The 256529-nt window shown below is 44.0% G+C and overlaps 2 protein-coding genes across 3 annotated transcripts; one reads left to right on the top strand and one right to left on the bottom strand.

The window, feature by feature from the left end:
• Positions 1-5247: 5247 nt before the first annotated feature.
• On the bottom strand, positions 5248-10770 carry GRPEL1 (GrpE like 1, mitochondrial). The gene is made up of 4 exons (XM_054391592.1): positions 10700-10770; positions 9610-9778; positions 7900-7981; positions 5248-5678 (listed from the first exon to the last, which is right to left on the bottom strand). Exons 1-4 carry the CDS (start codon positions 10768-10770, stop codon positions 5332-5334), a joined length of 669 nt encoding a protein of 222 aa, XP_054247567.1. The 3' UTR covers positions 5248-5331.
• A 32298-nt stretch (positions 10771-43068) lies between these two features.
• On the top strand, positions 43069-194364 carry FGFRL1 (fibroblast growth factor receptor like 1). Of its 2 annotated transcripts, none has more exons than XM_054391657.1 (7): positions 43069-43133; positions 43865-43974; positions 121223-121495; positions 184848-184928; positions 188809-189093; positions 191412-191765; positions 193955-194364. In XM_054391657.1, the coding sequence occupies exons 1-7, from the start codon at positions 43069-43071 to the stop codon at positions 194362-194364; spliced, it is 1578 nt and encodes a 525-aa protein (XP_054247632.1). The 2 variants fall into 2 exon arrangements, with proteins under 2 accessions (XP_054247632.1, XP_054247633.1); XM_054391658.1 differs by lacking the exon at positions 43069-43133 and adding an exon at positions 43694-43704.
• Positions 194365-256529: the final 62165 nt, after the last annotated feature.

Here is a 256529-nt window from a genome sequence, read left to right as displayed (position 1 = left end):
ATCCTTGCTTTTCTTTGAAGGTGGGAGATAGTTTCATTTGCTGGAAACCTTCTTCTCCCGTTGTTTTGTTATTTTGGCATCATGCTGGCAGCAAATGAAGCTTACAGAAGTCCTGAGCTCAGGAGCATGGTGAGCTGGGATTTTCATGACCATTGTTGAGCTTTCAGATCCTTCTTGGTAACTACAGCCAAGGGTGAGAACTTCTATCAGGAATACAGCAGGGATGAACCATGGCAGGGAGGGGAAGGAGAGAAATGCAGGTAGGTGAGATGCCTTCAGGTACTTGTGCTGTGGAAAGGGTTCTTGAAGAGCTGCCTCCACGCCCTCTGAAGCTCCAGCATTCATTAATGAGTAGCAGAGTTGCAGTAGTACAAGGCAGCTGTAGTGGTGTGTTCCAGAGGAGGGGTCAGCACTACTGAGAAGTGGCTGATTTGGGCCAGAAATGGGGTTTGGGAAAATAGGCAGTGGGTTGTCTTGCTGTGGTTGGGAGCCTCAGGCAGCAAGATCACCCCTTTCTTCTTGTTGGGGGAACCTCCTTCTGCTTTGGTATCTGTAACTTCTGAGCTTGTATGGGCTGAGGGATGTAGTTGCCTTTTCTGATTTGATGGGGAGGGACAGGGAGTGAGACTCAAATAGAAGGTGATTGCTCACTGAGAGTGGTTTTTAAAAACAAAACTGAGAAGTAATGTAGATCAGGTCAAAGTACACAGCTGGTGTGCTCCTGAATCACAGAGCTTGCAGGGTTCTAGCTGTACAGACCTTGAAACATACCAGAATGAACATACTGAAATTATTGACATGGTAGGAGAGGTGGGATGCAGCCCACCACAGAGGGAACAGTGCACTGGGGGAGGTGACTGGTCACAACTTGTAGGGGCTGCAGTCTAAACTGGGTGCTTGCCATGGGCACCAGCTGGTGATGGAACACAGCATGCAACAGGAATGCCAGCTCCCTGGTAATCTTCTAGTATGATCTACCAGTTAAGAGAGAGATGTTGAAGGAGGACTAGAAAAAGATTTTCATGCTCACTTTGTCCTTAAATTCCCATCCTGGTATGTAACCAAACGAATAAGAAGTGGCGGTTGCCAGGTGGAACTGCACAATGCTGCTTGTGCCTGTCACTGGAGGTTAGTTGGGCAGGTCTTCTGGAATGCGTGTGTGCCAAAACATGGACCTTGACTGGCCTCAGAGCGAGTGCAAGCACTGGAAATGTCATCTTGGTTTGCTGCTCTGGGCTGTAGTCAGTGAGGATACCACAAAAATCTGCAGCTTGGCAGAGTACACTGATCAGGCCTGGGTTTCCATTAATGCATCCAGCATTACCAAAAGAGAGTTACCAGTGAGATGAGAATGAAAAGGTGAAATTACAAAGCCAGCATTTCTAAGGAAGAAAAATACTAAAACTCTAGTGCCTTTTTCTTTTGAGCTTGTAATGTCATGTCCCTTCAAAAGAGGTAAGGGCTATGTCCTCTGGGATGTACTACTTTGGCTTGCCTGAGAGTGGCTTGTGGAACAGTTGGGACAAAACTGTCTCTCCTTGGCAGTGGTGGAGCTAACTGCAGTGTGCTGTGTAGCTTTAAGAATCACTTCCACCCTAGGTGTGTGCACAAACACACCACAAACACCTGAGGTGTAAACCCTTGGTTATTTTCTGTCCTGCTCTTCTGGGAAGGAGGCTCAGCCTGCTTTCTGGTGTCCTTGTTTATGCAATTTTGGTTCTTCCTGTAACCTGTTACCTAACTGCTATAGCACACCATTACTGAGAGTGTTCTGGAGCCTCAACTCTCTGTGGAGCTGGGAGGTTAAAAGAATCGTGGGGGGTGTTTATGAATTTTTTCCCTCAAATTTGTGATTTTTATATTTCTACAGTGTTTTGGCACATAGAAGTCTAACTGAAGCAATAGCCTAAAGCCCAGCTGAACAATAACTTAAAAAAATCTAGGCACCAATAAGTCATTTAAATATTGAAGTGAATTCTACACTTTAGTTTCTTAATTCCTCAGCCCCTACAAAAAATGTTGGTTGGGGTTTTTTATTTTTTGTTTGTTTGTTTTTGGTTTTTTTTGGTGCTAGAAGTAACTTATTGAACATCAAAATGAATGTAAAATAAAGTATTTTTTAATGTATGAAATATGGATATCAATATTTATTTTATACTTGCAAGCAAATTCAAGGTGGTAACTGTTTGCTTTAGCAAATACTAGTCCCTTGGAAAGGGCTTCCCTAGAAGCAGTGTCTCATTGTCAGCTTTTAATTTTAAAGGTGACTTGCACTAGAGGATGCTGCTGTTCCCTATCTTCATATGGAACTGATTTAGTCTCAGCATTCCTTTGTAATGAGCTGCTGATTTTTGTTTGTTTGTTTTTAAGTTGAGATGCAGTTATGTTAAGCCAGCAACTTACTAGAGCTATGCTGCTTCTCTTGTGGTGAAGGGGCTGACAAAAAAACATGGCAAAGAGCTCTTCTTTGTGCGTATCTTGTGTGCATCTGGAAGTGCTTCCTGTACTGTACAAATAACCTAGCCTTCATGTTGCTAATGAAAAGGTGTTTTATATGCTTAACGCTCTTGACTTTTCTAATTAAAGTTATTACTAATGATAGGATCTGTCCTAGCAGCATTGATGTAAGCCTATAAGAAAACAACACTCTGTAAGCTGTTCCAAATACTGATCTGCTACTGACAGAGGCAGCAATAAGTCTCTTTTAATGCTGTATGTTTACTTCAATCAGTCCAGTCCAAATGATGTTTTACAGTAATATTTGCTCACTAAGTATCAAGGGAGAATCCACCTCCCCTCTGTGTGTACTACTCACTGCAGAAGGGTTTGTTAAAAGTATTTTGGATACAGACCCTCCTGCCCTGGCCTGCTGCAGTTCCAGCAAGCATTAAGAACAGCATTAGTAGACTTGCTCGAGTCTTGGACCATAAACTGCCTTGTGAATCACACAAACTGAGCACTCTGCCATTACTCTCTTGTGCCACGGCTGCATCTGGTACCTTTGTGACTGTAACGGACTCCACCAGCTTCTGGGTGTGCTGTCTCTGCTTGCAAAATGTTCTTGCATGTGCCCCAGCTGCTCTTCAGTGCTGATGCATTAAGTACTGTGAAGGAAGGTGCCTGGTGAGCACACTGAGCTCCTCAGCTTCTTCCTTAAAGGGAATATTGCACTCATTTGAGCGATGTACTGGTGGAGCTGTGCCAGACACACAAATGCCTGTGCTGAAACCATGTGAAACCTAACTGATGTTGTGCATACTCAGCATTTTACTAGGTTTTTGCATTGTATATTGGTAAATAAAATTGTATTAAAGTTTCTTTCTATTATTGATTTAATGGTAACCTGGCTTGTGTGATGAGGAAAAGGGCTTCCTCCTTTGCTATGACAAAAGGTGATGCATTTCAGCTGAATGATGATGATTGCAAAACAGCTAAAGCAGAGGTACTGGTGGTGGCTTTGTTGACTGCTCTTAAATTTCAGAAACAGGTCACTGCTTTGATTTCTTCAATGCTTTTCACTGTTCTTGTAGGGCAGTGTATGGGTGATTTTAGCTCTTCATAAAGACTGAAGCTTTCAATGCAGGAAGGGCAGGCCTAGAGTTACTTAGTTATTGGCTTTAAAGACACTAGTTTGAGTCTTGTGCTGAATATTTATCAGTAACTTGTGTTTAAGAACACCCTGAATGAAGTAGTTTGAAGTAGTTTGTTTGAGGTGCTAGGAAGCTCATTAACAATCAAATCTGCTAGGGAAGAAGCTGTGCTTTTAATGCCCTGCTGGAAAAACTTCTATACTGATAAAGTTACTGTTGGATTTAGTTCAGATCCAGAGGGGCTAGGAGTGGGAAGAACAATGCATGACAGTTCTTAAAGGTACAGAAATAGACCCTGGTCCCTCTAAGGCCTATCAGTGGAGCATGGGTTCCAATCAGCATGCAGTAGAACTGTTTCCTCAATCCCACTTCACACCACTATCCTAGAAGCTATCCTAGATGGAAGGAAGTTACTCCCAACTTCAGTATATGAAATCTTCCCTTTTTGCCTTGTAGTTTTACACTCAATCTTTGCCCTTTGATCCCTGTACTTGACTAGTTTGAAAAAAATTAACACTGTAGTTGTCTTGCCAAAAATTATTGTTCCTCCCCTGCCCCATCAAAGCATTCATTTTCTAAAGAATGACTAACCCCCAGGCACCAGCATGCACTTAGGTTCTTCCTTGCTGACTTCCTAAATGCTTTGCTAGTTGTGCAATTGCCAAATTCCATCTTTCCTGTCCAGGTGGTCAGACAGATGCAGGACAATGCTCTTGGTTATCATCTGGTATATTTCAGCCTCCTTGTGCAGGGCTGGGAGCAGCAGGTAGAGTTAGACATGGCAAGAGCTGCCTATTGGAAAGTTCTCTTGCAACTGAAGATCAAAGCTGAATAAATGCATGAAATGAAGATGAAACTAAGTTCACATTTTTGTTTGTGCCACTTACATGCAATTATTTATGCAATTCTAAAAGACATGTACCAAGCTCTCAGATACTTCTTTCTTTGGGTATTCTTGGCTTTCAGCAGGGCTGTAACTACAGTTTGCATAACAAACTGATTGTAAAGCTTGGAAGACATGATATTATCATCAAAATTGTTTAAACCAATTTATACAATATTAAATTAAAAATCCAGAGATAGGATAAATTCTATTGGTTCTTCAATGCCATACAAGTATTAGATGGTTTTCTTGAGTAAACATTAGTACAGAACAAAAAGGGTTAAACAATTACAAATGCTGTCTACTCTCCGTTGTCTTTTATTTACAGGTCAGAATTCATAAAGATGTCCATTTGAGTTGTTGAGATTATTTCTGAGTAGACAGAAAAGGGCATTTATCACATCAGTGTGTAAAAGCTGACAGACACTTGCAGGAAATGGGTTATTTGTACTGCTTCACCCACTTCTGCAGTGTTAGCTTCTACAGAACAAAAGGAATTGCTTGAACCACTATTTGGAGTTCCAATCTACACCTAATGATAAACGTGAGATTGCAAATTATGTTCAATTTAATGCAATAATTGTAAAAAAATGTTTATCTAATCCAAAGCATGAGATGGCCCAGTGGCTCTTGTATTTCACCCTTGAGAAGAAAGCTTATGGAACAGTGACATTGAAGGCCACTAAGCAGGAGAATGTCATCGGTTGCTTCATTTTCCCAGGGAGACCTCAACCAATTCATTTAAACATTTCGGGGGGGGGGGGGGGGGGCAGAGGAAAGGAGGAAAGCATGGCAGAATATAAAAACCACCCAGCTGTTTAATAGTTGTATGGCATTTTCACTTCTCAGACCAAGCAGCTACGCGTCTTTCACAACACCCACCAAGGCGGGCCGCAGCGTACGGCCGTGCAGCTTATAGCCAATCTTGGACACCAACGCGATAGTGCCAGGCTCCTTCCCTTCCATGGGAGTATGGAACAATGCCTCGTGTTCATAGGGATTGAACTTGGCTCCCACAGGATCCAGTCTCAGCAGGCCATGTTTTTTAAACACTTTCTGAATCTGTAATTCTGTCATAACAAGACCTTCATATAAACTCTTCAAGTGAGGATTTTCATCCTTGATCTCTTCTTTTGGGACACTTTCTGTTGCTTTCTCCAAGATGTCTGCAACTTCTAGTAAGTCCTTACAGAAGCTCTGAATCCCTGAAAAGAAATAGAAGAGAAAGAAATAGAACCATCCACTGAGGAAAATCGATGATAAAGTCCCAACCTGCAACCCCAAAACTACAGCAATCACCTGTACCCTTAGATTAATAAGGCAGGTAATGCTGTAAACATCTGGGGTAAAGCATCCTTTCCAATGTAATCTGATGATACTGTTACAGATACCTTGAAATCCACAGCATTAGTTCCTCTAGTTCTATAGGGGAAAAAAAAGTATTTTAACACTTACCAGAGCTAAAGCTATGCTGATAACCTGGTGTTAGCAGTTAAAATTCCAATGAAAGTTACCAAAACCTTCAGATGGCTTCATGAAATTCCCCCTCTTGCTTCTCTCACCCTGAGATTCACCTCAAATTCAAAGCATTATGCTCCCCTACTCTGATGTGCTAAAATATTTGCAGGAACAAAAGCAGTCAAGACTGATGAGTCCAGAAGATGAACAGGGATTTCTCCCTGAATGGCCAGAACTTGAATCTCTCTCTCCCACTATGAGCAACTTGTACAGAGTCAGAAGCTGTGCCCTGTGAAGACCAAAAAATTCCTAATAACAACAATCTGTATCCAGAAGCTGTCTCTGGACTAATCTGACTTCAGGCAAAACGTCTCTAGAAATCACAAAAGAAATCAAAACAATTCAGTAGAATGCATTTCTGCACAGAGGTAGGTCAGTGACGAGCTGCACTGTGTTTTGGTAGCCTTGTTCTTTTCCTTTTTAATTCTAGTTCATGTTTTAGATGTTGCTTTTCCTGGCCAAGAAGCAGTTCCAGCATTACCAGAGGACAATTCTTTAGTCTAAACAGAACACCCCAAACTACAGAAGCACCTTGCAATATCTATAGAGATCAGCTAATTCTCAGGAAAGGGTCACTAAAAACTGCACAACTTAACAGAGACTCGAGGAGCTCTTTATAGAACAGTGACAACAGTGTCCAGGCAGCTCCAGAAACATGAAGAAATGAATCAAATTAAAACTAAAACTGCTGTTAGGTCTGAAGTGTCCCAAACACAGACTAACCAGTTGTCTGGATCAAACCAAATACCAAACTTCTCAGAAAGTGGTTTCTTCTGGTTTGGTTGTGGTGCTAAGTTATCTCTACAAATACCTGTGACTGCATCTCTGTGAACTTATGCAAGTCTCAGAAATTAGTTTCTCTTCAACAGAAAAAGCAGTCATGTATGCATGGTAAAACTTGCAATTATGCAGATTATCTGCAATTTAGTTTTCACCAGAAATATTGAGTATTTGTTTCTATTGTAGCATCTCTGAGCTCAAGCATGACTCAAAGTCTTTCTGCAATAAGCAGCATATTAGTGAAACAAGGCCGCTGGAAATTCAATTCCAGCATGAAGCATGGAAACAGTATCAAGAGGTATGTAACCAAGGTATACTTTTTTCTACAGTATATATTCACTGAAGACCCTGAAATTAAAACTTCTGTATGCAGAATTAAACTGTACAGCTGTGTATAGTGCATGGCAAGGAAGGCCTACTCATTTTTCAAGCTGAAGTGGCAGTCAAACACTGTGACAGCTCTCTTCTGCTGCAGTATTTAACTACAATTTCTGGTTTACTATCAAAAAGTTGTATTGGATGTCAGTAGCCTGGCTCTTGAAGAAAGATGAATTTCTAACATTCCTTGTAGCCAGAGTACATTCCTACCACTGAAAAGAATCCTGACCATCTAAATGTATTCTATTTGAAAGGTATGGCCTTCAACAGCACAGTTACTCAAATATAAGAGAAAAAATACAACAACCACCCACCAACAAAAAAAGAACCAAGCTCAAAACAAGCACCAAGAACACAAGCCAACAAACCAGAATGTAAGCCAGTGTTCCATGCTCTTAGTTCTTTTTTTTTGCAGTCAGTTCTGAGACTAAAGTGTATGAAAAAGGCAAACTGCAGGCTGCAAACCTCACTGAAAAATATACTGGTGCTGTACATGTCATAGGAAATCATGCCTAATGTAAATGAAATTTCAAGTTGTTGACTTCAGGTGTAGAAGCCTTTTGCCCTTGTCTGGCAAAATGATAATTCTGATGCAAAGTGAGGAACTGTTCAAAGCTCTCTCTCTCAAATACGCTTCCTAACCCAGCAGTCAGGATCAGGACTGTCCAATTTGCAGGCCAGTCTGCTCAGTTTTCCAGGTTCTGCATTTCCTGGGTCTTACGTGTACACCCAAAAGGAGCCACCACTCACCATATAACTTTGCCTCTTCCACCAACTTCTGGCTTCTTTGTCTCACATTTTCTGCATCTGCCAAGGCTCTCTTGTACTTGTCCTAAAGAAAAAACAGTAACAGAAGAGATTTTTATTCCTGGTGGTTAGGTAGTTGACAAGAATTCAAATCAGCATACTCAGTATAAGCCAGCCTTTTAAACAGTTACACATCCTAGACCCACCAGCTAAAGAGTAGTATGAAGATGACAAGCCAATTATTACAGCAACCTTCAAACCAAGACAGATGTTGCTTCACTTTAGAGCAGACACAACTGAGGGAAAGGAAATGTGATGGACTTCCAGACTCAGGATTTGTCCATGGATTAGCTGTTTTTCAATGTACAGGTTGATCAAGTTCCATGATTCAAAGATTTCTGCTTTTTCTGATGGGTGTTCACAGAAAAACTTCATCAGTCATGAAGTATTTTGACACTATGGCAAACATTGGACTTGATGATCTTGGAGGTCTCTTCCAACCTGGTTGATTCTTTGGCTCTCTTCCAAGATTCAACCCACCCATGACCTTCATAGAATCACAGAATTGTTTTGGTTGGAAGAGACACTCAAGATCATTGAATCCAACCAGTAAGCCACTAAAAGATGATTTCAAACCATCTCTTTCCTCTCTATACATATCACTAAGTGTCCTCCAGATTTTTTGAACTTTGTTACAAACTATGAAGCTTAACTCCTCTGTGGTTGAGTTTTGGTCCCTTCCTAGCGATATGGTCATCTAGCAGCAGATGCACCAAGAATGAAATGCAATGAACTGAGCACTTCAGGTCAAGTGCTTCAGCACCTAAGCCAGAACTCCACAGTGGGCTTCCACTCGAATATGCCCAACCTTCACATGCTAGTGAAGAGTCTCAGAATCAAAATAGTCAATGAATTGAGTGAAAAGCCACATTAGGAGGCCAACAGCAAATGCTGTCAACAGAAATGCTACATGACACCTCAGGTTTGTCCTTCAGTGCTTCGGGAAGGGCAACAGAGAGGAAACTCTATCCATTTATGAACAATAGGTTCTGGGCTACCTCTCAAGGTCTCAGTTACTTTAGGAAGACATTTCATATAAAGCTTCAATCCATAAAACTGAGATCTTTGTTTAATCCACACCTCCCTCCTCTCAGGGCATCTCTTACCCTCTGCTAAATCAAGCATAAGAGAGAATGCAAGAGACATCAGGCCAGATGGAGGGAAGGTGTTACTTCAGCCTTCTATTTGAAAGGCACTCCAACAGCAGTTTGAAGCTTCCAGTTCCTAAGTATTTAATAAGTACACTGTTATATGTGGGAGCTAAGCATCATTAACCCTGACCTTTGAAAAGTCAGCAGCTGTTTTCAAAAAGCTTGCTCTTAGCACACACAAATACATACAGCAGAGGCACATTCAGACCCTTCCACACATGTACTTCCAGGAATTATTTCTCCACGGAGCAAAACCTAAGTAAATTGAAGAGAGCAACACTCAGGCTGCTGAGTGCTGAAGGTCCAATTCTATCTGCAAATTGTAACAAAACTGTGCAAAATCTTCCTTTTGGGCCAGGTGTTGAGAGAACATTTGCTCTTAAGACTATTAAATTGTAGGGGTTTATTCAATAACTGTATTCAAACTGTGCACCAAGAATCTATAATGAGCACTCTTAGGCACACTGTAATGTGTGCAATCTGATGACTGAATGACACTTACAGTAACTTCTTTTAGTTGTTCCTCCAGTTTGGCCTTTTCCTCAGCTAATGTTTTTTCAGCAGAGCTGGGTTCAGCCCTCTGCTCATTTTGTCTCTGACTCTGGTCCTCTTCCAAGTTCTGGCCACTATTTTTCTGTTGTGTTGCTACACAAAGAAGTCGTGGAGAAGTCCTAAGACAAAAAAAGTGTGGACAATATTAATCAATTCTTACTTTTGAGTACTGGAAATTCACATATTAAAGCACAAATACAACAATCCTAGTATCTGAAAACTGAAGAACCTTTAATCAGAAGTAACTGAACTTTGTCCATATAAATTGTTTCCAAAAATAACTTTGCTGCAAGATAACCACCACTAGCAGCAGCTTTCAAGTGTCCAATATATTCTGTTTATGAAGTAGTGGCACTTTTAAGAGGAATGTGAGGTCGTTTACAGCGTGGTACTCTGTGAGGAAGCAAATACAGTTTATATGATGCAATCATCTGCAACAGTCTCCCAGGAAACATTAACAAGAACAGCGTTTTGCTACTGATTGCTAGAGAGCAAGTGAAACACTTTTAGTGTCACTGCTTTGTCACTGTTATATCACAAGTATTGCATCAGGAACGGGCCATCCTCCACGAAGATGATAATTTATCCCTTCCAAACGGTTCTCAGGCTGAACTAGCTGAGCCGCCAAAGCAAGCGAATTGATGAACGAGGCTGGTGGATCAGTGCTACAATGGCAAAAGGCTTCAGATCCCTGCACGCTACACCTAGAGCTCAGGCATGGTGGCCTCCAGATTCCAGACTAGGCCAGGAGGGCTCCTCCAGTGCCTGGCCAGGCCCTTCTACCGAGAAAGCGTACAGGAAACCAGCAAAGGGCGGCGGGGGGGCCAGGGAGCCAGGACCAATCCGTTCCCGTTGTAAGAAGGCGCGCAGAGCCAGAATGCCGGGGCTCAGGGCCTGAAGCACTCTTCTTGCTAGGGCTGGGCCTTGCTCTCTGCCTGGCCTAGCCCAGCCAGCCGCCTGACAGGCGATGAGTGCGGACCCGAATGCGAACCTGTCCCGACACGACCGATCCCGGCCAGGCGCCGCGACACGACCCTTACCTCAGGGAGAAGCTGAGCAGCGGGTACCGCGGGCGCAGTGCGGCCCGCACGCACTGAGCCACCGCCGCCATTGCACCTTCCTGCCCACCGACCACCTCAGCCAACCCTTCCGGGCCTCCGCGAAACGATCGCCAATCAGCGAGAGGACAGCTTAAGAGTGACATAGCTAAAGACCAATCCGAAGTGTGGGTGTACGCCCTCAGGACAAATAAGTGGGGCGGGAGGCGGAGCCGGTGGCTGTTCCGGCGCGCTGCAGGGGGCTCACGTGAGGCGCGCTGTCTTCTCCCTCTCCCATGGCGGAAAGTGACGTTACCGGGCGTGGCCGAGGGCATGCTGAGGCGGGGCTTGCGCCGGGGCCATTTGTCTTGTGAGGGAGGCAGAGCTGGCCGTGTGAGTTTGTGTTGCTGGGGCTTTGCTGCTGCTCGCAAGGCAGGGCACTGCACTGGCGAAGGGCAGGAGTACGTGTTTGCCTCTTTCTCGAAACTGGTGAGCGCACGCAGGAGGCCATTTGGTGGCTGCAGATGGTCCAGTCTAAGGATCATAGAATGGTCTGGGTTGGAAGGGACCTCCAAACGTCATCTAGTTCAAGCCGAGCCCCCTGCAGTGAGCAGGGACATCCTCCACTAGATCGGGTGTCTCAGAGCCTTGTCAAGCCTGGCCTTGAATATTTCTAGAAATGGGGCCTCAACCACCTCTCTGGGCAACCTGTTCCAGTGCTCCACTTCTTCCTAACATCCAATCTAAATCTCCTCTATTTTCGAACCATTGCCCCTTGTCCTATCACTACAGGCCTTTGCAAACAGTCCCTCCAGAGCCCTCTTGTAGGCCCCCTCCAGGTACTGGAATGTCACTCTTAGGTCTCCCCAGAGCCTCGTCTTTTCCAGGCTGAACAACCCTGGCTCCCTCAACCTGTTCTCATAGCAGAGGTGTTCCAGCTCCGTGATCATCTTTGTGATCCTCCTCTGGACGCACTCCATCAGTTCCCTGTCCTTCCTGTGTTGATGGCTCCAGAGCTGGATAGTAGTGCTCCAGGTGAGTTCTTAGCAGAGCAGAGGGGCAGAATCACCTCTCTGAATCTGCTGGCCATGCTTCTTTGATGAAGCCCGGGATGCCATTGGCCTTCTAGGCTACAAGTGTACATTGTTGGATCATAGGCAGCTTCTCATTCAGCAGAACTTCCTAGCTCTTTTCTGCAGGACCTCATCCCCCAACCTGTGTTGATGATGAGGATTGTTCTTGCCCAGGTGCAGGACCTTGCACTTGGTCTTGAACCTCATGAGGTTCACCTGGGCCCAACTCTCCACCTTGTCCAGGTCCTTCTGGATGACCTCCTGTCCCTGTATCATATCGACAGCACCACTCAGCTTTCTGTCATCTGCAAGCTTGCTGTTGGTTCACTTGATTCCACTCTCTATGTCATTGATAAAAAAATAGTACTGGTCCCAGTATGGTCTATTTAACTCCTCCCACTATACATCAAGGTATAAATATTTCTTAACACCTCCTTCTCTCTCGCCAAGGATTTTCAGGTATTTCAAGCATTTAGAGGCGAGGCAGCAGCGCTGAGCATGGACGGAGCGGCACAGACTGCTGCAGAACTGCAGTGCCGACGGCTGAGCACCGGGTGGCAGCACTGAGCACTGACGGGGCATCTGCTGTCCCTGAGTGGGGTGAGCAGCTCAGCTCCTTCGGTTCGCCTCCTTCAGACCATCACCGCAGCGCTCACCTGCAACCCATTTCCTGCCACATCGCCGAAATGTAGTGCCAGAAATCAAACTGCCGTCTGGCCCTGATCGCCCCGAGTCAGGGGTTTGGTGCCATGGTGGTGTCTCCACTAGGCCTGTGGTAAGTCCTGGTTTGGGGCAACCAGCCCCAAATTAGTATGAAAAAAAGGAAAAATGAAAAGTTAGGGGGTTTGAAAGCACTTTTATATCTTGAACAGAGATTTAGCTGGAGGAGAAGGTTGAGATTTAAAATCCTTTCTATAAATAGCATTTATAGGCATTTTAGAAACCTTCTATAAATGTCTACACTTATGTCTTTATTTATACATATAAGTATTTAGGGAATATATATCTATGAATATTACATTTTATGTTAAAAATATATAATATAATATAATATAATATAATATAATATAATATAATATAATATAATATAATATAATATAATATAATATAATATAATATAATATAATATAATATAATATAATATAATATAATATAATATAATCAAATATAATATAATATAATATATCTCTATTACCAATCTAGGCTGTGGGATGATAAGATCAAGACCAGCCCTGCAGAAGAGGATTTAGGAGTCTTGGTAGATGAGAAGCTGGATATGAACCGACAATGTGCACTTCCAGCCTGAAGGCCAATGATGTTCTGGGCTGCATCAAAAGAAATGTGACCAGCAGATTGAGAGGTGATTCTCCACACTCTTTTTGGGGTCTGAGGCCTGTCTCTTGTGGACTGTTGAAAGCACAATTTCCCTGCTGTGGAGAGTGTTAGAAGGATTGATTGTTAAAGGGTTGTGAGCTAAAGGAGCATATAGCAGCAACCAGGACAGCAAGAGCTCTCCCTTAGTGTTGCAAACCCATGGCTCAGCTCTTTGCTTTTTGAGAAATGCTTCAGGGTTTGCAGAGTGTTTCCTGGAAAGTGGTTTAGAAGGTCAGTTTTGCAGTTTTATAAACTAAATGAGTGCTTTTGTGTGAGGCTTTCCATCCCTCATTTTGGAGATTGATTTCTTGCTTGCATCTCAGGAAAGCTAGAGAAAAACATATCTTCAGCCCAGATCAAACCAAAATGGCTTGATGGCCAAACTGACAGATTAATTATTCTCAGTTCTACTTGTGCACTGAAAAGAGGTTTATTTTCTTCCCTGTAAAATGAACCATGTAACTGAGAGATGCATGTGTTTTTCAAAAGACAGTGGGACTGATCACACGTATTCTCTGTGCAAGCTGTGGTCAGTTGGATGAGACCCATGCTTTTTCTCATTGTCACAGCTGGTGTTCTTGCATGGAGCAGTTTCAAAATTCAGATCCCACAAAAGCTTGTGCAATGCACTCTTCTCAGTGTAAGACACAACCAATTTGCAATAAAAATTAGGGGGGAAAAAAGTTAACTAGGAATTCAGCACTATATGCAGATTTCTTACTGGTGGTGGCTAACTGGCCTGGTGATCTCTGTCACTGGGCAAGAGCCTTGACTGTCTGAATCAAGTCATTGCAGAATGACTATATTGTTGTAAGCAGTAGCTGGGAATGAGAAGGGTACTGGTTGAGGAGTGGAATTCAAGTTTCCAGAAGCTTCATGGCAGTAGATAAGCTGAACGTGATATTGGTTTTCACCAAATCTCCTAATATTAAACTAGAGGGCAGAACTAGTAGAGGATCAATTTAAAATAAGTGTTAGAAAGAGCTGCTTTGGTCAGAGGCAGCAAATAGTGAGACAGCTGGTACAGGAGTTTGTGGAGACAGTGTCAGTAAGATTCAAAGAGGAGCTGGACAAATTCAGCATCAGTATCATGGAATCACAGAATAAGACTGCATCTAGTTCTGGTGCCCCCCAGCATAAGAAGGACACAGAGCTGTTGGAGTGAGTCCACAAGAGGGCCACAGAGATGATCCAAGGACTGGAACAGCTCTGCTGTGAGGATAGGCTGAGGAAGCTGGGGGTATTCAGCCTAGAAAAGAGAAGACTTTGGGGGAATCTTAGAGCTGCTTTCACATACCTGAAGGGATCCTGCAGGAAGGCTGGAGAGGGTCTTTTCATAAGTGTCTAGCAATAGGACAAGGGGGAATGGTTTTAAGCTGAGGGAGATTGATTATGCTGGTTTGAGGCCAGCCAGAACATCTCTTGCCCCGAAAGGGACAAAAGAATGACACACGCAAACGGATTGGAGAGTGACGGAAAAGTTTAAATGGAAAAGCAATTGGTGAAGCTACAGAAAACTACACAGCATAGTGGCAAAGAACATCCTAAAGCATACAGAGTCCCTTACATAGTACCCAGAGGCTTCCCAATCCTTCCCTTCTCCCACCTGAGGGTAAACCCAAACCCCCCAGGGCTCTTTCTTCCCCCTTCCGCTGCTAGGCAAGTCTCAGGCTGGCCAGGTCTGAGACTGCCCCCCCCCTCCATTCTCCTCCTGGCATTAGGCCTAGTCAGGCCTAAGAGGCCTTGAGGATACTCCCCCGGCATTACCCGATAAGAGAGGACATCTCCCATGGGAGCAGAGAGGGAAGAAAGAGGAAGAGAATGACTTTGCAGATGGCCTTATAGGGTGCAGGACTTATGGGTAGAAATACGTCGTTTCCTGTGTCCACCCCTGTTGGGTGGGCACCCAGGACACCAGAGGTGTATCTCATACAGCAGTGGCAGGGGGCACCCAGCCTAAACTGCCACACTGATCTTAGGAAGAAGCTCTTCAGTATGAGGGTGGTGGGAGTCTGGAACAGGCTGACCAGAAAGGTTGTGGACCCTCCCTCCTGGGGGGTGTTCAAGGTAAAGTTGGATGAGGCCATGAGCAGCCAATTCTAGCTGAGAGGTGTCCCTGCCCCTGGTTGGGTGGTTGGAGCAGGTGATCTCTAAGGTCCCTTCCAGCTCTTGCTGATGTGCAAGGCAACAAGCACTGGCTGGAAATGTGGAATATATTTCATCTTTGTACAGCTAAAGCTTGAACCTTTGTGGAGAAGGAACATCAAATGAAGGTGACTTTGCTCAAGCAGAATGAATTCACAGCCGTCAAGGAAAATGTGTAAAGAAAACTTGTTGGAGCTGATCCATCCCTCAGCCAACACTCCACAAATGAGATCTTCATCCTGGCCATGACCTCCAGGCCACCTGCTGTGCCATGGTCACATCTGTTGGGACTTGGCTACATCCATAGCTCACAGCAGTACAACACTGTGGGTGCCAGTGTCTTGTCTGGGCTTTTCTGTCCCTCCTGTGGTGGAAAAAGGGGCTTGCAGAGCATGGTGTGGGGAAATTGTATAATGTAACTGGCTGCTGTGAGGGGGTTGTTCTTGCTCTTGCTAACCTGTGCTCTAGGGTCCATGCTGAGGAAAGACTATCCTTCCCCTTGCCTGTCAAACTCCATCACCAGTGCCATGGGAGAAACAACAGAGCCTATTTTTCGTCTGCTTGGGGTTATTTTGGTGGGTTGCAGTCCTCTTGTGCTCCTCCAAGAGGTGCCTAGGTGTTTGAGAGTGAGCTATGGGGTGAAGCCAGGGTGAATAGACCCAGGTCTGTTCTTGAATAGCTGCAGAAAATTCCTTTGGAGGTGTTATGTGTACTCAGAGGCTATTGCAGGCTTCCTGAGGGCTGTTACACCTTCCCTCCTTGACAAATCCAGGGAGTTTTACACACTGGATTATTACAGGGTGCCCTTTTAGCCCCTTCTAACACAACACCATTTGCATTTGTTCTCCCTCTGGAGGGAACAAACAGTGAGATATTCACAGGCTTACAACCCCTGCACTTAACAAAAATGAAATGGGATCTCATGCCAACTGTGTGTTTTGCACTCTCCTTGCTTTGTGCACAACCTCGAGGCTCTCCCCGCCAGTCTCTTTTAGGTGATTAATTCCACCTCTTGCTAAATGAGTTTACAATTAAAACGGGCTTATTCATGGCAGCCACTGAATTTTCACTTTTTTTTTTTTATATATATAATTGAAAACACACTCAAACTCAAGCTGCCTGTAAGTATTAATTTTCATTTCCACAGAATGCTCTGTCTCCAGGGTAAGGAAGGAAATTCCAGAGAGTTAGCCAAGACAATCAGGGTTAATGTGCTCTTTGAAAAGTGTGGTGCATGCAGGACCCCCGATTTCTCATCCAGAGGTCAGGCCTGCTGCTGGGACACTGGTCTGGATACAAGAGGGAGAGGGCTTGTATCTGGACTCCTGTGTGTTTAGCCCAGGATGCAGTCTGGGAGACCACAGACCATGTGCAGCAGCCATGGGAATGGCAGTGTTGTTTTTCAGGAGGAACATGTGCTCCTGCACAGGGGGACAAAGGCTGTGTTCAGTTGTGTGGGGGATGCCAGGCTGCATAGCATGAGTGATGTTGTACAATCATGAGTGTAGGAAACACTTGCAGGGCTGGTGCTTGTTGTCTGGCTCTCCTTGATATCCAAAATATTGCGTGTTGAAACCTCATTCAACCCAGCTTGAGCCAGTTCAGGAAGGGAAACAGAAGGTAAGCCAGTGTTATAAGAGCAGCATGGCCTTACTATCATGCTAGTCTAGGCAATAGTGTGGATCACCCAAGGGCATCTCAGCATCCTGGATACTGGCAGGGCTGACTTTATGGCTTTTCATTCCATGGTGCACCAGGAGTTCACCTTGTTTTGTCTTAAGACTCCTAAAAAGCTCACCCACATGCATTACAGACCCTTCTCTGCAAATCTGCTCTTGCAGTGTTTTGTGTATGTTCAGTGCCTTCTCCTCATGGCAAGAAGCTATGATCTTTTCTTCAGCTGGAGACTGCAGTGTCAAAACTGTGTTTTGAAGAGCACTAAGGATTCTTTAAAATGTGAACTAATATTTTTTTTAATGAAAAGAGCCTCCTTTCCCTTCCTGCAACTACTGTAGGCTTGGTATCCTAAACAGAGCTGTGGTTTTGTGCATTGATATAAAAACATCCAAGTGAGACTAACTTGCTGTTCTTCCACCTCTTCAGTTAATCAAATTTTGTGTCTTTTTTTTTTTTTTTCTCTGTTTTCCAGCTGGCTCCCCTCTCCCCTTTGCAAACAGGCAGGAACACCAAGTTCTGATTGCTTGATAAGCTTCATGGTCGTTCACTCAAATTCCTCTCCTCCCTGTCCCAATAGCTGAACTGCAGAGGAGGGCCAGAGCTTGTAAGAACATTTTCAGCTTCCCTACAGATACTAAAGCCAGCAGTGCAAGCCCTGCATGAGAGCAATGAGGGTCATCATTTCCTCTGTGTCCTCTACTTCCTATTAGTAATGAGGATAAAAAGTGGATTTAATAATTTACTGAGTATTTTTCCCTGATGAAAAAGCTACAGTAATCTTTAGGCTAAGATTCAAATCAAAACTCTGCTTACCCCATAGCTCCCCATGGTAAGAGGCATTTTGGAAAGCATACCCTGCAGTGGCTACAACATGCAGGACAGTTTCAGGAAGATGTCCAGCAGTGCCAGTTCCTTCCTGTATATCCTCTACTTCTATGTTCTCTGGACAAAGAGTGAACAAAGAACAGAGACACTTTTGGGACATGCTGCTGAAAGAGTTTTTCAAAATAGTTTTTTTCCCCTTATTTCAGTGTTGCTTTTGCACAGGACTATAGGCCCAGAAACATGATACCCTAGCTAAGGTGTTGCTCATGGGCACATCACTCTGTTTTCCCTTTGATATTAAATGCCATCTTCTGCATTAAGATTTGAGGCATATCTCCTTTTATTTAAACTAGGGAGGTGAAGAGGTAAGCTAAAGCAGGGCCACGTGCAAAATCTGCTCTCCTCTACTCTTTTGGGAGAGTACACTGCTGTCAGTACAACTGGTAAAGCTGGTTTTGTGCATTTGCTGTGAGGCTGCTCTGCCAGCTTGATCACTGATAATCTCATTTAGGGACATTTTCTGTCACTTGGGGAGCCAGGAAAGAACAGAGCAGCATGGAAGATTAAGCATGTATTTACTGACATGGTCTTCAGAAAAAGAAATTCCTAAGAAATCCAGACCCTGGTCTCTTGACCCCAAATACTATTTTATATAAGCACAACAATAAAAGTAGGTAATGTTTCTATAGGAAAATCCAAATTGCTAATCTGTCTGAAAAAAGTCTTATTCCTCAATGCTTGCTTGAAGTGCTCTAGGCCATCTGCATTGATAGCATGTTGTTTGTGTGAGATCTTGAGAGTATGTACACCTTTGACCCAAAAGAAGTATATAAATTAAGAATCTGTTCAATTGTGATAATGAGGAGGGTTTTGGTTTGGGTTGGGGTTTTTTGTTTGTTTGTTGTTTTTTTTTTTAATACTCCCAAGCATATAAACGCTAGCATGAAAATATTTTTTAATTTGTCTCCAGTGATCCCTTTGAGACAGATTTTTTTTTATATATTAATGAAATGTTGAGGTCCTACTGGTGGCAAAAGAACCTGCACACAACTAGTGAGAAACAGGGGCTGTGGGGTGTCTGCAGATCATTTAGTCCAACCTTCTGCCCAGAGTTCAAAGTACCATCATCGAATATGTCAGGATAAAACTGACTGTAAAACATGCTACTGCTGTGAAGTACAAGGAGGTTGAACAGTGGTGACTCCGATTTTCCCCCAAATTCAGTTGTCAGTTTGAGATGGTTTCAATTTGCTGTGAGAAGCATTGGTGTGGATATGTGTGGGTGTGATGCGGCTGAGGTTTTGGGCAGCTTGTAGTTCTCCAATTCTGTATTCTTGCACCTTTAGCCTAACATTGAGACATTTGTGCTCTTTCTCTAACAACATCAAGATCTAACCCTCTGTAGCCTGTGCACCTTCTGATGACCTGTGGAAGAAAATGCTGTGCCATAGAGAAGATGGCTTTAGGACTTGGGGAAAAAGGTATCAGCCAAGTCCTTATTCAGCACAGAAAAACTCAGTTTCATGGCATCAAAGCAGTGGCTACATACAAGTTAATTATAGCAGAGTTATTAATTTTTCTACCTTTGCAACAGCAGGTTTGATTTGGAGACTGGGGTGTTGCTTTGACAATGGTGAATAGCAGAACTTTATTCCTTTTAGGTCTTTACACACAGCAAATGAATTTAACAAAATGCATATTTATATAGTATGCCAAAAAGTAATTATGCCTAATACTGAACTTTTTGTGACCAAAAAAAAAAAAAAAATCCAAGTTAGAAAAAGAGCAATTGAACTTTTATAAAGTTGTCATTTATATAGAGCCAGGCCAGGAAACTGTGCAATGGGTAGGGTCCAACTGAACAAGAAAAAAACCAAAGGAGAAAGTAGTCAGTGCACTTGTTCTGGTCCCCTTTGTACTGAGGAATCCTGCCCACTTTGAGGATCCATCTTCTTTTAAACCCTTTGTCCTCATGAGGGTAGCCAGGACTTTGTGGACCAGTGTTAACAAATCTGACACAGACCTGGTAAAAAGCCCATTTTTGTTTAGTCAGCCTGTAGGTTTATTTTGTTCAGATTCCAACTGTGCAAATCTTGCCATGGAAAAAGGCCTCCCTGTGAGAAGTGACATTCACTGCTGTGAAAGTCCCTCCTGTTCAGAAATCCCCTCCAGCTAACTGGCAAAACCAACCCCCCCTTTCCTCTAGAACACCAAAAATTCGTTCAGGTAACCCTTCACCTCAGGTAGGACTGTCATCCTTAGAGAGGAGATTTAACAAACTGCTTAAAAACCTTCACAACAGCTGAGTTTTGCAAAAAGCATTATCCCTGTCCATGTGCTGGGGCACAGACCAAGAGTAGTGTCTGCATAGTCATGTGCAAAACCTAAATACAAAACAGAGTTTGCAGAGGATATTTATTTCTGCCATCACACCATGCCTTGGCTCGTTGAAAGCTGCAAACCAGGTAGAGCTTGCAAGGAACAGCAGTTTCTTTCATTCTCCAAATGGATATGGTTGAGGCAGGAAAAAAAGAACATTTGTAAAGCGTTCTGAATGGCTCCCAGGGACTAGGGTTGGAGGAGAGGCTGAGGGAGCTCATCCCAGGTTTGGGCTTATGGGGTCAAATCCAGCAAGCCTCGGCAAGGGTGTATGGCACAGCTTTCCCAGGCCTCCCCTCTTCCTCACAGTGATTTCTCCTGGATGTCTAATTTCTGAGAATTACTGCAGAAGCAACAGGAATTTTGCAACTGTGAATTCTGGCTGCCACTATCAGCGTAAGTTTGTTGAGTCATAAAACATGATACTACAGGCAAATGTTAGGGAAAAATAGGAACAGGACTTGGAAAATTGGGGGGTGGGGTGGAATGGTGATGCCATTGCCTTCTAAACCAAGGGAATCCAAACCTAAGCATGCCTCCATATCTGCCCCATAAAACTGCACCAGGGCTCATAGCAACCCTGCTAGCAGGAAAGAACAAGGGGACTGGGTGTTTTTGTTTCACAAATGGCCACAGGAACCATGTATGTAAGAAAAGAAATCGCTGGAAAAAGAAGGCACACATATCTGCTTGCAAAGAAAAGCCTGTTTGTATTGCTAGCACAGTGGAGGAAATTGTTGAATAACAGTTCATCCATGTAAAAATACGACCTGCAGAAGGCTGCCAAGGCTAGTTATAGCTGAGCAGATTGGTCGTCTATATGCAGGTCAGACAAATTATTGGTGCCTAGGGGCAGCTTTCAGTTACACACACCATTTTTTCCTCCATAATTTATAAAACTTCTGGACAGCAGGATACAGGCAAATGGCTCATTGGGGTCCTGGTTACTCCTTCCTCTTTCAAATTCTTTGGCCTCTTTGTGGAAATGCCCTCGCTATTGCTGCGTTTAGACTTGGAGCAGTTCCACTTGCAGATCCTGGGATGGGTTGGAGGAATAGAAGTGCTTTTCTGCAAGAGAAATCACCTTTATGTCCTCTTCTTTGGTTCTTTAGTAACAACTGAATGGTAGAAAAAATGGTAACTTCTGACTTTTTTTTTTTTTTTTTTTAATGGCTTAGTTAGCAGGAAGATCTCACAGATTTGTCAGACTGTTTTGAAGTGATGTTTCAGTCATTTGCTTTGAGCTCTTAGATAACACAGAGCATGTTTCTGGAGCAAGCCCATAACTCCTTCTAGCACAACAGCTTCTTCAAATATGACCATAGTGTGAGAATTTGGGAGAACAGAGAGCCTCCCCAAACTTTTGTGTAGTCCATCTAAAACAAATGTACCAAATTCTGAGATGATGAACCAAAATTTTTCTTGCTGTCCTAATTATAAGGAATCCTGAGTAAATGGAAAAGCTGTGCTGCCATCCTTTTGCTTGCTTAATTTATGTTTTATAGAGAAAAATGGTTTACAGCCCTGGGTTAAGAGTCAGAACTCCTGGGTTCTTTTCCCAACATAGCTACTGACTCATATTACTTTTGGCAATTCATTTAACATCTTTGCTTGGCTTTCTCTTCCATAAGAGAGACATAATAATACTTCAGTGGCTTAATTAACTAAACCTTGTAAAGTACTTTGAGGTCTTTGGATGAAATTGTTCTAAATGGTGCTAAAATATTATTATGGTAGAAAGAGCAGGATAATGAAGCACAGCATTTACCAGGCAGTGTGTCAAGTAGAGTCTGCCATGCAGTTCTCCCTCTCTGGAAGTAGTCAAGACTGGGTTGGATAGGACTTTGAGCAAACCTAATCTAGTGGAAGATGTTCTTGCCCATAGCAGGGCAATTGGAATTGTTCAACTCAACCCATTCTATGAGTCTATGAAGGTACAGGAGATGCTTGCTAAGGATTTCTTGCCTTGATGGGTGCTGAATGTTGTATTTTTGGAAGTGGGGAGAAGATTCTTTTTGAGTAAAGAGCAGCTTGGAAGGGTAAGGCTGAGCTGTGAGCTCTTCAGCTCAGGTTCATTAGGCTGAAGCAAGAAAAATGCATCCAGCAGTGCAAGAGTAGGACAAATCTTTGTGCTCTGGCTGTTCCTTCTGCAAGGAAGTCTCTGAGATAAACTGCTGTTCTTTTCCATTTTTGTATCTCTCCTAAAGCTGGTGGAGCAGCTCACTCATAACTAGCAGCTACCATGTTCCCACAGAGAGCCCTGACCATTTCAGTGCATCCTCTAGGCAAAGGTGCTGGATCCAAACAAGGGTGCAGGGAATCCTGTCTGATTCAGGGCTAGCCCATAAACCACCCCTGCTGCATTTCATTAGTCAGCAGGATGGAGAAGTTCACAAATGGGCTCTATCTCATCAGCTCCTCAGCCAGGTCTGTGGGTGATGGATTGCAGATGTAGGAGGTCCTCCCATGACACACAAAGCCTCACCCTGTATGTGGGATGAGACACTCCAGAGTTAAGATTTCAAGGGAGCAACTCGTACTGTGCTGCTTCCTGGTATCCATATTGCCTTGGATCTTAAAAGAGAGGCCATCTTTTAGCACTGATGGTGTGCTTATGAGAAGTCCCACCATCCCCAGGCAGGACCATGGCCCTACCAGATGGGCATGGGGGAGAGCCAAGTGTGTGCCTCCCCTGTCTTGATTTTTGATTTTGACAAGCAATCTGGCTTGCAGCAAGGAGGGAGTGAAACAGCCAGGAGTGAAGAGTGGAGAGAGGGTAGGAACTGTGAGGCATGTGGTTTCACAGGTTTACTGGTTGCACAGCCACAGGGTGTTGAAATGTTTAAAGGGGTTTGAGAAATAAATCTCACCCTGGCTCTGTCTCAGCAATGCCTCTTAGCATAACTCACCATCAGAGTAGAAAGTAACCTGCTCTTTATAGGGAGAGTGTGACTCAAAATGGGTTAATCCATCATTCACTCCTCCCCCCCTTGCCTTTGCCTTGCTCCATCTGGGATCATTTCTAATCAGTGCCTGGGTCCAGGCATCATCTCAGCAGCTGGCCCTGATGCAGAGGCACAGCAAGCCCTCCTCCTCCTGCCAAATCCAAACCACATCCATGCTTTAGTTACACCAGGAGCCAGCCTCAGCCTCTGCATGACAGCCCTGGCCTGAGTGCTGCCCTTGGTGCCACACTTGGCTGCCACTTTGTCCCCGGGGCTGCTGAATGACCTCTTGCTTTTCCTGATGCCTACCAGCAGCAGGGGAGCTGAGCCTGGCCCAGTGCCCCGTAGCTGGTGAGCTGTCTCTGGTTTAGCAATTGGACATGGTCAGAGCTGGCAGTGAACAGAGGAGTGGAGAGTGTTTTTTTTTCCCACTCCATGCTCCTTTTGGCAGTGTCAAGTGTCACATAAGCCCAAGCAAATATTCTACATTAGTTTCAAGGCAAAACTACCCCTTTGGGTATGATTTCTTCAAAACTTACCTGTTTTCCCCTAAAATTCACATGTCCTTCCTGACTTCTGAGGTACTGTTACCTCTAGTGAGATACCCAGACTGAGTTGGAGGAGGCTACTATGTGTAGGAGGATGGGACTTTCTCCATAAAAGATATGCAAGAAAGCAGAGGAACAGAGGTGTCATAAGGAGCCACCAGTTTTGTAACAGTTTCCCACCTTGCACTGCTTGACTCTCTCCTTTGGACAGGGGATGGGAAAGGAGATACAGCTTTTTTCCATATGATGTGTTAAGCAGCAAGAAGTGCAGAAGGCAGGCCCCCTGGGCTCTGTAAATGGGTGGTTGTTCTGGCCAAAGTCATCTATGTAAAGCAAATATCTGGAGAAGCAAAGGGGATGTATTCTGCACCTTATGCAGTCCACTTTCAAGGCTTCATTGAGAGCATCTCCCACAAATATCATGAGAGCAGGCCTGGGTCTCTCCCAAACAGATATAGTATGGATCACAGTGCATCTCTGGGGGGAGATAATACAACATAGGTACACACAAATTTTTCTCCTCTGACAGAGGAAGAGCCATTTTGGCCCTTTTCTTGTATGTCTTCACTGAGTCTTTCCTGTGATTTAGGAAGAAATTCAGCAGAAATCTCTTCACTGAGTCTTTCCTGTGATTTAGGAAGAAATTCAGCAGAAATCTCCAAACCCCATTTCAGGTGCTCACCAAACAGCCCTCGTTTGCTTTCTAATTATCTGCTTCAGCTTTGCACCATGCATATCCTCTAAGCCTCCTAGTCTGTGGTGGATCACTTGCCCTCTTCATGTCAGTGCTCTCTCTGCTTTAGGACAGGGATGCATTTCTTCACTGTTCACTTACCTATTGCTCAGTTACATCACCCTGATGTTCTGCAAGGCCCTTTTCCTGCATCGTGCACAGGACTGGCTCATCCTCTTTTGGATGTAAACTTCTGTGCTTTTGAATCATTAGTCATCTCCTGGTCCTGCCTTCCCTGCTCTGAATGCCACCACATGAGTCATTCCTCATTTTTCTTGGCAGACAGACCCCTGAGGAGCAACAGTTCAGGCTACATTACTGCTGAATGTGTCATATGATTGAAAGAGTGTTGAGAGACTCTCTGCAAGTCAGAAAAGGCTTTCCCAATGCATGCTCTGCTTCATTAGTGCCTTCCCTCCATGGATGGTTTTATGATGTGGCTGTACTTCTTCCAGCACCAGTACTAGTTGGAACTTGGGCTTTAGTGGGGGATAACACTGTTAGATCCAGCTCCAGAAGGTGCCTAGACAGGATGGGCATGTCTGAAATGTCATTTCTTCTCTGCCCTGCTGGGAAACAGTGTCCCAGGAGAAGACTTTCTCCCCCTTCTGCAAAATACTTGGCAAAGCCACAAGCTTTTCTTGGTTTGAGCTCAGTGATGGACTGGGCTCTGGTGAGATTGCATTGAAAAAAATTCAGGGTCAGATTAGACAAGGCTCTGAGCAACTTGATCCCTACTCACTGCAGAGGAGTTGGGCTAGATTAACTTTAAATGTCCTTTTTAACCCAGAACATTCTATGATTCTGTGGACTGCCAGCCCTTTGGGCACATTCATAGCCCCATCCTTACCATATGGAGATGACAATTTGTCCCCTGCTGGTGCCATGTGAATAATAACATTTCCTTGAGGTGTGTCATGATGCTTCTGCAGCACTATTCACTTGGAGCTAACACTGCTTTAAACCTGGAGTGGACAAGTCGTGTTCACACATGGAGGGGCTCATTGTGCCACAGGCTACCCTAAAAGCCCTTGAGAGCCTGTGTGAAACTGTAGCTGGATGCTTCTAGCATATTTAGTAGACAAAACCCACAGTCGGGCCAGTTTGTTGCTAGCCTGAAGAACAAAAATCAAGCTGGCCAAAGGGTGATGGCCTGTGGCAGCAGCTGGATGGCTTCTCACATGTAGAAGTCACAGAGATCCTGGAGGTTTAATGACATCTCTTTCTTTCCTTTATTTTTCTGACTGGTTACCTAAAAGACAAAGATGGAGCCTGTACATGCAGGCTGCTGTGCATGCATCTAAATGCACACATGTCCCCTGCCATACCTTTGTTCTTTGTGCACAAAGTAATCTGCACTACAGGCAGTAAAGAAATCTTAAGTGACAGTTCCCAGCAAGGCAAGAGAGAGCAGGGGATGCTGCAATCCAGGCATGATCTGTGTGCTGTAGGTGGGGAGATGCATTTGTCTATAACACTGGAGGAGTTTGCACTGTGCAGGGAAGACACAGATTAGCTCTCTGGTCACCAGCTACTGGGTTGGAATGAGTTCAGAGCATAGCTTGGGCCATCTCCCTAGCCAGTAATCTTATTGAGCCTAAACTGTTAGTTTCTGTGTTATGGTTGTTTAGAGTACATGAGGGTTTGACTTGGTCTCCCAAAGGCATTTATAGCCCTTCACAAAGTGTATACTCAGATTTTTTATTTTTTTATTTCAATCCAACCTCAAGGAGTGGGATTAAAAGTGGAAGGTAAATTTGGTGGAAAAAGGGACCCAAGAAGACTCTTGCAGGGCCAGGGTTTAAAACGAAGCCCCTTACTCAGTGCCACACAGCAGGAATCATCCTTCTTGCCTCAATGGAGTTGGTGAAGTCAGTCTAATACACTGTTTTTAACCAAAGGCCTCTAACCTTACATAGTGGGAGGAGTCCTGTTGCTTCTAAAGGGAAGTTCACAGACAATGGGAACCATTTGGTGTTTGATGTCTGGCCAAGGTATCCCCCTGCAGGACTGCTGCCTATGTATGTAAACGTGCAAGCTAACACAGGAGGGTTAGTGCTCTGCTTTCCATCTGACCTCTCATGGGCATAGTGTCAGTGATGGCTGTAAACAAACTTTCTCCCATGAGCAGAGTTTACTTTTTGTTGGGCCCTACTGTAATATTATTTTAAGAAATATCTCAGCTTTCTTGCACATTCCCTTGCTGTTCACGCAGATCAGATCCAGGTTGGCTTTAGGAAGCTGAATTTTTTTTAAGATAAAGAGCTTTATTTTGGCTTCATCTCTGTCCCCACTTATCACTTCATTTGAGTGCAGACTGTTGTTTCTGAAGTGAGAAGAACATTTCGACAAGGACATGGCCATTCTGTCTTCAGTCGCCTGTTCTTGTTGCACTCTGGTGTTTTGGTTTCTCCACCAAGGTAAACTGACTGTTTCTCACATAAATCAACAAGTCATTCTAAGAAATGTAGGCACAGAAATGATCAAAAGAAAAATGCTGTGAGATTTAAAGGCTGGAGGACTGATTTTTGGTGTACTTGCAGGCAGGAAAAGCACTTCATATATTACTGCTAATACGTTCAAAGCAATGATGCAACTGTTGGGAGGGACTCGGGAGAGTCTCAAGCTGCTCCAGGGGAAGTTTAGGCTGGAGATGAGGAGAAAGTTCTTCACAGAGAGAGTGGCTGGCCATTGAAATGGGCTGCCCAGGGAGGTGGTGGAGTCACCATCCCTGGAGGTGTTCAAGAGGGGATTGGACGTGGCACTTGGTGCCATGGTTTAGATAGTCATGAGGTGTAGGGTGACAGGTTGGACTCGATGATCCTTGAGGTCTCTTCCAACCTTCTTGATTCTATGAGTATGCATCAGCAGTGGTCAGATGCTAGCAAAGCATATGTCTTCTCAATAAATAGTTATGTGCCTCAGTTTTAGTTACATGCTTCTCATTTCAACCCACCTGAGCATCTAACAAAAGCCTTCTTCTGTTGCTGGTGATCCTAATGCAGGCCCAAGCTTAGCCTCAGAAAGTGTATCCCTGCTCTTAGTGTAATGTGCAAAGACACTATACACCACTGGACTACAGCATGGTGCAGTCCAAGCTCTTGATTGCTCATGTGGCAGATCACTGAGGGTGCAGCCCTACTGAATTACTTCAAAATCTGGACATGTTCCTGTACCTCCTTCTGATGACAGACTTGTGCAAGAAGATACTTGGCATGTTAGGAAATGCAGGCAGATTATAATAGGGCAAACTAGGCTGAAGTCATCTAAAGCTTGTAAAACACTCCACCTTTGCTTCTCTCACTTTAGGTAACCTAAGAACAAAACAGTAGCCCAGTGCTGGCACATATGTGTGTGTAACACCATCAGCCTGCTTCCACAAAGATCCTGATTTCCTTCAAATTTTAGGCCACTATAAAAAGACGTTTTGAGACTGAACACATTTGCAGAGCTCATTACAGCCAAATAATTAAATATTACTAGGACAGCAAATGCTCACAGCTTGCAGGTCCCATCCTCTGCAGTGTTTGAAATGCAGCTATTTTCCCTTCCTTGGAACATGAGATGATTTCATCCTTTCATACTGTTTCCTGTAGCAACATCATTACATGCCAGCTTTCTGCTGGGGACCGCTGTGAGCACAATTCATCCAGCACACCAGAACTGCTGCTGACAATCCCTAGCACATATTCTCCCTGAAGCTGTGTTTGCTTAACTAGTATTTAGTGAAGTAGCTGTTTCTAATTTGTCTGTCTAATCTGTGCCTAATTAGATCCTTTTGAACTCATCACCCTTCACACCTACTTATGTGAAATGATCCTGCTAGCTGGAGAAAGGTTGCTGTTGGAATCAAGTGAGCCACCTTGGTGCAAGTGAGTTCAGAGTTGGGTGTGATGTGGCAGTGCTGGAAATTGCTCTACTTTCAAAGGCCGTGTTTTGAAACTTGGATTATAAACTATACTGCTGAAAAACAAGAGAATTTGTCAGGGTTGGTTTTTGTTGTTTTTTTTTTTTTTTGTCTCAAGTCTAGGCTTGCACATTCAGACCAGTTATATCTCCACAGAGAGCTCTTTCCAAGATCACATATCCCTTTGCAGTTGTGTATCTTCATTTTCCTGCAGCACAGGGTGGGTTGGGAACATCCAGTTCCCCATATTCGTGATCCAGATGAGTAACTGGCAGCTGCTCTGAGCATGTGTCCTCATGAATTTATAGATATTTATAATCTTCTTTCGTAGAGAGATGAACATCTTTTGTCTCTGAGGACTCTGTGGAGTCTACTTTCTTTTTCATTTTCCTGTGGCTTTGCTCATCACCTACGTGTGGTTCATAGCCACACAGCTGGCCAAATGGATACAGTAGTATCTTGGTGTCACATTGAAGAGGATTGCTGAAGCATCATTTCTCCTGGAGGCAAGAACAGCAGGCTTGGCAAACCAGGGCTCTGCTTGGCAGCTCCTACATCCCTGTGACCCTCATTTCCACAGGTAAAGCTGTTACACCACAGCCGAGTTACCTGGACATCTCCAGGTCTCACTTCTGGAAGGCATAAGAAAAGAGCTTTTCTGTTGTGCTGGAGTTAGGCAGGACCTCTGGAGGAGGAGTTCACAGCCTCTAACCAGAAGATGGCACAATGTAACCATCTTATAAACCTGGCTATTCCAGCGGCCCATCAGAGCTCTCCTGGAACAGAGTGGTGAGTCACTGAGAGGAGAGCTAAACTGCCAGACATTTTCCAAGGGATGGATGGTGGCTCTCAAGTGACTGATTTTGCATTGCAGATCACACTTCCTGGGTTCTTCTTGTGCTTCTGCAAATGCATCCAAGCCAGTGCATGCTCTCACCTCTTCCTTCTCCCCCGTGTTTGTGTGCATGCATGGGTGAGGATGTTGCGTTTACATCCACATGCCTGCATGATTTCCTTAAGGTTACACCCACTTTTACAGGCCTGAATCTGGCAGGTGTGCTGGATGGCTAGCAGTGAACCTGCTTCTTTATCCCTTCAACCCACAGCAAACCTCAAACTCCCACAGATGCACATGAGACCCCAAGAACTAATGTACTGAGGACCCTGAGGGTCATCACTGGCTGACAGTCCTGGTTCCCCTGGCCTGTGTGGTTCACACCTGGGCTTGCTGGCAGTGTGGAGTCCCCCGTGCTCCCCTTGCTGCATTCCTCTGCTCTCCTTCCTCTGAACTTTGGGGACTTTGTACCTGCATTCATATGGCTCTTGTGGACTCTAAGTCTAGCTGTGGCCTCTATGCCTTTTAACAAAATTATTATTATTTTAACAAAATTATTTAAAAGAAATATTTGTACCAAAAGGTCTTTCAATGAGCTTCAGAAGTCAGGGAAAGGCAACCTTGCTGAAAGGCAGTGAAGTAGACCTAGGTGTCTCCACTGTTGTCATTTGCTCTAGGTGGGTCCCATGACTGCTGTCACCCTGTCCCCCAGAAAGACTAAAAGTCCCTAGCTCCTTTTACCAATGGCAGACCGAGGCTCCTAACAAAATGTGGGACTGGGCATGCAGAAAATGAGCACAGCCAAGGGCTGGAGTCTTCCCTCTTCCTTGAGCAGCTTTGACTGCAGCCATAAACAAGTGCATAGCTTTATCATGGCAAATGCAACTATTCCCATTGTGCCTCTGACCAAAATCTTGGGCACATTGCATTGTTTAAGCAGTTGGGACGTGTAAAGCCCTCCGAGTGTCTTGTATGAACAGGCCTGTAGGAGTGTTGAGTATTATGCTGGGGATGGATTATGTTAAAGGCAGGGCCCAGCCAATGTTGTTGATGGTGGTGGTTTGACAGACAGTAGTTTAACAACAGATCCTAGAGACATAGCTGTATCAGGGTGAGTAAGTGAGCCAAGACCCAGATACTCCTATACCTTTCCTCATCTTTTAGCTCACTACTGACATCAAAGCTGCATCACTGGGTATCACCATAAGAGATGTGTCCTGGGGTTTTTGCATGTCTACAAGGACAGAATTGATTCCTAAGATTTCTGTGATTGCCACTGATCTTTTTAATTCCACCTTTGCACCCTACTCAAACACAAACCCTTTGCCTGTCTAGGGAGATACAAGTCCAAGAGAACTGCGGTGGCTAAGAAAGCCTGAAAAAAAAATTATTACTTGCTTGTGTTGATTCTTGTCTCAGGGAAATTTTCTCTTTGGTGTGCTTGATAATATTTGAATTAAACTATATTCCTCTGACCAGAAGTTGTTGGGACTAATTTAGGTTTCAGGGCATAAATCCAGCTTTAGAAGACTATAATAATGTGGCAGCTCTTTGCCACTGAATTACATGTTAAGTATCTTACAGTGGAACTGTAATTACATGCTCACTCCAAGCATTGACAAGTAAACGTGACTATAACAGTGTCTGGAACCAATGTTTGTATGAATTCTTCAAAAGAAAAGAGAGACTTAAGGACACATGTGGGGTTTATTTTGTGGGTGAAGTCATACAGTTGTTATTTAGTGTTCACACACTGCTGCTGCACCTTGCAAAACAGAGGCTGTGCAGCACTTACCAGCTAAGAGGGATATATAGGGGTACATGGAAAAGAAGAAATTAAAGTAAATGTTGGCATTTTCAATGTTTCCTTTCATTCCCTAGCACTTCTGGATCGCAGAGGACTTATCCACACGTGGAATCTTGACAAAGACTTTTGACCTGGCCCTGGAAATCATATAGTTTAGGTCAGGTCTCATGGCATCAGGTGTAAGGAGCAAAATGCTGGCACAGATCTGAGGGAGCTCAGATGAATGTCTGCACCACCAGGAGGCTTTAGCAGCAGACAGGTAAACCACCCATCTGTTGTTCACCCATAACTGAGACTTGGTAGCATTTCCCTCTCCCTTTCTCTTTTGCCTTAATGCTGGGGTGAAGATGGAGAATGATTAGCAAAGGGTAGTTCCTATAGCCTAGAGAACCACATAGTCTCCTAGGCTATCTTCAGGATAGACTAAGATGAGGAGAGAAATTCTTGGCAAAACTCAGATGTGTCTTCAACCTTCCTTAAACATCATACTAACTCAAACAAATTGATGAGGACATCTGAGGACAATGGGAGGGGAAAGGAAAAAATGTCAGGAGTGTCATGTGCTCATGTAGGTGTTTGAATCAGGTGCTAGAAACCAAAGCAGCAGACGTCCAACACTGTGAGAACTTCTGTCTCCCATCAGCTGAACAAGTGCTCCAGGCCCAAATGCTCCTCAGCATTGGGAAACCTTGACTCAGAGATGAGTTCTGTGGCTATGGCTCATGTCTGATCTGTATTTTGTCAAGCTTAGCCCTTGTACTCATATTTGCTCTTTTTGTAAACTCCCCTTGTTAGAGGATGACTGTGTCAGCCCCTTGCCCTACACCTACTGCATCATTAAGACACACTTTCACCACATGTCTCACACTCTATGGTGGCATCCAGGGCTTTATGTAGGCATTCTCACTCGCAGCTCACAGGAGTGGTGGCTTGACTTGCTATAAAACAGGAGCCTTCATGTGACTGACATTTGAACTGGCAGTGAGGGGAAAAGGGCTGGTGTTTGTCTTATGCATGCTGTGTACTGAAGTTTGGATGTGTCCTTGATGGCAGCCCTCCTCCAGCAACAGCCCTTCAGCTGTGTTTCTCTGGAACCATGAGATCTGTCCTGCAGCATGTGTGTGGCAGGCATGTTTTTCTCATACTTTATACTGCTCTTTTTATGCCCTGGGTGTCATCCATAATGAAGCACAAAAGTTTACTGGGAAGGACTGGGTGTCTGAGCTCCAGAGGTGCAGCTGGCTGGCAAAGCTCAGCCAAAAGGCTGAACTTGGCAGTGCAAGTGAGTGGTGAGGGAGCTGGCATGGGTGATCTCCAAGCCATGGTCTTCCATCATCTATCAGCAGTCCTGGCTGACTAGGACAGTTCCACTTGACTGGAGGTTGGCAAATGTGATGCCTTTCATGGGTAGGATCTGGGAATCTCTAGACCTGTCAGTCTGACCTCAGTGCTGGGGAAGGCCATGTCAGCTCTGAAAAGCAACCCCACAAATGCTTTACCCCACTTGGGTATTTACTGCTCATACATTGAGATGAGAATTAATGTTCAAGTCTTTCCCCCTGCTCTCTGCAGGCCAGCCCAGGGATGGAGTCAGCCCAGGATCCACCTTGGATTATACAGGTATGAATGCAACCAGAATCAGACTCTGTCCTGCAAAAAAACTTTGTATCTTGTTTTGGTGCTGGAGAGATGACTGCCCTGTTTCTCTTGCAGGATTCCTGGGGATGCAAAGCATTGATGAGTGGAGAGGAATGCTGTGAGCTTCTCAATTTTTTTACTAGGGGTTAACAGCATGTGGAGGAAGAGAGATCATAGACTCATAGAATCATTTAGGTTGGAATGGACTTTAAAGATTCCAACTGCCCTGCCATTTGCAGGGACAACTTCCACTAGACTGGGTTTCTCAAAGCCTGGCCATACAGCCTGCCCTTGATTATTTCCAGGAAGCCCCCTTCTCAACAACTCCACAACCCCAACTTGTTCCAGTGCCTCACCACCCTCACAGTGACAAATTTCTTCCTTACATCTAATCTAAATCTACCCTATTGCAATTTTCAACCATTAGCCCTTTTCATATCACTACACTCCTTGATAAAAGGCCCTCTTCATCTTTCCTGTAGGCCCCCTTTAAGTACTGAAAGGCTGCTATAAGGTCTCCCTAGAACCTTTTCTTCTCCAGGCTGAACAACCCCACCCTCTCAGTCTGTCCTCAAAGGGGAGGTGCTCCAGCCCTCTGATCATCTTCATAGCCCTGCTCTGAACCCACTTGAGCAGGTCCCTCTTTTGTATGCTGCAGGTTCCAGAGGTGAATACAGCTCTCCATATCAATTGACTTTAGAGCTGGACTGATTTATGCCATCAGCAAATCATTTCCAAAGTGGGAATCCACATGCTGAAGCTTCCAAGGAGCATCTAACCCTCCCAGTCCTCTTTTGCCCAAACACATCATGCTGCTGGCCTTGACAGGGCCTGCTGGCTACTCTTGTAGGATCCCCCTGTGCTAGGAAGATCCCATTACTGCCTTCAAACACGCTCTTGACTTCACTGGAGCAGCATAAAAGGAAAAGGAGAGGTGAAACTGAGGACTTGACCCACCAGTCCAGGTTGAATTGCAGGGCTGCAAGTGAGGAACAAAATATTATTTCTGTTGCAAAACAGATTTGTTTTGGAATCAGCAAGGGATTACCCAGAGCTAACCCAGCTTTCTCTACACTCCTCTTAGGAAACCTGTGTGGATCATTCATAGATTTGGGTTCTTCCCCAGCATGAGCCTGGCTGTTACAGAGATCTTGCCTCGTTTATATATTTTCTCTCTTTTTTTTCCCCCCATACTGTTTCTGGTGTGGATTTGTGGATGCTCCCAGTTTGCTCCCCTCTGGGTTTTGTTGGGTTCTCTTTCTTCCAGAGACAAACATTTGTGTTCAGATTTAGTTAGGGCATTATTTTTGCTTTGATTTAGCATGGCCAGGAGTTACTCCATTATACTCAGACTTGACTATTTACTCTTTAAAGCAGGTCCCTTTTATTTACTCCTCCAGAGCTGCCTGTTTAATCCAATCTCTTTTCCACTGAATTACACTAGCACAATCACACAGGCCAAACAGGTTCAGCCTGGGTCAGAGGTAGCAGAGGAAGGGGCTATATTCTTGTCAGATAATAATTCCAGAATTAAAAAAAAAAAAGGTATTTAATGAGACTGGTGAGTTTTGTAGCTAAAAAGGAAGTTGCTCTTCCCAGTCAGTATTTGCAATGGTTTTGCAGCACCTATCTTTGGAGAAAAAAAAAAAAAAGGCAAATAACCTGAAAATGAGGGTGGAGTTTAGCTGGGTTTTGCAGGAAGCCTGAGGTTTCACAAAAGCCTTGGTAAACAGGCAAAGCCTGGTCAGTCAGACATGGGACCTCTTAGAAGAGGCAGGTCCCAATGCACACCAGAACTCCACACCAAAACCCTGAGATGACATTGATCTGTTTGAATCATAGTGGTATGTGACATGAATAAAAGCACCCTGGTGAGCAGACCATGGGGATCAGAGCCAGCTCTGCATTGGGGCTGCACCTTGTATTGCTGGCATCTTTCATCCCTCCAGCCTTGGGTTACAAACAGTGTGACAGCCAAGGACATCCTCTTCTGGATTTATGGCACATTTCTCCTCTTTCACTGTTGCCTTACATCTGTGTTGCAAGATTTTTATGTTCTTCATTATTCTTTTTAAGTAGCAGATCTTTTTGCTCATTATTAACGTTCCATCTTAATTGTTCTCTTAAGTAAACAGACATCTGCACTTTACAGAAACACAAGAAGATAAGTTCTTTGGCCCATGGAGGTGAAGTTCTTATTTATTTCTACGATACATGGTTTACTCTCCAGACATTTTTCTGGCAAGATACGTTGCCACCTTTTAGCTGCCCTGTATATATCTGCTGCTCATCAGGACATCAGCCAGCCCTACTCTGCTCCTGTTATTTTGGAAACCCGGAGCTGTGAGTTTCATAAAGGCTTGGTTAAGTAAGCAACAAATTTATCTTTGTCTAAAGATAAAAGTGTTTGGCAGCAAACGCTGGCAGCTCGTTGCATATTTCCAGGGCTCCTTAGAGTGCTCTCTGCTCTTCCCTTCTGTGTGGGGATAGCTGTGGGGGCTGTCTTGCAGCACCCTGTTCTAAGTGGATACAGTGTGGTTAATATTTAACCCTGCCTGTGCCTGAGGAGGGTGGGATGGAGGCTCTGCCTGTAGTCTCTGGTGAGTCACATCCTGGTGGATATTGTAGCCATTTTCCTTAGGCTGTGGGCAGGTAGGCTGTGATCCTCAAGTCCGTCAAGGTTTGTCCTCCCAGTGCAGTCAGCCTCCTGCCAGCTTTGCCCTGTGCCTGCAGCTGCCCTGCCAGTGCTATTGGATGAAGCCATGGGCACAGCACCAGAGTAAGGAGAGATTGATCAGACAAATTTTGGTCCAAAAGGTCTCCCCTGAGCTCAGGGGAAGCCTGTCTATGGATGTCTCCCTTGTTGCAGCCCCCAAGCCCTGTGTCCATGGGAACTCATCTCTAGACCCAGTCAGTTTCCTCAGGCAGCTTATCCCCTGGTATGAGTAATGCCAAGGCTCAGCCCTCATGGTGTTGCAGTTGCATGGGCTTAGAGCCATCCACAAGCTAGTACCCTGCCTTCAGCCTTCACTTCACAAAAAATTAAGCTCCAGGAGGAGTGTCCTAGACGAAAACCATTGAGGACATAGATGCATCTTCCAAGCAAACCCTAGTGTTGTCCCTGAGCAGCCCAACCTGGCTGGATCTGCATTTATGGGAACCAAGGACAGTTTCTCAGCAAACCCTGAGCAAAATGAAGTTCCTGCTGGTTCAAGCAGAATAGAGAATGAGACTCCTCAGGACCCAGCACTCCTCTGCACTCAGGGGACATATCCTCACCCACCGATGGCTAACCGTATCCCTCTGCTCACTGGAGAGAGAGCAGCACAGTCCTCCCACCTCATTTTTCAGCAGGCATCCCATTCCAGCCTTTCCTATTATTATTATTTGCATACAGATAGAGAAGAGTGAAGAGATTTCCTAGGAGGATTGTTTCCATATGGTTTTGCACATCAGAGTAAACAAGGCATATCTGTCAGCTATATGGTTAACATGTTTTTGGTGGTGTTCCTATCCAGAAAATGCAGCTGCATTATATTCCTGATAAAGTGGAACTAATATTCAGCTTCAGCAAGAATGATAATAAATGAAAGACATTTCAAACAACACTGATTGAGGCAAAGTGTCATTCCCTCCCACCCCCTCAAAAGGCTTTATTTTTTTGCAGAGTTGCAAAAACCCTGATGCCTGGCCTGAAAATCAGGAAGATTCTGCTCCTGGTTACACTGGTATGAATCTGAAATGGCTTTATTGGTTTCAGTGGGTTTGTCTGAGCCAGCACCCCAGTCACTGAGAGCAGGGGCTGTGCTCTGCCTTGCACTCTGCTTGATTGCAGGTTCTTCCTGTAGATAATTTGCTTTCTTTTAGTTACAGACCCAACCAGAAAGAAGGAGGTCATGTTAGCACCACCTAAACTCAGTGCCTCTGACATGAAGCATGTGGCTATTGCCCAATATTCTATTGTTGACAATTAAAACACAAACATACAGTCATATTTTTGGATGAAACTATACAAACATTTCAAAACAGTTTATGCATGCAGATTTGTGTGTTATCAGAAAGCACCACACATGCACAGGGAAATTATGGAAAATGCTGAGAGATTTGAAAGGAAATAGTTTGGGAAGCTGTCTTATTTTTTTGAACATAAATCACCAAACAGTTTCCCTTAACATTCCTCACGTCTGTGCAGCAATTAATATTTGACATTTCTGTTTTTCACTATGTCTGTTGATCTTGGGGGGGGGGGGGAAGGGGGGGGTGTTGATATTTTTGTGTGTCTCCTTTCATGTTTGCTACATCTGTTTTCTAAACCCAGCAGAGACAAACCTCCTTGCACAAGAGGATGATGTGAGGTAGCAGAGAGAGGAGATTTAGGTCTTCAGTACTGTGGTCACCCAAATGGGATATTTAAATTTGGCAATGCATGTTCAGAGTCTTCAGCTCAGACAACCCACATTGAATAGTTGCTGCACAGATAAGTCTGTTGGCTTGATCAGGGTTTTGTTCTCACTTTCAGTGGTTCCAATGTCTCCAATGGGATTATTCTTGTACTAGCCAGATGTAAAAGGAAAGCAAAATCAAATCCTTTATATATCAGTGTCAGACTGACTCCAAGAAACCAGTGTTGAGTGATATAAAGGACAAGGGGCCTGATGAAGGATGTGTTTATGGAGAACATTTGGAAACTTTAACTACTTGTAGTTTGAGCAAATGCTGAGTAAGGGGACTGCTGCAGACATTTAAAAGTGGATAAAAGGGCAGAGCATACACAAGTTACTTGATGTGATGCAAAGGGATACAAGAAAGAAGAATGAGACACAGTTAAAGAAAGCAGAAGTAAAGGTCTTTTAAATGAATGGCAACCCAGGCTGTCATAAGCTTTTCATACTCTATTTCTTGTCTGAATAGCTGAGCAACTTCTGGGAGTTTGGAAGTGATGTGCTGAGTGCCAGATGTGGTTTGTTCCTGCTATAGCAGTCATGGTGGTGTGGTCACTGGGTGGAAGGGAAGCAAACTTTGCTGGGAGAGGTGTATCTTAGATCTCCTGAGAGAAGTCAGACAAAAAGACAACGTCTGGGACTTACACATCCAAAACCTTCTCTATGTTCTTGCATATGTATTGCTTGTTCAAAACCCCTTCCTTGTGCATACCCTTCCTGTAAGAGAGGAGAATTTTGCATGGATTGTAGTGGTTTGTTGTAAGAGGACCTTGTAATACACACTTTGGGGCAGAGAAGTCTGTTTGAAGTTGTCACCCAGGGAATATTGGTCTGTACTTCCCAGGGCTGACTTGGGATGCTCTGTCTCTCCCATGCAAAAGAGCTTTGACTTTGAGAGGAAAGTTCAGCTTAGCCTGAAGAGTTGTCCTCTGCTATAATTCATCTTGGAGACTTGAACTAAGCTGCTGAGTGTGTCTTCCATTGAGATCTTGAACTTCATTTGGCAGCCCCTTGGAAGGCAGCATGAGGGACTCGCACTGCCAATGAGATGCGTTCCTCCTGGGCTGGGCTGGCTGGCATTCCTCAGGCGCTGCCCGTGCCATGCTCGGGGCTGTCACGTTTCTCTAGTGCCAGGCAGCGCTGACACAGCGTGCCCAACCTGGCCAAGAGCGACTCCCGGCCAACGGGGGATGGTGGAAAGCATTTCCTGCAGATGCCATCATGTGCAAATTTAGCATCAATGAGAAATCCAAGCACATTCTCCAGGCACAGAGAGACTGGGTGGTGTGTGCGACTAGTCCACAGGGGAAAGATTGGGACCCCTTCCCTGGTGATACTTCAGACCAAGACAGAGACCACAAGGTAGCAGGGGGATCCTTTGGGCCAGGAAAAAAGCCTCAAAAAGCTCCATGGAAAGGGGCAGTGGAACCTCCCAGCATCATCTACAGGATACAAGGTTTGGTTGACAGGACATTTGATTCATGTTACCATCTTCTCTGCCTGACACTGGTGTTCAAGCTTCATGTTCAAAAGTTAACCTTATGCATATGATGAACCATTTCTTTCTTTGCAATGCTGCTTAAAGTAAAACATAGTCTGAGGGAACAAAAAGAAATACCAACTTTTATTAAGAAAAAAAAAAAACAAAACAAAACAGATTTCAGGACTGTATCACGCTAGTTCATCTTTCCACCTGTCCATACCTCCTGTCTGAATATAACCTATGTTAAAGCTAAGTCTCAGTTACCACAGATAGGGCAAATAGTGATTCAGCTCTCATAAAACACCAGTTTCTCTGAAAAACACAGCTTCATTCTTAACTCTAGACCCAAGATGATCAGCACAGTGACTGGGGGTGTGCAAATGGAAAGGGGTATGTTGTGCTGCTTCTCTGCCCAGCCGTGATATTTTCTGTGCCATCTTGTCACATGCCAAGTGCTTTATCAGAATGGATCCACCCCAGAAGTCTGCCCCATTAATCACATTACTTACCTTTCCCCATGTCCAGAGTGATGCCCTCAGCCTGGCATCCTAGACAGATGCTTAGGCTGACCCCAAGCCATGCCTGCTCCCCCTAGTAAGCTGAGGAGGGCTGCAGAAACAGGGCAGAGCGTGGAGGGAATGTGCCTAATCCTGGCCTTGCCCTTCCATCACCTTCACGTGCTCCGTCAGCTGCACCCAACCACCCAGCCCCGCACATCCTCTATCCTGGTGGCATGTTCCTGTGGACCTGTGCCATGGGCCCTTGTGCTCCTGCAAGGCACCACTGCCAACCCAAATCACTTGGATGGCTCAGCCTGCTCTGGGGTGCTGAGTGTGATGGGGAAATTCAACTGCATGGCTAATGCCTACAGTTTGAAAAAAATCACGGATGCAGGTTAGGAATTACAGCCTGGTGGTGTGGTGTCTCCCAAATCATCTGTAGGGAAAAAGGCAAACCAGTCAAGATGGAAGGAAGAAAACAGGGCAAAAATGTAGTCTGCGATGATGGAGGTGAGCAGGTCCTGGGAGAAAAGAGGTAAGAAAGCTGGAAAGAGTCCAAGTCATGGTTTCAGAGACATGAGGAAAGTCATTCTGGGGATGGATGTTCACTAGACCGTCACAGCCACACAAAATCTGAAAAGCCGTGGTCTGGAAACAGGGCTTTGGGAACAACTGGGATATAAATGGACTGTTAGGCTACTCCTCAACCCATGTGGAGACATGTATTTTGTTGCTTAGCATTCAGTTTTGTTTGTCAGCTCCAGAAAGCTGCTTTCCCACAGCCTTGTCTCAGGACCATGGGGTGCAGGAGCAAACTGGGGCTGTTGACTTACAGACTACTCAATCATCCTGCAAATTACAGCCAGCCCAGAAAAAACACAGCTCTGCATGTTCTTTATTTAGGTAGAAGTGCTGGGAAAACAGCATGAGATTTTATTTCTGATAAAGTAGGAGGTGGTTCAGGAATATTAATTGTTTTTGTTGTACCAATGTTTTATATTTATTCCTCCACTGCTGTATTAGGAATGAGATGGATAAATTCTACAGTGTGGTTTCAGACTGTCTTTCAGGCACCCCCAAGCCCCTTAAAAAATAAATTATGTGTATATATATATATATATATATATATGAGAAAATATGTGCAGGTATTTTTGAATCAGTAGGGGTTGTTTTCTGGTTATTTTAGACAGCAATATGGAAGCTGTGGGCTCTGTTCCCTGCCCCATGTAATCCCTTTGCAACATCACTTAGAGCCAGGCTCTTAAAAAGCCTAAAGACAGGGACTTGAGAGGGATATGAAGGTGTTCAGATACCTAAATGCTTTTCAAAATCTTCTGTACCACCTCTGTACTCCATTTTCCAGAACTTCCCACTTCAGGAGACATTTTGCTCCTTTGTAGGTGTACTAGGAGGAGAAATGTACTGTCTTGGAGATGTTGGAGCCCACAGAGGCACAAGTGGGATTTTTTAGTAAGGAAATGAGAATGGAAGAAGTGGATCCATTAGAGGGTTTTTATTTCCTTCCATGTCCTACCTGAGCTGGATGCTTGGTGCTGGGTTTGGGTGTAGTCTGGGTTGAAAGAAGGTCTTTTCTTCCAGATTGAAGCTCATTCAGACCCAGACAGGATTCACCCCATCTTTAGGCAGGCTTTGATGAGAAAGCAGGGAGCTGAACCTTGGTCTCAGTGTATGACCCAGAAAAATTAGACCATGAGTAGAAGCTCCTTGATTGTGTCCCTCTAACCGGGTGGAAAACCCTCCTATGGTAGACAGAGAGCCTACATCTGAGCCAGAACTGAGCCTGCTTTGGACTTCAGTCTGAAGAAAATTGTATAAATAGTTTTGGGGCTGAATCACTTGGATGATGATGTCCTTGGGACAAAGACCTTGACTCCTTTGTGGTGAAATGGCTGGGAAGTGTTACAAAGAGGTGTTTTACACATCATGCCTTGGGATGTGCTGTGTGGTTGAGCTTACTTTCTGGTGCAAGTTAAGAGTGATTTTATCAGAATCCATGGCATGACTATGACCATGTAGGTCAAATCCTGAAGGTTTGCCTCAGTCAACACTGTCTTTGAAGTCAATGAGGCTGAAGTTATTGCCTGATAGGAGGAGTTATCCATCTGGGATTTCTCAGATGAATGAACTTTAATAATAAAAATGATGATATAAATATGTAAAATATAAAACCAGTATTGTCAGCTGCTTTGTTTCTGGTTCAGAGGGTTTATGTGTTTGGTCTTGAATGTTTTTCACACTGATTTTGTGTATCAAGATTTAATGCTGTCAGGAACCACTGCGTAAAAATGTTTAGTAATAATAGAGTCCTAAAAGACAATAAGATGGATGTTCAGACTACTTCTTGGCTTGGTATAAGGGGTTCTTCTGGTGCCTATCACATGGAATTAATATTAAGACAGCTTCTTTTTCAAAGAGGTCTTCATGCTGGAGCACATCAAATAAGAGATCTAACAAAAAAATAACAGAGTAATTTGCTGTAAGAGCAGCTGAATCCTGTTTGAAAGTAAATAATAATTGTAACAGCTAATCTAAGGAACAAACATCTCCACAGTTTATTTTCCAGTCGGTTTAGTTTAGTTCAGTCCAGTTTCTTTCTGGAATGATTTGCATGCAATCAGAGAGATCAAAACGGCACAGCTGACCCCAATCTCTCCCTCACTACCTCCACGGTGGCATTCCACAGTCAGGGCTCTCTCCTTGCCTTGGAAAGAGGGCTGGTTTGGCAGGGACAGGTGGTGGGGGTGCATGGGGGGCTGTAGGGCTGGATGTCTTCAGAGGGCTTCGTGGGCTCCAGGGGCAGAGACGTTGTGGGGCACAGCAGGGCCCGGGGCGGGCACCGCTGCCCCCGGAGGCTGAGAGGCACTGGAGGGATGGCGGACGCTCCGGTGCGCTCCGTGTCTCCACCGCCGTGGGGCGCGAAGGGGCAGGGACCGCAGGGCAAGCTCCCTCCGTTCACGGGGCTCCGCGGGCCACCGGGCTTCCCTCCGCCGCTTCCGCAAAGGGTTAAGGGGAGCGGCAGCGCGGAGCGGGCCGGCGGGGAGAGGGCGGGGGCTCCCGGGGATTGGACCGAAGTTTGGAGCGGGGCGGCACCGTCCCGCCCTTCTCGGCGGCTCTGCCCCCACAGCCACAAAGCCCTGCAGGGAAAGTTGCTTTATCGCTTGTTTCTTTCGCCCCAGCTCCCCCCTCCCCTCCCCTTCCCCAACCCCTTTCCCCTCCTCCCCTCCCTCCTTAAACGGGATTCCGGCCGGGCGAGCCGCGGGATCGCATCACCGGGCATCCCGCGGCTGCGGAGCCTCGTCGGCTCTGGCAGGTTCCCGCTGTCCCTCCCCGCACACACACGCTCAGCCCGACCCGGAAAGCAGGAAAAATAATTTACAAGGTCTCCCCCTTTGCTCATCTCCTCACCCGTGGCTCCCTAGTGGAAAAGTCGCCCCTAAGGCCAAGCTGCGGGGCGAGGGAGGGGGTTACTAAAAAGCCGGTGGTGAAGGGGGAGGGCCGCTCCCTGGGAGGGCGCCCTGAAGCAGCGGGCAGCTCCCACCGCCCCCGGGGGGGGATGAGGTAGAGGCCGGCGGCGGAGCGCCCGGCCGGGCGCCGTGGCTGCGGAGGGCATGAGGCGGCGAGCGGCGGGGATGGGCGCCAGCGCACGGTGCTAGAGCCCCGGCAGCCAGCCAAGGTAAGTGTCCCCGCAACGCCACCAGCCCCGGCCGCCGCGGCGGCGGGTCCGGGGGAGACTAACGCAACAGCTGGGAACCGCCGGTGTTGCCCCGAAGCGGGGGACAGCACCAGTTGGCATCGCGCTGGGTGTCCCTCCCCAACCTCTCCTCCCAACCCTAACTCGCGGTTATGAATATCCCCTGTTACCGGCTGCCGCGGGGCCCCGCCGCGGGGCCCCGGGTCTTGCCCCGGGGGAGCCCCTCAGCCCGCCCGGCCCCGCCGGCCGCCCTCCGCCCTCCCTTTCCTCCTTCCCTCCCTCCCTCCGTACCAGCTCCCAGCTGCAAATTGGGAAGCTGATGGGAGAGCGTCCCTATTTGCTCTGCTGGATGCTGTACTCGGGCTGTTGTGTGTCCTGGGGGCACGGAGTGTTTAAACCGGAGAGTTTACAAGGGTGAGGAATTCAGACAGTGTTTAGAGAGTGAGAGTTTTGGGAGGAGAACAGGGTGTAATTAACGTAAACCTGATCTACCCCAGGTTTACGTTTCACAGCGAAGGCATCTTCAAGAATCTGGATAATTAAGTGCGGTTTTGCTTTGGGACGCACCTCTGGAGCATTCGGAAACAAGTGGGGCTTGGAGTGGGAGGGCGCAGAGGAAAGGCAAAATCAGCGCTGCTCAAAGGACTTGTGGAGCGTAGGAAGGCGCGGACCCAGAGCAGAGCCCGTCTGAGGGGCACTGAAGCAGCAACACAAAGTTCTCTGAGCTGCTGATGGGAGAGGTAACATTCCTCCTCCCCCTTCCCCATGTTCCTCCACAAATTGTTAACCTGAAGTCTTGTTTTATGGCCACTTGCTAGAGTTTTGTTTGCCTTCTAGACTGGTTCTCTACAGGATACCAAACAATTATGCATTAACTGTAAACTTAGAGGAGCTTTTTGGCCTCAGTGGGTTCTTGATTTATATCAGGCTAAAGCAAAGAGGAGGGCAAAGTTTTACTTGCTGAGTGCCAAGGAATGAATTATAAGTACGTTGCTCTTTTATTTGCTATTCCTGCTCTTAAGTCTTTGCAGTAGGTTTTAAAACTCTCTTAAAGTTTTGGGTTGTTTGGGATTTTTTTTTTCCCCAAGTAGTTATTTTGTTCTCTCTCTTTTTTTTTTTTTTTTTTTTTTCCCCCCTGCCTCCAGGTCTGCAAGGACAGTAGCCTGTAGGATACGGAGGGATCTGGTTTTCAAAATGGAATTGCAGCTGACGCTCCTTTTCGCAGGGATAATTGCGTTTTCTGACTCGGCGAGAGGTAAGCAGTGCGCGTGCTGCCGACGCTCTGTGGCTTGCACCCTTCCCTCTGCTCTGCTGGGCTCCTGCTCCACAAACACTCTCTCTGCCCTCAGAGGGACCCTGCAGGGGACTTGCTGTCAGTGAGGACTTATGCCTGGCATGGTGCTTATCTGCGTGGGAGTGCAGGCTCGTGTCCGTGTATCGTGCTTACCTGCATCTCTTGGGGCCACTGGTTTGGATGGAGTGTGGCTGCCCCAAGTTTATTGGGATCTCTTAGACACAGGTGGACTTGCAGGGACTCTTCTCATGCATGTGTAAAAACAGACAGTTTTAAAGAAAAGCAACTACATGCCTCTGTGGATGAGAAACAGCTCTCCTCTTCTATACTATCTCCAGCCCCATATATTCCTGCTAGCAAACTAAACAAACACCTCCATTAACTTCCTGGGTGACAGACAAATGGCAGTTCCTAACACCGAGAGCATATTCTAACACTGGGGAGCAGTTGATCAGATTTCAATAAATGGGTTATCCTACCAGAGACAAATTGAAATATGTTCACCTGGGAGTGATAAGGGGTGTGAAAGAAAGAATTTTCTTTATGAGAAGGTGCTTTAAGCAACGCTCTGGGATCAGAGCAGAAGGAGCAGTGGCTCCAGCTCCTGCCTGTGCTGTACCTCAGTGGGTGCTGTCCTTGGAAAGCCTGAATGAGAAACTGTGCTTTCAGCTCCCCTGGCTCTGGTCACAAAGGAGGGTCTGCGTTGTTTCAGGACGGTGTGGGTATGGCTTTAGGATGCAGATTGCTCCAGCTGCAATTCCCAACAGTATCAGAGTTGCATGAACTGTTGAAAGACCCTTAAATTGCTCAGTGCCATGGAGTGGCAAATTATAGAAGGTTTAAACTTGCCCTTTACCTGGGCTGCAACTTGCCAAAAGTAGGGTAGGAAAGGAGAAGATGAGTGTTACTGTAAAGACCCCAGATTTGGTTACTGTCTTGCTTTATTTTCATTCTTGGCATTGACTCCCAAGCAAATATTTTGTGGAGGCAAAAGCGCTATAAAATGATTTGGCTGGAAGCTGAATGAAAAAGAAAACAGTGTACAGGCTGTAAGTCCGGCAAGCCTGAACCCCAGGCAAGGTTTACAATGGAGACTCAGTTTAAGTTGTAGGCAGTGGGCAGCAGTGTGTGAATTAAGATGACCTCATGGACGTTCTGTGTATTACTGCAATGGACCAGAGAAGTTGGTGGAGTTCTGGAAAAGATCTGAAGTGGGCAGGAGAAGACAAAAAGATTTTTGTCTCTGTTGTGAGCCAAGTGTTGGCTGTTGTACTGGCTGACCCTGTTTAAATTTGGTTTGCGCTTATCTTGCCTGTACTCTTTATTTTTTTTCCCCTGGAGAATGAAGTGCTGAAGGCTATTGTCGTGTAAGTGACAAACTCACCAGCAGTAACTTCAGGATGTAATTGTTTTTACTATAGGAAGGTCTTTTCAGTGTAACTTTGGCAGGATCATACTGGTAATTGGGTTATTTGGACTCCTCAGAGCTGGAAAATCCATTCTGCAAGGGGATGGAGAGATGGTCCTGGTTATTTAAAATGGCATAGAAGTAGAGTTTCAAAACCAGGGCCTAATTCATGAAAAATGTCCTTCATTCATGTGTTGATATCAAGACCAGGGATAGTGAAGAAGAAAAAAGATGTCATTGCTGTAAAAACAAAATAAAATAGACAACCCCCTAACATTTAAATCCTTCTCTGTACCTCTTGAGTTTGAGAGTATTCTTGATAGCAGAGGACACAGGTGAAAGATCAACTTGTAAATGAACAGAGGTGAGACACTCTCCAGCACGTTGCAGCTTTATGTTGTTGAATACTTCATTATTGGGAGTTTATACTGAGATAATTTCAGATGCTTGGAAAAATGTGGTTGGTTGTTAAGGTACCTGTGGATTTTTTTCTTAATGTATCACATGGTGTGTTTGGCCCCTGGAGATGTATAAATGTTACCTATTTCAGGTTTTATAGACAGTCCTTTGACCAAATCTCAGCCTGAGAGTCACGAGGCTTTACACTGGAGGAAGAAGGGCTCTTTGTTTTGACCAAACAGCATTTAATATCTGTATCCTGATTGCAGATTAGATGTGTGTGTGGCCCAAAGCGTGCCAACACCTCCTAATCTGAGGTGTCAGAAGTTAAATAGGTGCTTGCTGGATTGCAAATAAGTAAGAAAGGTGGCTGAGGAGGCTCTCTGTCAAAGTGCTGGTCCTTCTCTTCTACTCATATTAGGCAAAAGCATCTTATGCTGGCATTAGGATGTTGATTTGGAGCTGGCTGGTTGTGTGCCTGTTTTCAGGGAAGGGCTGTGCTTAGTGCATTTGCACAAGGGGGCAGAGTTAAGTTGCCCACGCGCTCCAGCTTTGATATTTCCTGACAGTTGAATGCTCAGCTGCAATCTTGCATTAAATGTTATGTTGTATTATTTATGCATCTTTATTTAGGGGATGCCTTTTAAGGCAAAGGGGTGACTGATTGGGCTGATGTGGTGACTTCCCACCCCACCCAGCAAATGGGGACACCTTTCCAGTTTTGGAGCTGTGTCTGTTTGCTCTGTCCCTTCATGTTACCCAACGCGTCACACTGGTGATCTACAAAACAGTATGGAAAAGAAAGGCTCTTAGCAAACAAAGATCAAGTCTTAAGAAAGGGGTAGTACCTACACAAAGCAGGTCTGAGTTTAGAGGTCCAGGTGCTGAACTTGCTGTCTGGAGGGATGAAGGATGAGGTAGCTCTGGTTAAATTTGAACCAATGTTTTCAGGGCCAAAATTTAAGGGCATTGGCTAAGGTCTTGTCCGTACCTGTAAATGCACTGCAATAACCCTTTCAGAATCACTCAGTGACCAATCTTGTTCCAGGCTAAGGCTCCTGGAGGGAGCCTGTACCAAAAAAGCCGTTCTTGGGAGCTACTTTGGTAAACATCCAAGTCCCCTTTCTTTGTGGAGGGTGAAGACGGGAACTTCTGTGTGCACAAATTCCCCTGGTTGAGAACAAAGCCTCCATGCAGTCCCCTGAGAGGGACTGTGCATCCCGGCTGATGGCCAACGTGTAGGGCAGTAGCTTCAGCCCGATTGCCAGTTGCACCTGGGTAATAATGCAGGTCTAATGGCTGATCCCTCATGTCACTCCAGTCCTGTTCCCTCTAAGCAGCCCTATACTAGGCATAAATGTCCTCAATGTCCTGCCTTGGCCCTCCTCTGCAGGGACGAATGCCATCTTGGGTCACTAACCTTTGGTGACTATGTCCAGCAGCAATGTAGCTCCTACCAGTCCACACCTCGGGTCAGACACAGGTAATACAATCTGATATTTTCCTGCCTGTGTTATCTCAGTGACACACAATGCAATATTTGTTCCAAACCTGTCAAGTTGCCATTGTATTCACGTTGGTGACCGTATATGGTAACGTTGGGCTGTGCTTGGCTTGGTCCTGTGGCTTAAACAAGATTTTGTATGGTATGTTTAAAAGTTTTTGGTAAGAGCAAGAACAACCCTCCTGTTAGTGAGTAAACTGATATTCTGCTGGAGACTAATTAGTTTGGATGTTGATTTCATTTTCAGTGCATTGCATAGTGAGGGGAAGAATGGGACCTTAACTACTTTCTGCTCCGGTGCTTCTCTGTGCAGCGCTTCGCTCGCAAGCCTGGTCGATGCCTGCTTTACAGGGAGTTTTTGCTGATGGGGCCAACTCAAAACTCAGCTGTTTTGTGTGGAAATAATGTCCTGTGCCATTTTTGTTTCTCTTAATTTTTTGAGAAAAAGGGGTAAGATGCTAGAAGGCTTTTTATTTCTCGGGTAAAGAGTTCTTTCTGGTGAACGTTTTTACCCTTCGGTAACTCTGGGGTTTGTAAGAGTGGTAGCTGACATGGTGAAGATAAATAGTGGCAATATAAGAGAGATGGTTGTTGGCTTCTGCTTTGCTCCTTTATTCTTGTTGAATCGTTGTTACTGTATAATAATGACTAGTTTCTCACTCGTGAAAGAGAAGCATGCTCAGATCTAACAGCCTGATTCACATTTTACATAGTCACTGCACATCTTCTAGTTAAGTTTGGGGCATTTTTTGGATTGTGCTCTTGCTGAGCTTGTTCATGAATAATCTGGCAGCATGACTTGTACCTAGAGTCAATGTGACAATCTAAGAAAATCCTGGTTATTTGTTTAAACCCTAGTTCCTCCCTTCTTCTCAGGCTGTCAGCTGCTTTAAATTGTGGCTGAGTTTAAACATAAAATACAGCATGCGTCATACTGGAAAATTAGGGTTGAATTTATATATATATATTTTTTTTTTATTAGGAATATTACAAAACTCTGAAAACTGCTTAAATATATTTAGATTTTCCTTGAAAATTTTATAACTTTGTTTTCCAAGTCCATATGTTTCTTTGACTGTCATTAAACAACACAAGAATGCAAATTAAAACACATCTTTTCTGTGCTGAACTTGTACACAGAAGAGGCTAGAATCCAAAGTCACTTAGCCACAGAAGAAACTTTCATGTGCCGTGAGGTGGTGCTTGAGAAATTACAGGAAAATTATTATTTCAGGAAAAAAGTGTCACTCAAACCCAAACAATCCACAAAGCAAAATTGACACTTGCTAGCAAGTAGGACCCTACTTTTTAAGGTCTGGGGCTGCTGGCACATCTGATAGTTCCTTTTTGAGTGGTTGGTACATCTGTGTCCAGAATACTTGCCATGGAATGATCTGAATGCACTAAAGATGGTCAGCCTATGGCTGTGCATTTTAGGATTAATTATTGGAAAATATAAAAATTTCCGTTGAAGGTGGAAAATAGTAATGGAGAAGTCCTCTTGTGCCTTGTTTGAATTAAAAAACCAACCCAAACCCACAAAACCAAATAGAACAGCCTTTAGTCATAGCTTTATTTATTCAGCGGGAGTAGAACCAGTGCAGATTTCTGATTTTTTTTTTTGGTGGGACATGAAAGTCCTGTATCTGCAGTGACTTGTAAAGTGAAGCTGCTGAAAGGGGCTGTATGAGTGTATCCCAGCATTACAGGAGTCACTGGAAATGTGCTTTGTCCCCTGCCTTTCCTTAACCTGCTCGTTTCGTCTTGTTGCAAGGCGTTTGCCTTTCTCTGTTTTCTGGTGAGCTGCTCAAGCTGAAATGCATTTAATCTTCTTTTGAACATCCAATTTAGATTTCTATTGCTTATCTTGTTTTCTGTAATCAGCCTTGACATTGAGCTTTCTCTGATAATATTGCCTGCCCTCGTATTTGACTGTGTTGACACGTCCTGATCTTTTGCACCACGATGGAACAGCTTTGGTCATGTAAGGGACTTTTATAGGAGTGGAGCTCGTGTGAATGTAGAAGTTGCAAAGACCACACTGCAAGCCTATTGAGTCTGGGGCTCATTTTTAGCAGGTTTGGTAATAAGACAAAAGAAAACTATTCTCAAAAGTAAATGTGAATATTCTGATCCTGCTGCCCCGACGTCGTATGAGACACGTAGGTGCAACCCATGCCAGTTTTAACAGGTTAGGACCTGTTTTGGAAGCTGTGAGTGTTGGTGCTGTGACTCCTGCTCAGTCCCATGGGCTTTGACTCTCTCCCTGAAGGACAGTTTACACAGATTATCTGTGGTATCAGCCCCTGCATGGATCCCTCCTACATGACAGCAGAAGAGAGGTGGGCTAAGTGTAGTATTTTGGATCCTGCCATTCACCTGCTCGACCAGAGAGCTTGGACTCAATTTTTTTTTTTTAATTCCAGGAATACATTTCTGCCTGCTGCTAGCTCTGGCTGGTGGCTGGAGCATGTGCTGCCAGGGCTGAAAGCTTTAACTTTGGGTCATCCCAGTGATGTTTGTCCCCGAAGACAGGGTGCCACTCTGCAGGCGCTGTTGCTAGGTGTGGAGGGGCTGAAGGCTGGCCTGAGTGTTATTTCACAAGTTAATATATGCTGCTTGCTGCTGAATCCGTTCACATCTCTGGATTTTTTTTCCCCTCTTCTGAGTCAAATAAACACAGGCTGTGTGAAGTTTGGTTGCCTGCCCCGATTACACAGTCTCCCCATTGTATCACAGTAGGAGCACAGGATCCAGTAGTGCTGAGAATAACCTAACAGTTTTATTTCGTCTCAGTCACTCCAATTTTCAGGAAGAAATTCAGCCAATAACTCCAGGCTACTTCTGCCATTAAATGTTCAAACTTAATTTTGAGCTTCACTACGGGAAGAAAAAATGTACATTGGGAAAAGAGGCTTCTCAGAGCAGGCTAATGTTTCTCAGGACTGCTGCACCTCTATTCTCAGCCCTCTACAAGCAGCCTGGTGGGGCCCAAAATAATTTCTCCTTATGTCTGGTAAATTCCATGAAAGATTTGCACAATCTTGGGTATCCTGTCAAGTGATTGAGGAGTAATGCAAGAGGTGGCATATGCTATGTTCCACTTGGGTGGTGTTGACTTTGGTGGGTATTTTAGGAGCTGTCAGTATTTGTGCATGTTAGATAAAAACATGGCACTGGCAGACAACTGCAGAAATGGGGGCTTGATTTGTGTGATAGGCAGTTTTTAGATTTCATATTTCACTTGCTGGATCTGCTCTCACACGGCCAGTGAACTCAGGATTTTGGAGTGTGGTGCTGGCCTCGTGCAGACGCTTCATGGCAATTGTGTGTTGCTAGCTCTGCCCCAAACAAGACGTTCAGGAGAGGGTAAATGCTGGAGAACATGGAGGGAGATGTAAGCATCAGCCTACCTCTAAGGGAAAATGTAGGCTGGATTAGTGTACTGCTGCTCTTGAGAACTGGTGCAGCTGTGGATTTAAATCTTCCTTTTTCTAGGCAGAAAATCCCAGAAATGGGGGCAACTCCAAAAGAGGGAGAGGACAGTTTCCAAGGTGTACCAACCTCCCAGAGTTAGGCTGCTGTGGTTTGTTTTTCTCTTTTTTTTTTTTTTTTCCTTCTTTTCTTCTTCACTAGCAGATCTGTGTAAGTTGGAGTAACTGAGGAAGCTGTTTTTCTCAGCAGTTGTTTTCACCTAAACAGATCTGTTAACACTGGTTAAGCAATGACAAATGTCTGACAAGTTACAGGTGTATGAACCTTATGTCAAGGATGGAAGGATTAATGAGTAACAGGGTTAAACCTCTGGACATTGTGGAGTGTCTCCTCAGGGATACTGAAGGCTCTCTGGGGAAGAAATAGTGCTTGGCATCAACCAGTTATGTTGAACTGGGAGCTAAAACTCTTTCAGAGTGTGGATTACCATTCTGTGAGAGGATGCTGTGAGCCATCTCACTCACTTTCTGGGTGGGTCGAAATCTTTCATGTTCTTCTGCAGATTAACACAACATTTTGGTGGTAGTCACAGTGTCTCTTTACCCAGACAAGTAATATTATGACGTGCTTAATATATTTTTGGGCAGTTTAAAATGGGAGGGAGAAGCATTGCCACCTCAGCCAGCAGAGATCAGACTCTATGCTCTAATAAATCATTTAATATTTTAATATTCAGGGTTGCATCTTGCTCTCCATTTTAAAGGTGATAGTCCCTTTAGGGTCAGTGAGATGTGGCTGAGTAGGATTTGAATTCATAATCCTACCAAGGAGTAGAAATTGGGGCCTCTTATAAGGAGGTCGTATTTCAATTCTGTACAGGGTGGCACCAAGCCTTGGGAGGGTTCATTGTGATCTGCAACAGTTAACATACAACTAGATTAACAGATGAGAGCTGATGAATATCTTTCCTCCTCCTGATATTCACAGCCAATCAGAAATGCAGTGTTGCTGGCATCAGTTTGGTTAAGGGCTAATGAGAGTGGAGCTTTAAACTTAATCATGGCCAGGGTAGCTGTTTACCTTTCCTTGACAGGTTTGATTGACAAGGAATCGTAAACCTGTTAGGGGAACTAGCTTTGGACAGCCAATTCCTAACTGCTGGATTTGTTATCTGTAAATGTTTGCCACTGCTCTCAGCACACAGCTGTTGTTTCTGGCATACAAAGAGACAGAAAGGAGTGGTTAGAGGATGGTCAGAGCATTCTGCTCAGGGGCTGAGAAACCGTAAGGTTTGGATGGGTCAGCATTTTATCTAGACCAGAGCAAGATTGTTCTTATTATCACTATGTTAGAATGCTTTTCCTGGTTACCTGCTTGCACAAACAGAGTGGGAACACAGAATTTCTTCTCTGGAGAGGAGGAGGCTGAGGGAAGACCTCACTGCTGTCTACAACTACCTAAAAGGAGATGGTAGTGAGGTGGGGGTTAGTCTGTTCTTGCTAGTATCAAGTGATAGAATGAGAGGAAATGTCCTCAGATTGTGCCAGAAGAGGATTAAACTGGATATTAGGAAAAATCTCTTTACTGTAATGTTGGTCAGGCATTGGAACAGGCTGCCCAAGGGGGTGGTTGAGTCACTGTCCCTGGAGATGTTAGAAAAATGTGTAGATATGGCACTCCAGGACATGGTTTAATGGCCACAGTGTTATTAAGATGATGGTTGGACTCAATGATCTTAAAGGTCTTTTCCAATTGAAACAATTTTATGCTTCTGTTATTAGGGGGATTTCAAGCAATGTTTTGTGGTAGTGATGTAGAGAGGATTAATCTTGGCATTGGAAATTCAGTTTGAAACACCAGACTAGTCCTTCTTTGCATTGTAAAGTAGCCTTAGGATATTCAATTTAAAGCTAGCTAATTTCCTAGCAGGAAAAGGAACACCACCTCTCAGTGCTCCACCAGCCTCAAGTGGAGTCTCCATCTCTAGAATCATTCAAAACCTACCTGGATGCTGTCCTGTGTCATCTGCTCTAGGTGAACCTACTCTGGCAGGGGAGTTGGGCTAGGTGATTTCCAAAAGTTCCCATCCAGCCTCTATCATTCAGTGATTCTGTGAAGCTCACTCTGGGACTCTTTTCCTGATGAATACTCTTGTTGGGAGAAGAATTGTGGATTCACGTGGATGGGAATCTGTCTTTTTTTCCTATATTCTACTGCTGATGTCAAGGAAGAAAACAGTGAGGTGCTGCTCAAAAGCAGAAGTAGTCACAGCAATAGACTTGTGTAATTATTATTACACAACTAATAGTTAATTATTGCTATTTATTGAGAGTTTCCAGTGGAGAAGGCAAAAAAAAAAAAAAAGGGACCCAAAAAGTGCTGTTCAGCATAGGCAGCATTCTTCTTCCAGATAGTGTCAGGAGAAAAAGCTTGTCTTTCAGTAGAGCACAGACTAGCTAAGTGGAGTTTGAGGCTTATTTTTCTTTTATCTGAGAAAATCCAATAAATCCAGTAAATTCTTTGTGTGGTCTTCCAAGAGTTTTTCAACTTCGCCTGACTCGCAGATTGAGGGCCGTTACAGACTAGGGGTCAAGCAAGTTAATTCCCAGAACAGTGTGCTGCCCTGTTTTCAAACTGTGCTAATCAGGGTTTTGAGTCAAAGCATGGCAGTTTGCTTAGTGAAATTATTTTCCTGTTAGAAAACTACAAATAGGCTCTGACTGTTCGCATTGGCTTCAGTCGCTGGAGCACTCGAATCACATGCGGAGCAAAGCCCCTGGGGATGGACTTGCTGTGGGTCAGGGGCTCATTTCCCAGCACCCAAGATTGAACTCGTGAAAACAGGCTGAAACTTTATGGAAGGAAAGGAAGAAATTGTTACAGTCACATCTCCACCTCCAGGAGGATGGAGGGAGGGCTGCGTGGAGCCCATCTGAGCTGTATCAGGAATGTCCTTTTCCAAAGGAGGCATTTGATGGAGTTATTTGGTTACCTCTCCCCCTCACCTTTTTGTAATTGACTCTTGTTTGCTTTTTCCTCCTCCTTTCCCAAAGTTTATTACCACTGTTTAGGCAGAGGAAATGAATTAACATAATTTACTGGTTTGTAGAACAAGACACATTCCCAGCATGTCCGTATAGACATGCAGGCAGTCGCCCTCCCCGCGCCGTGCAGAGCAGAGTGTTTACAGAGTCTGGGCCCATTTAGGGAGAACAATACCCTGATTATGGAGGGCAGCCTTCTATTCCCAGAAACCAGAAGCAACCATTTGCTTCAAGCCCCTTGAAGGTACAGGCAGCATGAGCTGCAGGAATGGGGAATAAATCTGTTGTGGACACAAACCAGCAGCATTGTTCTCTGCGGAAGTTGATTTAGGGTGAGAAATGGGCTCAGGACAGACCAAGTGCCAAGCTTAAGATCTACCAGCGTGCAGAGAGATGTGGTGACTTCCAGTTTATTTTCCAATTAATAGCTGTGACACTCTGGGGGAATTATGTGGTGCTTCCTGAGCTGGCAAGGTCTGGAAGGGTTGGATGGGAAGAAGATGGCAACTGAGCCTCCAAGTGTTTCTGAACGGGCTGAGCTGAGTGGAAAGGTGCTGTTACGTATGAAATGCTGGTCATTTCTAATTGCAGTCGTGCACCTGTGCCTGGTAGATAATGCTGGAGCCATGTCATATGGAGCATTTGCTTCACATGATGTTGGGAAAGGTCAAGCATGTGATTTCGGTCCTGCTAAGTTGGGTCATTAGCAGCACAAATAGGATCCCATCCTTCCACCACCTGACTGCAGTTGCTTGGATCCTGGCAGTAAATGCTTCTCAGGTGTGATCTCATGGCAGCTGAAGATGACTGAACTTGACCCTATTACCATCCTGTCCTTGTCCTGCTCTGCTCCCGGCCTTTTAACTTCTTTGTGCCAATGTGAGAGCTCTTCTGATCTTGCTGTTGGGTGTTTTGAAGAAGTGACTTGATCAGGAAGCCAACATGGAAAAAAATGTGATGGATTAAATTGTTTAGAGGAGAGCATGGCCTGAGCTCTTGGGATAGCACAGTATGACCACAGGCAGCAGGTCCTTTCCATTTCTACTCAGGGCAGCAAAGGTCAGCACTTTGGAGGACTGAGCATTTATGTGGCCATCCATAAAGTGATCCTTTAGGAATGTAAAATGCAGGAAGTGCAAAATGTGGCAGTGCTTGAGGCAGTGAATGTGAGGACTGAAAAATTAGATTGGGATCCTGGGTCCTCACTCAGTGGATCCCATTGGAGCTGCAGAGAAAAAAAATTGTGCAAAATCATCCTCCCTGTGGGTGAGACTATTTTTCAAGGGGAGCAGACACAGTAGGTAAGCAGGGAAAGCTGCAGGGCTGCATTAACAATGCTTTTAGGGGTTTTCTGAAGGGGGGGATGTTTTTTTGTGACCTATGAGATGTGCTGGGTGAATTCTGTCCTGGGATGTTTGACACATGTCTGATGGGATGAACTATGACCCTGCACCCCAGACAAACTGTGGCTTTTGTTTGCCTGTTGATCCTTTCTTTTTGTAGAGAGGAGAGGATGCTTGTGCATGTCCCAGTACACACATGAAGGCTAAGTGGTACATTCAGGAAAATCAGAACTATTATGACTATACCAAGGCAGTAGGGATGTATTCTTAAAAAATACCCTTTAAAATCTTCCAAATCTTAGGCCTGGATGATGCAAGAAGGGCAAGCACTGATTCCCATGCTGGCATAGGGACTGCAGTATGGGCAACAAGAAGAGGGCAATGAGAACTGCTCCAGAGGCCATCCCCATGTCTGAGCTGCTGCAGTGGCTCTCTGCTGCTAGTGTAAGGGTGTGTGGTGAGCTGTGGAAAAATGTGAATCTTGGCAGCTGTCCCTAATTCAAAATATCTGGGAAACACTGACCTGGGAGGTTGAAAATACATCTTGGGGGTTTCATTCTCCAGAAGGAAAAACAGTGTCAGACTTACACTGAGAAGAGTCTTTGAAAGAAAAAAATGTGCAGTGTAGAATTGAAAGGGAACAACTTACTTATCAAACACTAACTGAAATATCAGAGGGGCAAGCCTGGATACATTTTAATAGCCTCTTGATTTGGATGCTTGTGCACTTGCAGACACTTTCCCTTCTACCCTTACAGGTGCTATACTCTATGCAAAAAAAAAAAAAAAAACAAAACCAACCAGCAAACCCCAAAATTTGTCTGAGGAAGATGAAAAATGCACCCAAGTAATTGAATGAGTGTTGTGCTCAAAGTATTCCAAACTGGAGCAGGGCCTGCTGTCTGTGGCATGTGTTGGAGTATATCTATCTACAAGACAGAGACATTATGGCAGAACTGGAGGAGGACTACAATGTCTGAAATACTAAATATTGCTCTCCCAAAGCAGGTCAGCAAATCATCAACAGTTTTGACTGATCAGCTTAAGGCAAAGTTGTTATAGCTAGCGTGATCATTTTTAAAATTATTTTATTAGTAGTGTTGGGGTCAGTGCCAAGAAGTCCTTATTGTACCAAAGCCCTGTCGTTGTGCTAAGGGTTGTCAAACCCAGAATATGTGAGAGGCAGCTACAGTCTTAAATGCAAGTTGCTAGCAGCAGCTAGTAGCTCCTTTGGGAAGCCAGAGCCATTGGGCAGGTGAGTTTTTCACCTGCGTGAACCTGAGAAAGGTGAGATCTCCTATTTGCCTACAGCACCCTGTGCAAAGCAGACCTTGCCCCGATAAGGATTTCTTACTGCTGCTGTGATATGGACCCACAGAGCTGATAATCTTGTGCCCAGACCCTGGGCAAGTGCCCAAGGTGAAACAGGTGCAAAGGTATCGTTTGTGCAGGGGCTGAAGGGCTTGTGCTGCACACCCAGCGTGGTTTGTATGTGAGTCACAAGCCTAGTCCCCTCTCAGCTGGATACAAACATCATTGGTGACTGTTGGGAGAGCTGGGCATTACACAGTGGTTATATTTTATGGCAACAATAGTCAAAAGTCCTCAAATGTAAAAAAAAAAAACCCACAACCAAAACCAAACCAACCCATACTGAGATTTTTCAAGCATTATAATTTTATCTTCATCGTGGTGTTTTCATGTATGTTGACAACAAGATCTCCTAAGAACTGTTCCATATCCCACTGGAGCCCACCAAAGGTTTCTGGTCCCTTCTGGAAAAGTGAAAAGAAAAGCCCACCTTAAATCTAGGGGAGGGAAAGAAAGTCATCAAAGGCAAATTTTTACACTAGCTGAGAAAAGGAGGTTCTTCCAAAACATTTTGTTTTGCTTGGAAAGGTTTGTGGTGGTTGTTGAAAGGGCATTTCAGTGGTAAAGGGCCAAGCAGCCCTAGGCAGAACCAACACCCTCAATTTGAAAGATTTTTTTTCAAGCAGCAGTACTGTTGAGAAGTAATTACAGTCAAATAAAACAAGGAAAATAGTTGTATGACACATCTATTTGAATTCATCCTGCTTTGAATCCGCTGAAACCCATGTAGCAGGGCACTGGAGCCGCACCAGGGGAGGTACAAACCCAAGTGTTGCACCACACTTTCACAACTGCAGAAGTTTCTGATCTCAGACACCATCTCTACCAAGTGTTTAAGCACATACTTATATTTATTTATGCAAACACTTGCTGAGGAGCCTCTTACACAGGGTGTTATGCTTAATTGAAATACGGAGGACTGAGGCATAGGCTGAAGTGGTAGCAATTATTTCACAAGGGTTCTGACACTGGGTTCTTCTTAAAATTATTTTTCTGGGCTCATGGAAATAAGTAACTCGACTTTCAGTTGCCAAAATAAAAGGAAAAAGAAACTAACTCATGAGAATTTCAGCCTTGATGATTTTGAAGGATATGTTGAAAATGTGAGTTGCTTTCATCACCCTTATTGGCTGGCTTAGAGAGCAGAAGGGAAACAAAAGAAGAAACAAAGCAAGCTTTCCATGATTCCTCTAAACCAGTCCTGTTTTTCTGGAGTCTGCTTTTTGATTTTTGGGCACTGGAGGGGCAGTGTCCCTAGGACCCAGGAGTGCCATTGTGTGAGAGCCTGAGACTGGTCGTAGACCCTCCACACTTTCAGTTCCCTTTGCTTCATCCCTCTGCCTCCCCTGCAGCGTTTTGTAGACCAAACCTGAGAAGAAAAGAAAAAGTACATTTTTGGGGTCCAGCTGAATTCAGTTTTTGCTAGCTGTTGAGGAAGGTTTCTGAGGGCTCTCCAGGGAAGAAAGGATCGAGTCAGAGGTAGAGAGCTGCTCACCCTGTACTGGAGGCGTTTATAACGCCAGGGCACCTCCCTGGGGAGTGTCTGTCTGTCTGTCAGTCCTTAGCTCAGGGGCTGACAAGGGGCAGAGGGCCTCGCCCCACCTGTTCCCTCTGTCAAGTTACAAATGAGACGCTGAAAAGCAGCCCTTGGCTTTGAGACAGCTCTGCTCTCTCTAGCTCCTTCTACCCATCAATTAATGTCAAGCAAAGGTGTTTTATAACCATTTTATAACGTCTTCAGGAGTGGGACCCTCACACCCTTGTGAAGGGAAAGTCCAACCCCCGTGCAAGACTGCCAAAATCTGTGCATGGAGAGTTATGTGTGAGAGCAACCAAGACCTTTGCTCTTCATAGAGAAAGTGCTCCTTAACATTCAAATTCTTCCACAGAGAGTTTGTCCAAAAAGGCATTTTTGTTACAAGTGAGGCTGGGGAAAAAGACATCTTTATCCTTCCCCGTCAGGACTATGGTACTGAACACAAGTTTCAGTCATGGTCTTTTTGTCTTTTGTTTCTGATGCACTTTGAAACCTGGTACCAAGAACTGGTGGCTTTGCCTGGACTCCATCCATCCCTAATAAGAGCAAGAGGCATTTCAAGTGATTGTTCGCCCTTGTAGCTCTTGGCCTGAGCGATGGCTGTGAGGTGTGAGAGTGAGTTATGAAAGAAGAATTAAAGTCATGCACAGCAGGGTATTTCCTGACAGAGCACCACGAGATGATGGCAGAGGCTTTCAGGCCATCTCTTACTCATTCATCCTCTCCTCTTGTATCAACTTCCAGCGATTTGGCTGAGTGTTTTCTTAGGAACCGGCTTCCACCCAAAGGCTACTGAATTTTTCTTAAATGCTGTTTTCTGTCAGAGCTGATAAGGTAGCAGCTAGTCTGCAATGATAACGCAGGACATCAAGGCTTCTTGGGTTTGTCTTTATTTGGATTTTTCAGTGACTATTTGACACACGCTGAGAGCTATCTGGAGACACTGGTTTTAGTGGGGTGTCCGTGTCCATCCCTGTCCCATAACCCCCTCCCTTCTCTTTGTATTCAGTTCCAAAAAAGCTTTTAGGGTGATTTGGAAGAGGAAAAAAAAAGTGTTAATGTAGCTGATGAGTGAGTGATGTTTTGTGAAGGGAGTGGGGAAGGTGGGCAGCTGAGGCTGGATGCTTAGGGCAGCTCTGGGCCCTGCTCTTCTGATAGCTCCAGTTGGAAAATACTACTCCCAAGCAGGGTGTAAAAAGGATGAGGAGAAACAGAGTTGCCCTAAACGCTCAATAAGTGGCAAAAATGTGTCATGGTGTAGGAAGGGTTATGATTTATTGGCTTTTCAGTGTTTCACCATGGCTGGAACTATGAGACCAAACACCAAGTCCCATTTTGAAGCTTCAATGCAATCTGAGGGCATGCTTTAACTGAGATTCACTGTGTTGCCTGGAGGAACATGTTTCATGCCTACAGTGTCATGCAGGCAACTCATACAGGGGGTCAGGAGCAGTATTGGAACCCGTGTTTTTGTTACACACTTCTGCCCAGCAAATCTCTTATGCTCTTCAGTGCAACCTGTCACATATGAAATTAATTTCCAACATGCATTCACTCACAGAGTAGTGTTCTTCGCACCAGAAATCCATAACAGTAGGAGAAACGACCACCAGATGTCTATGGAAAACTGGCATGTCCTGCCTGGTGATGACAGAATATTTCAGTGTATTTATGAAGTACTCATGTCTTTTAAAATACAAAAATCCAGTCAATATCAGTAGAACTATTCATCAGACATTTTGTCTTTTAAAAAAAAATATTATTTTATTTATTTTAAGCAGCAGAACATTTTTCTTTACTTGATTCAGTACTAAAACCCCACCAAAACCTTTCCCTACTCTTCTGTTGCGTCTGTATTTTTTTTTCCCCCCCAGCTTCACCAAAGTCTTCATTTTAGAGGTGCATCTCTGATTTAAAAAAATTAATTACTGGAATCTCATGCAACTTTGGTTATATATTTCTGCATCAGGCGTTTTTACCTGAGAGAGGACTGTTAACGAAGCTGAAAGAGTAATTTCCACTCTTGGAGCAGATTGAGTAATGTTTTCAAGTTCACATAGTAAGTACTTTTTTTTTTTTTTTTTTCTTAGATGCCCCTCATTTGGGCCATTATCATACAAAGGGGCTCACATTTGGATCACATTAAGAGTTGGATTTGGATCAGAATAGATGTGCTGGAAGGTGCAGGAGCCCTGGCATGACTGAAGTGTGATGCCCATCAGAAATTGTGCCCTAAAGATAGTTCAGTTCTGTTCCAAACTTCCTGTGTTAACAGCTGAGTTGAGCCTCCCCAGTGCCTCAGTGTCAAGGTTTTTGCTCACATACTTGATGTAGACATTGGAAGGTTTTCAGAATTAAAATGTGCAGAAATCTCCACAGTCCTTGGTCAGAAGGTGCTGTTGGAAGGCAGGGATGCATACCTGGCAGTACATAAATTGAAGGCTTTTAGATAGGGGCTGTTGTGTGTTATGGTGACAGATGAGGAGCTGTACAGAAGCACAGGCAAGCAGGGCTGCTGGCTGTTGGAACACAATTACTAATCTGTGCGATCTACAAATCAGGTTAATTGAGTTTGCTCAGGCTGCTGCTCACATCATTGCTAAGCACAGTAGCTTGAAGGCAATGGGAGTTTGGCCTCCCAATCTTTGCTGTGTATTTGTTTTTTACAGAAAATGCTTTTGATATATGTAAGTTACATTTCTGTGCATTACAAATGATAGATGCCTCCCCCATTCCCTGTGACAGGCTTCCCTGGAGACAGACAGTCTGTGTTGTTTTAATGAGATGAGGAAAGATTAACGGGAAATGTTTCACTAGTGTTTGCAAAGACTTTGAGCAAAAGGGAAAGGTTTGCATTGAGGATTTAGTGAGGATGAAAAAACATTTCTGAAAACTACTGCCTGCACATAGAACCATTAAGGTTGGAAAAGATCTCTGAGATAATGAGTCCAACTGTAACCCAGCTACCATGACCACTAAACTATATCCTCAAGTGCCACATCTACACACTTCTTGAACACCTCTGGGGATGACAACTCCACCACCTCCCTGGGCAGCTCGTTCCATGCCTCACCACTCTCTCAGTAAAGAAGTTTTTCCTAATGGCCAATCTAAACCTCCCCTGGCAGAACTTAAGCCAAATTCCTTTTGCACTATTGCTAGTTACTCTGGAGGAGAGACCAACACCAGCCTCAGTACAACCTCCTTTCAGGCAGTTGTAAAGCTCTCCCCTTAGCCTTCTCTTATCCAGACTTAAACAACCCCAGCTCCCTCGACCTCTCCTCATATGCCATGCCCTTCAAACCCCTCACCAGCCTTGTTGCTCTTCTCTGGATGTGCTCCAGGACTTCAATGTCTTTCCTATACTGTGGCACCCAGAACTGAACACAGTACTTAAGCTGTGGCCTCATTAGGGCTGAGTACAGGATCACCATCACTGCTCTACTCCTGCTGAACACTGGTTTTGATCCAGGCCAGGATGGCATTGGCCTTCTTGGCCACCTGGGCACACTGCTGGCTTATGTTCCACTGGCAGTCCACCAGCACCCCCAGATCCTTTTCCACTGGGCTACTTTCCAGCTACTCTGCCCCAAGCTTGACTGGCCCCCAACTCCTCTCTGCTGGGTGCTGGTGTCAGAGAACACATCAGTCCACACTGGACAAACATCTGAAGACAGACCTGTGGTTCATTTTATCCACTGTCAGTAAAATAGCTGTGTTTAGGAGCTTCACACACAGGCTAATTGCTCCTAAGGGTTTAATATTAGATGTATTTGAGGGAAGTTTGGTTTTCCTACCTCCTGCTGATCAGTTTGTACCCTGGAGTGGGAAGGATTAAAAGCTGTTGGGGCTTTCTCATCACCCTACAAGGAATTAGCATCCTAAGCAAGGGATGCTCAAAGGTCTGGCCCAACCTTGAGTGGTGTTTTCTTGGTGAAGCATGGGTGGGATGCACAGAAGATCGGTCAATCAGATCTGGGCACTTCTGTTTGCTGAAAAAATTTCTCAGTGACTGTGGAAACATATATTTTTGTGAAATATTAAGCATCCTAGCAGGGGGATTGTAGCTGGATCCAGGAAGAGGAGTTGTGGATGGTGGATAAGGAGCTAGAAGCAAAACTCTCTGAGTCAGTGATGCAAATTGTGCCCTGGCTGATAAGGCTGGTGATGCATGCAGAGGATTTGGTGGCCTTCACCATGGCTAGATACAGGGTCGATACAGCAACTCCTGCTTTGTGTGAAGCAGAAAAAGTGGACATGATGGGTCTGAGCCCCACTGCAGTGGAAGGAAGCATCAAGTCTTGGCAGCAGATGGAAAACAGGACGTGCTCTGTACAGAGCCCTGATGGTCCCTCTAACAGTGTGAAAGAGAAAAGCTCATCTGGCCTTTGCTATGCAACAGACTTGATATGGTCTGTTGTTGAACATGTCCTGGTGTAAATCAGGAATGGCTTCTTTGAAGTGGCAAGGAGAAGCTCATTTAAAGTCAGTAGACATGAATTCACCCTCAGGCTTCAGTGAATGTTAGGAGGATTGATACATGAACCAGCCCATTTTCTTACTCAGGCAACACTTTTCCCTATGAGGTGAAATTCAGCTCATTGCAGAAGGCTCAGGTACCACCAAACCCCTCTCTTAAGGTCTTGTGTGGGAGGCCAAAGGTCTGTAGACATTATGCTGCCTGTCTGTCTGCACACAGAGAAGTGTCATGGTAAATGAATCCATTACCTAGGACTGTTGATTTAACACCCTTCTTCTACCTCTGGAAGCAGCTTCCTTCCAGGTCCTAAATCCGTGTTATCTTCAGCTACCTCAGTGTAATGGGGGATTTGGGGATTAAGGGACGGGAGACAGTGTTACTGCTGCTTTTCCATGTTTCTGGAACATGAAGGAAGAGGCTGGAGGTGGGAGATTTCTCTCATGTACAGTTTATTGGTGTGTCTTTGGTAGAGGTTTATTGCTTTGCTAAAAGATGTTGAGCTGTATGATTTTTTTAACGCTGCCTCAGAGACTGTATTAATGATTATTTCACATTCCATGGGAGCTTAGTGAGTCCTGCCCATGGGAAGGTCAGAATGAAGGGGCATTTGACATAGGACTGCTTTACTTACAACAACAAGTGATAAGAAGCCTAGAAAATAAGTAAGTCTCTGACTGCAGGGTGTATTACCGTGCTGTAGATATCACCACAGCCTTCCAGAGAGAACTGTTGACCCTTTGCTGCGTGTTGTCAGGTCTCTAAGAAAGCGTCACGGCAGATCTGCCTGCGCTCACACGCTTGGGAGTGCTTTTACTTGCTTAGGAACAGCCATCCCAACATCAGCAGCTAGTCCTGGTAATTGCAGTACCATCTGCTAACTGTGTGGGATCAGGGAGTTTGGTTGGGTATGACCAGGCCTGGACAGCATGAAAAAGAGTCTGTAAACATTTGCCTTTCTGTTTCAGGGGTGTCCTCTAGTAAAAAGTTGCCATGGCCCACTTGGTGCCTTCTGGAATGATAGGTCAAGTTCCCAAGCCAGGGCTGGTTAGTCTCAGATTCGTACCTGAAGTATTTTGTGGTTTTTTTTTTTTTTTTTGACTATTTCTGCTGCACAGTTCAGAGTTCTCTGAAAAAAACACCAGTGTTTTTGACTGCAACTTTTACATTGCTGCAGCAGCTGCAACTTTAAGAAATTCAATGATGATTGCAACTCTCTTAATAATAAATCAAAGCATCTTCTGGGCAGAGAATTTAATTTAGGATGATTACCATCCAGCATGGTAGACTAGTTCCCTGGGTCTTCATTTGGCCTTACAGATTGGGTTAGGCTGGCTTGGAATGACAGGCCACCCATGGCAACATCTGTAGAGGTAGAGATAAGACAGGATTCACACCCTCTGCTGGCTCTCCTCAGCTTCCAAAGCGGATTTGATAATGTTTTGTCAATTTTTCACGGGCTACTATTGGCCAAGCAGATACATTCCTTGTCTGTTATTCATGGGCAGAAATGCCTGATTAGGGCTCCTCTTCCTGGAAACATCAGATGCCCAGGATCCTATTTTGCAGATAAGGTTAAAAGCATTGAAATCTGCATGCTTCTGGCAGTGGTTTTGACCGGCTTAGGGTGGTAATTGCAGAGAGGCCATTTTTGAGGATGATGAGACGTTTTTCAGAAGCTTTCCTATATGACTGGTCAATCACCATGTACTAGTGGATACTGGGAGCAGAGGACTCACCTGGCTGGGATGGTTTTTTTCTTTTCATGTTGTTTCTTTTGCTGGCAGTGGCTGTGAGGGTTGCCGCTGCGAAGGGAATGAGTCACTTGTCTGAAGCTGTGAAGAGAAGCTTTGCTGTGTTCCTGCTGATATTAAACATGAAGCTGTGATGTTGGTGGTTTCCTTTTCTCTCCTTTTCAGTGTGTTTGGTTTTCGTATCAGGGAGGTCAGGAATTCATGTTTGCTGCCTTTGAGGAGGAAGGGATTGTGCGAGTCTTTAGCTCTTTTTGGCTGCCCATCCCCACTGAAGCATTGCAGAGCCTATCACCTGGGGATATGTTGTGCTGCTGCTTTTGTGGGGAACCTGCCTGAGCTTTCAGCCTCACAGATGTATTTTTCTTCACTTTTATTAAAATCACTGACCAGTGTAACCCTGGAGAGCCGCCAGGCTTTATTTCATGGCATTACCATTTGAAGGAGGCCAAGATCAATGTGTACCATTAGAGTGGGTGGACTGTCCTGCCTGGCAGAGATGGGAACTTCATCCATTTAGTCTCCTATGGGGACACAAACTTGTGTTTGATTAACCCCATTCTAGCATCTCTATATATTGTTATTTCCTTGCAAGCAAGTAAAGGATAAAGGTGAGTCTCCACCATCTGGTAGCATCCTTTTAATCATCAGAAAACAAAATTTCCCAGTTTCTTCTTGGCAAATCCCATGAACTTTATTCCAGTGGGATTTTGCCTCTTTTAAGAGTCTTAATTAGCAAAATGCTGAAATGAATCCTCTGGTGTAGGACTGGTCAATGGGAAAGCTGCTTTTCCTAAGCTCCCCAGTGGTGTGATTGACTTCCTGTTTCACACCCCATAGGTAAACTTTCTGCAGACTGAGTGGTCACTTGGGGACATAGATGTGCATATTTAAATGAAAATATAAACCCCACTTAGTGTCTCCTAAGGGCTTCTGATTCTGCAAAAAAGCTGGAGCAGCAGATTGCCCTGTCCAAGTAAAATCTGACCCCTGATGGGCACGTCTCTACCTGGCATCAGTGGCACTCCATGGTTCCTCCATCATTTTTACTTCTGTTGAATCTGTAATTAAAGAAGCAAGCCCATCCCATCCTTACCCCCACAGACACCATATGTGGAACTGACTCTATGGTGGATGTAAACCCATCTTTTTAAAGCAGAAAATGCGTCTTAGGTGGAAAGCAATGTAATAGCCACACTCTTCAAAGGAAAACATCAGCCCATTTTGCCCTCATAGTTCTGGAAGGGATTTTATCCTGTGCAAAATGCATTTCTCCCTCAGCTCTCACCTGGAGCTCCAAGTCTGCTTTTGTTAGATTGGTGTCATGGAGCTAAAAGTCCTGGAAATCTAATTTATTCAGAATGTTCTGCACACATGTAAATGGATGAAACTGACTGACAGCTGAGTTCAAGTATCTCTTTCTTCTGTGTAACAAGACACTTTTGATGAATCTTTCAATCACTGGCTTTGTTCCTCAGAGGGCTGAAAAGAACTTGCAGGCAGGGTGGGAAGGTGCTTCTGGTGTGTTGTATGTCTACACAGGAGCAGATTTGTGCGTGCAGAGCGCAGCAGCACCTCTCCCCACGCATCCATCCCCATTGTGTTGGAAGGTGTATGTGGCACAAATCTGGGCACATCCTTGATAGAAGGAGAGCTGCTGTGGCTGCGTGCTTGGGCTTGCTGTCTGTGTGCCTGGTCCTTTGAAAAGCTCCAAGTGGCTGTATGTCTGCCTTTAACCATGTAAAATAACAGTCCCCAAAAGGATCTTGGTATTTGTGTATTAAATTCCAAGCACACAGCAAATTTAGCTGAACTTTCTGCTGCTTAAGCACTACTCTTTCCTCCTCCATGCAAGGCCTTGAATTAGCTAATTAAAATCTAGTGGAGAGAGGCAACAGCCTGCAATGTAGTGAACTCACCAGATTTCTGAGGTCATTGCTGGTACAGAGTTCCCTCGCTCTGTCCCATGAAAAGATTTTTAAGTATTCATTGGAAATCTCCCATGGATTTAACTTCTTCCTTTGTTTTGCTTTGCAGTAAAAGGTTGATTGAAAGTGGCTGTGGCAGCAGTAATGCCTGGCTGAGTTTGGAGAAAACAAGCTCTAGACCCATTTAGACGTTTCATTTGAAAGCAGCTTTCATTATCTCCTATTAGGGACTGTGGTTAGTAAGTAGCAGGGTGAATGTGTGTGTGTGTGTGTACTCATCCATCATGACTTCTTTATCAATTTTATTTTTAGGAGAGGTGGGATTATTATTTTATATAGGTAATTAATATCTGAAAAACCCAAACCCAGTTTTCTAGGGATAAATTTTGATGAAAGAACCTAGCAGTATTATGCCAGTTGATTCCAGGAATACAATACCCTTTATTTTCTTTAAATACTGGATTGTATTCTATCTGTTCATCTTTTAGAATTTCTTCTGCACCTCACAAAAGAAAACAGAAGAAAATTTTGGATTTCTTTTCTCTTTTTAAGTTTTTTGTGGGAGGACAAAGTTTTTCAGACTAGAATTACATGCTGGAGTTTAAGGTGTTAGCCTGATCAAAGCTACCTCATGTTTTATTCCATGTCTTGTTTTCTGAACCTCAACACGGATGACACTTGGAGGAGAGGAGTGGCTCTGTTGAGGCCCCAGTAGTGCAGCACCACTGACTTCAGTGGTACTGGATGAAGATTTTGAGTTTGCCTCAGTAAAAGCAGAGTAAATCAGTACCTGAAATGGAGCACAGGGCTGGAAATGTTTTGTCTGTTAGCACAGAGCAGGTGGGGCACATGGAGGCAGTACTGGCTTCGGCAGCACTTGCCGAGCAGGGAAATTCTGCCTTAGCAGCTCTTGCCTGAAGCGTGCTGTCTGTGCTGGAATAAAGAACTATTTGTCAGCACAGGCCGTTTCATATTAAAAAAATAATAATGTTTGCAGGTGAGTTTCATTTTGGAGGCCCTTCTCCCCCTACTGCTGCTGGCTTTCTGCTGCCTTCTCACACTGGGCCAATTGAACTCGTAACACAACTGAAAAAAGCTAATGCAACAAAATGTTACCACATCAGTGCCTAGGGAGTGACCATGCTCTGAGGACAGGAAAGAATCTGTGCAGGATTTTTTTGTGCTTTAGCCTTGCTTTGGACTTACATATCTCCAAGTTCGTATCTGAATCCAAATGCCTTCCCCATGCTGATGGACTTTGGTTGGTTTAATGTTTGCATTTTGAGCCTGAGTTTGAATTCCTCATGGAAGTGAGAGGTCTGATTCTGTTGTGCCTTGTGTTTTCTATTTTTGGTGGGCTAATGATAGGAAAATGCTACTTGCTCTTAAGATGATAGGAGGAAACGGCTCCTAAAAATACCTTTTTTGTGAGAATTTTCCCTGGCTGCTGGAGGAACATCAGAAAGACTCTGTGCTGGGCCAAGAGCTATGTTAGAAGAGGACCAAAGTGTGGGGGGAAACATGGTCAGTCTATACTCCACTTCTAGAGTCTGTCCAAGGGGGTGGGGGGGAGTAAGATGAATCCTATGAACCCGAAGACAGTTTCAGCCCAGTATGCTCTCTTCATGAGTCATCCTTGCCTTAAGCAAAGAAGGTGAAGTTGAGACCGTAATAGGCCTTGTTCAGAACTCACACAAAGATTCCTTGAGTTGGGGAGCATTGAGAAGGGGTAACAGGCAGGAGGACCTCTGAACTCTCTGGGATAGATGCTAGTCCTTCCCCATGATGGGCAAGAAGGTGGCTGACTTTTGTCCAATGTGTCTGTCTTTTGGATTCTTTCAAGAGCGAGACTCCTGGGCTGGCCAAGCAGTGTGCTCTGAGGATTAATTTTAAATTAGCCAATGTAAAATTAAATAGTGAAGTCTTATTCTTGGAGGGTGTTGGTGTTGTCAGGCTTGGACAGGACCTTCCCAGTGACTGCACTGACTTCTTTCAGCTTTATGAGTACAGCCATGAAATTAACCATTTAACCATGTAATGACTTTTAATTTTATTTAATCTTCCAAAACTGCCATCTCTGCAAAAGCATTAGGAGTGCTGGCTTCTCTAATGCAGCATTTTTTGGGCTCATTTCCTGCCCAGCTGTTGTCTTCTCCAAATCCCTGTCCCCTGGCTAGGCAGTGGTGTAGCCTACAGCTGTGCAGAGGTCACACCTGCAGCTCTTCGATGACCACCTCAGGGAGTTGAGGCCAACTGTAGCCTGTGACCATCCGGCTCCTGGCTTCTTCAGCTGTCATACCCAGAGTTGGCCCAGCTGCTATCCTGACCATCACCAGCTTTATCTCTGCACCTTGTGTCTGATGAGGCCATCATGGGGCAGGAGCACTTACTGGAAAATTATTTATACTAATTAGGTGGCTTGGAGGTTTCTTGTGGAACAGTAGGAGGGAAGACACAGAGGTCAGTTGTCTTTATTCTCCAAAAAGCCATCATCACCTGATAAAGATTCAACTGCCTTAGGTTTTGAAGAGGATGTTTCATGCTGCTTCAGCTAAAACTGGGAGTGAAGACTTCAGTCTTGTGACCTTTGTTCTCTAAAGAGCGTGTCAAGTTTTGGCTGTGCTGCTGGCTTTGACTTTTAATTGTTGAAGAGGATGTGAGATCAGCCCCAAGCCTTTGTGCTGCAGCTTACCCAGTGAGAGAGAGGAAGTGTTGTGCTTCTCTGCACACCGCTGCCACAATTCAATTTGAAAAGAACATAACCAGCCCCCTCGAATAATGAGCTACCTTCTAACAGCAAAAAAATAGAACAAAATGGGAAAAATATGACTATTATTTGCTTTGTTTTCGTGTGTATGTTCTGTATCAATGGCTGTGTTTTCATGCAGATTGTTACACCATGATGCCATAGGGTTTTGCCCTTAATTGGGGTTGTTTTCAGCATAAATTCCATCCACATTTGATGGGCAAGACCCTCATTGTCTTCCTCAGTGGTCGTCTTCCTCCATGTGCTTGTGACGTATCCAAATTCATCCTGACAAAGCTGCCTAATCCCCCTGATGTCCCAGAGCCTGTTCTGATGTGTAACAGTGTGAGAAGCTGATGCAGCAGGTGCTGAGAGGCAGGACACAGCAGCATGGATTTGTTAAGCGCCAGAGTACCTTGCTGGAGGCTGGGGAAAAGGACCTTGTTCTGTGGGTGGATCAATTCTCATCTCAGAGGCATTTCTCCACCTTGCTGCCTGCCCATCTGGTGGAGGGAAAGAGACTCTTGGTGATCTGTGATCTCCTTTAGAAACATGGCTAGGAATGGGGTGTCCTGTGGATCATGTGAAGCTACCTACCATTGCTCCGTGCCTCTTCAGTGTGCCATCCTTTGATTACCTGGCATAATCTTCCTGCCTCTCCTGCAGATGTTTGCAAGGAGGTCCTTGGAATGTAACTACCATGTTCCACTGTCTTTTCTAGAGAGCACAAATGATTTATACCTCTTTGGCCCTTTTACTTGACATAAAAGTGCTAGAATATGTCTTAAAATTTCTGTACTCCTCTGCAGAAAAGAGCCAGGCCTAGGAGGTGTTTTCTGCTTTTTCCTTTGGCATGGCAACCCTCTCAGTCTTGGTGGTGGGCAGTCACTTTTTGCCTCACCTCGCCAAGGGTAGCCCCTGAAGTGTTGACTGGTTACCATCTTGGTTTCAGGGCTGCTGAGGTTTGTTCTGTGGGAGATGTTGCTCAGAACTACCTTTTTTTCTTGACAAATGTCTCATTACCCTTGCTGCTCACGTGGGTTATGTGATTTCCAAGCTGGCCTGGAGCCTGGAAGTGAACTCATAAGCCTGAAGGAGCAGTAAGTGCTGCAGTGTTTTGCAGAGCCCAGCCAAACGTGGTGTGTGTGCGTGTGTGAGAGCACTTTCCAGCAGACTGGCTATCTGCAGTGATAACCTTCCTGGCCTAGCTCCGTTCAATAGTGATATCAGCTGCAATTCCCTGGGCCCATCAAAAATCCAAGCCAAACAAAGACAGTTCCTTCTGAAAAGAGCCAGTTTTAACCTGCTGGAGGCTCAGCTGTAAGTGTGTGTGAGTAGAAGAAAGTCTCTCAGCTTGGTGTGACAAGCAAATGAGCTGCTGGGAAAGCTGAGATCTGAGCTGGTCCTCAGTCATCAGTGAAGGTGTGTGTGAGGTAATCAATCTGCCTCTGAAATCAGCTCCTCCCTTGCAGGTTCTGCCATCTTTGCAAGGGTTGTGGCAAGGGGGTTTGAAGACAGTGAATATGGAGATTCTCTAAGCAAAGTTTTAACCTGTGGGTTGGAAACAGTCTTTTCTTTTGTGCTTGCATTATGCCTTCCTGTAATTGGATCTGGAGATGCTAGGCTGGCTCCTTTGAGAAACCAAGGAACTTGTAAAGGTGTTGAATTGTTCTAGTATTAGCTGAAAGGAGCTGTGAGCGCTTCACAAGCCCATTAGGAGTGCAAAGCCTGTTTTAGGGTACCAAAGCAGTTTTGTATCTGGCTAGAGCCCAATAACAGGAAGGAAAGGCAAGCAAGTTTGTGCATCTGTATTTTCCAAAGGTCTGTTAGAGCTTCAGATCATAGCATTGATGAAGCCTTTGGTTTGGGGCCATCCTTGGTTTGCAGGATCTGTTGCTGTCTGAAGGGCCTGCCAAATGGAGTCTTTGCAGAGAGTATGCAGGGCTATAGACTAGGAAACCTGGTGTGGGAGTCATCAGATCTGTTTTAAGTGTCTGCATTATCATGGTATGACCAGAGTCTCTGTACTTGTGTGTGCTCGTTTGAGGCCAGACAGATCCTCTCTTGCCCCGAAAGGGACAAAAGAATGAGACTCACACAAACGGATTGGAGAGTGATGGAAAGTTTAAATGGAAAAGCAATTGGTGAAGCTACAAAAGACTACAAAGGATAGTGCCAAGGATATCCCAAAAGCATACAGAACCCCTCACAGAATTCCCAAAGCTTCCCAATCCTTCCCTTCTCCCCACCTGAGGGTAAACCCAAACCCCCAGGGCTCTTTCTTCCCCCTCCCACTGCTAGGCAAGTCTCAGGCTGGCCAGGTCTGAGACTGCCCCCCCCTCCATTCTCCTCCTGGCATTAGGCCTAGACAGGCCTAAGAGGCCTTGAGGATACTCCCCCGGCATTACCCGATAAGAGAGAGCATCTCCCATGGGAGCAGAGAGGGAAGAAAGAGGAAGAGAATGACTCTGCAGAGGGATTTATAGGGTGCAGGATTTATGGGTAGAAGTACACCGTTTCCTGTGTCCACCCCTGTTGGGTGGGCACCCAGGACACCAGAGGTGTATCTCATGCAGCAGTGGCAGGGGGCACCCAGCCTAAACTGCCACATTGTGGTACAGCGAGCTGATGGGAACTAGCTTGAATGTCGGCAGCTGCACTGTGGAAATCTGGGATACTATTTAGTTTCCCAAACACAGATAACTGGTACGTGCAGGCTCTTACCAGAGACTCTGCTACTCCACAAGAGTGTGGGCATCTCCTAGGTTCAAGTGTCCTATCTGCCAGTTTCATATGGATAACCTGGGGCATCCTATGTTTAGAGTAACTCAGGGTCTCCAGTCCGGAGAGCTATCTCCCATCCCTGTGTCTATGCATGGCTCTGCTACAGATTTATCCTGGTGTGGTGGAAATTCCCTTAGTAATTATAGTTGACCTTAGTGTATTTCCCACTTTAATGACCATTTGAAAAAACAGGGAATTGAGATTAGACATAAATCCGTGATGTAATATTTTAAAGTATTTTTTTTAGCCCTAAAATGTGATCTTTCCCCTCTTCAATGGGATACGGTTCAAAAATGTAGTGGAAAGGTTGGAAAACACTGTTGTCATGTAGATCTCCAGATTTTCCCATTTACTAGGACAAGCCTGCCCTGACAAGCCCTTGAGCCATCATAACTTTCTCTCCCAGCTTCCTGACAGAGGGTGACCACCATTTCCCAGAGAGACCTCTACCAGTGCCAGAAAAGAAGACAGTGTTGCTTTGCTCAAAGTTGTCCTTGTGCTTTTCCCTCCCTCTTGTTACTGAGATAAGGAGCCCGTGAAAGACTGTGCAAAGCACCATGTCAGTTTAATCAGCATATGAGGGAGAAACTAGATATGCCCTGTTAGAGCAGTCACAGTCCAAGCATGAAATTAAGTGAAGGTGGGGGTGGATGGGATGGAGAGAAATGCTGTCCATCTCTCAGGCATGTAGCTGAGAGCCCACAGAAAGAGGGAACTGAGAGAGTACCCTTGTAGAAAGCCTCTTGGAGACTGGCAGACTGGAGCTGCTGTGTCTTGCAATCACTGCATGTAACAACCCCGAATGGGCCCTGCTGCAGTTCTGTGTGGCAGTATTAAATGGCACTTTGGGAGAGCGTTCGTGCTGATTACAGCTGGTAAGGAACGGCATCACTTTAAGAGGGGTGAAAAAGAAGTGAGAACGAAAAGGTTTTCTTTGTGCCTTTGGGAAGGTGAGATCAGCGGAGAGTTTCACTCAGCCCAGACATCAGAGCCGGAGGCTGTGTGTTGACATGGGATTTAATGCTACCTGTCGGCTTAACTGCTTCTTGAACCCACAGGGCTGCCTGCTGTCAACTTACCTCCTAGCCTGAGTTACTGCAAAGGAATGCTGTGTGCTACCAAATGCTTTCTGTCCTTCAGCCCAGAGCTGTCCGTGTGATTACATGCCCACCACTGGTACTTCCAGCCTTCACAAGCTGCTGCCACTGCTGAGAGCAGTGGCCCTGCCGGCCCCTGCCCCTCACCAATCAGCCCTGCTCTATCCTTCCTTTAGTGTCTCTGTAACTAGTTGTAATGAATTGATGAACTCAAAACCAATTTCAGCCACAGTAGTGATTTAGACCCACATAAATCGTGCAATTGTAGCCCTGGTTTCCTCTCATAGTTGTCTCTTGTGGATGCAGGATGAGGCTAGATGAAGGAAAAGTGAGCTTGGGAGCTCAAGCTGTTCCTACCAAGCATTGATGCACTGCTGCAACCTTCTTTGCCTAGTTTGGGGAAATTCACCCAGAAGTTGGCATGTGCTGGGGTTTTACTGCCAGTCATGTAGAGCCTCCCAGAGAGATGGCTGGAAGCTTTATAAAGGGGAAAGAGAGCTCTAAGCTGCTGTTGTGGTCTTTCTCTCTTGATGCTGTGATACACATGAGCCGTAGAATTTTCTATTGATGTTGCCTGTTAGAATGAATTGACACCGACTTTGCTATCAAGTCTGACTTTTTGGCATTTTCTGCAGTGATTTCAGTGTGCTCTTGAAGCTTAAAAATTGAAAATGTTGTAAATTTAATCACTGCTGGCAAAACTTGTTCTAGATGTTGCAGGTATGAGTTGTTTCTGATGTGACAATTATACAAGGAGCCTGCAAATAAGCCTGTGGCAATGACTTGCCATGCTGCCTCAGTCTCAGCTGTTTAATTATCCTCCCTGTATTTGCATTCTGAAGAAAGCATTTCCCTTTTCTTTCAGAGTGAAGAGATTATGTAGAATACTTTTATTTGCAACTTCTTTTTGTCTTAAAACAAAGGATGATTTTAGTAGCCTTGGCCCACTCTTAGTGATCTGTGTGCAGCAGTCCTGATGAAATTTATGCCTGTTACTACCTTGTAGTGGGTAGGTCTTAAAATGCTTTACAGAGGCAGTTGGCACCCTTAGAATCATAGAATCATTTAGGTTGGAAAAGACTCTTAAAATCACTGAGTCCAACCATTCAATGTCTTTACACTGAGGTGTTTCCAACTGCGTACAGGACTCAAAATGGGATCCTTGTGCCTGCTTTACAAACCCAAGGCACAGGGAGGAGCTTCCACTAAAACCAGGCAGCAAGGGAAAGAGAGTATGACCCATTTGATAGTGAACTGAGTTTGGACCAGCTTATTTTGTGTGTACAACCTACAGTGTAAAAATCTAAGTGTGTGAGTTTGCCATGCAAGTATAGGGCCAGCTCTCAAAACCAGGGCGATGGCCAAGTGAAATTTCAGAGACAAGACAAAGATGCTTGGGTGAAAGGTGCTTCTCCCATATGCTGGAGGATGGTGTTCTTGTTGCTGTAGTTGTGTAGCATCATTGGGGAAATAATATCACAGCTCTTTTGTCTTTTATTCTTAGTTACTCATGTTAGTTCTCTGAATGCTTCGGTTCAGCCCTGGTTGGACTCCTGTTGTGGGAAGGAGCTTTCTGTAAACCCTATGAAATTGTGTGGCTACAGCACACTTGATCAAGTAGAACCTCTGCTTTTCTGACTCTAGTTTGAAGCCAGACAGGATGGAAAGAGCCAGAAAGCAGCATATGTTGCCTTTGGATGGACATAGTCCTCTCTGCTGCTTTTCCCGTTTTGCTATGCTGTCTCCCAGCAGCCATGCAGTAGGTTAGCCCCTAGCATGGGAGCATCAACTCTGAGTGGCTGCAGGCAGGACTGGCTGAGCTTTCCTCTGAAGCAGTGCACAGATCCTTGCCTTTCTTCCAGCCTGGTCCCCCAAATGCCCCACCACCTTCTCTACCCAGGCCCTTTGCATGCCATGTGGTGGTGAGCTACATGGCTGTGTAGAGTGGTCTCCCTGCCAGACGCTCGGGCGTCCTGCCAGCTGCCCTGCTCCCTCGGGCTGGGAAAGGCTGGGCTGCTGCAGGAGGAAGCCTGTGCAGCTCCCAGGGGGGAAAGGAGGGCAAGCACTTTGTATCACTTGACAGGAAGGCCTCTGCTTGACAAAAGAACGCTGCTGACAGGCTCCAAAAAGCAGCCCGGGGCTTATATTTCCTGAGCCAGCAAGACTTCAGGAGCCTTAGTGTAGAGGGGTTAAATAGGTGGCAGTGAAAGCAGGATCCTCTGGTGTTTGTAGACCTTGGGAAGTGGGTTATTGACCTGTGCATGGCTCTTGCTTCCCAAAAGATGAATTTTCCACTCATCCCTTCCAGCCTGTTTTCTGTGCAGCATCTGGGGCATCGAGGGTGCTGGCAGCTTGGGAAGTTCTGGCCAGATCTTTCACTTCCCCCTCTGCTCTCCCCCTCCCGACGCTCACACAGCAGTGAAGTAATCTGTGACATTCAGACAGCGGGAAGGGGAAGCCACTGCAAAATAAAATCACAGCATCAGGAAGCAACACTCTGCTCTTTCCCGCTCCCAGCTGGGAAATGACAGCACTTCATTCAGTAGCTCAAAGCCTTTTGCTGGTTCAGCTTTTGCCGAGCAGTGCTGGCTAATAACTTCCCTGGCTGCTCCCTCCCAATGCTGCCTGCCCAGTGGGCTCAGGGGTACTGGGAAGATGAGAAGGGCAAGATGCCAGCACAGTCTTTCTAACAGCAGGTGCTGCACAGTAACACCTGGCAAAACAGTTGCTTGGGTTTACAGCTTCTGTGAAGACCCTGGAGGGTGTTTCTTTTACATTTTAATTCCTGCTTAGTTACGTTTTACAGGAAACCCGGAGTCCCCCTTTCCTTTTATGGTGGCTGTTACTTTTACAGGTGTACTGCAACCCAACGTTTCACAGCCCAGATCCAATGTGCAATGTGTCAAGGTGAGACTGCCAGAGGCGAGCTAACTGCTTGCACAGGTGCTGTGTGCATTTGGAGGGAGATTTTTGCTTTCCTTCTCTCCTTCTTACTGCAAATCATCCCCTGGCTGCAAGGTACTGCCTCTTCAGGTGTGTGCAGGAGGCTGGCCCTGTGTTTCATCCATAGTTTCTTTCTAATATGATTGGGAGGGCAAGAAAGTCAATGAGCCTTCTCTTGTAATCTGTTCAAACCCACAACCAGTTGAACCATAGCTCCCAGGCAAAGGATGCAGTTTGTTTCTGGGCTAGAAGGAGAGACACTTAGTTTTGTCGATGCTCAGGTTTATTAGGTTGAAAGGTGGAGGATGCCATATGATTGGCTGTTCTGAAGGCAGCTTTTGGAGGGGGTGTGGATGAAGTTTCTGTTTGATAGGGTATTTAAAAAGAGTGGATGTTTGATGGAAGCAAAGTATTGCCTGCCAAGGACTCACCAAGATAGCTTTTTAACCTCAAATTCAGTTTATCCTCTAGGGATCCAGATTTTCCATGGACTATGCACTTCTTGAGATTAAAATGCAATTGTTTTTGTTCTTCTTTGTTCTTTTTTATTTTAATCACATCTTTTCCATTGCAGCAACTTTTTTTTAGCAGGCGCCAGCAACTTAGGAATTTCTGGGTAACAAAGTTACGTGCAAGATCCCTGCTGGTTGCCCCTCTGTATCCCAGTCCCTCTCTTTACATGCTGTGACTTGAAGGTATTACCCAAGAGATGATGTCATTTCATGGCTGTGTTGTTATTACTGGACATGTGGAAAGGAACAGAACACTTCATGACTTGTAGGGTGCAGCATGGCCATGTGTCCAGGTTAGGGTTAGAACAGAACTGATTCTGTTCAGTGATTTTACTTTTCAGTTAAATTTCTTCTAAGTTACTTCCTCTAATATCAAGCAGCTCACACAATTTGCTGAGAGGTTTAACCTAGTGTAATTGAGGCTCTTCCCACCCACTGGCTTTCAAGATTGTCACTTCAGCCCTTCAGATGGTCACAGCCTGAGTGATTACCCCATCTGCAGGGAGATGCCTGTTGCTAGCAAAAGTATGACATAAACGTCTGTGTTCCTGTGGGGTGTTTTTTTTTAGTTCCTTTTGAATGTTAAAGCCATTTTGTGGCCTGCACCTGGTTTTTATCACTCAGGCTCTACCACCATCAATCCTCTTCCGATTGCTGATTTTTACTCTTCTTGCTGGGTATTTCTTTGTCCCTCATCAGTCTCTCCAGGTTTCTCATCCTGCAGTACAGTTGAACCCTGAGAGCACTGGACTCTCCAGCTGCATCCCAAATCAACACAAAAGGTCTGCAGTTTTTCTTGGCCAGGTGCTCTAAATAAGCAAAGGTATTAAATGATGTCAGCATCTACTGATGGTGCTGTTTGGGCTGCAATTTGCATTAGAAAGTGAGAATGCAGTTGTGAGCTGTAAGGAGGAGGCCTCTGGCCTGTATGCCTTGGCTGGTGGTGCCCCAAAGCTATATTTCCCTATACAATGAGCCTGATTTAAAAGTTTCTCTTATGGTTGTGCAAACCTGTGTGAAGAGTGGTGTGACCTGCCCTTGGGATGATTCCTGCCTCTGCAATCAACTGCTGTAGGACTTTGGCCAGCTCACTTCATAGCTCTGCTCATCTTCCTGCTTTCTGTCTGGTTGCTCCATTTGGACATGCTCTCTCCATTTGTGTTTGCATCATGCCTCATTTGATCCAGGTTCTGATCCTGACTGGGACCTTGGGAGAAGAGCCATAATGCAAGCCCCTGCTGTGTCAATGTGACGGGGCTGTAACCCATTTTGCAGTGCTGTGACTGACTGTCCTGGATGGAGCAGAGTGACGTATGCACTCACTAATGACAAAAACACACTCATTTTTGTGTATGTAATTACATCAGCTCTGACAGAGAAAGTTAAAAAAAAAAAAAAATCAGGGAAAGGAATGATTTTCCATCAAAAATCACAGTCCCATCCCACTGAAATGAAATTGCCTCAGAGAGTTGTATGGGCTTTAGTGAACTTCAGCCCTAAATGATCATCTAGAAAAGAAGACTTTCTCTTAAGACCGTTTCCACACTTTACATGTTGCTGCTGTTCCATGGCAATCCTGATTTCAAAATCTCTGAAACTGTAGGTGAAGCAGGATGCCCACCTTCTGCCCACCACAGCCCAGGGAGCCCTATGATCCCAGCCATGTTGTCTGCTTTGGTACAGGCTCTGCCTTCAGCCCAGGTCAGTGAGCTGCATCTGCAGATAAAGAGCTATTCTGGTGAAGTGTGCTGAGAGGAGGATGTGGAAGTGCAACAACAACAGCTTACATTTGTGCACTACATACCCATAACTGGGCCTCCTCTCTCCTGGAACTGGAGCTTCCAGTCTGTTTTGGAAGTGGTCCTCCTTAAATTACAAAATAAGACAAGGCACCAGTAAGTAAATGGATTGGCATGGAGGCAGCAGCAGCTCTGCTGTGGGGACACCCAGTGCTTTGCAGCAGATGGGGACACTGCTGCCACTAATTGCTCCAGTTCGTTAATCTGAAACCACTGAATACCAGTCTTGGGATGGTTTTTAAATAGCAAGTCAAGAGGGAAGCCATGCTGGCGGTGAGCTGAGGAGGGAGCCATGCCTGATAGTGCAGCTTGCCGGAGCGTCTGCACAGCAAGGACAGAAAGGCCTTCTCTTCCCATCGTCCAGACCCCCATGGGGCTCCAAAGGTGACTTTTCTTCAGATAAATGCCTACTGGTGTGGAGGTTAGGGGAGGAAAAACTTGCAGCTGAGGCAGGGAAGTGCCTGTGCTTCATTCTTTCTGCTTGAGGTAGTGGTCCAGACCTGCTGCAATGGCTGCCATGAGGAGCTGGGTTGGATGGTTTGGAGGGTAGGGTGTGACCTGGTGGAGGTAGCACAACATGGTGGGTGGGGCACAGCAGTGGTCAACTCCTGAGGTGGCCCTGATGCTTGTGGGGAAGGCCAGTGTTGGTGGGTGAAGGAGTGGGAGTGAGGCACTTCATGGCAGAAGGGAGAGAGGGGAAGGTCCTGGTGAAGCAGGAGCTGACTCTGGCACTCTGAGCAATGAGGACACCAAGGTTTCCAGGGAAAAAGGGATAGAAGTGTGCTCAAACAGAAGATTTCTGAAATACAGCCATTAGAGCCTTGATTTTTTGGGCATTCGTGGCCAGGGCCAGCTCTTTGTCAAATCAGGAATCCTACACTTTCACTTAAAAGGTGTTTATGGGATTTGCCTCATTTCTCCAGCAGAAGTTGCACTGGTGATTGAGGCCTCAGGGCCAAAGCAGCTTCCATGGGGCCAAGGGTGTGCCATCAATCCTGTTTCTGGAAAAAAAAGGTGGAGGGACTCTCTAAAGCAATCTCTGTCCAAGGTGGGAGGGGACCATGGTGAACCCAGCATCCTAGCTTCCTGCAGTCCTGGACATTTCTTTTACTTAATCTAATCAGTGGCATTTTTCACCTTTGGGCTCTCTGCTGGCCAGGGCTTTAACTGGGACATGCAAGCAAGGCTAAGGTGGCTGCTGGAGCTGATGCCTGTCACAATATGGAGAGGTGTGGTAGTGGATCAGCTGTGTGACTGGGGTGCCTTCATGCCCCAATGCTGGCTGCAATATCACTTGTGTCCTCTGAGATGTGAGCTGTACCATCTGAAGTATCTGTTCACTTCTGTGCACCTATTTGGACCAAGCAGATCAGAGGGAAAGCCTTCAGCCAAGAGTGCCCTCCTCATTTATTAGAGTCTTGACAAGTTAAATAGAGGCAGAAGATTAAATATGAATGGGACTTATGTTGGAAAGATTAACCTTAAAGACATTGAAGAAAAGGAAGTTAAGTCAACAGGAAAGTTGCCTGACTAATGGGAGGAAAATCTTAGAATGAGGGGGGTGCTCTTGGTGGTCAGGGTCTCTTGCAGAGCAGAGGAGCTGTGGGTAGGACAACTGGAAGGTGCCTGACAGATAATGGCATTGCTCAGCTCACGGGGGAGCTGCTGCCACGAATAAGCACCATCATTTTAAACCTCCTTATCATTTTGTCTTTCTGAAAAGCAAACCAGTGAAAGTTGTCCATTTTTGACACTTATATGCAGTGGATCCTTTCCATGTGCTGACAGATTTCATCTGTCTGTCTGCCTGCTTTTAGTTGTTAATTGCTTAGGCTGCTGAACACCGTTTTTTCATTCATTATCTTTATTTATCATCAGTACTTGTCTCATGGTATGCATAGCTGTCAAACTCAGCTAAGTATTACCAGCTCCTGGCAGACTGGTGTATTACTTGCTTGAGAACAGCTTTCTGCTGCCTGTTTAAACTAGAGGGAATATGCAGTCATGTTATTGACAATTTCAGGAGGACTCCAGCTTTGTTGTCAGCACAGCAGCAAAACTTAGACTAGAAGCTATGTTTTTGCAATTGCCTGGGAAGGTGTGATTTTTGTTTGTTTTTTTTAATTGCTGGTCCTTTTTGTTTCCTTTTATAAAGCGTGTACTGAAAAAGTGAAGCCTGTTTTAGGACTGCTTCTTTACCAAGGAAGTATGTTATAAATAGAAAGCAAAATTCTTCATTTCGAGAAAGCACTGCAAATCTGGACCACATCTGCTGACTTCAGCAGTCACACCAGGTTTACACAACACACATGTTGCAGCTGGGCTCATCTGTGCTTAGAGACTAAGTCACCAGTAGAGGTGATAGAACATTTCTGTGAAGTGAAGCTTGCTTCTTCTACTTATCTGAAGGCTTCACCTACTTCTTCCTGAGCAGATGACATCCATCACAACACTGACCACAGTGGTCTGCTCTCTAATCCTGACCTGTGAACTCTCAGATGGCTTGTCATTCCTTGTACTCAAGGCCAGGATGACCTCTTGGTCCCAGAGACCACAGAGCTTGTTTGGTATCTCTTCCAGCACTCTTTAGTTAGCAAATGAGAAAGGCAAGTGGGTCTCATTCTTCTAGGCTGAAGCATAGGGGACCTGGGCTCTGCTCAAGCAGATCAAGCAACTCAAAGTTCTCCTGAGTTGCTTTGGGAGATACAAATGTACTTTGGGCTGTGTTATTTTTCTTTTTTTTCAGGCAGGATCCATCCTCCTGCTTTCTCATCCCTGACCCTCTGTTCCTGTGCCATGTTTTGCTGCTCAGGTTGTTCATGTGTTTGCTTGGCAGACAGGATCAGTGAAATGAACCAGTTAAAAAAAAGGATGGCAGCAACAAAATCCTTGAGAGTTGATAATGCTTCCTCTCCCCTATTGCTTTTTCTGCGTGGATTTTTAGCATGGCAAGGCAGGGGCTGTGTCTCTTTGGAGCACAGAGGGCCTCAGATCTTGCTGGTGTCCTTGAAGCATAATGTGTTATAAAAACAGGAAGGGAAAGGGGAAGAGCCTAAGTCTAGCTGATCCAGGGCATGTGTCTGTTTTTGTGGGCAGGAAACCCTACCAGGCCCAACAGTTTGGAACCTGGATGTGGTTCTGAGAGGTAGCCAACCCTTCCTAGGGGTAACCTTTTGCACCCTTGCTGTTGAAATCCCCATATTGACATCCTAACCCTGCTGGAGTGCTGCCTTTTCATTTCTTGGATGTGCCAGTGAGCTTTTTTTTTTTTTTTTTTTTTTTTTTTTTCTTTCCCTCACCACCAAGTTGGTCTATTCAGTTGCTCTTAGAGCAGGCCATCCTGCTGGGACATTCCAGTGCAATTAGATATTTGGTGTCAGGAGCAGATAATGGCCAAAAGCGTATCAGGGGAGATGGCACTTAGCTAATCACTGACTCTTTATCTTACAGGCTATTTTAGGGGGGAAAAAAGAACAATGTAAGAAAGGTCCCACTGTAGCATCTGTGGCTGGGACTGGCTGCTGTTATTTGGGGCTGTGTTGGCATTTCTGTGCTGGCTTCACATGATGCTTTCCCAGTGGCCTTGTTTTCACAGCTGCCCCATGACCAGGCAGGGGCTGAGTGGCAAATGAATGTAGCCACAGCTATTGCAAGACCTCGTTATTGGCACATCTGTCTTCTGCTGGATCACTCCTGTGTTGTCTTGTTTGTTTCCCCTGGCCAACCAAGAACCTAGGTGTGGGGGTGTATGGGAAAAGGAGATGAGCTGTTGGGATAATTAGCATCATCCACAAAACTTCTGTGTTTTATGAGCCTGTTACATCAGAAGCATTTTGGGTTGAAATTGCATCTGCATTTCAGCACTTGACTCTGAATCTCCAGCATCAGTCTCATTTAGGTGTCTTGCATCATCTTTCTGGGATCTGTTTCAGCAGCAGAGAAAAAAGTATGTTGAAGAAAAGCTAGCATGGCTGACCTTATGCACACAGATTATTTCCCAGATATTCTTTGTCTGAAAGTAATTGCCTCATGCTTATTATCCCTTCCTAAGTGGTTAACTGTTGGGGAAGCAGCTGTAGATGTTGTCAGTCAGACTCCAAACTCTAGCTCCTGGTGAAATGAGAGCCCAGTTGAGCCTCTTCAGTTTTATGTGGGGTTTGTTACTCTGAGCACTTGCCCTGGGTAACCCAGCTGTGGAAAAGAAGTAGAAGTGAAGAGAAAACCCAAACCAAACCAACAAACTAACAAAAACAAACAGGAGAAGCTGTGTATGTGTGACAGTTTGGGGAAAAACAATTTAAAGAGAAATGGAAATTCCATTTTCCTGCTTGCTGCTGTCCCATGCAAAAGAGAAATCTCACCATGTAACTCCTTCATTGCAGGAATTCCTGGAGTCCCGGCAAACCCTGTCTAATCTCTCCCAGTCCCCCATGTATCACCCCTGAATGTTTGCAGTGAGTTCCCAGCCCTCGTGCTTTCTCACTCCTGATAAGTGGCCATTGCTGGGATGCCAGAACCACTGCACTGCATAGTTCAGCTATCAACAAAAATATAGTGAGATAAAGGGGATGGTTAATACCAGAGTGTCTGTGGTAATGCAGATGTCAGAGATAGTCAACTGGCTTTCCCGGAGAAGGTCTTTAAATGGCTCAGGTTACTTTGGGAAAATAGTATCTAGCCCTGTTGACAGTGTGAACTCCCATAAGAACATCAGGCAACCATTTCCTCCTGTTGAGGAGTTAGGCAGCCATCAAATAGACCCTTAGTGCTTATAACACCTCATTTGGGACTTTCCAAAGATAGCCTCTTGGGTACTGAGCGTGTTTAGAAAGCTCAGAGTTGCAAATGAAGATTAAAAGCTGTTCTGAATGATGGGCAGTAGGATCTTTTGATAACTAATGCAATAAAAAAAGAAATCTGACAGAGGATTTGATGGATTTATTGAAATAATTGAGCAATTGTAGGATCTCAGATGCCAAAGAGGAAGAATAGGGCTATTGGGCCTTCCTGCCTGGTCAGGACTGTTCCCTGTAGTTTCTAGTCTAGCAAAATGTTCAGTTGTTTGGAGTGATAGTTTCCATTGCTTCCCTTCTGAAACCATTGCATTTCCTGAAAGGAAAACTTAGCAACAGTGAGACCTAACTGCCAGGCTAAATTTTTCTTCCATTTAATTGCTGTCTGTTGTTCTTACTAATTCTAATGGGAAGCATATACTCAAACTGGAGGGAAGGGATCCCATGGGAACCCTTAGATGATGTGCCATTCTCCGTGGTATTTTCCCTAATGCATCACTGGAGAGTACATCTTGGCATATATGTGTTCATGTTTGTCTATATCCAGTGGGTGTGATGATTTGGTAGGTGAGACAGTTTATACAGCTTGTTGTCAAGGATGATACCAAGCGTGTTTTGAGTTGAAGTCTATGGCCTGAGAAGTTGAATAATGCAGGAGTGGTGGTCTTGATGTTGAAACCAGTTTCTGGGAACCAGGATGGGTGTCATCTCATCCTGACTTAGCTAGTAGCTTGGGCAAGAGTCTTTAACCTGTGGTGAACTCCTGAGTGCAGTAAGAGTTTATCCTTCCTGATCCCCATCAGAGGGATACTTTGTCTCTTTGCAGCTGAAATAATGATGTGTAAGGCACTCCTGCATGCATCAGAACAAATGTGCTCTTGGCATGTGAAAAGTACAGGGCAGAGTGTGTCCACTTATTTTCTACTGAAAGACAGTTGAGCTAAGATATTTGCATTTGACATGTCTGCAGAGCACTGTTTTTTCACTAAGCAGTGGTGGCTTGATTGTGTTTGGGAGTTGATAGCTGCTATGGACAAGGTCCCAAGAACAAATGGAGCTCCTTGTGCTGAAGAAGCTTTGGAGAAGTGCAAAAGGCAAGGAATTCACCAGTTCAGGATTTTATCCATGGGTCTTGTATGCCTTTGTACTGAGGAGGAGAGGGAGAAGTAGGAAAGAAGGGACTGCAGTCATCTCCTCTGTTCATGGAGATGCTATGCTTTACCATTTATGGAGGGAGATTGGCCTCAGCTGTGAAGGCAGCTGCCAGTCTGCCCCTCCTGACCGTTATTTAATGCTTGTTAAATGAACACAACCTTTAGTTTAGGTTCAGCATTTCACTTGATAGCTCTCTGTGCAGCCACTGGGGCTGGGAAAAATGAGGAAAGAGGAATCCCAAGAGCAGAAGTAAGACAGAGGAGAATAGCAAGGGAAGGGAAAAATATAAGGACATTGTTTCTACCAGCACTTAGTGGCCTAGATTTTCCTTTCACAGCTATTTCAAAAGTCTGCTTTATTGTAGATCCATTCAGCTTTTACTGGTATATAGTACACTGTGTAGTAGCAGCCACTGTTGTCTGCTCAGTTCTTAACATGATACTCTGCCAGATGGCAAGAATATAAACCTGCATTTGTACTCTGGGCTTGATCAAAGTTGGTTTTTTTGTTTTTGTTTTTTTTTTTTCTTCTGTTGTCACCCCTGTAACATTGTCACAGATGTAAGGCCACTACACCTGGCTCTCCTCCCTGCAGCCTTCCCGTGTGTAAATTCAGCACAGTGCCCCTTTTCATAGCAGTGTAATGCCCACATTCCTTACATCCCAAGAATAACCCTGTGCAGGGGAGGATGCACTGCAAGGTTTCACCAGGGGTTTTTCAGACAAGGCTTGTGCACAAATGAGCATAGGGAGTGAAGTTGGCTGGGAGGAGGGTCGATCTCGAGTAGATGTAAATCAGCAGCCCAGTTAGAGTAGCTAGGCTGATTGACTCCAGTGGAGAAGCCAACTTGGAATCTCAGCAGGAATCTCCCAAAAGATAGGCATTTGGGAGTGATTAAAAAAACCCAAACAAACTCAAGGCAATGATTGTTTAGTGGTTTTGTATCAGGGAAATGTTGCAGTGGAGAGAAGCTGTTTTGGAAGGGGGCATGAAACTGTACATCTATATGGAATAAAGAGAAATTCCACCCTGTGTGAGGAGGAGATGCAGGGGAAAGGCACAGTTTACTTGGGATAGTTTAACTGGCCTTTCATTCATCCTTGCTTTCCCATCTGCTTCTTTCCATCCTTCCCTGGCTTTCACCTCCTGTTCTGACATCCTTTTTCTTGCTGAGGACATGTGTGTGCCAACACACTTCTGCAAAGAGCCCCAGTAGCCTTGGATAGCTGCACCATGTGCTGGACTCAGCTCCTTTCCCTGTGGTAGGAGAGGCATGGTATCCTGATCAGCCTTACTAGTTGCTGTGGAGAGACCACTTACATTACAGCATAAAAATCCAGGGACACAATCTTTGCTCAGAGTGATGATGATCTTTGCTCCAAGAGAAAGACAGTGTCCTGTGGCCAAAGAGGTTGCATATCCACACCAGCCAGAAGGAAGGAGATAGGAAGAGAGGGCATCATGTGCAACCTCCTTCCCCTTGCCCTCTGAGGAAACAACTGATAATTGTGAGGAGGAAGGAGAGGAAAAATGGTGTCTGGAAGTCTGTAAGGCTGCAGAGAGAGCAGCAGGCCCTACGTAGAAAATGAGAGGGGTCTGGAGAATTTAATCAGATACCAATACTGAGTCTGTGATGGTAGAAGTCTGGGAATGCTCCTTTAGCCTGTTACATTGGTTGGTTTTTACAAGACTGCTCTATTGTAATCCCAGCTCAGGCTGCTGGAGCAAGGCCTCATTCTGTGGCAAGGGGAGATGATCCTCTTCAACATGAATCTGGGAAACTGGTGCTGATGCATGTTGTGAAAAGGCAAAAGCTGCCCATGTTGTCCTCCTGACATTGCATAAAGCTGGCAACTTTCTCTTATTTTTTTTTTTTTTTTCCCAAGTTTGGATTTTTCTCATGTTGATGGGGAGAAGGGGAGAAGAAGCCTGCCTTGGGATGATTTATGGCTCCAGAGGTGGCTAACTTTCTAGCGAACCTTGTAGGAAGAGCCCCCGGAGCATGCCAGCTGTAATCAGCCGAGCTTTCAAGAGATGCAGGGAGAGAGATAACGTTTTATTTATCCTTGCACAAACAGACTGATGGAAAATGTACACGTCCCAGACAAGGGAATTCTGCCTCCTCCCTTTGCCCCCTCGCCCCTGCTCAGACTCCCCAGGAGCAGCTGGGCTCTCTTATTCCTGCAGTCTCCAGCAGCTTCAAATTCACTTCCCTCAGCGCCTTCAAAGGAGGTTTTGATAAATGCATTGCACTTTGAGGCCAGCCAGGCTCTAATTGCCAGCAGGATTACGAGAAGCGCTTTTCTTGTTGTTTCAAAACAATCTGGAGGACAGCTTGCCCTCCCTGTGCCGAGCTCCCTGAGCCTGGCTGCAGCTAGGCAGAGAAGAGGCAGCAAGGTGCCATATTCACCCATTACTGCATTAAATCAGGGGTTGTTTGCTTATGCCCAGCTGAAGCCTTCTGGACCAATGCTTGCTGCAGACCTGCTGGTGACCTGTGCTTGACAGGAGCCTTGTGCCAAGGCAGCTTCTCCCTCAGCTGCCAAGCGCTTGGCACCTCTGGGCTCTCGGGACTCCCAGCACCAGCCCTGCCTCATGGGACAGTGAAGTGGAAACTCAAGAGGTCTGTCAGCCCCTGGGAGCGATTTCCTTTCTCCAGCCATGTAGTTATTTCATGTGTGGTGTGGGTTTTTTTTCTTTAAAGGACACTCCTGCTCCTTTGCTGCTAAGTTTAATGACCATGGTCTGGTTAAAAAACAATGCTGTGAAAAAAAACCAGAGCTGCCTTAAGTTGTGATCTAAAAATAGGGAAACCTACACCATTAAATTGAGAGGATTTAGAAGCATAACCATAAAGCCAAGAAGAGTCTGCCAGGAGCTATCAAGTGACAGAGATTTCAACTCCCTGCTTCTTCTATTTTTCTTCTTTTAAAGGTGAACGAAACAGGCTTAAGTTACTATTTTGCTGCATTTGACTACTATAGTTCAGGGAATTCCCACTGTGGTAGTTCTTAATAGAGTTTCCTTTGAAATTGTTATTGATTTTATTTGCAATTTATTTCAAACTCTCTATTAACAGAGAAAATTATTTGTAATCCCTGTTTTAACCCTTAAGAATTCTGATGTGGGATCAGTATGACTGAGATGTGTTCCAGAAGAGGAGTCGAAGGACTTGTAACCTGGAGGGGAGAAAGGTTGGTGTGGTGGTGACTGTTCTCATTTAGTATTTCATAAAATCATAGAATACCAGGTTGGAAGGGATCAACTTCTCTTGGCAAAAGCACAATCCACACAAAATGTCTCAGCACCCTATCCAGCCAAATCTTAAAAGAGTCCAGTTGTAGGGACTCTATCACTTCCTTGGGGTATTATTGTAGTGGCTGATTGTCCTCTTGTGTCTAATTGGACTCTCCCCAGGAGCAACTTGTACCTTACACCTTGTCTTTTCCATATGACTCCTTGTAGAAGGGGAATTTCCATCATCTTTGTAGCCACTCTTTAAGTATTGGAGTATGGTGATAACATACTTAGCAAACTATGGTTTAGATCCTCGTGAATCAGCAGTCTTTGTGACTGAGCTGAGCAAAATCCCTTTTGTCTTGGCTGTCACCAGCATGTGCATGAGTTTCCTGGGTATGAAAAAAGGACGATGTTGCTTCACAGGAATGCTTTGGCTGGGACGTGCCAGATTGTCTCTTATTGGTTTCCTCTCACCAGATGTGGCATCCAGCTCTGCCCCTGGAGTAGTGAATGAGTTGGAGATCTGAGATAGAGCCTTCTAGCCTCTAAATAGCATGCTATGCTCTGGTGCCAAAACTGTTAGTGGTACCCTGTAGACTTACTCTGTGGACCCATTTGGGAGATCTCCACTAGGAAAGCTCCTTGAGGCTGATCTTTCTGGCATAATGCCAGGTGTTTTCCTTCTTGGTGACCGACTGACTCACCTTACCGGTCCCCATCTCCTTATGGCAACTGAAAATTTCCAGTGTGGCTCAGAGAGGTGCTTTCCAGCAAGAAGACATCGACTTCATTTTCATTTTTCTGCCTGGTTGGCGTGAGCTGGTGAAGCTTTGTTTGAACTCTGCATCACCTTTTCATGTCTAGAAAATAAATTTCCATATCCAAAGCGGATTCTCAGTTAGTTGGCATCTTTGACTGAGAAATGTTGCCTTTGACTGAATTCTCTTGACTACCTACCTGCTTTTGATAGCCCAAGGTTTCAGGGGAGTGCTGCAGAGTACGATGTTTGCATTCTCAGCTCAGATGACACTGTGTGTCACTGTTGCTGTGTATGGAAAAAGAACATCCAGCAGCTTGCTGTCAAGGAGGCCTTGTTTACCTTATTTTCTACACCAGTCTTTGAGTCAGCTGGGGTCTGTTTCTTTCTTGGATGCCTTGAGTATGAACAGAGCTGTCCAGTAAGCCAAAGGCAGCATAACAGACAAACAAGGAAGCATTCAGGGAACTCTGAAGGTGATGAAAAGCGAAGTTATTCTAGATAAGCTCTGGAACGTACTGCCATGAGATAATACCAGGGCCACGTGCTGGTTGGGATTAAAAAATAAGTAGATATGTTGATAATGGGAATGTCTGCTCTCATATTACTCAGTTTTTCTTTTTTAAGGGATGTTAATCCTGATGCTTTAAAGGCATATGCTGAGGATACAGCTATTTAAGGAGTGCTTTGCTGGTATAAGGGTGTGATATGCAGTCAGTGGCTTCCTGGTGCGAGTAGAGCTGCAACAAGAAGACTGTGCTCTGGCCCACACAGCTGAGACATCCTCTGAAAACCTAGATGCTGCTGGTTTTCCCATCTGTATTGTCTGCACTGAACCCTCCTGGTATGACTCTTACACAGCCTTGTCCTTACAGGGATAGCACCCTCTAGGACAGCCCCTTCCCTTCCTCCCTGGCCCTGTTTGTTCCTGGCTTTCTGAAGGCAGAAGCATGGCTTTCAGAGTTAGTGCCTTGATGGTACTCTGGCTTGCAAAGCTGTAGGTGTGAGGCAATATCCACATGTCTGATTTGTCAAAGTGCTGAGCTTCTTCAGCGAAGCACTGAGCATCCTCATGTCCATTTACACTCTCTAAGAGTGAGTGAGCTTTGACTGGCACATACCTGGTGGATGGTATGATGGCAATGTAGTGAGGCTGTGCAGGCCGCTGGTCTGGGCACCAACTCTCTGTTGGAGAGGACCTGCAATGACTTGTGAAATGCTGTGGCTGCTGATAGTGAGGGGCTAGGAGGTGATGTGTTGGAATGTGCAAGTCACTGGTTTTAAAAAGACCTTTCTAGCCCCCATGCTTGCAGCTGGCTGCTCTTGGGTCGGTTAACTTGAATTTAACTAGCAGGGAAAACAGATTCAGTTACCTTAAATATAAGCTGCTGTATGAGTGAAGCCACCACTGCATGCCTGGGTGAAGTGTAGGAGTATTTTCAATCTGCTGCAAATGAATAGGAGATAGAAGAAATAGCAGTGTGGCTTGGCTGAGCATTCTGAAGTGTGCTTCAGTCTGAATTGGGACCTCTACCTTTGGACAGGTATGTTTTGCATGTTTCAGAACTGGATCAGAGATATAAGAAGAAGGCTTTCTATTGACTCAAAGGGAATTGCATCTATATTCTGACCCCCAACAATCTCCCTAGCGCTCATCTACCTACTCTCTCATTTCAGAACAATTCCATTTGTTTTTAACTCCCCCTCCCTGCCTCCACAGCCTTCCAGTTTATTTAGCAGATGTTGGCCCAAACTTTCAAAGCAAGGGTAAAGAGATCTAAGGTCAATCTGAGAAACACAGCACTCCAGGAGAGCTGCTGCTTTTCACTGCTGCTGGTGAGGCTGTATCCAACTGGAACTGGAGGGAGTCTGAAGGGCCATGGATAGGATTAGTCTCTGAGATTAGCAGGGTTTATATGTTTTTAAAAAATCACACAGAACAAGAGTGTGCAACCTTAATGTGAACTGGGTGAAGCTGTTTCACCCTTCTCACGTTTCCTCCCTTTGAAGAGCTTGCGTTTTGTATTCACAGCCATTACCATATGAATCAATGATTAGAAAACCTCCAAACCTAACATCTTGATAAGAATCCAACTACACTTTACCAGTCCATCCTATAAGGTAACGAGAGGGAGTTTCTTTCACTCTGGCCATTGTTGGCAACACAGATTATGTTCTTCAAAGACTGTCTGTCTCGTTCAAACACAAGGTCCATATCTTGGCTGAACATTAACGTTACCTGATAGGCCCCATGTCCAGCTCCACCTTGCCCTTCCCAGCGAATTAGGCATTACAGCAGAGCCACAACATGAGCAGAGGGAATAAAGAGCTTTTGTGCTCCTGCTAGGTCCATCCCCTGAAGCTGATCAGGTACCAGGATTGATTACCAGGCAGGTAAAGACCTGATAACCTACTGAATCTCTGCGAAAACCTCTTTCTGATGAATTCTTCCTCTGATTTGCATTTCAGGCCTCTTTCTCATTTTAGAAATCATTTTATCTGTCTTCCACTACAGTGCACACTGGAGGAAGCTCATGAGAAGAGGCAGCAAGGAGACTGTAAACCTGATGGCTACTCCTTTAGTACCATACAAGTAGAAATTAAGGCCATATTTAATGTGCATTGATTAGCTCAACTCCTCTGCTTTGTAAGTACTAGGAATTAGCATTCACTCACCATCCATGAAATATATTTACAAATACATAAAGTTAAATCAAACAAGTTGTTTAATGTATTTGATTGGCCTTTTCTGCCTTGATTCAGCTCATGTATGCATATACCAAATCACAGGATTTCTCCTTAGTTGTTCCCCTGCTGTTTTGCTCTGATAAGAATGTAGCTATGTGTAGTAGCATGGCAAAGTCTCAGCCCAAGCAATTCTGTTTGACCAAATTATGAGCAATTAAACTTTTGTCTTCATCAGTTTTAACAACCTGTTGATTCTCACCATAATCACAGAGGCTGGTGGCAGCTGTTATGTGTGGAAGCCTCGTGTGTAATTCCTCAGTTTCTTTTGTTTGGGATAGTAGATAGCCTGTGACCAACTGTCATGTGGAAAGGGTAGGGTTTCCTAAAAATGCTGTTTCTTTTATGGAAGTCCTGGCAAATAATGAAGTTTGTTCTATGCCTCTTCTCTGTCTGCTCTGCTGGTGAATGGTGGCTCCTAGAAATGAATATGGTTTGTGCAAAAGCCTGTGAAAGTGGCACTGTCCTCCATGCTATTTTTGCCTGTTTCTGCTGGAAGATGCATGCCAAAATATGTGAAATTCTCCACAACTGTCTTCTCAATTGTCTCTTTGAGAAGGCACCTAATGGGCCCCAGAGCTCTTATTGCTGCGTTACAGGAACTGTGAGGAAAGGTGAAGGCTCTCTTGCCTCAATCCAATAATTACAAACAAGCCACTTAGCCAAAATATAGAAGGTGGTATAAATGGAAGTATGCCTTCCCTTAGGGTTTTCCACCAAAGGATCTGTTTCCCTGACATCCAGCCCTGGGGAATAGCTTGCTCTTTTGTGAGCAGCTCCTATGGGAGGTCTGAGGAATGCTGGAGCTGTCAGGCTGTAATACCCTGGGTTTTAGCTTTTTCCAGAAAGCACACTGTTTTCCAGCCAGCCAAGCCAGATTGCTGGCTTAAAGCTGCTACATTTCACCAAAAGAATGCTGATTATTTCACAGTCATGCGAGTGCCTGACCGGTAAAATGTGTGGGAAGTCTGTTGACTTTTTTATTCTTTTTTTTTTCCCCTTCTCCCCTCTTTTTTCACCAATTTGGCTTCTTAATACAATACCTGAAGATCTTTTGAAAGGGCTGGAAAAATCTGCTGACAACTCCCGCAGCTGATTTGACCCAGAGCGCCTGCTTGGCTGAGCAGAAAGATGACACTGCAGCAAAAATGTTACTTGAAGGGAAAAGAAAACAGGCAGAGTGCTCCTGCCATTGTTCACAGCCTCAGTTCTGGTGCCAAGCTCTGCACTTAGGAAAACACAGAGGTACCAGGTTTTAACCTTTTGCCTGTTTCCTGCAGGTGTTATCTTTTGCTCTGAATGGGCAGAATGAGGTCCACAAATCGTGTCCAAGCCTCTAGCAACCCCACTGGCTACAAAAAGACAACTTTCAGTGGGTTTTGTAGGGAGGACTTCAACAAGATTTTTCAGCAAAAGGAGTTATTTGTTCGATTTTCTTCTTTCTAGTGTTTCAGTGTAGTTTTGGGTGAAGCTACTGGTGGATTCTCTTGCAGCTATGAAAAAACAATGGAGGTGGTTTGACATTGGGTTGTCCAGCCTCTGCTGAATAGGTACTGGGGAGCACGCAGGTCTCTCTGGTTTTGTGATGTAACTGTATGCTCTCATTGACAGAGGATGGAAAAAAAGAATCTGAAAGGGCTTTGGTGAGGCTCCTGTATAAATAGTTATTGTTTTGAGTGAAAATTGTTTGTGGAAGGAGAGCAAAGCACTCTGACTTCAAAGCTTGTCGTTGTAAAGAAATCTGATGGTGACTGGTCACGCATACCTGAACGTCACTCCTACTGCAGCAAAACCAAAAGTGCTGGCAAGCAGCCTGGTCATGTTCCCATTAAAGTCAGGATGATAGATCCTCAGCTGGTGTAAATCGTGATAGCTGTGTTTAAGTTGGAGATAATTTTTTGTTAAACTTCCTGACGTTAAACTTAAAGACGTTGAGGTACTGGAGTGTGTCCAGAGAAGGGCAGTGAAGCTGGAGAGGGGTCTAGAGCACAAGTCTTCTGGCAAGTGGCTGAGGGAACTGGGGTTAGTTCAGCCTGGAGAAAAGGAGGCTCAAGGGAGAGTTTCCTGCTCTTTACAGCTCCCTGAAAGGAGGCTGGAGTGAGGTGAATGTTGGTCTCTTATCCCAAGTAACAGGTGATAGAACAAGAGGAAATGGCTTCAAGTTGCACCAGGAGAGGGTGAGATTGAACATTAGGGAAAATTTCTTCACCAAAAGGGTTGTCAAGCCCTGGAATAGGCTGCCCAGGGAAATGGTGGAGTCACCATGCCTGGAGGGATTTAAAAAACATGTAGCCATGGTGCTGAGGGACATGGCTTAGTGGTAGACTTGGCAGTGCTGGGTTAACTGTTGGACTAGGTGATCTTAAAGGTCTTTTCCAGCCTAAACAATTCTGTGATTATATAATTTTATTGGGGATGGATTGAGCCCTTTATGAGCCTGTGGGAGCTTCTTAAAACCTTTTGACCCTCCTATTTGCTTAAATCTTCATTAAATCCTTTGTGACAAGAAAATTTGGTATGAGATGAACAAGAATTGCTGTATTTTTTTTTTTTTTTGGTTTTACAGGCTGCTTTGCCTGTCATGTTGCATTTAACAGAACACTGGGAATTGCCCAGGTGGACTGTTTGTGCCCCTCATATCTGCTGCAAGAAGCTGAAACTGCTCATTTAAGCCTGCTGAATGGTCATTTTTTGGAAGACCTATCCACATTCCTGCACTTCAGCTGAGTGCCAGCCTGCACTGTTGGGACAGGGTGGTCAGATTTCATTAGTGTGTCTCCCTGTAATATCTGAACAGTCTTGGTGTTCAGCTTGAAATTTGCAGGCCACAAACTGCCTTTTCTCTCCCCAGTAGACACACATGCAAGGGAACAGTCATGCACAGTCCCACCCTGCAGATCAGGTAGCTCCATCGTGCAAGGATGACACCTTTTGTAAGGATATTGCAGCAGTGATGACAAATGAGTGCCTCTAAGTGTTTGGAAGTTGCCTGGAAGGCAGACAAATTATCTTAGAAGTACCTCAAGCTAATCCTGTTCAAGAAAACCAGTTTTACTTAGCTACTGCTGAAACTAGGGTGGATTTCGTGTGTCTTGTTTTGGAAAGAGTGGGAAGTAAGAGGACATACAAACCAGCAGTTCTGGCTGGAGACTGCTTGTTTGTGTTTGGGTGTGGAAAATTTGGAAGACATTTGATACTCATTGACCAGTAGCTACTCCTAGTGTGTTTGTGAATGCCCTCCTGTGCACTTGGAAGTGATAGGAGTTAATGAAAATCCATCCCCACAAGCACTGCTTGCTGCTTTTTTACTTTTGCCGAGGGAACTGTGTATTTTTTTGCACCGGTCATGCTTTATGAGGAGTTTGAAAGGATTCAAATATTACTTCTTGGCCTCTGTTTTGAGCATAGTGTCAACAAAAGTGTTAGAAGTGATGTGCACACAACTGGGAAGATATTGCAGGAGGAGGCTGTGATTACAGCTGTCCAGAAGATGACAAATCTATCTTCCACTGCTCTTCTGAGATAAAAAAACCCCTACTGTTCTGCACTGGAACAAACCCAAAATGTTTAAATTTTTTTTTTTTCTCCACACAATGTGGAATGTCAACAAAATATCCCTTTCAGACTGAAAATCTTGAGCTTTTTCATTCCTCCTGGCCTCTGCTCAAGTTTACTGAAAGGTGCAGTTACTTACCCATGCTTCTTCATGAATAACTATGTATGGCCACCCTGGCAGTCCAAGGTTCAGCTACACCTGTGCAGTGCTGCCTAGATCTCACTGAACTCTCCTCTGATGGCAGTGAGGCCTTTGTGGGTGAAGAAGCTGTAACCCATTTTTTCCCAGAATTTCTTTGTTTGTGGCTGAACCCATTAACTGTCAACAAAACCCTCACCCCCAATCTGCAAATAATTCTTTCAGTAAACATCAAGCTATTAAAAAAAATAAACACAGCTACACCAGCTGGCTCAGCCAGGCTTGCTGGGGTTGTCACCGCTGGATTTGCTGTCAGGTCGTGCTAACCTGACCATAGTTTAGTTGAAGGGAAACATGGGGCTGGTTCTTTAGCTAAGGTTCATGGCTGAGTTGCAATTGCTTAGCTACACAAATTTACTTTGAGTATTTGTGACTTCGTACAGTGATCCCATCCCTAAGGAAACAGTTTCATCAAACGCAGGCTCTGGAACAACCTGCTGGAGAGAGAGGAATGGAAAAGGGAAGAGTAAGAGAGAAAAAAAAGCTATAACCTGCCATTTCCCAGGGCTCTCTGGTGATGATGTTGCCTAGGACTGTTTTGGTGCTTTCCTTTAGTGAAAATCTTACTTCATAGAAGAAAAAAGAAACCACCCAAACCAAACCCAAGAAGATAAATGCCACCAGCTCCATTATACAGATGGGGAAATGAGGCAGAGAAAGATGAAAGGACTTTAGTCTATTCATCCCACCAGGAAAACAACACCACCCAGGCCAGCCAAGCCCCAGTCTTTGTGCTTTGGTCCTCAGGCTGTGGCTCTCTGGCTGCCCTGCACCTGTGCAAACAGGGAGGGAGATGCCAGGCCCCGGTGTGCCCTGCTCTGGTGTGCTGAGCTGGAGAGCAGTGGCAGCAGTCTGCTGGAAGGACATCTCCTGTGAGAGCTGTCACTGGGGGTGTAGCCCAGCAGCGTCAGCTGTCCTTCCTCAGCTCTGCTGCCTGCCCCAGACAGCATGTCTTGCTTCTGTGCTGCCAGTATGAGAGCATGTAGTCAGCACAGAGATTTCATGCTCTGTCTCTTGAAATCCAATATGAAGCAGTTGCCTTCTCTCCATCCCACAGACTCATTACACAGCTCTGTGTGTGGCCTCTCCCCATAATTAACCTGAGGGGGTTTCTTTCCTTTTCTAATTTGTAGGAAGTGGCTCATGACATCTGTTGCAGCCCTGAGGCTCCTTCCTGCAAACCTTTAGCTGTTTTTCATTGAAAGAAAAGGCAACACAAAGAAGTGAAATAATTAACCTACTGGAGTCCTGACTTTGAAAATAGCATCTTCCAATTGTTCAGTAAAAACTTACTGAGAGCAGAAGAGGATGAATGGAAATTTTAAAGGGGAACTATGGACTTAAAGTTTGTAACTAAATATCTTCATTTATGTTCCTGTTAACCCTTAGGGGAAAACAAACAAACAAAAAACCTTAACCAACCTAAGAAGATTTTTAATGTGTTTTGCTTTATTTGTTCAGTTTGTTTCATGGTGCAGAGTTATAGTAGCTGTCTTCCTGTCTCATCTGTTCCCCTTTGCAGATTTTCACTTACCTGTTGGCATCTTACCTTGACTTAGACTTAGCACTGCAGGAAACTCCACTACAGAGTTTGAGTCTAAAACTTAAGCTTTCTGGAAGCAAGGAACATTTTTTAGACTTGAAAGGCAAAAGGAATCACTTGAATTCTCTGCTCATGAATAGGCCTTTCAGTTTTTCCATTATATTTTGGAGTTAGGTGATGTTTGGCAAGGGAAAATGAGACAGAAAGTTGCACCAACATATACAACAAGAGGGATATCACTGGGGCAGGTAGGAAGCTGATTCCCTCCAGACTGGCTGCTTTGACATGGTACTCATCCAGTCTCACTCCTTGGAGCTCTTTATTATTATAAACTTGGCATTCCTTGGGCCAGGAAAAGAGGAAGGCTGTAGAGGTGCATGTGTGTGTGTGCACTAGAGCTGTGGGAAAATACATAGGTCTTGTTCTCACTGCTTCATTATAGGGCTTGAACTGAGATTTTTGTCATCTAGGCTGCTGCTGTTTGGGAAACAGAACCTCCATCCTGGACCAGTAGAGCCATTTTGCTATACTTTCATCCCAAATTTGTACTTTTTTTTCAAACTGGCATCTTCTAGCTGACATGCAGGCAGCTGGAAAATGATTGTGTTGTAATCTCATCCGACCTCTTGCATAACTTGCTTCACAAAATCTCAGATGGTATTTTCTGCATTGTTTCTGTCAGACACAGAACATATGTTGCACATAGATTAAAAAACCTCTTAGAAAAGCTGTGTTCTTTGTGCTTGCAGCAGGCAGTCATGGCATGAGTTGGGCAGCTTTGACTTCTGCCAAGGCTTGTGATACCTTAACAACAGTTGTGTGCGTGTGTGCCGTGGTACCAGCAACTGAATGAAAACGGCTTTGAAGTCCCTGGCTGGCTGAAGAGCTAAAGTCCTTTTGTCTTTCAGCACTAGTCATGTTTGCCAGGGCATCCAGCAGTGCTGGAAGTCCCTCTCCCTGTTCCTGATTGTCAGGGTAATGAAGATGGCTGATAATCAATCCCAAGCAACTGAGTGGATAGAGGGCAGTCCTATGGAGAAGGACTTCAGGGTACCGGTGGATGAAAACACATTGGGTTGCTGGCCTGACTCTTCTGGAGAGTGGTAGGGCTACACACATCACTGGGAGCCACAGGAGTTTGATCTCTGCAGATCCATGTGTGAAAAGGCTTAGAGAGGGGGGTGAATCCCTGCCGTGTCCCTCTGCAGGTGGCATACTTTGCTTTGTAAGCATCAGAAAAACGTATTGCAAGTTCCCTAGGAAGTGTGACTTGCTTATGCTTTGAGTGGAAAGAAAAGGGTTAGGATGGGACAGTCAGTGGACAGTAAAAAGTATGGTAGATGTTGCCTGCGAGTGACCTGTGACAGCTTTAGCTACTAAAGCCCTCACCTGCCCAAATGCCCTTTTGTTGACCTCAGGTTCCCGCTGCAGTGGCTGTGTCAGTATAGTTGGCCTCTTACTAAATGAGCTGTGCTTGGGAACCTTAACTAGGAATTGCTGAGAAACACTGGTCAAGCCTCCTCTCCTCTTCTTACATTAGCTCCTTCCAAAGCTTGCCCTTACTAAGTGTTAGCTGTCACACTGACACTGCTCATCTCACTCAATCTCGGGTTACTCTGCAGGCACTAGAATAACCTCATAATGCTGTGTCGAGACCAGATTTAGATTTAGACCTACTTTATAGGAAAGGAATAGCTCTAAAAAGTTAAGACCGAAGCCTTCAAGCTCACATGTGTAATGATAGATGCTTAAAGCCACTTAGACACCTAAATGTGCTGCCTTGTCCTGATCCACAAGGTTGTTAAGCACTTCTAATTACATTCTAATGTAATGCCAGTTTGCACCCCCTGCTGCTTGCTGAGGATCCATCCCCTCCACAGAACAGACAGAGGCTCAAAACCTCTGATTTCATCCTACTCAAGTCTTGCAGCTGTAGATGTAATGTTGCCCTTCCCAGAACCATGACTCAGTCTCCATCACTCAATATTGTAAGGTATTTTAAAGTCCCCTTTTGGGTGCTTGTTACTTGTTTTCTGGCTGAGGAGTCAAATTCTCAAGCTTTCCACCAGCTTGTCACCACAACAGCTAAAAAATTCCTTAAGATTCATCCTTTTGTGTTATTCCATGACTCCAAAAGCTGGGACTTCATGAAAACATACTAAATATAATTAACTTGGGATTGAAAGAGCACAGTTGACATCTTACAGAGTTTTCCATAGTGTTAAGATTTACAAGGCTGGCTCTGCTCTGGGAAATGATAAGCTACAAGTGGTACCTTCTTCTTCAGTTGGCTTTTTTCAGGAATTCGAAGTCACAGCACAGCCAGGGGAGGTGAGGTCACTCCTTGCCCTCCTTGTGCCTCATCCACAATAAAAACACATGAGCATTGATTGCAGATTTTTCTTTAATTAGGTGAGATGATTTAGAGAGAACCAGCTGTTCCTGTCCTCCCCAGAGAAGCTTTTGGGCTGACATAACACAGCAGCAGGGAAAGTGGATAGAGGTGGGAAGGGAGGAGAGCAGGTGTCAGGTCTCACACCTTCCCAAACCAAATTACACGTCTGTGCTGTCAGGTCCTGAAGGGGTTGGCCCAGAGGGCAGCTGACACAGGTTAAGCAGCTGAAGTACCAAGGCCATACAGGCCACAGGAGGGGTGCTGTGACAGCCACCCCAATTGCACAAGTTCAGTGCAAGTGTCACGCTGGGGGCCATTTCTTTGCTCCTCCTCGTCCTCATATCACACCCCTCAAGGCTCACCAATGGAAATGCATGGACTTTTATCATGCTGGAATCAAAGCATGACTGTGCAGTAACCACAGAGCTTGGCCCTGGCTAAACCCTCGATGGTTAGCAATGAAATTCAGGGAATTCCAGACACAAGTTGTTCTTCATCTCCCTCTGCTTTTATCTGAATCAGCAAAGTAATTTGTGCAGAGGAATGGAAGATCCTGAAGGCCATGCCAGAGAACTTGCTGTTTCAAGGTGGCTTCCCAGATGCTTGCAGAGAGGAGGTCACTTTGCAAGCATTTCAGTGGCCCTGGCAGGAAGTTGGGAGATGGGGGCACACAAGAGGGAAGGGGTACCATTGCTGCTGTGCTCATCCCTCACTGCATGCAAGTGCAATGATGAGGTGTATCTGGCATGAGGTCTTGGTGAGTTTCTTCCTTGCTTGCAGACCATGTTTTCCATAGCAGGAGCAGCTGACTGAGCAGGGTGTTCACAGGAGGACTCAGGCTAGGCAGGCAGCAGTGGTGCTGGTGCTGAGTGGGAGCAGCAGCAAAGGTGTGTGGGCACTGATGACAGCCAGAGCACAGTGGACCATCCTAAAGATACTGGGAGGGTAGGTCAGAAAAGAGATGCTCTCTGCCAGGCTTGGTTTCTTTACCTTGGGCACCAGCCAGAGGTCCCCCAAGGCATGCATTTTGGTAGCTAATCTGTACAGAAGCTACCATCATGCTTTGGTGGGTGTCTGTCTTCCTGCTCAGTTTAAACCTCACAGATGTATGATTTTCTGAGCTATGCCCAGCCCTGCACTGCAGTTTGAAGACTGGCAGTGCAGATGTTCAGCATGCACAAGGTTTTGAAGCTGGCTGTGTTTCTCACATCCCAGGCTTGCAACACGACACAGGCTTGCTCCCTTTGAACAGCGTGTGCACACAGGAACAGAGCAACGGAGTCACTTCCACATGACACCCTGAGTCCCAGGGGTTATGAGATAGGCTGCTTTGCCTTAAGACTGCTGCGCAGTTTCTTCCAGCTCAGCCTGCTGTTCATTAGCCCGATCTGGCTCTGCTCAGAAGAAGTTAAAGTAGAGGATTTCTTGTTCCAAACCAGCTCTGAGCTAGTGGCCTTAGTCCAATGCACCTCCCAGACTGGCCCACTGGAGTTGGCACAATAGGCACCTACTTTCCTGACCTGTTAGGCTCCAGGATGTACCAAGGCTATTCTCAGCACTGCTACATGGATGTGGAACTCTACAGTCCTGCATGTCTCAGGACTCTGAGCTGGATAGGACTGACCTTTCTGTGTCCTCCTTCTGTCTTACCCAAGGACAGGTTCCCCTGTCATGGCAGGGACAAGCAGTCTGCTGTCAGTGATGTCAGTTGAGTACTGAACCTTCCTAAAATACATAGAGAATAGGCTGAAATCTTGGCAGTTGCAATGCCACACAGCATGCAACATTTTCCTTCCTCCTTGCTCATCTTGTAAGACTGAGTATTTTCCTTTTGATTTTTCATATTCTCTTCCTTTTCAGGGCAAAAATAGTGCTGTACCTGGAAGTTGCAAGTCTACAGAGTCAGACCCTTCCTCCTGTTGGTACATGATTATCTGCCTGAGGTGGTTCATTTAAATCACAGAAGATTAGGTGTGTGAGCAACTGAGTAGTGAAAGAAAGGTTCACAGTTCAGTCCTGGGGAAAAAGAAAGAAAGGGGTAAAAAGGCAGCTTCACATTATTCTAAAATCACTTCAAAGAAATCTTTTACTTGTATAAAGATTTCTTCTCCTGGGACAGTTCTGTGCAATAGCTGCCCTCTTCCTTGCAGTGGTTACATGTTGAGAATGTGATATCCTGACAGAAGAGCCTTGATTGCTCTCCTTCAGGCTAAATGAACTGGGAAAAAAAAAAGAAAGAAGCTTTATAAGATTGGTGCTTTCTGCTAACTGTTATGCAGAGAGGCTTTTGCTAGCTCTAGTCTTTGTGCCAGGTGAAGAATTCTCACCACACAGCTGTATTTCTTTCACACTGCTGTGCTAGGGGAGTGCTTTCAGTGTTAATGCCAGGACTGCTCCTCTTCACCAGCTCTTGAGGTTTTTAAAAGCTGCATGGATGTGCTGAGGGATGTGGGCAATGCTGGGTTAATGGTTGGGCTCAATGGCCTGAAAGGTCTTTTCCAACCTAAATGATATGTCTTTGTGAATCAGAAGGAGCATTGAAATTTTTGGAAGAGAGCAGGTGTAAAGTCTGCAGGGAAAAAAGAAAAAAAAAAAAAGAATCAAAAAGAAGAGTTGAATGTGGCATTTTGCATGGATCAGACTTAACAGAAATGGTTACATAGAAGCACCTCCACAGGCTGAACTCTTCATGCTAAGGTAGTCCCAGTCCTTGCTGAACTCATGCATGCAGAGGACATTTTCTAAAGAGGGGAAGCATCATCACAATGTGCAGTGCTCAAAACTGATGCTGCTGCCATAACCTTGAAGGGCATCCTTGACAAGCTGCTCCCTCTCTCCATGCTAGGCTGCATTATGTTTATAATGCAGCTAATGTAAAGTGGGCAGAGATGCCAGCAGGGATCCTGGCAGCAGTCCATGTCATCCCTTGTGTGATGTAGGTGGACTCAATATTTTCTTCTCTGTGATGTGTGTGAGACTACCAGACAAATAATTTTGAAGCCTTTAATTCAGAAAGAGTCTGTGTCATCCTTACATATGTAACAGGTGACTTTGCAAAGTATCATTAGTCTTGATTCTTGTGTTCGTGAAGGGAATAGTGATCAAGAGTCTCTTCTGGAGAATTTCCCATGCATGAATAAAGTGAACAGAATGAAACTGTTCACCTTCAAGATGGTGTATCACTTTCTGCCTGAAATGCTGGGTTTTGGATAGCTTACACCAGAACTTTTTGTTTTGCTTTAACCTTTCTATTTAAAACCCTGGAGCACTATACCTCCTTTGTGCTGGATGTGCTTGAGTCTAAACAATCTCCTTTCTGCTTCCCTAAATTTCCTTCTGTGGTTTCAGCTGAATGTGAAATTCTTCTCTGCTCCTCCATCTAAATTGCCTTGTGCTGTGGGACAGCTTGCGTGTTCCTCCCTGGAAGTGGCAGCATCTCGGTAGTGTGTGAAGCAGGGTCTGCATAATCCTTCAGGATCATTCAGGCTAAAAAGCTAGTCTATAAATACTGTATCATTTTCATTGTCAGTCTGGATTCAGGAGTGAAACGATCCCACTCAGTTAAAGCAGGATAAAGTGTCTATTTTCATATTTGTTTAATTGAACCACTCAGTGTGTCTGATAGTAATGGCTTTATTTGAAGCATGTGGTTCTTATGAGCTGCTAAGATACCAATAGCATTTGGATTAGTCTTGCTGCCAAGGAAGCCAGGTCAATTCTTCAGGAAGGAAAAAAAAAAAAAAAAGACAAACTTTATTTAGCAGTGTCTTGAATTTCACTTTAGGTTCCATAAATATTTGTCAGTGTTCCTTTTGTAAGACTGATGCGAGCCCTTGGCAAGACATGAGGCCTACCTCCAGAACATGGAATATAAATAAATTCCCTAAATCATGCTGGAGAACTGAAGGTAACATTAGCCTGTGCGAGAGACCTGGAGCCAAATGAAGGGCTGGTCATGGTTCTTGAATTATTATTTGTGTAGAGGAGAGGGAATGGGGGTAGGGGAGGGAAAAGCACAGAGAGAGGAAAAGGCAAGCATTAAAGAAGGTATGAGGGAGCCCACACCATCCTGTAGAGAAAAGTGGAGGGTCGTTCCAAGGCAGTGACAGAAATGAGACTTCTGTGTGGGTTCCAGTTGCAGTCTGCTGCTGATGCTTCCAGAAAAGTTAGCAATATATTCTCATGGCCTAGAGGATAAGGCAGGAAATTTCACTTTCTTGATGAGGACTGGTAATGCCATCTACCTCTGAGGATCATCACTGGTAATGCCATCTACCTCTGAGGATCAAGCCAAGAAAGTGCTGTGGAGCCACCCTATGTGCCCCCTTTCCCCAATTTCCTCTGAATACTTTTGATACTGCGAAATTGCTTTTCTTCTGTGGTTTTCAGAGCTATAGCTAAGGGGAAAAAAAAAAGTTCAAGATGATTTCAAAGTCTTGCTTATAGTTAAGCACTTAGATTTAAGAGCAAGCCCTGGTCTGTGCAGTTGATGGGGGGGAAATAGCTGACATTTTATCCTGTCCCTGACCACAGATTGTACCAAGGCAGTACAAAAGTGGGGAGCCAGGATGAAGGAGGTGCATTGAGGGAAGTGGGACCTTGGCTTCTAGCAACGTGCTTTGGCTGCTGGATCAGCTCCAATGAAAATTTGAGTTCAGACAAGCTGAATGCCTCGTTTGTCTGGTTGAGGGGAGGAAGGTGGGGATGGGTGAGGTTTTTCCTCTACCTCTTAATGTTAAAATAATGGTAGTAGGGATGTGAAAGTTATATATTCCTGAAGAATGTACTGTTGTAGTATCAGATACTTAGCAACTGGTTGCCATTTTTTTTTCCTTCTTTATCATCATAAGCTGAAAAATTACAAAGCATAGATAAATAGAGACATGAGAGGGGGCTGCTGGAGGAGTACCATTTTCATAGTGAGAAAGGACCCTACCTGTCCACAGATTTAGAATTTCCTACAAAATGCTGGACAACTTTGATCTCCCTTTAACAGGAATTGAGAGCTGCTCACACATCGTGAGATCAAACTGTCTCTTTGCATACAGAATTTCCAGTAGTGATCAATAATCTCTCTGCCAGTCCTCGGTTGTCTGCAAGTACTAGAAGACCAGTATAAAAGAACCATTAACCCCATGTTTTCTGCTTTCAGACAGCTGTCTGGGGCCCTGTAGCATTTGATACTGTAGAGCTTTTTATTCCTGCCACGCTGTTCCTACATATGGTTTTGGAAATGGTGACTGAGGTTTGCTAGCAGTTCCTTCATCTGGCTATTATGGATGTTAAGGAAAAAAAAATAATCAGGTAACAACCTCCATCTGCAAAACTACTTCTGATTTTGTGACTGGGTTTAATGCACAGTGAGCAGTCAGACAATGTTTTATTTAAAACTACCCTCTCTCCCTCACCAGAACAGGAAGCATCTTTCCAGGAATGCTTGGGGAAATCTTTGACCTTTATGCCACTGAGATAACTGGAGAAAGTATTAAACAATTTTAAAGCTAGCAAAGGCTTAGCCAGACAGAAATACTCATCGGATTCGTTTTCTCCCTTCTTTCTAATGTGAGATGGGTTTCTCCTCAGTGCATGCATGTGCATCTGTCCATGGCTACAGGAACAATTAGACCATGAATGGTGGTTGAAATGTGGAGTGTGTCCCTTGGGAGCTGCTGCCTGGGATCCCATCCTGATCCTATGACACATGCCTTGGTCTGTCCAGGGTACCATACCTCGTGTCAATAGCAGCATACACAAATTGAGTTCAAGGCATCTGGAGTGTTGCAAACTCATCACCTATCTTTACTTATTCTTTCTTATTCTTAAGATAACAACATTTTTCTTCCCAGGTGTCCTGGGTTAACACAGCTCGCTCTCATAAGCCCCTCTCCCCTTACACAAACAGGAGGGAAAGTGACACAAAAAATCCCTCTGGGTTGAGATAAAGAGTTGAGATAATGAGTTTTACTGGAAATGATCCAGTGCACACTGACCTGAGCCTGTCTGCAGAAAAGCACAGCAAAAGGCAGAAGCAGCAGCAGAAGCCAGTGACCTTTCCCTCACTATACCCCATCCAAGGCTTGCCTAGTGCAAAAGCATAACACTCCAAACCAGGAACCAGAAGCAGCAGCTGGAACAGGAGGCCTCTGATGTTACATCTGAACTTCAAGCCCCATGATACTTTGCTCCAGCCAGCACTTTCAGTTTGAAACTGGCATGACAGCAGCAGCATGGCATTGAGTAGCAGCACCAGATCCAACTCAACCCACCATCCCAGGGCAGGGTTTTGTTTTGTTTTTTTTTTAAACAATGATGGGACTTTGCAGCTCTATAGATCTTGCTAAAAAAAACCTTGCAGCCCATTGCTTAATCCTTCTTCATTATGGAGCTCATGCCAATGCTATGGTTTGGCAAGTGACTGTTCACCTTTCTGCACAATGTCCAAGAATGCTCAGAAGGGGCAAAGCCACAGTTAGTGGACTCTGGCAGGCTGTCTGCAGGCACTTCTGCCTGTTCTTGAGGAGACTGCAGCATGTACAGGAGCTGCTGCTGAGCACAGGCTCCTGGCTAATGAAGGAGCAGGGGAGGGATGCTTGCTTCATTCCTGCACTGAGGGCTATGGTTGACACAGCTTCTTTGTATTGCACAGGGCTTTCCTGCCCTGCAGCTTGACTTGCCCTGTGACAAATTATTCCTTAATCGCTGTATGGCAGGAGAAATGCTTTGCAGCCCTGAGGTTATTCCTAACAAATCAGGTTACAGAAACCTTGAAAATTTTATTGAGCAGAAAAGAAGCACCATGAGGTTTCCTTGAGTGCTTGAGCTGTGGTAAGCTTGACTAAGGCGATGTGCTAATGAACCTTGTTAAAATGCAATTAATTTAATGCTGTGGATGCAGAAATGAGGATAATCAGTGGAAGGGTGCTAGTGAAGCTCTTGTGAATAGAATGATCTGTGTGTCCCACTGCTGTGCTCAGGGCTTTCACCCCACTGTGCAAGGTGTTTCTGAACAAAGCGAGGCTGCCTGGGGGTGTGAGATGAAGGATGATGGCAGGAGATGGAGAGAGATGGGTGGAGCAAAGCAGCAGTGTCATGATGTTGACCATGAGGACAAGCACAGGTGTCAGCCTTAGCTGCTGACCAGTAATGGTTGGTGTCTGGTGCAGGAAAACTGTAAGGAAGAGCATGTGGGGACAGGGCTGAGTACCTCTGCCAGTGCTGATGGGGAGCTGCTCCCATACAGGGCAAGCAGTTTGGCAGAAGTCACCTATGATTTTCTTTGAAAAATAAAAAAAGGAGGAAAGAGCCTGGATTTCTGGGCCAGTTGGAAGAGGGTGAACCTGTGTTAGGGAAGAGATGATAGGAACAGCAGGGAGAAGCCAGGATGAACCTTGGCAAGTGAAGAAAGGTAGCAGCCATTTGGTGTGACAGGGAAAGAGAGAGCTGGATGCAAAGAGAAGCACATGTGGCCAGAGCAATGCCTAGGGAAAAAAAAGAGGCAGCAAGAATGTGCTTCATCAAGGCTGGAGCAGAGGAGTTGTGATGAAAATTGATGGAAGCCTGCATGCACACTGCAAGAATTGGATGGACAGCCAAGGCTGGGACTTGCAGCAAGCTGCAGGAAGCTGTGGCTTCTGGTCTGAGTAAGGATGTAGAGAGCCTAGAAGCGGAGATGAGTGAAAAAACCACTTGGGCTATGGGCCCAAGCAACGGGTTGGATGGTGTTGGTGTCTGCAGCAATTAAGGAAGGAGGTGGGGAAGAGGAGGAAGAGCTCTGAGTTTGAGCTGACAGCTTGACATCCATAAGATGTCAGGGAGACAGGCGAGGTTTTCGTCTGGACAGAGAGAGACAGGCCTGGCTGATCAGATCAGACAACTGGGGGACTGATTTATGTGAGAAGATTAAAAGAGCTGCTTGTAAATGTACATATAGCTTGGCTAAGTGACACCTGAGGGGACAATAACTGTCTACAAGTGTGTGAAGGGATTGGATACCAGAGCCAGGAGGAGGGGGAGGGAAGAGTTTAGGAGCGTAGATGAGAATTTTGACAGGAGGCAGTGGAATTAGGTGGAGCAAAGTGGGCTGTATTGTCTGGTTAGGGAAAACATCTCCCTTGCAAAACTGGGAAGATTCTTGAGTGAGTCTTAAAACCTGCATATCCATCGAGGTACCCATCTGCACCCCTGGGCACCGTCATCTGGTGTCTGCCTATCTACTGTTTGTCCTCAGCAACCCATGAGAGGGATGTGTCCCTCTGTGCAATTGAGGCACTTTGGTACCCTGTGTCACCTTTGCTGTCTGACTTGAATCAAGGACCTAAGAAAGCATCTTAATCATCATGGTGCCTTTCCTTTCACTTGTCTCTGTTTAAAGGCTCAGTCCTGTTGATAGTACAGTGAGACGGATGGGAAGGATGGAAAGGGGCTCCTTCAGTTTACAGTTTGTGTGGTCTTCTCCTCAAGTTACTTAGTTATTTTAGCTGTGTTTTAGTGGTTTAGCACTTCAGCAGACACCATATGTCTACTTCTTTTTTTCCTTCAAGGAGTTCATATTTGACCTTGGCAGTCATAGTTAAAAGCAGAGCTCTCTTCTTTGACTTTCACTTCAGTCTGAGCAGGACCAAAATCTGTGGGGCCTTTTTGACTGTCTCCCTCCTCACCCAATGTTGCAGAAAATGAGCCTGAAGTATTGACAGACAGCAGCACACTCAGTGTGTAGGAATCCAGCATAAACAGACTTGCTGGTTGTGTACTTGGACATGTTAAACGAGGTCTCTCCTTTGATCTTCCCTGCACTATCCTAAAGCCCAGCAAGCAAAGGCTAAGTAAACAGACCTTTGATTTCAGGGCTGTTGGGAGCAGAGGTCTTGTAAAACTTTTATCAATGGCAGAGCTGAGCTACTGAAATCCCTCTTGGACTGTAGGTGCTGCAAGAGGAGCAGCATGGTTTTATTGACCCTAACATCCCTTGTTCTCTTCGTGTAATGACAAACATCTGGAACATGAGCCAGCTTCCTGTTGATTGGAGCATACCAGTTTCCCTAGGAGAGACACCTGCTAATAGTCTCCTCTCTGGTGAGTGGAGCACAAGCTATACCAGATCTTGCAGCTATTGGATCCCACAGCCAGTGTAGCTTTTTGGTAATGCATGTCATAAAGATGCTTAAATACATCCCATGGGACACATCCGTGGGAAACGCTCATGTTACTAATCCTGCGTGTTCCACACTCCTGGGTCAGGCCCCAGCAAACCAGTGCTCTGGCTTAAATAGCATCAGTGTTAGCAGCAAATTGGGTTTTATTTATTTCCTTCCTGGTTTTAGAGCATTTAGTGATTCCCCGTGATCACAAAGGTCACAAATTGTCTTTCATGTTCAAATAAACAGGAAATTCTTAATCTTCAGGATTATGCCTTCAGAAAAGAGAGTTTAAGGAACAAGTACCTAATAGAACAAGATTCTAAAAATAGAATTGTGATTACTGGCAAATTCTCTTCAATGGGTGAAAGACAGGGTACTGCTTTCTTTTAATTCAATATTTTTACCTTCTGGTAGGTTATGCAAAGGAGGCTCTGGATTCTTTCTACCCACTGTGGAAAAGTGATATGAGAGTGAGATTCTGCCAAGATACTTCATTTTTATAAGCATTACCAATTTTTCATTGTTTTCAAAACTAGGAACCGCTGTGTTTAGCAGTAGTGGAGCACACAGCTTAGCAGTGATGGAGCCCAGGCTATTCCCAGTGGGCCAGAGCTGTGCTCCTTACTGCTGAGGCATATCAGCCCAAAGCTTTGACTGAGCTCAGGAGCAAAAGTTGGAGCTTTTTACTCAGCCCTAACAATTATTATTGCTTCTTGTCAAGATAAATACCAAATGACAAACTCACTGGCCAGCCACTTCATGCCAACACTGCTGCTGCTGTCCCTTCTGGAAGTAAAACTGAGATTGTTGGCTGAGTCTGAGCTCCTGCAAGTAAATTGTGAGACTAAGCACATCCAGGTTCTCCTTTCTTTTTTGTCCTCACACTTTTATAGCATGGCAGATGAACTTTCCTGCACTACCATTTCCACCTTGGTCACCAGCTGATCCTTTAATGTATGTAAAACAAAGCCCCCATTCTCCCTTCAAGTGAATTTTGTCTTTTATCAAATAGTTGAATTCATTGTTAGGTAAATAGTGTTTTTAATAGCCCCTTGTTTGTTGGCATTTGATGGTGGATCTTTGATCCCAAAGGGGTGTGTAGTGCTGTTTGGCATATATGATAAATTGCTTTTACACCTTTCTAGCAGTTATTGTTGAGTCTTCTAATGGGGTTTCACTGTAATCAGATTGGAGATTACCATGGCATAGCCATTGGGAAGGGATTGGAATGTACATGCAATAAAGATTAGAGGATTAACAGCTGATTAAGTAAGTGCTGATTTATCCAGCCACAGGGTACAGCCAGTGGTCTTGTGTGTCTGCTTTCTTCTGACCTTGGGTTTTGACCTCTTGACTTCTCACTTTGAAATGCCAGCATGCAGCACAAAGTGATTTCTGGTGGAGCTTCTCTCAGGAACAAGTTCAAGTAATTGCAACAGTGAAAACTCCTGTTTCTGTGAGCCGGGAAGCTCAGGAATCATAGCTGGGGTTGTTTAGCCTGGAGAAGACTCACGGGGGACCTTATCCCACCCTACAACTACCTGAAGAGAAGTTGGAGTAAGGTGGGGGTTGGGCTCTTCTCCCAGACTCTTCTCTTCTCTTGTGACAAGACAAGAGGGCATGGCCTGAAGCTGTGCCAGGGGAGGTTTAGGTTGGATGTTAAGAAGCACTTCCTCAGGGAAAGGGTAATTAGACGCTGGAATGGACTGCCCAGGGAGGTGGTGGAGGTGTTTAAGGAAAGATTGGATGTGGCACTTAGTGAAGTGGTCTGGTCGATGTGGTGGTGTTAGGTCATAGGGTGGACTTGATGATTTCAGAGATCTATTCCAGCCTCAATAATTCTGTGATTCTGTGATCTTCATGTGAGTGGACACTTTTCTGTGGTGTGCATCGACCAGGACAGGCAGAACAGGCTGTGGTTTGATCCACAGCTAGGAATTCCTGCTGACAGCTGATGCGATGTGAGTGTGTTGGGATGGGGGATGAAGCAGCCAGCCAATGTTCCTCAGGCACAGCTTTCCCTCTATAGCTGCTACGTTCTCCAGGTTTCTCCCCACACACACAGATGCAGGAGGGTAGCTGAGACTCCACATTACCAGACTGTGAGGTAATAGGAGTGCACATTAATTGATATTCCAGGGTAGCTCCAGCTACCTGATGGCTGTGTTACACACCAGGGTGCAGCCTGCCAGAGGAACGACGTCATTTGAAACTGCAGAGCAGTCCATGTCAGCAGAGCTCCCATGTGCTCTGGAGCTGCTGAAGTTTGGGCAGCTCAGATAAAGCAACCGTGCTGACAGGGACAGGCATTTGCCTGTGTGCCAGATAATAATTAGCACCATCTTCTACTCATGCACATTGATAGAGATAAAAGGCAGGCAACAAGGAATCTTCTGCAAAGGAGAAGTATTTCCAAATCCTCTGGGGAATTTAGATAGATTTATGTTTTCAATGTTTATATTTAGTGTTTCAATTTAAGACCACTGTTAGATGCTGTTTTGGTAACAGCATTCATCCTGAGACATGCCACGATGGTATGCAATAGAGCGTACAGGAAAAATACCTTCCACCAGATGAAGTGAAGCAGCTTTTGAGCCACAAGGGCTGCAGCATTGCTTCAGATATACCAGATGAAATGCACTGATTTTGTCTGATCTTAAAAGCTGAACAATCCTGTAATTGTCCAGAAAAGCATCTGACAATACTGGGCACAAAACATGGTGGTGCAATGGGATGTAGTGAGTCTAACTAAACAATAAGTCTTTACTTTCTCCTCCTAGAAAAACTAATCAAGGCTACTTAAGAGTGCACTAACCCTGTTGAGCAAGCCAGTGTGTAGAAAAGAAGGAGCAGAGGAAGTGAATCTGCTTGAAGCTGTCCCAGCTGCAGGCAGGCTGCAGCAATCTGGACAAGCCTCTGTCCAAGGCACCAGCTGAATCTTCAGACTGTGCCAATAACTGAAGTTTTCACAGTCAGAAGGTCATTTGTGCATGGACGTTTGTAGGCATCATCACATCTTAACATTGTGCTGTGATACCAGACCAGGGTCCATCCACTTGAAGAAAATGTGGCTGCTTTCCTTTGAGTGTGACCTGGAGCTGAGGCTGTTTCCTAGATGTGGTCTGACAATATTCTGCAGATCTGAAAGTTTCAAGCATGAAGAAGTCCAGAGCCCTGCCAATCCTATCAGGTATCAGGTGCTTTTGCATCTGATTGCTTCAGTGTCTGGGAAGAAGGAACCTGGTGTGAAAGCTATAAGAATTCAGTGATGGTTTCTGTGTTTCTGTGTGCAGGAGAGATGGCATCTCTGGAGTTTAAATGTGAGCTTTCACTGAATCAACCTTGGGAACACTCTCTTTTAAAATGCATTTAAGTATTTTCCCCTCCCCCTCCTGGAAGAGATATACAGGTGTGTCTAAGTTAACTTGTAGAATGGCACAACAGGAGCAAATCTTTAAAGTGAAATATTTGGTGCTGAGGAGGGGATGGTCACGCTTATAGACATTTGGGGAGTTTATTCTGGATTAGCTCCAGTCTGTTCGTGTAGATTGAGGGCTTGTTAATCGAAATCCAAGAGCACAGCTTCTGCTTTTGTTTTACTGGGGACCCAGATAGCAGTTCCAGTTCAGCCTGCAGAAGAGAAAGCTCTGAGGAGACCTAATAACGACTTTCCAGTACCTGAAAGGGGCCTACAAGAAGGATGGAAAGGGACTGTTTATGAAGGCCTGTAGTGATAGGATGAGGGGCAGTGGTTTCAAACTGGAGAAGGTTTAGATTGGATGCTAGGAACAAGTTCTTTTACTGTGTGAGGGTAGTGGAACTCTGGAAGAGGTTGCAGGGAGGTAGTTGAGGCCCCATCCCTGGAGATATTCAGGGTGAGACTTGACAGGGCTCTGGGCAACCTCGTCTAGTTAAGGATGCCCCTGCTTAATGTAGAAAGGTTTTGGTTGGTTGTTTGTTTTGTTTTGTTGGTTTTTTTCCCTTGTAATTATTTAATATATTTAAACTGATTCCTGTCCCAAATCAAAATTACTCCTGTATTCTATGGATACATCAAACTAGTAAGAAAAGATTACAATTGCTTAATCAATATACTTTTTTGATCTCAACTTTTTTGTTTGTCTGTGTTGGCATTGTAATTTGCCAAAATTGTGACGCGAATGACGTGTCAGGCTGAAAACAGGAACATTAGAAGAGAAAACTGAACAAAGTCTTGGTTCTTGCCAAAAACATCATTTTCTGATAGAAAAACATTTCTGCAAAACATTCCATACCAAGTGTGCTCTTCCCATTCAGCTAGAAGCACTTTTTGTTCTAGAGGAGCTTCCAGAAATACTTTCAGTTCTCAACTCTCTTTGTGGTCACCAACAAACAGTTGTTACCACATTTTTGTGGTAACCAAACTTAGAAGCCCCCAGTGACGTGGGCAGAGCAAAGAAAGGGCTGAGGGCAGCCTTGCCACATAGAGCAGTGCCACTGATTTCCCAGCAGCAAAAGGCTTCTGGAAATTGTGGCAATGTCTCTTGTTCAGCAGTGAGTGTTCAAAATTTTTGTGTTCTGAGCCCTTAATGCCCTAATCACGTTTTTTCCAACCTGGGTCTTGGGAAAGGCCAGTAGGAACCAGCATTGGACAGAACAGTTTAAAGTCTTCTCCAGTTTCATCCCTTAGAGAGAAACTTTTTGAAGATGTTAAAGAATATTTTGAGGAAAACCAAGTTCTTGGGTGCTAATGGAAAAGCCTGCTGTGTGAGTGTATGGCTGAAGACTTGCTGCTGTGGACTAACAGGAACACAAACCAACAACTTAGAGGTCTTCATTCACATGATTCCAGAATATGGCATGGCATCAAATGCTGTGGTTTCTGTTTCCCTGCAGACACAAACAATGACACTTTAAATTTCCTGCTTCTGCAGTCCTCACACAAACCCCTGTCTGGGAGGGAAATGTCTCATTACTTATTAAACCTTGTCCTGTGCTTAGCCTGGGTTAAATATTGACTGCCAAAGTTCAAGGGGAATCTGTCACCAAATGCAAACGTGGGCATCCCGTTTTATAGGAGCTTTTCAAATGAACTGCTTAGGTGTCAATGCTGCTCATAGGCAAGAGGAACACAGAAGGGGACAAAAATGGGGACAAATTGGCTCAGGAGTCTGAAGCCTTGGATTTTGGAGCATGATTGCAACTGGAGGGTCAAAGGGGAGTTTTGCCACAAAACAAGTGATTTAAACTGTGATTTGCAGAATGTCTGGTTTGTTCAGCTGAAAGTCTTGGAGCTGGTGGGTGATTTAGCTAGGAAATCCACTGGGCTTGTGAACCAGGATTGACATGGTTGGGAAGTAATTGGAAGGGCAGAGTACAATAGTACTGATGTTAAAATTAGGGTAGATTAACCCCAGAAGCTAATTCAGGTCTGCCTGACTGTATTGTTTCCCAGAGATTATGGTAAGCAAACAAATACCTTCTGTTGGCAGCAATGGTCCCAGTCTGACTTGTGGTGGAGATGTTGAGGATTTGGGTTAGGTTTGACAAGAGCAGGCTGAGGCTGTGGGGCAAGATTTTTTGCAGTTAGGTTCTGAATCCTCCTGCCTCTTTCAAACCAGAGGATTTCTAGCTTTCTTCCAGAATTAGACAATTTGTCCTTCCTGGAATCAGGAGGCAAAAAACCGAACGAAACCAAAACCCAGAAGTGTCTTTTTAATTTCAGAACCTTGAAAACATGATTTAATGCCATTTATTTTGAAAAAGCAAATTAGGAATGCAATTTCTCAGGTGGTCTTGCCTTCTTGAATGGGAATGAAGATGGTAAGAGCGTGTTGTGCTTATCTCTTCTCTAAGAAAAGCCTTCTGGTTATCCAGTGAGCTGCATACCTGAACTGCCCCATGAGTATAAATTTTGGGTTAGAGTAGAAATATTAGTCCTCTCTTTTGGCCCACACTAATCCCCCTGGCAGCACTTAAAAAACAATAAATAATAGCTTCTCTTCCACGCTAGGAAAGAAAGCTTCTAGCATACAGAGTCTGTTTCTTCAAAAGCAATTTGAAGTAATCCTAACTCTCCTCTGCATTTGCTACCTCAGAACCTAAAGGATATAAAGTTACTGTTCTTGCTGCTGAAAAAATATTCAGCAACACTTGAAATTAAATGTGAATGGGTGACATTCAATTTCATGGGTAATGGGTAATTTCATGTTAAATTAATACCAACTGATTATTGAAAACATATGTTCAAAGGATTTAAAAACCATGTCAAAGATACATATCTCATCTATTTATGTCGAGCTGCAATAAGTCTATACAAAATCAAGTGCCAATTGTTTAACAGACAGTAACTATTTTATTAAATCTCAGTGAAGTATGTATGCAGGGCACTTAATAAATGCAACATATTCCCAAATATTCGCATTTTCTTATTTTTGGAACATTTGGAGTAGAAAAATTATTGGCAGCCTTCAGCCAATATAACCAACTAATCCTTCAGGGTTAGTTATTACTCGTGTAAGAATATGACAAGCACTTCCTGTGCTATCAGTAGATACTCATGTCATAAGGAAAGCAGCTCCTACCACTGAGGTAGGGGAGAAAGGAAGGATGTCACTTCCTTTGCTGCAAAATGCATCCACAAAGAGGTTTTCTCCATCAGGTTGTTTGGTTCAGCTGTGCAACCCAAGCCTAGAGCTTGCTCCTGCTGTTCCCAAAACCAAGCCTGACCATTCATCAGGGCTGGTCATCAAACACCAGTGGTGTTTTCCTGTGCCTCTCTGAGAGGCTTTGTTCTACAGAGATATTGTTGTTTTTTTCTTTAATCTTTTGATTGGTTTTGATAAGCATTGTTTTTGTCTGTGGATGCCTATGTTTTCAAGCCAGGAAGGACCCATTAGCTCATCTAATCTGATCTCCTTGTGTCACCTAGCGAGCATTCAGCCCAGTTTACCCCTCTGCTGACCCCTACTTTGCTTGACTAATGCACACCTTTTGGGTATGCAAACTGTTTTGGTTTGAACAGACTAAAAGATGGTGGTTTCACCACTCTTTTGAACTGCTTATTCCAATAGTTAATAGTACATGTGGGCAAAATATTCATCCTTTAATCTCTGTCAAAAAGCATTTTTATCAGTCCTGCTCACAGTGTAATGGCTTCCCACTGTGCAGAAAGCCAACAGTTCCTCTCTTGCAAGAACACCTACTCATGGTAATGGAAACCCTTGTTACTTTTTAAGACCTATCCTGTGGGGTTTGCTCCTCTGTAGGTGTTTGCCCAGCTCACAGCACAGCAAAGTCTCTGTCCACAGATCCACCATTGCATCTCCAGTGTCAATGCAAATAATGGTCATAATGATGTGTGGCGAGTGAGTGTAATCCTCAAGTCAGTCTTGCAGAGAAGGTTGAACTATCATGGAAGGGGTTAAACTCCTGCTGTAGCATGACTTGGCCAGCCCAACTTTCTAGCAATGGATATCCCAACCTAGCCAGCTCTAGATGCAAGTCAAAACCATGGCTTTTAGATGGTCCTCTCTGGCCATCCATGCTCATTCTGGAGTATGGGAGAGGTGAAAGAAATCAACTTGGATGAAAACCACGCTTGCAATAAGGACTTTGGAAAATCAGGTTTTACAGTGATGAGTGTGGTGAAGGCCAAACGTTGCCTCAAGTGTTGGTGTTGGAAATTGTTCTTCACACCAAATGAGTGGTTTGGTTAGCAGCTGTTGTCCAGATCCTTCATCTCACTGTCACCATGTAAGATTTCTCTGCTTGGCTGTATTCTTCTCGTAGGACACACATCATCTGTGGTACCCCAGTCCCTGATGGTGCATGCATTGATGCTTTTTTTGTGTACTTCATGGTAAATGACCTTCTTAATTTACTAACACAGCACTTCAAAAGAAATCTTATCTCCATGGAAAGTGAGTGTGTTTGGTATTAAAGAATAAAATATACATAACCCATGGGGCTCTTAAAACTTATTTAACTTCTGTATTAACTTTACAATACAGTATGTGGATATCGTAAATTACTTTCCATTCCAAGAAACTGTCCAGGTTGGTTGACCTTCCTTGGAATTTCCTCTTTGTAATTATGTCTAATGTGTTAATAAAGTTCACTTTGAACTGTAGCATGGCAAATGGTCTCATAGGATGCGGGTCAGTGCTGGTGTGTTCACCATATGTGAAGTTTGACATTAGTTTGCAGCTTAGTTGAAGGAGTAACAAGGCTAAGCCCAAACAATTGTGGAAGCAGTATCTCCTCCCCAGGTTAGCAGTAAAAGGGGTTCATGGAAAGTTAGGAATGCGGAGTGGGAAATGATTTAACTTTCACTGCTAGGTGTTACTAAATTATAGTGCTAGGTTCGAGTCACTATCAAAACACCATATATCTAGAGGGCTTTCTCACAGAGCTGTAAATCATGTTTACTACATGCATGAGTTGAATGAGTGCATGAACTTTGCAGTGCAGTCCAGGAAAATATAATTACATGTGTGTGTTTTTTGACTGTGAGAAATATGGACAGGAAGCTCCAGGCTATTCAGTGTTGTGTCTTAAAGTCACTTCTAGAAGTTGTTTTTGCTGCTTCCCGGAAATAGCTAAAGCAGGGAGGTGTTTGTGGGCTTTACACAACTCCCTTTGCCAAGAAATGCCAACCACCAGCCTTCCCAAGGCACTGTAGGGCAGAGCAGGAATGCTGGTAAAGCAGTGTCAGCAGCAGAGAAGCAAGTGGGGCTTTTCTGTGGCATAGGATGGTGGATGAAAATTGCCCAGCTGTTCAGTGAGACAGGTGTGGGGTTTGTCTTCTGTCTAATGGAACAGAATGGAAATTCCAGTTGCTTGTATTCGTAAATGAGGCAAATGAATCGGCACACTTGTCTGCATGTATATGAGCAGACATATTTAAAACAAATGAGGTGATCGTGGCATTTCCTTCTTAATGTTTGACTGGGTTTACATGATCTTGAACAGAAAACTTGGCATCTGTCTGGGATTGTTGGTTTCTTTCTGGGTGTACTTACATGTATTTGCAGATGGGGAAACTACAGGCGAGAAAACAGCTTGGTGGAAAGTATAGGGTCTGGATTGTTTGAACTGTATTTTAAGCCTGCTTGCACGCTGACCCTTGGAACTTCAGGCATGATCCCTTCTAGTAACTAAAATGATCTGAATGTTATGGGGCAAAGTTATATTTAGGTTGTATTTGGAGAAAGAATAACAGCCAGACACGAGGGGAGGCAGCTGCATTCTTGTCACTTCTTCCCAAGTCACATCCATGGATGTCAAACCCCACCCTTCCCCCCCAGCCCAAATACTGTGAAATGATTCTCTCAGACTATTGGATTGACAAGAGGAACTGAAGAAAACGTGCCTCTTCTCTGAGGTTTGGGTCTAGGCAGGGCTTATTGTAATAGCTCCTTCTGTTTGCACAGGCTGTGAAGTGAGCTACACCATTTCCAGCCTGGAGTAGCTTAAGAGCATGTTCCTCAGTGGTGCCCTGTGGGCATAGAGAGCTGCTTTTGCCTAATGGTAAATTGCAAGAGAGGAGGCAAGAAATCCCCCCTCCCTTCCTGACTATAAAAATGTGTAAAAAATCTGTCAGCAATTTTGATTGAATATCTTACCTTGCTTTTGGCCCCTTCTCACATCTTATAGTGAAATGTTGCAGGAAGTCATCTCTGTCTTCCAGGAGCATCACAGGTTGCATATTCTCAGCACTTTCAAAGGCTGATCTTTTTCAAGAATTACTGCCTAATGATCAGTCTGGAGCACTGGCCCTTGGCTGCAGGCACGTGGCGATTCACAGGATACCCCTCCTAGCCAGAAAGGGAGTGTATATTGACATTAAAGAATTGGTGTTGCTAGATCTAGGAATTAGCAGTTGTAACAATCTGATGTAACAAACTGATTTCAGGTTTTGGAACAATCCTTTATGGTGTGGTTATTGAGTTCTTGTGGTGTTGCCCTACAAACCAGGCAAGAGCAAGCAACCATAGGCTATTAGTCTCAAAATACTTCAGGTGATTTCCGCTCACATACAACACAAAGCCAGAGTCTGGGGCAGGGGGCGAAATTCTGGTGCTGGCTGCTGAAGGAGTAACTTCCAACTGCTTTGTAATGCTGCGTTAAAGCACAGGGCAGCAGCCCACAGGGAATGGGGAGTCAGCAGCAGCCAGACTTCAGTCTGTTGGTACCTTGCTGGAAGCAGCAGGTGCTTTCCTGGGATTTTGCCTCTGGAAGCAGCTGCTGGGCTGCGGGGCGTGCCCTGGGCTCTTCTGCACCACCACACTCAGAGGGAGCAGCCTCTGAGGGACACCCCCAAATCAATGCCTGGGGGGCACTGGCAGCTGTCGGGCACTCTGCTCTCATGGCCAACCCTCTGGCACAGTATGGGCCAGGTCTGCAAGGTCAGGAACTCCCTCCAGTACCAGTGGTGCACATGAGAGATTTGAATGCCCAGCGTCTTTTTACTACATCTTCTTGCTCTGTTCATAAATTGGGGGTGCCACAAGGAAGCCTTGTAAATTGAACTCCAGAGGAACCTGCATGGTTCTGGGCAGCTCAATGTATGGATTCAGTGAAGGACTAAGTTTTTATCTGGATAGTGTGGGATTTCCACAGTACATTGTGCAAGGTAGCTCTGTGTCAGCACCCAGGGGAGGCTGGAGAAAAGCCTTTCAGCAAAACATTCTTCCCCTTCTGCACTGCCTCCCCTCCAAATACTGGCAGCACAGAGTGCTGAGGTGCGCCAGAGTGGATCTTGACTTGAAAAGCATTCATCTGTCAGTGTTGCAGTCCCAAGGCAGGGCTGTACAGATATGCAGTGAACTAGAGCCCAGAGCATGTACATTAGAAAGAGAGGAAGGGAACCCTGATGATCCCAACATTTTATTCTTGCTGTAGCCATCTTAGAGGAGGTCCAGCTGTCGTTGGCTTGCCAGGCCCTCTGAAGCCTCCAGTATATGCAGAAGCACTGATTGCCGATAGAAAGTACTGCTGGAAAGTCATTAATTTAAAGATGATAAGTAATAAAATGGGAGTATTTACAGGACCAAATGAAGAGGAGCAAGGTTTTAGCATCTCTGTCTTGGAGCTGTTCCTTATTGAGAAGCTCATGCAGCTGTATCTGACAAAATTCACAGCAAGAAAAAGAGTGGTGGTAGTGGGAAATTCATATTCCTCATCCTGAGAAAGTCTCTGGAGGGGCTAACAAGGAGCTGTGGAGTGTTTTTCTTTTCAGGCAGAAAGGCTCTAAATGTCACAAAGGTCTGCAAATAGATCTTGTGACAGTGATCCAGCAGTTCCTCAGAACGAAAGGTCAATCAAAGGAAAAATAGCATTTAGGAGGACCAAGCTTACTGCTGACCCACACATGTGACAGATCCAGAGGCAACTCTGGTGCCATCAGGAGAGAGGCTTGTGCAGCCTGCCCCAACGAGGCACATGACATGATTGGGAAACTATCTGATTCCTCTAGGTCTCCAAATTCATCAGGAGTCAACCTGAATGTCGGAAGGAAAGGGATTTTGAAGGAGCTACAGCAGGTTTACAAGCCCTGTCCCTGCTTGCCCTGCGCCAAGCACTTTCCCTAGTGCTAATTTTAGATCTGGTTTTGCTATTTGAATATGCATGGGGTAGTACCCTGGCTCACAAATAGATTGCAATGAAGCTACTTTAAAGTTTGACCTGGTTTCGTAGAGCTCTAGGTCAAGGAGCACCTATCCAAGAGCCAGCCCAGAATTTCAGCAAGGCTGTGGGCTCATGTAGAAATTTCTGCTCCTTTGTACTGAGTGAGATGCTGCACCACGTAGGGGAATGTAGCAGAATTTGAGGCCGAATCATCATTTGGTATTGGGGAATTCTACTTTACTAAAGCCAACACACACAACCCCTTCTTTTATACAAGATTCAGCAACATGACTTGTGTCAGGTCAGCATCTTTGGATCATCTCTCTATCCACAAAGCTGGTTGGAGATCTCCCAAGATGAAGAACATTAACAATGTGGTTTGCAGTGCTGAGAAAGACCTGGATAGGAAGGATTTCTAACAGTGTTTTGCCAGATCACTTGGACTATGGGAGGGCTCCAGCATCTCTGGCATGCTGTCCCACAGGAGCCTGCAGAAGGTGTGCAGCAATGGGTGTTTGCCAGGCACTGACTTCATCAGAACGAGTGCTCTCAAGATTCCCACTTTGGGTCTTCAGTAGTTCATCAGAAGCTGTGTCTAAGACCTATTGATTTAGCCAGGCTCTTAGTTAAACTAATGAATGAGTTTCAAGTTAGTTGATGGCTCTTTTCTCAGCAGGTTGGCCCACCAGCAAAGCTGCAGAATTCATGGGTGCGATTCAGCAGGAGTAACTGCTACAGCAGCTCTGTGGTCATTCCTGAGCTGGGCTGGATGTGCTGCCTTAGTCATGCTGGGGAAATTTCAGGCAGACATTGGAATAATAGGAATTAGTCATGAGGAAGTGCAAATATGAGCTCTGTAGCTTATCCCAAGTGGGTCCAATCCTGCAAAACACTAGCAACAGGAATAAAGTATGAGGGAACAGTTCCAAATCCCACAAACATCTTGTGGGTTTTGGGTGCAACTCAACATTAGCAATCCTTAGCAAAACATTTTGTCCTTATGCAAGAGCAGGGCACTTATTATCACACCCATTAATAGACTGTTCTGGGAAAAGTATTGCTGTTGCAGTTTGTATGTGGAACTTGTGCAAGGCAGAAAAAGCAGATGCAGGAAAAAGACTCTGCTTCAACTTCGCAGAGCCTTGAGGAGAAATTCCAGTTTGGATTCATCTCTTGGACCATTCCCACTATAGGAGTCTTAATGAAGTCTTTTTTTTTTTTTTTTTTTTTTTTTTTTTTTTTTTTTTTGTGTTGGCCTGTCCAAGTGCATCCTGTTGCCATGAGGCATACAGGGAAACTCTGTTTTCCCTGAAATTATCACTGTTTACAAAGAACAAATATTTGTCAGTCAGGGTAAACTGACAGGGCTGCTGAGGCAATTTATAAAAATACCCTCTTGTACTATAATCAAAGTTAACATGTCATGCTGTGCAGCATCTTTTAGTGAAGCACTACCCAATGAATGCTTTATATCCAAAAACTGCAGGCTTTTGCATCTCAGATAAAGCCCATCTGGTGGCTATTAAAGAGAATTACTGTACATACAGCATGAAAGGATTCTAACATTTAGGGGGTGGGCAGTGGTTTTTTTAAGTAGCAGTGCTGTTACTAATTTTGTCTTCAGGATAAGTGTTAAGTTTAAAACAACTCCAGTTGCTTCACTAAATACAGCTGGACAGTTTGTACATTGGAATCCTTCTTGCTATAAGAAAATGGAGGTGCTTTGGAAAAGAGAATGACACTTAGAACCAGGCCTCCTTGGTGGGTTAGGATGAGCTGCTGCTGCTGACAAGGTTACAGCTTCCAGCGTTGCAGAAAGCCAGTATCTCTGTTGTTGTATCTGTCTGTAACTGCCTGCGTTTTTAGCCTTGGCTGTACAGGATTTTTGGGAAGCTGTATCTTCAGTCACTCGCTGGTCCATGGCCTGTTTCATGACTGATCTGTAGATCCATGCTGTCTCACCAGCAGAAGTAATCACAGCTCCTCCTTTCTCCTTTACTAGGCCCCCCCCGGATTGCTGATAAAGTGATTCACCGTCAGTCAGTGAGGCTAGGGAGGACCATCAAGCTCCTGTGCCCAGTTGAGGGTGACCCCCCACCTCTCACCATGTGGATGAAGGATGGACGCACCATCCACAGTGGCTGGACCAGGTTCCGAATTCTTCAGCAAGGGCTCAAAATCAAGGAGGTGGAAAGTGAAGATGCAGGAACCTACATTTGCAAAGCCACCAATGGCTTTGGCAGCACCAACGTGAACTACACCCTCATCGTGATTGGTGAGTAGAGCTGGAGAAAAGCCAGGCCTCACCTGCCTGAGGGAGGGGAGAGAGAGCTGATTGCTGTGTGGCTGTCAAGCGATTGCAGGTTTGCTTTGCTAATCATTTACTGACCTCCACTCTGAACTGGCCCTTTCCAGTGTTTGAGGATTGCCAGAGCTGGCTGGGTTGCTGCACATCTTCTGCTGCAGCCGGCTGCAGGCAGATAAGATTACACAGTGCCAAAGGTTACAAATAAACAGAAATGATGCAATAGTTACTAGGGTCCAGATCACAATGAATTCCACACAGGAAGGGCTGTGTGATAAGGAGAGGTCACACTGATCTTTGTTTGTTGTTGGATCAGGGCAGTTCTGAAAACAAATGTTAAGGCACCCATATGAAAACACAGAACTGCAGGATTCAGGTACTGAGCTTCTGCAAAGCATCGTGTCTTCAGGACTCATAATATTTAGAAGCTCAGAGCTAGCATATGACCCAGAGATGCTCAGTTCCTGAGAAATCCCCTTGGTGGAGACAGGATTAAAAAAAGCTTCAGATGCTGTCTTGGTGACCATGAGTTTGCTGGCAGTGCTTTGGACCAGCTTCAAGGGCTTTCTTGGCTTGGCAGTGGGATTTTGGGGTCAGTTCCTGGACTGAGCATTCCTGAAGGTCCCCAAAGACACTTCTCTAGATAATCAGAGATTCCTCTGCTATGCCTGCCACAGATGTATGCTCATTGGTCCTTGTCTGTGAGAAAGGAAAGAGCTGGCTGAAATTAAACATGCTGGAGGATGCTGAGGGAGCAGAGGGGAGGGTTACAAAGCAGGAGGTGAGATCAGATACCTTGCTCACTCTATTGCCTGATCAGCACCCCAGATATCTTGTCTGCAAAGTTCTATTTCTCTCAGTCAGTAGAAGTGAGTACAGAGTTGAGGGCAGTTTCCAGCTGCTGCTGGTTGGCACTTGGCCTGTTTTTGTTCTGTTTCCTCTTCTTCCTCTTTACAGCAGGAAGGCTGCTGCAAACTCAGAGCACGTAGCAAACACTTGGTGCTGCTTGGTGGAGGATTATCACCCGATAACAGGGTGACTCTTGGAGAATGCTCTTTGCTGCAGAACCAGTATGGGAGAGAGGCCAGAATGCAGATGTCTTATCAGGAAAGAGATGCTTAGGTGAGGGAAACACTCTTGCAATATGACTCCTGCAGCATCAGTGGGATGGGGCCACCACAGCCGTCTTAGTGTTTCCACAGTTTGTGAATTTGATTTTCCTTCTTCACCTCTTTCCTATCCGCATTCATCTATCTTGGCTACACTGAGCAAATAGGGCTGAAGTGAAAATAAAGAGTCATGTCTATACAGACTTCTTTTGGATATGCTTTCCAGACTGGTGTGGAGAAAGGAATGCTGGTAGGAACCTGCTTCAGACCTGCTTGCTCTTTTGATGTGTATGGAGGTTGCTGAGATCTTTTATCTTCTGCGACATCCAGTATCTTCTACAAAGCTCAGGGCCCAAGACACCTCCCACTATTCCAAGACAAAGAGACATTGAGGCATCTCTGAGTCAAGGAAGGCTCTGACTATTCCTGGTAGCACAACATAAATGAATGAAAGGGAAAACCAGAAGACACAGGGCAAAAGTTGAACTAGAATTCAGGAAAGACTGAAGCAAAAAATCCATTTGAGTTGCTCAGGGAAATTGGATTATCAAGTTTAACTGTGTTAAGAAGAACAGTGTTCATTATATTTGGTGGTGAAAAGCCATGGCCACAAACACTACTTGTTTAGAGCCTTGTCAGGCTGCTATATAAGGAAATGGCAAGCTCCCACTGGCCTCTGTGGGTGTGAGACTGAGCCCTATGCAAACAAATATTGATCACCAAGTGCCAAGAAAAGAGTAACTAAATGCGTGGCAGATGTATGGCCTGAGTTACTGTTCATCTCCACGTACCCTTGTTGTAATGCTGGCTAAAACCAGTGCTTGTTGCACTCTTTGTGCCTTCCTTCCTTTTCTCATAGTGTGGCCTTGTGCATTGTTGTTGTTCAGACCTTTTTGATGGTCACTGTCTCCAGTAATACAGATGTGTTCATTTCAAAGCAATTGTTTATCACTATGACAATTTTCCCCTGAAAATGAATGTTCCCCCAGTGTCTTATTTGCCAAGGTCTGCAAATAAACGCAAGATGTCACTGACTTCCTCTTTTCAAAGGACCCAGACATTTAATGTGTTGGCCAGGTGCTTCTGTTCATCTTGGTGAAAATGCTTTTGGTTGAGAGCAAATCAATCCTTTGCTGATTTTTCAGTAGGAGGCAGTGGTTTAAAACCAACTGCACGTCAGTTTTGAGGATGAAGATCAAACTGTTGGAGCTGTTTTGTTTGTGCTTGGGAAATCATAAAATGCATAAGAGAGAGTAGCTTTTTGAACCATATGGCCTTTATTTCTCCACTCCTTCAAAAGAGAAAAAGCCCTCTTATTCCAGCTTTGCTGCTGATGCCAAAAAACATGCAGGTATCAGACCTGGGCAAGGTGGTTAAGATGTTAAATCTAGAGCAGCATTTAAATGATTCATTAAATGTTGTGACTTGAAAGAAAAATTCATTTTGACATGAATACATTCTGGGAATTGAAGCAGGAATATCTGGAATTGATACAGTAGCTTATTGAAAGGTTTTGGAGTAATGCTATATATATATCCTTTAAGTGAGACCTCCCATACCTCTGGCAAGTGAGGACCTGTCACCCTTGTGCTGTACTGTGTACACTGTGTACACTGCAGCAGGATATGGTGATTGTTTATCCAAGACCCTACAGAGAACTGAAACTAACATTTAGCAGCCTTGAATCTCTCTCCCTGCATTCAGTGCTCTCTAACTCTTACTAATCTGAATTCTGCTGAGTCTCTGCATTCCAGTACAGTATAGAGGACCAACAAAAATCTGTGACGTTGTATAAAGGACTAAAAAGGGCAGTGAATTCTTCAGCACCAGTGGGTTCCAGCAGACATGGCAGAGGTGAGCTTCCTTGTGTCTGTGAGTTGTAATAATTTTGGTATGAACCTCTCTGAATGTCACTTAGTGGCTTTCATGATGGATCTTGCTTGCGCCAGCCACCCTGGTGCATGAGCAGAGCAAGCACAGATCTGCCCCTACACGTCTGCAGACAAACGGAGCTCAGCCTGCAAGTGTGGATTAATGGGATTTTACAGATGGCAACAAAGGCGAAGAGAGACCAGGTGGTTAGTCCAAGACCACATAAAATATGAGCTGTGGCTCGGAGTTGAGTCTAAACCTCTTAAATCTCACCCTAAAAGACCATTCCTGCTTCATAACACTTGCTACAGTCTGTTCTTCCTAATTTAGCATCTTCCTGCCGCTGTGTTGGAAAGGGAGTCTTCTCATATTCTAGGTTTTTGATCTTCCTTCTCAGACAAAGGTTTTGCCAACCCAGATGGTAGCAATTGGTTTCTGCCCTGCTTACTTCCCCATCTTTTCAGACTGGAGGGCCTGGATCCCAAAGATCCCAAAGAATCCTGCTCTAATACACCCCTGAGTGAAACGTAAGCCAGTAAAAGCAGATAACCAATATAAGTCAAAATTACAATTTCCTCTCCTAGCCAGCCTTAATAGTTTTTGTGGCTTACCACAAGATTTGGGATGCCAATTACACTGCAGACAGATTTATAAATGCTGGAAGAGGAACTTCTCTTTAATCAGTATTAAATCAACATTGCAGTTATTAAATGGAATGGTTCCTTATTGTGGAGAATTAGCTGTAGCTCATCAAAACAATTGTGCTGTACCTTCCCAAAAAGTTATTTGTACAATGATGCCCAGGAAAATATTATCTTTAAGGTTTTATTCCCAGCTGAATCAATTCTGAAGAGCTGATGTATAATCTACAGGTGTGAAAAGTAATTTTTTCTTTTGGTTTTAGATGCTAGGTTGAAACGTGCTATTTTACTGCAGAGTAAAACTTCCTTGCCCATGTGCTCTAAAAGGAAGACAGAGAGTGAGAAACAAAATGTTGAATAGCTGTCCACCTTGTGTGCATATGATGGTGTAACTGAAATCTTCATCAAGCTGGGGCCAGCTTGAAGAAACTGTGAGGTTGCACATAGGGAGCTATTGCATGCTCCAGCCATTAGGCCTTCCCTGGGAAATCTTCACCCAAATAGGTGAGATTTGCCTGATTTGCAAGCAACCAACCCCAAAGTCTTCTAACAAGGAAGTGCTGGACAGCCTCCATTTCCATCTCTCTCTGCAATAACAAACAGTATAAACTTGTTCCAGAAGCCTGGACCTTCTGTGTTTGGAAACAGCTGTAGAGGGAGTGTTAGGAAATATTGATGCTGTAGCACAATGACCTCTTTCATTGATACACAACACAGAGGGCTTTTGACTTGCAGAACTGTTCTGGGCTAACTTCTGCAAGGTGTGCCAGCATTGCAAAATGCAGGGCTGTTGCTACAGGTGCTGCCAGTAAATACTTCATCTTGCATCAGTTGCTCAACCAAGTGATGAAACACCAAACTGCCTCTGTTTTTGCATCTGCATGCATGTTTCTTGTTACCTTCTGTAGCAAAGGAAAAGGAAACAGCAACAGCAGCAGTGCTGGGGATTGTCTCTGCACTGCTTCCCTTGGAGTTTGTAAACTGCTAGAGACACATCTTGTTTGGGTGCACTCAGCACGTAAAAGACCAACATTTAGTCCAAGGAACAGCTGTTCCAGTGTTTCTCTTTCTTGCTGGAAGAGGCTCTGCCTGCTTGCAACTGGTTTTTTACCCTTCTTTGGGTTTATTTAGAGGAAGGTTTTGTTGAAGAATTCATCATCTGCGCAGTTCATACGCCTCTTTGGTGCCCGGCCCTTGGAGTGACCAAATCGCTTGACCCTATTTGGATTGTGGAGTATTAAGATCTTGATGTAGAGAGCAGGAGGAAGAGTACAGCTTGTCCTAAACCTCTGATGAGCTGTTCAGGAGTTGAGCTATGTTTCATTTTCAAACAAATCAAATTTCCTATTAAATGTCTGCTGTCTGACTGCTGCAATTGATTGCGTTGAGAATCTTCCCTGACATCTGATGATTTATCTTCAAAGTAGCTTTTTCCTGCTGAGCCAGCTGCTGTTTTATGTTTTGAGTTTTTTTCACAGCTTGTCCAAAGACAGGTCTCTTTGATAACAGGCATCTGTGAAAAAAATCATGGCAATATCTGAATGGATATTTATTCTAATGTGGTTGGTTTTTTTTTCCTTTTGTTGTTGTTTTTTTTTCTGCTCATAGTAATAAAAAATACTGTGTGAAAAGAAAAATCAAGTGCAGTAAAATATGGTTTGCATTACAGTTCTCCAATGAAGTCATCAATCCATGTCTCAGAACTCATTTGTAGTGCAAAAGCTGAGAAAGCATTTGTAGCCCAGAGTCAGGTGCCACTGGCCATCTCGGAAAAGCATGACAAATTAATTAATGTTTGGGGTTTGGCCTCTTAATAAACCCTGGGGACCAGAGAGAGATGTGCTCAGCAAGAGGTGAATCTGTTGAGTCAGCAATGTGTGCACTAAGGGACTGCTAATGCTGAGCAAAAGCTGAAATGAGTCAGCACTTAAAAAAAAAAAAAAAAGAAAAAAATCACCCAAAAACAAAGGGAAAAAGGTGCAGTATTTGCATTTGAGAACAAGGTGGTGGAGCCTGTGCTGTGGTCATGGCATGGAGTTAGCAATCCGTCTTCAGCCCAACGTGTGAAAGGCTGTCCATCCAACGTGAGACCATTAACACAATCACAGGGCGTATAATCGTGACTAATGATGATTAGTCAGTTGTTACATGGAAATGAAGAATTTCTTGTGACAATAAACAGTAACAAAGTTCTTATGCTTTATTTGTGGAGGCCCCAGTCCAGCAGCTGGGTCTGCGTTGGTGGCCTACTGCACGTACTCAGCGTGATTAACACCAGATGAGGGTCTGGCCATAGTCACTGATGCTTAGTAATGGTTATGTTGCTAATTAAAGCTCAGATTGTTTTGAGCAGAAAAGGGGAGCCTTAGTTTACTACTCAAGGCCCAGCAATTGCACTCATTGCACAAGGACTTTTTGTCAGCGTGTGGTATTGTGTCACTGGGTCACAGTAACCCTTCTGGAGATTCAGGTGGGGCTTCAGTTTGTAGTGAGGTCTGTCTTACTGGTGTTGCCCAGTGAGGGGGTCCTGTGTGCCAGCCTGTGGGAAGAAACTGTCAATCTGCATGAGCTGATCTCACTGATTAGAGCAGTCAATGAAATGCTCAATGTGTAACATGAGTATTTTTGTGTTTTGGTGCAAAGTCCTAGCTAAAAAAAAGGTCACTTGTAAATGAAACTCCTTTTCCACTGGAAGTGACTCATAATTGACTAATGATGCTCTCACCCAAACCAGGGTTCTTCCTTCTGAGTGTTTATTAGCATAGGCATAAAGACACACACCCTGACCAAACTTAGTACTGCTCAGGGGCAGCACAGGCATGTGAAAAGAAATCTAAAAGCAATCAGGTAATCTTATGCCCTGAATTTCAGTGGTGCTTTCATTTCTTCTTCGTTTGGAGAATTCTGCTCAGAGTCCAAGAAACTCCCTGTCCTGAGGTGTAGCATGTTGACTTCTGGAAAATGCCCACTGTCCTGGCAGAGGAAAAGAGAAGAGAGAAATACCCCAAAATGAAAAGGTGACTATTTCTGGGTTGCTATAGAAAACCAAATTTCACTAGTTTTAGCCATTTTGATGAGTGTTACACTAGATTGATGTCACAACAGCCCATAATAATTTGCTCTTGAAAAGCTCTTTCACCATAAAGAGGTGATGATGTAAGGGCCAGTATTAGCTGTAACCATCCTAAAAATGACTGATCAAAAATGTAGCACCAAGTGGTCCTCATGAATGGGTGGAAAAGGCTGGAAAATATCACAACTAGCTCTAGAGTGTAACCCAGTGCTAATGCTGTATAATGTCCACAGTTTTTACAAGACCTTTGTTAAGTTTCATTAGTTTCATTTGATTTTTATAACAAACTTTACAGCATGCTTATCAATACATCACGTTCTGGCTAACAAAAGCCTCACTGTTTTGGGTACATTTTTTTTTCTTTCCCCTTCGTGAAGCTGTAGCATAGAAGCCAAGTTAAGAAGGTGACAACACCTGTTCACAATTTAAAGGAAATGAAAAGATTTTTTTCCATGGATGTAAGCATGAAATTCATACATGTATGTATGGATATATAATTTCCCCTCATACTCCATCCTGTGGTAGACTGTGGCAGCCCAGAACTGCAGCCAGCATCAATGGGAAGCGTGCAGGCCATGTGGATGCATTTAGGCCACAATCCTCTGCAGATGCTGCTGGGTGGTAGCTGCTGCTGCTGCACCCATGCAGACAGCAAGCTGCAGCTCTGTTTGCTGCACGATGATTGTTTGGGAATGAAGGCAATACACAATGGCAGGCAGGCTGACGTTACAGCGTGTTTGATCTGAGCAATTTATGGCTTCCTTCTGTTAAATGATATTAATAGAATTAGCCTCTGAGCCCAAGGAGTTTGCGGCATACACGTCGGGTTTCTTCCCGTCACTATGTCTGAGGCTAAAAACATCTTTGGCCTCAGACTCTATTAATCACAGTTGGTTTTGTTGCAGTTCTCCATACAGAATCTCAGCCTGTGTTGACAGTATAGTGCTGGTGTGCTGATTTGTCCACATCTATGGATCTATAATGCTTAGAAATAGCTGCACTTGTGAGTAAAGCCAAGGCAGTCCCTGGTCCAAGCAGATGGTGTGTGGAAAGCAGAAGGTGGTCTAGATTATCAGCAAAGGTATGCTGTGTCTGCAGAATAGCAGTGAAGAGTCTTTTAAATACAGTGTCCCAATGAGAAGCCATCATGCTAATTGCAGACCTGGTCATTGGCACTTCTGATACCATCTTGCCAGCCATCCAAGATGACCATCTTCCCCAAGTGTAAGGATCTTTCTCTTAACTTTCCTTTGAGTACTACTGTCCTCTCCTTTCCCTGATAATTTCCTTGACATCTCTGTTCCATCCCTCTTCTTCCCAAACACTGGGAGTGAAGGACTTAGCATGGCCTCACTGGACTCAGTGGACTGCTGAATCTGGGTTGAGTTTCATAGACAGAGTGTGTCCACAAGAACTTTGCCAGAGAGCACTGTGCTTCATTCTCTAGGGCCATCATACACCTTTGCTGTCCTCAGTTTGCCCAATAAATACCACTGCTAGTGTTTTCTAGCCAAATTTTAGTCCCTTTGATATCAGTTAACTCAGAAATGCACAAGAGACACACTTGTAAATTAAGGCACAGTGTATAGTATTTCTTACAGAAAGAACAAGCACCAGGCTGGGCTAGTTTATAAGGTGTAGCTTGAATGTTGATTTTGGAGACTCCCTATTCATGTGTAAATGTGCATATACAGCACTGATGGCTCACGTGCAGCTTCTTGATGTGTACGTGTAGGTATGCTGCCTAGTAAGGTGTGTGGTTGTTGAGGAGGTGGATTTAACGTTCCTGTAGGGTCTAGTTCTCTACCTTCCCTCTGCTGTCTTTGGCATCCATGTTAAGAAAAAGATGAAGAAAAGGAAAGTTTAAACCAAACAAAACCCACTCAACAGAATTTCTGGCAATCGGTGTAGAAGCCTGTTTTAAAATCCAATTTATTTTTGTTTGATGAGAGAAGGAACATATTGTGTTGTGCTTGTTGAGTAATAACATTGTGCTAGAACCCTTTCTTTCTTCTTACTTTATCATAACGTGGGTTTCATAGTCAGAACTGAATATTTACATTATGCACTATTGGCAATAAATTTGGAAAGGAAGAGGGAAAAAAAAAAAAGCACTAATCCCAGGAGTTCTGAAGCCTATGCTCCCTCTTGAACGTACCCTGTTAAAGACATTAAGTCCCTTGCAAACATCCATCTATCAGCAGCTGAGAGTTTGTAAAAGGCCTACTTTGTTCTGAACTCCCTGCCCTACTGATTATGCACAGTTCTTTTATTTTGTGACTAGGATGACGACCCCTTAGCCTGGTAATGATGACAGATTTATGTATTTTAACACCCAGACACTGCTGTATTTGTTAAGGGCTGCCAGACTCCAACAGTGCTGCAACTGTAGTTTATTTTCATTGTCAGTTTGTGCTGCTTTTTAAGGTGTTCTGCAGCCACTGGAAGCAATGCCACTGCTGCTCTCAGAGGTTGAGATGTCAGGGTGTTAAGAGCATGAGCCACCATCCTTGGACTGTTTCCACTCATAAAACATCAGTTTGACTCTGGTCGCCTCACGAGGTGGAACCTGCTCCTTGCACTGAAGCCAAGGAAAAGAGGGGAAAAATAAAACCCCTCTGAGCAGTAAAAGGAATCAGATAACACAGAATTTATCCCTTCACTTGCTACTCCCGTGATGTATTTTGCAGCTCTCAAGTTAATGTTTTAAAGAAAGCCTTCTTTTAACGTGCAGTAAAAGTGAAGAACATAAACATCCCTCGCAAGCGTAGCTGTTAAAGCAGTCTGTGGGTCAGCACATCTGTCCTCCACACAGTGCATCTGTGAGTTCTTTTGGGTTGTTTTAAATTACTGCAAGTGGCAGAACAATAGGGAGACAAATAGGAAGAACAATGCTGTTGTTTAATAATGAGCTAAATTATTAACAGGCCTGTACAGAAAATATTTAACGTAAATTAGAGGGAAGAAAAATGGTTTTATTTTCCATTGCAGCGATCCAGCACAACAAAGGCAGTTGATGTCTTTCTTCTTTTATTCTTTTCTTTCACCTTGTTTGTTCCGCTGTATACAATTTTCTTACAGACACACCACAAAGGTTACAGGGCAAAAAATGCAGAATGTGGATGATTTTCTGATCTTTTCATACCAACCTATCCACTAAATCTGAGTTTACCCCAGCTTGCAATTAATTGTTTTCCTGAAAAATGTTGTCAAGTCAGTTAAAGTATTGAGCTGACTCAGTTTTCTGCTTGATTGTAAACAGAGGGCTTGGAAAGATTTGGCATTGAATCCTCCATTGCAAAACTCCTTTGATTTGGAAAAAGCACCACCACCAAATTCTTTGCTGAGTTTTCTTTGGTCCAATGTTAGATGTTTCTCCTCTTAAAGAAAAGTCATCTGAGTTGGCATGTTGGTTTTGTGTTGCTGTTTTTCATGCTAGAATAAATTAGGGTGAACTTTCTGCTGAAGTAAGCAAAGATCTTTTTCTCACCTTTGTGGAATGTGCAGCTGACAGGAGAGAGAAAAGCTAGTGACAGTCCTCCTTGTTCACTGGCAGAGAATTTGGGAAGGGAGTTTGATCCACTTCAGATATGGGCTGGGATTCCCAGACCTGCCTGCTGCTCTCTCCAGAGCAATCCCAGGAATCTCGTGGAGGAGAGGGATGGCACCTCCCCAATCCCCAGCCCAGCCCAGTGTTTGGCCTCTGTTTGCAGTGCCTCCCAACAACTGCAAGCCCACAGCAGCTTCTCTTGGTAGCTCTGTTGTGTGCTTTGGCAGCAGAATCTCCAACCAAGGAGAAAGTTGTGGGAATTCAACACAAATTAGGTTGTTGCAGCCAAGGTGTATTGTGAGCTGCTTTGGTTTGAGTGTGGTTTTGTTAATTCCATTCCTTCAAGGAGGCTTGGAAGATGCAGCAGCCTTCACTTGTGGAAAGTGAATAATACTGAGGGTGAATTTTGAGAAGCTGGTCTGTGCCTTTGGCCTGAAACACGAGCAAGGTGCTAGGTGTGCTCTTCCCATCCTGACAGCCATGCTTTCATGTTCTTAGTGAGGGAAGAAGTGGAGCCCACTTAGAGGTCTGTAATTTTAAAGGAGGATGGTAAACTGAACTTAGAGCATTTCATCTCTGGGGCCATCAAAGATGGGAGATAAAGGGGAGTTTTTCAAAAGCACTCAGCCGAGGCTGCGTCAATCCCTGCTGAAGAATTCCCATGAACTTCCCCGGGATGAGCATTACCAGCACTGAAAGCTTTTGAAACCCTACCCAGCCATCCGGTGACACCTTTTGAAAAGTGTGTGTGCTGAGCACACATTCCTGGGAAAATGTGAGGAGGGTTCAGATCTGTTGAGTGCTGAGGTGTTTTCTCAGAAGCAGGTGTTTGAAAGGAATTTGAGAAACAGGGGTTTCTCCAGCAGGTTTAATGAGCTGTGGTGTCTGCCTGGTTAGGAGGGACACAGCACTTCAGCTGAAGCTATTTTTTAATATAAAATTGTCTCCTGTAAGCAAGGCCTGGCCAACAAATTGGCTGTGGCAATAAGCAATCCTTCTAACACCAGTCTGATACATTCAGCTGTTGTGTGAAGTTGGTGGAGCACAAAACAATTGCAAGGCTCCCTGGTGTCTAACTTGAAGATTGTGCAGTGCTTTGGGGTTCAGAACGCAAAGGAGATTTCTGTACCACCTCTGCATGTGAGCTGTAGCTGCTCTAACAGTTAAGTGCAAATTAATAGGAACATGGAAGCTGGGGCCTGAGACAGTCTCAAGGTTGCAGTTATCAATCTTTTAATTTTTTTTTTTTTTTTTGCTTTAGGAAAACTTCAGGCTCAAAGATCAGGAACTCTGTTGCTAGGTGTACATGCAGATGCCATTGACTGTGGTGAGAGATCAGTGGAGTTACTCAGAATGTATTAGAATGGTGAGCAGCGTGCTCTGCCCAAGCTGCAGAGTAACATCTTGATACCTGCCCTTACTAGCTTTAGGCCTCCTAAAATTCATGGGATTCATCTGAAGGGAGGGGCTTGTCTTGCAGTTCTACAGGGAGAAAATGAAGGAAAGAAGGAGCAAAAGGAGAAAAAAACATCAGGAGTTTAAAAAAAAAAATCCTTCTTTTTGCCTTGCAGACACATTAAGTACTTAATAGTTTAAGAGCATCTTCTTACTTAGCAAAGCTGGCAAGGATGAGATTCAGTATGAGTCTGCCAGATTGATTTACAAATCGGCCTTACGAACTCCTGCTGCTTAAACATCCCAGAATGCGACAATTAAAGCCAACATCTGGAATTCATTGGTGGAGCTGATCCTAGATAAACATTAAATGAATGTCCATTTCCTTAGCATTGGATTTCCTCTGGCTACCACAGTGTAAGTAGTGTCATCCTATCAGATAGAGCTGATGATGATAGCAGAGCAAATGTCAAAGTCATGAGCAAGATTTGTTCCATCTTTTAGCACTGAAACTAGGACTAAAGCTGTGCTGAAGAGACACCCACAGGTTTTTTTTTCACTGTAGGGATAGGTTCCTCACCTCACTAAACTGGGCTAAGCTGGCCACGTGGCTCCCTTTCTCTCCTGTCAAGATTAAATACTCCAAATTAGTTAGGGGAATCTCACTTTAGGAACTTTGATTCAATAGGGTTCCTCCTCTCTCTGTTTTCCACATTTGTCAAGGTTACTGCAGTCCTCCTCCATCCTCCAAATCCGGGGAGGGACTGTTCATTTGTTAGAAACAATCAGCTAATGAATTTGGGACAAAGTCCCAAGTTATATTAACTGGAAGCCAGTCACAACAAATAGCCATCTGTCTTCCTTTGTCACAGATCTCTTCCCTGAGGCTTGGCTGAAGTGGAGGGTGGTCAGTGCTGTCCACATCCATGGTGGATGACATGGAAAGCCCTGGAGAGTGGCTTTTCTTGGGGCCAAGAAGGGCTTGCTACACCCTGAGAAGAATCAGATTTCTTTGTGCAATCCAACCTAACCATCACCACAGGGGAAGTAAAAAGCACCTTTTGGTTTTCAGTTGAGCTTGGATTACCTTCTAGTCTCTGACAAGGATCAAAAGATGTGGTGGTCCCTGGGTGGTTTTATTTGCACAACCTTTGTATCTCCTCTCTGAAGCTTCTCAGTCTTGGATCACTGAAATGAAGATGGGGAGAGGTGGACAGGCACTTTGGACACAAAGCACCTGAAGAGAAAGAAGTCCCTTTCATGGAAATCCACAGCTCCTAAGGCACACAAAACCACATTTGCTCAGCTCTGCACTTAGGACGTCATTCTTGCCTCTGATCTCAAGGAAACTGGATGAAATTTGGGGTCTTCAGGAACTTTCTGAGAATGCAGGACATATATCAAAGTGTCTGGTTTCATCTGTCTGAGGCATGAGGCTTTGCCATCTAGCAGACATGGACATTCCAGAAAGCTCTTAGAAGCAGTCACTTTCTGCTCTGTACCATGCAGGAGCTATATTGAAAGAAGTGAATTTACTGCAAGGGTCATCCTTCCAACCTTGAGAACGTCTCCAAAGTCTCTGTTAGTGGCCCTCTGGGTCTCCAGGTTGCCTCATCTGGGCTTTCCTTCTGCAGCTTCCAGCTTCGACTCGAAGCATTCTCTCTCTCTCTCAGGACCACAATATTGAGCTTCCTCCTGCTTTCATCAGTTTGACAATCAGAGTTCCCCTTCCCACCTCTTGCCTGGCATTCAGCTTTATAAAAGCATTGGATCAGCACCTTGGTTTCTTTGGGGAAAACCACACAAATCTTTTCCTTTTCTTCCCTCCCCTGCTTTGACTCTGCCACGCTTCACTTTGTGGAGAAGCTGCATCCATATGAATCTTCTCACCTTGGGCATAGCTCCAGTGGGGCACCCAGGTGGCTTCCAGGAGGTGTCTGAGTTTGCAGTCTCTTGTTCCTGGCTCAGCAAGCAGCAAGTGCTATGCTTGGCACATCTCAGTGTCAAGGGCTGATGTGTTTCAGAAGCAGAGTGTGGAGAGGGTCCTGAATCATCACCAGGACTTTCTGCACAGAGCAGGTCCCTTCTGTCCTCTGAAGGCCCCCAAGCTGGCTCAGTTGGAGGGAAGTGGTGGCCCTGTGGCAAGGCCAAGGAGTTGCTGTGAGGCCCCTACAGCCCCTGTGCTTTGCAATCAGATGGCACAGAGGTGCCTGCTTGGGGCAGGCTGGAAGGGGCAGCAGCATTTCTCTTGCTGCTTGGCCCTTTTTTTTCCTGTGGCTCTAGGAGAGTTAATCTGCAAGCAGAAACTGTAACATGAAAGAGCACCACAGAGAGGAAGGATTCAGGTAAATTCACAGTTAAGTTATTTTACTTTGGTAGGCTTCTGCCTGGTGGGCTTTCCACAGCAGCTGATAAATATCTTTCTCTCTATTATGGTTCCAACAGTAGCCTGAAGTCCCAATTTCCTCCTGCAGAAGATAGACCTTCGAGGTCTATAAAAGGTATATGGTATACTTTCTGATTTTTATTAGCCTAATAAAAGAGATCATATTTTGTGTGCTTCTCTATCTCTGGAAGTTATGAGGGGGAAATTATTCCACAGGGTAGCAGGCTGAATGCTGTGGTTGAAAACACTGATTTATCTGAGCTGTGGCAGCACTAGGCTGAGCAGATAATGAAAGTCCTTGAAATGCTTCAGACATGCACAGCCATTTTAGAATATCCCACAAGGGGGCTATGGGTTACATTGTCATTTAGTTTTCAGTTGTTGCTAATTAGTTCCACCTAAATACTGATTTCCCCAGCCCATTCCTCATCTCTCAATTGTTAACACCCCAAAGAGTGAGTTTTCTGTGCTCTCCTTGTGTTTGAAAATGGTTTTATGGTGACTGGTCTGTTTGTGGATGTGCACTGAATTTAAATGCTTTTAAGCATACAATAATTTTTAATACATGTGTTTCCAGGCCTAGCTATGAGAGGGAAGAGTAGGGCACAGCAGAAAGCAAGTCCAGACTTTGTAGTCTAAAGGGATGAAGTTGATCAAGGACTGATGGAGGTACAAAAAAAAAAACAAAACAAAAAAGGCAGTTTCTAAACCTTGTGCAGACCATTGGTGCCATCAGTGGCCTTTTTATACCCCCTGTTAGCTTCTTGTCTGCGTTGTTTTTCTTATCTTTGCAGCTAAAAAAAGAAACAAAGCATTGGCCAGGAAAGCACGTGTTGTTAATAGCTTCTGTTCCTATTCATACAGAAAATTTGTACCAAGACTGGGTAAATAATTCTGCTTGGGAAGAGCTGGGCTGGAATGAAAGGCTTCTTTAGGTACATGTAACTTCTCCCTTCAAGGTCAGCTGGGACTTTTACCTTGATAATAAGGAAAATGGCTTACTTCCAATGAAGGAGGAGGGGAAAAAAAGGTAGAAGGAATGAGTTTTTTTCATTGCTTAGCTTAGGCAGGAATATTTTTAGGTATACATATTTTGCCAGAATCATTTGTTTGCTAGTAAGAAAGTCTCCTTATGTCAATACCCTGACACATGTGGGAGTGGAAGGGATTGGTACAGCGTCACTTCCATGGGATGTTAGGAGGAGCAGTCCCCACTGGGGGACTCCTACTCTTTCCTGCAGGGAACTGATGGCTACTGCACAGTCTAGACACAAACTAGCTTTTGCCTCCTTTTATTTTTTTTACCTCTTGCAGCTGAAGGGTAGCTGAGCACAGAGATGTGGAGTCTTTAAGGCTACATTATCCATGCACAGTGCCTAAGGTGCTGTCAGAGGTGGGCACCACATCCTCCTGGCGTTCTCCTTCCATGCAAAACCCCACTAAATAGCTGGGTCTTTGCCACAAACATAGGTGAGTCCCCCTTACCATCACATTGAAGTGATGACCAAGCTCTGTGGCCTTTTGTTCAGAGAAGGGCAGGGGAAGGTGAATCTGAGGTGACTCTGTTACCTTCTGCGTCATTCTTCTGACCTAAAACTAACAGTGTGGACCCTGCAGTTGCCATCAGGGATATTTAGTGTTTCAGCCTTTTTTATCCCCTTCCCTTTCCAGAACATTAGTGCTCCTGAGCAGAAGAACTGCCCCATTGTGCAAGCCCAAAGGAAACACTGCATAGAAAATGTGAAGAATTTTTAGGCCATGATATGTTTGGACTAGGAAGCAGGGGACTTGGAGGAATGTGGAGTACGGTTCCAAAAATATTCCTTGCAATAGCACTCTTGGTCAGTAACAGTTATTTTTGTTGGCTTGCCAGCCCCCTCAAGCAGAGGTGATGTCATTCCCAGAGAGTCAATACAGAGAGTGCCCTGTGGTTCTGCAAGGCTGAGAGAGGACAGCTGAACTAAATGCCTTCTGTCTCAAATGCTTTTTCTGTTTTAGGAAAAAAAAAATTAAAAGAGAGCTTATTGTGGGGGATGGTGAGGACGGCTTTAAAATAATTAGCAACACTATAGTCATAGCATCTTCCATGTGAGCTCCCTTCCTGTGAGCTCTCCTTCTTTTCTCTTCACAGTGATGTGTGTGCTTGGGCGCTCCTGAGGGGAGACCTCATTGCTCTCTCCAACTACTTGAAGGGAGGTTGGAGCAGGGTGGGGGTAGCCTCTTCTCCTTGGTGACACGAGACAGGACTAGAGTTAATGCTGACAAGCTGCACCAGGGAAGGTTTAGGCTGGATGTTAGGAGATATTTATTCACTGAAAAGGTTATCAAACATTGGAATCGTCTGCCCAGGGCAGCAGTGGAGTCACCATCCCTGGAGGTGTTTAAGCACCATGTGGACCTGGTGCTTAGGGACATGGTTTAGTGTTGACCCTTCATTGCTGAGTCAAGGGTTGGACTGGATGATCTTTGAGGTGTCTTCCAAACAGATGTAGTCTGTGATTCTGTGATATAAATCCAAAGGTTTCCTAACCTTGAAAATTAACTTTTGGGTTGATAAAATCCATGCAAAGCTAACAGGCAGGAAATTGTGAAAGGTGTCAGGTCTTCCACTTTAGTTCCAAAAAAACTCTGGCAGTGGATTTCCATGAAAATGCTGTTGAAAAGGTCCCACTTTCTAAATTGGAAAGATTTACAATTTACCTTGCCTGTTAACCTCTTGTTCCTCAAAAGGTTAAGTAGATCTTTGACAGAGTTTCCTTAGCACTGGGTAACATACTAAGGATTTCTCAGCAAAGGCACCAGTGTAATGGTAAAAAAAAAATATTTGCTTGCAGGTTATTTAGAGAGGTCTTAGACAACTGCTTGTGTCATATAATTTGTATATCTCATTTAATTTTCACTGTTTTTTAAAGTCTCCTACTGGAATACCATAGAACATCACAGACTAGACTAGACTAGACTGGAGTAGAATTAAAATAGAAAGAACAGACTACTTCAGTTGGAAGAGACTGACAATGATCATCTGGTCAACTGCCTGACCTTCCAATACCTGAAGGGATCCCACAGGAAGGTTGGAGAGAGACTTCTCATAAGGGTGTCTAGTAATAAGACAAGAGGGAATGGTTTGAAGATGAGGGAGGGGTTTAGACTGATCTCAGGAAGAAGCTATTCAGTACAAGGGTGGTAGGACTCTGGAGTAGGCTGCCCAGGGAGGTTGTGCATGCCTCCTCCCTGGGGGTCCCTTCCAACTGAAACCATTGTATGATTCTGTAATTCAGGGCTGGTGAAGTTAAAGCATGTTGTTAATGCCTTTTAAACACTGATAGACTTGGGACATCAACCACCTCTCTAGGAAGCCTGTTTCAGGGTTTAACCACCCTCTTGGGGTGCTTCAAAATGTCCAGTCTAAACCTCACCTGGCATCCACTGATGGCTCTCCCCAGGCTAATCCACATCTCCAGATTTCTCTGTAAGAGTTAAATAACCAGCTGCTTCTTTCCTGCTTGGTTTAGGCAACTTAAAATACTTAGTTGTGCCTGGGGTTTCATCAGATCTTCTTTGTGTATTGGCTTCTCTGCTGACTGTGGAGCAGGCATGGCAAGCTGCAGGCAGGCTCTGGACTGGAGAATATGTAAGGATTAGCAGGCCAACCAGCCCCTTGATTAGCTCTACCCTGGCAGCTGCCTAGTAGCCAGCTTCCAGTATAAATAATCTTATAACTCTGGGGCTGATATTTCCAAAGCTTAAAATATGAAGACCATACTGTGCTCTTTCTCAATATCATGACCTTAATGGGTTTCCAGTAAGAGCTGTAAAAAAATGTCTGCACACCCACTCTGCTTTGTGACTTGAAAACATCTGTGCAACAGTGCATGGTTTACTGTCCTGGGCAGGACTGAATGAAACCCATTGCCTAATTGGAGAGGAAAGGTCTTTGATGTGCCCCAGATGAAAGACATCTAATAGTCTCTCTTAATTAGTCACTGAAGTATATTTGTAGTTCTGAAGCAAATTGTAACAGAAACCATTAATGGAATAGAATGGGTTAGAATGGAATGAAATGGGTTAGAATGGAATAAAATGGGTTAGAATGGAATAGAGTGAGTTAGAATGGAATAGAGTGAGTTAGAATGGAATAGAATGGATTAGAATGGAATAGAGTGGGTTAGAATGGGATAGAATGGGTTAGAATGGAATAGAGTGGGTTAGAATGGAATAGAGTGGGTTAGAATGGAATAGAGTGGGTTAGAATGGGATAGAACAGAACAGAATAGACTAGAAAGAATATTTCAGTTGGAAGGGACCTATAAGGATCATCTGGACAACTACTTGGTTGATTTAGGGCTGATCAAGTTGTATCATTTTGCTAAGGGCATTCCAGATGCTTCTTAAACAACGATGGGCTTGGGACATTGACCACCACTGTTCCAGAGTTTGACCAACTTCTTGGAAAATAAATGGTTCCTAATGTTCAGTCTGAACCTGCTGTGGCACTGCTTTGAACTGGTTTTCTGTCCTTCAGATAAATGCAGTTAGATGAGTGGGTCTGTTTGCCTGTTGGGACACATCCTGAACGAGAGAAACAGGGCAAAGGAAGCAGCAGCTCATTTTACTGCTCTGGGAAAAGCAGATGGAGAGAAGGGATTGTAGAGGATGATGGTCAAAAGGTCACAAGCGCTAAGAAGCTCAGTAGGGCAGGTTATGGACACCTTATTCTGAAACCTAGTGCTCAGGGTTTTATCCATATATCCTTTTGTGGTACCTATACATCAGTTCCCAAGTGCCATCAAAATCGAAATGAGGTTGGACAGAGGCAGTTTTATGCAGCTGGCTGGGGCATCAAGGGATTATAAGTGACCTTTGGACTTAAGGAATCCTGGCTCTCATGACAAAGATGGTGAAATGGGACCTGCAATAATTTCCTGGAGAGGGAAGTCCTGTGTGTCTCCTGGAGCCTGGCTATGCTGTTGATAGGGGTTCTTGAAACAGGGTGTTCCCAAAGCCACTTCTTCACATTGGCACTGCAACAGTTTCTCCCAGTAAGACTCCTGCCTTAACTTTGGTCATTAGCAGAGTACCAGCTGTTGCCCCATGGGGCTGTAGCTCCATGGGTTGCTCTGCAGGGCAGATCATTTGCTGCCAGGACTCTCTTCTAAGGAAAATTTCTCTCTCTGGGTTGTAGGGTGTATGAAAGCCAACAGTGAACACTGGATTCATTTTCTGTGTTATTGTTAGAGTGAGCTCTTTATAGCCATTCAATTTTCTTTTAAATAAATCCCATTTGGAAAAACAAATCCTGCCCATAAAAGCAGCTCTCTGTGCTGGGTTAGTTTTCAGCATACCATACACAGCTGTATATTTGGGTTTATGTCTCCAGGCTAAACTCTCATTCCTGTGTGCAACCAGTGTATTCATGCCAGAGTGATGGCAAAGCTGTTTCTTGAGGCTCTGGGGTTTCATTTGGTCTAATGGCATTAGGGAAGATGGAAGAGAATAAGTTGGGAAGGCAAATAAGCCAGAGAATTTATCTCATGGACCCTTGTGTAAAAGATCAGAAAAGGCCCAATTTCATGCCTATGAAGTCTAAGATGGTAGAGATCCTTTTGTCTGCTTTTCACCAGCCTCCTGGGCATTGTGTGCATCCTGGCAGCCTCCCTCCCAGGTTTGAGTTTGTTTGTCCTTACCTCATCTTCCCAAATTCCTTGTGCACCATGGAGATAAAACGCCCCCTCTGACCACATGCAGAGGTAGAAGGCATATGTAAGAAGGGTGGACTCCATCCAGATCACAAGTGGGACTTTTCTGTGAGGATGCTGGGAGGGCTGAGTCTGATTAATAATAGAGGCAGGGTTATGGCACTCAGGACTGCGTTAGAAACTTCCTGAGAACGTTTTTTAAGTTTTTTAAATTTTTATTTTAATCCCAAATAAAATGTGTGACCAGAGTATTCATGTTTCCATGGAGCAGAGTCCTACAACATGGCATAAGACATTCCAGAACCCTTACCTTGGGGGACCTTAGCTGTGTTCAACCACATGTGAATGCTATGGGGAAACCATAAGAGGACTGTCAGTTTTGCAAAATTAAGATCTGCTGTTAAAATCTGCTGGTTGGGTTCATCCATAGCAAACCACCATTCCCAAAAGGTCAGCAGCAGGTAAGTGGCTTAGGCCACCTTGTATTCATTAAAAATAATTTACCTGTACTTCTCTGGGTGCTTATCCATGTAGCAAGTAGCCTAGAACTGTGTGGAAAGACAATGGAAAAGTAGGAGGTTGTTGTTACCAGGAAGATATTGGAGCTCTCTGTCCAGCTCACTCAAGGGCTTCACAATATTTTCTTAATTTTTAATAGTCTGACATCAAAGATGCTCTGAGCAGGCTGTGAGCTCTAGTAGGGGGTGGCAATCCCACTCAGGATGTCCTCTAATTCTCCTGATTGCCAAGTCAATGCTTTTGCAACTTGAAACCCTTCTTGCACACACCCGTGGGCTGGGGGGTCCAAGTGATGTTGTGTGGGTAGCATCTGACTGTGTGAGTCACTAAGAGCCCTGTGATACAGGTCCATTGCCATTCATTTCCACTTCAGCTGGTGTGGTAAGGAACCTAGATATTGTGGTGTGCTGCATCTCTCCAGTTCCTTAAGCCTGCCACTTCACAGCTTATGCTTTAAGCCTCACTGCTTCATGCAGGCTGTTTCTTTAAGTTCCTTTTTTGTTTTGTTTTGGGGTTTTTTGTTGTTGTTTCCCAACAAGAGGGAGATGAGAAGAAGGAATTGTCCCACAATTGTTGCCAATTCTTTGCTGGCTGACAAATATAAGAAAAAGTCAGCAAAATATAGAATCTGTGAAGGGGGAGAGAGATCTCAAAAGAAACCATGGGAATTGAGCTCATTTGAAACAAACCCACTATTATTCATTGTGGGCTTCATCTTAGTAATTCCAGTGTGTAAGGCACTGCAGACCTCCAGGGCTGGAACACAGAATGGGAAATCTCAGCTAGAGTGAGAGTCATCTGAAGATGTAATTCTGAAAGAGCATGAGGCAGCCTCTTCCTTTCCCTTCTTGATACATCTGGAATTATTTCACACCCTGGTTTAATCTTGCTGTAACCGTGATACTTTGCAGTTCTCTGATAAGGTTTCAAGGAACATGGTTAGTGGAGAGTCACTTTAAAAGTATTTTTCATTTCTCTCTGTAATTCTTGAAACAAAGTAGTTTATTTCGGCTTCTGTCTATGCTCTATGCTGGATGTGAGGGAATTCAAAGACCTCTTTCTGGATATTGTCTTTGCAGGAGTTTGTTTTGGTTTGTTTTTTTCTTTCAGAGAGCTTTGAGTGGCAGAGGGAAGCCTGTTTTAACACTTAAGCCAGAGCATCAGATGAAATACTTTAAAGCAGATTTTGCTTCTTGTAGGACCACTGTTGAAGAGATGGGGCAGGAATTTTTGCCACTGAAAGAAACCATATTGTTCTGTATAACACAGAGTGAATTCCTAGTGGCACTTCCTGCTCCTCAGCACAAAAAGTTGGCCAAAGGCGCCTGTTCCTGCATTGTTTTTGACCTCCTCGTTGTCCTTTCTTGTATAAAACAATGCAACAGCCATGGGAGAAAAGCTTTACAGTTCCTTTGGCTCTTCACAGCTTGCAGAAGATTCAGCATTTGTGTAGCTGCTGCTAAAACAATTTCCTTGCGAAAATAATGTAATGGAAATAGAAAAAAAAATCCCTTTATTTCAAGTAGCAGATCTCAGGCCCAAGCAAAAGCAGCTGAGTTCGGCTTTCCATTATGATTCTCCTGTCGTAGGTATTAAGTGAAATGTGGCTTCTGGTAATCTGAAAATTTAGCATGGAGTGACTGACTCAGAAGACACAAAGAGAGAGAGAGAGAAGGGATTTTCAGATTCCTGTCTTCTGTATTGCTGGAAGCCTGTGGCTCAAGCTTGCTTTCAGGTCAGACCCTCGGCATCATTTCTTCAGCAATTCATGTCACACCAGCAACGCTTTGCTTGTCCTCAAGTAGATGTTTTACTAGCTGTGTTCATGACCTTGGGGAAAAATAACAAGTGTGTATGATTAGGAAGGTGATTCGATAGGACCGAACAGAAAAATAGCTCAAGATTTTAAACTGAGGAAAATATTTATTGCTTATGTCAGTTGTGCGTACAGCATTTGATTTCCTCGGGGCTTTAGTTCTCCTCCCTCCCTCTCCACTTACCTCTTTCTGTCACTTACATTTTTGTATGACATGGGAGTACCTGGTAGAGGCTTATGGTAGAGACTTTTGCAGACCTTTGATTTGAAGTGTGGTGGTGTGAGGGCCAGAAGCAGATTGTTAAAAGCAGGATGCTGCCTTGTGCAGTCCTGGAGACTTGAGCCTAGCCTGAGTTGTTCATTTGCTTGTGAATATGCCAAGGCTGAATCTGATTCTCCAGTTTTGAAATCTGTTCTCTTTCTGAGGGTAAATCTTGCCTGTATTTTTCAGGATCCAAGATTTAAACCATGGGAGAATAGGGCTTATGGCATTATCTTCTCCATGTTCTTTTGTACCTATCCTGTGGTGGCTAGCAGCAGAGGAAACCCCAGGAAATGTATGTGTGAAGGAGTGGGTGATATGATAAACCCTTGGTGGAGCATTAAGGAAAGGGTATCCACCAGGCTAGCAGTTACAGTGAGGCAAAGTCATCTGAGGTGCCATGTCATGGAGGACAGAGCAGGAGCAGGTGACAGATTCCCCAGCAGCATCTCAGAGTGGTTTAAGACAGAAAGTAAAAGAGGAGCTGCCTAGCAGGAATCCAGAGCTCCTGTCAGCTCCCATCCTGCTATCCTGGATAGCAATATCTATCTGACAGTTCCTGGGAGTCTATCACTAGCCATGAACTCTGCTTGTCCCACCTCAGAACTGGTTTTCCAGTGTCATTTACCTTTCTTCATTGCAAGAAGCAGCCTTTTATTTCTTATTTTTTTTTTCTTTTTGTGGCAAGTGGTTTGTAAATAGTGTTTTATATCCACTTTGGGTAAATGACTGCACAACCTTCATGAAAGTGAAGAATGAAGGTCGTTTCCTCTGATTAGAACATCCACTGGGGTAATGCTTCTGTGATCCAAACCAAAGGGAGGCTTTTAGATAGCAGCGTACAGAAATTACACAAACGGGAATTCAGGCTGGAACAAACAGCTTGGCTTCTGTGAAAAATGCAATGAAACTCCTAATGATGATGAATGGTCTGGGTTTATGTTTTGGCCAAAAGAGGGATGAATCATAGATGTAAGAGCTGGAAAAGACTTACAGAAAGAGATCATCTAATCATCCCCAAAAAGACAGGATCACATTAATGTTTGATGGTTAAAGACACTTGAAGAACACACCAGTAGTAGCAACTTAGCTGCTCTGTTCACTTGCTTCTTTCCTCATCCTTCCAGGTTTTCTTTCAGTTTCATCACATTCCTGCAAAAGAAAGAAACTCATCCAAAGCCTTTCTCATGACAGATGCTAAGCAGTGCTCAAATCACATAAGCCAGATTCTGCCCAGAAGTCTTTCGTAACTGCCAACCAACAAAGAATTCCATCATTTGAGCACTTTACAAAGATAACAACCACTGGATCAGTCATTTGCACAGTGCCAGGAAAATACTATGTTGGTTTTTACTGGGCACAAAGCTGTCATTTTCTCTGCAAGCCATTACTGGAAAGTGATGGCAGCTCAGACTTTCAAAGTTTTGCCTGAAAGTAGATGTCTACAGGAGGCATCCTCAGGATTTTAGGAAATACTTAGCCATCAACCCAACATCATCCTCTCTTGTCAGAGTTTCTGCAACTGTTTCCTTTTATGCCATTTGGATTAAGGGCACTTACATTGCAGCAGACTAGGGGCTGTGTTGACAGTGTTCCATGCTCTTGACAGACGTGTGTAATTTTCCCAACATGGACCAAATGGCAGCTTGCTTCACTTGACTCTGCAAGAGCGTTACTATGCCCACAGAGGGATGCATATTTTGACAGAGCTGAGGTTCTGCCAGCCTGTCCTGGGTGTCCTGAAAACCTTCTTCCTGTGTCCTGTTTTTGTAAGCGGGGTTTCTGAGTAATTTCTGAGCAGGAGACGTTGCATCATGGGATGGTGTTAGGAAAGTTGTCTGAACAGCTGCAGCTGGTGGACTTCAACCCTGATGGAGCGGACAACACCATATGCTGGATGCTCATCCAGACCTGTGCAGGATTGCCTCTCATTGAGGGTCTTCAAAGACACCTGCAGCAGCTCCAATGCCTCAAAATATGGGGAATGGAAAGCAGCAGAGAATTCAGCACCAGATATTGCAACCAACTGTTCTAAAGCCCCCTAAGTTAAGTCATTTGCAGGTACAGAGATAAACTTGTCCTTGACTTTCCAGAGGGCCTGAGCCAAGACATGGTTAAGTGCCTCAACAAGTCACTGAACTGGCTTTTTGTGAACTATCTGAAATCACTGAATGTGTTTTATTGTTCAGGAGAACAAATCATGCTGAATGTTGTGTTAACAAGTATGTTTGCTAACAAAATGCCATTCTCCTGTGTAGATAAGACTGAAGCATATTGTGCCAGGCAGCCAGAGGAGGGAGTTTTGCATGTGTCCTTCTAAAAGCCATGCTGTGGCCTCGGTTGCTTATCACTCATAGCTAGGCAGGTGCCAGGAAGGATGACTGATAACATTGCATCTTACATTTAGTTAGCTAGGAAATAAATAATAATAACAACTCAAAAGTTGCAAACTGGACATAGAGCTTGTTTGCATAACCTTCTCACCTTGTGCTTTGTCCTCCTGGTTTGTGTCTAATGGCCTGAAAAGAGTCGCTGAACAATGGCTACAGAATAAATAATAAATAACGTGGGTGGCAGTCATTGCAAGGACTGTGATCCTAGGTTGTTAACTACACTTGATGTAGTTGCTTGAAAATTGGAAAATATATTACTCAGTTAAAGGCTCTCATCAAACCCTCCCGGAGTCTTAGTGAGGCACAGGAAACCTGTGAGTGACAGAGCAAAGTGCTAATGCACCTTGCAGTCATCACAGGCAGCAGGAATATCTTTGGGATCCTCTGAGCTGCACAGAAAACCCAGAAATGTTGTAGAATAAAGGAGCTGGATCATACAACCTCTGCTGAGAAAAAAAGAAGTTGCCTTCAGAGTAATGATAAGCGAAGAAGATTTTGAAAGGTTGTTCAACTGTGTAGTGTGGTTTAGTGCAAAAACATGGCCTGTCTTGCTGACTGGGGTTTTGGTGGTTTGAGTTTTTGTTTTTTTTTTTTTTTTTTTCTGTCTCCCTATTGAGAATAATCCCATTGTGTGCCAGGACTAGGTCTGATTTCCCTACCTTTTGGGAATACACGAGACATAGTTCAGCCTCTTTGGTACAGTGCACGTGAAAATTCAGACCTAGTGCACTGGCTGCCTTCCATGCCAGCAAGATTTTCACAGGGTAAACTGAAGCACAGGCTGGGATCTTGTCGTTGGCACGAATAGGGCTTGCTGCCGTTCAGCACAGCTTCTCAGAAGGCATGTTAGCCAGCCAGTGTCTGTATGTGCTTTCTGCAAAGGGAGAGTGTACCAAGGGGACACTTGCTCATCTTCAAAGAGGTGGTTCTGCTCTCATGACTTGCCCTCTCTTCTCTGCCCAGCTCCAGCCCTGCCCTATTTAGACTCATGATTTACTGGGCTTCCTTGAACTCTGACCTGTGTTAATAGGACCATGATGTAAACATCTTCCTGTGGTTACAAAGCTGTGACCTGTAGAAGCAGGTGGGGGATGAGAATGGGGTTGGGGTGAGATTTGTGTCATGTGTGCAGACTATTTTTGGATCAGGACCTTTTTATGATGACCACAGTTCCTTGCTGTCTTTCTTTGGCAAAAGCCAAAGCCTATAGAAGTCATGACTAGCCATTTGTTGACTTGAATGATCTTTGGGTCAGGCCCTATGTTTGCTGTGCAAACTGAAAGATATCCCTCATAAAGCCCACCAAGTAAAAGAGAAAGATTTCCCTCCAGGCACACAGAGGTCCCCCTCTGTGGGTGACCTTCCCTTGCAGATGGAAGCAGATAGGCAATCTCTTGTGCAAGATGTGCTGCACAACAAAGGAGAACCTGGCACGGTGACAGTCAGCCAGGCAGGCAGGTGTCTGGCTCCAGACATGTAGCAGTGCTCAGCACCCAGCTCAGGAGAGTGAGATGTTTTGTTTTGTTCTCATTGGTGCCACTGCCAATACCAAACTTCCTGCAATTTGGGCTCACATGGTGGGTGAAGGTTTAGGTCAGCACTTGTGTTTTTGTTTGTAGTAGAGAGCTGATGGTATTTGCTACCTTACCCAGAAGAAAGCTGAGGCAGAAAGCTGAGCCTGAATGCACTTGTATTTTTATGCCAATAAGAACTTAGTGAATTTACAGCTAAATTCAAGCAACCTGAATTGTCCAGGCTTGGGTTGAGCAATGCTGGTGTGATCACCCTTTCATGAGCTACACCTCATCAGCTGAGCTGTGGTAGCCAAAACGGCATTCTTATGTCATCATGTTTGCTGCAGTTGAGATTTCCAGGTTAGTTTGCTCTTGAGGAAGACTCAGTGATTATTTATGTGACAAATAGGTGGCTGCAGTAGAATCAGCAGCTCCACCACTTTCATTGTGATCCTTTGTGCTAAAAGAGAGCATGGCCAGAGTTGTCCTGGAGCTTCCAGTATCCTAAGCCATAAGCAAGGCGCTCTGTATGCAGAAGGTGAAAAGCAAGTGGGAGTGTCACAGCCTGTCAGTGTCAAGATTACATGTCCCTGTGGACTCCAGCGTCAGTAAATCCTCCCAACAGAAGTGTGTGGAAGGCATTAGAGGTCTGGGACTGGGAAGGGATTGCAGACACGAGCGGTCACATGGAAAGCAGCAGAAAAGCAGCGTGACAGAGGGATACAAAGAAAGAGAGCAGGCAGACGTGGTAATCTGGTGTGAAGAGCAGAGGCATTTCAGCTAGGTGCACGAGGGGGGTTGTTCACCCTTGCTTGCTTAAAGCCTCCGCTGGGGTTTGGCAGTGTGGCAGGAAGATGAGGGTTTGCACGGACTCCTGGGGAAGAGCAACTGTTTGGTACGAAGGGCACTGGAATCTGGTGACCTAGAAGAGGAGAGTGCAAGTAGCATTGTATTGACATGCTCAGCTTGTAATAACAATTCCTTGGAGTCCTGCGTCTTTATTGGGTGGATTTTTTGCCTCTTTCTGCCTGTCTCTGTACTGTATATGAACCACAGCTGTTGACAAGGAAAAGAAGCAGTTGCTCTCTGGCGGCAAAAAGGAAAATAAATCATCCTACCCCACAACCCCTTTTGTTACTATTGACTTAATATCAGTGATGCTAAGGTTAAACCCACATAGGCTGCATGCATAAATGACAAGGAGTTTGCTCTGGAGCACACTGCCACTCCTGACAGGTAAATTCTCTCTACTTTATAATTGCATTCCTCTTGCAGGCAGCTCAGCTTTAAGGCAGAACTTTGTTTCAGCACAGTTCCTCCTGTTTTGTGCCAATGTAACATTCGGAGAGCATGGCTCCAGCAGGGGTTTTGCTACAAGAGTGGTGAGAACTGGACATTGAATTGGTTGTCTGCAGCAGAGCTCCGGAGAGTATTAATTGTCCTCTGTGCAATTGAGGATGGAATTTGCTCCTTGAGATGGTTAATGATGCATAGATTTTTATGCCAGAGCACTCCCTCTGCCCCTCCTGGTTCTCCCAACAGACACAGCTCCCCAAACAAACTTGAGCAGATAGTGAAATTTGCTCCAGAGGGCATGCATATTTCTGTGAATAGATCAGATGTGACCAAGGGCACAATTTTGGTTTGTCATGAACAGCTCTTCCCGTGGTTTATACTATAGATGCTTCTGCTCATTAGTGGAGTTACATTCATTTACACTTGCTGACAGTGTAGCCCTGTATTTTAGATGACGTTTGGGATATGTATTTTTACCTTTTTTGAAGCCTCCTGCCCTCAGGCTCCCATTCTGCCTGGCAAATGAATGTTTCAAAAAGGCATCCAAAGCTAATCTCTGTGTTCTGTGGTAAAAACAAGACTGACTGTATTCATTCTTGCTTGTCACTCATTAAAATATGTCTTCCTGATTAAGTTAGTGGACAAGAACTAGTCACACACAACAATATGAAACAAAGAATATAGAGATGCATATTCTGCTCCCTATGACCTTTCCTGCTTCATGATCACATTTTTTAGTGGTTTTTTTTTTGTTGTTGTTAAATACCTTCCATCTTGAGAACTTCTCTTTCTTTGGCTGATCCTGCTGACTTCATTGTGAACAGATCAGACGTGAGCAAGGACAGAATTCCAGTCCATCTTGGACAGACAGCACATATTTCTGGTTTGCTGTAGCTGTTTATAGCAGACTTTGCACACAGAGGACATGTTGAAAGTCTGGATCCAGCACAGGACACATTGTGCAGCAGATTTGCTGTGGTTGGCCTGTGTTGCCTTCATTTGCCTGTTAAGCCTTTGAAATCAAACAACTTTCAAACCATCCAGTCTGCACTCTGCAGCAGCAAGATTGAAACTAGATTATAGGATAATCTCAAATGTCATCACAGTCGCTACCTATGCTCCATTAGTTACTCTTGTTTGGAAGAATGGTGAAATATTTGTGATTTGGTAATTTGATTTTTTTGCTGCCTTTTTTTTTAGGCAAATAGGGTTAAACATTGCTACCTGCCAATTTAACTAAAAATTACAAGTTTAGAAACCCATGGAAGATTTGCTATGAAAAAAACCAACCAAACAAACAACAGACCAATTAACTTCTTCAATCCCCTATTAGAGCTCTATGCCTATGTATGTATCCAAAATTGTTTACTTCAAGGGCTTGAAAATGCTGTTGAATGAAACAAAAAAAATGTGCTGCTACAAATTTTCCTTTTCCTTTTGCTGGCTTCCCTCACCAGTCACTCTGTGTGTGTGTGTGTATGTGTATATATATATGCCTAATGTGTTAGCATTACTTCCACACATTGTTTTAGCCAAGACAATTTTTTTTGTCACTGGGAAGTTCAGGCTGAGTGGAGTGCTGAGGTAAATACTCAAAGTAATCTCTGGATAGCATTTATTTTAAAAGCAAAAATACCCCAAGCAAACACAGCAACAACAAAACAAAAAAAAACCAAACAAACAAAAGGAAGCCAAAAGCCACAACCCCACCACAAACCCCACATATCTCATGACTAAGACAAGAAACAACAGGTGCAAGCTTGAACATAGAAGATTTCACCTCAACATAAGGAGAAACTTCTTTACAGTGAGGGTGACAGTGCTGGAACAGGCTGCCCTGTGAGGTTGTGGAGTCTCCTTCTCTGGACACATTCAAAACCTACCTGGATGCATTCCTGTGCAGTGATCCTGCTTTGGTAGGGAGTTGGACCTGATGATCGCTAAGGTCCTTCCAACCTCTAATGTACTGTGGTACAGGCTTAATGAGCAGAGGACAGACTGAGAGAGTTGAGGTTGTTCAGTTTCGAGAAGAGAAGGCTCTGAGGAGACCTTATTGTGGCCTTCCAATATCTGAAGGGGGCCTACAAGAAAGCTGGGGAGGGACTTTTTAGGGTGTCGAGTAATGATAGGACTAGGGGGAATAGATCCAAGCTAGAGGAGGGGAGATTTAGATTAGACGTTACGAAGAAGTTCTTCACCATAAAGGTGATGAGACACTGGTACAGCTTGCCCAGGGAGGTGATGGAAGCCTCATCCCTGGATGTTTTTAAGGCCAGGCTTTTAAGGATGTGGCTCTGAGCAACCTGATCTAGTGGAGGGTGTCCCTTCCCATGGCAGCAGGGTTGGAACTAGATGATCCTTGGGGTCCCTTCCAGCCCTGACAATTCTGTGATTCTTTGCTAGCAGCAATAGGTGGTCAGCCAGTGAAAGCAGGTGCTTTGTGAAAAAAACTCGTGGTTCCCCTTTCTCCTTCACATGGTCTGGAAATGTTTGGTTTGTTGTGCATTGCCCAGTGCAGTTTGGCATAGCCATGATAAACTCCCCAGACACAACTTCCTGTTTGGGGGATAACAGATGTTTAACTCAGCAGATTCGATGAATAGCATGACTGCTGGCAACTTCCTGATCACCCACAAGTTATCCACCATGTATATTCTTCTGTATCTTTCTGTTGACTCACGAGATACAGAAACTGGAGTCTGAAGCTAAATGTGGAAACCACTTTAGGTTCATAATTTGTTAAGAGTGATTTGTTTAGTTTGTTTATCCTTGACTAGAAACTAGGAAGCCATAGGCTAGACCAGTCAAGTTCACAAGGTACATTTCTTTTCCACAAGAACACAAATTGCAAAGTGAATCCATCTCCTCAAGCTTGTAAAATGATTGCCTAGTGTGCCTTCTTCACACACTTCCCTAGCTGTGCTGTGGTGGTGAATAGTTGGGATAAGAGAGCCCTGACACAATCATGGTACATTCTCTGCTCTTTACTTTCAGGGTCAGTTTCATGAAAGATGTGCTTCCAAAAGTCTGGCTTTTTGCATGTTACAAGGCTGAGAAGATGCAGTTAACTTCCCTCATCTGAAAAAAGAACTCCATCCATAACCTTTTAGCTTGACCGCACCTGTGTGTGACATCCCTGGTTTTGATGCAGTGAACTAAAAATAACTGCCTAATGTTCTTTAATGAGGTAGCTGACCAAGGTGTGCCTGTGGTTTTATTAAATGTGCCATGCAGAAAGGATAAAAGGGACCATAGAGGAGGAGAGTTTTGCTGGAATCATGGTCCAGTTGTTAGGCCAGTGGGGCATGTTGTATTTTCCATTTCTCACATTGCCAGTAGGCACATGAGTAATCGTGTGGCCGGGGAAAGAAAGGAAGGCACTGAAAAGAGTACAGGGGGGGAATGCGTCAGGGTTCAATGAATGCCAAGCTCCAGTCCAGGTGGTTGTTCCCAGCAAAGTGTCCATGTGTCCCTTATCATTTAGAGTTGCTAACACTTGCTCAAGGTGCCAGAAAATCAAAACAGATGCTGACACGTAGTGGGCACAAAATGGGGCTGCAGCAGTGCAGATGGGAGGTTGGGTTTCACGCTTCGGCGTTCACTAGCGTGGCACGAGGGAGATTGGTTTCAGAGAGGCCGACTGGGCTGCTCTCCAAAGGAGGCGTTCCACGTGGTTTCACATCAGACAATCACTGGAGTGACACATTTGTTGTTTCCACTCGTGTGTAGTGCAGCAATGTGCTGGAGCATTCATTGAGGATTTATTGATCGGGCTGCTTTACTAATGTGCTTTAAGCTGCGGCATTACAAATGCTGGATGGCGCATTACCGTGCGTCGCTGCCTTGGAGAGGCACACGGCAGCCATCCGTCCTGCTCAGTTACTGTCACATACCTTCCCCCAGGCCCAGAAAATAGCTGCTGGTCTGGAGGAGTAGGTGTGTGCCATGAGAACAAAGCTTAGCACAAAACAGATCGCTTATTTGCCTGCCCATGAATTGTTAAGCCACAGGAGAAAAGCAATTTGGTGGCGTGTCAGTGAAGTACAAGAAATCAATGCGAGGCTTCTCTTCTGGGTGTTTTCATTTTAAGTCTGGTATTTGAGCCATGTTCACTAAAGCTTTGCCAGGAGCAGGAAGCCTTGCTAGCTTCTCTCATGATCCAAGAAGAGGTTCTTTATATGGCAGTGCAAGAAACTTCATTACTGTAACGCTGACTTATGGCTTGGAGAGGAAAGCAATACACCACAAGAAACCAGAAAAGCTGTTACAAAATAAGGCAACGGGGCTGTAATTTTTCTATTATTTAGTTATATTGGTAACAAAATACATTTAAATCTCAGCACACACTGGGACTCTGTGATACTAGCCACTGTACAACAAAGAGAGAGATGATTGCTGCCTCAACCAAAAAAACTGTTTGCAAACTTGTTCCTGGTGACATTTTGTAATGGCAAATGGAATTTCCATAGAATTAATTACATAGAATTAATTCTGAATTAATATTCAGAAAAACTGCAAAATTATGCCAGTTCTTCTGTTGAGAAAATGCTCCAAAGTTTTTGGTTTGGCTATGCATGATTGAAATGGTAATGGGTTTTTTTTACTGAATCTGACTCAACCTCCTTTGTTTCTGAGTCAATTCAGCAAGCTGTTAAGATGCTTCTATTAATGCAGCAAGCATTTCCTAGCAGTTACACCTTAGCTTCACATTCTTTCCCATGGGCTGTTTTTGAAATACAACACCTGTACCACTCATCCAGGCTTGTTGAACCCATTGCAAGATTCAGTTGTTCTGCACAGCAGTTAGAAGATGGTGTGGCCAGGAATTACAGCTCCCATGAGGCAATGTACAGGCAGGGGGAGGGGAAGACAGCCTGGTGTTGACGTAGCAGGCAATGAAGAGTTTCGGGTTTTTTGAACACATCAAAAAGCGGCATTGAAAGTGTTTGATTTGACAGTGTGAAAACAAAACAGTTTGTTTTGGTCCATTAGACAAATATTAAAAGGTGGCAACATTTTAGAGGTAGGATAAAACAAATGTTGAACTATCAGAACTTTCCATAAAGTGGAAATTCTGCATTTTTTCTGTGCTCTTCAGTTTGCTCCATTTTGTCTCAAGAGCTATGTTAGTCTCTGTTGCGTACTTTAAGCATGCATCTTTGTAAAGTCACTGGGTTATAGTCATCTAGTTATTTATTTCAAGATTTTTTGTATGTTTCTTCCTTGAATTTTTCCATCTTCATTTTTTAGTTCAATGAACTTACAGGTTTGCTTGTGCTTGCATCAGAAATTACACCCAACCAACAGTGATGTTCTAGCCTGAAGGAAGGACTCTGCTAGAATTTGTCTGATTCAGATGAGGAAGGAGTCCCTAATTTCTCTGTTGCAGGGTTTCCTCTTGATATATTACTGACCATTTGTCTTCGTTCTGTTGGATTGACAACCTGAGTTTGTTTAGATCTTGGCTTTTGGCTTGGCCTAATCTTTAAGTAGATCTCTACTGCATAAAAAGCGGAGTACAATTTGTGTTATGTATGTAGGGGAGTACAATTTATTTGTGTTATGTATGTAGCAGAGTGCAATTTATTTGTTACATGTGTAAGGGAGTACAATTTATTTCTGTTACGTATGCAAGAGCCATTCTAATTTTCTGAGTTTGTCAGCTCTCTTTAGTGAATAATCTGTCTTTAAGACATGGAGCAGAGATTAACTATTTCGTGTATAAATACCTGGAGATTTGAAAGATTCTGTAGTATTTGAGTGATAACACTGCTGTGATCAAACAGTTGTGGTTTTGTGTTTAAACAATCCCCTTTCTTTGTGATCTTGTGCGATGGGTGTGACAGTGAAAAGAGGGATTTGACGGTAAAATCCATCTCTGAAGGGAGGCCTGTCTTCTAAGGCAAGGCTTGTGAGCAGAGCAAGTAGGGGCACTGATTAGAATCTGCCCACACTTCTTTGATGGGGAGAGGGGTAGTGTTACAGGAGGGGGGCAGACACAAATCACTGCTGCAGCAGATGAGGGAAACCTCACCCTTTCTATCAGCAAAGAAGACAAATATTTCATTTGTCTTCTGAGAAGTGATTGTTTTTTTTACATTATTGCGAAAGCAACAAAGCTACTAAATTCTCTTTTGATGTAAGAAGCCCTTTATAATTGGGGGTTTAGTCTAACAGATTTCTTTTGCCTTCGTTACAAAGAACACTGGCTTTAAAAGAAACTTGGCCAGCTCTGCTACCTTAGAGACATCAGTCCTCTGCAGTGGATGGAGTGTCTGCTTTTCCTGCCTGTATCTTCCAAGTGGCAAGGTGTAGCTCCAGCACCCCTGTGCACCACAGGCTTGTCTCTTCTCTGCCTCTGGGGCTGGAGCGTGGACATGGAGGCAAGAGAAATCAATGCACTTAGTCATGGCTCAGGGGTTGCATCCTGCCTGCATAGCAGCCTTCGGGAGGCGTCAGCCTGTCTGCTGCTAACGATGACTCCCATCCAAATGGGAGAAGCCAAGCCAAGGTGAAAGTCCTGGCATGACCAACAAACAGCATCTGCCAGACCTGGCTGTAGCTGCATGTTGGAAAAGCAGAGCCTTCTCTGTGTGGGGAATGGCACTGCTTCAGCAGATGATGGCCAGCATTTGGCTTGGCCCCATCACCCCTTACCTTTGTGGCAGGTGGGAGGACAGGCCAGCATTTGCCTTGGCTGGTCTAATCAAGGTTTATTGCTCATGGAAATAAACCCTGACTGTTTCCTTTCCACAGCTCCCAGTATACATTGGTGGGGTGCACTGCATGGAATGGCTGGCAGGATCTGACCTGCTAGCCATCCACCAAGGCAGCAAATCGTGTCATGTCTTGCTGCTCTTGTCACCAGTCTTCTTGGGAAAAGCTTTAGTGAGGTGGCCTGTGTGCTTGCCTTTTTTTTTCTTTCCTAGCAAAGTCTTATTTGTTTTACAAATGAAATATGAAAATCCTGGCTTTCTGAGCACCTGTGCTAAGGGGAAATGGTTTTGTTTCTGTCAAATGAAATAATTTATCATATATATATGTATACACACATTACTGTATCTATCTATGACATTAAAAAATTAGTACTGAGCTTAGACATATTTCACCACTGTGTATTTGCCCGCTATATCAGGGCAACTACCTCAGTGGTGACTGGACTTCCTTCATTATGTGTGGCAGTACTTAGGGGAGAAGATTGCCTTTTGCACTCTTTTTTTCAAAAGAATTTTATGAAGATGTTTTCTCAAACTAAACAAGGTCATGCTGAGGCAATGGTGCAGTTCTGAAGTGTGTGTGTAGGTGCTGTGTAGTGGTACTCCAAGGCCACTTGGAACTTTGCATTCTCAAGAGAGACTGGCTATCCTGTGTTGCTGTGGTTGGAAGATGCTGGAGCAGAAAGATCAGCACTTGATTGGACTGACAACTGGAGCCCTAAATCTGAGCTGCTGTAAAATACTTATTTACTTTGATTTAACATTTGGCCCACTCATTAGGACATCTTAGGCCCAGGCTGAAATCTATATCCGTAAACCTTATATAGGTTCAAGTGGCAGATTTTTTCCCCTCACAAAGGTCATAAGGGACATTTTTCTTGTGATCATAAGCCAGATCCTGATCCTATTTCCACAGCTAAATATCTGGAATAACAACATGAGTTTAATAGATTTGCTTCAGACTCAGACCTCTGGCCACCTGAATGAGACCATGAAGGACTCTCCCATCCCATTTAGCACAGATTGCATTGACCCACTGAGTTGAATTACAGGCTCATGAAGGAAAATGTGCTCTCAGAACTGCCTGTGCAAACACACTGGTTCAGCAGGATGATTACAGCTTGCTGCCATTTATTGTCAGTGTTTTCATTAGTTAAAGCCAAGGACAGAAGCTGAGGCCTGGACATCACCCAGTAAAGAAACTGTATCCCTCTGCAGAAGGCACTTGGAATCCTTGGGAGAACTGCAATGTGATAAATATGCATGCATGCACATTTGCCTGTCCTGATACAGTAGATCTCCCAGGCTTTCATCTAACTTCTGCTCTGGAAAATACCTCTGGACATGCAAGGGAAAGGCTATATCTAGTAAAGTCTGCAGTCTCTTTGCCCCCTGTAGGTCATTCTTAGCTGTGTTGTCACCTTGTACTTAGAGATGCACTGAGTCACTTATTAGCTGCTGGTAGTTAACAGGAATTTCACTGAGAACCATTTAACAGGAGGGTGACCTTGTGAATGAACTAGTTTGTTAGACACCTACTGCACCCTGAAGAGTGCTGCAGTGCTCTTCACTCAATAGCTGTTCTGCCATCACTGTCCTAAGCAGCCAACAGCAAAGATGATCATCTCCCAGATGTACATCACTTTTGATCAGCACTTTAGGGGAAAAATGTTACCCTGCAATGGCACTTTAATGGTAAAATGCTAATGTATCAGTCTATGGTTATACCTGAAGACAACAAGGATAGAAGAGTAAAAGAGAATTAGTGGCTCACCTCCACAGAAAAGCACAGAGCATAAGCACTTTGGGATGCTCAAAGCTCTCCCACCACAGGTACATTTCTGCATGAGAAATCTTAGCACGTTTAATCCTAGTGGCCAGAAGATAGATGGAGACATGGAGAGTTCAGCACACTGCTTGCCAGGCTGTGCCAAAGGGTAGAGAGAGAGACTCAGAGCTGTCAGAGCTGTTCCAGTTCTATCTAGTTAGAGTACGTAAGTGATCTTAAAAAAAAACAAAAACAAAAAAAAAAAAACACCAAAACAGCACACAAGCAAGTGATCCATTTTTGGTGTTTCCTTCTAGGAAATGCATAGCCCATGGTAGTTCTTTCATTCTCACTCTTCTGTAAGCCCATCACAAGACCATTACCTGCATCAGTTTTATCCTGGTCTCTGAAGCCCAGCTCTTGGTACGTTTTGACTTGGATCTGCTGGTGCTGGTGCAGCTGCACTGATTCACAACAGTAACACAATCCAGTTACTTTTTCTAGTAACACGTTCATGAAACATTTCTATCATCTGCCTTCTCCAGCACTGGCAGGGTGGAGGCCACACAGGCGGATTAGATCTCTGTGAAGCCTGGACCCTTCCTGTTTCAAGAATGCCTAAATTTTGATGTCCCTCACTACAAGTTTTTCTCTACCCTCAAGTCCATAATCTCAAGCAAAGCTTTTCAGACAGGCAGTTGGTAGCAATTTCTAATCTGCTGCACCACCATCTGCTGCTTTGGCTCAATGCTGAGTGAGTCTGTGGGCCCAGCTATAATATGCCCTTGCTGGTACTTAACATTTGCTAGGAGGAACAGTTTACTGTTTTGCATTTTCCACTCTGTTTCTTCACCTTCTTGGCTCCATTCTTTTGTCTTGTTTTTGCATTATTGGGCATGGTGTCTGGTTTCTAGTAGAGTATTAATAATGTAGGAAAAATGAATGTAATTGCAAAAATACCACACAAAGGACTCGTATGTCGCTTTCATTGCTTAATCCGCTTGCTGGGAAGAATTGAATGGGATTCCTTTTGTTTTGTAGCTGCTTGTTTTGTTGGGTAGAAATCCCTTCCTCTCATGCCTGACCCTGCAAGTACTGATGGGCAGACAAGCTTGGGAGAGATGAGAACTGAATCCAGCCCTTTGAAACTAAGCTTGCTCTGGAGAGTCAGAAATGCATTGTTGAAGGTACTAATACCTGTCACTTCTCATGTCCTAGGAGCTTTGCAGACATAGCAAGGGTTCACTTAGTCTGTGATGTAAACTCTGCTGCAAGTTGGTGATGATGAGCTCCCTGCTACTTTTGTGAAAGCCTGGAGAGATCCAGATATCAGGGGGGCCCTGACACTGGGACGGGGAGAGCCTCTCCTGAGAGAGACATAATTCAGTGGTGTAGTGGTGGGAAATCATCCTCCTGTGGATCTCTTCTGTCAAAAATGCACTTTCCTGATTCTGTATATCTGTTACAGTTCAGTTTAAAGCCTTGTTGATCCAAATGTGTGTCATCACCCTTGTTTTAGATAAACGTGGTGGTTGAAGGTGGGCTGAAAGCCACACAGCTCCTGTTTGCACCAAGGGGTTTCAGTTTCTCTCTTCTCTAGTATGCAGTGATGTGAGAGTTCTTTGCAAAGCTCTGACCATACCTGTGCTCCTCTTTGTCATGTCCTCAGCTCTCAACTGCTTCTGTGTGTTTTGAATCTCTTCAGAGCACAGGCAGAAGTAGAGAGATAGGAAAGCAGAGAAGGAGCAAGAGCTGCTGGGAATCCTGCAGGGAAAAGTAAGTCTGGGAGTTCTCAGGCAGGCTCTGCGGGCTGGTGACCTACCCAAAACTCTGGGTATCTACAGAACAGCCTGTTAGGAAATTGCAGTTACTGTTGTGGTGATGTTCTGTAATAGAAAAGGCAATGCTGCATCTGTGATGCCCAAGAGACGTGCTCCAGGTCTTATTTGATCTGCTCATTGATGTAACCATTGTGAACATTTGGCCTTAGTTAATTAACAGCTGCTCATTTAATCCACACAGATGTTTCCCCCCTTTTTAAAATAAAATAACTGGATATGAAGTCTACTGAGAGATGGATTCCAACTCCCATATTTCCTTATAACAGGATCATGAGAGAAGCCTGTGTCTCAAAGCTCTGTGCTGGTGGGATAGTTTTGGGAGTTCTTCCTTCTTCTTTCTCTTCTAGTCAAGTCCAGTAATTAAATACTGTCTTGCACACAAGTTGAAGTCTGCCTTTTCCCTCAGTCCAGGTGCAGAAAATAAGTAGCATCCATCCCTGCAGGAAGGCCAGAAAGGCATTTTTATCTGCTGTGTACCTCTCTCTGTTTGTTAACTATGACTGCATATTGATGTGAACAATGCTGTTGCAAAGGGACTGGTGTGGTCTCATTTGCTGGGAGCAGAAAGTCGTTTTGCCACATGAACAGCATCAGCAAGATGATAGATGCTGCAAACAACCAAAGGGTCCATGCATTCAAAAGCATGCTGACATATCAGGGAGGCTCTGCAAAGTGCCACCAAAATGGTGACAGGATGGAGACTGGACCTTAAAGAAAGATATTTAGAGCTGTAAACCTTATCAACAGGAAGATTGAGAGGTGACCTAATTACAGTGTGTACAGTACTACATGGTGAAAGATACAGGATATTAAACAGTTTTTTTAATTTAACAAAAGAGAGGCATAAGATGATATGAAAGCTAAAGGGTGAATCTGGACAAAAGCAGGGTAGAAACTAGCCAGGCAGTGGAGGTGAAAACCCCCTGGGATAAACTCTGAGGGAAAGGATGGATTTTCTGTCTTTTGGTGACTTCAGCTAATTTTTGGAAGATTTCCTGGAAAATGTTTTTGCCAAATACAGCAGCACTGACTAGTTGGAAGTTCAGATTAGAGGTTCATACAGTCTCTACTTGCTTTAAAGTCTGTACATCTTCTTGTCACACAGGAGTGTGAGACAGAGGACATTGCTCTGAAGCAAGGCTTGGCAAACTGGGCACATTTCCAGCTCTGGTACTGGTATATTTTACAGACTTGGGGAAATAAGTTTGAATGTTCATCTACAAAATCATCCAAGATTTAATACTCATACGGTACTTGGAAGGTTAAACACTCAAGCAAATGGCTTGGTGTCATTGCTGTTTTGCAGAAGTGGGAAATGCAAAGGCTTTGCCTCCTGAAATAAGGATAAATAATTTGGATTACTGTAAGGATAAATGAGATTTGGATGCTCAGCTATTTGATATTCAATGAGATAGCATTATCTTCCTTTTCCTGTATGGAGCTGGCAATATCTGAGCTCATCCAAGGCTTTGTGAGGTAATAAATAGTAAAAGTCATTTTGGAGGCAAGCTGATAACTCTTCTCTGCAGCGAGCTGTTGTACAGGACTCAGCACAGGCGGTGGCAGCTTCACCGTGCAGCCATGCAGCATTCCTGGCAGTGATGGATGTGTGTGGAGACAGAGCGGGCAGGAGGTGATTGTTTCACTGACAGAAAAGATACAGACAGATGCACAGAAGCATTCTGGAACAAAAATGGGGCTGCATCCACTGAAACAACAGATGCTGCCTTCTGAAAGTATTTCTTCCATTATAGCTCCAATGTCATCTCCCACTTATCTCTTAGAAGTGCAGAAGGAGCTCATTTCAAGGGTACCTATTCTTGCCAGTGGCATTCCTCCTGCCTCACAGCCTCAAAAAAAAAAAAAAAGAGGAATGGGTTTTTAACAGGCATCGTGGTGGGGGGACCATTTGTCTGCGATTAGGCACAAGAAAGGAAAGAAACTTTTGTGTGAGTGAAAGGGAAGCTTGTAGCTCATTAAGTGGTGCAGGGATTAGCCTTGTCGAGGGCTCTGTTCTGAGAAAGTGCTGGAGAGGGCCTGGGGAGGGGAGCTCTCTCTGTAAGAACTTTCTTCCTTTTCTCTTCTATTCTGCAGGTCTTTAATGGCTTCCCTGTGGTGGGGCAGGGTGTAAGTAGGGGATCCTGGTCTTATTAGCGAGCTTTCGGGCCCCCACGTCCCTCCTGCCCAGCATCTCTTTATCATTCTGCCAGTTCATTATGGGCCTTGGCCAAGACTTTTTTGGCTTGGGACTAAACTAAAGAGAGAGAAAGAAAAGGGGATGGGGGGGGGGGAGAGAAGAGGATGCAAAGCAATTAATTTGGAAGCATTCAGGCCTGAAAATGTAGGCCACTCCAGAAGAAATAGACCCTCCAAAGAAAAGGGGAAATACAAACCTTTAACAATGTTTTCTTTCAAGGTTTTGGCTACTGTTGCATAAAACTCTCCAGAGCTTTGATTTTTTTCCAGTTCTAATTTGCCTGCACCAAGGAGTTTCTCCATAGAAATGTTTCCCCTTCATTATGAGCTTTCAGATTTTCCCTTGATTCCCAAATGCTTCTGCTGTAGAGGCAGAGAGGCTTTCTTTTGGGGTTGTTTTGTGTTGGGTTTCTTTCAGGTATCAGTAGTCCCATGGAGCCAAAATGTGAAGTTTGTGTGCAGGTGAACTCCCTCTGTCCTTGCCAGGAACCTCTGTTGAGCAGGGGCCATTATAACAGACCAGTCAAGGCTCCAGGCTTTGCCTCCTGCTGTTCCTGTGGAACATTCCTTTTGCAACCAAAATAGTTCTTGTTCTTTCAGAGGAGTACAATCAAAAGCAGAATTACTGCAGGTTTAGCTGGCACAGAGCTGTCTAGTGAGCCTGCTTCTCTTACTCTAATGTCTGGAAATTCTGGAAGAGGTATCATGGCATAAATTAGATTTTAGACATCAGTTCTGGAGTACAAACTCCTCCTTCCTGGGGTCTGGGTCAGAACTCACCATTCATTCCTCATCTGGACTGAGAGCTTGGGAATAAGGGTATTGCCATGAGGCTGGTGGCAAAAGAGTTATTCTGGAACCAGCTCCAAGCAGAGATGCTCTGTGAGCTATTTCCTCTGGAGCAGTGGGAGTTTTGGTGGGCTTGGAGGTCCGGTCTCACTGCCTCACCATGCCAGCCCGCATGCATAAAGGCATCCTAATCATTTAGCTAGATGAAAGAGCCACAAATGACTAATACAAAACCCACATCTAAGGGGGAGCAAAAATCTCAAGTTTCAAGTTCCAGTTGTTTGCTCTCACCTGTGTGTACTGTGGTGATTTCCTGGGCAGCAAAGGCACAGCAGTGTGCACTGCCCTGTGGACAAGGGAACCTGCAGCTGGCCGCTAGGCAGTTTAGGCATTTTTCAGAAATATTTGGCTAGATGGAGGTGGGGTAAAGATGAGGGAGTCTGTCTGAGATGAGACCATCTGCACCTCCTGAAAAACCAGCCATGTGTTTCTCTGGGCTTGTGTTTCTGTGCTAACTGCATTCACCACATCATTGGCATACTCAGCATATGCTGCCTTTCCACTCGAGATGAGCCACAGCTGAACAACTTGTCTGTCAGTTTGACTGCAGAAATCTGAGCTCTTTTTCTGTTCTCTTGTCTCCTGCTTTTGGGTGTGAGTGTGTTTGCTGTAATCTGTTTGGCTTCTTCAAAATACATCTGCCCAGCTGCCCATGGTCTTATGTGGAGTAGAACAGCATCCACAAAGCCGTGCAGGAGCTCTCTGGGAGAAATCACAACTCAGGTATTTGTTTTAGACAAGTCCCACAGTAACTGCTGCCATTTGATTGCTGACAAATGTAAAGGGGTCGAATTGAGGAGGGATGCAGACACAGGGTGGGGAAGGGCATCCACACTGCATTGGCATGGCTTAAATCTACGGAATGGGATGAATCTGCAATGGTCAGGAGACCCTTAGACTGCTAATGGGAGAAAGCCTGGAAAGGTTGGGACATCAGACACATGGCTGGCATCTTGTTCTGTCAAACACAGGCAGCTTTGAGTCACACCTGGAAGGCTGCAGATAAACTCAGTTGCCTTAAGAGGTGGAGATGAGCTGATTTTGCTACTTCATGCTGCCTTCTATGCTCTGCCAGGGGGTTCTCCTGGCCCACTCAGAGCACCTCTGGGGCCCTGCATCTTTCAGAAATGACCTTTTCCAGTGCTGTTTAGGGCAGCAACAATGATTGTCTTTGCAGTGACCTGTGGCTAGAAATAGGGGTGCCACATCCTTTGCTCAAGCATTTGTTTAGCAGCAGAGTCACCTGTTTCTGAGGGCAAGATTTAGGCACAAACCAAATACATTATCAGGAATGCTGTCTTCACTGCTTCTCTTTATTTCCCATTTCACTTCCTTTTTGGCCAAGGTTAACTCAGAGCTCTCATGGGTCCCTACTAGAATGACTGGAGTATGTTTCTCTACGTGTTCCAAACTGTTTTCCACCAAGGACTGCCAGTATGAGGCACCATAAACACCAGCATGAGGCACATACTGGAAGTCAGAGCTGCTGATTGCCAGTATCTTACCTCAGGGTGAGCCATAAAACAAGGGGTGGTGGGTAAATTGAGAATAAAATTGTGGTTGGTAGAGCTACAGGGAACATCTGCTTTTCCCATCAGTGCAAAAGCAGAGCAGTTACCCTTTTTATTTTTAGCCATTTGACTCGCAAACATGTGATGTTCCACTGAGTAAGAGGTGGTCAGTGAAATGGATGTTTTGGCAAGTTGCTTTCCTCCTGAAGTCTGATCTTGATGGAGTGAAGCTGAGCTGTGCCCTGAACCTGAGCCCATATCCCATCCTGGGCTGTCTCTCCTGTGCAGTTCTCTGGTGCATTTTTTGATTCATAGCCTGTAGGGAGAGAAGTTGGGGTTTAATTATGGATGGAGTTAATCAGCTGGACCAAAAAACAACTCAGGTTTTAGCATAGAACTCATACTGCATTTTTTTCAGTGATTACAGCCCAAATCCTCCCATTTTTCTCCTTCCCACCCTTATGTGTATTCCTTGGTGCTTCTGGGTTTTGGTCTGGTCCAAATGCAAAACTGTGGAGTGGTAATAAATATCAAGGTTAATGCACCGTAATATTGAGTCAAGTGACTTGTAAAAATTCTTGCTTTAGTTTCTTTTAGTTCACACATAATGCTCAGAACTTTTTCCAGCAAGAGTTGTTATTGCAACATGCTCTTATTATTACAGCTTTTACTTTTAGAAATGTTGAGAATCTCTTCAGATACTATTTTTAGATTGTCTGCTTAAGTATGCTAGAGCTTTTAATTTTTGTTTAATTATTGCACACATAGTTTTACTCTAATGCTGTTTTTATTTCATGACATGGATTATTTTTTTTTTTTTTTTTTTTTTAGTGAAACTCATATAAGCCATTTGGTTGTTGATGTATGTATTGAAAAAGCTTGGAAATAGGAATCTAAGGGTCAGAACTGAGTGTTTATCAAGAGAATTTATATTTCCTTAAGGCATCATTTACCCCTGGTAGTTATTTGGTATCATTTCACATAGATAGACCCTGAGACTAAATTTTCAGATGCCCTGGGTGAGTAGATATTAGTCAGAATTGTATACAAATCATAAAGAAGCAGTTAAAATGTTGAAGCTTACTCTCTGGAGAAGATGCTTTGCTTCATCCTTTTTCTGATCATCTGCCCTGTTCTGTTGTTTAGGGTAAATCTTCTCCATGCATCTGAGCTGCTGAATGACAGATCAGGGCAAATCACCATTCCTATTTATTACCTAGAAAATAACTTCTACCATTATTTCAAATACCCAGTTGCTTTTTTCCTGTTGTTTTTTTTTTTTTTCTTCACTGAAATCTATATTCACAAGGCTGGTTGCCACACTTTAGAGGCCAGTGAAGGAAAACATCAGCATGCCTGGGATTTTATGAGGACTCCACAGTGGAGAAATGGGTTATATATTTGTGTCCAAGTAAAAATGACAAGGGCTGAAATGCATGGAAACACTTTAATCTAGTATGTTAATGGTTCTTTTCCTGTCTGGGAAATGCCCATTCTCTGCTTGAGAAAAGAAAGAAAATGAAAAAAAAAAAAAAAAAAAAAGAAGGAAAAGTTATGAATACTTTGTAATTGAAAAGCCATCCCTGATTGTAGATCTTAGAGCAGAAATTAACCATGGCAGCTGATCCTGGAAGGTTTTTGTCAGTGCTATTATGCAGAATTCTGGAAAATGCCTTTTTTTTTTTTCCTGGTAGGCTGCTATCAGGACCAGTTGTGTGTTTTTGCCTAAAGTCTATTGCTTCCATTGTTTCTGAACTTTACACCAGACATAGTCTATCACAAAAAAATAATCGCTTGTCTTGCGACAAAATAAACCTTCCCTTTCTTTTTCTTTTTCTTGTTCTTGTTCTTTTTTTTTTTTTTTTTTTTCTGAGGCACCTCATTATCAGCTTTGGAAGGAAGTTGAATTTATAAAAAGATAAGTCATGTAAATAAGCTAGAAGAAAACTAATGAAAGTCCTTTGTCTTCTTTGGCAAGTATAGCTCCGTTAAACTGTGATTCTCCTTTGAAGCTTCAATTACCTGCCTGACCGGAGCTGGAAGAGGGGAGAAATGGCTGATACTTGTGAACAATGTGCATGTGTGCATGTAAGGGGAAGTTATTACCTTTTTTATTCTTTTTTTTTTTTTTTCAGGGCCTGAAGTCTGAGCACATTTGCAGATTGCAGTTTTGTTGTTTTGGCCAAGTGCTTAAAAGGATGAAAGTTATCCCTGATGTGTCTCCACCACAGTCAAGTGGAGGAGCAAGGGCCAATAAATGCTGTCTCTTGAATAACTCCACTGCAGCATCACCAGAGGTGCATGGACTCAGTTCCTTTTCTCCCATGGCCATGGGTGCATGTTGGTGCAACTCACACTTGCACCCAGTTATGTCCATGTGTGTTTGGGGCTCCAAATGCTGCTTGTGTTGTGTGCACGTGGGAAATGCCTCACATTGCTGCCACACTGGCACTCCCTAGGCTGTGTTGTGCAGGGTCATTTGGTGGTGGTGTTTGCCACCAAGTTTATGTCAGTTCCTCCCAATGCAAGGTAAATGTCAAGTTCCTCTTGCTGGTTTTTGGGTATGCCTCCAGCACTGTCTTCAGTGTAATGGAGTGATGACAGATGCAATTAGTCTAGATATCATGGAGAGCAGCACCCAGCTAGCCATGGCAGCATGCAAGTCTGTGTGTCTTATCATACTGTTAGGCAGAGTAAATCAGAATAACTGGGAAATCCTGAGCATTTGAGTAAAATCACCCCTGCAGGGCTCTGTCTTACTGCAACTAAATTGCTGCTGCCTGGAAAGCTTCCTCTAAAGTCAAGCAGACTCCAAGAATTGCCACAGAGAGGCATGAGACTTGCAAGTAAGGCCTGTGTGCCATTCCCAAATGACAGAGCCACACATTTTGTTCCTCTTCAGTCAAGGATTCAGCTGATGCACCAGTGAGCTGTGTTCATGCAGCTTGCCATGGATTTCTTACAAATGTTTTTAATCCTTCTAAGAACCCCCCATCATTCTGGGTTGTATAAACAACCTAAAAAATGAGGTCTAAAAACATGGATTTGCTGTTCTCCGTTGGAATGCTACTCTGGTGTAACTGAGAGGAGAATTTGACCTGCTGTATCCGTTTTTGCAGAGTTCAAACCATAATTCCAGGCCAGATTCTAATCTGTGCCTCTCACTCATATTTCACTGAAGCTCTCAAAAAAATACACATGCTGTGGCCTGAAGGGCAGTGTTGCAGGCAGGGAGTGACTATTATCTGGCATGAAGGGTCTTCTGGAAATAAATAAATAAAAATAGCGATCGAATTGCTGAAGTGAACAACTGATGGGTGTTTTAAGTCTTTAATTTGTTTTCCTTTGCTTGGAAAAGCAGACCACGTTTGTCTTTAGAACAGAAGGTGGTTATTGATAGTGCTACTTAAGTGAGCAAAATAAAATGCTTGCAATGACAGTTATCAGAGGTTAGGTCCCTGGAGATAAAAAGCTTTTGTGTGCATGTGCACTGCAAACCAAATCTTTCTGTGGGTCTCCATAAAGTATACAACAATGTGCTTCCCTTCTGAACTTTTTTGGGACGTGGTATGGAAAGACTGTAGCAGTCTTCATGAAGTCAAATCCCAGATGGGTATTGGTTTCAAAGGGAACGATGACTAGCCAGTATGTTAAATATTTTAATTCAGTAAAGCCTCCTGTTCTCCTTGATGTTTGCTAAAGTTACGTTCAGCAGCTGTAGAGGAGAATGTGCACAAGAAACCGAAGGAGAATCCTGTGTCCTCTCCTCTTGCCTAACCAATAAATTTTAGCACTGAGTAGGCAGGCACAGGCCCTTCTCACCTTGGCCCATGGGGTTGGGAGATGAGTAGTGAGGGGTTTAGATGGAAGCAGAGCCATGAGCAGCTGGACCAGGTTCTGCTGGTACTCTGAAATGTCACTTTAAAGACTATTAACATAGTAAAGGCTTTTGGGCTTTTGAAGGCTGCTGAGCTGTTTGTAGGATAATCCTCCTGCTTTTCTCCTGGAGCACTCTGCATATCGTGCTAAAAGACACTTGTGTGGATGAAGCCCACCATGCCCATAGCTCTGGAGAGGAAAATTGCAATAGGAGCCTTAACGGCATGGAGCTGCAGCTAATTATTGGTTGTGCTCTCAGTCTGATGCAGGCAGTTGGGTCTCACCTGCCTCATTTTTAGGTAGGTTTGCATTTTCATGCACTCTAGGGACTCTGTGCAGAGCTTCTTCAGAAATAAAAAAATTATTAAAAGTAGAGGCAAGGGGCTAGGGGGTGAAGGTTTGTCTCAAACTTCTTCACATTGCCAGTACTTTCCCAGTATTAGAGAATAATTGTTTCTGCAATGTTAGTTGTTGGCAAACAAATTTTGGAGAAAGGGACTGCTGTTGCAGTCAGCCTTTTCTCCAGAGCAGCTGCACTGACTTCTGGTTTCTTTTGCTTTCTTATGCTGTTTTTTGGCTTCTGTAGAATTTGTCTAATCTTACCTTGCTTGAACTGTGAATCAGTCCTCAGACCTATTAGATTATCTCAGCAGATTTAAGGCAAGTCTTGATACGTAGCTAATTTATCATTGATGCCTCACTTCTCTGACTTGGCTCTGGGCTGTCCTGCCTGGCTAGACTGGAGTGAAGGAGGCAGATAACTACTTCTCATGCTGAGTATGCAACAGTTGAGGCATACTCAACTGTTGTCCTGCTATTTGTGGCTCTGGTTTACCTGCTGGAAACATTCTCAGCTGAGACTTTGCACTACAGGTGTCTCTGCTTGTATGTTCAATGAGTTATGAGGCATTCAGCTGATTTTTTCCAGAGCATCTCCTTTGCTTTTCTGAAGGTGAAACTCAGCTGTGTCATTGTGCATTACACTGTGACTGGTTAAATCAGTTTCTTCTTAACAAGCAATTTTTTTTTGGCATTTGATCAGCTTGTTTCTTTTCATTGTCATTTATTGCCAGCTATGTTTTCCTTGCTTAGAAGTAGTAACATAAGACATAAAAGCCAGCTTTCCCCTCCCTCTTGGGCTATGCTTGTCAACTGTGTACGCTCAGAGCTGCTGCCATTTTAATAGCTAGTTCCTGCTCTTAGATCTTGAGGATATATGATTGAAAAAATCAGCAGCTGAGCCCCATGGTGGAATGCAGTGAGCTGGAAAAGCCAACCCTTCAGCTTCTCTCCCACCTTAGGGAAATGGCAAAGGTGAAAGGTACTACTCTGGTTGTCTGGTCCTCTCCTTGTCTGGGGTAAGGCTGTCAAGACAATGAAATTCTCACCTTTTTGAGAATAGTTGATGCCTGCTCAGTTCCAATCAAACAGCATTTCACCTATTCCCACTGGACCTTGCCTCCTTGTCTCTGTTGCAGGATCAACAGAGGTGAATTGTCCATGGTGGAGTGGCTTCACACTGTGCACCGTTCTACAGTGGATATTTGTTGCTGAAGGCAAAGCACTTGCCATTTTCTCAGCTCTGGCAGTCAGGGGGGTTGGATAGGTTCCTGAGAAACAAGCTGTGTGGCCATGGCAAAGATGAGTGACTTGTTTTAAGAAATCACAAGTGCAGAGAAGCGCTTAGGGCTGGGTGGGAACGCACTTGGGTGCTGTTTGGTTTGGTAGATGATGTTAGAAGCTTGTCCTTTGGTTAGATGACAGAAGCCCAAACTTGTGTCTGCCTATATACTGTGTGCACACAAGCAATAACAGGTTTTGAAAACCTATCTCCCTTTGAAAGCAGCAGTTGTAATAACTGTTCCCTAGGAATAGGATCTTTCTGGCACCAATTGGTAATGGGGCCTACTGCTTCTTCAGATCAAACACCCCCAAGGTGTGGATCAAACCAGGTATCAAAGAACTCACACAAATAAACAACATAACATATGTTGTCCCAAGGCAACGTGGTACTAAACAGATAGGTTTGCATCTTCCACTGCCACTCTTTGCACTGCTGCTGCTAACTGGATATTTCACCCTCCTTTCCAGTAATAGCCCTGTGCAGCAAAGGTGTGAGTTAAATTTGATTTCAGGAAGAAACTTTGAAGAGTGAAGATGGTATCCAGGTTTTTTTCCCAAGTAATTTGTGTTGTTCGTTTTCCTGGGACCTTCGACAGCTTGTGCTTTCTGTTCCTTTTTATGCAGTATTTCTGTGTGTTTTGTTTTTCTGTGGCATTGGCTCAATCTTGTTGATGTAGTCCATTAATATGATGGAGAATACTTCAGCCCTTCAGGGAGATGCCATTGGAGAACAGTTTCAAGTTGTTGGGTCTTTCAGTGTTATTCACATTAATGTCCTTTATCCATTGTACTTTGAAGCCAATGAAACATTTTAATTGACTTTAATGTGCTTTGATCAAGACTGATAGTTGTATGAGGTTGTTCTTGTGCTGTAGGGATTGTTAAAAGGAGTTTGCACTTAGCCTTTCCTCTAAAGGAATACCAGTGTTGCTCTTAGTTATTACTAACTCGTTGTAGTAGGGTCCTGTTGCACAATTTGTGGACAGTTGAGCAACCCTCGCCCAAAGAATCTGTAATCTTAGGAAAAGCAGAAAAGACAGAATTCATATTACCACAGGCAAAAATCTGAGGCAGTAAGAGGTGTAAATAACTTGCTTACTTTTACTCAGAGGCATTGGGCAGAGCTGAAAAGCTGAGAGCTGTGCCTTATACCTGTGCCTTATCCTTCCACCAGTTGTTACTCCTGAACCCACCAACTACTCTCATTTTAGACCAGTGGAAACAGTGTACATATCTGAAAGTATTTCTCCGAGTCTGGCCTTTCCTGTAGGAATCAATTTGCCCATTGCTATGGAGCAGCCACAGAGAAGCTGTTTAACAGCACAAGTGCCACATTGTGTATGAGATTAGGACAGGAAATATGGGATTGCAAGTTGAAACTGCGTGGTAAATTTAAGTGAGTTATACACACTGACTAAAACAACGTGCCTGTCTCTCTGCATCTATGCTGGTACCAGAGAGGCCCACAGTTTGGCTGGATTTATCCTCATATTACTCCCAGTTGGTGGGAAATTCTTGCTCCCCATTTCACAGATGAGGTCCTGGGCCGTCAGGAGGGAAGGTCACCTCCCTGGTGGTGGAGGAGGGCATAGAGCCTGGCTAGTGCCATGCTGTCTGCTCTGCTTTTCCCCTTTGAAGGTGAGGAAGAGGAAAGGGGCTTTGACAGCTTTCAGATAACACGTCCCTGAAAGTCTCTTCTGAGAGCTGTCTCCTGCACAAGAGTCCTATAGTGTTCACCTAGGGAGCTCTACTGGCTCCACATTAGCCTTTTAACATTAAAAAAAAATAAATCACTAGCTAAAAATATTTTTGCACTTTTAAATGCTTTTCCTTTTTAAAAAAGGTTAATAGAGGAAAAAAATCTGCTATCAGAGGTATTTTTTTTTTCCTTTTGATAAGATTATCCCATTGTTTATAAAGCAGAAAACAACACAATTTTTCCATCAGGGAAGCAAAACCACAATTGCTGTAATGAATAATGGGTAATTAACCCTTCTTGTCTGGAGGAGATAACACATAAGACCCACTGCACTACTTTCCCTGTGAAATAAAGTAGCAGCAGTATGAATCCAAGCCAAACATTGAAGCTTTACAATCAGCTGTATCATTATTGCAGTGGTAGTGTTTTTATAGTCAGAACAGAAGGCTTTTGAAATTAAGGTGATATTTAATCTTCTTAAGACTGCTGGGCACCAACTAACCACTTATGCTACAGAAAGGAGATAGAATTAATGCCACACCTCAGTTTCTGGGTAGTTTCCAATGCACTTTTCATTTGGAATATCTGGTCACTGGAGTAACGTGTAGCTTAGAAACAAAATAGAAGCAATTTTCTGCTTCATTTCAAACATAATCCTAAATCCTGCCAACTTCAGCCTGGCAATTCAATGGAAAGGTTTCCCTATGGGGCTTTGTGATTGAACATAATGTTATGAAGTCTGCTTTGCATCTCTGGGGTATTGGCTGACAACGTGGTTGCATTAACTCTTGCTTGTGAAGGGACAATGTGGAGTATCACCTGGACAGGTTCTCTGGAGAGACAGGTCAGGCAGTGGACCTTGGCCAGACTATCCTTAGGGATCAATGAACTTTATGTAAGCTGGGACAATGTGGGCAGGTTGAATGCAGACAGTGGAAGTCTGCTTGCTGAGCTGAACAAACTGGGTTGTGCAGGAGGGCCAGCTCCCTCTGTTATGAGAAGGGCTTGTGAAAGTGACTTTTGCAGTTTGAAATGCTGACAAGTCGTTACCTCAGCCAGAAGTCAAATGAAGAAACTTACGTATGGAAGTTAATATGGTTTTCCAAGGGTATAATTTTTGAGTGCTCAGAAAGCAAAGCCAGCACAGTTCAAACCTGTTTCCTGCTGTGTTATCTCAAAAGGGACTTGTCAAGTCACCTTGACTTGCCTGCCCCTACATGGGACTCCAAGGGAGCATGTGGCAGTAGTCTGGGGGGCTGGGGGCTCGGGCTGTCACTACTAGAGATTTCAGGGCATATAGGTAGTGAGGTCTCTAGCCCTGAGAAATTCATCAGGCAGCAGATCTTAGTCCAGGAGTTTACTGTAAAAACAGTGACTAATCTGTGCCCAGATGTAGCTGTTTTGGAAGTACATGGGAATGTGTAATCAGACTGCCATGCAACAGACTAGTGACGGTTCAGTGAGATCCTGGGCCAGGTTGTTACACGTCGTGCTCATGTGGGAGAGTCCTGACTGCCTCCAGCACTCAGAGATCCAGTGACTTCAGCAGGCAGATGTAGTATTTTAAGCCTATTTTTTTCTTATAGAAGCCCCAGCCACAGATACCCAAAACCTCGTGCAAGGTTCTGAGTTTTCCTTTTATTTTTTCAAACAGGGATGGATTTTCTGTTTCATCTTTTCAGTTTCATAGTCCTAAGACTTCCTACATCATATTGTTTAACGCAAGGATTGTTTATTTAGCTACATGGATCCCCACCATCTCAGTCAGAAATACAGACAAAACTGTATGAAATCATTGCAAAAGCATGGCTGTTGTTGTTTGGTTCATCCTTCTCAGGTGTCTTTCGTGGACCTTCAGAAGTGGTCGAGCCACAGACCCCATGTAGAATATCTTCACTGTGTCACAGGGTACATCCCAGGGCTTTGCTTATTCTTTTGGAATTTCCGTTTTTATTGAAAGTATTCCTCTCCTTGGTTGCTTCTTCCTCCTTTCAGTGTATCTTCAGAGCAGCCCCTCTCCAGCCTTCCTCCCATCCCACTGCCATGCTGCTGCCTTCGTTCCTGGCCGGATTGCTGGAGGCTTTCCCCTTCCCCGCAGCGCTCGCGCGTCCCGGCGCAGGGCTTACCCCGGGCCCCCCGTTGCGTAGGCCTCTGTACTGCTGCCAGATGATCCTCACCGTGTGTGCTGCGGGTGATTCTCTCAGCCTCTGGAATGAATTATTTTATTGCTGCCAGCTTGTCAGAGAAATCAGCTTGAAAGCTGAGCCAGGGAGCAGTCCTGGGAGCGACCAACTCAAAGTGGAAGCAAGTCACCACCGAGCAAAACGAGGAAGGGAACGCTTAGCTGGGGAGTGTGAGCACTGTTTTATAAGAGATCTTCAAAAGAACCAATTAGGCCTCAATAGGGAACCAGGTCTTAATATTTAAAGCTTGTAAATATCCAAATCACGATGTTCTAATTAAGAGTGTTTTTTTCTTCCCTAGGTTTGGTTTTTGAAAGGTATAGTTCTCTGTTTAACTGCTGTGCTTGTAAAGATTTGGCATGGTCCGGGGCACTTTTCACTGCTTGGTTGCCTCACAAGGAATTTGCATTCCCACTCTTGCCTACACTTTAGCGTGCGTGCTGCCACTGAAAAGGCTGTGAGCCACAAAGAATAGAACAATATGACCACAAGCACCCCTGCAGAGGAAGAAGAAAGGCATGAGTAAAATAATATGCCAGAGAAAATCATAGACCAGATAATTTATCTATCCCTAATTATTTCTGCACCAGAGTAAGATACTTCAAATAGTAAGAAAACTCTTTCCCTCTTCCCCCTTTCCCCCCCCACCCCCCTTTTTTTTTTGTCTAGTGATTTCAGACCATTTGTGTGTTACAGTTTGATTGAATTTTGGTGGGCTGCTTGGTAAGAAAAAAAGCAGCAAGGGTAATTTGTGAACACTACAGAACCAACTGCATGTATGTTTCCGAAGCAGAAAAACTTTTTCATGCATTTCTCACACTTTCAGCCATTCAGACTCCTATGTCTTGAAAGAAAACACGTCTCAGGTGTTACATTAATCTGGTTGGTATGAGATTGTGGCTTGCAAATTGCTGATTTTGGATATGGATGTCTGGTCCATCTAAATTACTTCAGCATAAACAGTAATAATAGACTACAGTGGCACAGTCTTTCAGAAGGCGAGACAAAAACCTGTGCCTGTTAAAACAAAAAGATATCCCAGAAGCAGGAAATTTAATATTATTAATGAAAACAGAAGGAATTATTAGGAATGTTTTCACACAATAGAGTTCCTCATTCAGGATGCATGACCATGGGGACTTTACCAAGGGGTCCTGCTGAATCTTTTTTTTTTTTTTTTCCCAGTATGCCTACAACACTGTGAGGGCTCCTGGGCTGCAGCCCATGATGTATCTGTAACACTTGCGTGTCATCTGTCAGGCAGGGCCTCCGCTGCAGAGCGTGGGAGCTTTGGGCCCGTGGGATTTGTGAGGCTGCAGATGCAGAAGTTGGAGTCAGTCAGATTTGTGGCATGGAGAGGGGTTTCCCTGGTGTTACAAGAAGTGAGGACTAAGCCCTGAGTGCTCTGCAGCCTGACTGCGCACAGGCTATTCTCACAAGGTTTCCATTTTCAAGGTTTGGATGCGTTTTGGCAATGGAGTTTTCCTTTTAAGCTGATGCTCTGCAATTTCTCAAGGTTCACCCACAAGTCATAATTACCCTAGAGGATAACAGCACATGGATGCAATGAAATGCATTCATAAAAGTGCTTGTTTTTGCATTGCTGGGGCTCTAACTGCTTGTTATCTCTGAGCGTGATTTAGAGGGACAGAAATGGAGCGTAGCATCTCAGCCTTACATGTTCATAACTCCTTGCATCAAAACACCTCGAAGCATTTTACACACAGATGTAACTAGATAACATGTCCTGTTGTCTGTGTGGCATCTCCAACATTGGTTGTCATCATTCTAAACCGTATGCCAGGGTCTAGAGCATTCCCTGAAGTATTTTACATGGGAGGAATGCATGCAAACAGAATATCTGATAATCTATGAGTGGTTCACAGGATTTTAATCAACTGCACAGTTTATAAATTGGCCTTTAAATCCTTCTCACATCTGCTGTTTAAAATAGCCAGCAGCATGTGGGGATACATTCAGTATGCAATATTCATGTGAGTATGTTAATAATAGTGTACATTATCACAGCAAAACATAAGGTGTGTAGCTGCAGAGTAAGTATTTACAGGTTTTGGAGAAAGCATTGATTAGCAGTAAAAGAATAAATTCTTCCCTCTCACAAATAATACTGAAATACATTCTCTGTATTTCCAACAAGGCACTTAGATGTTCTGTATCTTTCAGCGTTGAATTCTAAAATAATCTTGAGTTTCATGAGTTTTCTTAGGTAGCTTCTGTCTCTGAACTTTTTTTGGACCTGTGCTGGTGGTTGTTCTGCTCCACTGCTTCTCATGTGCTAGGACAGGCATTTAGAAAAAAATTTTTAAAAAGGGTGAGGAGAGGGCAAAAAAACACAAGGGAGTTTAATCCCATCCCACAGGAATCACACTAGTCATTGTTTTGAAGTATTCTGTGGTTTAGAAATTTGTAATGACAGCTATGGAATTATAGAGTTAATTGTGGAGCAACCATTTTTACAGCTTGCGTTTTACCCCACATGGAAAGCTGTAATTTACTCCAAGTAATTAGGTTGGTTTTAATTTTGGTGAGGCATAGGCCCGTATTACCCTGTGTAATATACTGTAATCCTCATGCTAGGTAGGGTGCCAAGTATTCCGTTTGTTTTGGGAGCCAACAAAATTGCCACTTGTCCAGAGTTGTTCTTGGACAGGACTGTGAAAGTGGTAACATTCTGCTGCTTGAATCGGTTTTGTTGTTGGTCGTAAAATGACCTGGAGATTTGGGTGTCACTCACTGAACCTCACTAAAAATTTACCTTTTTAACAGCGTAGGAGAGAAGTGTTGAAAGGCTGGACACTGAGGATGCTTTTTCTTTCATGACTGCACCCCAAAATCTCATTTTCTTTAGCTTCTTGTCGTGCCGTATGGTGGTCTGAGAGATCGCACCACTGCTGTGTCGCTTTTACACTGCTGCATCTAAGTTTGTCAAGAAAAGATAAATCAAAGTTTGAAAAGTAAGCTAAAATTTGGGTTTCAAATTACTTTTCTGTACTTTAGGATATCAGGTAGTGATAGGACTAGGGGGAATGGAATGAAACTGGAAGTGGGGAGATTCAGGCTGGAAGTGAGGAAGAAGTTCTTCCCCATGAGAGTGGTGAGAGCCTGGAATGGGTTGTCCAGGGAGGTGGTTGAGGCCCCATCCCTGGAGGTGTTTAAGGCCAGGCTGGATGAGGCTCTGGCCAGCCTGATCTAGTGTGAGGTGTCCCTGGCCATGGCAGGGGGGTTGGAACTGGATGATCCTTGTAGTCCCTTCCAACCCTGACTGATTCTATGATTCTATGATTCTACTTCCTGTCATAGTGGTTTACCAGTCCTTCAGAAAGACCATTTATCAGAAGATACTTGAGTATACAGGCATAGGCTGGTGTCTGCTGAGGGACCCTCAGCTGCAAATTACTTATTTTTTTTAAACCCACGTCCATTACATATATGGACTATTTTCTGAAATTATTCTCTTCTGAAACCTGAGAGGAAGGATTCCCTGGCCACGTTTTGTGCCCTACTGGATATAACTAACGTGTTAGGCACTGAGTTTTTTATAATGTCCAACTGAAACCCACCAGCTTCTGTGGATTTCTTGGCACTTTTACTGCTTATAGGTGCTGCTATTTCTTGAAATCAAAGTTAAAACTTAGCAGGCTAATGATGGATCTTGATGAGGTGTGATTTTTTGCCTCAAGCAAACACACACACTGAGGACTCACTTTTCCCACTAAAGATATTAAGCAGCAGTCCTCCCTGAGAGTTTGCTTCATTTGCTAATTGTCATACTGCCTAAGATGTTTCATTTGCTTCCATTTCACAGGAGATGTTTTTGCTTTTCTACCAGAAGGCTATGGAATATGTAAGCCCATAAAGAATGTTTCGATAATTTTTATACTGGTGTTGAAGAAACAGCTGGATCCACATTTCTGTCTGTAGAGTCCAGTATTGCAATTCCCAGTTCATCAAGATGGATTGGGTAATTCCACACTAAGGAATTAACTCAGTCTTTGGAAGGAACAGGATTGTACAATTGATTATTTTGGTTTTGTCATAAATGCCCTCCAAAAATAATTCCTGTTCTCAGTCACTGACATATGTGACCTCTCTTCTGCCAACCCCTCTGGAAATTTCTTTGTGCTGGCTATTTTGACCACGTGAACATTCCAGGGAGATAGAAGATGTATCAATGATGTTCCTACACATCTTGGTGAAGGAAATAATGAACATTGATCAGTGCAGCTAGGAAGGGGAGTGACAGAGGTAACTTCATGAGAAACAGCAGCTGTGTAGTGGTTAAGAAGGCTGAGAGCCACGTCTTACCAGTTTACCCTTGGCTCTACTGTAATCATCTTCTTATCATTAACCTTGCATTAGTCCTTTCAGTGGCATGCCTCCCTCCCCCAGTCCTAAGTCATTTAGGATTGTAAAAGATGGAATTTTGGCCTATGTTCTTAGGTGGAGTGTTCACACCACCTTGTTTTCGGCACTCATACTACATGGCTCAGGTTCCCCCCATCAATCTCTTTTGCAATCAGGCAAGAGAGGTAGATGTCAACCTGACCTTCCTTTCATTCTCATCACTCCTGACTTGGGCACTTGAGTTAGGTTTCTAAAGTCAGGACTGTTTCAACATCTTGATTTGTCAGGTAACAGTTAATATCTCACAATTCTTCCCAATGTTTATAAACTAAGTCACTAAAGATTTAGTATAAATACCATTAAATGGTTATAAATTCAAATAGGCTGATGGCTGGTGAAGCTTTACTTCTTAACTCTATGAAGTACAGGAATCCTGTCATCCCCCCACCAGGCCAAAATGGGTGGATGCTAAAAAATACATTTCTTGAGGAACCTTAATACCTGTGACATCCACTCCAAGGCTGCCTTTTGTGCTGTGTGAGCAGTGTCTAAAGCACTGGGACCCTACCTCAGAGAAATCCTTGATACTATCGTGGTGCAAGTGGCAGTTAAATACTGGGAAATCTTAGCAATTTGTTCAAAATCTGGGACAGCTGGGAATTGCTGCCTTTTTGGCACTACTATTTTATGCTCAGAAGGTCCTGGTGACAAGGCAGAAGCCTAACCACTCATCTTGTTCTCTGATTTCTTCCTTTCATCCTCTTCAGCAGTAGATCAAGAATATAACCGCAGACTGGTGCCTGTGGTGCAGAGCTCTTGGGACTACTGTCTCTGTGTGCAGGGCCATGCTGATTAAAAGAAAAAGTAACCTCAACCACCACAACAACAAAAAAAAAGAAAGAATTGTTTTCTTGCCCCCCGTGGAGTGGAGACCCAAAAGCAGACAGTAGGTCTTGGTGTCTGGAGGAGTTGGCATGGTGGAAGGCCTGTGATTGCCTTTGTAATGTAATTGTTATAATGGTAGACCAGGGAATTGTAATCATTCAGTGAAAAGCTCCAGCAGTTTCTCCTTGTGGTTCTCTGTGTGGCTACAGCAGGAGCTGAAGCATTCCAGTGTGCAGATGTGCCATGACTGAGAATGTGTCTGAAATGACTTTGTGAGCTGTAGGCAGTGACAGACCACAAGGCACAAGGGAAGAACTAAAGCTTCAGAAGGGCTTCTCTCTCCACAAAGTGATTGGGGAAGGAGAGGGAAAAAGAATGGTAAAGTAGGTGCAGATCTCTGGACCAGAGACAAAATTCTGGGGACAAAGAAGAGGAGGTGAGAGATGAACGTGATATGCACAGGTCTCACACTGCACGGACTCAGAAGAGCATCAAAGCTCTGTATAGATATAGTCAATATAGAATTTTCTTGTGTTTTTCAGGGACTCCTTGTTCATGAGCATCCTTCTCTGTTGTGCTTTTCATTCTTTTTGGCCATGGTATATTCACTGTGGGAGTGAAGGTGCTACTAAAACTCTCACTCGTGATCCAACTTTGGCAAACAGATTTGTAAAATGTCTAGTTCAGCTGTAGTTAGACCATTATAAGTTTTAATGTTCTATAGACTGACTCTGGAAGGTTGGAAAAGGACCTGGGGATGTTGGGCAACAGCTAGCTGAATATGGGCCAGCATGTGCTCAGGTGGCCAAGAGGGGCACTAGCATCCTGGCCTGTGTCAACAACAGCCAGCAGGACCACAGCAGTGATTGTCAGCACTGCTGAGGCTGCATCTCAAGTACTGGTGTATGACTTCAGTAATCTGCAAGAGTGTGGAGCAGGTGCATGTCTGTGTTGGACTCCCAGCAGAAACTGTGCAGTATCAAGGAGGAGTTGGTGGTAAAAGAGTTAGCTCAGGTGATGGTAGCAGCTTTTGCACAGCAAAGCTAGATTCTCTGTGGGCTGCTAAAACTCTCCAGAGAAGCAGGACAGATCTGCCTGTGCTGTTGGAGCTAGATTGGTACCAGCCTGTTAAATAAACTGGCTCTGATATGTCTATGCTACACCATAGTACCCCCTTCTGTCATTCTGTGGAAGGGAATGAAGCTATCTTTGTTTTTAAAGTGGTCATTCTGATATATGCTCACTTGTCTGTTGAGCTGCAGGATGCAGCAATAACCACCAGTTAAGAGCTTTGTGCTCTACAGGGAGGAGGTTGGGCCTGTGCATCACCATAGCTTCCAAGTGTGAGTCACTGATAAAGCTAGGGTCACAAGTTGTGTTTCTTTGCTCCCAGTAAGGGCTTTGGTCAGTAGACTGTGGAGCCACTCCAGTATTTTAGGAGGTAGGCAGACTGCAAGTGCTTCTTTTGGAAAGCATCCTGCTTACAGAGAGATTCCCAGTGCTGGGAATGAAGTGAAATCCATGGCAGTTCTCATGAAAATGGCCAGAGCTGAAAATACCAAAAATGCCACTAACACAAACAGTATTTGGATTTTCAGGAAATTCCAGTATCAATACCTCTGGTTATTTTTGGAGTCAGAGGCAGTAAAGTGTTCGGTGCCTGTTACAGAGGCAAATTCTCTGCCAGTAACCTTTTAGTTTGTGTTGGTCTTGTTGATTTGTTCTGTTTGTTCTTTTGTTTTGAGGTTATTTTTTGAGAAAAGTAGAATGTTCCTTTGCTATGTGCTCTTCTGAGTGGGTTTCTTCTCTTTCATCTTGAGGGTCTTTGCTTGTCAGAGCCCAAGGAGAAGGGTTTCCTTCATGGGATGTTTTTTTTCTTCCCTCTAAATGTTCCTGATCCCTTTGTTTTCACTGTGCCCTTCCAAAGAAATTCTAAACACACTTCCTGTCTCTTCATAGGATCAGCAATGTTAATATAGCAGGTGACACCTAATATAGTAGGCAGAAAAGGAGAGCATGAGTTGAATTGATGAAGACACTATGAAAATTACTCAAAAGAGTATCTAAGATGTATACCAGGTTTGTGTTAAGAGGGATGAGTTCATTGGAGTTTTGTCCTGTCTGCCTCTGGCAGAAAAGAAGGTTGCTAAATTAGTCTGCAGTGGTGGGAGGAAATTCAGAATTATTCAAGATAAGGACTTTGCATCTTAATCTTATTCATGATTTCAAGTCAGCCTCAGGATTCATCTATGGATCACCACTCCCAAGAGTCCTGAAGCCATAGTTCAGACCTTGCAAAACTGTGAAACATGCTGAAAAATCACCAGATCTCAGAAATGAGTATGTTGTTCTTTTTCCTCTCAGCTTTTAGAGTATAATCGTGTAGAGTTCTTTACAGTCATAGAAGTTCAGAAATGTTATTCAGTAACCAAAAATTTAGATTCTCAAGAGGATCAAGGTCCTCCAGAAACACCCAAAGAGCACAAGATAAGCCATAAATACATGGCAGTTGGCAATGGTTAGCTTTCATGTGGGACTAATGTACTAGCTACTAGGTTGGGGTGTGTTTCCTGGCCATTGGGGGTTAATATCAGCTGAAATTCTAGTGAAGCCTGGAGTGTTAATCCACATTAAGGAGATCTGGAGAAAGCAAGTGCCTTAATCCCTGCAAACCCAGTGGTAACCTTTTACCCTGCATATATACCTCATGGACTGTTCAACTGGGCATCAGATGAACCAGCCAGGACAGCAGAAGACTCTCTAAACCAAAGTACAGAGTGATATTTCCCTTTTGTTTCCTCTTGAATTCCAGTAAGTATTACAGGAAATCCTGTAAAACCTACTTTTCCAGATTGTATTTATTTTCATGTTTGTTTCTTTTCTACTGCACTGTCAAGACTAGTGAAAAATTAGTCCAATCACTTCTAAGTTTCTGGTGTATTCTCACCCCAGAGTTTTACTGATTAAGCTCAGCAGAAGAAATCCTGATTTAACTCCTAGGAAAGCCCAAACTCACCTGGCACGAGCACCTTGTGTTTTATCACTCACTAGAAGTCTGCAGCAGCAAAAGACATCAAGGAACAAGCAAGATGTACAAACATGATGCACCTGCGTAAATGTGAGAGTCAGCTCTCAAAGCTGGAGTTCAGAGAGATCTCTTTCTTTCATCCACGGGAGAAGGCCTCCCTGTCATTGTTCAAGCCTGACTGGATTACATCACTTTCCCCTTGTTTCACTCCCTCCCCACTTGCCTCCCTCCTTTTATTTACACCCCTTGTTCAGGGGTAGTGTTGGCCAGGGGCTGCCTTAATGATGCATGCTGATTGCTTCATTCCCTTGTCCCCCCCTTCCATTGCCTCCCCTCCCATGCTTTGAAGTGTGCTCAGGTCTCAGGCTCCAGTTCAGAGGTCACTTTGTTTATTTATGCAAAGCTGGCTCATCTGTGAAATGGGGCTTTCAAGGCCTCTGACATCAAAGACTCCAAAGCTGGTCCCATCAAGTCAGAGCAGGGATGGGCCTTGCATTATAACAAATTAAAGCAAGTTTGTGAATCATAAATGCTATGGCTAGATCTTTGCTTCCAAAATTGGGCCATTGCTCTGACACGTGGTCAGATGTTCAAAATGTAGTGGTGGCCAAAAACCAATCATACCCTTTGGCTAAAACATGAACCCTTCATGGAGAGCCTGTGGGTGAATCAAATCTGATCCTGGCTTGGTAACCACCTGTGAACATTTTCCAGCAGTTTCTTGCAGAGCCCCAGGCCATTATCCAGAATTTTCTATCTGTTTTAACTTTTAAGAGGGAACAGAACAATTCTACTCTGGTAATAAGCAGTAGCTATATGTCCCATAGGATCCACTGAGAGCTTTGTCATTTGATGGTTACATAAAGAAATCCTTTTTCTGCAGAGATCCAGCCCACTTTGGGACAAGAGGTAGTCAAGAAAGACACATGGCAGGCAGTATGCGTGGAGCATTGTGCTTTCTGGGCTGAGAAAGGGCAATTTGGCCTGTGACATCAGCAGTGCCGTCAGTGCCTCATACACTCAGATGTGTCCAGTCTCATGCAAAACCAATCCCATGACTGCCCCTTTTCATCCCCACCCCAACACCAGTATCTCAGTCCTGTGGCATATCAGACCTAGAAGCCAGTTTGGAAGGAGAACCTAAAGCAAGAGAGAGGCAATGGGTGGAGAACAGCTGGGGATGACATTCCTGACCAACGGGCTCGTGCTTCGGGATCCTTCCTGGACCTGTATGGCCAGGTGCAGTATTTGGAGGGGAAGGGGCTGTGTGAGTTTGTACCTTGTCTCCAAATCTGTCACCTGATGTGATAGCAAAGCCTTTCACTTCAGATTTCTTGACCAGCCAGCATGGTTTGTAACACTGCCGAACCAAGCTGTACAGTGAGGACACTTAAATCATGTAGCCTCAGATACTCGTGACATAAAATTAGTCAATGGCTATTTTTCAAGGCAGGTTTTCCACTTCATCTTCCAACTGGCTGCTTTCCTAAGCCTGTGATACTGTCCAAGAAGTCCAGTACAGGATGACCTTCCAATATAGGTCACAGTAAAGGGAGCTTGTAGGAAACTTGTCCTTCTTAGCACTGCCTCTTGCGGTAATCTGCTGGCAGCAAAGCTGGCAATTTGCAGAGCTGCTCCCTGCTGTCTTTGGCTGCAGGCTGACTTTTTCTGTATGTGCTTATCACCCTGACCTCCCTGCCTCTGAAGGAGGTGACAAGAGCACGGGTAAGCAACTGGCTTATTAGGTAATTTTGGACTATAGCTAAGACTCATGTGATTTCTGCTGCTAACTCATTCTGTTGTGTGCTGGCCACACACAGCTGAACATGGCTCAGTTTTTTCACATCACTATCTAAGAATATTGCCAAGCCAGTTGCATTTGTGAAGCATGGGGTGAAATGCAAACAGCAGGTCTTGAGATCTGGCACTATTCACCAGGCTCCAGACTGCAGGTTTGGGTTGAGCCAGATGCCTCTGAATTCTCAGGAAATTTGGCTTTGCTGTCAGTGTCATAGATCCCTCCTGAGGCATGAGCAGGCTGACCAGAGTGTGCTTGTGGTACAGAAAGGTAGCTTTCCTTGATGGCTAGCACAGGGACTAGAAAACTGTGAAAGTCTTTCCTTACCCTAGGAAAGCACTTGATATTAAAATGGGTAAAGTTAGGGAGCTCTTCAAAACAGTCCTGCCAAAGGTAGGAGCCCAGTTCACTGCAAATTGCAACTGGAAGGGAGACTGCTGTAGCATCCCTCACCCAGTGTGTAGCTCTGGGGGTGGGAAGGAGCAGTTTTCTCCATGTGAGTTTTCATGTTTTTAACATCTCCCCACCTTGAGAATTCTGCTATGTGGTGTTGCTGATGCTGCCACATTCCTAAATGAACATGAAATGAGTTCCAGTAGATTTAACCAACATGCCTAAACACAGGCAGTTGTTTCAGCCTTGTTCCCCCCTCCAATGTTCTCTTTCATAGGGTCACCATGGTGACATTGGGTATCTTGATCCCTTCTCCCCAAGATGTTTTGTTTCTGGGTTCAGTGGGTTACTCTACAGGTCTGTGATTTGGCAGGATAACAACCAAAGAAGCATCTTCAAAGAATCAAACCAATTCAGAGCAATTTTACTTATATCAAAAGCTTGGCAGATTGTCAAGAGATGTTGGTAGTTTCTCTTTCTCCTAGAGACCTTGATGCTGCTCTGTGGTAGTGCTATAGACAACTAGACTAATAAAGGGAGAAAGTAGTGTGTTGTCAATACAGGTGGATGGATGATCTTCAGTAAAAAAGAAAAATCAACCATAAAGAGTTTTTAAATTCGATATTCCTTTTTCCAGCTACAGCTTTGTATGCAGCATCCCTTGAGAGCTCAATTGACCCTGGACCTGCTTGTTCCCCTGATTTTGTATGGAAGCTGAGAGACAAATCAGTTGCTCTAATCCCAGAGCTTGTGGTTTGTGTGGCTGATCATGTAAGCCTTCCCCCACCTCCTAGGTTTAGCTATCTCTAATTTTGATTTATACCATTATTTGCATAGAAGGTGCAATGAATCAGCTCCTGCTAGGGAACAGCAACCTGTAAACATAAACTAAAAGGCTTTGTCAGCTGTTAGTGGAAATATTGATTAATCCCTCATTGCTTTGGTAACCTGCTGAAAAGCTCACAAAGCAACCAGGCTCTAAGTGCCAAGAATGTGGGTGCAAACTCTTGTTACCTTACTGCTGTGCTTCAGGAGACCTTCTTAACACCTTCCCTTTCCTTTGCAGATGATGCCAGTTCAGGAAAGGAAAGCCAGGCACCCGAAGGCTCCAATGGAGAATATGAAGATCATTCTGGGAAGCAGTGGGGTAAGGAGCAGTGTGTGGTTTGGGGTTTCCTCAGTGCTTGGGTCAGTGCTGTTCCTGTGGCACAATTCTCAGTTGCTGAAGAAAAGGCAGAGAGACTGGAATAAGTTCTCCCTGCAGATGCTCTAACAATAAACAGAGTGTCAGCTGAACATGTTGGTGTGAATGGATCCCATCCAAGGCTCCTTCTGCAAGATGCAGCCCATGCTCCACTGCAGGCCCCCTGCCATATGCCCCAGCATGGTTCTCCACTGCATTTATTTTTCTGGGCAGCAACTTCCTTTTGCATGTGCAGGTATTACAGCTTTCATAGACTCTTTATAAAAGGCATATTGGCTTTTACAGCAACCTTTCCAAAAGCCTTCAGTGCCAACCTAACACTGCTCCCACTGAGGACAAATGGGAGGTCTGACTTCACTTCAGGAGAATTAGCATTAGGCCAAAGCTGAGTATTTTTTACCGTCTCCTTGAGACACCTGCATGAACTTGTCTAAGCCCTGGACCATTCCATTACAGGATTTTGCTGCTATTGCAGAGCTGTGGGGAACTGCTAAAATCTCACTTGGAACAGGTTCTGAATCACCACAAGACTTGCAGGTCCAAAGTTTTGGTCCAAGCACTCCTTGAAGGGCCAAACAGTTTTTGACCATTACTGACAGGAGTGAGATGTGAGTTTATGACCTTGAGGGCTGAAGCACAGCATTTCCATTTTGCTCTTGCAGTACACCTCTCCTTTTAACTGTACAGTGCAGAGGTGGCTTTGCACTACACTGGTGGCTAGGGAGTAACCTTACAGCAATGTCAGGGGTGGAACCTGTCAAGCTTCCATTGTCCAAGTCACCAAAGCCAGATTTCTTCAGGAGCAGGGGATATGGTGAGCTGTGGTAGAGGCAGTGCTGTAGTAGCTTTGAATTACAGATTCAGATGAGACTGAGCTTGGGAGAAGAAGGTAATCTCCACTCATTCTGGAAAAGAATGACAACCTTTTAGAGCTAGAGAAGGGGTGGCTTAGGTAAACTATAGGCCAGGAGTCCTTCAGGAGGTATTTAGCAGCTAGCTAGCATCCATTACCCTGGTGGAGATGGGAGCAGACATTAAATGCCATGGAAGATGTGCTCCTGATAGAGCTGGTGGCTGATGGATCAATACAACAATAATACTATAAAAATAGATGTAACCAGTACTAAAGTCATTAGGCAATGTCACATCAGACTATGCTTCCCTGGCCCAGTCCTTTGTGCTGCAGACTGTTCCTGCACTTCTGCTTTTTTCTCTTTCCCCTCCTTCTTTTTGGTACAAGTATCAAGAAAGCTTGAAGTGGTACTGACCATGGCTATGTGGAGGTAATTGTGGTGCATCATAGCAGACAACATGTTTTAGCTGATCACCTCACTTTGTATGAGCAAAGTCTGACAGGAGATGCTGGGACTAATCCATGCACATTGAGGTGTCCCACAGGGAGAGGAGGCTGCTGAATTCCTTCCCAGGTCTTTGTACTGTCCTGTTTAATGTAGTTAATTTAGCACTTCAACAAGTAAAATGTCTGTAAATAGTACAGATATGGGGACAGACATTTACTAGCACTAACTCAAAAAAGCCTTTTCCAGCCTCTCTCACTGATGCTTCTCTCTCTTTCTCCATTGTGCATGCTGGGTCTCTTTTTCTCTCTAATGTGTGTATCTCTCTTTCTCCTTTTTTGTTAGCTGGCTCTTCTAAACTTATCCAGTTCAGGCTTTAGTCAAGGAAATACTCGAGACTGGGTAAATGGGATCTGGTTTCAGCATATTGCACACAGCCTGGAGTACTGCATAATCATTTAACCTTCTTTAAACAGAAGAGGGCAGGCAGAAAGAGCCAAGGAAGTTTAGCTTTACTTTGGTATGTATCTGGGCAAGGACGTATGAGTGAATGCAAAACTCCAGTCAGATTCATGGGAGTTGCAGTGTGAGGAAAACCAGAAATCTTAGAAGCCTGCTTTTTGGGGAGGAGAGGGAGATTCTTCTTGCAGTGCTCTTTTTGAGCAGGGACACCACCAAACCTTTTTGAAATATTGCTGTGGAAGCAAGGTAAAGGGAAAGGAAGGTGAGAGCTTGGAGTCACTTACTTGACTCTTCACTCTGCATGGGTTGTGTGATCATCCTGTCTCCAATCTACAATTTGATATGTTAGTCCAGGCCCAGGAATCACAGCTGGTGAGGATCTACCCCCACCTGGACCTATAGTTCCTCATCTGAGAGTAAATTACTGCCACATTAGAGAATAGCTGCTCAGACCCATTTCATGGCTAGTTCTTAAACTCTGCATGCACCTTGCAGACATTTACTCAATTTCCACAGTGCCAGGCCTGATCAGCACATCTCCCTCAGCTCAGACTTAGACTTTGGCATGTCACTGCTCACAGCCTGCAGCTCTGACAGGGTTAATTGTCTCTGAGAGGGTGATTGTTTTGCTGGGAGGGGGGACTCCTCTTGCAGCAGACCCCCAGGGCAGTACCCAGCAATTTATGCACCATGACCTGTGGAATGGGTTAGTATGTCACATTTGCTGCTCAGCTGTCATGGCAAGGACTTCCAGTGCCAGAGTTGCTCCAGTTCATTAGATTACAGATGAAAGCCTCTGTGTGCAGAGCAAAGCATTTCTGAGCAAGAGTTTGAAATAACATGAAATGGCTGAGACCCAAAGTGACAGCCAAAGGGGGGCAAGGAAAGGCCAGAGAGGCAAATGGTTTCCCCTGCTGAAAAGGACTCTGAAGAGAGAGGTGTGCCCAAGGGTGTCTTCTTCTGGGAGGCAGGGAAGTTAGGCAAGTCTGCAGGGGGCTAAGAACTAAGGGATATGTTCACAGACCTAGGAGGGCAATGGCTGCCATTCTCCAGTGGCTGAGGGGAGGAAGCTGCAGACTAGACTCCTCCATCCAGCAAAGCTGCACTATATGCACCGCCCAGAGCTTCTGGGCAGCAAGGCTGGCTTTCTAGGAGAGATTTTGCCAGATGGGGACCTTGCATTTTTCTAGTGTTCTTGTCACTGCTGTTAGAAATGTTGATTTCCTTGCTAGGATAGAGTGATCATCTGAACTGGTGATTCTGTTCACCAGCACCTATTGCTTCATGTCTCCGTTTCAGGGACGGACTGGTATGGGGCAATTTCTAATAATGAGCTCAAGGGGTTTTATTGGATCTTTCCATTTGTTTGCTTCTTTGGGCCTTTCAGTGTGAACGCTTCATGAATCAATGTTGACTGATTTGCATGCATGTAAGTTCATATCAATATACAAAGTCTGGCACACTTCTGAGACTTTCCTACAGATTGAAAAGATGCTGACTCTTCTTAAGTCCCATTAAAGCCAGTAAGAACTAAGGAGCAAAACATCTTCAGAAAATGAAGCTTGAAGTGACTATCAGAAGACTGAGCAAATGGTCAGCCTGACAGGAATGTGGTTTTTTTTCCTTTGGTCTTGGCTAAGGGCTTGCATGTGTGGCATGGAATACACTAGGAATTATCTTGTAATCACAATATAGATGTTATCATCATGTAAGTGTGATTACATTACAGGGACTTATTTTGCCTTCCACAACAAATAGTGCCATTTTGGAATAATTTTGTGAGGTAGTCTGATGCAGGGGCCTTACAGACACTGAGAAATTCCCTGCTTGTGCTCTGCAGAAGGCTGTGGTGGCCGTAGCAGTCCAAGAGACGTTCAAATGCATCAGGCTGAATGGTGTCTCCTTTCTAAGGAAAGTGGTTTGGGCCAGTATGAGAGGGAGTGGTGTATTGGTACATATGGGGCTGCTGGGTGCCTCCCAAGCAAACCTGCCCATAACACCTGACAGCAACGTCCCCCTTTGCATTCCCCTTGCTCAGCACAGTCCGTTTCATGCCATTGCAGCCCGGCCCAGGTTCACACAGCCTGCCAAGATGAGGCGCAGGGTGATCGCCCATCCCGTCGGCAGTTCCATCCGCCTGAAGTGCGTGGCCAGCGGCAACCCACGGCCTGACATCACCTGGCTGAAGGACAACAAGCCCCTCACGCCCCAGGAGATTGGGGAGAACAAGAAGAAGAAGTGGACGCTGAACCTGAAGAACCTGAAGCCGGAGGACAGTGGGAAATACACCTGCCGAGTGTTTAACAAAGTCGGAGAAATCAACGCAACCTACAAGGTTGAAGTCATCCGTAAGTGCAGCCCCTGGGGCGGAAGGGCAGAGAGGGAGCTCTGAGAGCAGGGCTGGCTGAGAGAAGAGAGCTTGATGGCAGGTGTGCAGAAATTGGAAAGTGTTTAAAACATCATCAGAGGCAGAGAAAATATTACTGCAAGTCTAGAATAAACCTAGAACCCAGGCAAGAGAGAGAGAGTGGCAACAATACAGTTTAGTAACTGAAGTGAGGAGAGATTCTTGAGCAGCAATCACCTCTAAGGGCAGCTGCATGGTAAAAGTTCACCATTACCCAGTTCAGTCTTAACACTACCAACAGACTGAATTCAAGGGCAGACAGAACTCAGAAGGCCATTTCATGTAGCACAGGGGAAAAGTGGAAGTATTTAGGATGGCCTCGATACCTCTATCAGAGCCTTAACAGGGTGAAACCAATCAACTGAAGATTTACTCTGTTTGACTGTAATAGGAGGCCCACTGCATTAGAGAAGTCTGTCAAGGGAATCAGCAGAAATCTTGTGAGTGATTATCCAGACAAGGCTTTAGGGCCAGATTTAAAAAATATTTGGCCATCTGAAGGTTCAGGTGGGTGCAAATGAGATACTGTGCCTTTTGTGCCTACAGAGATTTAAAGGTTCAACCCTTAGACGATGAGCTGTGGGGGATTACCCTGCATTGTGGTTGGGTAGAGCAAGTTGCTCTTGTTACTGTCAAGTTTTTCTGATTCTTGGTCTCTAATCTTCTCTTTCCCCTATTGTTACTGAAGATACCTGTACTCAAATCCTACCTAAGTCTACTAGAGAAGAGATTCTTAAATCATTGTGCTTTGTCCATGACATCATCATAAGTTGTCATGGAAATGGTTACAAAGCAGCCAACTCAAGAAAGTGGAGAAGATGAGCTTGAGTGGAGGGACGATTGAATAACCTTCATTAATGAAGAGCAGGGGCATGGAGGGCTATTTCCAGCCACATGGAAAGAACGTAGTTTGTCTGTCTGTGCATACAATTTAGCATGAGAAAGTTTATTACAGTGTGAAAGATTGTTCTTAAAGGTAAAGATCTGTTCTCTGATAAGCCCTGTCTCTAGAATCACAAGAATTAAAAGCATATGTGGGGAGCTCTGTTGGGCTCCAAAGGCACAAACCTGCTGGACATCTGGGATTGATAAAGATGCAGCTGTGTGGAGACAGTAAAAACATGTGTTTACACTAAAACCAGGAGCAGAGACAGGGAAATGAATCAAGCCCCATCCTAATGGCAGCTGTGGCATTTTCACTTCATCAAAACCAGACAGCACCAGGAACAAGCCCCTTTCTGTGTCCTGTTTATCTTGTTTTTTTATCAACTTTAAGATGTGTGTAACCTTTGTTTTCATTAGCTTTTGCTGGCTAGGAGTGAAAACAGTAACCAAAGCTGGAACCAGAGTCAAGGAGATAAGGGCATTAAGCAGTTTTCAGACATCCTTCTATTTTTAACATCATTTTGTGGAGCGTTACAGGTTTTATTCAATTTCCTTCTTTTTTTCCCTGCTGAGGCTCCACTCCTAGGTCCTGCTTATCTGACGCTCAGTCTCCCCAGCTGTGATTCTTGCTCATAGACCCAAGGCAAAGCCTATAGAGACCACTGTGGTATTTTTGTTTCCCAAGCACATCTTTAGAGCCTTCATTGTTGAAAGTATCCTGCATCCTTGAAAGAGAATCCATTGTTCCTTCCTCTCACTCTAAAGCCAGTATGAGGGAAGCTGTTTTGTTCCATGCTAAAAGTCCAACAGTGTTTGCCCTCAGAAGCAGCTGATGATTGCCAGCAGTTACCACCCACTGTGATACTGTAATTTCTCTCTGTGCCTAGGAGAGAGAGGTTTGCAGACTTTATGAGTGACCTGAGAGAGCAGAAACACAGCAAAACCTTCTATAGGAGATCTGTAGGACCCTATTTGCTTAGCAGTTATTGGGATTGCTCAGTGTAGATAAGAGAGGGCTGAAGAAAATCTTCAAAATATAAGGGCTAAGAGGGAGAGTAAACTTTTCTCCAGGTCTGATGCAGAGAGAGAGAGTAACTTCCTTGTCAGTAAAGGAAGATTCAGGCTGAGCATGGGAAAAGGCTTGCTAAGCCTCAGACAATGGAAGAATTGTCTGGAGATCCTGGAGAGCATCTACCATTAGAGGCTTTGGAGGAGGCTGGACAAATTTCTCTCAGGGGAGGTTGGCAGAAGCCGGGGTTGGACAAGGCAATTATTTGGCATCCCTCTTACACCTTTGTTCCCACATTTCTGCAACCACAAGCTGATGAGATTGGCAAAGCCCTTTTCCATGGAGCTTTCTGTGTTTTTGTGCAGAGAGGACGAGGTCGAAGCCCATCCTGACAGGGACACACCCTGTGAACACGACGGTGGACTACGGGGGGACCACATCCTTCCAGTGCAAAGTGCGCAGCGACGTCAAGCCTGTCATCCAGTGGCTGAAGAGGGTGGAGTACGGCACCGAGAGCAAGTACAACTCCACCATCGACGTCGGGGGACAGAAGTTTGTCGTGCTGCCCACGGGGGAGGTCTGGTCCCGCCCTGACGGCTCCTACCTGAACAAACTGATGATTACTCGAGCCAAGGAGGAGGATGCAGGGATGTACATTTGCCTGGGGGCCAACACCATGGGCTACAGCTTCCGCAGCGCCTTCCTGACGGTCCTGCCAGGTGAGTTCTGCCTTTCGCTCCCCAGCTGAAGCCACGCTGTGTGCAGCGTGATATTTGTTAACACAGCTCGTGATGCCCACTGGGCTCTGTGGCCCTATGTGTGCTGTGCTGATTTAGGCAAGCCCAGTTCTACTAGGAATGAATTAGGGATTAAATCAGCCCTGATTTGAATCACTCCCTGCTGAAATCCTCTTGATGATGTGTCTTTTTCTCTCTTCTTGGGGAATAATGATTCTAGCAAAGTGAAATAGCGTGAATGATCTGCTCCTGTATGGAAGAGGAGCTGGGAAAGTATACTGCAGTTGGAGGCATCACATCATTTCAGTGAGAGGGCACAGGGAATGAGAGGAGAATTGAAGAGCAGCACAGTTTACAGCCCTACTCTCTTATGTTTCTCCTTTCCCTTGCTCTTATTTCTATTGCTTCTACTGGTAAAAGGAAACAATGATACAGACCCATAAAATGAGAGAAGAATAAAACCCGTCCCAGTCACAAGGAAGGGAAAAGAATGAGGGTGGGAGAATGACTGATTAGTTAAATCCTTACCCAGTGATCCTCTGGTAGCCACATCCAGCTGGGGTTGTATCAATCTGTTTGAGGCACACCATCCTCTCTTTGTCACTCCTTTGCCTCCTGACTGTGCAGTTCTGCCCTGATAAATGTTTATTTAATTGACATTTCTTTCTGCCTTATCTTGATGTGTGAATCTAGCTTCAGATCCACCAGTAACACATCTAAGAGAGAGCAGGAGCTGGACCTATTACCAGGACATTTCAGCTCCCAGGTCTCTTGCAGTGTCTTTGGTCAAGACACCAGTGAGAGACACAGATCATTAACACTCCCAGTCTGTCACTGGTTTTCTGTATAAGTAGTGAGGAAGATGCTCATGACCCTGTAACTAAAGCAGTGTGGCTGCTTCTGCTCGCTTACCACCAAAGCTCTGCATCTCAACAGCCATCAAGAGTCCTTAGCTTGAATTCAGTCCCTGACAGCAGATGGCCAAGCAAGAGCATGCTCTGGATGTCTTCTTCTGCATCACTTAGATTTAGGACTGCACTCCATCTAGAAAGCCTGTCAGTCCCAAGCAAAGTCTGCATGGTTGGGATAGAACTCATCCTCTAGAGTTTCTGACCTGTGAGACTCTCATCCAGCTCCCACTGAAATCAGAGGGAAGCTTTCCATGGCTTTAAATGGGACTATCATGAGGCCTCATACCAGAACCAGAGCCTGCAGACCTGTTGCTATTGGCAGTGAGAGAGAAGGAGAGCTCAGCTTGCCCTCAAAGGTAAAGATGTGGCTGCAAGGCCATGAGTTAGAAAAGCACCATTTTGCTCATAACTGTGCCAGATTTGACATAGTTAGCTTTAAATAACAGCATGGCTGAGTATCAAAACACTAAATCCTAGGACAGGACTTATGCCAAGCAGCACAAGGACTTTTGTTTTCATAGCCAGCTGATGGGTCAGCTCTCTGATCCTGTCTTGCATTGAGTCAGGGCCTGGACCAGATGACCTCCAGACTCCCCTTCCAGCCTAAATGATTCTGTAATTTCCAGTGTTGGTGAATCCAAGTTTTGTTTGTTAAGGTCAACAGTATAGGTGCTTCTGATTTCAAAGGGACCACATGGTATATATTTAATATTTCAAACAAGCCACAGAATTATTTGTCAAGGTGAGAAAAAGGCATTAGTGTCTTAAGTTCGGATTGAGAGTTCAGTGATATAGATTTGACTATAACATATTGACTATAAAATGTGGGTTGCCTGTGGTTTTCCAGGTTTCTTGAGTGTCTCCCTGCAAGCTGAATTCTGTGCCTCAGTATTTTTCAGGTGTTTGGAAATCCCAGCTGGTAGCTATCTAGATGGAGGTTTTTGAGTCCATAAATCAAGAGGTCAAGCTTAGCAACTGAAGTGGTTACTCAGAGGTGTACAGGCTGCCAATAGCAGAGAGGGGAAGGGGGAAGCTGGTGTGAAAGCTGCTGTCTGAAGCATGTTATCTCCTGTGACAGCTGTATTTCCAGGAGCATGGAAAGCTGAGCAGTTACCTAACATCACACGCTGGCTTTGCCCTCATTACTTGGCCTGGCAGGGCTACCAGACAGCCTGTGCAGAAGCCAGCCCAACTGTGACATCTGTTTTGAGTCCACTTATCCTACTTTTAATAAACTCTCTCTGTCTCCCTCCTGTCCAGACCCCAAGCCTCCGAGTGCACCTGTGCCCCCCTCCTCAGCCAGCAGCCTGCCCTGGCCCGTGATCATCGGCATCCCCGCAGGGGCTGTCTTCATCTTTGGGACAATCCTCTTGTGGCTTTGCCAGAGCAAGAAGAAGCCCTGCTCCCCTCCAGCTGCTGCCCCCGTGCACCGGCCGCAGCCCCGGGACAGGATCTGTGTCTCCCAGGTCCCCGACAAGGACTGCATCTCCTCCATAAACTATGAGGAATACGTTGCCCAGCAGCAGCATTTGCTGGCCCAAGGGCCTGCGCTGGCCCCGGCCATGGCATCCAAGATGTACCCAAAGATTTACACAGACATCCACACCCACACCCACTCACACGTGGAGGGCAAGGTCCACCAGCACCAGCACATCCAGTACCAGTGCTAAGAGGTGGCTGTGGACAGTAGCTCCTTTGGGCTTTTGCTCGTGGTACCTCAGAAGAGACTGCTCCAGGTCAGCTCACGCTGGCAGCACCAGGCAAAGCAGGCAGGAAAGATGCTATATAATTTGAAATCTCTATCTACATATATATAAAATTGTATATGCGTGTGTATGTGTGTATATATATGTGTATATATCTATATCTATCTAAATATATATATATATATATATAATAGAGAGAGACAGAGAGAGAAGAGATTTGTTTTGTTTTTTAATAATTATTGCAATCAGGAAATAGCTGAGGAATAATGAAGGAACTCCCAGTCCCAGCAGAGAGTCAGCCCTCTCCAACAGCAGAGCCTTCCCGGATTCTTTAATCAAGGCAGCAACAAGTGAGACAGGACACAGTGATGTGAACCACCACCACCACCTCCTTCCTTGTGTTGTTGAAAGGAGTGAGAAGAGCAAGGGGTGACTGTGGTGCTTTTCTGGATGGGCACTGCTGTTCCTGAGCCTGCTGCCCAGCACTTATTGCAGTAGGAAGCCCCCAGACCTGTCCTGCTTCAAGTGACTACAGCCCTAAAGTACCTGAGATTTACTGCCAAAGCACCAGGAGACACCAGCAATTCACCTCTTCAAAAGGAAAAAAAATAACACAAGAGGGTCTGGAGAAAGTGATTTCTATTCACAGCATGAAATGCCAAATGCTTCTCAGTCATGGTCATTGATCTGAAGTGCTCACCAAGCTGGCTGGTTGAATTTCTGCAAGTTGAAGGCATGGTGATTCCCATGGGGTGTTGTGCAGATCAGACCACCAGTGCTCTACTCCCCTAGACCTAGGACTCAGTGCCACTGCCAGAGAAAAGGAAAGAAGAGGAACATTGTACAGAACACCTTTATATTTATATTTAAGAAATAATAATAAATAATAATAATAATAGAACTGCTGATGGTGAAGAAAGCAACACACTCTGTCCTCTGATGGCTCACAGTGACAAGCTACTGGATTTTATACATCAATGCAAAATACATGAGAAAAATAGAAAAGGAAAAAAAAAGAGTAAGAAACAAGGAAAATGAAATAATCTTGTAGGATAAAAAAATGCATCTGAGAAATACTCACCTAGATTGTGTGTGGTTGTCCCCTCCCTTCAGATAACATTTTGGAAATGATACAGCCTTCTTGCAGTTCAAACAACATTGCAAAGAGAAAGAAGAGAAAAGAAATAAGGACCATATTAAATAGATATATGGACTGGAAATGAATCCAATTGCAAATATAAAGCCTCTGTAATTCTATAGAGTTTAAACAGAAGTCATGTATATTTAATTTATTTTGTTAAACAAAAAAAAGTATGATATTTTCCTCAAAACAGGCATTTCTATATGTATTTTTGATCAAAGAAAATAAAGATTTGGGTTTTTTTTTTTTTCAGGTTCTATAGCTGCCATGCTCACAAGATGCTCAGTGTAGCACATGACCAACTGTAATTGTCCTGACCTGGAGGTCATCTGTCTCTATGCCTTTTTATACTACCCAGGTGTCACCATCTGACATCATCTCAGGTACCACTGGTGCCAGCCTTTCCATCAGAAACAGACCTCTTCCACTGTTTGTATGCTGGCTGTGAGGGTCTGCTGTGGCCAGATCACTTCTCATGGACCCCTTGCTCTCCTCAGCAGAAAAGTCTCTGTTGACAGGGAAATCTGTTTCACTACATTTTTTTTGAGGGGGAGGCAGGCAGTTGTAATTGTTGCTGGAAAGCAGCTGTGGGGAAAAAGATCTGGATGGACAACAGGATGACCATGTGCCAGCAATGTGCCAAGAAGGCCAATGGCATCCTGGGGTGCATCAAAGAAAATTGTGACCAGCAGATCGAGGAAGGTTCTTCCTTAGTCTGAATAAATTCAGCCAGGCTGCTCATGACTGAATTTGTTTTTCTTCAGTGTGACAAGATTTGGGCTCATCTTCACTCATGAACAGAGGGTGTTCAACAAAAAACATAGTCTTGCCCTTAGCTGCTGACCCTACTTGGGTGGTGGCTTTTATTCCATGTATCTGTATACACACACATATAGGCATGGAGCTGTACACACCAGGCTCTGAGACAGAGCCTGTTGTGTTTTTAAAGCTGTGGAGCTTCAGAGATCACAGGCCAGGCTGGATGAGGCCTTGAGCAACTAAGTCTAGTTGAGAGGTGTCCCTGTCCATGGCAGGGAGCTTGGAGCAGATGATCTCTGAGGTCCCTTCCAACCTAAGCCATTCTCTGAATTTCAGCCTTAAGGTTCACCATCTTTGTTAGTTTTCATTACAGAGCAAAGGTGGCCTTCCATGCCAGTCTGTATTGCATGGACAATCTCTGGAAGACTGGCCCCTTTCAAACTAGAAACTTATCTCAGACATGGAAAGTATATAAAGAGCTACGTGGTAACAACACATCCAAATGAGACAGGGTGAGAGCGTGGCTGTGTAATGAACATTAGAGAAGAGGAATAAAAGCCTGGAATTGTGGTTGCAGTCAAGAGAGTGCTGTAAACAGTGCAGTTTGAAGGGAGGGATGCCTGTGTGTGAGGCTGTGCACAGCTGGCTGGCAGCAAACACCAGGGCTACTGCTGGCAAGGCAAAGCAGAAACTATCGCAGAACAGCCTTTGCTCCTCCTTACCTTGTGTGGGTGCTGTGACTGTAGCAGAGGCATGACTTTTCAGATGGTTTGGAAATGAGTTCTGGTGCTTAGCCAAAAGGGACTATTTTTGAGCTCTTCATCACTAGAGCCAAATGTGGTAGCTGCATCAGGAGCCAAAATGCAACTGGCAAGATAAAATTTTGGGGTCCTTGGGGGTTATGGCCAAGTTTCAGTGCTTGGTTTGGAGCAGGGATTTCAAGGTCAAGCCCAGCACCACAGCTCCTTTGAGACAAATGTGTGAGCATTTCCTACTCACTCCAGAGGCACCAAATGTGCAAAGCTGTGACATCTTAAGTTCAGAAAAGCTGGCCCACACCCAGACTTCATCTTGACCTGACCTGGAACTCAGACCTACAGAGCCTGTGCAGAAATTGCACACTTGGGGTGAGAGGAGGAAATATTTCTTTGTCAGCTCCATTTCTGTGGCTGACTGAAACTCTTCAGAGGTTTGAAATACTGGAATAAAGCCCTGAGACAGATGTAGCAGTGAGCAAAAACCAGGAGGTGGTCAAAGGTTAATGGGGAATTTATCATGGCTTTCCTGTCTGGGCATCACCTCTGTCTACATGGGGTATACTGAGTGTGCCCAGGACTCCGAATTACCCAAAGCCTGGTGATTATTCCATGTACAGAACCCAGCTCTTGCAGATGCCAGTGGGGAAAAAAAAAATCCTTGCAATGTCCATTGGGAAGTTGGTTGGATGCAGGGAGTCACTGCAAGGTTTTTACTTCTTTGCTCTGGCAGAGAAAGATGTGACAGGAGGTAATAGCCAGAGTATGAAGACAGACCCATTCACAAGGGAAATGCACACATTTTGGGGGAAGCTATCAAAGAAAGGGGTAGACACTGCACCTCTTTCAGGGTATTTCAGTTGGAACCAAGATTTGGGGAATGTTATTAGGATAAAGGGATACATATAGTCCAGGTGGGGTCATGTAGTGCTCCCTTTTGTCCCTAAAGAAGTGGGGGTGAGCTGCAGAGAGATGCAAGCATGGATTCTGTAAATTAGCTCAGTTCTTCCCAGCTCCTGGCTAGAGAGATGGTGTTGTTTGTACAAACTGGGCTGCAGAAGGAACCCCTGTGGGCAGAGGAGCACAGCCCTGCAGCCTGGGCAGCAGTTCAGAGTGGCTGCCTGGATATGCTGCAGTTGGTGCCATGAAGGGTTTGCAGGTTAATTTAGTCAATGGCTTGCTCAGCTACACAAACCCCTTACTGGTGTAAGCATCTTCAGTTCTCTTTCTGGCATAAATGGGAGCAGCTGGGATCCCACCCTGTCCTCACCCTAGGATGGGCTCAAGTCTCCCTGCCACACTTGTTCAGCCATGAGGGGGCTGTGTGATGGGTTGTGCTGCTTGGCCAGAGGGACCCTGCAGGTCCCAATGGATGCCACAGGGAGGGCATTTCTCTGTGGATCAGTGGATACAGGGAGGGGCTGAGGGGCCCAGTCACAAAAACACCTGGCTTCTAGAAGTGGATTCCACCTGTAAATATCAGCAAGAATTTCATGGAGGAAGAAAAGAGGCACAAAGGTACTTGCCTGGCCAGGGTTATGTTCTGTCATCCAAGTGTGCTGGGATGTACCCAGGCCGCCTGCCAGGTAGGTTCTGCATGGTGGACCTGCCAGAAAATGCCAATAATTAGGAAGCTGTTGGTATTTCAGACTTTAAAACAAACAAACAAACAAAAAAAAAAACCCCAACCAAACATCCCCAAACAAGAGCCACCATTATTCAGTTGAAAATAGGAAGCAATGGCTGATACAAACCCAAATAACAGTCAATGCAACACCAGCATCTTAAGTGGCACATGCATATTGGTGGTGTATAGAATGAAGTTTAACAGGCAGAAGATGCACGTTCTCTGGTTTGTGTTTAGCCCAGGCACCTCTGTGTGCATTTACCTGCTTCAGGTTTCTGAGATGAGTAAGTGCTGCTATGACCTTTAGCTGTCTTTATTTTAGCTTTTTCTTTCTTTTCTCCTTCCTGCCAGTGTGTTAGAAGGAGGATTTAACACATCCCACAATATATTTGGCCATCAGCAAAGCAATGAATATTCTATTCCTCCCCATTTTTGCTAACCAAATCCAGTCCAAAGTGCTATTTCTGTCCAAGATGATCTCTGTGTTAGTGAGAGGAGTAATAACTAACACTTTAGACCAGACTTCAAACTGCCCTTTTCCCTTTTGATCCAAGTAATTAAAGAGTCAGGCTGCTGCTCCTGTCCATTTTCTGATGGAATTACACGAGTTACACAGCTCTTCATTTGTATGTCATTAAGCATTACGTTTTATTGCTGCTTTTCAAACAATTAGTACTTAAATACGCCCCATATTCTCGTAAAGAGGCAGGAGCAGTGCTCATGTTAATGCCCTGGTTAACAGTTTGCTTCCAGCCAGAGTCCACCATCGTGCTCTGATGCCACTTATCATCAGGGAGATCTTTCCTGATCCCCTTCTGAAGTTGTTCTCCGCTTCAATCGTTTAGCTGTGCAGCCGAGCGAGGAGAAGCCCAGCACTCAAGTAAAGTAAAACTGGCATTTCTCTTAACACAGACATTTTTTAAGTTCATTGCGAGTTTTGGTTATAAAAAGGCTAGTGCTTCATGGTGATCAGTCATTCTGACGTTTTTATGGTGTTTTTATTACCCCTGGCTCATTTCCATACTAAAGGGAACATTTGTAACAATGCTTGCTGGCTCTGTTATGATTAAGGTTGTGCTTTTGCCGCGCTTTTGTTGGGCTGCTCCTGCACTCAGTAATGCTCTTGGCACACGTTCCACCCAGACCCTGCGGTGTGTTTATTCAAAAGGAAGGAAAGAGAAGTGTCTACTAAAACAATAAACTACTAACTGCTTGCGTTAACGCGGCCATAACTTCCTTGTTCTGCAGACAATCAGTTAGGAAAGCTGTTAGGGAAACTTGCTCCTCCACTCTTGGAAAAATAAATATTCATGAAGCTTACAGCCACCTTTTCCTGTGCTTCATTATCGACTTGAAAATGGTGAAAGATTGTCAAGCTAATGACTTCATCAGAGAGATAAGGATGGAGGCCCAGCTCCTGAAACTAGTAGGAGCTGGGATCTGAAGTGCTGTTGAGGACTTGGGCAAGGGTTTAGTGCAACGTTGGCTGAGTTATTTGAACATTAATGCTATTAATACAGACGGTTGAAAATAGTAATACCTTCACCAGTGCTGCCTAAACCAGGAGGGGAGTGTGAAAAGAGGAGCTGTGAATGGTAAGGAGGAGCAAATAAAACAGAGTGGGGAGGTGACATGTCATGGGAAGTTTCCAGGGTGAAGTCATTGCTTTGGCCAGTCTGCATGGGTTAGAGCCTGGGAGGCAACCAGGGGCTGCTTGGGGTGTTCCCCTCAGACCAGAGCACTCCATGCCCACTCTGAAAGGCAATTTTTCTTGAGCACAGCACTGCAGAATTTAATTCAAAGCATGTCTTGCCTTGCCTGCATTTCAAAGAGAAACAAGGATGTGTTCTAAGGCCTGGATTCATCTTTCTTTACTGATGTAGCAAAGTCGGAGACAGAGTAACCATGAGCTTCCTTAAATAGGGAAGAGAATCTGACACATCCCAAAGGTGGCTTGATTGATGGGTCATCCAGGGACCATAAGACAAAAGGATGAAGCTGGCTTTGGCACTGAAATACAATGCTGGAAAATCAGAAAAATACATTGCAAATTGGTGAAGTGTCCATCTACATTAAATTTGCCCAAATATGGCACAGAATTCAGCTATGACTGTGGCTTTGCTTATGCTGGGGTGTGCTGCAGCATCCCTCTGAGTGCAGGAGTCTGGTGTTCTGCATGCTCCCTGCCCATAGAGATAGGAAACAGAAAGAATAGGAGAGACATCTGGAGTGGGTTTCCTGGTGGTACAAGCCACAGCCTTCGTGGACCAACTCCAGCCATGCTGGTTGGCTCTATGCCTGTGCTGCCAGGGGAACACCAGCTGCCCTCTGCCATAGCTCAGTCAGAGCAAAGAGCTCTCCTGCCTGGTATCAGGAGAGGCAAATCTTGATCTTATCTGAAATTCTCTTCCCAAAGTGCATGCACAAGAGAGGCTACATGTGGGGACAGGTTCAAGCTAGTATCACAGAGAGGTGATAGAACACCTCCCTCTTGCGTTGGTGTCTTCAGGCCTAACACTCCTGTGTGCCAGAAGAGATTTGCAAGGGCCCATAAAAACCAGCACCACTCTGTGCTCTTCTGTACAACCCTTCTCTCCAAATCCAAGCAGTGTTTCCTTTTAAAACACACCCAGAAGATTCTCTACCCTTTAAAGTAACAACCTGGTGGTTGCAACTCTCAAGATGTGAGAGAAAGGCTCCATACCCTCCAGTCCCTGCAAAATTTTCAGCCAAAGCCCTGTAAATTGCCCCAAATCTTGACTTGCTGAGCACCCTTGGCTTGGCATTCTGATGCTGGGGTGAAAATAGGAGTTGTGGACAAGACAGGGCAAGCAGGTAAGTGACTTTCAGTCAGGGTGAAGCTGCATGAGAGCTGTCCAAATTACACCTCAGCTTCCTGTCTGCTTGCAGCCACCTTGGTTCCCCCTGGACCCATAGCAGATATTTGCAAGGCTGCTTTGGAGATGAGAGAGGCTCAGTCCCCCAGGGGCAGGCTATCACTCCTCTCAGTCATGCATCCTGGAACAGGAATGATGGTTACCCTGAAAGACTGACAATGGCTTCATCTAAAGTATCTAATGCAGGCAAGCTGGGGGAGAGCAAGTTGCCAGGACCCATATTTAGAAGTCTTTCATGGCCATCATCTGCCATCATCTCCAGCCAAGAATCATAAGCATTATAACAAGGAGATATACTTGAGCACAGAGGATTACAGTTTTCTCCAGGATTGTTGTCATAAACCCCATAGTGGGTAGAGCTTAACATAGTTTATGATAATAATGGAGTATCACATTGCCCATAGCATCAAAAAATGACAGCAAAATTCAGGAGCAGGTGGGTAGCTTTAATTATATAGCCTCCAAAGGCAATAAACAGTGGGATGGTTTTTACTGTCTGTCTGGTATGAGTCAGTCCACAATGACCCTACTGGTGTGATTTGGTAAGAGGAAAGCATCTAGCCCATATTTACCCATATTTCTCTGTGAGAACAGAGAAAACAGGATTTGTAGGAGAAACTGGGGGATGTATTACTGCCAGTGATTTGCACATATCAGGGCTGAAACATCAGATGGAGGAAGTACCTGAACAGCTGGGACTGCAACAGATGTTCTGCAGACAGCTCTGCCTCATGAAGATGTAGTACAGTAATAGGTCATGTTACAGCAACAGAAAATTAAAGAGAGTGATTTTACATGCATGAGCACTGGCTCCCCAGGCCCAGCAGCATGAGTGACACTGAACAGGGAAAGGCAGCTGGGAACCTTCTGAAGACGTCATTGTGTCCCTTGCCACCAGGACCTGCTTTTCTAACACATAGATGTCTCTAGCAGGAAGAACAAAGACTGGTACTGGAACACAGAAAGAGTGAGTGCAAAATCTCCTTGCCCTTCCTCTAGTTTAAGGGTGGATTCTCAATTACTTGGTAATTGTCTGCTTCAAGGCTTTTAGCCTCTTCCACTGCCTCTCTTCCCCCAGGTCTCTGAGCAAGGAGTTTCCTGTATTCTGACCTATGAATGAGAATAGCTGCAGCAGCTTTGCCTGGCATGTCCCTAGATGTTTATCTTTAGTACCTCAGACATGGTCAGATGAACCTGTTATGGTAAAACCAGGTGATGGTCTGCTAGAGCTCCATCACAGTCTCAGCCAGACAGCCACTCAACCCAAGGCCTACCAGGGAAGGTTCCAGAGTGTGGTCAGGACAGCTACTACCTTTGCCCATGGCTGTGGCTGTTGTTCTCATGCTACTGCATTCATCTAGGAAGAGTTGATTGTTGAGACCAAGGGACACTAAGCCTTCTTTCCCTTCAGACTGAGAGGGTGTCCTAACCACAAGGTCACAGGATTTCTTGAGAGCTGTCCAGTCTTTTGCTTGAAGCTGAGATATTTTGCAGCCAGGAATGCAATAGCGATGAGGTCAGATGTAAAACAGGGAGCAGGATCTTGTACTACAATTATTTTTTTTTCCCCCCAAACCCAGCATCTATTCCTTCCACACTGAGAAGCATCTGAAAAAAAGAAACTGCCCTTCCTCCCTCTTTGCCTCTGGGGACACAATTTGTTATTTTCCTGGCTGGTTGCTCTATTTTACTATGTCTCCGCAGTTACTGATTTTCATTACAGAAGTGGAGGTTGCCCTCTTACATCCTGAACATGAACTCCTGAGCCCTTTCAATGTCTTATCATCACTGATGTCTTTCACAGATATCTTATACAGCCATGCCACTGTGATGCTCTTAATAAACTCCAACAGTAAATGGACTCCATAGGCTATTAAATATATTTAAATAAACACATTAAGCAAGCATTAAGAAAAGTGAGTGCTCTTAACTAGATGAAATGAGATTGCAAGCACACAAGGGGCTCATAATGGCAGTTTCATTACAAACAGACTCCTGTGCACATATTCACATGTTCCAGCCCTCTCTCCTAACATGAGAGAAGTGTGATCTGTCATGTCTTTGCATGATATCACTGCTCTGCTGCCATGTAAAGAATTACAGTACATCTTGAAATGCTTGGAACCAAAGTCGACATGGTCCCAAATGGAAGGGCCTCATTTTGTTGTCTCTCCAAGTTCATCAAGTTCCCATAGCAACCCAGAGACCATCAAATAATTAAATAACATAGCCACAAACACATGGAGCAGCCACTGAGGGTTTCTTAAAACGTTTGCATCTCCTTAACCACTCATTTCTGACAGAGTAATTCCACTCAGCCTTCAGCACACATCCTGCTGCCACACAGTTCCTCCTACAGCAGTACAGGCACCACAGGAAGGTTTAGCTGGCCTCTGACACTGCCAGTGGCACTGCAGCCATCTCTTGCTAGGAAATTACACAGACTAATGTAAAAGAGCAGTTCACAGGCAGCCCACTGCCTGAAAGCTATTACTTAAATGTTTTAATGAAGGTTTATGAATAACAAACACTTGCTTGGTACAGGGAGTGATTTGTGAGCAAAGGAAAGAGGAAGTGGGATTTTTTTTTTATAACATATTTTCTATATTACATTTATGATTAGTAATTGCTTCCTCACTAGGGATTACAGGCTATTATTTCAAGCTTCAGAGCAGCAGTGATGTGTAGGATAGACTGACTGCAGGTCTCTGTTCTGATTTCTGAAGAGAGATGCCTGGGAAAACCTGGACATTTTCCTTCCCTGGGAGATCAGTCCTTGCCATTTACCATTGTCTTGTATTTCTGCTCCAGACCAGGTCTGTGTTACCATCTCTCTCTGTTCCTGCTTAACACTTCAAACCTCCCTGTCCCTTCTGGATTTTCCTCCCAAACAGTGCCCAGAAAGAACTCCCTCACTGCAAAGAAAAAGGTACAGAGCTGAAAAGGGCAGCTGGACTTTTGAAGGACCTTTAGAAACACTTTCCTACTGCTCACAGGACCTCACTGAAGCATTATTTGACCTGTCCTGGTTGTTGAGTACTCCTCATTGCTGTTATTTTGGCTGGTCACAAGACTCCTATGGGAACCTCAGTTTCTCCACTGCCCAGGATCATGGATGTCAATCATGGCAGGGGTTTCTGCAAGCAGCTGCTGCTCCCAGTGCACAGGATGGCACTTCAGATGGCATAAGTCATCCTCTGCCAATATGGCATGACTTCTGGAGCACAGCCTGGAGTCATATCTGCCACCTGGAGCAATTTTCCCTTTTTACTCTCCTGGTAAAAGGGGGCAGCCAACCTGGATTCCATTTTGCCTCAGCTGCTGTTCTGGGGCTGGTAAATGTTGTGCTGTCTTGGCAAGGTCTCCTTGGCTCCAAACTAGTAACTTTCTTCCCAACCAAAAGCTTGGGGCAGGCAATTAGAGGGAAAAAAATTATTCCAGTAAAGAGTGCAAAAGCAAATTCATGAAGGACAAGAAATTAAGAAGTAACCACATGTTTTCATGGTAACACCTGAAGAGAGGCTGACCTTGGTTCTGTAAAAGCTTACAAGGGGGGCAGATAGTCTTATCCATGCTTCCAAGACCTCAAGGCCCTTTGGAAACTCATTGGTCATGTCCATTATGAAGCTGAAGTTTTGACTGTCTAAAGCCACAGGACAAGATGACCATCAAGGAACTCATGGCTGCTTATTCTGGTGGTTTTTTGTTTTTGCTGATGGAACCACTGTTTTCTCCTGACTGCTGCAGCAGAGCAAGGCGAAGAAACTGATAGGAACCCACATGGTGCTGAATATATTTGTGCTGTCTGAAGAGATGATACAGTCCAGAGTTCAAACCATTAAAAAAAAAGGTGTGAAGAAGAGCAGGGGAAAAGCAGAGGCAAACACTTGAATCTCCCCTCTGGGAGACTTCTCTAAAAGATATCCAGTTCAGCATGTTCTGGGATGCTTCAACTGGAAAATGTGCAGATGAGGGAGACACAAGAGGCTGTTTCAGGATTTGAGATGCTTTTTGGAGGGTGAGGCTTAAGGAATAAACATGCAAGGGAGAGAAGGAAAAATCAAAACCAACCATAATAGTGTAAAAAAGCAGAAGTTTGGAGTCAATAGCTACTATTTAATACAACTGTACCCTTCTCTTCTACCACAACAAGATGTAGAGCTTGCATACTTAGTACTAAACAGGAGATGTACAAAGAAAAGTGTTAATTTGGAGGGAGAGGAGAAAGCTGAATTAAGAATGAGAGACAGAGCCAATCACTTTGGCTTAGCCTACCTCCTAATTTTCCCTGCACCCTCCATGACCAGTTTATATTTGAGCAGAGAGTATTCCTTCTCCATCTGCTGACAGAAAGAAACCTTCAGCAGGGCTGGTTTGCTGTGAAAGCAGCTCTGCCTGCAAGACTTGGCCCCCACAAGTGAGTAGGAAGCTTGCTCCCCATCCTGTGAGAGGTTTCAGGGCTTTCAATTTTCCCCTCCTGTAATAAATAAGAGCAAGTAGAACTGCATGCCAGACTCTCCCCCTCCAGTTTCAGATTGGTTCCACTGAAATTGTTAATCCAAAGCATATGGGAACAGTTTATTTCCATTCTGATATCTAAAGATTAGGAAAAACTTTTGAAAAGTTTAGTGTACTGCAATTTCAAAAGTGCTTTAGAACCAAAAGAAATTCTTAATTTAAGGGGAGGAAGGGGAGAAGAGAGAGCGAGCACGAGACAGAAAGAGAAAGAGAGAGTTATGGCGAGTTGAAAAGTGTATTTTTAAAATGTTTAGTCTGGAGATTCTTCCCTCCCCAAATGTTCCTGCAAGCAGGTTGGCTTCTGACAAAGCAGTTTCCAGGAAATGTAGCATTTCTTGTGCCAGTTTCCTGCACTGCCTGGGAGATCATCTCTGTAACCTCATGCCTCGGACATTGGCCTTAGACCTGTGTTGAAAGAAGCCAGCTCAAGGTTTATGGGCTCCAGGCTTGCACAGAGTCATTCACTTACATGGGCTGGACAAGCTGAACTAAGCAACAAGAGGGACATTTTGCATTTGCTAGCTGCTCAGACAGCACATGTGAGCTGGTGGGCAGCTTTTGCAGTGAGAATTTAGAAGAAAGTTGTTTGTGCTCTTCCCCTCTCCTCATCTCTATCCCTCCTTTTTTTTTTTAAAAAAAAAAAAAGAAAAAAGAAAAAAGAAAAAGAAAGAATGTGATGGGGAACTGGAATAAGCAGCCTAAAGGGAGACACATCTGAACCAGACACCCTCTTTCACAGCCTGGCCAAGCAGGCAGCCTGGTATATCCAAAATATAAAGCATCAGGTATTCTGGAGGCTGGGAGAGGATCCAAACCCCAGCTAACAGGGCATTCACATTAGAATAAAAGAGACTTTATTTGAGGAGTTATAAAATCACTGCAATATGTTCCACGTATAGAAGGAACAAAAGGTCACAGAAGTGGCCAGTTTGGCTTGCACAAGGCACCGAGGGCAACGTGCTGGCAGCACACATGCTAGAGGGTGCCAAAGAAATCAAATGTAGCTTGCTTCAGTTTAGGAAGGCCAAGGGACCAATAACACAAAGAGATTCAATTATAACTTGGTCGGCCCCCTGACACTAGCGTGTTTCTGGAGCTGGAACTGAGGCTTTTCCATCCAAAAGAGGGTTCATTGTGTGTGAGCCTGGTGGCTCACCACATAAAGCTACCTCCCCCAACTCTGAGCTGGGTTGTAGGTTTTCCTTAGGCCATGGGTGGGAAAAGTGTGCTGGAGACAAAGTACATATCCCATGAGTTACTGCAGAAAGTCTTCTCCCTGCACTCCTGCCACACCAGAGCCCCATTCTCTCTGCCTGAAAAATCCTTAAAAATTACATGAGAACACCTAATGGCCCAGCTTCTAAGATGATCTTCAGCACAGGGTGTGAACATTGAAGGGGGTCTGTCCTGCTGGAGATGTGTAGGCTAATATTTGAGGCAGAAGAGCTCTGTACAAGATACCCTGACTCCAGGAGGAAGAAGAAAGGGGGAGGAATGACTGACCTGATCCAGTGGTTAGATTTAAGAAAAGAAACCCTCCAGCTGTTAATCCCACATAACATTTCTCCCCTTCAGCATTTTTCTAAGTTTTAGGGGTTTTTTTAGGGTGGGGGGAGTGTTGGTTTGGGTTTTGTTTTGTTTTAACAGATGATCTGGTACTGGGCAGAGCTGTACTCAAGGTGCTGGGATTTGACCTCCTTGATGAGGTTGGACTCAATGATCTTTTGAGGCTCTTTCCAACCCCTAATGTTCTATGATTCTGTGATCTTTAGGAATTACCTAATTAGGATTTAGGAATTACCTAAATCAGGGTTTAGCAATGGGATCTCCTACTGATCCTTAAATCCATCCCATGAATGTGGTCCCATGTGTATGGACACTGAGTATTTAGGAGGCATCAGTGCAGCTCTACAAAATTTGGGTTCCTACCTCTGAAACATGCAAGCTGACCAACAGCACAGGGTAATCCTGTAAGAGTCAGGCTCTGCCCTTGCTTAATCCTTCAGGACTGCTGTTTCTAAATATTTATGTTACCTGAGGTTTTGTTACAAACTCAGTAACTGGTGCTGCTATAGCTCAGTAAGTCACAGAAACGGCCTCTGGTTTGCACAGTGCTGAGAGAAGAATGTCTGGGAAGGCACTGCCTGTGGCAATGCATAAACCTGCTGCTGTGGGGGTTTGGTCATGTAGGAGTAAATCACTGGTGTTATCCCTTCTGAAAAGTTAATCTGAAACACAGTTTCCTGCACAAAAATTAGAGGGAGGCTTACCACCCACATCACCATCACTCTGTAGGTTGTATGACCAGGTTTTGTGGTTCAGTTCCAGTGTATTTTCAAAGAAATGTCTCATTTTATACTGCTTTTCTGCTTCTGTCTGTCTGCTGTTCTTCCCATTTCCCTGATAACAGTCACTATTAATAGATATGTTATTAACTCAGCACTTGGCAGCTATAGTCTCCACTTTTTAATTGAGAGAGGCATATCTGAGACATGTGGATGGAGTGCTTTGTTCAGCTTCAGGCACTACAGCTTAAGTAATCTGTACTCCAGACACATGAGATGCAAACCACAGAGGAGAAGGTAGATAGAAAAGTCATGGAGGAATGAAAGAACCAGATTTTCTGAACGCCAGATAGCTCTGCAACTGAATGGATAGGGAAGTGCTAGAAGAGACTGCATAGGAAGGTTTCTAGCAGGAGTGCTTTTAAGAGACCTAAGATAGGCAAATCAGACCTTGAAGTGAGCTATCATAGGCATTTGTTTCTAGACAGCTGTATTTCATTCTCCTTAAGAGTAATTGTCCTCCTGATTTAAATCAGGCTCAGACTAGACCTTAAAAGTCTGTTTCTTAATATGACATCTAAGGATTGAAGGCAGATGAAAACCCAAAGTCTTTCTGGACATCTCCTCCAAGCCTTTTCCTTGACTGAAAGAGTGGGGAGAAGAGGTTTAGCACCTTGGGCTGTAACTCTTTCTTTGTTTAGAGAGCTGGAAAGCTGACTAGTGTCAAGGGCTTCACCTGAAACCTCTTGACCTACAGAGCAGACACAACTCTCCTACAGTTATGCAATATATTAGAAGTCCTTAGTACACCATACACAAACCTGAAGATTTTCTATTTCTCCACAAGGCACAGCTTCAGTAATTCTCATCTTTTTCAGCAAATTACACAAAATTAAACCTTTCCCCCCTTAACTTCCCAGACCTCACCCAACCAACACCATTGGTTTTAATCTTTCTCAAGAAAGACCTTGTCTTCTAAAGCCACTTATTGCTGAATTTTGTCTTAAAATGGATCCTGGGCTACTGACTCTTTTGCATGCTGCTGATTACCATTGGTCCCTATGGATCCAGCCTGAAACCATGGAAAAAAAAAAAAAGGAATTTGCAACATCAGAGCCTACCTGCTTGTTGTCCAGCCTCTTGCCTTGCCTTGCTGATGAGCTCTGCTGTGAAGTACTCCAGGCCCACCAACATGTGCTTCTCATCAGCAGCAAAGGAAGCTGGAGCTGATAGGGTCAAACTGGATGAGCTAATAGTTTTAATCAACAAATCCCTAAACACCACTGAGGTGCAGCTGCCTGGATGATACAGTTATGCAGCCAGCTCACGGGAGGACAGCAATTAGCTTGCTGACATGCTAATGAAGAGGCAATGCACACAGCAAGGCCAGAAGCATAAAGAGATCTTTGTGGAGGGGGTGGTGGAAGAGGAACTTGTTCCCATCTGAGATGTGGTCCAGGGGCTTGGAGTTGTGAGGAGTCTGCAAATTTGGCTCAGAGCCAGATAGGGAGAGGAGCAGCAGGACTGGCCCAAAGCTCCTACCTTTGGGTGTAGATCCTGGTGCTGGCCCATCTGGTGCTCTACCATGGGCTATTAACACAGTTCTTAGAAATTTAAGTGTTTTAGCTCATTAAAGAGTACCCAGAGGATGTTTCTTACTGTTAATTAATCTCTCCTCAGTCCTCATGTCTCACTTCACTCTCTTCTTTATGATTCCCCATGGACCTCCAGCTCTGGAAATCTCATTACCACAAATACCATCTCATGCTCCCTTCAAAGTTCACATCATTACAGGCCCCCACTGTTCCTGTAAGGAAAGAAATGGCTCCATTTGAACCTTCTCCTGGGCCTTCTCAGGCACTTTAAGATGTTCAATTATTTGCCCATCAATTACACGAATTAGGCGTGGCAGTGACCCACTGTCTGAGGTGCAAATGAGGAATGAACCTCAGCCCTCTCCCCAGTGAATTTACAATCCATCTGCACATGCAACATTGGGCCTCTTGTTGGAAAAATATCCTTAAAATGGTATAAAAACGAGTCACTTATTGAAGGAAAAGTGACCCTAAGCAGCACAGAAAGGCATGGGAATTAGTTTGGAAGTCTCTGAAGAGCTTCTGTCACCTCAGTTTGTTTGTAGGTTGATATCTTTTATTCCAACAGGATTTAGAAAATTATTTGTATTTGAAAAAGCACTACTGAGCATCTGGGTGTTGATCAGAGCAAATCCCATTCTGGGAAATATGTTGCATGGTCTTTGTACATGGACTGAGTAAGCAAACTTCTGTGTAAAGACATGTATCTAACTGGAGTTCTCCTGCTTCTAGTCCTGGTAAGCTCCTCTCTGCTGATGATACCAACCACAGGCAGAGGGGGTATTGCAGAGTGCCAATTGTCTTCTCAGTGGCACTAGTCAGTTGGCCATAGCCCAGGTTTTCCCCCTGCCAAAGGCAGGGTGACTTCACTTCTTGGTGGTCTTACAAGTGTTCAGTCCATGTCTAGGTGCTGAACTGGTGAGCATTGATCGAGGCTTCTTGTGCATAATTTCAACTGCTGAATTCAATGACTGCATACCAACCGCTGGAAAATCTTCTCTCTTCATCCTCCTCTACCATGTGTCTTGAGGTGTGTATCCCAAACCACAAAGGTTCAGGCAGAAACACCTTGGCTGGGCAGAGCAGCCCCAAGTTTGTCCTTGACAAAACTGCTTAACTTCAGTGGGATTCCAGCAGTGATGAATTCTGACCTTTACACACAACCCAAGGCAGAGCAAGCAAGGGTGTCCCTCTCTTCTAATTTAAATTTTACACTCCAAGGATATACAGCCATTTTAAACCCACCTCTTTAATCCTTGCAGCTGAGCCATTCAGCTCTTGTGTTGCCACTGAGAATTCAGGCAGAGTGTTTGACAGAGGGAGAGGGAGCTGCTCCCCATCATTAAGGAAAGCAGAGGTAGGGGCAAGAGTGTGTGACCTCTGGAATAAACAACCCAGGCTGAATGCATCAAACAGTAAAAAGTTGCCAGAAAAGAAGAGGATTAAAATGCTTAAACCACACTTGAAATCACATATGCCTAGAAGTAGAGAAATTCCTTCCTGACTTGTTTTCTCCCTGTATAATTAGTTTTTAAATATGCTCACTGGAGTGAGTGCATTTGTCCCAATCTAAGGAAACAAATGGAATGATGTAACTTGTTTCTTTCAGTTCCCACTTCAGTGCAGCTTCACAATACCCTTGGACTTCAGGGGATTAAGTTCCTGTCTTGGCTGTGGTCCAGTTACTGGTCATTGCTATTTGTTGATTATCCCAGCATTCCAGAAAACATTTTATCCCCTTCATTAACTCACAATTGACCAATCACATAAATTAGGTTAAGGACTAGTGGACATGTCTACAAAGAAAGGAGAGATTCAAAGAAAGGCCAGATTAAAGAACAGGTTGAATTTGATTTTTTTTTTTTTAAGATCTCTATTCTTGAAATTGCAAATAATGATTCCTGGGGGAAAAAAAAAAAAAAAAAAAAGGAAGAGCATTAATTAATCTACCAGTCTTTTGTTCACACTTTGAAAAGATGGAAAAAAATATAATCATGGTTTCTCCAAAAGAAGGCCCCACCTTCTAAAATATACACAGCTTATTTCCACCAGAAAGCCCAGATCAGGTGGCAGGGGTGAGTGTGTGCAAACGCACAGCTGTGGGCTCACCATGTCACCAGTGCTGGTGTGCTGCTGGGCAGACAGCTGAACACTGGTGGGCATGGTCAGGCAAGGTGGTGCTCAGGTCTGTGTGATTCAGGAAGAGTCAGAAGTCTTGGCAGCAGTTTCACTGAGAGCAAGACTGTCTTGTACAAAATCAGCTCACCAGCTCTATGGGTGGTCTGCTGGTAGCTGAGGAGAGCTCTGGTGCAGGGCTGTAACCCTCCTGCTTGAGCACAAGGACCCTCAACCTCTTCCAGGGTAATAATCAGGGCTGCAGTTCTGCATCCTGCCCTTCCATTGCCTCCTTCTTTGTTTGGCCACACTGCAACCCTGGAGCCATAGGAGAGTGATGCAATTCCTTGTGCCTCTTGATGGTATTTGGAATGCACATTTTTCTGGGCTTGACTTGGGGGAGGAAAGTTTCCAGGAATGTAGCTGAAAGGGGTCTAAATTGTACACTCTACCATGGACCATTCTCTGAGCTCTTGCATACATATGACCAACATGTCTCTCTCTGTGGGCAGGACCAGTAAATGCTGCCTGATGCTGGCTGATTGCTGTGTCCACATCCTCTCCATCTAAGGCCTGGGTTGCTGTGGGCTCCTGGAAGAGAGGGAAAATATGTAATTCCCTTCTTTTGATGTCTGTGGGTTGTGATTTTCTGTAATCAAGTGTGTTTTTCTCTGTGAACAAATACTGCTCTTCCTAAGGAATTTAGGCCCTACAAGAAGATAGACACTCTTGTTGCAATATTTGTTTCACAAGGGGAGAGAAATTTAAGCTACCTGCTCAGTGCAGGGATTATTTTTGCTTCCTTTGGTGGGAGATAAGGATTATCATGACCCAGCTTTCTGGGTCTGATTTATGCCCCCCAGTCTTCCTGGACTGATGACCCCCAAATGAGGTCATTTTACTATTTGTTTTTTGTCTTTTTTTTTTTTTTTTTTTTTTTAGGGCAGGGGGAGACATTTATTTGTGATGTTAATACATCACTGCTTTGTACAGTGAGTGGCCTAAAACATGTGTGACAATATTTGTAACATTAAAAGGTTTCAAGATGTGCCAGGGGAAAATTCAAAATAATATCATGAAGAGGCTACTCAGGAACTATATTTGCAGCAGCTGCCCTGCCATCAGTAGGATCTAAGTCAATCCCTGCAGTATCAGTGGAAGAAGCCAAAATTTATGCCTTGTTATCTTGGGACAGGAAAAGATGGAAGTCAACATGAATTAAGTGTGGAGGGGCTAAGGAATGGAAGTGATCCCTTGCTTGAAATTCACTGAATTTTCTGCCTTAAACATAGGCTGTGATTTAAAATCCCAAATGCCATTTGGCATCCATCTGGTGCCTAGATGATACCCAAACAAGAGCAGTTTTTCACCCACTACTTTTAGGCAGTTGTCCTGGCAAAAGGACAATGACATATTGTGCTGCTGTTGTATTTGCACCAATTTTTCACTAAGTACTGGTTGATGTTTATTTAATCACCATTGCTGGTTTACATGTTATGCCTCATTTCTTTAAACAGTATGATTTTTTTTCTCCCCACCCCACCCCCCAATAAAAATTAGAGTAAAGGATTTATGATGGAAAATCCATAAAAGGTCCTTTTTATTCCACCTAAATGAATTTCGCCTTCCATTACTGTTACCCTATTCCTGTTCACAGCACAGAGAATTAAAAGATTTGGCAAGTTTTTGGGTGAGTATGTCAAAGCAGCTAGAAATCTTGGCCTTTCTTCTGGAAGGTATTGTGTAAGACATATCCCAGTGCTTTCTCCCTTCCCTTCTCTGAAGTCGTAGCATAGCTGCACTCAAGTACTATGTAGGATAGAACTTCTCAACCCTACCTTAGCTCTAAAAGCTTTGCTAGATCTGTTTGACATTGAAATCCTTAAGAAATGGTTCGGACAACACCAGCAGTCCTTAGCCATGAATCTCCAGGTCTTTAATTCAGGAGTGATTCCAACCCTAGCACTGACCTGGCAGCATCACATTGCAGCTTTGTGTGGTGCCTTTCCTGTCTCATGCCCCTGTGAGGAGCAGCAGTTCAGTGACTTCCCTCAGAGCTGAAGCCCACACCCATGATTTGTTGCCCAAAGGTTTCCTCTGGTTTTTTGTTTTGTTTTGTTTTGTTTTGTTTCTGACCATGCTCAGGTACTGTCTATTCTTAATAAGGAAGTGATCCTTTGTGGGATAATGAACTTACCAGTTTACACATAAACTTTCTTCTGGAAGGAACATGCTTTCCACAGAGGTCAAAGGCCCTCAGTTGCCTACAGAAATAGAATTTAACTTGTAGGAGGCAATTTGAGAAAGATGCTCTTGACCTACCTCCACAACATGCTTAGAAAACTCCCTCTGCTCCTAAGTGCAAAAGTGAGATCCTGCAGCTCTGGCTCAGCTGCTGTCTTTGTGTCTTGGGACATGATTTGCATCTGGGCTTGGGTCACTTTAATTGGCTTCCACCCCATATCACTCATCCAAGTAACACAATGACAAAATCCTCTTGCTGGATTAAAAGCATGGCTTTGTGAGTTATGAACAAGGTTAGCTCCTGTCTGCAGGTATTAGTCTTGGCAGAAGTCTGACTCATCTCAGGATCCATTCTTATGGATCCAATTAGAGGGAAAAAAAAAACCCCACCACTATCTGGCAAGAAAGAACAAAACCTGTAGTACTGCTGATTATACAATAGCAGCTGGAGTATAATTTTGTCATAAGGGAACATGGGAGCTCAGTGTGTAAGGAAAAACTGGGCTTGTCAGAATTAATTAGTGTGAGAGAAATGGCCTGTGGTCCAAAGCTGCATACATTGTCCACTTCTGGGGCTGAGCCATACTCTGGGGTTGGTGGGACAGCACCCTGCACCTCACTCCCACAGGCAGGAGTTCACCCCAAGGACTTCTCAGTGGTGATGGTGAGAAAATCTTCACTTAACTCATCCTGGTGGCTGAATGGCAAGAGATTTCACCAGGAAGTCTCAAAGAACTCTCTGAATAGTTGTTAGTGATGGGACATGGGCCAGCACGTTGCAGTGAAATGCACACATGCTGGAGATTGGTTTGGACAGCAAGGGGACCATCAGGGCTAATCACAGAATGTTAGGGGCTGGAAGGGACCTCGAAAGGTCATCCAGTGCAACTCCCCTGCCAGAACAGGATCACCAGGTCACACAGGAACACATCCAGGAGGGTTTTGAACATCTCTAGAGAGGGAGACTTCACAACCCCCCCACCCCCACCCCAGGCAACTTGTTCCAGCATTCCATCACCCTAACACTGAAAAAAATTTTCATCTCAGATCTGTACTTCACCTGAAGTACAAAAATAGCTGCAACCACACCAGTATCTAACTGCCTCACAGCACTCTTCTAAGCTGAGATTTCCTGCTATTCCCAATTTGTATGGAAGCCCAGATGACAAGGAGACTATAGGATTTCAGTGGGATCTAGACATTCGTTTACTCTTCCAAGACCTACCCTTGGGGACATGTGTGTCATCATGCAAGAATGGCCTCTGAAGGGCTGCCAACCTTCCTGGCCATGAGATGGTGAAGCTGAAGTGCCCTTGTGCCAGTGCCCTGACCCACTGCTCTCACTGGGCACCAGGGCTCATGCAGGGTTTTTGGAAGCTGCTTTGCAGGCAGTGCAGAAACGGGTGCAGGGTTACTGGAGAATAGATGAAGGTGAGAGAGTCGAAGCATCATCACTGGCACTACACATTGAATCAAGCATACTCTTGCTCTCCTGAGTCAGGATATTCGATCTTGGGGAATCATTCCCCTCACCACAGCTTCCAATTTTGTTTCTCTTAAGCTTTTGCTGAGCTAAATAAATTGGCTTGAGATGGTGGAAAAGAGAAAGGCAGCAGAAGAGGCACTGTTACCAACCTGCACTCGTGCAAATGTATTGGAGACAATTCTAATACAGGAGGATTTAGCACATAGAGTGTGAGTGAGGGATTCAAAGGGGCTTTGCTACAATAAAACTTTCCTTTGTGAGCACAAATAAGAAATTTCATCCAGTTCGCAGTAGTTAGCTGAGGGATAATATTCTTCTTTTGCTGACTTTCACATCAGATGTTTATATTTCATGCTTCCCAGGACAGAAGCTGTCCTGAAGAGTTTCTGAGGCTTCAGTTTCAGCAGAGTTACCCAAGTGTTACTGCAAATACAAAGACAGATCACAGCAAGCCAAATATTACTTGCGCTACAGACTCAAGATCTTTGTTTCTGGCAAGAAATCTTTGTAGTGCGGGAAAAGAGAAGCCCATAAAGTTCTTAGTCTTCACTTGAAGGGGTTCTCCCACTTTATGCAAAGGGAAATGGACATATCTTAAAGGAACACAAGAAAATCCCTGCTTTTCACCTGGCAGAGTTATTCATGTCATTGTGCTCTCATGTGAAAGGGCATCATGTACCACCTACCAGGGTGGGTTATGTCCTTTGGCTCTCCTTCTTAAGGCAAATGTGCAAGTGGTGTCTTGGGCTCAGATGTATGCAATCCTTTGAAATTTGATTTGTCCCCTGGTCCTGTTGCCTGTTATGCAGAGTGGCAGTGGGTGGAACTATCGTGTTGATGTCCCCATTGGTGACCACATGTATTTCAGGAATGCTCTGTAATACAACCTGGCTCATTGTCGACAGCCAGAACTTTCCATGAAGTCCACAGGCTCCTTTTCTTCTCCTTGGCATGCTTACTTAATTAGGAGGACAGTAAGGAAACAGGTGTGCCTGGAGTGCAAGCATATACCACCACACCAGACTTCAAGGTTCAGGCAGAGCAGGAGAAGGCACTTTCTAGGGAAGAGATCTCTTGCCATCCTATGCAGACTGTCCTTATATATCCATCAGTGCCTGGTATATTACCCAAGGGCAAAGATCTGACCAACTTCTGAGCAGGCAGTGTGCCATCATAACAGATGGGCATAAATGGGGCAGCCAAGAAGCCATGTATGTGCATCTACTGTGTTGAAGGGTTGGATTCCCAGCCAGGAACGTCGGTCGGAGCAGCTGTCCACCCTCAGTTTACGTGCCTATAGTTTAGGAGGATCTGCCATCACTAATCCAGCTTCAGAGCTGGTTTAACTTTCAGAGATTAAAAATAGCAGGCACTGCCCCATATGGAGAGTGAGTCTTGACCCATTTACACAAGGGTTTGTGTGGGTGAATGGAGGCGGGGGGGCTAGCATCAAAGAATGGCAGGGTGGGGAAGTGCATTGACCTCCATTTGTCTTTTTATTGGGATCCACTGTGGGATTGTGTCAGGAATGCCTTTGCACACCAGCCAGCTCCTGCCAGGGTGCCCAGAGCAAGGCTTGGCCTTTGTTTCCCTGTGTTGGAGAGGACCAGATTCTGCTATCCTGATCATCTTAGTCCTACAGCTTTGTGCTACACCATGTCAAGAGCAGCTTGATCTAGTGGTTTAAAATTGACATTTTAAAGCTCTAAAATCCTTGCACTTAAAATTGAACCTTACCAAATGCTTAAGATCTGCATTTCAGATTCCACCAGTGATGAATGTCTCACCAAAACACTTAATCTCTGCAAGCAATGTCTGCTGGTGGTGTAGACATGTTGGTGTGGCTCTTCATGGGGAAAGAACAAGATTTTCTGAGAGTCATATTTTAAAGCATATTGGGAGGCTCAGATCTAGAACCAATAAAGGATTTATGCTGAAGAAGTTCAGTCACTTTAAGAACCTCCCTTAGAAGTTTAATTGCTAGAGAGGGATCCACACCTGTGAGCTGGGGCCTGTGGCTTGTACACTTCATAGATCACTTAAGAAAGTGTGTGGGACAGTAAACATAGGGCAAACAACCTTAATTAACCCCAAGGAAAGGCTAAATACCCTCCTCATCCCCATAATTAGCTTTCACCATTAGTCTTGTTTGCTCTCCTGCTGGCTGAGTGGAGTTGTGCCTCTCTTATCAAGAGCAGAGCACTTTCACAAGAAGCAGCTTGCATTTTGGTGGGGTGGTTAGGACTGTTGGGGGAGGAAAGTCAGGGTTATTCTCCAGCCAGGCTGGAGAAGGGATGCCCATGGCACCAGCCTTTCCTGTGTCCTCTGGCTCATGCTGACGACATGGCTGTGCTGATGTTGGCATCTTCTGCCATTCCCCAGCCTTGGCATCTGGAGCGTTCAGGTTTGGTGCATGCAAAAGAAGACCTCTGTTGCAACAAAGCAGAATAAGGCTTTGCTTTGAGGAACTTTCTGGGCTTGCCCTATTCCCCAGGCACTCTAAGGCTCCAGCAAATATTTTGTGAGCCAGCTTTCACACTGCTTCTAGGAACACACAGCGTATTTATCCAAAATGTCATGCGTCGTCTGCTTGACCTCTTGGCATTTGTTGACATGAGTTTACCTCATAGCTACTATTTTCCTAATAAATTCTGTTTAGGGTTTGTTTTTCAAGCTTAGATGGAAAATCCCAAATTGTGTCATGACAAAAGTAAACACTCCTACATGTTGAACACGTTCTGTTTTCCATTCCTTGGCTGCCAATGTCTGGGGTGAAAAAGCCCAAACAGGCTGAGTGTCAAGAGTGTAGCAGAAGCGGGCAGCAGCCAGCTCGGAGTCTGGAGCTTGTGTGCTCCTGCAGCAGCTGAGTCACTACTGCCCTGACCTGTCCACAAAGGATCAATAATCAAAGATTTATCCTTAACTGACAAATGCATCTATCTCTGCCCTGGTGGAAGGAATGTTCTTCAGTGACAGAAGTATAATTAGCTTGTGCAGTGCTGGGCAGCCCACCATTTGAAGAGTTGTGCGTTTTGCACATCTGTGTGCTTGACGCCTCTGGACCATGGAGCCCGAAAAATGGTGATGCAGCAGAATTTGCTTTTTACCCTTAGAATCTGAGCTTTGCCTCTTTGCAGGGCTGGATGAGGAGGTGCAGGAATTCAGCACACAGGCTCTGCTGAGATGCTCCAAACCTCATGTCAACTGCCACCTGACACACAGCAGGCACCCAATTCTCTGCCAGAAAGTCTAAGCAAAGCTGCCAAGCAGAGCTAGGAAGCCTGGAGATGTGCATGAACCTCAAGGTGTTCACATAGCTCTCCCTCTGCTGTCTCTGGACCAAAGCATGGGGGTGTTCAGATAACACAGGGGCATGGCCTGTTGATCTCAACTGAGTGATTGGTGTGACCATGGAAGAGTCTCCCTTCCAGCTCATCTGAAGCTGGGCTGTCTGTTCATGTTTGGTTTGTACAGTCAGGTAGCCTTTAAGCTACTGCAGCAATGCACTCCTGTTGAAGCTTTCTCACTTATTCTCTGTGTTTAAATTCCATCAGGTCAGGGTGACAGGGACAATGAGATGCAGAAGAAACATTATTTTCAAATCTGAGGTCCAGTCTGCTGTATTTCAGGTGTGGTTTTTCACCCCGTGGCTATATAAGAGTCGGAGGAAAGGCAGACCAGCCCTGAAGACCTTAGAGTATCAAAGCATTCACAGGTGAGTTAGATACCTAACTGCACTGTGGTATTTAATTTGCTTTGTCAAGTTTCCTCACATTTAATACACAATTTAAGCTGCAGAGTTTTTGTCTCAGGCATGCTCCAGCTATGAACTAGTGTCTATAAAAATCAGTGTCTATCAAATCAGAATAGAGCCTTAAAATTCTGATTCTTGAGATATGCTTTCCCTTTAGTTATACCATTTTTACCCCACTGATTTCAGTGGGGAACTCCTCATTTGCCCAGTGGGAGGGAAGAATTTTTTTTTTCTGCATGAAGCCAACTTTCAGCTCTGCCCAATGAGCACGAGGTCAAGCATGCTCTGTCCCCATGCCTATGATTTGCCGGGCTTTTCTGAAGCAGCGTGCTGGCTGACATGCTCTCACTTGTGGGAAATCTCAGTGACACTGATGAAATTGGTGACAAAACTTCTACCAGTTTTCCACCAAGAGTGATTTTGCTGAAAGCAATTAGGCCTCCAATAACAGAAATGCAAAAGCGTCTCAAAAGCTAATGCGGTCCAGACATTCGTGTTGAAATGAGAATCCTCTTGGAGAGGTGGGGGGCTGAGTTACCCCACAAAGGGCCTGATTTCTCATAAGGTGACTTTTCACATCCCTCTTTCTCAGAGCTGGGCACAGCATAGCTGAGTTTCCCAAAATTGCTGGTCACTTCAGAAACGTTTGGCTCTGGGATCTGTCCTGGAGGCTTTTCTTGACACATCGAAAGATAATTTCAAGTCTGCCAGAAAGACCTTGCAGCCAAATTATTAACCTTTCATTTTTCACTTCTGTCTCCTCTGGATTTAGTCATGCTCTTAGTTAAGAAGTGACTTTCTTCTGCTGGAAGCTGCTTTGCTCAAGCCTTGCACATGCCCAACTGTTTTTGCAAGGAGAGCAAAACCATCTCCCCACGAGACTGGATGCTGAAGGAAAGCAGGAAAGCGGATGGAAGCTAAGGAGCTTTTTAACACTCCAAGAGTTTTGTCTGTTCTTTTTCTTCACTGAGTGAACCAATTGGCATCCAAGACACACTCAATCATTTTATGCAAGGAGAAAATATTTCAGAAACTAAATGGCTTGTTCACTGAAAAAAACCCCCACATTTTCCAAGGAGATATGCCAAGCTGGGTTTGAAAATCTACATGCAAAGGGATCACAGGACAAGTGTGACAACTTCATTGCTTTCTATTACACTTATTGTGAGAATAGCAGCATGTGATTGTGTATTAAAGCAACGACCAATCCATTTTCCAGAAATCTTACCTTGCAGTAGATAAGACAAATACAGTTGTAAAATACAGGGTTTACTTCACCCTCATACTAGTCCAACTGTTTCCAGATGGAAAGCTGCCATCATTTCACAGCTCATAACAGCAGCGTGTAAAATTTTAGAGCTGAAATTGTATTTCTCCCACATACTCACTGCTGTGGATGTTGTCACAAGCTGCATGAGGTTTACATCTGTGTGATGAGGTGAGGCAAAGGGATGCTGACTTATCCTGTTGGTAGAAGGTGAGCAGCCAAATACTACCTATGCAGCAATCTTGCATCAGTAGCTTGACTCATAGAATCACAAAATCATCTTCACTTTTCCAGCTCTTCTCAAATAAGATCATCTCTAACAGCCAAGCTCCCAACAGGATGGGTTTTCCTTGAAGTGGGTTAAGGAAAAAAAAAGGTATTTAGCAGAAATGCTCCTTAGAAAAGCAAAAGAGTTAAGCAAACTGGGTAGGTGAGTGGAGTGACTGAACTGGAAAAAAAAATAGCATAAATATGGACATGTACCAAACCAGTCAATAACACAAATAATTGAGCACCAATACTGGTGCAGAGCTGAAGAAAACATGGAGTGTGGGCACCAGGTGAGAAGAAAGCAACACTTAAACAGAGCTCCATAAATAAGTGAACTAGACAGAAGGATATTGACCAATGGAAAATTAGCAAGAGAATAGCTGTAAATGTTGGGATTAAGAAAGTGTGAGCATAGAGGTTGGGGGCAAAAAAAGGCAGTGTTATGAAAAATGGGAGCAGAGTTAGAGAAAAGGAAATTAAAAACCTGAGAGTGTAACAGGAGAAATAATGAGATCCGGGGCAGAAACCCAACCTACAGGGAAGTTACACCCCACTGTATGGCACAAAAAACAGTTTGAAAGGGTTGTTTTTGCAAATAATATATTGCAAGACATCTAAAATAGCACCAGTTTAGGATGGCAGTGGGCCATGTGGTCCATCTACCCACTGTATCTGCTCACCATGGGATGTGTTTTCCCTCCAAAAGCCAGACTGACTCATGCTTTAACGTGCTTGCAGTTACACAACTGGTTTTGGACTTCTGTGAAGCAGAATGCAGACATTTCTTTTAACCTCCAGCCTTAGCCACTGTTTCTGAGCTTTTGATGGTGGTGTTTTGCGTGTTTGAGTAAGTGAAAGTCAGACCCCACGACCCTGTGGGCCGGAGGGGACCCTTCTCCTGGCTCACCCAGGGACTATTAGCTCCTTTTGACAACATAAATTACCAAGGGCCAAATTAAGTGCCACTGGAGGCAGTGGGAAGGTTGCCACCAGTTCAAATGGATCCAGGGCTCAGAGCCAAAAGCTTCTTTGAACCAAGATAGGGAGACACTTGCAGTCTGTCCAGCTCAGAGAGGCTTGTACTTCGTGATTCATTTCCCTTTTTCAGCTCATTATGGAAGAAGGATGGCTTCCCAATATGAACATCTACAGGATGTGTGTAGTTAGCATGAGACGTGCTCTTCACAAATTAGCCACACTTAAGAACTCAAGTCGTTTAAAGCCAGACAAGTCCCTCTTAAAATGACAGCTCACAAACAAAAAGCTCTTGAAGTTCAGGACTGAACTTGCTCTTTTCTTGAAGAGAAGAAGCAGAAGTCAGTAGGATCTAGAAGAGCTTTTCCATTTCCAAGAAAAAAGCATGAGTGAAAATTGAATGGCATTCCTACACAGTGAGGAGGGGGCACATTAGAGGTCTTCTGACCCTCACCTCTGCAGAGGCTGTGCCTGCTCAGCCTGCATCCTGCTTGGCCCAGGTTGATCTTCACCAGACATCCTGGGATACACGACAGTGGGCCAGGGGGAAGCTGGCCAGGATGTTTTGTGTGAGGAAACATAGGAAATAGAAGCTGTTTGGAACAGGATAGGAAGATCAGGTAGTCAGGGCAGTTCGCAAACTATGAAGAATAACTCAATAAAAGAGAATTAAAAAAAGAAAAAAGAAAAAAAGAAAAAAGAAAAAACAAGAAGAAACATCCAGAGGCAAAAATAAGAAAACAAGCCAAAAAGTCTTTTACAAGAAGCAATTTTATTTGACTTCCAGTTCTAATGATTTTTTTTTTTTTTTTTTTGCATTGGCTACTCTATTCTTTGAGCACCCTGAGCACCATTAAAGGACCATTTATTTCACTAGCTTGTGCATCAGGCTAATTATATCCTGTGCACCACAGCACATGGACTTGACAACCCAAAAAGGACAGCTAGAACTGGGTTCATTAAAAATAGGTTTTCATTTTATACCACTATAAAAAATAATCATGGTTCAGTCCCAAACTCACAATAACCAAGTTTGTATGGCACAAAATTCTTTCTTTCAAATCTGAACTTCTTAGTTGAAGCTTCCAATTCTTTTCTATCCCATATTTTTTCTCTTTCTCTCCACCGGTCTCAGAAGGACACCAGGTCACTGCCTGATCTAAAGGTGTCCAGAATGAATTGGCCAGTCAAATTTAATTATTGGGTTTTCTATCAACAGCAATGCCTGGGGTTGGCCAAAACTGCCAGGACCACATTACTTTTAAAAATAACATTTAATTCTGATACAATATGGCTCTGAGGCCCCTTTCAGTGAGATGCTTTGAAAACACAAATATAGGCAGTGGTGGCCTCAAAAGAATTTATGTGCTGGAGGCTCTGACCCTACCAATATAAATCTGTGCCTAGATGGAGGGCTCTATCTTGCAGAAAGTTCAGTACTGCTAATGATTGTTGAGCCAGAAACGACCCCATTTAAATCTCAGATCCTTGGCTGAGTTTTTGAGGCTGACAACTCCTCTGATTTGTAAACAGAGCATAGAAAGCCGCTCATGAACTAGATATCCACGATGGCACTTTTACAACCATCTTTTCTGGTTGCAGCTGTGCCATAAATTACCCAGGATATAGCCCTCTTTAAGAATTGTTTAGGAATCGGAAGCGTAACGAACGATTTCCAAGTAACAAGACTTCAACTTCTAACAGGATGGAAGAATATCAGAATTTGGGGTGCGACTGAGAAATGTCATCCCACAACTGTGTGCTCTGGCAGCTGGCCAGAAGTACCCTTCACTGGCCTGGTGTTGCTCCATTTATGTGCCACTCTGAGATCTCCATGGAGACTTTGCCCTGCTATAAGGCTGTTTCATAAATCCTGGCCCTAAATGTGTTCTGCATATGTTTTGAACCAATTGCATGAAACCATGAGCAGCCTCCTCTACTCTAGTTTGCTCCTCAACATGAGCTGCCCTGAAGTCATCAGATCCTTGACTTATGAAAGGCATAGCCCAAAGAACTCCAGACCTCTCTACATTTACCTCTAAATACCCTTGAACCCTCATGGCAAGAGCAGTGGCCCATGAGCCCACAGCCATGCAACCATCAAATGGTCAGACTATAACATAAGTTCCTTGGAGGAATGGAGATGGACAAGGGTGTCTGATGGACACAAAGCTGAACCTTAGAAGGATGTCAGAAAGACCAAGGAGAAATCTGCTGAAAATAAGAGGCTTTTGTTAGCTGGTAACATGGCTGGATTTAGGGATGAAATTTACTAATGGAAGTTGGAAGCAGATTGAGCATTGCACCAAGAGGTCTCATTTGATAATTCCAGACACTGGAATTTAAGTCCAAAAGTATCCATGGCACCTTCACTTTTTTTCTTTCCACAAGTTCTTTGACAGTCTTCCTCCTCCTGGGAAGGACTAGCAGCACATATCCTTTCTATCCCAAATATTTGTTAGAATGATTTTCCATTTCAGAAACCAAAGTGAAACACAAAACAAAACAACAACAAAAAAATCATTAACGACTTCTAAATAATTAATGTCAGCTTTGATGTTGGCCTCCCCTCTGAGCAGCACCCATTCTTACGAGGGGGGAACTTGCTTAGCCCGTGATAAGAAAACAAGTTATTTAATCAATATATTTTCCAGCTTACGTGTTCCTTGGCAGAGACTTTCAGCTGTCTCTTCTGTGTCTCTCTCTGTGCAGAGGTCTCTGCCTGCTTCAGAAAGCAGAGCTGTTGGACATGGATAGGAATGTGTCTGGCATCTTTAGAAGAAAGACTCCAAGGGAAATCAGTCTCTGGGCGCGTTTTGCAAGGTCTCCAGCTCTGACTGGTTTGTGGCTAGCTTTCCATTCCAGGATTGCTCATGGTGAGCTGTCCAGACCATGGCTCTCATCGAAGAATCTTGGAATCGTGAGAAAACAATGAGTTAGCCGTGAGGAAAGATTAACCTCCCAATCCTAATCCTTCCAACTATCACTTTACATAGAAAGGGCATTCATCTCTAAATCACTGCTAAAGACTCATGGATAAATTTCCCTCTAGCCTAATTCCACTGAAACTGTCACTGCTACATCAAACTCATGGTGACTGAATACGGGCTGGCCACAGTTAATATTGTGGTGTTAGCATTCCCAGCTAATGTTGGAGCCCTGCTCGTGCTGCCATGCACTCTATTTGCACAGAGAAAACTTACAGGCTAAACAGGCAAGAAAGTCAAAGACTGGAGAAAGGAAACATTTTTACACTTTAAGTGGCCCCTGCTTGAGCAGAGGAGTTGGACAAGATAATCTGATGTGGTCCTTTCTAACCTCAATCAGCTTCTGTTATTGGCTGACCAGAAGAGTCTTGTGCAGTTTTACAGCTGCCAAACATACTGCATTGGTGCCCTGGTCCTGCTGGAAGTGTCTAGGTTCTCCTTAATCTTGAGGGTGTTTTGGAAACTGTAGAGCAGAGCAGGGCTTGCTTCTTTTTCTGAAAAATAAAACCAAAACCAAAAAGTATTTCATGCACAGTACTGTCCCCACCTTCTGTCTAACACTGATGAGGGATGTTTGAGCAATGCGCTTCCTGGGTCCAGTGGGGTTTTTATGTGATACAAAGGGTGCTGTCTGAAAACTCTTGCCTTCCAAGAAGGAAAAAAACAGCCTTTTTTAAAAGGTTGTGCTATGTGTTCCAGTTCCCTCTTGCTGTTGGTGCACCTGCTTTGGGCTGCTGTGCTCACTGTGGAGTGTTCCCAGCTGCAGAAAAATCTGTTGTGACAGCAGGATGAAGGACGTGTCAGGAAGCACAGGAGATAAATGGCACAGCAGCCTTAATGCTCTCATTGATAATGGAGCTGGAGAACTGAGATCCATTTACCTTATTGGTGGATGAAACAAATCAAAGAAGGCAGCTTCTCCAGGTGATGTATGCTACGGTGTCAACAAAAATTATCCAGATGGGAGTTTGCCACATCACTTTATTTTATTTTTATTTTAAGAAACTGGGAAAATTGATTAACATCTTGACTGCTTTGATGGATTTCTTATTGTATTACGGTACAGTGAGCAGCATTGCCTGGCCAAATGATTTCTAAGATGGTTATTGTCTGTTGGAAAAGAAGGAAGAAAAGAAAAAAAAAAGGTGTTTAATTTTCTGGAGCTATTAGCACCATCTGTGCTCCACTTGTAAGTCCTTTTCAGTACAATGCTTAGCATCCTGGGGACCTTCCTCACCCCCAAAAGGGCAGAGGGGCACTAAATTGCTCCAGGAGAATGTGACTGTGCCAAAACCAGGCACGGTGCCTTGTCACAACCCCCAAAAGCCTCAAATACAAATGACCTACATTTAGCAACTGGAATGGCTACCATGTCAGCTGCTGGCAGTGGTGGGTTGTACTTGTTGGAGGTACTATCATCTACTGCAAGACAGACAACCTCACTTCCCCATGTGATGCATGATCTGTCCCTTCCAAGCCCTGGTGCTGGCTAGGTCAAGGCTCACACCTAGCACAGGGCATCAATAGTTTTCCTGAAGGCATTCAGGCTCCTCATCTGCCCAAAGCCAACTCCAAAAGCCCAGAGCATTTCCTAACAGAGATAACTCAGTGTATAAAATTTCCCTATGTAGGCTAATAGCTGATTTATATTTATTGCTGTGGATGGCCTACATAGCCAGAGGAGATTAATCAGTTGTCTAGTCGGTCCTCTGGGCATAGCCTGGGCAACCCATTCCCTCCAGCAGCTCCCAGATCACTCTCAGCAACAATAGACAAGGAAGTGTCAGTTATCAGCTGGGCTGAAAGCACTTTCCATTGTTAAGTAAAGGATTTCCTTATGATTTCCCATGCCAAATAATAAATTGTAAGTCATAGAGTGTGTGCCATGACAGCCCAGGACTACTGTGGGGAAGATTAATATTAGAACTGAATCACATCTTTACCATCTCTTGTCATAGCTGGCTCCAGGCTGAGTTTAACTCTTCTCCTTCTTCCATTCTCAGCTGAAAGAAATGGAGGAGGAACACAGCAGTCTGCATCCGGACCCAGCGATTGCCATGAGGGACAGCCTTGCTCTCCCCTGTGAGGGAGGTTTGTTCTCCAGATGGTAGAGTTGTGGCACAGCCTGGTGGGATCAGGCCATGACCTTTTGCATTTCCCTGGAAGCAAAGAATGGAAACTTGTTCACTACTTCATAAATACAGTAAGTGTTACTGGGGGGGGTAGGGCTTATGGGATTTCCCCCTCCCTTCCCCCCCTTTTTTTTCCTCCAGTGGCTAGAAACTGCAAATGCTCAGGAAAAGAAGGAGGATTGTAGGGGAACCCTTCCCTTGGGCAAGCTGTCCTACACATGTACAGGAAATTGAATGCAAAAATTATTGCAGGGGAGGCTGTTAAAGAAGTGACAGGGTTATAAAACAGATCTTTCAACTGCCACCCGTCATGGGCATTCCAGTTGTAAAGGGTCACGTTTTAATACAAATCTGCTGCCCCAAATCACATTTGTCTTTTTCCATAAAACAGAAGTCGGCAGAGATTTACAGGAAGGTAATTTTCCGCCTTGTTATTTTAACTCTTTTATCTCCTCTCTGAGTTTTATAAGAAGATGAAAACTCCACTACACTGGTAGAATTTATTAGGTTGCAATGGTATAACAGCTTCTGTTCTTGGTCTGCTGAAACGGCCGTGAAAACTCTGAGAGTCTTTTAAATGTGTCGTAGCCTTCGTGAGATGGATTGCACGGTGCTGCAGAAATAGAACACAAAAACCTTACTCTGCTTGATGTGACTCATTTATTACACAAATTCTGTGCTCCTGATCTGATATTCCACCATTTGCCATGTGAGATCACAGAGCAGGCTGGAAGTGAGATGGCTTGTTCCTAAATAATTGTGACAACGAAGCAGTTTGATACTCAGATCTTTGCCTGCTTACCAGGAATTTTGATTACACTTCCCTTCCTCTGCCTCTGTTTTTCTTCCTGTTTTCAAAGCAACAGGCAAAAGATGTCTCAAGGCCATCTGCAGAACTAGATTGGAGATTACAGTATAAATAGGTAGATGCAGTGCCAGTTAATTTAATCAGTTTTGAAATAGGTAAAAAAGGAAAAAAGCTCACAGCCCCATCACTGAAATGCTATTCCAGAGGCGTGCTACTTTCTGTTATCATTTTTCCCCCGAAATTCATCTCAACTTTGCTATCGGCAAATCAAAAGCTGATCTTCCAACATTAACACCAATTCTGATCTAAATCCTTTTTTCACTTGAAGCCAGACACAAAATACATTTTTTAAACAACTGCTGCTCAGTTTCTACCCTGGCAATTAACATTTCATCTGGCTGTTCCAGTTCTGTTCGATATTCTTTCAGACTCCTTATATACACAGAACAAATCCCCGGAGTTCTGCTTTTAAGTTGGCAAATTCAATGCTGGTGACTCTGCAAACACTGAAGCTCCCTCAGAACCAGTCTCTAGGAACTGCAGCTTGTGCTCTGTGGAGGCTTAGCCTCAGTTTTGCAAAGTGCTTTTGTGTAATCACTCACTTTGAGCTGTGACCGCTGATCCGGAGCAGCACGGGGTAGCCAAGTGCAGGACTGGTACGTGTGGAATCCAGGTCTAAGTCTTTCTGCTTTGGTAGGAATTCTCAAACAGCACCAATGCCAAAGATGTTTTGTGGGTTTCTTCAATTTCTTGACCACAAACACCTGTAGTCTGCTCTTTATTCATGACAGGGGTTCAGCATAGTGTTCCTTTTGATATTTCCACTGACACTTGTGCTTATCAGGAAACCCTTCCCCGATAGCTTTCTGTAACATCATCTGCAAGTGGAAATAAATGCACTGATACACTTACAGTCAGTTAACAACAACCAAATACTCTCACTACAGACCACAGTCTGTTTAAATCCTGATATGGTGTAGCTAGATGGCTTTATCTCTTTCTGCAAGCAGAACTTTTAAAAGCATGTTAAGGCACAGTAAATTCTCTGCTAGTGAGGACTTATTTAAAAGCCCCTTTATTTTATTTTTTTTTTCTTAACAAGACACTTTAAGGGCTGCAGTTCTATAAGAAAGAATAATGGGGAAAACCTTCAGCTGTTAGCATTGTTTTATAATTTCCCCTTTTAACGACCTCCTTAGAACATGTTTGCTGAGATCTTTGCTGATATAAAATACTCACAGGATTACTGACAATAGCTGTTGAATGCAGACACACTCTCCAGTGCTTGCAGTGCCATTAATAGCTTTATTTGCAGTTGATAGTGACTGCTATTGCCTTTAAATGCTCATGTGCTGGAAGTCAATTTAGATTAAATATTACTAATTCATCTCTGAGTGTCATTTTGAGTACTCATGAGTTTAATAATAGAGGTGCCATCACAGCCTGAGCAGTTACAAGCATGCCATGGAGAGCCATGCACAGGGCTGAAACAGCTTCCACCTTGGTTGAGTCCCTTAGGGTAAGATCAGGAAGGAGAGCAGTGTGGGTACAAACCTGCTGGCACCATTTGGTCTGAGGCTCAGGGACTGCTCCACAAAATGTCCATGTTTAGTTACATCTGCCCCTAGACAGCAGGACCCAGGCACAGGGATGCTCATGAGGACAACTCACTGCTAGGGTTCTGCACCCCCTCACAAGGCAGTTGTGCCCCCTGATAAGAAGTGTCACGTCAGCCTGGAGCACTTTGGGTACTTTGGGAAGGGAAGGGCAAAAGAGTTTAAATACCTGAACATGGAAAGAAGCTGGGCTCAGCAGAGAGACTCCTTGCATGAGGAGAATGGCATCCAATCAGACACAAGCCATATTTTATCTTGGTATATACCTTATTCTTTCTCCACACCCACAGGTACATGGTACAGGAGGCAGGTAGCTTGAGGAGTCAGATGGCCTGAGGTTCACCAGTGTTTCTAAAAAAACTGGAAAGAGAGAGACTCACGTTTTTAAGAGTATATCTGCAGAAGAGAAGGGAGCTGGATTTCCATTGCCACCTCTCTTCAAAAAATGGGACAGAAATCAACCTGGTAGTGAGGATCAGAAGTCCTCTCCAGAAGATTTTTTGCTCATAGGACCTTTCTGATGTTGTTAGCTTGCCTGTCCCTGGGGACCTGGCATGACTTTTGTAGGAAGAATGTGGGCTTGCGAGGACACCTCTCCTGGGCTCATATCCATCACCTCCTGCTCTCCTGGGGTATGATGGATCTCAAGAGGGATTTGAACCCCATGACTCAGTTCTGAGCAGGGACCTAGCCAATGAGAGCTTAAACAGAAAAATGGCACCCTCCTGTGGTAATGATTTTTTTAAAAGCAAGCAGCTGTGGCTGTATTAAGTGCAGAGTCTAATCCTGTCAGCATGTGTTACCCATGTGTACACCCACCAAAGCAGGTTTTCAAAGGATGAAAGTGCCCCTCTGCCCAGGCAAAAAAAATGCCACTCGAGTGCTGGGGTGATGCAGGCAGCTCACCAAAGCAGAGCCATGGGCAAAGACCCTCCAAGGTCAGCCAGGGAGGCCTGCAGGGAGCTTGGAGACAACTGGTCAGCTGCACAGAGCCACTCTGGAGTCCATAGTCCACATCCGGCCAGCTTTGAGAGCCTACATCCTTTTTTTGGACTTGGCTCTTTGTCAAAACCATAGGGTACAGTGCCTGCATGGACTTCAAAGGAAGGGCACCAAATGTGATTTAGCCCAGGCAGTTATGACCATTTATTGCTAGCATCTTCCTCAGATACTGCTGCCAAGGGTTAAAATGTTTACATGCCCCCTGATTTTAAATGGACCGGGTTGCATGTCAAATGCCAATGAGAGAGACAGCTGGAGTATCTAAACCAAGAGCTTTGATCTTGGTATCTGTAAAAAAGAGGTCATTTGGTCTCCCCAGGAAGGACAGACATTTAGAAGTTCCCTGTACAACTCATGCAAGTATTTGGTTAACAACAATTTCTGTTCACATTTAGGTAGGTTGTGTTACTGCTTGCTGAATGCATCTTCTATAGAGATGTATCTGCATGTATGTGTGCAAATATCTGTGTGGTGGTGTGTATATATACATATATATATAGACACACACATTACTATGCATGTAAAGCTGTGTGCTTGTCCATGTGCTTTCTAACACCCACTGTTTGCATACAGACCTACTGACCTATCTGACTTGGGTGCAAGCAAATGGCAATGATGTAAACATTTGATTTGATCTTGAAGTCAGTGTTTGCAGCCAGTACCTGAAAAATTGGTCCACTTGCTGATCGCTGAGCAGCTCTGCAGTTGTAATATCTGCAGCTCTCAGGATGATGCAGGCATGAAAACAGAGACTTCATTGTGCTGCAATCACGTCTGACATTGATTCAGAAGAGAAGAATTCTAAAATACAATATTGCACAGGGGAAATACTTCCATTCTTTTAGCAGAGGATTTTGTGGTCGGTTCACAATGCAATTAAAATAGCCACCAGATGTTTATGACTTCAGGCAGCAGTTAACTTCGGTGTCCCTGATCGCTGTCCTTTGCTTCTTTGTCAGAACAAATGAGTATTTTTCAGTGCTGGAGGAAAAAATATTTAATTTTTAAACACACCGAGGGGGGTGGTAAGTATTTCCATTTGGCAGTGCTCATGTTGTTTTGTGGCAGGCTTATTAAAAATTATAATTTTGAAGTTAAAATAAAATCTCTCTCCAGGATGAAATAAACATATTTACTTAAATGTGAGATGAAGTGTAGAGTGTCTCATCATTAAACTGATTTGTGAGAAGTGGTATCATAAAAAAGAAGGCTTTTCCAGACTAATGAACATAGAAAGAAAATCTTTTCCATTGAATAATAGGATTATTAGTATGCAATTTATTTTTTAAGGACACATTTAAAGAGAGCCTGCTGTGCTCCTATTCTGGTAATTTTCCTTAAAGTCTATTATTTTTATTTGTTTCAGGACTATTAATTTTGAGGCCACATTATATTCAAATTATCTTTGATTACCAGGCTCAATAAATGGTAATAGTTTGTGTTTCAGCACCCAAAAAGGAAGCTAATTAATTCCCTCGCACTTTAACATTTGGAGAAAGAAATTATTTGAGCTCTGCAAAAGAGACTTAAAAAAAAGGGCTGCAAAAAGTTGCAGTGAATTGCCCTGCACCTTCCATAAAGCTGTAGGAGAACTCAAGATGGGGGAAATCCCAGCTTGGGTGTCCTAACTTTGAAATGCTGTGTTTCACCTTCTCAGCCATGTCTGCTACGGTGCGTCGGCAAAGTAATTGATAATTTAAGGGTAAGGTAATGAAGTATCCCAGACAACGTGGAAATACATGGAAGAAATGTGTATCCCTGGGTAGGGAGCAGGGTGATCTTCAGAAGCAAAATCTTGGCGCTTAAAAAACGATCACAGAATAGAGAGAAGAGCCAGCAAGAGGGGTTGCCGATATTCGGGTGTGTTGATAGATGTAGATCTGTTAACGTGCAGCTCCTCTCTCAGCCCTGGCAGTGCCATGGATCCGCACTAAAGGGGAGTCCTCCGAGCATTGCAGAGACAAGCAAAAGGGTTTGGATTTGCTTGGCTCTGCTGGGCTCCGGTCACTCGAAGATTTGACATCCCGAGGTGATTCACGGGGCCACCCAGGTGGGCTGTTGCTCTCGGGAAAGCGCTTGCCAGGCTGCAGCGGGTTTCTTCTGGCCGCTGGGCGCAAGCTGTCCCCAACCCCTGGGAGCCAGGAGAGGGGCGAAGCCTCGGGTCCCCTCCGGGACCCCCTCCCCGCGCTTCCCAGGTGCTTGTCAGGCTCTCGAAGCTGCTGCGAAGCCTTCAGCCGGGACAAAGGGGCACTTCCCCCTCGAAAGCCGCTGCTTTCTGCACCCCACCTGGTTGTGCTTGGCTGCTCGTCAGTACCAGGAGCTGCGGGCTGGAGGGGCTCCGGCTGCAGGGTCTCTGCGGCAGCACCCACACTTCAGAGGCTCAAACTCCATCCAGAGCCCCGCTTGTCGTTAACTCCTCAGTGGCTCTGTTACAGCAGTCATCGGGACTGATGCAGGGGGTGAGGGAGAGAGGGTTTTTTTGATTTAAATTCAGCACACTGCAGCTTAGGATGTGTAAGCGCGGGGACGAGACACTTTGTGCTGTGCTTGCTGGTTGTGGTGTTTCAGTGAATTTACCTTGCATCCCCAATGCTGCACGCCAAAGAGGGGGCTGTGGAAAAGATTGCAACAGAACAAATGGTTAATGACCCAATAACTGGGAAACTGTATTTCTGTAGGATATCAGTGAGTCACAGTTAGTCCAATCAGGGCACGATGCCAAAACTGAGACCAGCAGGTCAAGAGCAAGCACCCTCACTTCTTGTGGCAGGCTGTCCGAGGTCATGGAAGAGCTTGTGTCTCTAATCCTAGAAACTCAGGTTAAACCCTGCATGAGTACTAGGACTCCCCAGCACTCTGGTCTTCAACAGTACTATTTACCAAAAAATTCTTCTTCTTCTTCTTTTTTTTTTAGCAGCTTTTTCTGGCTTAATAATACCTCTTGATAATAGGATGCAGGAGTGATGTAGCAACATATCACATCACAAATCCATGCCTCAAACTGCTTTGCAGCCTAATGTATGTAAACTTTTTTGTCTCAGCTGCCATTGTTCCCAGCCCCAACCAATTTTGTGATGTTTCATTTTTAATTTGCGATACATGGTAGCTAGCATCTAAAATCACTGTCAATCTATTCAGTAACATCTTCTAGTCTCTTTGGGGGAACTGTCCCACCACTGCTGTGTATCTCTTCCCTTGCATACTCACCCCACACATGGTTCACTCTCCCATAGCTGGGAAGAAGTACAATAGTTCCCTTGTTGCATTTCTGATTGATTACCAGCATGAATTACTTCTTGTGATCAAGAGAGAATTATATGACTTGATTAAATGCTAGTATTGTTCTCTGCCATTTCTCAGTCTGTTATCTTACCCATACTACCAGGAGTTCCTTATCATTTTATTATGAGAAGTTAAATAGTAACACCTAATTTCATAGGTGTCCCTTGTTCCATTTCTGATCACCTGAAATCCACTTGATGTGGTTTTATCAGGTCCTTCCTTCTCTCTGACCTCTTTTCACTGGAGCTTTTCAGCCTCACTTCAGACTTAGGATCTGGATCTTGCAGCCACTCAGATATTCCCTCCAGGTCAAGGGGTCTGCTCATATGTGCAAAGTAACTCAAGTACTTGAGCACTTGGAGGACTAGGACATGAAGCAGCAGTGATGTGAATGTATGCCGACCAAGCAGGCTCCAGAAAAGCTTTTCTGAGACACAATGATTTCAACTTGCTAACATTCACAAAATGCAAAGCAGATGTGTGCTGATCAGGAAATCATGTTGGCTGCAAGATAAGAAAGCTCTGATAACTTCTGAACCTTCCTTTGATGTTCTCCGCGCAAAGCTGCACTGATAGAAGAGTCACCTCATGCAAAATAATAAATAAGGAGGGAGGCAGAAGGCAAATAAGCACTATTCAGAAACGGTTTGAAAAAGCCTGGTTTCAACCCACTGGAGCTGTAGCAAGGCTGTTTGTGTAACCACCTCCCTGTTGCCCAGAAACAGCTCATGAGACTACTGAGTGTCTGTAAAAACTCAGATCTGGTTTGTTTGACTTGGACGTACAGTAAAACTGACTTTTAAAAGTTACTTCAGCTTTGAGTCAGTGATTACCCTTGTCCATTTTACAAGCCATGCCTGGAAATGAGATGTTAATTGTTGTTAATGAGCCTGTCCACCTGAGTAAGCTCTGCAGGCATAACTGCAAAACATAATTGCTCCAGTTTGCCTCCAGAGTCCCCCCTGCTGACCCTGATGCCTTATTTAAGAGCAACGGCACCAAATCTGCCCCTTCAGTCCTCAGAGCTTTCTTCTCAATCCAGGACAGTAGCCAATTTTTGTTCCTTTCTCAGTCCCAGTCCCATGTGAATTCTGGAGGGGAGCATTGCCAAGGTTCAGCTCTTGCCGACATCTCTGGCATAGGGAGAGGACACTGGTGGGTACAGGGCTATGGGATGCTGAGCAGGAGAGTTGTGTGCTGAGCTGGTGCTAGTGTACCTGTGGAGTTTATGCCCTGGTCTAGCTGTGAGTGTAGGTGTACCAAGCTGCTTTATCTCGAGGGCATTTCTGTGCATTGGCAGTTTCTGTTTCGTGTGCTCTGATTACATTTCATTGACCTTCCTTCTGCCACCATAGCTTAGGACCAGTTGCATATCTTTGCAATCCATGCACCGTTCTCACCTGTGTGTGGGGGGTGTGTGTGTTTCATAATAGCTCCCTACGGGGCTCACAAGTCAATGCTTAAAAAGTACTATTTTCCTATCTCAGTTGGAGAGAAGAAAAAGCTGTAGCAGAAAAGGAAGCTCTGTATTTTGCTTTTGTGGGTGCCACCTGCCTGAACATTTACTCTGGAGCTATTCATATGGAAAAAAACAATGTTGGGACCCAAGATTTTCTTTTGAGATCATAGCTACCTACCTCATTTTTCTGTCTCTAACTTTTGGGTAAAGTACAAAGAAATAATTAATACTCAAGGCATTATTCCCCAACTTACTTCAGCTGGCTACCCAAAGGCAACACATGGCTATATTATGCTGCGAGTTCCTTATACTCATTCTTCACTAGAAGGGGCACTTAATGGGTGGGTCTCTCATCAAGCAGTAACTGTCACTGGAGCTTGGCTGCTTTGGACCAAGGGAGGCTAACGAGCTCAGAAGAGCTAACAAGTACAGAGAAAGAGTCCTCTTGGAAAATTCCCTGTGAGCAGCTGCTCAGCCATGGGGACTATCAGCTCTGGAGATCAAAGCTGGCAGGGCATCACAGGAGAAGATGGACAGTGATTAAGCTAAACAGATTTATGGTCACCAGCCTCTTCAGAGGGCCTCTGACCATACTGCTTGTGCCCTAGGAAAAAATTCATCTGGGCAATGTCACATTCTCTGCCCAGAGATGTTCTCTTAGTCTTATTCTACATTGATGTTTGTAGCCTGAGCATCGCATCCACGGGCCTGTGTGCTTCCAAACTCATTTCTGCAAGAAATCAAAGTTTGTATGACAGATTTCCCCAAACATGGGTAAACGAGGCTCATGGAGTCTCATGTTCTCAGGTCCAACATCTATATCTCACTGGCAGCATAGTTACTTCAGCTCAGTCCTCCAGAGCTGCAGACTGAGGTGTCTTCCTACTGACCCTGTGCATCAGTTTCACTGCACTGCTCTCACCTTTTGTGGTGGATTCATCTCCTGATGTGTAGCCTTTTCTCCCAAGGCTGAGCTAGTCCTCATACCTCTTTCCAGGGCAAGGGATATTCACAGCTGGTCATGGCACCTGGGTTGAAGCAGGGACGTGCTGCTCCTTTTGGCCACGTTCAAACAGTACTGAAATTTAAAAAAAATAATAAAACAGGGGTGGAGGTGTGGGAACACAAATTCTCGTGTTTTACAGTGAAGAAAGATCACGTTGCACATTATTAATGCTTTAGTGAAAAACACCTCTGTTTTATTGCTCTTTACACAGCGAACTGTGCTACTTGGGATTTGTTACCTCATTGCCCAGAAATAATGACCTCAGACACACACAGGCTCATTGTCAATTGGCCCCTTTTTAGTTCATTTGACATGGTCTTGGCAAAAAAAAGAAGAAAAAAAAAAAAAGGGCAGTTGAAAGGCATCTCTATCTTCTGTCCCTGTTGCTATTAAAGGGCTCAGTCTGTACAGCGCCCAGCTTGTGTTTTAAAGCTTTTAAAAATGTTCTTTCTCATTGCGGTGCTACCTCTGGGTTCAGAGCAAATTCAGCTGAAGTAGGGCTGAAGTTTCTAACTGACAGTCCCATTTCGTAAAGAAAGGCTGGTGAGGTTGAAAAATTAATGTCACTTTTCAAATAAAAGGATATTTTTCATAGAGAAAGTCTGCGTCCTTATTCACAAGGCAGAGAAGCGGTACTGGTTAGTTGTGTTATTAGTTGCACTGAAATTAATATGTGCCCCCTGAATCATTCCAATTTGAAATAGTAAATTAAATATCTGAATCTTCTTCTTTTTTTTTTTTTTTTAATTCTGATGGAGTTGATTTTTGTTATCAACTTCAAAAGAATCTCAGATGGCAAAGTCCAGGGAGGAAAAAAAAAAAACAGCAACAAAAACCCCCAAACCAAATCAAATACCCTCCAAACTACAAGAACTATTCTGATACCTGCTTATGGAGAGATTTTATTCCAACAGTCATGGTGAGTCCATTTCCCTCCTCTTCATCAGGACCAAAATCTAGAAAGAACTCTAAAAGTTACAATTTCTGTGCCTGTGAACGGAAATTTCTTCTCTACAGAAGTTTTGTAGATCAGACTGGAATCCTTTTCAACTTAACATTTATTTAATTATCTTGCAATTAAAGAAGAGCTTCTCAAAAGTCCTGTTTATTTTTCTTTGTTGTTGTTAATCACACACTGGTGTTTCAGTTACCTACTTTATGTTTACATTTATTTAGATCTGTGAGCAATAAAGGTAGTAAAGTAGAACCACAGGAAGGTTCACACGCTGCAGTGCTGAATGGAGGAAGTGATTTGTGCCTTACTCACATTAACTTTTCTCCTTTGGAAGATAAAACTATTTCAAGATTCCTATAAAATATGAGCCCGGTCTAAGTGAACAAACGTTAGAAGAAAATGACAAAATTACTGGTAGCATCAGTCTGATATTAGAGAGTTTTATGTTCACAGGACTTAACAAGCCTGATAAAACAAATCAAATACACCAGAATTTTAGAGAGTCTTATGTTAATTGCCAGAAAAATAGCACTGCAAACTGTAAATGGTTTGTTTCTACATTTAGTATTTAAAAAGGTCACATAGAATCTATGGGTTTATATCATTGTACATATGACTACATGTAAAAATAATATAATTAACAATTGGCAATTTGGAATTAGAGCAATTAAGTGAAAATCCTGTCTATATTTGTTGCAATATTTTATTTTCAAGATTACATCATTGAAATACTATGATTACAATAATAAAATTTATAATTTATAATTTATATTAGGTGTATATTTTAATATATCTATATATGAAAATATTTTTCTATAATTAATATACTATTACAATACTAAAATTTATAATTTATATTAGATGTATGTTTTAATATATCTATATATGAAAATATTTTATATAATTAATATATTATTACGATAACATAATTTATAATGTATATTAGATGTATATTTTAATATATATGAAAATATTTTGTATAATTAATATATTATTACAATAATATAATTTATAATTTATAGTAGAATTATACTTTAACATATCTATATTAGAAGTATACTTTAATATATCTATATATGAAAATATTTTATATAATTAATATATCATTACAATAACATAATTTATAGTGTATATTATATGTGTATTTTAAGATATATAAAATATTTTATATAATTAATATATTATTACAATAATATAATTTATAATTTATACTAGAAGTGTACTTTTATATATCTATATTAGAAGTATACTTTAATATATCTATATATGAAAATATTTTGTATAATTAATATATTATTACAATAACACAATTTATAATGTATATTAGATGTATATTTTAATATATATGAAAATATTTTATATAATTAATATTATATACTTATATTTATATAATTAATATTATATACTTTATATAATTAATATATTATTACAATAATGTATTTATAATTTAGATGTATGTGTTAATATATCTATATATTAAAATAATTTTATATAATTAATATATTTTTATAATATAGCTATATATTAAAATACATATATATATAATGTATTATATAAATATATAAAATATCTAATGTAATATGTAATTATATTTTAGTACATTATTTATTATAATACTTATATCATTTCATATTTGAATCACTGTTCAAAACACGTTTTAACATATATTGTTCATATTATTAAGACCAGCTATGCTACTGGGTAATGGCTTAACTGTTTTAATGACCTCTACTTATTGTATGCTTTTATGTCTCAGTAAAATAGAACTTAATTTTTTTTTCCATTAAAATTCTGTAATTCCAAGAAGGAACTTTTTTTCTTTATTTTGTAACATCGTGTTACCTTTACAGTGGTCTGCATGGACTGGCCTGGGCTGATTTTACCTTTACAATGGTCTGTGTGGACGGGCACAGGCTGATTTTACATCATGTGGACATTTCCTGGAATTTATATACGTAAGAAAAATACATTCTACACAGCAGGTTAAAAAAAAAAAATCCCAATTATTTCCATATTATGTAAATATACACACATCCTTTTCTATTCTTTCACAGTGGCGCAAAGAAATCTTTAGCAGGAAAGAAACCAAAGCAGGAAAGTTTAATTTAGAAAAACAACAGGCTTGAGCTATGTCTGTTTCCTTTTACACCTTCTGTGTAACTTAAAAAAGATAAACTGTGTTACCAACCTCTCAGCAAATGCAAACAGTTATGCACGGAGCTTTTACTTTCTTTTTCTTTCCTTTTTTCCCCTCTCTGTTAATTTTTTTAATTTTTTTGCAGAACTTTATCAATAAATTTTGTAGCATCACAAGTTTTCCTTTCTGTAAAGGAAACCTTGTCCTTTGTAGTTAATTTGGTATTTAACACCCACTGCCTTCTGTCCCCCTTTCTAAGGGGATTCATAAACTCTCTACGTCCAGCTATTAACAAGAATTACAACATTCTTTGGCTCTTCTTCAGTGAGCCCAAAGGCCAGTGCTCACCTTAAAAAATAACAACAACAAAACAACTAAAAAAAAAACCCAACAAAAACCCCACTGAAAAAATTAAACTTTCAGTAGAAACAATCATCAGAGCTTTTGATTAAATGCTTTGGGTCTACTGAGGAACTGAAATACCAGCCATGGCTTTTCTGTTTGAGGTCCATCGCGATCATGGCAGTGCTCATGCTTTTGTGTTATTCCCCTTGCTATGGACCACTCTGCCTGGATTTTGTCCTGTGTCATTTTTAAGCTTGACCAGTATAAGGTGAAGATCAATGTGAGTAAATTCAAGGGCAAAAGTATGGGGCAGTGACATGGCCGCAAAACAAAAAATAAGGCTCTACAACAGCTGTGCGGTATCAGTTTTGCTTGATGCTGCGAAGACCTGGGGCATTACGCAAGCTGACAGGAAAAGATTTGATGCATTTGATAGCAGGTGTTTAAGAGGGATCAGCAATGTCAAATGGCATCACTATGTTGGCAACATCGAGTTTCAGGAGAGAACAAGAAAGGAGAAGATTATGGACTTCCTAACAAGGAAGTGACTTTGATGATCTGGCCACCTCGTGAGCGCGGAGTGAGGCTAGATGGCAGGAGGCTTTGTGAGTTGGACTTGCTTCTCCTGGTTTTACAGCCCATCACGAGGCTCAGGAAAAAAATTGGGGAAGTCAGTAGGAATCTCCTGTAGATTTTGACCTTTTAACTTGTCTACTAAGGGTGGAAAAGCCTTGCATCAGGGGCTGTTGCTTTATTTGTCCTGCACAGAGCATGTGGTCAGTATTCACTGACTCGGTGGAGAGACACGAGGTGGGAAAGAGGTGAATGGGAAAATGAAAAAGATCCCTACAGCAGGAATATTCTCATGAATTACGGATTTCAAACCCAGGCCTCTCAGATTTTGCAGTGTAAACCTAGGCCATGCAGACAAAATAGGGTTTAACAGAGTCTGCAGAGCCAAAATCTACATGGGTAGGTTCCACTGACTTCACTGAACCTTGCACAGAAAGTCCCTTGGTGTTCACATATTCTCCCAGAAACAGCCTTGGTGCATGCAGCTGAAGAACGTCTTTTAGAAACATGTAGCCCAAAGAAGATAACTTAAAACAGATGGGAGCAAGAAATAATAAAGGCAGGCCATATGGGTAAAGTGGACCTATTGCAAGGAAATGCAGCCAAGTGTATTATGATGTAGTAATGTGTGAAAGAGGCTGCACTAATGTATGGACTATCTGTAAGTGGAATTTTTTCATGATTGAATCAAGAAAGGGAAATGTACTCTGTCCAAAGGGTAATAAGAACCACATTTCAGAAAGATCCATGTTGAGTTCTTATATCAAATAACATAAGAAATATCTCAACATTCAAACCAGGACTTTACCTATTTATTATATGTTTGTACAACTCTTATTTAGGTTTTAAAATATTCTCCTTAAGTCTCCAGCTGGTTTGTTTGTTTGGTTGGTTTTTTTTCACTTAAAATCTCTCTTGGCTGCAGCAAAAGTAGACACCAACTGCAATCAGGCATTTCAGTCAAGCAATCAAATCTCCTGTCTAGTGATAGATGTGGCACTTTTTTTTTTCCTTCAGCTAGAACGTTTTACTTTACTTCTCCATGAACTGTTTAGGATAGCCTTCCAAAAATAGATATTAATAAAACATAATACTTCTAGTGGCAAAAATGTGATTTCCCTGCCATACTGCATGGTGCACTTTAAAAGCCAGCACAGGAATGCTAATCATTGATTCCATGAACAGCACGTATTATAAAATTAATTTTAAACCAACAATACTTACCCCAAGCTATTTTCAGTTGAAATTTTTGGCTCTAGCTTTGACTAAATGAAAGTGAAAATATTTATTCAGGCAGCTAACTGGCCTATCAAACATCCAGTGCTCAGAAGATCTCATGACAGAGCAAACACTCACACGAGTGTGGGGGGAAGGACAGGCTGCATTTCAGCAGGACCGCAGCACGCCAGGGCTCTGCCTTACCCAGGGACCTGGGTAACAGCAATGACATTTAACAAATTACTGTAGAAAACTGATAAGGGCATGATCCTTTCTGATGCTGAAGATCATGCATAATGCCTGCTGTGCCTCAGTATCTTTTCATAAATATAGAATGAAAGCTCATGGCAAGATGTTGACAGATGCCACAGAGCAAGCACTAACTCCCCCTGCCCCGGGCAACCCAGTTGGTACTTTTCAGCCTCCTGTTATAATGCTGTGGCTGATGGTCCCTCTTGCAGAGCTCAGAAGGTGATGTAGCATTTGTGTAGGAGAGAAAGTCGGATGAAGATCTGGGGTTTTTTTGAATGGTGAGATTAACTCTTACCTTATTGCAGCTGGGCTCTGACAAAAGCAAAATACATTCTCGTTTGGGCTGTGCGTGATCTTGTGCTGCATATAATTGTGTGAGAGAGGGACAGCTGAGGAGACGCTTTGGCTGAAAAGGTGGGTTAGAGAAATTTAGAAGGTAGTCTTTGGCATCTAGACAGAACTGCTGTTAAAATATATCTTCCATGTGTGCCTAGTGAGGGACTGTTCCTGAAACAAAAATTGAGATGCTCTTTGCTTACATAGATTGGATCCTGACCCATTAAGGTAATTTGGGGCCCTTTCTGCCAGAGCTCCTTACAGCAGCATTTCAATATATGAAAGGGACCTACATGAAGGCTGAGGAGGGGCTGTTTGGAAGGCTTGTAGTGGTAAAATGGTTTGAAATTAGAGCTGGGTTAGACATCAGGAGGAAGTTCTTCACAATGAGAGTGGCAAAATACTGGAATACTGAATGAAGGACCCTGTCCCTGGGGATATCCAAGGTCAAACTTAACATGGACCCTGAGCAACCTGATCTAGTTGGGGATGGCCTTCTGACTGTAGGGGGATTGGACAAGACGATCTTTGAGGGTCCCTTTCAACCCAGTGCATTCTGTGATTCTATTCTATGATTGCTCAGGGGGTCCATTGTGAGTCTTTGATAGCACAGCGTTTTCAGAAAGCATCTGTGGGTGTAAATCCCACATGATTTATGGCAGAGGAATATGATCAAACTATCAGCCCTCACGCTCACAACGTGCTCAGGTAAAGAGTGAGCTGATCTGTTGTAGCTGGTGGCATTTCAGTGGTGAGGAAACAGAATTGGGTGTATAAGTCATCCAAACAATACCTGGCTTACCATCAAAGGCAGGTGAGGAGGGGACAGGAAGGGTGAGGTTGGCAACATTAGACACCAATTTATCTTTTGAAGGTCTGAATGGGGGAGTTTCCATTGTTCCATAGAAAATTCTGGCTGATCATGACAGCTCCTATGAATTTCAGTAGGTGGAAGTTCAGAGCTCTGTTGTACCAACAGCAGTTTTGTTTAAAACATGGCTATCCCTTCACACTGGAGTTTTTATTCCCAGTCCCATGGCATTGTGGCAATGGACAATAGGCTGGTTTGTTAATTGAGCTAACACACTGCTTCTGGCTAGCAAAGGAAGCAATATGGATGGACACCCTTCACAGCCAAGCTCGTAGAATGGTCTTGGTTGAATGGGATTCTAAAGATCATCTAATTCTGAACCTCCTGCCATGGCTAGAGGTACCTTCCACTAGATCAGATCCACATCCAACACGGCCTTGAACACTTCCAGGAAGGCCGGGAGCTACATACTGCTTTCTCATTTGTCCTAGCCATTAGAGGCTGTCCTAAACCAGTCTGGAGCTTAGCTGCTCTCATTGTTGTTGCCTCTGAGTGCCCAACAAATGATATGGAATGTCTGTGATGTAGACAGCAAATGAGAGCTGTCATTAGCTGGGTCTGTGTTGCCTTTTAAACACAAACAGAAATGGAAACTTGTGTTCAAGTAGCAGCACAACATGGTGGGAGAAGTGGTCCGAGTCTGCAGGACTTGTCAGCTACAAGGTTCAGAAAAAAAGTTGCCTGTCCTGAGGATTCACAGCCTAAATAATTCAGTGGTGGTAAGGAGGGGGTGTTTTCTTTAGTGAAATCCAAGGTGGCAGCATCCTTGGAACACAGCTTCTGTTTGTATGATGGAACTCTCACACTGATATTTGAACAGCTCAGCTTCTCCTCTTCAGATTTTAAGACTTCAACCCACCTTGGAGTGATTTAAAGGGAATCAGTGATTTTACTCACCCAGTGTCTTCTGCTGTGTGAAGCAGATGCTGCATGCAGTGCACAAGAGCCTGTGTGTGATGTGCAGAGGACATGGCAGGGGGCAGAGGACTCACCACCAGCCTTTGTCTGGGCACGTAGGGAGCATCATGAATTCTACAGGAAGATAAAGGAGAGCCATGAAAACTTCACTGCACTGTCACACCCTCTGCTTCTGCCCTTTCTCTTACAGAAAGGGCTATTTTAGGAAAGTTTAGGAGAGCTTTCAAATATTTAATTAGGCCTCTTTTTTTACCCTCCTGTTAATAAAGTAAAGGGCCTTAATAGCTTCAGACCATCACAGGCCTCCATTCTGACTAAAAATAGCTTCTCTGTTCATAAGAACATCACAACCATAGATTCTGATAACTTGAGAGCTAGGAATGAGCATCTAAAAATGTCCCTTTTCTACAGCACGAAGCGATGAAGGCTAAATCTGGATAGGAAGCTATGACATTTTTTACTATAAACAAGTCCTGTCCATGACTGAGCTCTTTGATCTGCTGGACCACGAGCCAGAGCAGATTTGTAGGGAAATATTCCATCACCAAAGCACTGGGGAGGAGGGAAGAGACAAGGCTTAACTAGGAGCTTGTAGATTGCCATCTCAAGGAATTAGTGGATGGACTGCAAATGAAGCTGTGAAAGAATGTGTGCTGAAGTCATTTATCATAGCCCACCTAGGAGGTCGGGGGGGGTTTTGCCTTCTGCACCTCCCAACAAGAGATATATATATATTTAATTGTAAATATATATACATGAAAATGTGTGATGCCCTCCTTCCTACATTTGTGTAAACAAGGTCTCAAAGGTTTATAAATATACCTTATTGTGTTTTGTCTCCTAGAATTTGCAACTTACAAGGGAAAGCCAGTCTGGTCTAAGGCCACTGGCAGGATTGCCCCCATCCTCTGTTGCCCTGTGTCCCTCTTTTGGTGGCTGTGCCCGTGTGGATAATTTAACACCCGAAGGCATCTGTGCACCATCTTCTCCAAACCTGGCCTCTTCGTGTCTGACTTCCTTGTTTGCTTGGAGTTGTCCTCTGTTACTTCCCTTGGTAATAAAATCCAGTCTGCCTTTGGAGCAGATGGAGATGGAGATGGTGTTAATGACCAAGAGGAAGCTTTGGGAGCCTGGATTGTCACACTTCTTTCAGCAATAGCAGCCTTCTCTCCCTGCTCTGTCCTCCCTAACACAGCTAATCACAGCTTCTTGCAACAACTGTATTAAACTGAGCTCAGTCCTGCAAAATAGTGATAATTTCTGGGAGATGCTGTGTGAGACAGAGTGCTCAGCATTCCCTGGAAAGTGATTAGTCCTGATGAGAGCAGGTTGTTTGGCTCTCATGCCACTAATTAAATCACAGCTTTTCTTTCTTGCAGTAAACAAAAGCTTGATTCATGAATCAAAACACATAGTGAATCTGATTTTGATTCTGATCCTCTGTGTGTTCATAATTAAACAACCAGCTCCTTTCACAAACTGAAACAAAACTCCTTCTGGGGCATGGTGAGTTTTCACTCTTAATCATGTTCACGTACATCCACGTGACTACTCTTTAATTGCTCATTAATACAGACAGACTTAATGGGAGGATGCAATGATGCATAATTACCTTGTTCTTGCTGGATTTCCCTAATCATGATTTATGATTTTCGTTTTTTTTTAACTGTCAGGATACCAGACATTTCTCAGACTCTGAAAATATTTTTCTGTCCTTTACTCTCCCATGCTATTAAGAGTAATAAAGGTGTCTATTAAACTATAATTATTAAGGACTGATTTTACTGTGATGGCAAAAGCAGAATTAGATACATACCTTCTGTTGTTACTGATAGGCCTGTGTCTACTTTCCCCATCTGCAGTGTCAAAAAAAATTATCAGATGCTTTAATTAGACCTCATCACTTAGCAATGATCACTCAGAAGTCATCAAATATCACCATCAACTGATTTTCATGTAAAATGTGTCTTCTACTGTAGATATTTTTAGCTAAAAGTATTTAAACTGAAAAAAAATCTTCACATCCTGATATAAAAGGAGAAGTGGAGAGAAATTCAGGGAGATGCAAAAACTGACATAAAACTCAGTTTGCATTTTGCATGTACGTATTAGTCTGTGCCACATTCAGTTGCTTTGACAACAAAAAAACATTATCAGGAAGTCAAAGTGAATTTTATCCCAGGCCTCATAAAAACAAGTGTGCTTGACAGCTGTGGGAAAGAAGAGGGTTCAAGCTGTATCTATTGTTCATGCAGAAATATCTCATTTCAAAAGTTAAATTACTCATAATGATTCTGTGTTAATTTGTTATTTGAATCCCTTGCATTCCCACTTTCCCCAGACAGAGCTGGGTGATGGGAGATGGTAGGGATGCTGCTTGAGTTTTTTGGCTTTGTGTATATCTCTGCTGAAACAAGTTCTGACCTCTGCTCTTCAGATACATAATTTTATTCCTTTGAAAGTTAACCCCACAATTATTATAAGCAATTAAAACCCTTCAGAATTCAACACAGAAGACCAGTTCTTTTCTGATTTTTACTCTGATTTTGGTAGAAAAATAACACAATGTTAAAAAGCCAAAGAAAAGTTTCTCTGAAAACCACCCCAAAATATCAGTATATTAAAACTAGCACATTTCAACAGGACTGAAATCCTTCCTCCTTGCTATTTTCTCAAACCAACGTGCTGACAAAATCATTAAGTACCCAAAAGTGTTTAATTTTGACCAAATTTGCATGTTCTGGTAGAGCATGGATCCACTAGAGTGGCTCTGACTGGCTGAGGTTGAATGCTTTGCTTCTTTTGGGTTAAGGCCCCTACGAGCCTACCGAGACTGACTTAGTCTTTCCTGAACGGGGAAATCATTCCAGTAGAGACCAAAAAACCCCAAACAACACCTCCAATTATTGTGACTCTTAATGAGAAAGCCAGGCTCAGCTGGACAGTAAAAAAAAAAACCAGAGAAAGGTGTCAGATGAGAACATGCTCTAAAGCCAGAAGCTAATGAGTGCAGCCTACTCCAGGCAGTGGGTTTGGCAGTCTCCAAAGCACCATACAAAGGACAGAGATGAAGGAAAAGGTAGATTGTCTAGAGACAGTGATGCATACTGCATGTGAGGAATGAATCACACCAGAAAAGCAAAGCAATTTCTGGTGGACATACCCAGCTGCCTTGCTCCTGTTTGTCTTTACAAGGAGAAACTGATCTCAGACTGGGTGAGAGCAAAGAGCAGTTTTCTACACTGTGCTGGGGTGAGGGGGAAGGGGGAACTGTTTGGGGAAGCTGAACTTGCTGGGAAGGTTTTGTAATGGAAGAAGAAGATAAGAAGGAATGGAGGAAGAAATGGGTTGAGCAATAAAGGGCAAGTCTAAGGTAGGCTGGAGCATGCACATGTGCTTATTCCTAGTGAAGTTATCTGTCTTCAGATTTTGGAGAATATAATCTCCCCCCAAAAAAGATCCACTTACCCTTTTCTTCTCCTTCCTGCTTCCCTGTGCACACATGGTGTTGAGCTGATAGAGCAAAAATGCCAATTTCCTCTACCTGTGAATCTCTTCCATGGGCTTTGCTGCCTAGTTGGTCACTATTTATTTACCATCTGAGCAAAGAGGCTGGCTCCATCTTACCTTCAAAAAAATGCATTGGAACAAAAGGTGCCAAAACAAACAGTGCATGTGCTCATCTTGAAATGTGGAGGAGAGAAGAGGAAAGGAAAACTGCTGGTATCCCTTGAGATGTTCTCTGTTTCCACAAAACCCCCTGGAACGATACTTCAGGAAATCAAAAAGAGTCCACAGGGTGCTGCCTGTCCTTAAAATAAAGACAGATTCACAGCAGGTGACTGCTGTTTCCCCACTAGTTCACAAATATTTTGTTTAGCTACACAATTTCCCTGGGAGTGAGGGGCGTGTTGGCAGGTCAGAGGACCTGCTGTTGGGTTATATCATTGTTATGAGAGTCATGCTGCTAAGGAGCTTTGAGTTGTACCCCATACTGAGAATAGTCTAAATAATCTCTGGCTCAAAGCATCTCTCCTCAGGGATCACTGTGAACACAGGCAGTTCCAGCCCACCCGACCGGCTAAACACAAACACGTCAAGATCTCAATAGCACCAGAACATTTGTTTTAAATATCCTGAGTGTGAAACCAGGGCCAATGGACAACATCCATTTGGTAATCATTTTGTTTGCCAGATGTTTCTTTTTCTAATTTTTACTGCAGAGCACATAAAAGCATGTGCTGGGATTAAAATGATGATTGGGAAGAACACAGTAGCCAACTCCTGGTTTATTACAGCACCACACACCAGAGCCATAACTCCAGATTTGCATGGGTGTGAGATATGAATCCAGACCATTCTTTCAAGGGAATGTCTCCTGCAAACAAATAAATTAATCTGGGAGCCCTTGAAAATTCAATTTTGAGAGTGACAGTGCAAGAGAGAGCTCACACTGCAAGACTCACCTTTCTCTCAGGCTCGAGGTTGTGTCTTCCAGAGGGCAAAAAGCAAAGCACATCTCTGTTATTGCCTGCTCCAGGCTTTGAGGCTGACCACTGTGACCTTCTGAAGCTGTCAGGAGCCCAGAGGGAGCCACAGTCTGCAGTAGACACCCAAAATGGGAACACAAATAGATAAAACTGCATTTGAAATGAGACATGGAGCTGCCTAATACAGATCTGACTGGGTCCTTAGCAAGATTCCTAATCAATATTCCCTCTACAATGGCCTCTTTCATGGAAATCACTTTTTCAACCAATAATATCTCTTTCTCTCTCTCTCTCTCTCTATATATATATATAGATATAGGTATTTTTTTTTTTGTGTGTGTGTGTATATCTATATATCCCAAAATCTCTTTCTGGACAAGAATAATTGTCAAGTATGCAACCAATGGACTCATCAAATGTGGAAGCTGAATAATGCTGAGACCAGAGAAAGTTTTCTGCCTTCCAATGAGCCACTTACTGAGATCTGTGCCCAGAGCAAAGGTATTTTGCAAGGCTGACACTGTGGCACTTGTATCAAAGTACAGAATGGCACTTTTAGAGAAATTGCTGCTGAAACATGCTCTGTAAAGAAAGTAGATCAGAAATACTGAGACACAGTTCAAAATTGTAACATGTCTTTCCTCTCAGATTTTCAATAGATTTGGAGCAGGAAGAATGCCAGGATAGAGCAGAGCAAACATTTGCAATACAATATTTTATTTGTCAGAAAATACCTCAGGGTTTTATTCTTACAGAGCGTGTTGGCTGGTAAAGCAAATCTTTAACTGCAAAGTTTTATTTGAGTGCTTTCAGAAGCTCTACTGAGTGTGAGTTCAGGAGGACACACTCAGATATCTTTGAAAAAGCTTGCACCCAGATACAAACAGCATTCATTTTGCAATACATTGTGTAAGTCTTCACAGGTTATTAGTAAGTCAGTCAGTTGCAGGGGGGTTGTATGTGAAAGGATACATGATAGAGATGTCCTCGCACAAAATCTCAGCTCTGCATACAGCTCCCTCTTTTTTTCAGCTCATCATAATTTGCCACACTCTGGAGGGAGCTGGGGTCTGAATTTGAAGTTGTAGGAAGGTCTGTGAAGGGAATATATGTTTTTATTTGCCAAAGGAAGCCAAGTTTAAACCACAGCATTTCCAACTTTGGTCATATATTCTGTAAGACATAACTTCAAATGCAAGAAGGCATACCATCTTGAGAAAATACCTCTTTTTCCTCCTTCCTGACAGATTTTTCTTAGCTTTTCTAAGTTTTTCCCTCTTCAGTACTCAAAGAGTAGGTAGCTGACAAAGGGGAGACCTCTTCCAGATAAAGTCCATCTTGGCTATCACACACGATCAAAAAAATGTAAATACAGTTTACTAGGAAATTTTCTAGGAATGCTTAAACCTTAAAGGAGGGTAAAATTCTTCAGACTGAACAGGGTCTGTCCAGATGGCTTACTGGGGGATGTGTATGCTCACTTCACCAGAAGAAACCAAAACTGGAAGTCAGGAGGGTTTATTAGCAAATCCCACACACTGAGCTACCCTTTTACATTCCTAAGGAACTAATTTATGGGTTACCCTAGAATACAAAACAAAACAAAACAAAAAAAAGGAATGCACTGATTTTTCCACATGCACTGATTTTTCCATAGGTGGTTAAGTGAAAAAATATTTCTCCAGGATTTGTTATTACTTTGCAATAATATAAATTAATCCTAGCTTCTACAAATGGTTTCACTGGCAGAGACAGTCAGTCACACAGTTCAGCTTCGGGGCTGAGCTCTGGATTGGAGCAGCACTTTAGGACAACAAGGTTAAACATGTCACTGGTATTTAAGAGGAGGTTCATTGATGTGGCCATGCTATTTCACATCCATAACCTATAAACTTTATCTTTAAAATAGACACTTCATAAGCTTGCTAGCTGCAGAGGATCCTACGCAACCTGAAAACTCATTCAGAACAAGTGAGTTTCTGTTCATTCCTGATGTTATTTCACAGTGAAGCTGGTCAAATATTTAAATAATCTATGTGCAGCCCTTTTTTTTGGCCTTCACAAAGTGCACCTGAAAGCTGGCACTTGGTTCTGGAACTTTCTAGGCTCCCTGAAGCTCTTTCTCATGTTTAGTTGCCACTCTCTTGCTGCCAGCCACAGGGGCTGAATCAGCACAGGTTTCAGGTAAGTCCCATGAGAAGCAGTGAATAACAGAAAAGTCACATTTCTGGCTCACAGCTTGCTGTACAAATGCAATGTTATTGTCTGTTACAGTGGAAAAAACTGAAATATTAAACTTATTAAATATGGTTGATATATTAAAATGGATAATAATGCAAACAGTGTGACAGGGGAGGAAGGTACCTCTTTGCCATACTGGATTTACTGAAGCCAGATTGGCCTTTCTGGAAAAACAGAAGAAATTGCACCTTTCCTGAGAGCCAGAGCCCATCTCTGTTGGGAGGCTGCCACAGACAGCTCTGTTGCCTCCTGCAGGAGAGAAAGGAAACTGGTCTGCAGAAAGATCTTAGCAGAGTCACCAACTAGACACTTGCAAAAAAATTCGAGTTTTTACCCCCAGAATTTCTGTGCAAGTTCTTCCTCAGTTTTTACTGCTGAGGCTCTGTGTCCTTGGCTCCCAGGAGTCAAAGCAATATGGTCAAAGAGATGACCAGAGCTGCACCCTGAAAATAATCTGTCCATGGAAACTGTCCTGGGCTATTGAATGGAACCAGCTGAGTGACAGTCATGGTGAGATTTCACTTGATACCAGCTGAAAACCCTTCAGTCACAGAGAATCACACAATTCCAGTATGGTGGGGGTTGGAAGGGACCCCTGGAGATCACCTTGGCCAACCACCCTGCTCCAGCAGGGGCACCCACAGCAGCTTGCCTAGGATCACAATGTCCAGGTGTGTTTGGAATCTCTCCAGAGGAGACTCCACAACGTCTCTGGGCAGCCTGTGCCAGGGCTCCGACACCCTCACAGCAAAGAAGTTTTCCTCAAGTTCAGATAGCTGACACCAGCACTTTGATGTAAACCACTGAGTGACAGCTCCTTGCCCAAACAGTCCCTAATTAATGAATACTTCAAAGTAAACTTTGCAATAAAGCTGTCCCATAAGAGAAGACTTTTCACATAATCAATGACATGATGTTCACCCTCTGTGCCAGTCACAGGCAGCTGCCAGAGCAGCTCCTCACAGAAAACCTCTGCAGACTGTGGTGTTTACTGACTTTCATGCTTCTGCTAGACAATGCTAGATTACATTTATGTCATTTTGGTCATTTAATACTGTTGCTAACCCACATAATTGTTAAGGGACTACACAGTGCAATTTAGCATCATTAAGACAATTACACAGCTAAGCACCATGAGCAGTCAGTAGCCAAATCCTTTGCTCAGTGTAAGGAAACCTCAAGGCTCCATGCACACTGCAGGGTGGTTCTGTTGCACCCTCAGGAGTCTGACTGCAGATGAGGTGTCCACAGTGCATGGTCAGGCCATAGCAGATCCTCTGCCTTTGTACCAGGGAGATGCTATTATTGAAGGGAGAGAGGGACCTGATCCTATTTCCATCACCCCATAGGTGGACCACATGGGAACTTGACCTCCAAGGTTGTTACTTGAGCCAAGCTTGAGATCTCACTGAAGGAAGACACTTAGCACATTTCCTCTGCATTTCACATCCATCTGAAATGCATTTTACTAGCTTTAGAGGTACCTTGCATGTAACACCTCAAACCACAACTGTAACCTCTCCAGTTTCTCTTCTGCTCACAGTATTTGATTTGGATGATATATTTTTACCTTTTTTTTTGGCTCATTTTGAGACTCTCATGTTAATGCCACAAGAACTTCAGTCTCCTGTATAATATTTCAGACATGGAGGGGAAAAAATAAGAAATAAAGAAAAAGAAAAACCAGCTGTCTGCATCCACTTAAAGTATGTTACAAAAAAGCTCAGTAAAAATCTGATCAGCATTTTTTTTTAGCCTGCTCTGATTTAATATGAAATAAATTAGTGGAAAACCTACAGGCTGAAAGGAAATTTTTGCCACTGTTCAAAACAGGACATGAAATCTTTAACATAATATTTACACTCATTATGTTAAATACTTTCTGCATAGTTAAATTTTAGCACTGCCAGCTTCAGACAGACTGGGAAGGACGTTTGTTTGTGCCTAATAAATCTGACTTTGAGAAGAAAAACTTGTTCTTTTCTTACCCCTATGTATACACTAGCATTCACAGAAAATTCTGATTCAAAAGTATGTAAACATAGTCATTAAAAAAAAGCTTCTGGTCACTTAAAAGAGAAGACACAATTTGTATTCTGCTTGATAGTGTTTTCATCTTGGCCTTCAAGTTGCCATGATTTATCATCTCTGGTGGTTCACAAAGCTTTTGGGATACATAAAGCATCCCAGCTTTAAGTGATCCTCTATATCTGAGTGTAGTTTTCATGATCACTGCTGGTAGACTTGGTCATGAATCTTCTGACAAAATATTTTACTGTTTGCGGAGGAAGGATTTACCAAAAAATATCAAATTGTGAGCAATGACATTTTCATCAGAAAGCAGTGGCCAGGGCAAGTTTCAGGGTCCAGGATAGGGCTGCTATTCAAAACCAGATGGAGATGGACTTTTACCAGCAAACAATCTACAGTCCCCAGCCCAACTCTTTCAGGAAGATTTGGAAGACAAAAGACCAGTCTCCTGCTCTGTCTGACCCAGAGCTAGGACACAGCACTGCAGTCCCAGAGCCTTCCACCCTGGCTTTAAGCTAGGAGGGGTGTGAGGCTGGTAGAGTTCCAGCTCCATAAAGCATGAGGACATTCTGAAAAATCAAGAGAGCTTTCATAAAACACGAAAATAGCTTCCTGCTGAGCTGCAATTAAAATCATGCCCAATCCCATGAACACACATACTGTTTATTAAGGAAGTTACTAAGATGTGCCATAGCTCCCAGGCAGAGGTGAGAAAGAAGTCTTAACTCACCATCTACTTCTTTCATCTGAGATTTATCATCTAGCCAGATGACTCTGATTGTTAGCACATCAAAGTTTTAAAGCCTTCCTGACAAGACCAAAAAAAAAAAAAATTAAAAAAAAATGGAAGGCCTGATATTTCAAAGATCAGACATGTATTTCTAGATTTTAAGATCATATGGAAACTTTGCAGTCACCTTCCCTGACATCTGTGAGCACAGCCCAGAGGAGGTTGCCCAGCAACTCCTAAATCAGTTCCAATAAGTTGTGGCTGACTCAGAGCATCTTCCTCTGAAAGACATTCAGTCTGATTTAAAGATTATAAGCAATGGAGGACCCACCACTTTCTTTGGCAAGTTGATACTTACAGAGAGGGCAAAAGCTCACCAGCAGGAATGGGAGTTTTGGCTGGGCTCACATTTAACCTGTGAGTTAAATACTCACAAAGATCGAGTTAATAAACATTCACAGAAAAAGTATGTCATAATTTACTCCCCCCAGAAATCATAAGTCCCTGATCCTAAGTCAAGTAAGAAATCAGGTAAAGTATTCCCAGTTTTAAAATAATTTTTGAAGTCAGAGTAGGCTGCATAAATACCCCTACAAGGAGCATGATAATGCTCATCCAAGATATATTCTTTTATTCTTTTTGAGGACCAAAATCTTAGTGCTTGGATGCAGCATCTATTTAAAATGCAGCAATGAAGGCATTAAAAGCCTGCTCCTTTAACTTTTCTCTCTGCTAGAAAGAGTCCTAGAAAAAGCATGAGTTACAGTGACTCCATCAGTCAGCAATTTCTTGTGTAGTAGGACTTCCAGTAGAAAAATGAGGGTACTTTATCTTGCCACAGCCTCAATTTTGGCCACTTGGCTTTGTTATACTGACAGGCAGAAGTCCTCAGTCCTATGAAAAGCAGACAGCCATAATGTAAACAAAGTTTCTGTTTATTCTGAAGTCAGAAAACACATTCCAAGAGAACAATAAATGTGGGATCCTATCTGTTATTTACTTATCTTTAAGAACATTGTTATTCCCCAACCAGGCTGGCTACTTCTCCCTTCTCTTGGCCAGTTCCTTCTGCAAATGCATGTCGTCACCACCAGCTAATTCATCACTGTGATTTGCCAACAGCCTCTGACTTTCTTTCTAAAGACAATCCATGTTTAAAGGCTCTGTTATATAATATGCAATAAGCCAAGAATATCTTGCAACATTTGGAAAGGTAGGGCAGCAATGTTCTGCCAGATTCCTCTCAGCATTTAAACACCATTTTGAACATGCCAAAAGTCCCTTTGATTATTAATGACTTGCAAGTTTTAAGGTGCACAGTTTGTATGTATGTATGAAAGGAAGACAGATTAGCAAAACTTGTCTGTTTTGGTAGATGTTACCACAAGAAACATCACTGAACGAAAAAGAAAGAGGAGGACTGAAACTCAAACATGTCCTGGCCCCTTGGGAAAAGGTCAGTGTCAGTTCAGAGCTAGTCTCCTGCAGAAGATGATCCTGGAGGAGAAAGGTGTTTCAGAGCCACCCCCAGAACAGGAGGGTGAGCGAGTCTACAGGCTAGAAGAAGCAAAAGACAACTGTAAAGACAAAGAAAGGGTTTACAGTTCAGTGGGAGAGAACGTCCTAGGAAAATGAAAAGACAAAGTTGAAAATCTGGGCGGGGGAGGGAAATAAATGAATAAAGGAGACCTAAAGCCTTCACAGGAGAGAGGAAAGGGGTTCAAGAGAAAGTTCAGAGCCTCAAGCAGGGCATTAAGGGTGGAACCAAAGCTGTCAATGAGCTGGAGGCAAAACACCATCTTCCATCATCCATTAGCTGAGCAGAACAATGTCTCTTCAACCAAGTGAGCAGAGAACAAGAGTCATGAGAAGAGATTCATCAAGAGAAGGACCTGCAGACTTGGTAGCAGCCTTTTGTCCATGACAAATGGGACAGCAGGAAAAAAAATGCTCTTTTGTCTAACACCAGAAGTTCCTGTTGATACAACGGACATATCTATTAAGCTGTCCTTGGTGGTCTGGCTGTGAACTGACACACACGCTGAACACTGCTCATGGCTTGGTAGGCCTGCATGTGTCTGTACAAGTGCCAGAGAGCACCAGTGGCAGGCAGCAAACACCACAAAGAGCATCTGCTCTATAAGAAACAGCAAAAAGAGGTAGAATTGTTTGAGGAAAACCATGGCATTATGACTAAGGACTCTGACTCCTAGTTCCTTGCTGAAGTCTCTGTGAACACTCTCCATAAGCAAACATGGTTGCACCGCAGAAATACCTGTTGCTACTTTCTCCTTCCAGAAAAAGTCTTGCACACCAAAAATATTGGCAATGTGGCAGGCAAGTGTCAGCAGAGGAATCGTGTTTCCCAGGAGAGAAAAGCTAGGCTGCTATCTGCAATCAAACTGGAACTTGATGGAGGTTTTCACAAAGCTCAGCAATGGCCAGAAAATAATTAGATCAAGATCTAAACAATTGTTGGAGCCCTCTGGAAAGAAGCCCTAGCTTCTCAGAAAATACAGAAATATGACCAAGTCTTTGAGGGCAGCATGAAGTGTGTCTGAGGAGATTGGAAACCCCTGCTAAAGTAAATTCAATTTACACCAGCACATAAAAAAGAACTTTGGAAAACTACTCTAAGAGAAACTAAAGATCCATGTAGTACAGTATCCTTTCTTTAGCAACAGCCAATATTAGAATTTTTGAGTATAAGTATGAAAAAGACCCCAAGGTGATTCTTCTGTCTCTACTCTTCTGTCACAGATTCTGGCACTCAGCTACTGAGAGACTTAGGAGTTGCACTCAGTAATTGATCAACACAGTGCTGAGCAATGGGGTATAATGGATCACAAAGCTTCTCAGAAAAATGGGAGGCCTTTTCCACCTGGGATTTACTAATGCACCTTGACTGAAGCAAGGTCTCAAGGAGCTGAGAAGAAACAACAAAAATACCCCACCCCCTAATTTCTAAGTAAGTCAGATGTGGACTTGGACCATCTAAAGGACTTTCACAGGAAGGACAATGGTGGTTCTTTCTACTCCAGCTTCCCTCTGG

The sequence above is a fragment of the Indicator indicator genome, chromosome 23 (assembly GCF_027791375.1).
Source record: "Indicator indicator isolate 239-I01 chromosome 23, UM_Iind_1.1, whole genome shotgun sequence".
NCBI classification, from domain to species: Eukaryota; Metazoa; Chordata; class Aves; order Piciformes; family Indicatoridae; genus Indicator; species Indicator indicator.
The sequence above is the reverse complement of the archived record's forward strand: the minus strand, read 5'-3'. Positions and strand labels throughout refer to the sequence as shown.

What these genes read in the sequence shown, in the direction of transcription:
- FGFRL1 (XM_054391657.1), top strand. Translation starts at nt 43,069, where the DNA reads ATGCTGTACTCGGGCTGTTGTGTGTCCTGGGGGCACGGAGTGTTTAAA. An exon ending in TCATTCTGGGAAGCAGTGGG is followed by an intron (nt 184,929 to 188,808) that starts GTAAGGAGCAGT and finishes ATGCCATTGCAG; the next exon opens with CCCGGCCCAGGTTCACACAG. An exon ending in CTACAAGGTTGAAGTCATCC is followed by an intron (nt 189,094 to 191,411) that starts GTAAGTGCAGCC and finishes GTTTTTGTGCAG; the next exon opens with AGAGGACGAGGTCGAAGCCC.
- GRPEL1 (XM_054391592.1), bottom strand. Translation starts at nt 10,770, where the DNA reads ATGGCGGCGGTGGCTCAGTGCGTGCGGGCCGCACTGCGCCCGCGGTAC. An exon ending in CTGCTCAGCTTCTCCCTGAG is followed by an intron (nt 9,779 to 10,699) that starts GTAAGGGTCGTG and finishes TTTTTGTCTTAG; the next exon opens with GACTTCTCCACGACTTCTTT. An exon ending in GGAAGAGGCAAAGTTATATG is followed by an intron (nt 5,679 to 7,899) that starts GTGAGTGGTGGC and finishes ATTTCTTTTCAG; the next exon opens with GGATTCAGAGCTTCTGTAAG.